Source organism: Manis javanica, chromosome 1 (genome assembly GCF_040802235.1).
Source record: "Manis javanica isolate MJ-LG chromosome 1, MJ_LKY, whole genome shotgun sequence".
NCBI lineage: Eukaryota > Metazoa > Chordata > Mammalia > Pholidota > Manidae > Manis > Manis javanica.
Window position 1 is genome coordinate 25395074 of NC_133156.1, and position 288358 is coordinate 25683431.

Sequence of the window (288358 nt, forward strand, 5' to 3'; positions counted from 1 at the left end):
TGGTCATATGCTAGGTGTTGTAGCCTGTATGATGTTCTGCTTTCAAAGTTGCTACTCCCCCGCCTCCGTAGGGCTGGACTTGAGGTGGGTGAACATCTCAGAAATCCTGGGCTAGAAATTTAGCAGGAAGCTGCTGATTTAATTTGACGTGGAAAAAGCAAAGAAAGCCATGTTCTTATGGCCACACTGGAATTGCATGTCATGAATGTCTTTATTTTATGGACAGTGCACCTCAGTTTAAAAGCAGAGCAAGCAGTGCCCACATGTGGGCTTTCCCTGGTAGGTTGGTAGTGCTGACTAGCTAGAGACCAGCTGCACAACAGCCTCCTGTTAGTTGATTCACTCATGCATTTCAAGGATGCAGGGTGAGAAGAACCCTCAGGTACAGTTCTCAGCACAGCTTGTAAGTAGTAAAGCTGCCGCCAGAATGCAGTCCCAGTGGGCATTCGGTTGTGCCCTCCTTGCAGAAAGCTTGGCCGTTGGTAAAGGTGAAAGGCTTTGTAGATGTCATTGTCCAAGTGCTGTACTTTTTTATAGGTAGCCCACCAATGTCCAGTGAGACAAAACCATTATTAGGAAATTGGTTTCCCCATACTATTGCCAAGGGCTATTTTGTTCAGAACCCCAAGTTTAAGTGAAGAGGAATCATCTGTCCACACAATGGACGTGGATAAACTCTTGTTTTTAGTTTTGAAAATTGATTTCCTTTGATGTTTGTGCAGCAGCTGTTTAAACTTGTCCTTGAAGAGCTGGTGTGAGTGTGTAGAGGATGGGGTTCAAGGCACTGTTGACCAGCAGGAAGAAAACGACCACCCAGGAAGTGATTGTGCCTGGAGAAGGAAGCAGAGAATGAAAAGCAGAAGTTGGCATTTTAAAGAGACACAAAATGCACATGACCTTGTGTAGTCACGGGTATTTTCGAGAAGGCTGACTAGTTCCTTTAAGTTTTCTCTCACCTTATTGAATATTTATGGAAGCTATGAATTCAAGTTCCTACCATTTAAATCTCTGAATGTCAGTAACCACTTCATGGGTTGTTGAGAGGCCAACGGAGAGGAAATGTGTGAATGCATTTCACAAACTATAAATTGGTATGTAGTGGTATTTTTGTTATTATTTCCTTTCCTTATAAAAAATAAGAAAATGAGGGAATCATTCTTAACCAGTGGAACAGTGTTCAGGAAACTGTGGAGCTGGGTCAGATCTGACCTTGACCCTAACTGCAGCCCTGAAGGCCTTCTTGCCCCCCTCATATTCCAGGGGTTCTGAGCAGACAGGACTCTGACAGTTTGAAGGGCAGAAAGGAAGGCATCTCCAAACTTAAGGAAGTCCTTTTATGTAGAGCCTCACAAATGCTAAAAGAATATTAAGGGAAAGATGCCACAAATGTTCTTTGTGAGGATAAAATCTGAGATGATGCTGTACCTTCCGAAAACATCATTTGCTTGGTTCGGAGGAAGTGGATTTCCCTGTTACATGCAGCTAAGAAACCTCTTAGCTATGTCACTGTGGGCAAACTGTATCAGCTCCCTAGACCTCCCCTGCCTTCTGTGTGAAAGGGGACCCCCGTAACTTACTGGATGGACATCAGGGGCCTGGGCCAGTGTCAGCTCTGCTGACATCCCTTTTCAGCATCAGTGCCTGAGGCTGATTCTCCACTCCACCCCCAGTAGGAGGCCTCCTCCCCCTTTTCAAAGAGCTCCAGATAGAAGCTGGATGGTGAGACCAGAGGTACTATGACTCTCACTCTCTGTCATCCCCCCTGTAATTTTCTTACCCTGCAAACCCTGTGACTTGTTCCTCTTTGCCCTCTTCCTTCCTTCCAACCTTTCTGGTTTTCTCCTTTTTTCTGATTCTTCTCTGACTGCTCACCTGACCTGTCCCCCGTCTCCTTTCTCTATGTCTACCCCCCTTTCTTCCCAACCCATCTTCTCTTTATTGTCCCTATTTATTTATTTTTAACTGGAATGAATAGGGAAGAAAAAGATCTATATTTGGCATATCTTAGACTTATTAAAGTTTCATATTACTATATTATTTGACTTTAATTTTTAAAAAAGGAGAAACTAGGCACAGTTCATGACTGAAAAAAAACAGGGTAAGTTGCTTTTTGCCTGTTGGGTCCACCAAGGAACCGGCTCAGGAAAGAGACTTCCCACTCAGTGTCATGGGGACACTCTCAGGACTCCCCTGATATTGCAGGGCTAATGCTGGCTTATCTTTTTGGGCTGACCCCACTGCTGTTGGTGACATGAAGCCTCCACCAGAGTTCTTGGTGGGGACCAGAATGGGCTTAGGACAGTGAGTGCATTTCTGGCAACACTGTGGGAAGCCAGGTAAGGAAGAAAGGGCTTAGCCAGATGTGAAGAAGATTTCTAGGTGCACTGAGCTGTTCAAGACAAACCTCAAACTACACACTATAAACATAGAGAACGGCAGTGTGGTCTGATAATGTTTTCACAAGACATTTTTTCTGATTCCAGTTCCCCACCATGATCTGAAATGTCTTAGTCTCCCAGAGGATGATGACTGCTCTTGCTGCCATCAGATACCCTTGATCACCTATCATCTCCTGATTCTAAATCAGAGAATGTTGTGGGCTCAATAGCATTCCTCCAAGTTCACATGTTGAAATCCTGCCCTCCCAGAACCTCAGAGTGTGATTATATTTGGAGATTAGACCTTCAAAATTTTAAGTTAAGTCCATTAGGAAGGGCCTTCTTCCAATCTGATGGGTGTCCTTATAAGAATGGAAGTCTTGGATACACACAGAGACACTGAGTATGTGCACCAGAGGGGGGACCCCATGAGGACCCCGTGAGAAGGTGGCTACACTGAGGAGAAGCCAAGGAGAGAGGCCCCCACAGGAATCTGCCGACACCTTATCCTGGTGCAAGGAATGCATTTCTGCTGTGTAAGTCTACGGTATTTGTTATGACGGCCCCAGCAGACTAGCACAAGGAGAGAAACCCTTAAGGAGTTAACAGATTCAAAGAACATTAAAACTGGGAGGCATCTGAGAGACCATCTGGGAACAGCCTGGGTGAGATGAGGTGAGGTCCTAAGTTCCCTCAGTGGCAAGGTCAGGACAGGAACCCAGGACTCCTGCCTCCCCCGGTCCTTCTCCCACCACATGGGCTGCCTCTTCCACAGCCAGCTCTGTGGTGGAGAAGGGCACCAAAAGGTGTAGAAAGAGGAGCCAGGGAGGATGACACCCCACCAGCCCCATCTACCACTCTCGGACCAACTCAGCATCTTTACCTGAAAAGGCATATATTCAATAACATTATGTGGAAAGACAAACCAGACGTGGTCTCTCCTCTCCCGAAGCTTATAATCTGAAGGGGGCAATGAATACACTTAGAAAGTACTACTGATCTGAGGCAGTTCAAATGAAGCTAGTAAGTAAAGTGCAAACAGGATATAGCTGACATTTAAGCAACTGGATTGAATGGGAGAGGGGTGGAGAGAGGTCTGGAAGGGGGAGTGTTTGGGGTGAACCTTGAGGGATGAGAAGGGGTGTTTAGGAGGCTATTTACTGGTTGAAAGTACAATCCAGATGGAGGCAACAGCTTCGGCAAAGGTAGAACATCAAGGAAAGGCAGATTGAAAAAGGCCAATAATTCTAATGGGCCTGGATCACAGAATAAATGAGGGTCAGGTGGGAGGTGAGAAATATTTTAGTGCCAATCCCAGCATTTGGACTTCACTCCATGAGGAATGGAGGCCAAAGGACATCTTGGTCCTGTTGAATTTGCAGGGTAGGATGTAGAAGTTGAGATGTCCAGGAAGGTGCAGTTGACTTGAGACTGTCCATTAGGTTCCTCATCTGGGACATGAGCACTTAATTAACTCTTCTCTTCAGGGATCAGGGATCTCACACACATTCTCATGGCTTCTGCTCCCACCACCCAGGAAGGGCTTTGCAGTAGCTAACCATTATCAACCTCCTGGATCTCCACTTCTACATCTTCCATGGCTCTAGGTCCATCTCTGCCTTGTTATGAGACTAAGCTGACAGGTTAAGGGGATGCTGTGTGTCATTTTGCAGTGAGGCATTTGACAAGGCCTCCCATGACTTTGTGTACAAGCCAGAGGGGCATAAATTGTGACAGCTGTTACTTGTAAATTCATCATTCTTTTATAAGAGCTTCCGACATGTCAACCGCATGCTTGATGCCAGGGTGCCAAGACAAATAAGCACAATTTCTGCTCTGGTCGAACTCTCCAAGGAGATTTGCGATAGCCTGAAACAATGAGTTGAAGATGATCACAAACTCTGGTTCACAGGAAGGCAGCCGTGAGCTCTGGGTGGCCCCTAGATGGCTATGACTTCCAGGTCCCAGAAAGGGCGACCTGATAAATTTCTAACTAGTGTGAGGGTTTGCAAACATCCAGCACTCCACAGAGTGGAGCCCAGTGTGACAACCACAGGGCTAGGGCCAGACGCAGACTGGTGGTTCTTAACCAGAGGTGTATGTGTGCCTCAGGGTCACCTAGGCAAGTTTTCCACAACACCCATGTATATCCCTTTGTCCCTATAGGTTAAACTAAGAAGCTCAGGGTGGAACCTGCGCATGTTCATTTTGATATTTTATGTGTACAGTTGGTCAAGAACCATTATATGTCTCAGGTAGGAGCAAGACACTAAGAGTTAATGTTTTTCTAGCTCCTGTTTTTTGTTATTCTTGTCTGAATTGCACTCCTACCCAGTTGGTATCTTAGAATACTGATTATAAAGCATTGAGGGAAATAACTGGTTGTACTGAAGTTGTATGTATTTATGGAGCATTTACTATACATAAGTCATTGTATTTTGACCTTGCCAAACAAAGAGCATAAGAAGGCACAATGTACTGCGGAATAACCGAAGGGACTGACCTGGTATTTCCACCTGGAAGAGGGAAAGAATTTTAATGACAAACACAGGAATCCAGCAGATGGCATCAGAGAACACTATAAAAAAGAAGCGATTTGCAACGGCCACCTCTCTTCCAATGTGATTCTTCACATCCGAAGTTTGCAAGGCAGTTTTTTGAATGGAACAGAACATGATAGTATAGGAAAAGACGATGATGAGAAAAGCCAGCAAGTTCACACCTGTTGGGAAAAGTTCACACCTTTTAACATCTCAGGTGCATAAATCAACAGGAAAAACATTGTATTACTTAGGTGTTCAATACGGTGCATCTTACGCTGTATTTCTAAGGAGCATTCTTTTGTATAAGCCCAGTGTTAATCAGCTAAAACCCTAAATCCAGGGCTCTGTGCTGGGAAAAGCAAAAGGAATTGAGCTTACCAGATCAAAAAGATACCTCAAATACAAAAATGTTTTATAAAGAATTATAGAACTCCAAGATTCAGAGCTAGGTATGTATCATGAGGTAAATTTTAACTTTTTTGAAACAGGGAAAAAGCTATTTTTGTTTTTAGCTCTCTGCAAATTCAAACCTTAAGGGATTACTGTAATCATATATATATGTAAATAAAATAAATATGACCCCATTCCTTTATCTTACAAATATGAATAAGATGATCTTGGAATATCAAGAAGATAATAGCCCCAGGAACAGTATTGCTGTTTTTTGGTCTTAAATAAAACTACTACATAAAACAAAAATACATTATTGTTTTTCTTCAGATTGCTTACTGTAACTTAAACTATCATAACCTGTTAGACATGTTTTAGAAAAAAAGACACAAGAAAAAAAACCTTTTAAATTTAACTATATGACTTCTTCAGGGTCAGACACGTTCAGAAGACTCTCACTTAACATCACCATCCTATTATGCTGACTTCTAAGTCACTTTGTTGTATTCCTACTACAATAAAAAATCCCAGGAGTGATCATATAATTCTTCATTGTGAGCATAAAACTGGAACATACTTTCAAAGTTGTTAAAAAAAATGTTCATCTGAATTTAGACTCTGTGGAAGATGGGCAAAGTCTAAGGGAAAATTCTATAGATTCACGGTGGTCTGCTGTTTTTATCCAAAACCTTCATATTCCACAGAATCTCATAGTAAAGTGACACTATAGAAGTTTATGAAATTGGTGTATCTTGGCCTCCTGTCAGGAAGTTTTATTAATAAATAAAAACAACTGTTAAGGAGAACCCTCTGGGACAAATTGTGAAAACAGACTTACAGAAAGGCTCAAAAGTGTATGTTCTGAAAACCCCACAGGAACGTAAGGAGCTAACAACCAAGGAGCCTGGGGGTGGGGCGTATGGAAACTACTCTCCTCACAGCTTTCCTCTAAATCTAATTCTATTCTCAAATAAATAATTTAAAACTGTGTTTTCTTATGTTCTTCAGGCAGAAAAAAGGGCTCCAGGAGTCATCATCCAGGTGAGCCCTGGGTATAGAGATGATGATGTGTGTGCGTGGGGGGGAGGAGGGGGTGCGTGGGTGCATGAGTGCACGTGTGTGTGCACATGTGTGTTTGCATACTGTAGCTCTTTGTCTGGAGCATATCCCCTCTTAGCCTCCTCCCTGCCCCTAACTGAGTTCCAGCTGCACCCAGTTTCTTTCGCCTTTCGTCTCGGCCTGTTCCTTGGCTTTGGGCCTTGAGATCCACTGTCTTTTCCTGGAAAGGACGTCACCTGGCTAGTGCCTCCTAACCCTTTGGGCTTCAGCTGGGAGTCATTTCTGTTGGGAAGCCTGTTGGGCCCTGCGATTTGGGGCTCCTAGAATGTCCTGCTCTCCTCCTTCGTGGTTTTGTCAGCCTGTGATGGAAGGATGTTGACTTGTCTTCATCCTCCTTTCTGGCTGTAGGTCTGTGAGGGCCCATCTGTTGTATCTCCAGTCCGCAAGGGAGTGCGTGGCCTATAGTTAGTGCTTATTAAATCCTTGTTGAATCAGTGAATGTAAAGGAGCATGTGTGTGTGTCTGTGAATGTGTCTGGCGTGCACCAATGCTGGGAACAGCTTACCATATCCTGGCATAACATATCTCTGAAAAATAACTACAAAACAGGATGGTATGTGAAGAGTATTATCAAAATGGCACCAAAAAAGTGTATTTTTCAGAGAGGGAGGGGAAGGAATCACTGGCGAAGAGATGGGGACAGTGGTTAGGACCAGTCTCTGATTAGTTTAAACTTGATCTTGCAGTAGCAGGGAGTCATAGAAGGTCTCTGAACAGAGGCACCCAGTCTTTTTGGCACCCAAGTGGTGAGCAGATAAAGAAAAATAAGGCCCCCTACAGGCTAAAAGACCAATAAGAGCTGATGTAATAATTCCAGGCTGAGATTGTCAGGTTTTTAAGGAAGGTAATAGCAGTAGGTAGAGACTGGAAGAAATAGAAGACAGGCATATTTTGATGTAAAATATTTGATGAAAAAGAAAAGGTTATAAAGCATATTGACCACTTAGCTGAGGGGAATTGAAATGCTAAGAAACAGATGACATGAGAATGGCCTTAACTTGAAGCAGGAGAGATACCTGTTGGAAAATAAGAAATGTGTTTTTTTAACATTAAATGCCTGATCTTCTCATTCATCTGTTACAGAGAAGGTAGGGGCTTCTTTTCTAAAAAATTAGGAGAAATTAAGAAAACCTCGATCACTCTTACATTGCCGACTTTAGAACTACACTCACCAAGATAATAAATCTTCTTGGTGTTTCATATAGATAATCTCCTTCTAGTGAGTTTCCATAATTTCATCTTTATTATTTATCTAATTCATTCTAGGTTGTAAAACAGAATATGAGTTCGAATAACTTGGTAGGGTTACAGGACAAGGCGCTAAAATAGAATTCCTTCAGCTCATAGTCACTACGTGAAAAGCAAAGGGTCTTAGAGATAATGGAAGATCAGCCAGAGATCCAGACAGTGTTTTTGTTCCCCCTACTGAATCTCTATAATAAGAAGTTTAATAAACATTTCCATACATATGCAGCAAGAACTTTTCTTTAGGAACTCACACAGTCTTGTGTACTTTCTGAGATAGACAAACATGCCTTTGCTGAACTTTCTGCTATTTCTACAGCAATGAAATGTAAATTCTACAGAAATGAAAAAATGTAATTTACCTAGGAAAATGCTCAGAGAATATCCTTTGCTCCCGACGTCTTCTGTTTGGTCATAATAAAGGGGGAAACAGACTCCATTTTTTCCATAAAAGTTTCCAAAATAATCCTCATTCCAAAAGGGAATCACCGCTATTAAAAACCCCACGATCCAGATGCCCAAGAGGATGACCGAGGTCTGCCGTTTTCCAGGACAAAGGTTACTGAAGGGAAAGACAATGGCCAGGAACTTCTCCAGAGTCAAGTAGGTCAGCAAGAGCACGGAGACATTGGTGGACAGCAAGGCCAGGAACCCTATGAGGCAGCACTGCAAGCTCTCCATCCACAGCAGTGTGTACTTCTGATACTGCCCGCGGTATTTCATATGGGAAAAGCCAATGAAGAACAGATAGACGCCCATCAGGCAGTCCGCATCTGTTGGGGGATCAGTACAGAGTGTGTGGTTGCCCCGAATCTCTGGTGCTCCCACCTAGACCTACATCTTTCATCCTGTATTAAATAGACGTACATAAACACCTACAACTCTACCTGGAAAGCAACGGACTTCAAATAAATGTAATGTTTTTAAAGTACCACCTTGGATCTTTGTTTGATCATTTAAAAGAACAGTGGTGGTGGCGGGGGTGTAATTTTGTGAGGGGAGTTAGTTTTTAAACAGTAGATACATATTACACAGTTAATCAAGGGAAATATTTTCTGGGCTTGAGGAGCATTGGTGCTATTATAATTGAAGGTTAAACAAAGCTTAGTTTTATGACACATGACCTGTCCTCTACATCCATCCTTGACTCATCGGTTCCTCGTGACCCCATTTCTAAGACATAACTGCTAGGGGTGGGTGCTCGATCACTGCAAACCTATGCAACAAAGAACAGAGTGACCCAAGGGAACAGTGTCTTCATACTTAGAAAAATGAATTGCCCAGCATATATAATTCACATTAAATGCCATTGCTGAAGGCCAATATATGTGTAGTCACAGCTCACAGAAGATAGAAAACATACTTACAATAAAGGATTTTGATGGACATAACGTGAGTCGTATTTTCAGCTTTAATGATAGATCTCATGCCAAAGATAAAAAGATTTCCAAGGCAGGTTATGAAAGCTATAACCCAGACAAATATTCTGAGGATATTGTTAGCCAAGAAGTCCTCAAATGAAGAAATGCCGTCAGTCAAGGGCATACATATTCGGACATGGGGAGCATAGGAGCAGTATCGAAAGTTTTTAAAATAACTAAAGTGAAAGGGAAAAAAAAGAGTCACTTTACATGCAATGACACAATGAGCAGCTGCAATCCCATGAGCTCCGTTAGGTGTGTGACTTCACTAGGTCTGTTTGTGTTTGTTTAGTAGTGATAATGTAACTATAGAGCTCTTTATTCAATACTACTCTACCCTGGGTAATGTTCTCGTTTTAAAAATGAAGAACCGAAAAGACAAATGAATTCGGTGTCTTGTCAGAGGCAAGTCAGGGGAGGACATGAGATTGGAAGTGTCTGGGACCCTGTTTTTTCCTCCGCATCATATTGGACTCTTCTCTAGGGTTTTATAAAAAGGAGATTGCTACTGCTAAATTCATCTTTACCAACAGTCAGGCTTTTGTGTTCGGGGTGTAAGGGACCCAGAGTAACTCATTAGGAGCATTCCTACATTGCACTTAGTTTTAAATAGACTCACTTAAGCCGGGCCTCCTTTTCCCTGACTTGGGCAGGAAGGGAGGGTCTCTGCCACTAGGAAAATTAAGTCTCACTGGAGCTGGGAGGAGAAGCAGCGGCCTTGAACACAGATTTCCGATCAGGGCCTGGAAGGACTTAAAATAATGTCTAGAGGGAAAGGTAGGTTTACGTTTGATCACTGTATTTATGACGTAGGTGTGCGCAGTCTCGAGGTGTTTGAACTGGGAGGTCATTTGGTTTATTGATAGTCCCCAAATATCTGTGTTTAGGATTTTCTCCCATAAAACTCATTCTATGAATTTTTTTTCACCATGTTTTCAAGTTCATTTCTCTCCATCTTTTTTTCTGTCATCTCCCCATTCAGTTTCTGGACCAGCAAGTTAGACAAAGCTTTATCTGGCCCTGGCGGGACTGGCCCCTGAGGCCTCACTGCCTCCCTTCCTCACTCTCTCCACCCAGACCTGCTGACCGTCTAATTCTCAAGCAGGCCAGTTTCATCCCCTGCCCAGGGCAGCTCTTGGGCTGCTCCTTCTGCCTGGAAGGTTCTTCCCCCAGATATGGGCAGGACTGCCTTCTCCCTCCCTCCAGGTCAGCTCAAATGTCACATCTCTCTGATACCCCTTCGTCTTGTTTTACTTTTCCTCACCGAATTTACGAACTTTTTGAGCATTGACTTCTTTACTCTGAATGGCAACTCCATGGGGCAGCCACTCGTGTCTCCTGTTCAGCCCCGTGTTCTCAGATCCAGCACAGAGCCTGACCCCTGGGAAGTCTTTAGTACTCAGCAAATACTTAGGTGAACAAAGGAATGATGGTTAATCTGGTTCTGGGCATGTCAGGTAGAGAACTAGGAGACAATCCCTGACCTTAAGTAACTTCCTGTCTAGAGTCCTGATATCATTTGTGCAGTTAAATGCATTTGACATATAATTCTTTTGCTTTCCTCTTCCCTGGAGCCTCCTGGTTCTTTCAGGGTTCCACTGTGTCCACTATGTTCAGAGAGAGCCAGCCAGCATCTCTCAGAGACACAACCTCTCCTCCCACTGTGGCTATGGCGCTGGTTGGAAGGTGTAACCAACTGACACATTTTCTGCCAATCATTGGTCCTTCTTGACCTCATCCTCAAGTTTACATGTTAAAGTAGTAGCTTCTCCATCAAATTCTGAAGAGGTTGCATTTCTCTATTTTAAAACGACCTCACATTCTGAGTGCAACAAGGACATGACACCTTCCTTAACTATTTATCTTCTGGTGCCACAGAAAGAGGTATGGTGAAAACCACGTAGTGTACATCAAATGCTTGTCTTGTAGCAATCCACCTGCTGCACAGATATAAACAAAATGTTCTCCCAAAAGAGCACCTTGGCACCAACCATTTCATCCACTGGCTGCACCCAACTTGTAATCTTAGGTCAGAATGCTCCCTATTGTTGTGGATAACAAGGGTTAATTTTTGAGATTATGAACACAGAGATTATGCAGTTGATAAAGAAATGATCATGTCATAAGCACATATATTAACACAACTTCCATAGTGCACTTTAGCCAAATCTAGTAAAGTGACTTATCAAAAACTATGATAAAGATTAATTACCTCAATTTTGCAGTGCACTTAGTAACAGTAACACCTGAAATTTATTATAGCACCTTTCTTCCTAGGGACTCAAACCATAGAGCAGCCGACTGCTCATTCATGTGAGGTGAATTAATGATTCCAGGCCTCCTGAATACCATTTAGCCAGCGACTTCATCTCATGTAATATGTGGCACTCTGGTACCCTGATCTCTTAGTGGGCCTCAATTGGATAAACAGCGTGTTTCCAGAGAGAACTGTCATTCGTGTCAGCACATCACAATATTGAACTCTATTTGAACAGGGACCAAAGGTGACAAAATTAAAAAGTTCTCAATAAAAAGACTTTTCTTGCATAAAAACACATTGCAGTGATACATTCGACAGTTTACACTAAAGCATAGGTAACATTGCATCATACTTTCTTATCCATTTTTTCATGCATACATACATGTGAGAAAGATTCTTCATGGGCTGAAACATTTGTGTATTTATATTTGGAATCTCTATTCCTTCCAGGTCTCTGGAAAATATGCACAATAGGTTGCATGTTTTTAGGGCTGAACTTTTTAGCCATTACATTCTGTCTCATATCAGAAATGCCATGTTTAAAAATCTCATGTTACCAATTCATATCAGGATTTGAAAATTTTACAGGTAGTCTCTTAGAAAATTGCCATTTCTCTTTATGCCCCCTGCAGTTCCAAGATGATGTGTCCCTTACTGTGCAGAATGACATTGTAATAGAATGCACTTGTTCCTTTAATTTAAACATGGCAGATGTGATTTGTGTGATTATGAAATTGGCCTTGTGGTTTCATTTTATAAACCATGTGCATTTAGGGTCTCAGACAGGAGCTGATATTTCCAACCAAAGAATATCACTGAAGCAAGTTTTGTGAGAATGTGGATTTAATCACATTATAATTTCATGACAGGCCTATGTGTCTTTAGAGGGAACACCAGGGAAGCAGTATGAGCAGCTTCAATTCAGGATAATTGTTCTTAAGACAACAGTGGGAAGGGTAATTCCTTTCACTCCTGCCGTCCCCATCAGTGGCTCTCAGAGGGCTGTAAGGAGAACCCCTATGCTCCTCACTTATCCAGAAGCTTCTTCCAATATGGATGCTTTGAAGACCCTAGGACTGCATGAATTAAGGGAGCCTGCTGTGTTCTCAGCAAACACAGGTGGAGAGAGAAAAATCTAAAAAGGCAGAGCCTTACCCCTTTAGGGTTTATTTGGAAAGATGTTTGATTCTCAATTACTTTCTTTTTGGCTAATCCAAATAAGAATTTCTTGGCATGGCTCTGAGTTTTCCTTTGCCCACTGTGTACTTCAGAGAGGAACTGCCCTGTTCTTTGGCAGTCAGGGATGAAATTTAGGGGAGAAATTATACCACTGAATCATCAGAGGGTCAGTCCATTTGAAAGGATCCCCCCCTTCTCTCTTCTGTTCCCCAGCTTTCTCCTAGACTTGTCACCACTGTTAGCTTTACAATGGATGGTGAGATTATGTGATTACAAGCTCATAATTTCCAAAACTGCAGAGACCACTGTCTCCTGGGTGCCAAAGAGTGCTATGAATAAGCGGGTGGCCAATAAATGTCTGCGAAGTCAATGTGTGAGTCTTTAGGAAAAAAGAATGAGACAATAAAGAAAGGAGAAACATTGTTTAAGTGCGGAGTAGGTCATCGCTACTCCAACTTGTAGAATGGCCTGATGTGGTAACATGGCTTCTTGGCCTCAGAATTCAGTGTGTGCTGAGTGCAGGGAAGAGTCACTCAGCCTGCGTCCTGGGGTGTGTTTTCATATTTAAAAACAATGTGTCATTTATATTTTTTTCTTTTGTATTCTAACTTATTGAGAGCAGGAACCCAGTCTTTTCCATCAGCAGATGCTCCCTAATATCTTTGAGAGAGAACCTAAATCTTGCAGTATTTTCCAATAGAAAATGATTTATCAAGAATAAAAAAGTATGGTATTAAAGATGGGTCTTTGGGATGAAATGAAGTCAGACATTAGGCTGAGATCAGGTCATGTAGTAGAAACAACATGTTTCTGTGCAGAAACAAACAAGTAAGCTTCAGCTAACAAGGGCTGTTCGTGGGAAAGGAATCATGAAGCTCGGATGATGACTGGCAGAATTCTTGGCACTGAAGCCAAACATGTTTGAAATTCTAAAACACTACACAACATGAATTGTCTGTTCCTATTTGTGGGATAGTTTTTTTCTCTACTGATAGAAAGGTAAAAAGCATGCTCTGTAGATCAATATCAAGTGGACGGTTTTAGCAAAAGGGAAAAGGAAAACACAGGTGAATCTTAATTTGTTCTTTTCCAACTGTTTCGTAGCAACACTATTGAAAATTCAATTCTTTGGGAAACTTTAAGATGAGACTCTTGCATATGAACCAGTTTTCAGGAAGGAATTGTATCTAGCTTCAAAAGCAGAAAGGGTCTTCACATAATTTGAATGGTTAAAAAAAAGATTCAGTACATACTCCATGGTAACGTCTTTGAATACATGTTTTATGGTAACAACAGTATTTGCAACTGCCTGAGGATGCAGGCTCAAGTCAGAAGCCTTCATGTATATTAAATATACCCACTTAAACATAAAAATGGGTCTAAGTACATCCGTTCAAATGATAATCAACATCCTATTAAATTTCACTTACAGAGACTGGAGTTGTTCAAGGTTTTCAAACTGGTTCTTATGGAGATATAAAAGAGGATTGGATGACAGATTCCTTTAGGAATTAGAAGGAGGAAGAAAGAAGAATGAGAACATTATTATTTCAAAGATCAAGATGTTGCCATTTCAATCTGATGAGAGTAGGAAAAACTTACAATTTTTGTAGAAGCATCAGGTTTTCAAAAATGTGGGGTGGTAGCTCCATTATCATATTGCTAGACAGGTCCCTGTGGGTGACAGTGAAGGAGGCAATTACATTGGAAATAAATGACATACTTATTACTCTTCATAATTATCATCATCCCATTTGACATAACAGAAAATATGCTCCACTTTAACCAACCTGATAACTGGTTACCCAACTAGCCAAATGGGTGTGGTTCTCCATCATTCTCAGATGTGACACTTTGCTCATCCAGTTCCTGCCTGGAATTTACCCTCAGCCCTTCCCCAGCACATTCCTAAACTGGCTTCAACATTTACTTTGATTTATTTCCTCTGTTTTATGTACCCTATGTACACTTTGATTTCTCCATTGTTTCTGTGATTTCTACTTGGTTCATGTATGATGATATCTTGTTTATCCAACTATAGTATAAGCTTTCTGAAGTTGAGACCTTCATCTTCAACTTATTTCTCATTCCAACTAAGATAGTATTGGCCACACAGTATCTGCCCAGATAACCTTGAATGAATAAATTCACACATTTTTAACTTATTTTAATATGGTACTATTTTTCACAGGAAACTGAGAATTTAGAACTGAATATAATAGGACTGTCCAATCTGGAAAGAATCATAGGGAAGTATTTCTAGAGAATGTGGAAAAGAGATGTCTTAAGACCCAGAAGGAATCAGGGATCTTTAGGGGTCCAAAATATCCCTCTGAGTCAGAGAAGATGTTAAGAGTGAAACAGATGTGAAGTTGCCTAAGAGTCAAAGAAAAGATCCTGTTTTTTGGAGCTGCTGATATGTGGGAGTTACAAATAACTAGGACTTAGGTCTTTCACAGAGGGAGCTTACAACTAGGGTAAGCAACTAGATTATAAAGCTAGGATGGAACCAAGTGCTATTACAGAAGTACAGATAAACACCAAGGAAGAAGTCGTCAAAGTGGGCCTGGGAAATTAGGAAGTGTTTGGTCAAAGCTTGGTGATTTTTATGGGTGGAATAAAAGAAGAGGATCGTTCACGTGAGGGTTAAGCAGGGTCAGAGAAACAGACATTGGTAATTCAGGACATCTGCAGGAGTCAGCAAATGGTCCAACATGGGTAGAGGGGGAAATATATGGGAAGATATGGAGACAAAATGGGAAGGCCAAGGGTACATTCTGAAGCAGGGTTTCCCATAGTATGTCCAGGCGTCAGGATCAGGGAGGGAGCTGGCAAAGAGCATATTCACGGTGCCCACTCCAGAAGCATTAGGCAAGAATCTCTGGAAGGGAGCCTGATAATCTGCAATGTAAAGCCCATATCCCGTGTGGTTCTTCTGAACATTAACATTCAAGAACTGCGTCAAAGACTTTGCTCAACAGCAGGCACCAAGGAGCGAGGACATTAAACAGCACGGTGGCATATGTCCCATGTTCTGACTGTGGGATGATGATTCTTTCAGAAGCCTGAAAAGTCATAGAGATAAAGGAGAGAGACCAGGCCGGAGTCTCTGGCCCTGGCCCAGGGGGGGACCTGCTGGGCCTTCAATGGGGCACAGGCAGGGCTTGCGGCCAGCTAGGGTATGAGGAGTAGAGACAGGCAGAGGGAGACAGAGTCACCTTCCAGCCGGCTGCTAGGAAGGATGCTGATAGCACTAGGACAGCAAGTCCAGGGGAAGAAGCTGGCAGTGGGGTAAGGGTCATGTACAAATTACTTCTGAGGTGCTGCTTTGACATCCCAGTGGAGACATCCTGGGAATTCTGATCTGATGCTCCAGATGTGAGGAGCACACCTGGGTCGTGTGCAGAAGGAAAGCCACAGGTATGCAGGTGGAGAGAGCGTGCCAGCAGAGCAAGAGGATGGTGATCTTGTGTACCTAGAACACGTTGAAGTGTCTATGGAAAAGTCAAGTTGAAAATCAAGGACAGTCTTTCGTAGGGAACAGACTTTAGTGGCCTCACCTAAGTGTGCTTATTGCTGTCTGGGAGGGGTGTCTTGAAATCCCTCCACCCGTGTAACCTGAATTCAAGTGTCCCTATGAGGAATGAGTGAGCTCTTCTGAGGGAGCTGTCTGTAATTTTTTGCATCGCATGATAGCATTTTCAGTTCTAATACACCGTCTTGCACAAAGTAGGTACTCCTAAATATTTGTGGGTTTGACTTATGATACTTACTTATTATATTGAGTTATCTTAATTATTTGGGAATTAGTTTTCAAATTCTCTTACCAAGTTATTTTTTTCCCCCAGCCCTTTCTGGATGTCAGTACAAGGCATACAGAATGGGGGAGAGATTAATTTAGAAATTATTTTCCATTTTTAGGATTTAGATCAAGAGAATGATTTCTCTACCTTAATTGCTATGATTTGTAATGTAACAGACTTAATTTTAACTTCCAGTGATACATAATTGCATTAGTAGCAATGAATTAATAGCAAGCCAGATGCTTTTTACAAGGCTCAGATCTACAAACATATATTTGGACAGAAAAAATTACACAAGCTCTCTGAATATTTTTCAGTGAACCTACTACTACTCTTCATGCTGGATATTTGTATTTTTTTCATTTACCCTAGAGGCAATAAGTGTCTTCATTCCTTTGTTCCATTATAATTCATATTATGTCAGTCAGTCACTTATTCATTCAGCAAACATTTATTGAGAATTAACTATATTCCAGCCATTAGACATGATGATACCTGAGTTTAAGGAGCTATGGAGAACTCATTTATCCCAAAGACACACACACACACACACACACACACACACACACACACATATATGAAATAACCCAAAGAAAATAGGGAAATTTGAGTAGATTAAATCCATATTAAGCCCACTGTCCAATTTCCATTTGCTTTTGGTGTTAGGATAATGTTGGTTTTCTTAATTGATTTTGAATATCCGGTATTATGCAGGATTTTGATTGCTGCTAGTGGAAAGGAAGTCTCACTTACTCATTTAAGTTTATAATCTAAGAAGAAGCAATCAGATTCTCCTGGTAGACAGTGCTACTTACAGTTCTCCTAAATTTTTTAATGAGGCAAATGTAATCTCTGGAACAAAATCAATTTGATTTCTAGGCAGAAACCTGCAAGACACGGTGAGAGTCAGCCCTGGTATTTGCGTCTGGCGTAACCGCCCGCTCTCACTGGGAGCTGCCATTGATCTGGGTGTAACTCAATGAGCCTCCTTTGAAGTCCTGAAGTGAGGCATGTTCTGTGGTCGAGCACAGGCAGGAGTTTCTCACAGAGGATACCCGGATGTCCAGGAACTGCTGCCATAACTAATTGGGGGTGCTGGGTGTGGTCTATAAAGTGGCACCTTGTTTGGATTCTCATTACCTTAGAAAGTGTTTCTTTCCTAATATTCCCAGGTGTAATGTCAAGTCTGGACATTGTTAATAGTTTTCAGAGAGGCTGTGAGACAATCCTTGCATAAGGAATGTTCCTTCGGAAAAGATCAGAAAAAGCAATGCTCGAACCAACCTCAAAGCAGTTTCTGGGGCCACAGACAAATTTTAAATGTGGTGGGGGGATGGTGTTTTTACATTTCCTTTGTCTAGAAATGTACTCCTCCAAGCATAACAGCAAAAGGACGGGGTCAGCAGCTAACTGCCTTGCAGAGGTGTTAACACATAAGATGATGAGTATGAAAGTGATGCAAAAGCTACATGAAGCTATCAAAAAAAATAGAAGCTGTCAATGTAATTTGTTTGGTTTCAGTGTTCTTTCTCGTTATCCATGAGAAAAATAAATAAATTCTGCATCTCCTAAGTGGGATAGCTTCTTTCCTCATTAAATATGCTAATCTGAAATCTCATTAATAAATACACACCCTGGAAGTAGCCTTATCTCTTCCTTTGCTGGAGAAGAGGGGTTAAACCACTAGGAATGGATATACTCTTATTTTTCTTTTCCAACCATCCACCCAGCCAACAAACTACCAAGTGCTTACTACATGTGGACAACTAAGGCTAAAACAAAGGCAAAATTCTTCACTTTCTAAGCTTACCAGTGCAAAATTTGCCCGTTAAGTGATCTTTCTGCCTTCCTGACTCCATAGAAACATAATCAGTAATCAGAATCACCAATCAGAACCTTTGGCCAATCAGAGTACATTAGACAGTCTTCCTTTTAGAATAAAATTATGGCTTTCTTCTTTAGAAAGAGAGAGAGAGAGACATCAAGTGATTAGTGTGATTGGCAGTGACAACTAATTGCCGATTAGCTAACCACTTTCACACACATTATCCCATTTCCTTGGTGATGATGGGCTGGGTACCAGTTCATCGGAGAGGATGCACAGAAATGATGATTGCCCTCAGATAAAAGGAGAGCCGCTGGAGACTTAAATGGTGGGCGGATGAGCATAAGGCTCAGCCCCACCATCAGGATCAAAACCCATGTATTCATTTTCTAATACTGCAGTGTCAGACCAAGGCTGTACACAGAACACAACTTTAAAATTCCTTGTCAATATTTTCATGTGATTTCCAAATCCTTTGGTCTTCCCCTCATTTGCTGAATTCCATTGTATACTTACAGCACAGTGAGTGAACTGCATGACAGAAAGGTGAAATTCATAAGGTATTTTATTCCATTGCCTTCCAAATCCCTAGAAAGTGTGGAGGAAAAACATATTTAATGTTTTTGCACAAATCATATATCTAGAGGCACCCTTGTTGATATAACAGCTCTGAGCTTTATTTTTACTTCATTCCAAGTTTTATGTCTTCCTCCTAATCATTGTGGGGCTGGTATAATGGACATTATGCCTCCTTTTCCCTTCCAATTAATATTAGAACTTAATAAAATTGAGGGAAAGAACAGCCCATCATTTTACTGAGTGTTTCTCTGTGCTGAATACCATGCTATTAATTACTATAATATCGCCACAATAATAGCAGTAACTATAATGTATTGGGCTTTGATGGTACCAGGTGCTGTTCTGAGGGCCTAACACAGCACTCCCCCTAAGCTGGTATCATTACCCCTCTTTTAACATAAGAGGAATTTGAGTCTTGGAAGTGCACTTTCCTTCCTGTCACATAGCTGCCAGCATCGTACATCCAAAGTTTCTTTTTAAGGGAAACACTAATCATTTCTAATATTAAAGTGCTGCATTGGAAACTGCATTAAATCTAAGAAGTGAGAATAGGAGGCATTTGGGGAGAGAAAACAGCTCATCAGCATGTTAAGCGGCATGATTAATTTATGATATTGTGGCTCCTTTTGACAAATGGAAAAATAATGAGCTATTTGATCAACTGTAAAGGAACATAATAAAACCCTGCTGATAAATCATTCCAGTGTATTAATAAGCACGGAAAATGTAATTATGAGAAAAGCTCTGTAGGATGAAGATTTTAGGATTTTCAGTGACTCTTGCTGGGCACAGGCACATTTTACTCTGTTAAAAATGTAGTTGGAGCTGACCCCCTGGGAGATTCTAACAGACTTATATGTAGTCAGGAGATAAATATGAATAGTATCTTTGGTCAAAAACTGCAGATAAAAACATGCCTGAGGACTAAAGGAAATTAAAAAAGAAATCAACTGGTAGACTCAAAATATACCTGGAGATACGGCCAGGAAGTAGCAACAGTAATATTGCGGCTGGAAAGACAGGAAAGGTTTTGAGTAATACAAATATTAACTTGATTTTTTTAAAGCCCTGTGTGTAAGCTAGTGTTTGGTGTCCTTGCAATTTATAGACAGATGTATCGAAATGTAGAGGAATACTTACAGGAAAAATAAGGACTTCAATCCTGTAAACAACCGCTGTGAAATTCTGGCAATTGGATTGTCGTCTAGAATTCTGAGAAAACACATCACAAACACGTCCAGCATCAGAGACATTTGTGGAATGAAAGCAGAAAAAAATAAAAGGCCTATGACAATCCTGCTTCCCCCAACACCTGCCCTTGATCTTGCTGCCCTTCCACACTCGGCACCCTTCTCTCCCTCAAGAGCGTTTCCGGCTCCCCATGGTTGGAGCTGTCCTTTGCTCCAAATTCCTACAAGCCCCTTGCCAGCACTTGTCAGGTCTATGCTGCTTGCTTCCTCTTCCTGCTTCCACCTCCCACTGGACTTAAAGACCCAGGTCATACCCTTCACCTCTGGATACTTGGGTCTGGCACAAGCTGCACTGATTGACTGACTGAGTACGGGCTCCATAAATGCTTAGACCTACTGACTGACCAAATGAAGAATGAATGGACAAAGGCTCAGGAAATCACGAATGGTTCAGCGGTCTCATGATGTTCATGTGATTATAAGGTCTGTACAAACTCATGAAGGACTTTGAAGATGAAAGACTGAAAATATTTAAATATTCAAATCTCTGGTTTTTAACTATATATGGTGTTTTCCTAGAAAATATTAGATGAAGGGGAAATTTGCCTTCCTTCCCTTTCCCTTTGAAGCTAGGTACCATTTCATCTTCCTCTCAGAATTCCTGATGTAGGATTTAGAGAGGGAGTTAACATGAGCACCTACTATATGCCAGGGGCTCTGCATGTGGCACTTCATATGTGCATTCTGATTTAATCCTCACAACAGGACTCTTCAAAAGGAATTAGGACTACAGTTTACAGATGAGAAAAAAGAGGTCTAAGGAGACTAAGAGCATTGCCTGGAACATTAAGCATGGGGCCACGGCATATCCAAGGATCTGCATGAAGCTGACGTCCTGGCTTTGCCCCCTAGACCAGGCCAACCTATGGAAACTGGGCAAATACAGAGAGCCCTGGAACTGATGGAAACAAACACAGGTATCTGGGCTGGAGCTGCAGGCTCAGGCTGGAAAGTGGTGAAACGCCAGGAACTATCATATTTTCAGACTTTTCTATGAATGCTCTGGAAATCACAAAAGTCCTGAACTGGCTTACTTTCCTGGTGAGTGGTTCTCAACAGATGGCATTCCCCCAGGGGCATTGGAAATGTCTGGAGATACTGTGGGTTGTCACAACTCTGGAAGCGAGAGCTGCTGGCATCTGGTGGGGTAGAGAGACCACAGATGCTGCTGACTACCCTAAAATACACAGGACATATTTTCCCCACACTCCAGTCAAAGAATTATCTGGCCCCAAATACCAATAGAGTTGAGATTGAGAAAACCTGCTGTGGGTAAACACAGGATGAATGGGCCAAGCAAGCCTACTGCTGGGCTCAGAAGGCCCCCTGGAAAAGCATGGTGCCAGTTTCCTCACACACAACTTCCATTCGGCATGCCATTATCTGAATTGCTTGGGTAAAGTGCTCCAGATTGTATGACAATAAGGAAAACAAGATACACAAATGGAATTAAGACCAAGATCCTTTGTGGAGGAAGAAAGAGCTAGCATACTTACAGCCAAGTGAGCTGATGTAAGTCTTTGAATACTCCAGGTCTGAGAGCTGTAATGCAGTTGTGGCTGAGATACCTACAAACAGCATGGGTGAGTTAATTAGGCAAACTCTATACTGTCTGTCATTCACATATAATTAGAATATGAGCTTCTCATGATGATTATGAAGTATGGACATCTGTTTCTGAAAGCACTCTGCCAGCTGAGCGGAAGAGGAAAAATCAAAACACAACCAAGAAATACAGATATCCCCAAGCCTAGTGTTTGCAATCCCGGGGCCAGTCCTGGAAAGTGCCTCAGAATAGTGTGTGGAATATTACAGTATGTTAGAGTATGACTGTAATAAATATGTGGGGCGATTTTTGCTTTTGTCCTTTTGGGTCATATCCTTAAAAGTCTAGCATTTTAGGAAAGTACATAGGTAAGTTATCAAGGGTTAGAAAAAATAAAATGCTCAAAAATTGTGGAAATAAGCCTCACTTGAGAAGATAAGGTTAAGGAGAACCTTTGCATCCACCTTATGGTAAAACTAGGAATCTTTTAATAATTCCTTCAGGGTAATAACTAATCTAAGTACTTTGTGATAACCTGTTCCTCATGTTTCTTTATAGTCAAATCATCCCTTTTAAATATACCATTCTACCCTTTAATCTATACTGAAAATTGTACTCATAATATAATTATAAAGAAGTTATTCACAATATTTGCAGATTATGTAATCCAAAATATCCTTTCCTGGATATGTGTCTAATACAGTTATGCTGCAGGAATCTGGTAGGAATAAGACAAATGCCATGTGATTACGGTTTTTGTACTTAGTAGGCTGTTGGGTGGGCTCTCCACTTTCTTTACCTAAAGACAATTTGTGAAACTGGTTTATAAACTCCCAAATCCTATTCTCATGTTGAACACAGCCAATGCATGCTGTCCCCCTAGCACCCCTCCGGTGAGACTCATGCGTGCATGATTTGGACCATGGAACTCCAGTGCGATGTGTTGGTGGAGGGAACTAGTCCTGTTGCCACAAACCGGAAGTCTGGGGGCCTTCTTGTTCTGACTTGCTGGAGTCTCACACCACGTGAGACTGGCCAGCCTCTCACTGCTGAGCTGTCTTGCTCTCTCTGCTCAGAGTTCCACCCTGAACTCCTCATTAACTCCCCCAAAGGGAGAGGGCAAGTCTTAATCATTTCTATTTTGAGATACAGAGTGAGAAGCACAAAGCCAGCTGGCGAGGTCCCAAGTAGCATCAGTAGTTGAACTGGGGCTAGTATTCACAGGGTCATGCCTTGTTTAACCTCTGAAGCAATTTAGCAATATAGTCTTGATTCCATAATAGCACTGTTGGAAGCAATCTATGTAAATAATTTCCATTTCCTGTGCTCATTATACAATGGGAGGTTAGCCCTGAATTCATATTTTCTAAAGACCTTTCAGGACAGGAAATAATATCACTAATAATAGTAACTAATGGCACATAGTCCTTTGAATGACTTTCCTTTCTCTTTTTTTATTTGGTTTGGCTCTTGCTATATATAATATGTAACATTTACTTGTTACATTACTTCACTGCAAATCTATGCTGAAACATATGCTCATTCAGCCACCTGTGAATTTTGTTATGCCACAATTATTTCCTAGCAAAACTTCCCAGCCTTTGAGTCATGAATGTTGTACCAGGTATGCCAGGATATTGAAGCCCTCAGCCCCATAGACAGCTAGGTAAAGAGGAGACGAGGCTCCAGTTACCAGCAAACCCATTTTTTTTACCCTAAATGTTGAACAAATATTGTCATTTTATCTGTGTACTGCCACGTGGAAAGATCGGTACTACAGAGCACCTGCAATACATCCATAGCAGTTCAGAAAGCATCAATTTCTCTCCTACAAAGTAGACCGGAATCCCAGAAGACCTTGTGCCATTCATTCCAAATCCACAGTCTCTGGACGGTGTCTGTGAGAAGACGCTTCCCATTGCAACATAAATTCTGCCTTTGGTTTAAACTTCTACTATGAATAAAATAAACCCATATAGATCAGTATCCATTTCAGCATTTTCAAAGCCCTTGCAGTGATGTGATGAAAGTTAATATGATAAATTATGTTGCAACAGCATGTGAAAAAGGGAAAAGCATATATTATAAGAAAGGTATATTGAAGTTCCTCCTAAATATAAAATGTACTACCTATCTAGTGCTGTTTACATTTTATTCAGGGTAAGTAATTCAAAAGCACCAGGCACATTTTACCTACATGTTGTCAGTACTGAAGGGATGCATGTAATCGTGAGTTCTGAATTTGACCTTGTGCATTTGATCTGCATGACTCATCTGACATGTACAGCCTAACTGCCTTCCTCACCGTGAGTTAAGATTCCAATGCCTACAATAATAAAGCCTCCAGTCTTCTATTTAGTCAGCTTGCTGGCACCCTGTTGAGAACTGGAATCCCAGCTATCTTGTCTCAGACTTAGGCTGCTGCATTTTCACTTGATCCCCTAGCACCTGCTTTCTTCTTTGTGGAATAGTAGCTAGGTGAATATAAGGGGAAATTCGGAAACATGACAATTTGGCAATGGTGTCCTCTTTTTATACAGAGCTGAGATAGGAGCCCATTTAATATACTTTACATGAAATGGCTTTTCTAACAATAACTTACTAGTTCATGAATTCCTGCTGTTTCAGCTGTCAGGGATTTTCAAGCAGAAATGCCAGGAATTTATGTACCTGAAACTAGAGCAAATAAATGCTGTAATGACATGTGTGTTTATAGGCTATTTTTTAATCCAACATTTTGCATCCATGATTCAGGCAGACTTGAATTACATTTTGCTGCCAATAATTGCATTGAATAACAACCCAGTTTAAGAAGGAATTCCTAGTTTATGTAAGGTTTATATTACAATGAGGAGGAAAATTGCTGTTGGTTTCCATGGTAGCAGTGATAAACTATTATAGTCAATCTCCTGAATTATATTTTATTTCTCTGAAAGGTCATCTGAAATTGCTCCCCTCCATGCAATGTTAGAAAGGCTGGATATAGTAAAAGATTATTAAAATGAATAAACTGATCAGTAGTAAAAGTATTCAGATAAGTTGAGCAAGAGTTACCCATCTGGCAACTAGAATTTCATTTTGATTTAGGAATTTGTTTTTCTGGATGCCTAAATGGCCTCTATTCCACTGTGAGTATTTACAGCATTCCAGACCAGAGAGTCACTTAGCATTAAATATTAAATTTGGTGATCTCCTAGGATCTATCCCAATACAACTTAAAAATGAATATTAAGTTTATTGGTTCAATACAATCTAAAACACACCTTTGGGTAGGCCTTTTCCTTGGTCAAACAGAATAAAACTGAAATTCTTTAGCCAGGAATTTAAAGGTCCTACAATTATGATTCAATGATTTCTCCAGCATATGTTTCGTTGTTTCCTATGGGAACCCTTTTCTCTTATAAACTGCCCTTTTCTCTCTTGTCACAATATCCTTTGAGGGTTTCTGATTATGTTTTTCATTCTCCCCGCTGAAGATGCTACCCACCTTTGCTTTAGTCCTGTGGGTTAGTTGTACACATCATTCCTTCAACAAATAATCATTGATCCTCATGTGTGTTTGACATATGCAACATTGAGGGGTGGTGGTACATGGTACTGGGAGAAAACTAGGACCATCCAACTCAGAAGGAGGTGGTCAGTGGGGGTGATTCTTCAAAATTCAAGGTTTAATGGGAAGGGTTCATAAAAATGGAATTGTAGTCCAAATAATGATCTAAGTCATGTTCAAAATCAAGAGAGTAAAGAATACTGTGGGAAATGGAAATATATTTCTAGTTATACTTTATAAATAAGAAAATGTTAAGGAAATGACCAAGCCTAGTGTATGGAAACTGTTTTATAATATGATGAAATAATATATAAATATAAATGCTCAACTCCTACATTATTCCTGTCATCTCAGTCCAAGAGATAATCTCAGGATGGCAATGAATAGAGAGAATACATGGTCGGGGCAGTTCAAGCCCAGATAGTAGAGTACATTCATCAAAATGAGTTAAAGCCCTCTGGCTTGAGCAATTTCTCCTAGAAATTGAGAAACACCAAAAATGAAAACACTGAATCATGACCAATTACTGAGGAATCTAGAAAGGAGAAGATCAGCTGGAAAATTAAAGATGGAAAGCATAGTTTTCATTTTTCAAAAATGGAAAAAGTAGATTTCACAAGCTGGATGAGCTTGACATTTGTTTAAGGAGAGATCATAGAGCAGGCTCATAGGACACCACTCTGTGAGCACCTCAAAGAGGGAGAGAACAGGGCATGTCAGATCCTCCTGACCTTCTTCTCTGAAAGACTGATCAACAGAAATGCTTGGTATAATGTCAACCAGACACAGATCATGTCTTTTCATGATGTGTTTATGGATGAAACAGAAGACAATACTTATTGTCTGAAGGATGATGATAACAGGCCCTGGAAAGGTGACTTGGCCACATCCTCTCTGGTATTTTACACCAGATCTTGGGTAAAGATGGGTCATCTTATTTTCAGATGACAGAGTGCTGGGAGCATAGTGATTAGGTGGAGTTTTGCTACCTTGGTTACTTGAGCTGTTGTAATGCAGAATTTGGAAGAAAAGGTAGTGTTTAAGGACAGGAGATACCAGGGGTGGGCTGAGCCCAGGGGTTGGAGAAGAGTGGCAGGAGCTGCTGGGAGGTGTGAGGGGAGCGGCCGTAAGGAAGGGTTGCCAAGCTTATGAGCGGCTCTACAAGCTTCTAGTAACACTTGTGAAGAACTTGAGTCATTCTCAAAGCAGAGTTTGGTTCCTGGACATTTTCCTTGATGGTTAACAATATTCTGAGACTGGACCGTGTGGATAAGCTTCCAAAGGATCATGATCGGAGGTCTGGCTTTGAGGCCAAGCTCTGCTATTCATCAGCTGGCTGACTCCGGGCAAACAACCTCTCTTTCCCAAGTATGTTTCCTCATCCTGAAAGGGACCTTCATGATTTCTGCCTCACCTTGCAGATTTTGAGGATCAGATAAGAATTCCAAATCTTGGAACCCTTTGTAAACGTTAAAAAGTGACATATGAATATAAGGCATTGCACCTTGCATGGCATAGACACTTAGTGAATATTCATTGATGACAGTCTCCTAGTCTCTTTCTCTGAGTCTCTAGGAGAATCAAATAGCCTAGAAAGCGTCCAATAGCACCTTGCATCAGGAGAACCCTTGCTGGATGATACTCCGGTTATGATGTGGTACCTAAGTTCTCTCAAAGCAGAATTAAATATTTATATGGAGAAGGTTCCAGCTGATTCAGGCAGTTAAGGTTAATCCCTACTCTTTTTAACTAGGAAAAACTGGGACCTAAATTAGAGAAATTAGTGATTCCATATTCTTCCATTGAGTGGAATAGCAGATACTATGAGAGATAAATATAGACGTAGCACAAGGCTTTGGGTCAGAGGTCTGGGAAAGCACTTGGCCTGAGAAGTCTAATTTTAATGCTCCTTTGCTTGATCCTCAATTGATCCTTCTGCCCCCCCCAAAAGATGGTTTTCCCCAAATTAGAAGGAAAAACATGTATACAAGGGGTGGGGTGGTCTGTGTGTTGAAGAGCAGTATGTGTTGGTAGAAGATTCAATTAGATGCTAGAACAATTTCTTTCCATCTCTATGTTTCTGGTTATTGTGAAATAAACGCTGCATTAGGCATCCGAAGACAGGCTCTAATTCTAGCTTTTCCACTAACTAGTTCTGGATCTTAGGTAACTCATTTAACCATTGCAGACTTTAATTACCTCATGAATAATGAAAAGATTTAATTAGAGATTCATAAAACTTCTATGACTCCAGGTAATAGAATTTCAACAGGTGCTCTAAACTGTGAAGCTTTTCCCTTTTTTCTGCTAGTGCTCTTTTTTGTCCTCCCTTGAGCATAAGTGAGGCAGTGCAAGGACAATATTGATTCACAGAATGAGTATGTGGTGATCCTAAGAATTCCCAGTAAGATTAAAAGCAGTGCGTTCTCTAGAGGAATCTGGAAACCCAGAGCTAATGCACAGCTACTCCTGTGTGACAATGACAATGTGACCACATTTCCAGGATGGAGAAGAAGGTCCTGACTGCAGATGAAATTCACACAGGTTATAGTCAAACCCAGGCATGGTTATCTATGTTCACATAAAATTCTACCTCACTAATGGACCTACGTCAATGACTCCCTTTCTTGTACTGGGGATTCTGGACCTGGATTCATGAAGAGCATGCAGCTGTCGGTGGGATCTGAAACCAAACATGTTTTTCCAGTATCAGCAAAGGATCAGACTTTTTTCATTCCTGGTTTTGACATATTCCACATTTCTAAAAACTCTTCCTCTGTGCCAAAAGTTGATGGATAAAATAAGCTGATGGCCCTGCCAAGGGGCCTCACAGCATAACTTGGCTAATTTTTAAGTCTACTCTAATGACCATCTTGGCAAGTATAGAAACTTGATCTCTCCATTAACCCAGAGTGACTGGGCATAGAGGGACTGATACACAGTAGTCAAACTCATAAAAGTTTGAATAATCTCATTTTCTTTACTCAAATGGGAACTATCTTATTCCACAAATAAGAATGTTTCCCAAATATGTTAGTATGAGTAATTTGGAAAGTTAATGTAGTTATCATAAAGTTGTTTGGTGAGCTGGCAATCAAAGCAACGACTCTCTATCAAGACACAGTTATGTAAATTGTGACAATTACAGTCCATCCCTGTCCCCCCATAGAGGCTGTCTCTAGGTCATATACCTCTGACCCTGGCTTGCTTTCTAGGATGATATTGGCAACATTTTGACACTTTGTTCATTACTGATTACCATTTTTTCACTGCTGACTGCAACCAATTTATTAACATTTTATTTCCTCCGATATCTTATCCCTGATTTCACTCAGATTGTGTTTTTGCTCCTATTGAGAGACAGCCTGTAGCCTGTCATGTGTTTTAAATGATCTGATCATTCTTGCCTATGCTAACATTTTTCGTTGAAGTTAAAAAGTGCATCTAATGTCTCTGAATCTGCAATGTCATTTTCCAAATATCTTGGAGAAATGCATTTAACTATGTGTTTTCTTATTAAAATGCCTGTTCTCAACTCTTAACTCTATAAAAGTAGTTTAAATCAAAATTAGCTCAGCTATGTTATGAAATGTAAAGGTACTACTTTTCAATGCTTTCTTTTCTAATCTTCACTATGTTTAGAAAAATTAATTTAATGATAAAGGTAATCAACATTGTATTTCATTTTACTTTAGGATCAAAAACATCTTAAACAAAACATCACAAGGATTTCCCCCTAAAAAACACTATTAATAGCTACTTACATCTTTTTAAGTTCTGTGTATTTGATTAAACTTTATCTGGAAGACTGAATTTTTTTTCTTAAGAGACCTAAAATAACATGTAAAGCAGACTTCATTATGGTTGTTATGACCAACCAAACTCTTCCTTAGAAACTGTGCTTGAGAAGAAAATATCTGGTGATGTTCCAAACTACTTAACACACACTTGAAAAAAACAAAGTAACTTAAAACTTTATCATGGCAGAAAAAAAAAGCTTAGGAAGCACAATTAAAGCAGTTTGCAAACATTTGACAAGTCTAGTCAGCTAGTTAATAGTCTGGAATGTCTACAGTGGAATGTCTAATAGTCTGGAATGTCTGACTGGACAGACTCTGCTCTTCCTCCCTGTGCTATGGTGACACAAAAATGGGAACCTATACCGGTCTGTACCTCTTTTTCTAGTTCCTTTCCTTGTGAGAGGATATTGTTCGTTTGGGATTGTCCTTCTTTCTTAAGGGAGGCCTCCACTGCTATGTACGTCCCTCTTAGAACCACTCTAGGTCCATTGCACATACTTTGATCCATTGGGTTTCTGTTTTATTTGCTTCCATGCATTGTTTGTTTTCTTCTTCGGTTTCTTCATTGAATCACTGATTATTGACAAGCACGTTGTGTAGCTTCCATCTCTATGTTTTCTCTAGTTTTCTGCATGTCCTTAATTCCTAGTTTCATACCATTTTGATGGGAAAAGGTGCTTGATACACGTTCAGTCTTCTTAAATTGATGGGGACATTTTTCTGTCCTAATATGTGATCTCTTCTGGAGAACATTCCAAGTGTACCTGAAAAGAATGTGTATAATGCTGCTTTGGGCTGCAATGTTCTGTGATCTGTCTGGTCTGCTGTGTCATAAAATGCCACAGTTTTATGACACAGTTTTAACTTTTTTACTCTACTTAACAAAACCAAAAAGTCCACAAATCCTAACCAACTCACGCATGCCCAAATTATGACATGACTGAAATTCCTGAGGCTCTCAAAAGGTTTTTTCACAGCACAGAAAAACTCACAGGATGATGACATAGCTAGTTTCATAGCTCTTATATCTCTGCAGTCTTGGCCACCATTAAAAATGAGATCAACTATGTGAGTATTCTTCCTTTTTGAGATTTCTTTTTAGTTGTACAGATCTGGCATTTTCCTAATAATACATACATCAGAAAGCAATTAAAAATAAGAACTCCGGACATCTGTGAACTAAAGCATAACCTGGCTAATTCAACATAGAGTGTTGAATATGTTTTTTTCCCTAGAGAAGGACTGGAATTCTCTGATGGCTGGTGGTCTTAAAAGCAGGTGCTGTTATTTTGCCAATATACAAGTAGCATAAAACAGAACAAAGACACATTGGATCAGGTTACATGGCTTTCATATGACTTTAGGGGCAAATAGCATGAGGATTTGACATCTACTCACAGTAATGTGGCATTGCTGGAAGTCAGGGGCATGAACTTTAAGCCAGCATCCATGCATTCCAGCTCAGTTTCTTTGCAGTCACAGCGCTGTGGAAACTGGTCTAGAACTAGGGGCAAAAAGAGTGAGATTTCACTAGGGCAAAAATACTTTGCTTTAATTATGACTTTGTCTCTAAGAACTGATGTTGTTCTCTTTGCATTGAATGTATATGACATTTATGTCTTGTTAAAAGGACTAACTCAGCCCTATGATAAAAACAAGTCAGAATCCTTTCCTAGTCAAATATAGACTGATTTGGTGTTCATCTCCGTTCTAGCTTCCAGAGGTTATTTCATAGGCATATAATAAGTGATTAGAAAGAAGCCACAGAAAAATTTAAATATCAGAAAAGTATCTAGTAAAGTAAGATTAAGTTTTCCTCAATGAAAAATGTTACTATAATTGCGTGTCTCTCTATGGTATAATCTTTAAACTTGAATGCGTATAATTGAGGCAATTTGATTTAATTGAATGGCACAAAGAACTGGTTCAATAAATACTGTTAATTTAAATTCAGTTCAGTTCTTTTCCCATTTTCAAACCTCTTAGAGCTGTGTGAAGTTGCAGGTTTTTACAATAGACACCATTATGCCTTATTAAAATAAAAAGTCAGATACCCTGTCATTTCGGTTCTTGTTTTTCCTGGCTAGAAAGTTAAAGTAGGTCATACAAGTTGTAGAGAAGCTGTAAAGTTGAGAAAAACTTAGATCCAGCTATATGAAGCATTCAGAAGAAAGAAGAAGGTTTCAGAATTTACTCTGAAGAAACTTACATCATTATGGAAATAATGGCATATAAAGGTGTGAAGAATCTGTGGAGAAACCAGGCCAAGTCACTCCATGGGACAGTCACTTTGTGTGGATGTGTTTGTGTTTGTGTGTATGTGTGTGTGTTCGGCAGAGAGAATGACCAGGCTATACTAATGGAGCATTTGATTTTATCTCTGATTCTATGGGTATTTGTTTTGATGGCACTAAGAAAAATGAGAATTATTTTCAAATTTTAACTTTTTAAATTTGTTGAAATCTGATTGTAAGTTCCCTCAAGTTGCTCTGCTTCTTCTAGATCACTTTTAAACTTTATTTTAAAAATTAACTTCACTGAATTTTAGTAAATTCAACACACTTATTTTGAATGCCTGCTCAATTCAAAAGATGCATTTTAGCATACAAAGTTTTGGGAAATAGTCAATGTTGTTTATAGGTTTATGCTAGGTAGCTCAGCTTCCTAAAGATAAGTTCAAAATGTTTACTTTAACATATATTGGCATTGAAAATAGTGGTTATTAGATTAAAACCTTGAGGTTGCAGACTTCTATTTACTGATAAATAGATGTTCTCTAGGGGCAACATTGTCCCAGGGAGAAAACCACCATCCTAACCCATTCTCTACAATTCTGGTGGAGGGATCATTTTCACATATATTTCTTATCCTGTGCTTCTCCTCCTGATTGAAAGAAAATAAGCACACGACTTGGGGGGCTGCCCACTGTGTACAGCAGTGACGGCCACATGGGACATGTGTAAGGCATCAGGGAGAGAATATTAGGACTCCCAGTTCTGTCTGTTTCTAATCTTCTTCATTTCTAAATTTATACATGATATACTTGTGAATAAGTCTATAATAAGTGGTAATTATAAACTGGTATTATAAAGTATGTAAGATATTGTCAATGCAGTATTTAATACATATATACATTATGTATGTAATCATATGTAATTACTAATGTGTATATAAAAACATATATGCACCTACATAACTATGTCTATATTCACAGTATACATATATAATACATGTATATACATAAACATATTTCTATCTCCAGCATCAAGGCCAATCTCCAAAGTGTGTACCCAGAGCCCCTTAGGGGCTGGCCCCTCTCTGGGTTCATGTCCTTCACCTCATGCACTCAGAACCATTGCCAAAGGCATGGGGAACCATGTTCTTTACCTTCCCATTCCAGCACTTTCCTGGCCTTGCTTTCCTGCTCATCCTGTTACCTTCTACCCTTCCCTCCATCTAAGGATTTCAAAGTCTATCTCACTGTCGTCTTTTCTGTGGATCTTTCCCCACTCCCAGCAGGGCAATCATTTCTACCAGTGGGCGTCCACGTTGCCTGTGCAAACATAAATCTTCCAATTTAGCATTAATAGTGTATCCTTCCTGCCTCTGTAAGGATTTGTCTTTCTTACTGCAATGTGAACTATGTATTTGTGGGTTGGGACCACATCTTATGGTAGTCTCAATGTCTGATGTAGGGGCTGGAAAATAGTTAGTGCTCAATATCTTTATTGAAGGAAATAATTAGAGGGAATAAGATCTTTATTATTTGTCACAATCATTCAATGCCTATATATTCTTGCAATGATAGACTAATACATAAAATGATCATGAATTGAGAATGTCTTTTTCTTCTTTCTTTTCAGCCTATGGGCAAACAACAGATGAGTCGACTCTTGAAATACACTGAACTGAAATTGAAATTCTAAAGGGAATTTATCACACTACCCATATAAATCCATAAGCCACAAACCGTGTTGCTTGCAAAGCTGATACTGAGTCTTTGAACCAATAACACTTACAGCACTCCTGTGTTAATGTCACATTATTAGCATTTCCATGGACTGTGCCAAATATAGTTGCCCATCCACTTGTGTCTCCTGTGAAATAGTTATGAATATGTGTCAGTTATTCTATAAACCAAATATCAAACTACAAAGCAAAAGTATAAAAATTTGATAATGAAATCAATTAAAAATTTGTTTAAGTATTAATAACATCAATGGTAAGGGACAAAGAGCTAGGTAAACATTTGGAGTTTTCCCCTTTTTCGCAGTTACAAATATTTCAAATGTATTTATCTTGAAATATACAATGTAAATCAGTAATTATTTTACATACACGTATCCATCTTGGAAACTGTCACCTATTTCTATGCTGACATTTTAAATTATCTTAATTTTGAGGTCCTCAGAATAATACAATATAATCTGAATTCTGTTTTGTCAAATGCATAAGCATTACATATTACATTGATAGATGTAATGAGTTCTGATAAAACTCATGTCTCCTGATCTTTTTAATAAAGCAAAAATGAAATTCCTTTTCATGAAGGCTATCCATTCCTGTTGAAAGAAATAATATTTTCTTAATTTGTCAGAAGATATGATTTTGCTTATTTGCCAAGGTTCTTTTCCTTTTTTTGCAATAAAATCATATTCATTTTAAAAAGGAGGCATCATTTGAAGTATAATTACTTTAGCATATGCTCTTAAAAAGGTATACACATCGTATGTATGATAGCAAAGTCCACACAGACAGAAAAGTCAGTTTAAAATGTTGTCCACAGGTGCCTTTGAGCCCTGCGATCTTTAATTAATTTCTGTCTTATAATACTTTCAATGGTTTTTTAAATGATTCAATTTGATGCCTTTGTAGGAATTATCTAATTTGCATTCAGAATATCCTCATGAGGCAGATAAGCCTGCAGAATCTCTGATCCCCATGCCATGGGTAGGAAAGGCCAGGAGCTTGATTGACTTGCCCATGGGCATCCGGAGGGCTGCCCCCTATCACCGATTGAGAACCTGCGATGGACTTCATTGTTTTAGGCTCTGGGACAGCAAAACAAATCAGGAACAAATAAACTCTTCTCGAGGAACCCATGTCTAGTGAGATAAGTATGTGAAAAGACAAGAAGGTCCTTAGTACATCACAGCAGATACACTAGGATGCTGTGGCCACAGACCAGGTGCTCATCCTAGACTGATGGGGAGCTTCCGGATCAGGGCACATGGCCAAGGCAGCCAGCCTCTCCATGAGGAGGGGCACCTGGTCAAAGAATTCATTCTCAGGGCAGGATTAGGATATTCTTGAAATTGAACCATATTAGTAATCCTTAAGGAGGTAGCCACAGGAAGCCATTTAAAATCAAAATCTGGGGATCCAAGGAGATTTCAAAATACAACTTCAATTTTTATAAAATATTTTTAATTCTACAATACTGTATTTTATACATGTTGTTGTTCTGTATTTTATAATATATTTTATAATACTGTATTTCTGGTTTCAGCAACCTTTATGAATATTCAGGTCATCACGACAAATCAATCAGGGATCAATTACTTGTGTTCCCTATAGAAGAGCAGATCCGCCCCGCTGCCGGGGGAGCATTACTGTTCCGTGTGCAGGTATCAGGCGGACTCACCGCAGTTGTCCTCGTCAGCCCCGTTCCCACAGTCGTTCACGCCGTCACAGTGGAAAGCGCGGGGCAGGCACTTGGTCAGATTCCCGCAGGGAAAATATCCTTTTGTGCACAAAGGAGTGACTGTACCGCCTTCAGTCAGTGCAAAATCTAAGGGAAAGGGGACCAAAATGTCATGTAATAGCAAGAAAGTGCTAATATGGCTGAGCTCTTGTCATGGTGCCCCATTCATTTTACTTCCCCAGGAACACTCTGTGTTGAATCTGTCTCATGTTATTCTCAGTGCACAATTTCTTTGAAATTCTTAATTAGAATGTTCTACCCAATCACCATCATGAACCCAACACCAGCCGTACCAGCAATGGAGTCAAGGCCCATTTTGACTCCACTTGATGAAGGCAATAGTAAACAAAACCCAAGCTACTGTGCTACTTTTGTATGAAATCAAAGCTAGCAGAATCCAACAGAGGGATTTGCTTACTAATTAGTCCTTTACAAGGATTTGAAGTGACATATAATAATAGACACATAGGCAAAAGGACAGCTGAAGCATGAATTAGGAGTGCAGAACCACCTCTGAATAAGGAGAGCTAGTAGTAATAATATCTGACACTCACTGAGTTTACCGTGTGCCAGGCCTTTGCATAATGGTTATCTCAGCTATTATTTCATCCACGTCTGGGTGATACTGTCCTTTATGTTTCAGGAGTAAGGAGGTCGAATGCCATCACCCATCTGGAAAGTCACATATGGCTGGTTTAAATCACCCCCATCCCCAGTCCCAGAGACCCACTCTTAACCACTCTGCTCTGAAGACATCAACTGAGTCAGGAACCTATATTTCAAGAAGCATATGTCCCCTAAGAGTATGAACTGACAACAGTCTCTGTATTGAGAACGTAAGAGAAGACAAGAGTTGAACAACTGCTGGGTTGAATGAAGGAATGCGGTAAGGACATATAACTAGCACTGAGAACATGTCCTGCTCTGTGGATAGGATGACCAAAACATGCCAGACATTTAGACGTAAGAGACAGTCTTTCAATTTTGTAACAGTACTTTTCAGAAAATAAAGAGGTATGTTCTTTGTAAATACTAAAATTGTGGAAGTCACGTAGTTTTAAAAAGGGACAAGGTGAAATGTCACAGAAGCTGATTTAAAGAGACTGTAGACTCAGGCATGGCTACAGGTCATTATGAGTAATTGAAGGAAGAGAGGGGTGTTTGCAAAGTTCCTAACCATGCCCCTGAATCATGGCCAGAAATTTCCTTGAGTCAATGGTAAGATGTTTGTTAATATAGTGGAAAGATAGAGAACAAACCTTCGTGGAGCACCATCTACATTGTACTGGGCATATCCTAATTATCTCACTTTAATCTTAATAGCAATTTTGTGTGGTTGGTGTTATTACTTCCATGGAAAGATGATAAAATGAAGCCTGAGACTATGACGGCACTTCTGACTCTGGTTCTTCGGGAAATGCTCTTGTTACATCTGGGTCCTTCAAGAAAATGCTGACGTGGAGTGGTCTGCTGCCCCACCCAGGCAGGCTACCAGGCTTTCCTAAAGATAGTGGAGCCTGATGGCCCTTGTTGGTTAGCAAATAATGCCCCTTATCACAAGGCAGGAATTTCATATAGGCACTAAAGACATGTCTGAGCTACATGTGCATGTTAAGCTTTTAGTGATTTCATTAGAGAGGAAGAGTAGTCATCTCATTACTTGAGCTTTAGACCTTGAGTCGTAATGACCCTCAAAATCCCATAAATGCAAAGAAGGGGAGTCTGGCCCTCTCCGGGGGACAGTCAATGTGACAGTGACGCTGTCCCCCAGAAGCTGATGCATCTGCTAGGCCTTTCCTAAGTGGGGATGTGGCCTATGCTTTCTATCCACTGGATTTTTGTTCTTAAAAAAGCAAAAAACATTTTCTCTGCTTCTAAGGGAGTGACAGATGAATGATTTACTACCAGCAACTAGGCACTAGAGACCAGTCAGGTGTGACTATTTTAGGGACCCTCAGCTGCACGCCTGTGGAGTTTGGCTTGTGAAGCCTATTCACCCAGCAAGAAGCATACTGAGTCTTAGATTTTTAAATCTCTTAATTTCTTTTGTGTAAAGATTTCTGTAGAGAGCAGAGTCATAAAAACTAGTAGTCCTTCTATGTTTGGGACATGAATGAATGAGAATCAATATATCTCAGTGCAACAGTTTTGGAATTTTTTAAAGAGAGTTACTCACAATTAGAAATAAGTTTTGTATCACAAATAAGCAAGCTCGCACATGCACACCACTGAAAACAATTTCTCAAATACTTCTTGCCTTTTACTATGTGGGATGTGCTCTGATCATTGCTCTTCTGACTTACTCAGTTGAAAAGGACTCATAGGCCACTATGTTGATCTGTGACCTACTATTCAAAAATGTACCTTAATGAAGTGCTCTGGAAATTATCAGACCTGCCTGGATTAGAATTCGCTCTGCCACTCACTAGTGGTGTGACTTTGAGCAAGAATCTTGATCTCTAAACTTTTGTTTTCTCATATTTAAAATAAAGTAATGATAAGATCTCCCATATGAGTATGTTTCAGGAGCTGGCCAAGCTAAGGCTTGTGAAGTACTGGAGACTGCCGGGCTCTCAGTTAACCTTGTCATACAGGCAATTTCAGCACAAGCTCAGAAAAGAGGACTTAAGGAAGGTGTGGTGCAGGGGGAGGCTTGCTGTGCCTTAGCATTGCACCATGTTTTGTGACCTCTATGAAAAAATAATAGGAGCTGTAATAAAGCTTCCTCTACTTCTCCACGTTTTTCTCTCTTAACTGCCCTAGGACATTACAGCTTCTGTTTTAAGCAGCCTCAACTCTCTTTTGAAAATTAATGGGGGTCTTTTAATGATAAATAAGCAATGAAAATGTCCTCATGAACCTTTAATAGTAATACTTTCTTAACGATCCAGAAAAATGGCTCAAACATTTGATCAAAGACAATTTTGCAATAGAAGGCTGAGGCCTTATAAGGAATTTTGAAGACAGTATTTTGTGTTCCCTCATGAGATTTACCATGAAGATAACCTTGAGTTCTTTGAGGGCTGGATCCAAGTAATGCCCATCTCCCAGCGACAGACTCACTTAGGGGGAAACAAACATTCAACTGTTACAGATGAGAGGGATCAAGATAGTTTCTTTTTCTGTGGAACACCTGGGTCACATCTAGAAAGGATGCATGAGGGAGGGGAGGAGGAAGACTGGCCATGCGCAGAGTTTGTCCATTGCGTTTCTCATAATTCCCCACTTTCACCCCAGAATATCTTCCTGAAGACATCTTAAGGTATAAATTTTATATGAATTGAAAGTAAATAAATGAAATCTATCCCCTACCCCTTGCCCTCTGCATCCTAAATCCCCATCCTGTAACTTAGGCCTGCATACATGATGCTCAATAACTTTTTAAATTAATGAATGAATTAATGGATCCTTTCGGAATAAAAGAGGAATCAAAGGAAGAGGCCCTTACAAGATTTAAACCTCCCAAAGCTTCAGGCTTACATTTTTATTCCAATGACAAAATATTGTTTAGTCTTCTATTTATTCCATTTATCATTCTGTTCTGTCATACAATTTAAAAATAATTAAAAATCCCTGCTGTATTTGGCACATAATGAAAAAGAATCAATAGACATCTGTGAAGGGTATATTCGGCTATCTATTCTTCCTGCCATCTGTGGGAATGGAAAAAATGAGCTTTTATGGAAAGTTGGGGGTTATAAAAGTCGAGGATGCCTACATTAAAACTATGTTGATAGCCTCCACAGCAATTTCTGTGGGGCCCCTGCCGAACACACAGCCGAGGGGAGGTGTGAGCACTGGAGAAAATCACTCAGGAATAGTCTCTCTTCTTCTCTCTTATGGTCAATATTCTGGACATGTCTGTGCAAAGGGACTTAAAATGACTCTTTGATAGCTTTTTGAAGCCTGCTGGGCTGCTGCCCAAGGACAGTTTTTTTCCTGCCCACCAACACTTTCCTTGTGTTACTGGGAAACAATAGGTGAGAACGACTTTTTGGGTTCTCAGTTTAAGAATTCAAGGAGATGTACATGCCCTTCTTTGCTTTCTCTGATTCTCTTCCAGGGTTAGTCCTGCTTACAGATGGCCAAAGCCTTTACCCATCAGCCTGCTGTTCTGGCTGAGTCTCTCTCCACAGTGAGGCCAGAGACGACGACCCCATGGCCCCAGGGATTTGGGGACCACAGAGGGTCCAGGCCAGGGAGGCCATTTCCCAGAGTGCACCACTCCTAGCGGAGTTCGGTCCTGTTCAGATGCAGATGAAGCCTCTGCCATGGATGCCAGAGAGCCAGTCGCTCTTGAAAGAGCAGCACCAGGGAAACTGCTCCTTTAGCGTCAAGCAAATGTTAACCGAATGCCCTCTGGGTGCTAGGTCAAGGGTCAGACAACATCCATTCCCACCTGGGAAACAGGATCTCAAAGAGGGGAAGGCACACCATTCAGTGCAGCCCCCATGAGAAGCAAAGGCGATCCAGCTCATTCGAGTCCACCCACTGGAGACCGTCCCACTTTGTGGACATGTCTGAGCCTCACTGAAAGCCCACCATGGTGGGGCAGATGATTCACTGTTTCTGTGAAGGAAACCAATAAAGTCTTGCTAAGAAAGCTTTTATGTGATGGTGAGTGGAGAGGAATTGGCCTCTTGTGTGTTGTTTCCTCAGCTTAGAAAACTTACACCTTTATTCTACTGTTTGCCCTGAAAGGATTGCATGGCCACATCAGTCACTAAGTACAAGATCCAGACCCCATTTCATGCACACTTTTACCCCACCTCCTTCCCATTTCAAAGATGCCTGCCTTCGAGGAAGGTCACCAAGCCCCATTTCTGTCATATTTTTCAGGACAAGCCAAATGCCTGTTAATTTCCCTCAGGCTTCTTCTACTCACAGATTTTCTCAGAAAACTGTCATCCCATCTCACTCTTCAGATATTGTCTGATGTTTAGACAAACTGATTTATGGTAATGATACATACCTATGTGGAATAAAGTATGGGCTGGATACATGTTGACTGATAGTAGAAAACAGGTGAATTTCAAATTGTCAGTATCATTTTCACCAGGGGTAGATTTCAGCCCCATGTCTCCCCTAGGCTGGTGCATTTATGTGGATCACACATAAATCCACATAAGGGCACAAGGAATGCTTGTCTCCCCAAACGATCTCTTTTACTGACCAGGAAACTGTATACACTTCACCTTGAGAGATGCTTTCTTTTAGCTGAAAGCTTGCCTTTTAGTCTTCAAACACCTGTCTTGTTCTGCTTGAGTCTGAGAGACTAAGTTCTTCCTACAAGCTGCCTGAGCACAATGAACTCAGAGAATGAATGCTGTGGCGTGTGAAGGTTAGGTGGATATGGGGAGGGTGTCTGTGCAGGGGACAGGGTGCAGCCTGATGGGAAACGTGGAGAGGACAGAAGGGGAGAGTTGTGCTCTTTGCCTCTCCCTTTATCCCTCTCGGATTCGTTGACTGCCCCGTCCCAAGGGACTTTCACTGGCTATTATTCCTCTTGGTGGTCATTCTCCCCAATTCGAGTCTCATTGGATTACAGATTTCTGTGCATCCCAGACTTCGGTGGACCTGACACGGGCATGGGACCCCTTCACACTGATGGACTAGTGCTGAGCCTTGCAGACACTGCACAGTATTGGCTGGAGTTCTGGAAGCATCTTTTCTGGTGGACCAAGGACACAGGTCTCCCTTTCTGCCCTCAGTGTAGCCTCTCCTCTGTGTTCTGCATTCCATCTAACTGCCTCTTCTCAGAATCTCTCTTCTGCTAATTATTTCCTTTACCTCTTACATTTTCAATACTCCTGTCTTTCCCCTTAAGGGATTTTCTGTTAACATTAATCTTATTCAATCTCCTCCAGTCAACCAACTAAACCAGTCAACCACTCAAGCAAGCAAGCACCCAATCGACTCAAATCCTACTCTGTCCACATGAGGACAGAGGCACACATCTCTCCTTTAAAAAGTAAATTCCCCCAAAAAATCAGTCAAGTCAGTGTCTCCACGTCCTCACCACCCTTTTTTCTTCTGAAAAGCATTCTGTCTTGGCCCTGCTGCTCTGCTGTTATTCTTCACACCAGAAGCACTAATATCCTCTTTGTTACTAAATACAGTAAGCATTTCAGAGTTCTCTGCAGCGCTAACGCAGCCAACCGCAGTCACCAAGTAGAAATCCTTCTCTGCCCTGGCTTCGTGGTGTTGCACAGCCTTGCTTTACTTCCTCTTTCTCCATAATCTCCAAAGGTTCCCTTATCACCACCCCTTTTCTCCGTAATGCTCTGGCTTCCTTTCCTTTGCCAGTTCTTTGAGGGTCACCAATACACAGATGAGGTCCGAGGTTTCTGACACCAATAGGATGAACTGAAGAAGTTAGAGGGACCTGCAAAAAGTTACTAATTTTTAGTTTTGCAAATAAGAACATTAAAAACCCCTGACTGTGTTTTATAATAATGGTTTGTTAGAAAAATAGTATTTTATTGTTAAAATGAGAGAGAACATACCCACAGAAGAAAAGACAATCCTTTGAAAGGAAGGCATTTAGCTTTGTGAAAACCTAATTTATTTAGGCTCATGGACTGGTAAAACTTACATTCCTGACAGCAGTGGCCTGAAACAGTGCTCTAATATGTGTGAGAAAATGGAATCTGGCAATGTTACCGGAATTCTCTGGGAAGGTTAGCTCTCTGTTGTATAACTCACAGATATTTTCTCCCAGTTTGTCACTTGTCTTTAACTCTGCTCATGACAGGGGCTCCAGAGAGAGAACTATCAGATCCTGACTTTAAAATAACTATGCAAACTGAAAACAGAAGGTAATTTACTTGATTCAATTAAGGATATTTATAAAAACCTATAAGAGAGTATACTCAATGGTGAATTATGGCTTTCCCTTTGAGACTAGGAACAGCACAGCAATATTCCCTATTACTACATTTCTTCAACATTGTGTGGAAGGGCTTAGCAAATTCAGTAAGGCAAGTAAATCAGTTGTATAATTATTGGAAGAGAAGAAATAAGTCTGTCATTATTCATGACTGGTACGATTGTGAACATAAAAAATCCAGAATAATAAACTATTAGTGTTAGTGAGTTTAGCAAGGTGTCCACAAAATCAATTTAATTTCTATATATCAGCAACGAACAATTAGAAAATGAAATGTTTAAAAAATACCCTTTACTATCACATCAACTGTTTCATATATTTAGGAATAAAACTAACAAAAATCTGCAAGACATTTATGCAAAGTATATAAAATTATTAAGAGACATTAGAGACTTAAATGAATGGAGACTTACTATTTTAAAGATGTTAACACTTACCTCAAATTCATCTATAGGTTCAAAACAACAAAAATCCAGGAGTGTGCATGTATATGTGAGCAGAAATGGGTAAGTTGCTTCTGAAAGGCACATGGTAATGCAGGAGAGAAAGAGGCAGCCAAGTCAGCTTTGAAGAAAGAGAACACATTGAGAGAACTCATCTGTGTGTCAAGACTCACAGTGGTGCAATACTCTAAGCAGCACGATATCAGGGCAGACTGAAACCTAGATCAATGGAGCAGAACAGATAGCTCAGACACACACACATATGGACACTTGATTTATGACCTGGTGGCACCGCAGAGCACCGTTGAGTATGGTCACTTAGAGGTAGATTATGCTACATATTAAAGGTAAACCAAGGAAATTTCCAGAAGAGAATATAGGAGAAAGTCCTTATGACTTTGGGGTAGAGATTTTAAGAAAATACAAAAACAACAAACAAAAGCATCACTCATAAGAGAAAAGAGAGAGAAACGAGACTAAACTTAGGAACTGTTGAAAGATAAAATGTCACTATTAAGAAAGTATGAAAGTAAGCTGCAGAGGAGATGTTTCAAAAACTTTCAAAGTCTACAGTTAGAATACATCCTAATACTCTCTAATACATATGTATTCTATATTTATATTTATGCACATTTATATTATCTATATACATTATATATATGTATATATATACAAACATATATATTAGAGAGAAAGTGGTCCTACTTATTAATAAAGAAAAGATTAACAGTAAATAGAAAAAGTAGCAAGAGCTTGAATAGACTCTAAATATAAGAGGATATCCAAATAGCCAAAAAAATCTGAGAAAGTATTAAATCTAATTAGTGATCAGGGAAATGCAAATGTAAACTACAATGAGATAGCACACAGGTTACCAGCATGGCTATAATTTAAAAAAAACAATCATACACTATTTGACAAGGCTATGGAGCTGTGCAAACTCTCGCACACGGGTGGGACTCTTAATTAGAGCAACTGCTTTAGAAAACAGTTTGTCATTTGTGACCTACCAAACTTGAGGCTCTGGGAACCTTATGAGTTGGCAGTTTTACCTCTAGATACAGATCCGCAGGTCCCCGTAGAAATGCACACCCAGGTGCCCCAAGAGACTCAGACAAGGATATCACAGAAACAGTACTCAGAAAAGGACAAAACTGGAAGCAGTCCAACTGTCCTTGCAAAATAAAATGGCTAACAAAAGGATATATTCATCGATGCGTAACATATGGTATTGAAAATGAAGAAACTAAATCATTCAAAGTGATTTCAGATCAAGCATAGCCAGTGGACAGTTCTCCTGTACTTCTTATAATTGCTCTGTGTTCCATCAGGGAAACACGCATTTTATGGTAATAAGACATTTAGACATAAGTTTGCCGTGTTCTGTATGTCCGAAATGCAATTTTTCTCATTTTGCAATTCATCGTTCTGTGATATTTATCTCAAAAATCATTTCTCTGCAAACTTTACTGATCCCTCCACGACCACTCCAGAGGATGAACTTCTCTTTTCTTTGCAGAGCATCTTGCGCATACATCTATTGTAGTATTTATGGCATTTAATATAATTAGAGATATTTTCATTCTTCCTGTAGTTTACTGTGCCCCACCTATGGAAAGGAACTTACTTTATTAATTTTGAATCTCCTGATGCCTAGAAAAGTTCTCCATTTTTAGCACATACCATATGCCTCCAAATTGTTATCCAAACTTAGTTAACATTTTCAAGGATAATAAAATTGTTTTCATAATTGGCCTACACATACCTAAATCCCTGTATGTGGAAGTGGGGAGCATACAGGTCCTTCAATGATCATGTCAGAAACAGGCTAAGTTTGTGTTGGATATATGCCAGTGTGGGTTAGGTGCACACACAAGTTCTATGCTCTTTTCCCTTTTCTCATTTGTCTTATATTAATGCTTCTTTTTTTACTTTGGCCTTTTTGCTTGAAGCTATCTCCCATACACAGCAGAGGTAGCAGAGGAGAAGTGGGAAATTTCCAGGTGAATTCTATGGCCCACACTGGCTTATTACACTCTATGCTCTACACCTAGAAATCAGGTTATAGGAAAAGGAATTGCCCCATGCTTTTACTCCTTGTAAAACCCCTGCAACTCATACATACAATGAACGAAAATAACACTGCAATGCAAAACAGTGTGCTCTTACTGAGGGCAACCTATTTTCAAAGTAGATAATTTTAGCTTTAGTAGTTACAGCTTAAGTAGTGTCTTGCCAATGGGTTTCAGCCCCAGGCAAGTTCACTATGGATTCAATGAGGCCAAAGAAATGATAGTAGAACAATCTTGGGGTGAAAGGGTTATATCCAACTTTGTTTCCATGGTGGCAGGTCAGTCACTAAAATCCCATCCACTCAGAGTGAGTCTGCACACAGCAAGTCAGACTCTGCCTCTGGACCACTCTGCCCACACAGCTGTCCTCTGGGCCTCTGTCCTCGGCACTGCCACCACTCCAGCCTCTGCTCTGCTCTCCTGCAGCCTTGCAGCCATGCCACCATGTCGCCCATAGCACTGGGTGGAGCTCTCTAGATTCAATAATGATGTATTGCTCACACATGTGCAGTGAGCTAGCCAACCAGGGCCAGGTGAGAACCCTGACCACAGGAGCTTTCATTTTATCCACCGTAGTTAAGAGTGGCATTTTTTAGTGGGAAGCAGGAAAAAACCATGAAAGAATGGCTTCTAAGCAAGGGAATGGAGTTTTTCAGTACCACTCAGCACAGATTATTTTTCCTGCCAATAGGTAAGTTTACCTACAACTCTTTCACCTCATTCTCAGATAGGATTTGAGGCTTTTGAGGGAACACTTTTTCAGTGTCCCTCAAAGGCAGAATGAAAGCGAATTAATATCTTTTGCATTTCTTACATTTCATGAATTTACATGAAAGGAAATTAAGAGTAGGAGTATCTGCAACAACAGATGCACTACTTTTAGCCTGTGCTGATGAGACAGAAAGTCTCACTCAAAGTGTGAGTAAGAGATGGGGGCTATGGGGGACAGAATGGAGGGGGGAAGGGGGAGAGAGAAGAGGCCCCTGAATTAGCACTCTCGTCCAGTAAATGACTAATTCCAGTGTCCACTGGCTGGATTATAAACAAAAATTGGATAATGACATCCAGGTAATGATTGAGAAAGAGAATCTCTCTGCAAATCAGGGCTCTTCCTTGGCCACATATGTCAGGGGTTTACTAATTCTTCCAAAGAAGGGAGTGGTAATTAACATCAAGACTGCCTTATAAACATACATATTAATTATACTTCTAAAAATTATACCATCCCTTAAGAGGCTGTATATTGGTCATTAGACAATACAGGTTCAGCTATCCCCCTGCCAACAAATTTAATTTGTCCTCATAATCCCCAAAATTTAAAAAAAAACCTTTTCAGGTAGAATTAGCAAGTTAAATAATCCAGGTGAACCAATTAGCAATCCTGGTACACACAAAGAATATAACAAGGAATTAGCATCTCTTATTTTTTAAAAACCCTACTTCTATTTTGATATGTAACCTGTTAATACCAGTTTCCAGAAGTGTGATCCATGAGACAGGTTGATCAGACCCCTGGGACCCTTCTAGAATGGGCAGAATCCCATATCCCACCTTAGACCTATTGAATCTATGGGGGCTGGAGTCCTAGAATCTACTTAATACCATTACAAGTGGTTCTTAGAAACTGAAAATTTCTACCAGTGCTTTGGCTGAGGCTGAGAGGTTTTTCAGTATGAGGCTGAAGGTCAAAGGCAAGTAAGGATAAGGTGCTGTGACGAGCACAGGTCTACCAGCCCTGAATCCAGCATCCTGTCACTGCGCCGCCTCTCCTAGCCTGTCCCTTATGCTTGTGTAACCCTTTACTTCATGACCACATCTCTGGTGTGTATGCCTACCCGGGTCCAATCTCTAAGAAGGCAAAATCTCAAGGATAAAAACCACCTTTTCTTAGCTACTGGGTCCAGATGACCTATTGTGAGCAAGTCTTGGATATGCTCCCCATGACATATTCTTTCCCACAGACACAGAAAACGTTGATGTTATGTTTTTACATTAAAACCCTTAGCTCGTGGAAGAGACCACTCCCCACAGCAGAGGACTAGAGGAAAAGCCACTGTCGGGAGAGGAACTGACCCGCTTGGTCAACAGGAGCTGGGGCTGATGAGCAATGAGAGCTGGGTTCTTGCCTGTTTGAGAAGGGGCTGAGTGCCACCTGCCCAGGTGACTCTAGGACCTACAGGAGCCACATGCTGGGACTGAGCCCCTGGGAAGGAATGAGGATTGAAATAGCTCTGCCTGACCACTCAAGGCTGTGATATGCATATTGCCCATTGCCCATGACCAGCAGGGAAAATCAGCAGTCACACCTTTGCAAAGTGGGTGTGAGATTTGGAATTGGATCACCCACGAGGTGAAATCCCTGAGATACTGATATAAACTACAGCCCAGATCTGAACACTCCAATGGCTATATTGAAGCAGTTATGGGACCATTCATAGAGAGACCGTGCAGGAAAATATCCCTCCAAGTTGATGAAAATGTCCAGGGCTCCAAAAAGGGGAGAATTTATACCTGGGGAACTAAATGATGGTGCTTCAAAGAGCTGTCAAAAATCTGTGCAATTTAAAATTCTCATAGAAATAATGGAAGGAATAATATCATGAACAAAACCAGATATAATAGTATGATATAATAATATCATTATAAAACCAGAACAGATTTAAATACAGTTGGAATTATTAGAAAGAAAAATATAGTCACTAACATTTTTCTAAGAATTTTATTGAATAAAAAGTAAAGTAGAGTCAGAGAAAGAGAGAATTGGTTAAAATTATCTCTTCTTCATCAAACATTTATACTGTTAACACACAACTTTCATGGGCAAAGAAGACAATCAGATATTACTAGTGAGAATAATATGACACCAGACAGTGGGTGAGCTAAACAGGGCGATGGCTAGTGCAGATCTATAATACCTTCATAGGAACCCTTTGGAGAGATGTGTTTCAGAATTTATAATTTGTTTTATTTTAGAAAGTTAATATGATATGCACACTATAAATTCCATAACATTCCTTGCTAGGCCTGGGGGGAAAACCCCATAATTAAACACATCAATATTTATCTGCATCACCATGTATGACATTTTGCAAAAGTTTATAAATAAAGGCTCTAAATAGCCTCTGGGTAGATGATGTATTGGCCAATTTTGACCAGATTTGTAGGCAAAAGTGTTAAAACTTTCCATTTTCAGAGCTTTCTGGATTTCAGAATTGTAGATAAATCATCACAGACGTAAAAAACAAGAGCAAACTGGTGTTGAAGATGAAATTCGATCTAACACTTGTTTGGTTCCATTTGGGCACATGTTCCAGCAATCTTAGCAGCAGAAAGGGTGACTGCTGACCAGGCCCGGAGGCACTGGGACTGGACACAAAGAACAGGAAGGAGGCAGGGTCAAAGGGGAGGCGAGAAAAGCAGCTGAAGACTCCGGAGAGGAAGCTCAACAAAGGCAGGGGTACCAAGAGGTGAGGAGTACGTGAGGAGGAGCAACCTGAGGGATCACGGATTCCATGGTGGAAATGTAAAGGCGATGCTAATCATCAGGGAGGAGCAGATACGGGAATCTGAGAGCCCGGGATGCGGGAAGGATGAAGCCTGAGCTGGAGAAGATAGGAGCTCAGAGGGCAAGAGGGTAGAAAATGAGGCAGGAAGACAAGACAGGAGGGTTTCAGAGGCCAGGAAACCTGGGAGACAGAGGTGAGGGTGGGCAGGTGAGGTGCAGAGATGGTGGGAAGAGGGTCAGGGAGGGGATCCCAGACAGAAGTGTGCAGAGGTGGGCGGGAGAAGGGGACACAGGTGGTGGGAAGCCGAACCAAGAAGGGGGCAGCAGCGGGGGGGAGGGGGCAGAGACAGTGGCAGGGCAGAAGCCAGAACAGTGGAGAGGAGGGTGCGCAGGAGGAGAGGCCAAGGATTTGGTCAGTCAGGCTGAGCATATTTCAAAGGCTTTTTTTTTTTTTTACTGTATGATTCCATTTATGTGAATGGAATGTTCAAAATCAAAGGCCTATGACTTAGTATTAAAGTTGACTTTGCAATCGAAATTCCTTTCATATCTTAAAATGTTCAGAAGTCTATTTGTCGCAAAATTATTACATCAGTCATTTCATTTGATTTAGAAGCACTTTTCTGAGGCATTTAGCCATGTGGAAATTTATTGCAAACTTATTTTTTTCTCTAGTCCTCAACAACTGGAAGTAGAGGGGTGAGAAATTGGTATATGTGAGTAAACCATGGAAAAGATGTGTATTTTTCATTTTCAGATAATTCCACTGTTATTTCTCATGTAAAACAAGCACATTCATTTTGCCTGGTGAACGTTAGGTTATATATTTACCAAACAACTAAACCAGGCAGTTTGGGTTCTCAATATTATACATTGAGATATATACATATATTATATAATGCAATATATTATATATGTACATGCTCTCCTAAAAATGCTGTGCATTTATCATTATATAACTATGTACACAAAAACTATTATTAGTTAACTGAGTTTCATTCAGGGCACAATTTCCTAGGATAAAAACACACCATTTTTCAATATCAATTTACCTTAAAGCAGCATCCCAATTGCATCTCTAGAATTTAGCCAATTTTGCCACTTCAAGTGAGAGTCCTCAAAACTCTTAACACATCTGGTCATATTTATTCACCGTGAGATGAACGAATGATAGACATCTGTTGCCACATGTATTTAGCAGTGCTGTTAGAGTTCGCACATCCTGAGTGGTTTTAACGTCGGAGTTTCTGCTATTTTCCCTCCTCCCTCACAGCGGGGCTCCATTCAGCCCCTAGGCAGATGCGTTTCTTTTTTATTACTGGTGTTGCTGTAGCCTTTCAGTATGACTAGCCTGCAGTATAACTGATTTTCGCAGCTATCAGAAGCCTGGATGTAATTGTGTGAAATTAGAATTTAATTGGAAAACCTTTTCTCAAGTTACAGAGACCGATTTGAACTCAGAAAAAGGACGGTCGGAATTGAGCTCTCAGCTTGTCCACTAGGGGGCAGTCAAACACTGCTCACTTCAAAATGCTGCTTTGTTAGCAAATTATTTGAATAAGTAGAAATTGGTAGTTCCTAAGTAACATGCTTAACACTTCATGATTTAAATTTCCCATGTAAGCCCATGTTTGGGTTTGTAATACTGTCCATGACTAGTCCACAAAAAACTGTATTTTTTCAGGGTACGAGGTGGTTTGAAGCTGGTTAATAAGGATATCCAGTGAATAAACGGATGATAAAATACAGTAGAAAGTGATAGTAAGATGTTACATTTACTTATAAATTAATGTCTGTAGCTTCAGAGAGTATCATTTATTCCTCAAACTCTCAAGTTGGTCTTGGCCAGAAGAAAAAAGACAAAATATAATTTCTACCCTTTCCTGTTTGGTTTAGATTTGGTTCTATGAATCTAATACAGATATTGATTAAACTTGAAAAAGCAATCTTTGCTCTTACATAATTTGAAATTACTTTTCTTTGCTTTTTATAGTCTTATAGCTTGTCTATAATTTTATTGTGAAAAAGAAAAAAAGTTTTGCTATTTATGTAGCAAATGATCACTACTTTAATAAATATAAGGAAGATATCAAAGTATTGATTAGCATGTCTAACTTTGAAAATAAATGATTTTAAATATAACAGGTTAAATTAGCAATCCAAAGTAATGTAAGAGTAGAAAATAAAGTTTCCAGAGAATTACAATTAATAAATACTTACCAAGTTGTTACTATGGATCTGAAATAGGGCATTTACGTAGAAATAAAAAACAAATAATAATCATGTGTTTAAAACTTCTTTCCTTCTTTTTCTGGTTTAAAGAACACCATTACATTATGACAAAACTTAAAACATTATTTTACTAATAGCTGTTTTTCATCTCAGATTTTTTGTAAGCAAAAATCAATGAAATGCATTACTGCAAGTAAAAGCAATACTATAGTAAAATTTGGTTAACCTTATATTTCTGTATATTAAAGAATTTTTAAGAGTATAGATGACCTCTATAAAGTGTATTGAACCCAAGAACCTACTTTTAACTGTCCATTTTTAAAAATCACATGAAATTGAATACTGCAAATGTGCATAAGGTATGACCTTCTGAGAGACCTTAAATCAAAGAAATAGATTGCTTTCTACATTTGTTTGTCATGTAAAATGAGCTCATATGGTGTTTCTTCTTAAGAAATACTTCATATAACACATTAGTGATAACTTAAGGTAACAATTTTTCATTAAGAGATTGAAACAAAATATAAATTGTGCTAAGTGCATCAGAATATTTTTAAATAATTTGAAGCATAGTTTTAGCATCACTTCAAATTCAAACTAAAATTTAAATGTTTAAAAAATCTTGTACTTGTTAGTTCTTAAACAATTGCTTATAAACACTGCATTCTAATCCAAGATTTAAAATAGTCAGTTGATCATTTATAAAAAGTGAGTATTTTAAAAGCCTAAAATGAATTTCTCAGAAAATTAAAATAACTTCAAATTGTAACTTATTCTCAGAGAGTTTACAAAGTCTTTAAGAAAGACTATGAACTAAAATAGGTATATTTTTTAATAATAGTAATAAACCCAAAATGCCTTGGATATGATGAATAGATTATTTATTTACTTACAAATGTACAAGCTCACAACAAAACAAGTCCATATTTTTCTTTAAAACCAGGTGAAGATTAGATCTTTTTTCTCAGCTTTACAATAAAAATGCCACTAACTTGAAAATTAGCAATTTGACTGAAATAAACATGTTTAAATATCAAAAACAGAAAAGAGAATTATCAAAATAGGTACACTTTTGTACATTTTTAACAATTTGGTATTAGATAGGTTTCCTCTTAGGGAGAGACACTGGTCTTCAGATTTGTCTGTGGCTTTGCGGTTCCCAGCTTAACTAGTTTAACTACATAAATGAAACATAGTAACTAGCAATTGCATACATTTGATGAACAGATTTCAACAGGTTGAAACGTTGTAAGGTAAAATTCTAATTGATTTGTTATCATTGTTTTTTACAAATACTAAAATTTTCTCCATAACTGATATATTCCACAATCTTTTTAAAATATATTTCATTTAGAATTTTAATGACATACAAAGGAATTTTCCATGAAAAATTTGTTGCAACTAGAAATAGCTAGGATGGGACTAGAAACAATGAGTGATAATGTTAATGAAAATGCAGATTGGATGTCTGTTTAGCAAACGCTGAAAGGAGTCTATGATAAATGTGACAGAACTAAAGAGAAATATTATATTCTTTTGGAAACTGCATTCATTTATATGAGAAAGCAGCAGCCTTACCTTTGATATCTATCAGAATGATGAAATGAAGTAGTAGGAACATTGCAATCAATCTGAAGCTGAAGAGATGTTTAATACCAGCAAAATAACAATAGGTTTACAGCGATTGAGTTATCAGATGTATCCTCCTTACACCTCAGAAGGAGTTCTGATATAGTAACTTTGGTACCTCCCACGCGTCTGAGCATGCTCACAGATAGAGCTTTACTAGCATGAGGGGAAACCATCTTTTGACACTACGTAGCCTATCTTTTTTGTTGTTTTGTTTGTTTGTTTATTTCATTTTATTTTAAAATTACAGTTGCACTATTGGTCATTAATTCATCATATATGTACAAAGAGATATAAATGAGACTTTGGTATTATTAGATAAGAAATATATTGTTTTAATCACTTAAAAAATGTCCCCTCAAAGCACACAGTACAATGTGCTTTTATATTTAAAACACAAATATATATGAAGTTGTTAGATATGAAGGGATATAGACTTACACTGAATAGGTGATAAAACTTTTTACAAGCATATTTTTCATGCAATAAGCAAGCAACAAAAAGCTACTTACTAGCAAATACATGAAGAACACCTATTCTATTCAAATGCATTTAAATGTTTTTACACAACATACACAAAGATACTAATAACTAATAACTAGTAAAAATATATGGCCTTGTGTTTTACTCATTAATGCATTTACACAATATTTGCAACTTTGTTTACTTCCTCTATAATCATATCTCTTTTTTAAAGTGGATAATTTTATTCTTGTTTTCAATTCTGTATTGCATGCCTGATAGAAAACATTAATTAAAATTTAGTTCTTATATACCAAAAGCAGCCCCTAAACAGCAGTTCATGCCAGTTAAAAGTACAGAAAGCGATTTTTGGTTGTAGGGTTTCATTGACCCTTGTGTGGTCATAAAGATTTCTACAAAAGTTCTTTGTAGAGTTTCACTGTCAGAGTCATATATATTTTACTAACAGGGAAATTTATATGCAGACATACAAAGCCATTTGTAGTCCTGATATGGATGGAGGATTGTGCTAGTGAACGATATGGATTCTCTTGTGTTATTAATGGTGCCGCAACAACAGTGTTTTAGGAAAACATCCCGTGATAACAGGCTGTTGTCACCACGCATCAGGAGAGGCGGGGTTTTCATCCTGCTTTCTTTCATTCCAGCCTTTGATAGAATAGAGATTCAGAAGGAATTTGAAGTAGAAAATACTTTAATTATCATATAATGTGCTTAGTTCCTTTCTCTCTTAACAAGTGAGCTAAATTCCCCAAGGCTCTTTCCAGACACACTGAGATGCGTTCTCCTTCTAGTTTTTCAACAAAAGAAAGAGCAGCAATGAGAATAATGTTAAAGATGAGAAGAAATATTTCAAGATATTTTCTTACATTTCTAGCACTTTTTTCTTCATTAACCTCGAGGTCTTTTCAGATAAAAATTGCCTTACTTCACTTTAAAAACATCTTTTCTTACATTTTGTATTCTGCAAATAACATCATGGATGCTAGTTTCTGGTATTGAAACTTTAAGCCTGAATTTTTAAGTGCAGTTAAACCCCATGAATTGCCTATCACAAGTCTATTTGAAGTTTAAATATATATTCCGTGAAAATACAACTTTTGGAGAAAGAAAAAGATGTCAAGATTTCAAAGAACTTCAAACAAAGATTTTTTCATGAATATTAACCTTAGAAATAGATTTAAATTGCTAAAAAGTTCAATCATCATCCCTTTGTGTTAGGCTTTTAAAGTTAATCTTTGAAATATTAACATAAAAGTATTCAGAACTCAGTTAGGATAAATGATATTTACAAACATCTTTGGCTCATTATAGAGTTTTCCAAAGGCAGAAAGTACAAACACTGAAATGTGTTTCCCTGGGTATGTTTTAACTTTGATTTTTCAAGTGTGAATATCCAACCTTCTGAACTAAACTGAAGTAGGTGAAATGTTCACAAAGATACCATGTATGGGTTCAAAAGAGAGTGAATGAATTTACTCTTTCCTTAGAGACATCATTGGCAGGGAAACTCTAGAGAGCGCTTCAGGCAGAGATGATGGAACCGTGTAAATTGATTCATCCTTGGATAGTAACTTCAAATTTGTGTAAGTGCACTTTATTGACTGTTGTCTGAATCAACTCACTCCTTCATGCTTATCGCCTGTGCATAGCACACACGCATACTTTCGGCAGTAATAGCATAAAAGCTTGTGTCAATACAGTATTTACAACATAGTACAATTCAATGTAATTCTGGATCATTCAAGAGAGTTTTTTTACTGAAAGTACTAATTATCCTATTCCATGTGTAAAGGCGTGGGGGTAGGGGAATTTCTTAATTTCTACTGTAACTTTTCTTCACTTCTTAGAAGCCATTGTTACATATAAAGTTCTGAATCCAGAACACAATTTATTTAAATATGCTCAGAAAACCCTGATTTTAGCACATTTTCAGAATTGCATGATTGCTTTTCATATAGGCTGTAACTCACATTCTTGTCAAATGAATATTTTCAATCAAGGTATTTATTTAACACCCACTGTGCATAATGCCAAGATAGGCTTGTAAACATGTCTCACTTCTACAGACTATCTAATCTTTTATTCATAAGTCCTGATCCTTAGCTGTTTAGTATCACTTTCTTTTTTTGAGAGAAAAGGACACAATTAGCCAATGAATGAATTACATTAATGGCTAATATTTTTCCTCAAAAAGATAAATTATAGACTAACAAATATCAGAATCCAAAGCTTGTGATAGATAGCAGGCCCATAGTGGCAATGTTCGCAACAGTAGTCTCCTTACCATCAACGGAGTTGTAGTAAAGCCTTGAAATTTCAGCCATACTAGCTAAGTTATTTGTGATGATAATTACTTTAGCCTTCCTTTATGAGATTATATTATTAACTCATCATTCAATAAGCAATATTTTGAGTAACCTTTTTAGCAGTGGTGACAGATTTATATGCACCCTGCTGGCAGAGCAAACCTTACTGACTCACGTGATCTCCTTAACAGAGGGAGTCAGTCATTTAAGCAAACCAGTCCTGATACTGGGTGCATTTTAAGCAAGAAAGTCAAAGTTGAGTGTTATAACTCTGCTGCTCTATGTTTAAAATAATTTAAGTCATGCTCCATTTATCTGGGAATTTCAACACTTGGCAAGCTCAGCTTTTAAAAGCAGAGCTATAAACCAAAAGTAAAAAATATCACTGAAGACACCCACTGCTGGCAGTACTGTAGATTAGATACTCTGCAGGGCCTTCTTGCTTGAAAATAATAGCCCCTGCATAAAACAAATTTATCGTATTTCTGAAGTCTTAAAATGAAGGGAATTAAATCTAAAGGGAGATCACAAGACAAAACCAAACTGAAATGCTGAAACGGCAATGGAGAACAGTAAACAAATGTAGACGGCAAGATGCCTTCTGCAAACAAATGTGGATATTGGCGCTGCAGCTTCTGGACCAAGCCTTGGGTCTGTGGCAAGGTCTGAGGCTCCATCTCAGCCTCCTCAGAGGATTCAGCTGAGCACTGTCAAAGGAGGCCACTAGCACCATGCAACAGAAACATGATCCTCAATTTGGATCCTTGGGTTTTACCCAGATTAACATCAATGAAATGCTGGCTCATTAGCAAAGATCAACCATGCACACTTGGGTGAAAGTCAACAGAAACAAAAGCAATAGATTTAGAGCCTCCAAAACCTCCAATATTGAAGTGATCAACTATGGAATACAAGAGAGAAACACATGGAATCACAAAAGTGAGTAAATAATAAGAAATCACACTAAAGAGCCAAAGAGAATTTCTAGAAATGAGCAACAGGTTTGCAGAATTTAAGGAGTCAGTGGGTGGGCAAAATCATTGTTGAGACAATTATCCAGAAGGTAGTACAGATAAACAGAGATTTAGAAAAGTTGAAAAAGTTAAAAGATTTGGAGGAAAGCAGGAAAAGTTTCAAAATATGGCTGGAGTCCCAGAAGGAGAAAATAGTGAGAATGAAGAAGAGACAGTATCTGAGGTGCTAATGACTGAGAATATTCTAGAAGTGATAAAAAATAAAATTTACAGAAATTGGAAGAGTAATTTCTAGTAGGCAGTACAAATAAAAATAAATCAACAACTGGACATTTGGGTATTGAAATTGCATAATATCAAATACACAGGGCAACATATGCATCCCTATGTTTATCGCAACACTATTTACAATAGCCAAGAAATGGAAGCAACATAGGTGTCCATCAGTAGATGAATGGATAAAGAAGATGTGGTACATATACACTATGGAATATTTTTCAGCCATAAGAAGAAAACAAACCCTGCCATTTGCAACAACACGGATGTCGCTAGAGGGTATTACACTCAGTGAAATAAGCCAGGTAGAGAAAGACAAGTACCAAATGATTTCACTCATCTGTGGAGTATAAGAACAAAGCAAAAACTGAAGGTACAAAACAGCAGTAGACTCACAGAACCCAAAAATGGACTAACAGTTGCCAAAGGGAAAGGGACTGGGGAGGATAGGTGGGAAGGGAGGGACAAGGGGGGAAAGGAGGCATTACAATTAGCACACATAATGTAGGGCGGAGGCATGCGGAGGGCGGTACAACACAGAAAAGACAAGTAGTGACTCTACAGCATCTTACTACGCTGATGGACAGTGACTGTAATGGGGTGTGTGGTGGGGACTTGATAATGGGGGGAGTCTAGTAACCATAATATTGCTCATGTAATTGAGGATTAATGATGTCAAAAAAAAATACACAGGGCAGGATTTAAAAGAAAAAAGAGAGAAAAGGCCAATCACCTACAAAAGGAAAATTGGAAAGTCAGTACACTTGTCAACAGCAACAATAGAAGTTAGACGAAGTAAGATAGCATCCCAAGTTCTGAGAGAAAATAAATGGCAACTAAAAATTGTGTACCCAGGAAACCATTTTTAAAGAGAGTATAGGATAAAGTCATGTATGAGATATATTAAGAAGTAAGAACCAAAATGAACCATGCAGACAGGAAGTTCTAAGGCATTTGAGGGAAGGGAACATTTCAGTTGAGTTGCAAAGCCCATTAGGTGAAACTTGAGCTCTGTCCATCTTGAACAACCTAACAGCCTAAGAGATTAAAAGTCAGGGCAACTCTCCTCACAGTGGCGTCAGGTATTAGGCTCACTCAAGAAAGGCTAAAGGGAGAAGGAAATAAAGCAGATTCCTGTCAGAATACTGTGTCTGGTCATGCACGGCTGCACCAAAACCACGACGGATACTCGGGAAGTATATCAGAGATGCCGTAGTACATTAGATGGTTGTTCCCAAGCATTCTGCTTGCTGTAGAAGGATGCTGCACCCCCACTTTTTGCCATGTGACTTGGCAGTACCTCTTAAGGGCTGTGGATATTATCTGCTCCACTGACTTCTCCCTTGCCCATGGGACTGGTTTTGACCAATTGACCGTGACTAGATGTGACACGCGCCATGTTCCAGCTGAGGCTTTCAGTGTGTTTGTGGGTTGTGGCTTGACCTTTTGTGTCCCCCTCTCCTTAGCCAGAGGCAGCATGCTTGAGCCTGAGTCCAGCCAAGCTCAGAAGAGCCACTGATGATGCACAGACCTGTGACTGAGGCATACGTGTTACTGCTGTCAGCCCCTGAACCTGTGACTCTCTTGCTGCTGTTTTGGTGGACACAGCAAAACCTAACTCAGATAGGTCAGTCTGGACATCATCAGTCCTTGGTTTTTCAGGAGCAAAACTGAGAATATTGACCTAGAGGTACGTACCATGTATGTTGAATAAATGTATATCCTAACTCCAGTTTTCCTTGGAGAAATTTTCATTTTTTGGAATATCTTCAATATTCTATTCTATTCCCAGGTTTCTTAAAGTAAATTATACAGGCGTCACTCCCAGAGGTGGCCTTCCCTTCATTAATCACAAAATGATTCCTAAATATTTACAAGACCTTTGGTTTTTCTGAAATTCTGTGTGACTGAACTTCAGTATGTGCTTAAGTGAGTAGATGCTGTTTTCCAGTGTGTATGTTTCATGGTCTCTAAGTGCCTGCATTTATAGCTTCAGGTTACATGAAATAAACTAGGACACTATTTGGTGCCTATTTCAATGTTTGAGTCAGTGTGCTGAGTTTACCCTGAATGAATGTACCTTTATTTATGAAGCACAGTCATGTCTATTACTGGGTAATGTTGTTTGATTTAAAGTAAAAAGCCATAAATGATTTTTTAAACTAAATTCTTTTTGAATTCATTATGTAGCCCTATATTTTATAGGATCATAAAACACAAACTTGGCAAAGCCCACAGAAGGCCTCACACAAGCCCAAAGACTCACAACAGCCATTGTTCTCTCCCTGCTCCCTTACCTTGCCTTTTGCTTGGATGTGAGTGCCGGCCTGTCCGCTCCTTCTTCCTTGTATCCCTTCACATCCTGACGGCTGGACGAAGTACCAGAGCAGCGCCCCAGCTCTTGGCTTTAGGTGGAAGAACGAGCAAAAGCCATTCCCCAAACAATCAGTAAGTCAGATCACCTCTGGATGCAGAGTTAACTCTGTTCATCTGTGGGCCATTCTGTGGCAACTCACGATGGCTGCTTTTATGTCATTTGTTGATCTATTCTTTAACAGACACTGCGCGTGAGCTGAAGAGTGAGGGAACGTGGCATGTGCAGAGGGCTAGAGTGCAGGGGTCTGTGGGCAGAAGCCAGGGGCATTCACAGAATAGGACAAGCGTAATTTATGAGGGAAGATACGTAGACTTTCTGTGGCAGGAAAGTGAGAGTTGCTTTAATCAAACGGAAGGGACAAATAGCTTGGCATGGCCACCACAGAGGGTGTTGCAGAGGGCAGAGCTTGAAGAAGGAGGACCGTTAGATCTGCTGCCCTAGTGCAGGAAGGCATGAACCAGGACTGTGGTGGAGGGAATGGAGAAGATGAAGCAAATGTGAGATACATTCAGGAAGTAGAATTGAAGAGAGAAAGATTGAGCCACTGGATAATAGACCTAGGAGGAGGAGTTTCCTTATCTAAATCAGGGGCAATGCTGAGGGAATATTTCCATGTGCTGAATTTGAGGGGCCTGAGGAACATGCAGATAGCAGTGTCTTGCTAGCAGTTGGAAGTTGATGTCAGAATTCAAGAAAGAGGTGTGGTGGGGCAAATAAGGAGACTCTTTTGTCATAATAATTACCTAAATGACTTTAAAATAAAGGGAGTGAAAAGCTACAGTCAAAAATTTTAAATCATTTGGTTGCTGTAGATAAGAAGATAGTCATTAGAAGCTTTATTGAAAAGTCATTAACATGCTCTGACGCTCACAGTTCTAGGGCTACATACAGATGATTTCAGATTACTACCACGTACGCATTCTTTGTTTGGCCGGCATATACTGGCTGCATTTGGGCAAACCAAAATAAAAGGGCTAAGAAAAGCAAAGCTATAATATCACAGGTAGTAGATGAGGCTAGGTAACTAATGACATGTGCATATAGGTAACTAGGTACATGTGCATATTCTAAGGCTGTATGCAGACAATTGGCTAGGTACTGCCAGTAAATGCTACTGGGTCTCATGATGGATATTTAAAACACACAAAGCAAACAAATGAATGGAGATAAACTTTGTGAAAATATTGAAAAGTTGTGTATTCATGGGCTATGACATAGCAGCTAACTTCAGAATCAAGCTGATGAGCCCAATAGTTAGAGCCAAGCACAGGGTCCGGGAAAGGCTATTAAATCAGTCATCCCTGAGGCAGATGCATGTAAGGATGGATGACTCCTCTAGGTCTTTGTTTTATTTAGGAGGCCCCTGAGGTCCAGTGATGGTCAAGGCTGCTCAGAGAGACTCAGAAAGGCACCTGGATTGGCGGTTGAGGTACGGAGAGACAGGAAGGATCTCACTGGCTGGTGCAAAGTCTGGCACGAGTTCTTACGTACATCATCCAGCATAGCTGGCTGCCTAGAATCTGTACTGCCCTCCCTTCCCTCATGCTTCTGCAGGGGCAGACCTCTCCCATTCTTTTTGCCAAATTTAACATACATATGATTTAGGAGGATGGGAAGGAAAGGGGACCCATCATCACAATACAGTATTTCATCTTTTAGTGCTTTGCATTTTCATGTTTTCTGGCCCTTTTTGGAAGCCACTGCTAACAGAAAACTAAAGAAAGGAGGGAATATGAGAGACAGAGAGAGAGAGAGAGAGATGGAGAGAGGGAAATAATGTCAACAGTCCAGAAAGTTGTAGTCATTGAATAAATCAGCAAAACCTCATTTCCTGAAACAAATACTGAGAATTTTATGAAGTCTGCGGAGTATGTCTTTAACTAGCATAAGTTGAACTACTTCTGTAGTTTAAAAACCACTTATTTACTAATTTTAGTAAACTGAGTGTTGAAATTTACAACAGGGACTAATTACATATTTCACCTATAATTGAATGCATTTCCTTTAATGTATCTTTTAGGAATATAAATAGGTTGGCGTTCCATAAAAATGTAATCCTTGATTAGGATCAGTTTCTCACTACATGAAACTCTGAACTCAGGACATGACCAAAAACTAAAGAATATTTGTTAAGATAACATATTGGATTACTTTGCATTTGGCAAACTTCCAGCCTGTGGGCCAAACTTGGCCCTCGGCCTAGTTCACTGAATCTTGACTAATATTCCCTAGGTGAGTGTGGGCCTGCCAAGAACTTCTGCAGCCCCCTGTGTGATTGTATTATTGGGATTATTCCATTTGGGGAGGAGTTGGTGCAAATTTAATGATGCACCGAGGAGAACCATGAACTGCAGACCTTAACTCAGCATCGCATTGAAGGGTGGCAGATTCAGCTTCCAGGCTGTACCATCGCCACCGGTACAGCCTTAGAAACAGTTAACCTGTGCTTCCTCTAGTTCAGAAACCACAAGCCTTCTCCCGTCTGTCACTCCTTCCTTCTACCTGCTTCCTCCTTGTTAGCATATTGTTCCAGGCACACAGGAGCCCCTCAACAAACATTTGCTGATGGAGTAAGGCTGTGCCTGTTTTCTTCATCCATCTTTCTTTTCACTCTGTGTGTTTCTCTCTGTTTCTTAACACCTTTATTGCTGTTTCCTCGTTGAAATTAATACAACATGGAACACAAAGAGATTTGGATGCTAACAATTTTGGTTTGCTAAAAAATTAAGATTTCATTGCTAAAAAGAATTTAAGGGGTCATGTAATCCACGAGTAAATGGATGAATTTACTGTTTTGTAGTATTTTAAAACCTTGATTGATTTTCTGTTTATTACAAGTTCTTGACAGAAAACTTGTGTTTTATTCCTTATAAGTACATAACCACAGTGTACTTTCAACATCAGTAAATTTAACATCGATGCAACACTTTAACCTACCATCCATGTTTCAGTTATGTTAATTGATCAAATGATGATATTTTTAGCATTTGTCCTCTCCAGACAAGATCTAGTTTAGGGTTGGTTGCTGCATTTGTATTTCATGCTTTTTCATGCTCCTGTAATCTGGAGCATTTCTATAACCTTTTGTTGTCTTTTACAACACTGATATTTTTGAAGAACACATACCCTGATCCTCACTTTAAAAAATCAAACAGTTCTCACTCTGGGTGTGCCTGATGTTTCTTTATGATTAGATTTGGGTTGTGCGTTACAAGCCAGAACACAGCACAGGGGATGTGTTCTTCTCAGAATGTCCCATCTAGGGGCACACAAATTCCACCAGCCCCTCATTCACGATGTCAACTTGATGGCCTTGATGGCCTGGTCAAGGTATTTTTTGCTTTAATGTAAGTACCTTATTTCCCCCTGGCAACCAGTAAGTGATCTGTAGGGAGCTGCTTTAAAACATTCACATATCTTATTCCTTACCATAAATTTCTTCGTAAAGTAGCATCCACTGATGATTGCTGCCTGATTCAGTCTTCCTATGATGGTGACAAAATGCTGATTTTCCAATTCCAGCACTCCTAGCTTTACCAGTCTGCAACAGGCATTCTACAGTACATAGGCATCTGTCTTTCCTGTTCATAAAATTCATTTCTGTAAGTGTGAACATCCCAGACTTGACCAGTGGGTACCCCTTCAAGTTCCAGTGTCCCTGAAATACACCCCATCATATTCTTTTTATCACTTATGCACGTTGTGGCATACACAGACATTTCTGCTCTGCCCTGGCCCAGGAATCAACCACTCCTCCAAGTAGTTCTGGTTCTTTCTGGTGGAGGATGGTATTAGAGGTCAAGATCTAGAAGACCTGATGGACAGCTGCTGTGGAGACTTGGAAGGGCAGTAGGGAGACCTGGCGGGGGCTCCATTTACTAACGGAGTCATACATTTAGTAACGGAGTGATACACTATCTGAAAAGGCCCCTGACTTGGCTGCATCATGTCTGATGCATTCTGTGTCACTTCCAGATTACCCCTTCGTATTTGCATATTTCCATCATTCCCCACTGCCTTCATAATGAAATCGGATGCTTTTATTCCACCTTTCAAAGTCTTCCTCTCTCACCCAATTTCCCATTGGCTCCTCCCTGGTTCCTTGCCTCCAGCCAAACAGACGACCTTAATATTTTTCATATACAGCCATGGTTTCTCACCTATGACTTTGCTCATGTACTGTTCTCCCTGCCCACATTGGTTGCTTAGGAATCTATGTGTGTCCAAATACATGTGACCAGTCCTTCAAGATCTGGTCAAAGTCCCACTGCCTTCTCATCACCCTTTTCCAGATTTCCAGCTCACAGAGATTTCTCCCTCCTCTCAATACTGGAGGCAACTTTTTGTCTATAATATAGAATTCATTGCTGCCTATACAGTTTTGTGACCTTATTTATTCCTCTAGGTATATATGTTCTCACAATTCTTCTAAGTTCTAAGCTGCTCAGTGAATAAAAGATAGAGAATAAAAATTGCAGTCTTCCCTAATGTTGGGAACTTTGTTCTTATGAGTAGTTAAAGAGACAACACCTTTAAACCATAGTTTGTTTCTGCTGTTATTGTTATTTTATGACCTTCCAAATATTGGCTATTAGGAGGTAAAAAACTCCTGCCTTTTTAATTAGGTTTTAACTTGATTCCTTTTCTAAATAGTAACCCAGTTATATCATAATATATTTCATAACTGATAAAATTTTGCTTCCACAGGTCACTTGATAGTATGCAAAGTTTTTACAAACCTCGTTTAATCTTCAGAACAATGCTGAAATAGGCAGAGTTAGTACAGTATTATTCACTGCACTTTCTTTTTAATGAGTGCAAAATTAAGGCTGAAAGAGGTTAACCAGCTTGCTTAGGTCACGACAGCACCGCCATGTGTCTCGACTACTTTTCTGAACCACTTGCTGCAGTGTAGAGATTCACAGGTACGTTGTTCCCCAACTGTAATGGGGAGGCCCTCATGACTTCTGTTTGGTCTGTCAGCTTGAGTGAAATGAAACCTAAAGCTTTCTTCATGGCTGAATGAACCTGGAGCCATTACACCATGGGAAAGAGGGCCGCATGCCCATACCCATGGCCATAGTCAACTTACTCATTTTTTTTGTACATAATTATTTTTTATTGAAGGGTAGTTGACACACAGTATTACATTAGTTTCAGGTGTACAACACAGTGATTCAACATTTATATACATGATAATTCTAGGTACCAGCTATTACCATACCAAGTTGTTACAATATTTTGACTATATTCCTTATGCTATACATTACATCCCGGTTACTTATTTATTTTACAATTGGAAGTGTGTATTTTTTTTTGTAAGAGCATCTCTTTTATTTATTGATCAAATGGTTGTTAACAACAATAAAATTCTGTATAGGGGAGTCAATGCTCAATGCACAATCTTTAATCCACCCCAAGCCTAATTTTCATCAGTCTCCAAACTTCTGAAGCATAACGAACAAGTTCTTACATGGAGAACAAATTCTTACATAGTGAATAAGTTACATGGTGAACAGTACAAGGGCAGTCATCACAGAAACTTTCAGTTTTGATCATGCATTATGAACTATAAACACTCAGTCCAAATATGAATATTTGTTTGATTTTTATACTTGATTTATATGTGGATACCACATTTCTCCCTTTATTATTATTATTTTTAATAAAATGCTGAAGTGGTAGGTAGATGCAAGATAAAGGTAGAAAACATAGTTTAGTGTTGTAAGAGAGCAAATGTAGATGATCAGGTGTGTGCCTGTAGACTATGTGTTAATCCAAGCTAGACAAGGGCAATACAACATCCACGGATGCAGCAGATTTCTCTCAGAACAGGGGGGGAGAGGTTCTAAGCCTCACCTCTGTTGATCCCCAATTTCTCACCTGATGGCCCCCCTGCAACTGTGCCTGTCTTAGGTTGTTCTTCCCTTGAGGAATCTTACCCATCTCTGGCTAAACAGTCATCTTCCGTGGCCATACAGGGAAATGTAAAGTTGGTAAGTGAGAGAGAAGCCTTATTGTTAGAAAAGGTTAGACTTTTACTTCTTTGCATATTTATTCCCTGTGGCTTCTATGCCCAGCATTTGTCTTGAGGTATCTTTACCACTGGGAAGAATTATGATACAGGGTAAATTCGATATGAGGCATGAATTCTATTTAAGGGTTGTAGTTAGGAAGGAAGAAGAAAAGCTATAGAAGTAGCAGGCGGAAGAAAACATGGGAAGATTGATTATTTCTTTGACATATCTTCTTGTAGAATAACATAAGCATGTACAGGTTTTAAACTACTAATTATATTATGCACACACATTAACATAATAGGAGTACAGTTACATTACCAAAGCATACCTATAATTACCAGCCATCTCCAGTGAAACCAAGAAAACCAGTTAGGCACCTTAGGCATTTGTGAAAACTTATCTATGATAAGGTGGATATTGTCCAACTGAACTTGAACAGTCTGAGAGAAATCAGACAAATTAAAACAGCCCATTCCTGGGGGCTGTTCACATCCCATGTGTTCTTTTAACAGTAAATAGTCTGTACTTGTAAGATTTTGGAGCACGACAATTTGCACTTCTCCTAATTCTTGGTTGAGTTCCAACAGTATAGATCCAGTCAAATTTGTTGTTTTACTGTATGCACAGGCCAGCTTAGATATCTCCTTCTTCATTCCCATGGCAAGTCCAGGAACCGGTGGGATGTGTGCATCTATACCTGTAGCAGCACGTGGTTCTTTGTTGGGTTTTTTGATGATCATCTTCTGGCATGAGTCTTCCAGAGAGTGCTGATGTTGGAAGTTCTTTTTCATATCATATCTTAGTTCATTTTTGGGGTAGCCAACTTAGGCTTTGATCCTCTGTATAACCAGGTCCCCCCTATAAATCCCTTTACAGTCACTGTCCATCAGAATAGCAGAATGTTGTATAGTCACTACTTGTCTTCTCTGTGTTGTACAGCCCTCCCCTTTCTCCCACCCCCCCTTGCATGCTAATCTTAATACCCCCCTTCTTCTTCCCCCCCTTATCCCTCCCTACCCACCCATCCTCCCCAGTCCCTTTCCCTTTGGTATCTGTTAGTCCATTCTTGAGTTCTGTGATTCTGCTGCTGTTTTGTTCCTTCAGTTTTTCCTTTGTTCTTATACTCCACAGGTGAGTGAAATCATTTGTTATTTCTCTTTCTCTGCTTGGCTTATTTTGCTGAGCATAATACCCTCCAGCTCCATCCATGTTGCTGCAAATGGTAGGATTTGCCCTTTTATTATGGCTGAGTAATATTCCATTGTGTATATGTACCACATCTTCTTTATCCATTCATCTATCGATGGACATTTAGGTTGCTTCCAATTCTTGGCTATTGTAAATAGTGCTGCGATAAACATAGGGGATCATCTGTCTTTCTCAAACTTGATTGCTGCATTCTTAGGGTAAATTCCTAGGAGTGGAATTCCTGGGTCAAATGGTAAGTCTGTTTTGAGCATTTTGATATACCTCCATACTGCTTTCCACAATGGTTGAACTAATTTACATTCCCACCAGCAGTGTAGGAGGGTTCCCCTTTCTCCACAGCCTCGCCCACATTTGTTGTTGTTTGTCTTTTGGATGGCAGCCATCCTTACTGATGTGAGGTGATATCTCATTGTAGTTTTAATTTGCATTTCTCTGATAATTAGCGATGTGGAGCATCTTTTCATGTGTCTGTTGGCCATCTGTATTTCTTTTTTGGAGAACTGTCTGTTCAGTTCCTCTGCCCATTTTTTAATTGGATTATTGTTATTTTTTTGTTGAGGTGTGTGAGCTCTTTATATATTTTGGACATCAAGCCTTTATCGGATCTGTCATTTACAAATATATTCTCCCATACTGTAGGGTTCCTTTTTGTTCTATTGATGGTGTCCTTTGCTGTACAGAAGCTTTTTAGCTTGATATAGTCCCACTTGTTCATTTTTGCCTTTGTTTCCCTTGCCCGGGCAGATATGTTCATGAAGAAGTCACTCATGTTTAAGTCCATGAGATTTTTGTCTATGTTTTTTTCTAAGAGTTTTATGGTTTCATGACTTACATTCAGGTCTTTGATCAATTTTGAATTTACTTTTGTGTATGGGGTTAGACAATGGTCCAGTTTCATTCTCCTACATGTAGCTGTCCAGTTTTGCCAGCACCATCCGTTGAAGACACTATCATTTTGCCATTGTATGTCCATGGCTCAACTAACTCATTTTTTAATGATGAAAATGACTGCCAGGATCACTTTGACAAGGAATGTCAACACATTTTTTCCTCCTAGCAGTGAAGCCTGTTTGGGACACCAATTCACTCTATCTGAATAGAGCTTTGTATAGTTACAGTTCAAAAATCACTTTCAAATTCATATTCTCATTTAATCCCCCCCACCATCCTTCAGTGCCAAGCAGTGTGGTCCTGGCCTGAGGGGAGGGCCTCCCACAGCGGACTTCTCATCCCAGAAGCAGGCCGGGGTCAGCCATTTCCACACCATGACAAAATTGTTTGTCTGAATTTACTAAGAAGTCAGTCGAGGGCTGGTATTGGAATTCTCACCCTTCTCTCCAGATAACCTGCACAATATAGGACAGAAGCAGAAGATGCCTTCCTTCCTTCTGCTCCCTGCTGGTGCCCAGAGCAGGTAAATGGCCAGTTTTCATCCTTCCTTTCTTGTGGGTTCTGCTGAACCCCTCGGATCTCCAGAGCAAATACAGTGGGAGACCATCCACAGCCCCAGTCAGTCAGAAAGGGAGAGAAGCAAGGGGAGGCGGGAACACAGGGCAATAAAGCTTCCTGTAAGGTGAAGTGTCAGTGTTGGGCTCTCTCCGGCTTTCCTGTCCAAGGCCTCTCCTCCTGTCTTGTGAGGTGTGCCACTGAATTGCAGGCAGGACAGGAGGGTAAAGGAATTGAGGCTTGCATGTTTCCAGAAACCCGTACTGATGGTTACTCAATCGATGGCCTGTCTCCAGGTCCTGCTCCCCTCTACCCCCTCACGCCTCCACTGTCACCCTCTGCGGGAGGCTCCTGCCTGTGCCCTGCTGCTCTGCCCCCCGCATGGCCTCCAGCACAGCTGACGACCCAGGTAACACTTGGTGGGAATTTACTGAACACTTGGAGAATGATGCAATTTCAAATGCAAACGAGATGACTGTCTGAGCCTGCAGGGGCTGCTGTGACAGAATACTGTAAACTGTGGCTTAAACAACAGCATTTATTTCTACAGGCTGGGCGGTGCATGGTCAGGGAGTCTGGGGAAAGCCTGCTGGGTGGCAGGTGGCCGTCTGCTCCTTGCACACTCGCATGGCAGTGGTACACAATGTGCAGTCCCAAGCTATGACCTTTCCCCAGAGTCTGCACACCCCAGGCCCTCCAGATGGGTCCTCCTGCCCACATCTTTTCTCCTCCCCTGGTGTGGTGCTAAATCTTGCCATTCACATGGGTAACGGGCATCTCCTTGGATAATGTCCCTCCTGCATTAGTATCTAGTTGCCAATGGGAAGAAAACCACCAAACTGTCCTGATGGATGTGGGAGAGGAACAAATGGAAAGATATGCTATGTTTTTAGCTGTAAATACTGATTTTTAAAAAAGACAATGACTGTTATCTTACAGGGTTAGCATAATTGAAACAAAGAATCCCAGTAGATTTTTGGAACTTCACAAACAACTTGCTTAGTATTGAAAGACATAAACAGGCAAAAATTACTTCAAAAGGATGGATTATGAACCACCAGTTTTCAAAATCCATTTTAAAGAAAGCTTATGGTGATATGACAACTATGATGATGATATATTAACATTTGGTGAGCACTTACGATGTGTTAGGCATTATGCTAACCACTCTGGGCATTATTTTATCTAATCTTTACTATAATGCTATGAACCAGGCACTGTTATTATCCATATTTTACAGAGGAAATTCAAGTGGTTAAATCACCTGTTCAAGATCTGAGAGCTAATCAGCCATGCAGCGGGGGAATCTGCCTGACTCCGTGGCTTATCTTGTCAGCCCTCTACTATAGACATGAAACCCACGCACTGCTGATGAAAGAACAGGCAGATAGATGTGAGAATAGACTGGAAATCTCAGGGTCATTTCCTTAGTTAAAAGTGATGAACAAAGACACAGGAAACATCTGTAAAAGTAACCCTCTAAAAGTTTAAGTCTATGTTGTTACAAACACATATACACTCAGCACACATACAAATCAAGGCTAAAACACTCAAAAAGCTGCAGCAAATATGGCAGGGCACTGGAATGGGGTTAGGATCAGAACTACAGCCTGCAGCTGGGAATGGAAAAAAAGTGCAAAAAGAATGGAGGAAAGAGGCTAGAAATGCTGGGAGTCAATTTCTTGTTCAGTATCAGCTGCTCTTGGCTTATTTTGCTGAAAGGATTGGGGTGGGGTGGAGAGGCGGGAAAGCAGATGGGATTAAAACAACAAGCCACTAAGCCTTACCTGTCAAATTGTCTTCCCTTGTAGGGATCCATAGCCCCAACCTGGGGCAGATGGGTGTCCCTTGATGGATTGCCATCCACACTGGGATACATTTATAGCTGGATCAGGGGTGGGTGAGAGGTCCCCAGATTGAGCACTGAACATGCCACCTGCTGCCTGCCTGGAGCAGGACAACTGGAGGCACATGTACAGCCCCCACCTTCCTCATACTCATGTCTACGGCAGTGATGGAAAGCTGGCCTGCCTCTGCCAGGGTGATGCCCAGGTGGAGGGTGGCAGTGACTGCAGGGACACAGAAGACCTGGGGCTTCATGGTGAGGGTAGGGGATGGCAGGTCCTCTACCCTTTGTGGGGAGGTGGGGAGATGGCAGGAAGTAAATCTGAAGTGAGTCAACTCAACTCTAAGCCCTCAGCACAGCCTCCACTGTCTCATTAGACATCATTTATAAAGCACACATTCAAAGATAAAATTATTAAGACTTTTGAGACAGGAGTCACAGAGGATTAAACCGCCTGCAGGGGCTCTTCTGAGCAAGGTCCCTGTTTGAGACTGCCTGGGTCAGAGGACTAGGAAGCTGGCGCTGGGAAGAGTGGAGTAGTTGTGACAGAGACCTTAAAATCCCTGAGGTACCTCTAGAAATATTTAAAATAGTCATCCTCGGACCCCTGGTCTAGAGGATTCTGATAGGCTATTGAATTTTGTGGGGATCTGTCTCTCCCACTGGCTTGACAATTTGGTGACTCAGCAATAGAAGGTAACTCTAGTGGGCTAATGGTTATGCTATCCGCATGCCTCCACAGGATGAAGGTGCTGGTGATTGCTGCTCTGTCCAAGAGGCAAAGTTTGCATCTAAAAGCAGATTTGCCTCAGCCTTCCAGATGGATCATGTCTGCATCTGCTCTTTGGACTCTTCCTCGCCTCCCTGACGTTTTTACTTCTTACTGTGAAATGAGCTAAAGGAAATGTACGACACATGTTGAGTTTATATTTGGATTGGGTGTCCATGGCTCAACTTTTCTAAAGAAGTTATTCTTCCACAGACTATCATTCTTTAGCCTTTAACAGAATATTGTTGTTTATCTTATTTATCTTGCGATTATCTTTGATTCACCTTCACAGAAGGGGTGATGTGTGTTTGTTCAGGGTCAGGATTTGGAGAGGGTTTTTAAAATCATTTTGTTTTGTTTGTGTTTGAGATTGTGTGTTAAGCCTTTCACCAACTAGTGAAAGAGGAATATGTACGTTTTCTGAGATTCTGTGTTACCACAGTCTAGGTCCCATGGGCTGTGAGGTCTGGAGGTGGAAAGGTCAGGAAGGTGTGTGTCAAAGCATAACCCACTGGCTAAAGGGTAATTCCGGACAGTCAGGTTGTTCCCGGGCGCCACTGGGTGGCAGAGCCTAGTGAGGGAAACCTTCACTTAGGTGTGTCTACACTGCTTCCTCCTCTGTCACCCCTGACTCCTCCAGCCCACCATGGGCTGATGGATGGCCTGCCAGCTCTCTTCTGCTGGCTGATGTTTCCAGGGCCCATTCAGGGATTCCTCTGGGGCATCCCGTCTACTTCTTTTCTAAGTGAGGTCCGCCTTTGCTCATTTTAAATGTGAGCAATCTGCTCTGGTGAGCACCACACAGTCTGGCAGATTTGCAGCATTTTTTCCATGTTTATATTAATGTTCCTAATTTTTCAGAGCTGATACCAGATTTCCTCTTTTTTAAAAAAATGCCCCTTTGGCAATTTTAATGGGATTTGGGAGTAAAGCAAGGCAAACCAGTGGGATCAAAAAGTTTTTTTAAAATATGTCATTGGCAATCATTCAGTTGTTTAAATAGCAATAATGCTATTTTCACATTGGGATAATATTCCTAGGATCTAGACCCACAATGCAACTATTGCCCCATGCATATTGACATATGTACTTCTTTTGATGTATAATTGCTAAATTGCTTTTCTAAAGGGTGGATCCAATTTCTGATACATGAAGATATGAAATGGCAAGACTCTAACTCATGACTCACATATTTCCTCCCTAATTGGGAAGCTAAAATAGCACTTGCTGCTTATTTTAATTTGTGCGTCTTTTACTGTTTTGAGGAAGAACGTGTTACCCTCACGTCAGGGGCAGGGAGGTTAGCCTAGGGCTCCTGCTTGCCAGTGTCACCTTGTTCCATTGTTTTTAAATCAGAATAGCTTCAGTTCTTTTGCACGGTAGGAACCCAATGTCCACGAAGGCACATCTGGAGATTTGAGGGGCTTATTTTTCCTCTAGTTGCTTCTTCCAATTTTTTGAATCAACAGAATTCTCAGTCTCTCCTGTGTCTTACCTCATGTCACTCCCATCACGCTGTCCCCTTTCCTTCACGTCCCTCCAACACACCAGACCATGGACAGTAAGTAGACCTAAAACCTCTTTAGGATGGCAAACCGCCTTCAGTTACAGGTGGCACATTTCTACTTATAAAAGGGCACAGCCCTTCCTGCTCCTAGGAGCTTCTCCCAGTGGACAGGTCCCAGCCTCCCATCTGGCCGGCCTATCTCTTCCAGGCCACACCTTGTCCAAGTAACCCTTGCCCCGGGTCCTGGTCTCCTCTCCCTTGCTTCTCAGAGGCCTGCAGTCTGGCTCCCACCTCCACCTGGCCAGGTCCAAGGGCAAACCTTCACAACCAGAAATGGCCCGTTAGGGTTTTGCTAAACTTCATGTTGTTTTCTTCCTGAATAATTATGTCAATAACTGTAAGCTATTATTTATTCCTCCCCCTTTCTCTCACCATATTTCCTCTTTTCAGGTTCTTTGCCCTTTCCTTGATTGATGTCTTAGTGTTTCTCATCTTGATGAATGTCTTCTTTTGGTTCATTTAAAGATTCCTGAATTAAGAGAAAAATCATCATTAACAGATGTTCCCTCCACAGTAAACAGAAGGTACTATTTCTTCATGACTGGGGAAAATGACTTTCTCCTAGAAGGATCAATACATCTTTCAAAAGATTATTACATAAATGGCTTCAGGCGGCAAAACAGAAACTCAAATTTCATTTTCTATATATATAGTTTTGTATTTATATATAAATATAAAACTGTGTCTCAGGCTTATCTAACTAATCAATACCACATTTTTACTTAGAAAAAATACCATAGATAGTCAATTCCTGAGCTCTACTAGACAAAATGAACATTTTTGCTTTGAATGTTACACACGTTCTTTAATTTTGAATCCTATTCTGAATAGTTTGAGCATCATCTACTTCTAGAAACTTATTCTACCAAACTCAAATGCTTAGCTGTGTGTTTGAGGAAGTTACCTTATCTTGTTTGTTGTTACATCTCAGATGAAAAGAGGTAGATTTTTAGAATATGCAATTCAAGGTTGGGTACTTAAATCTTTTCTTTAAAAATCTGAGCAGCCATATAGCAGGTACAAATTAATAATAAATGCCCAGAACTTTTACCAGTATTTCTCAAATCCTTCCCAATATATATGCAGTAGTGGCCATTTGATGACAGGGGTAAAGCTCTTCAAAGAAAACAGTGGTTCAAGAATGACATACAAAGACAGATTGTGAAGAATCAATGGGTAATCAACATTTTAAAAATAAAATAAATAAAAATAAGTATTTAAGTGTGCTTAAAAATATATAAACTAAGTCAAATAAAAATAAAGGGCTGTCATCTCAAGAACTTGAAGGTCAAATTAAAGAAATTCTATGCCACTAAATCTTCATGACTGACGTAAAGTTTCTGTTAAAGGGCTGATGTGCATTTGCTGAGAGATAAGCAGGCTGCAGAAAATAAGGAGGCTTCACATGTACAGAATCATCGTAGCAACCTTAACACTATCTCTGGATGGTTAATGAATTCCAGAGTATTCTGGAGAGGTGACCTCACGCAGTCATGATGTGTCTAGACAGAGGGCTCATAGGCTGGCTTTGTGGTTTATGAGCTATAATCCAGCAAAGCCATCAAAATACAGCAAACTTCTTTCTTATCACATTTTCAGCCCCATGTTTTTACTGATTCATATAAAAATAATTCATAGAAACTAAATAAACCTGCAAAATATCTCCAGTAACTTTGAAGTACAGGGAAGGAAACAGTAGGTCTTAAGAACACAGATTGCATTTTTAGGTTTTCTTTCACTTTGAAGACCAGGACCTGGAAAGTGAAGAGGAGACCAATGGGATCAAAGTGAAAACTTGCTTACATGGATTCTGTCAGGGAGGAGACTTTGGTTTTCTAGACCATGGTCCAAACTTTCCAAATGGTGAGTTTTTTTATTTTTTACCTGTGGGTCTTTAATAACGGGCAGAATGCTTTCCCTGAACACCAGGGGAAAAAAGCATTTTTCTTTCTCTCACTCAAACTTACAAAGGCTAATTATCTGATTAATAATGTTCTTTTATCAAGATGGGTGGAAAGAAGAAAAATGCTTTTGTAACCCGTGCTTCCAGAGTTCGTACTAGCCTGTGGGAAGATAAATAGAGGTGTGTTTAGCATTCTTATTGGTAATGAGTATATTCTTTGGTTCTGAGCCTGAAACAAATTATGTTGACATCTCAATACCCACTGCACTGTCCCTCACAGCTCTGTCCTTTGCCAGGTAGATGAGTAGCTATTCTTCACTTGGTGAGTGTGTAACATAGGGGCTGTGTGTGTGTGTGTGTGTGTGTGTGTGTGTGTGTGTGTGTGTCAGGCACAGCATGTGAAATGGGTAGACAGGACAAGCCCAGTTCCTCCCTGCAGTGTATAGTACCTTGCACAGTTCCTGGCAGATACTTCTCGTGGACATGGTGAGGCTCAGGGAAATAAAGGGAAGCATACAGCATTGAACGCAAAAGCCCTGTCTGGAGACAGATGAGATGTGTTTGAATTCTTTCACTTCCTAACAGCATCACCTGGCAAATTATTTACCTTGTCTACCCCTCCAATTCTTCATCTTCAAAATGAGGATGATAGTACCTGGCTTTAAAAATGTTGACTCAGTGCCCAAAATAGGAGTAGTTCAAATTCCTTGTTAATACTTACAAGCTTCTTGATAGCTTGGCCTCACGCTAACCATAACCATTCCTGAATCTTACAATTTCCTAATACACCCTGTTCTCTAATCCCACCAAAGACAGATCCCCTAGGCATTGGGATCTGTTGGACAGTGTAACTCTGTATCTGACAGGACTGTCCCCCTTTCTACCTGCTAAACTCCTTCTCATCTTTATCATTTCAAAAAATTTCCTGCCTTCCCTGACTTCTCTGCTTCATAGGAAGGAGTTACTCTCCTCTGAGTGTACAATGGGCTCTGAGTTTCTAGCTCTGTAGCAGATATCACTCTATTATGCACTATTATGATGACATTTATAAGCATTTTGAAGGCAAAATATATGTCTAATTTTTCTTTGTATAGTTTCTAAAACAGTAATGGTACATAATAGCCTATCAATTAATGTTGAGTGAATTAAGTTCCTCCTTATGTGATTTTATATATTTTCTAAAAAATGAACTTAATTTGATAAATAGTCTTATATAACAGTTTATATAATAGCTCAAATTGACAAATGAGTAAAATGAGTGAATTCTCTTACTGTATCACTAATGCTCCATTCTGTACCTTGAGGCTGGTTGATTCTGGCCTAACTCATAGAAAAATAAACAAACAGCCAGAAAATGTGAAAGTATGTTCAACTGAACTAATAAACAAATATGTTAAAATATAAAAACAAGATACCAAATATTAATGAATAAGTAAAAAGAAATTAAAGGTAATTCTGGTTAGGGTACCAGTGAAATATGAACTTTAATACACTACAGGTGGGAGTATTGATCTATTTCTGTAAAGCAATTTGGTAATATTATCAGGAGTCTTAAAAACCTTTCCATTTTTTCTGTCAATCAACTTCTAAGAATGTATTACTTGGAAATAAGCAGAAATGCCGACAAAACTTTGTGCACATAATTCATAACAGCAAAAATTGAGAGCAATCCAAACAGTCAACAGCATGGGAAGAATTAAACAAATTATAGTACATCCACGCAAGAAATGTTATGCTGCCACTGAAAATCGTGAGTCCCAGGAGTCTTTAATATTGCTGAGAAATGTTGATGATTAAAAGTACATCCTCAGTGTCAGCACAATGATGGCAGATGCGCAGCCCATGCCAACAGCGCTTTTCACTAGGTGTCTCTATTTTCTTTGCTATGCTTTTCCTGTCTACTTTCAGTTTTCTGTAATGAACATATATTTTATAAAAACTTTAAGCTTTCATTTAAAATAAAAACCTGAGCTGATCAGAGAGCTACAATTGTAGCCTCAAGTGGTTCTTCCCATAGATGGGTCCCTTTAAGTGCCCCTGAGCAAGGCTCACTAATTTTTAAGCTGAGCTTTGAAGCATCAGAATGGGTTGGGCAAGAAAGCGAAAGAGCATTCCAGGCAAGGGAATAAATGGCATTGGCACAGAAGCTGGGGTCTCATGATGGGCAGTGTTTAGGAACTGCAGAGTGAGATATGAGTGGTGGGCTTCAAACAGATGACCGGTTCATACAGTGAAGGTCTGTTCTTGAACTTTGGACTTAAATCTGCTGCCCATGGGGAGCCAATGGGGGATTTTTGAGAAAGGAAGTGAGGTGATTGATTTCATTCTAGGAATTGGTTCTCTGCCTGTGTTATTGAAACAAGTGTTCAGTAAATGCTTTATTTGAATAAATAAGTGAATTTAAGAGGTGTGATCATGGAGACGGGGAGGCAGTATAAAGGTGGTTGCAGCCATCTTCAAAAGAGAGGATGGTGGCCTGAACAAAGACAGGTTGGCTGCTGGGTTGAGGTGAAGAAATAGTTTGGAAGGAATTGGAGACTTCTGGCTTCTGGTCTCCCATGTAAGGAGCTTGGAAATCATCTCTCCCTGTTGAGATAACAATGTCAAAGCTTTGCAATAGGAAATCAACAACTCTGCTTAGATCCAAGAGAACTGAGGTCTCGGACAAACCACTGTCTCCAAAACTGTAGTAACAAACAAGCAGACACAGAAAATCACAAATTATCCAAGCAGAAGCCCAGGAGCGGAAAACTCTGCAGGAATCAGTAGTGATCTAGGAAAGCATTTTTAACTGAAACTCAGTGTGGGCAGGTTGAGAGTTAAAAGCTTCAAGAGGGCCCAGTTTTGGGGCAGGGTGCATACTTCCATGAGTTTTACCTGCAGGAGCCCTCCCAGGTTTTCTGAAGGTCAGGGAAAATCCCTTCATTCTCTGGCAGGAAGAGAGGGGCAAGTAACTGTTCAAAATATGCCCAGAGTATTCTGCTTTCTGCAAGATTTGCCCTCAAGTGAAATATGCAAGCAGTCAGAGAGTGGAGTAAAATATTCAAAGTGTTGAAGGGAAAGACTCTAACAGTACCTTGTGCCCATTGAGTTCTCCTTCCAAGTGAAGGAGAAGAAAACTTGGCAGGCAGAATGAAGCTGAAGAGGCTTTATTGGCTGCTTGGTTGTGGGGGGAAGTGATGGGTGAGTGGGAGGATTTTATGGTTATTTCTCTCTGCTGCAGAGACCGAGTAGATTAATCGTGGGTGAGCAGAGGAGGAGGAGGCGGGGAGGGACGGTTTGGACATACGGAATTTAGGCACTTGGCAATATCTATGGGGAGCAGAGGGAAGAGCCAGGGGTACAGCTATTGATGTGTACATACCTCAGCAGCATATGGGTGTCAGGGGACTTGATTCTGTCGCCCAGGGAGAGTTTATTGAGGGAAAAAGAAGGAACTGAGAATTAATAGCATTTGGCTGCAAATGAAAATCTCAAGTGTGGCTTAAACAGATGGGGTTTTATTCTCGTAGAACAAGAAGTCTTGCGTCAGCACTTAGCTGGTGCAGAAATCTCTCTAATTTGTGTTTGCCTTTAGCTCCTACTCAAATGTTTGCTGGGGGCAATTCCAGGCACATCGTCTGCATTCTAGGAGGAAGAAGGGAGAAAGGTGCCAATTACCAAGAAAACAAAACTTTGCTGGGAACCCCACAGCTGACTCCTGTGTGTATCTCATTGATTAGAACTTCCTCAGTGACCTACCTTGGTTGGACGACGGTTAGGGGGACAGAGAATGGGGGTGGAGGTTGTTTGGCTACCCAGTAGTGTCCACCACCGGTGGGTAAGTAGGGGCAAAAAAGGAATCTGAGGAAAAAGACTGAGGGAAGAGGCAAACTAGGAAGGAAGGAGATTGTCCAAGAAATGAGAGGAAAATGTTCCAGAAGGCTTGGAGTCTTAATTCCATCAAACGCCTCAGAGAATCCCAGTGGAATAAAGACAGCCTCCTACTGATGAAAGGACCATTGGTCACATTAGCAGGGAAGTTTCAATGGCGTGCTGGGGGAGGGGTCCAGGCTGCGGTGGGTTCAGGAATGAAGAGGCGGTGAGGTGCCAGGAACCCAGGGGGCTACTCTTTTTTCTTCTTTGGCCTTACTTGATGCTTACAAAAGCACATATGTAACATATATGTAAGTCATGCAACATAGTGATGAAATGAACACCACTGCCTGCCACCCAACAGAAGATCAGATTATGGCCAATGCTGTTGCCTCTCCCTGGCTCTGAGGCTCTGTCAGAAAGTTTGATTCTAAGGGACAGAATACAGTGAATGATGTGGGCTAGAGGGAGAAGAAAGCAAGAAAGGCACTTCTTTTCACCAAGACACATTGGGAGACTGGAGGTACAGGGGTGAGTGTAAACATGCGAGCAGCACATCAGTGCCCACCAGAGATCTCCCAGATGCAAAACAAGGCATCCGGCCAATTTTGCAGGGCATGAGCTTCCCGACAGAGGAGTGATAGCGCTACTCTTTATCCTACATGGGCAGGTCTAGGAAGAGAATGATTAACACCAGAGGGAGGGATGCAGGTCAGAGCTCCCTGTTCATTGGAGTGGAAATGCACTCAAATGCAATTCCTGGGAGATTATAGGAAAGCATCCCAGCTCTCTGCCTGGGGTGAGCCGCACAGTGGCGCTGGTTCAAGTCATTTAAATGGCTACCGTGAGTTCTCCCACAGGAAATCATTTTCTGTCCCCAAGCCTGGTATCCAGTCTCCCTGAATGCAGCAAATAAGGAAACACCACCCTTGGATAAACAAAACCCACACCACAAGGCAGGTTTCAAAAAGAGACTCCGGGTGACAGAATCCAAGCAGTTCCTGACAGTGTCCCCGCATCTGTCACCCCTTCACGGCTGTTACCACAACACCTGCTGTGTTCAGACCCTTCTCTCTCTGAGAAGTGTCTCTCTGGCTTACATGTGGACATAATTTTTTCTCCTAACCAGGATGAAATCTGTCTGGATTAAAAATAAAAATAATAATAACTCCCACCTTAACTAAGTAAAACACAGAAATATTTTCTGAATATGAAAAGCACTGAGCTTTGAAAGTACCGGCTTCTGACTCTATTGAAACTACAATCTGTTTTTCTCTTATGCGTTTGCCAGTCCTGCCTGGCCCAAACACAAATGTTTGTTTAGTTAGCATTTTTATGTGCCAGGAATGGACTAATTGCTTCAAATGGATTATTTAATTTGATTTTCATGTTTATAAGATTATCTTAAAACTTTTATCTAAATGAAGCTACTGGGGCTTGCAGAGGTGAATAACTTTCCCGAGTTTACAAGGTGTATCACCGGCAGAGCTGGGATTTGAATCCCCTGTTGAACGCACCAGACTCAACTATGCCGACAGCCCTGATGCGCCTTTAGTTCCCCCAGGATGTGCTGGAGCTTCTCAGAGAGCTGCTGCGCACACAAGCCCTCTGTTTTTCACTCTCCTGCCTCCCTTCTATTTGATGAGCTGTAGATGTTACATTTCTCTCTTGAAATAAAATTCCCAGAATTGAAACACAGTTCTGCTGAGGTCGGGCCTGTGTCAGATGGTGGGCCATTACTTTCTTTGCGATGAACATAAATCTTATGTGAATGCAGAACTACTCTGTACATTTATTTCTGTTAATTCCATGTTGTCCATCCTGTGCAGTATCACAAATTTGTTTTTAGACCCCAATGAAGGATTTTATATTTATCCCTATGAAATTTTACCTTGTTTGTCTATTGCTTTAGCATGTTAAATCTTTTTCATCCAACATATTATTTTTTTCTCTAACTTTCTAGCATCTGAGTACCTTCATCCATAAAAGTAACAAAATGACAGGTCCAAGAACAGAGCTTTGTGGCCCTACAGATCATTTTAGTTGCCACTGATCTTTCAAAGAATGCAGGATTCTTAATTCAACCAGACAAAAACACAATTAAGTACAAGGTCATATAGCAATACTTTAAAAATATTTCTTAATGAAGATTTTCACTGTCATATAGCCTATTTTGATTGAAGATATAATGTTCTCAAATCACAAATTCAGGTAGACAAGAAATGTAATCATGCTTTTATTAGACATATTCTCTATCTTGATCTATCACTGCCCCCAGTAGCAAAGTTCTTAATTCAGGTTAGTCCAGTAAAGTGAACTAATTCTGTGCCTTATTGACTGTCTCTATTTCTTTTAGTAACAAATGAAGCAAAGTTATTGGTGAAAGCAGAGATTACAGAGGGGAGACAGTATGTGTGTGTGTCTGTGATGAGCAGAGGCGAACAGAAAGGAGAAGATAAGAAATTGCCTTTTTGGAGAGTGAACAAGCACATGTATTAGAGATGTGCTCATGTGAGCTGGTCACTGTGAATTTAAACAGAAGTGAGTCTGCTTGATTGTGTATATGCTGCACCAATTGTTGCACTGCTTGAGGGCAGGTGGGGAGCAGGTGGATGGTGGGGTTTCAACTTCTCAAGTCCAGTGAAGTGAAGGAGGCAGGAGTGGGGTTTAAGTTTATAGTCATGATCTACAGAATCTATGCTGAGCAGGAAGAGCCACAAGCACAGGGAGAATTTAAGATTGACAGCAGCAAAAGGTTGGCTCAATGTTTTGGTAGGGCTGAAAATTTCTGGCGTGGCACTCAGGGTAGGTGAGCTGGAAGGGAAAGATGTGGCTTTCAGGGAGAGAGCTTTTTAAAGATTCCAGAAATGTTATTGAATTGAGAGGAAGTAATAGGTCATTGGAAGCTAAGATCTGAAGGATTTGAGAGTTCAAGATGCTGAACCAGTTGTCTGTGAGGATGTTTAAGTGGTTGAGAATGATGACAGGAGTGGTGGGAATGAAGAATGTGCTCCGTCCACAAATTCATCAGTGAATGACAGGGAGTGAGGTGGAGTTTACCCATGACAACAGCAAAGAGGAGCAGGAGGTCAAGGTGATGCCTGAATGTCACATGATGGGGTGCTGGTCATCTGGAGCATCAGATACAACTGGATGGTCATGAGATAAATGTCAGCTGGTTGCTTATGCTTTTCCATCTTTGGATATTGTGGCACAGTGTGGGAAGGGCTGTAAATACAGAGTTTAAAAGAGAAAAACATCCCACCCTCTTTACTTTCTGAACAACACTCCATGTTAATTATATCACAATATGCTTAATGCACCCCCTTGGCAATGGCAAACATTTGGAGAACAAAGAAATCAAGATACGCTAGGGCTGGTAGCAAATGATAAGTGAAAAATGTACTAATAACTCAGCTGTTTTCTTTGATGGTTGAAGGAGTTTCACTCCAGGCAGATGAGACATAGAGGCTTTGCCTGGAGACCTTAAAGAAAAAACCCTAAGCTACTAGAAGAAACAGAGTCATAATTGGACTCACTTAACAAAAATAAAGTCATAAAATGCAGTAGTCTGTGAAATTATTGTTGGTCATTTCTTATAATGCAGCTGAACAATATCCCTGAGGCTGTTTTGTCTGATTTTTTCCCATATCGTATAATGATGATGAAGTCATGTGATTTCTGGTGATGAAGGTGGAAGTTACAGCAAAAACATAAAAGATATAAGTGTAAGATAAATCTAAATTTTACAATGTATTTAGAACAGGTTTTGCCATTAATTAGCTAGAAATGGATGAAATTAAATAATATAATGTCAAAGTTGTTAAATCCAAGAGTAAATGTATAATGTGTAATCCAGGAGCATATGTATAATATATATATTAATTTCTCTTCTATCACCTATAAATACCAATGTACCTTCCATTACATATTTAAGTTCTAGGCATCTGTGAAGCCAACCCAAGACCTACCATCTCCGTAAAACCTTCTAGACCTTCCCTGAGTATCATGGTCTCCTTCTCTTCTGAAATTCTATAGCATTTTCATGCAACGAAGTACTACTGATCACATTTTAGGTATCAATTGATATACCAATTTTCAGAAGATTCTTATATTACTAGGGAAGCAAGAATTTGAACACTGGTAACCCAAACCCACATTTTCCCCATGATATCATGCTGGCTCCAACTCTTAAACTGTCTGAAGCCCAGCTCCCTCCTCTTAATCACCAGTGTGTCTATACCTTCTCTATCCAAGATGGGTGGCACTAGACATATGTGGTCACTGAGCACTCGAAATGTGTCTAGTCTAAGTCAAGTTTTGCTGCATGTATAAATCACACACCAAATTAAAAGACAGTGTAAACAGAATTAAAATAGCTTGATGACAATTTAAAAATATTTATCATGTTGAAATGATAATGTTTTGGATGTATTGAACTAAGTAAAATATATTATTAAAATTAATTTCACCTCTCTTGTTTTACATTTTTTAAATGTGACTCCTAGACAATTTTTAATTTCCTACATAGCTGATATTGTATTTATATTGGATAGAGCTGATCAAGACCATTTGTCCCTAGCTCTGTAATCACAAAAACTAATCATCTCTATTCAGTTAAAGTCAAAGACAATGAAAATCTGCATAAGAAAGAAAGATAGTAAGATTATATATTCCAAATAAGTCAACCCTAAATCTACACAGAATCAGGTGGAAGCTTTGAAAGGTTCTGGAAAATTAGCCTACTCCAAAACATCTCCCCTGACAATCCTCATGGATTTCCTGCCATTAGACTCATTCCTCTGGAATGTTTCCAAGAAGTGTCATTATAATGAAAACGTCTTTGCAATGAATCAAGGTAAAAGAGTATATATCAGTTTGTCAGATTATCTCTGAAAGCGCTTTTGAGTGTATGGCTTTGATCTTGAAGAAATGAGAAAGATTGCAACCTCAGGCACTGCCGGGGAATATAAAATGGAGACTTGGAAATTTTCAATTATCAGATCAAGAAAATGTATATTTTACATTTTATCTGAGAGACTACTTGTTGCAGTCATTTAGGAAGATGCAACTATGACGTGGAACTACATTTATGGCTATCTCTTTGTTGAGAATTGGTGACTAATTTCTCTGAGTTGATTTACCCAGTCCAGAAATCCATATTGCTCAGTGCTGTGTAGACAGAGCTTTAGGTGGGTGGTACTCAAACATTTTGGATGTCTGAAATTATTTAAATTCCATGTTTTGAAGGTTGTCTAAATATTTTAATTTGCATCAGGAAGATGGAATTGTGAATATACATATCATTTAATGTGTGCTTTTCAGGTGAATTCATCCACTACACAGCTGTTTTAGATTGGCTTCTTTAACTTTTTAAATGTAATGTCTATAGCTGTAAATCACTCAACTTTACCCTGTCTTTGTGGTATCCTATAACTTCTGGTATGTTGTATTTTCATTTTCATTTATCTTCAAGTATTTCTAATTTCCATTGTGATTTCTTCTTTAACCCATTGTTTGTTTGTGTTGTTTAATTTCCACACATTTGTTAATTTTCCAGTTTTTTTTCCACATAAGAATGGTTATTGCGTTGTTCTGAGGTAGAGAGCTGTGCATATATGTCTGTTAGTTCTACTTGTTTTTGTATGTTGTTCAAGCCTTCTATTTCCTTACTTATCTTCTATCTAGTTGTTTTATTCATTATTTAAATTGGGGCATCAAAGTCTCCAAGTATTATTATAGAACTAGCTATTTCTTCCTTCGATTCTGTTAAATTTCTTTCAGGGAATGTTTGCTGGTAATGAATTCCCCCGCTGGATGGCTTTGAAAGTCTTTATATTCGTTCTCCTTAGAAGGATAATTCACTGGCTGTCGGTCTCTCCTGGTATGAATTCTGGGCCTTTGCAGCTGCTGGAACGACTAACCAGTCTGAGCATGGACAATGGACCGCTGCGTTTGGGTCGCTGCAACCTTGGTCCTGGGCAGGCATTGGACTGGGCCCTGGGGTTTCTCAGCAGAGGCCCGTGTGGCTGCTTTGGGGCTTCTGTCTCCCGGATGTCTGGATTTGCTGCCTACGTGTGCCCACCAGTCTGCCTCCATTGTGGTTCTGGCTGGGTGGCAGCGCCCCTGCACAGCCTTTGGGGCTCTGTGCTCCCCTTTATCTGGCCCCTGGGGTGAGACATCATAAGGGGAGGCGGGTAGGAGGCGACGATGAGGACTGTGCTTTGCTTGATGGATGGTGTGGGCAGGACAATCCTTGCAGAGGAGTCTGGGACAGGAGACCTTTGTCATCCAGGACAAGCTACTGCTCTCCTCGTATGACTTCCTTTCATCACTGTACAACCCCTGAGATCCCGCGAGATCCCCGTGAGACGCCGCGAGACCACCGCGAGACCCCGCGAGACCCCAGCGAGAGCCCTCGAGGGCATCCTCTTGCGCGAGCGCGTCGGGCGGCCGCGCCTCAGGCCAGGCTTCGCCCGTCCCTGAGCCGCCTGGGGCTCGTAGGGTCCCGGTCTGTCGTCTCCAGGCCCCGCCGCCCGGGTCGCTCTTGCTCACCGCGTGCCCGAGGCCGCAGAGCGCGCCCCGCAGGCTCCCCTGTGCCCGGTTTGCCCGGAAACCTGCGCTACACGCCCCCGACGGAGGCCTATCCCGTCGCCAGTGTCCTCGTGGGAAAGACCCCGAAATGCCCGCCGGGTCTCCCGGGGCAAGTCTGCTGGATTCCTACACCCTCCTCCGCAGGTGAGTGGCCCTCCCCGCCCCCGGGTCCCTTGCAAGGTTTGCTTTTGTCCTTGTCTTTGTGCACTTTGAATATACATCCAGGTGTAGGGCTTCTTATTTTTGTTTTTTAGGTTTTGTATGTGTGTCTGTGTGAGATTACTCCGAGCTTCCTCTGTGGGTGCCTCGGCAGTTGTCATAAATCTGAAAAGTTCTCAGCTTTTATTCTTTATATATATATACATATATATATTTGCTGTTTTTCTTTTCATTCTCCATTTGATATCCCCATTATGCGTATGTTGCTCGTTTTATAATTGTTCTGTTACTACGTTCTTTCTGATTTTCAGTTTGGGAAGTTTACCGGACCTATAATCAAGCTAATTGAGTTTTTTCTCAGCTGTATCCACTCTACTGTGTTCATCTAATCTTTATTTTCTGTTTCAGTGTTTTTGATGATTAGGATTTTCTTTTGATTTTTTTTCTTAAAATTTGTCTATTTACCCATCTCTTCTTGCATATTGTCTAATTTTTCCATTGCAGACCTTAACCTATGGGACTTACTTTAAATGATCTGATAATTGTAATGTCTGTGTCATTTCTGAGTTTGGTTCTCATACTTGTTTATCCCTTCAAACTTTTTTTCTTGCTTTTGGCATGACTTGTAATTTTTGGTTGAAATCTGGACACGATGAATTGGGTGATACGAACTGAGTTAATAGGCCTTTAGTGTGAGGTTCTATGTTAATCTGGTCAGTAGCTGGGCTGTGTTTGAGACATGCCATAGCTGTAGGTGTGTCCGAGGCTTCAGATTCTTTCAGTGTGCTTGTTTCTGTCTCCCTTCTTGACTCTGGGACCTTTTCTTTACTTCTCCAGGAGCATCCATTGCCTGCAGCTTTTTCAGCTATAACTCACTCATATTTACTGGAGCCTTATTAGTGTGGTGATAAAACATGGGAGAAGGAGCATTCTAGAATCTTTCAATTAAATTTCAGTATTTTGCTGGGTCTGTGTCTGTAGCCTGTGACCACAGGTGTTTCTTGTATATACAGTTTCCCTCTGCATGCCCATTAGGTAAGACAGGAAGGTTGGAAGGGGAAGGTGTGGGGAAAATGCAAGTTCTTATGGCCGGAATCCTCTGATCCTAAACTACTTGAAGATGTAACTGGTCTACTGCTGGGCTACTGCTTCCACACCCTTGACAATGAGCTGTTATTGACTGAGTCACCATATAAAGAGCTCTGCTCAGTGCTCTGGATGGAGGCAGAGACAGAGGTGGATTATGGTTGGTCCTGCATGCAGACTGCTGGATGCAGATGTGATTTTAGAGGTCGACCTATCACAGGGAGAATAAAGCCGGGAATAAAGCCCTTTACCCCAAGAACATTCCATTGTCATTTCTCGGTCTCACTGAACCCATATAGTGAACTTGCCCAAGTCTGAAACCCTCAGGTAAAACAGGTAGGAATCAGGAATGACCTACTTCCACAGCTCTAGGACACGTCTCTGGTAGTCCTTCCCCCTGGAGAGAAGGCCTTTGTTACGGAGAAGGTCTGGGCGTCTTTCACAAGCTTTATTTACCCCTTATTTTCTGTGCTAGAGTTGGGAGGGTATCTGAATTTTCACATCTTCGTCAGGAAAACCTGGTGGGATTCATGGAGATTAAGCTCAAACATGTATGTGTGCCACCTTCTAAGACCACAGTCCCAAGGAAATTCTTATTCTCATGCTAGTGCAAACTTAGCCTCCATCAGTTGATCAAAATTTCCATGTAAGTGTTCCCACTAGTATGACTCCACCAGGTAAGGAGTTCTTGGCTTTCACTGCCTGGATTCACCTGGCTCTCCAGATTTTATGGTGGTGGATTGCCCTGTGGCATCAGTTCTCTTGTAGGTGCAAGGTAAGTCACTCGTTTTCAATCTGTTCAGCTCTTTCTTCTAAGGGCAGGACTGGTGACTTTTAAGCCCTTTACATGTTAGAGCTGAAATGGAAAGTTTTTAAGGCTTATAAGTTTTATGAGTGCTAATTGGAACAAAGTCATTTTTAGGATTTTAGAATTTGGGGAGAACTGGTTTTAATGAGGTGAAGTGGAGGCACTTTCTGGGGGCATGACTCAGAGTTTACAGTCATTGCATTCAAGAACCTTGACTAGGACACAGAGAATATGTTGCCAAATTAGTTATTATTTGGGACAAACTAATGGGAAGAAATGACGGAGATGAAGTGAGATGGAGGGAGAAATGCTCCTAAATACTTGGGTACTTCCTATTGTGAAGACTAATTATTTATATAATGGGCTGAATATGTCAGTTTATCATTATATTTAGTTGTCATGAGAACCCAGTATCTATCAGGCATATATTGAGTGTTGAAGTAGCAATGTTTACCCTCATGGAGCCCATATCTTAATGAAGGGTCCCAAAAAATCATTTCTTGTCTACTCAGCAACCATTTCCTCCTTCTCTAACTGAACCATTATTCAGACAGCATGAGGAAATCCTTTGATCTCAGGGAAGGCAGATCCTCTGTCAACCTCAGGGTTTATATTATAATTAGTCTAAGATAGTCATGATAACCCCATTTCTCCTAGCTAGAAACTCAGTATTCCAGTCTGTAGCTTCTTTTCCGGGGACTTCTAGGTAAAGCCTGAAATTTATTCTTCCTAAATAGAGAGGGTCTTAGAGAGTAGATGCCTTTTGTCCTTTCCTTTTTTTGTGAGGATTTTGGTATGAGGATGTGATACCTCAGGCTGCAAAAGTCAGTTTGTGACTCTAAGGGGTTATAAGCAGGAGGACAAGTCAGCATCTGTGGGGAGAGAAGGCTAGAAAGAGCTCTGAACCGCAAAATGAACCCTGAGTCCCTCTGCCTATAATTAATGTTCTGTGGTTGATAGCAGTGCTTCTCCTTATTATGAGTGGTGGATGACCAGTTTTTTCCTAATTCTTTGAGGAGTAATACTTTGCATCTCCATTCTACTCAGTGAGACAAATCCATTGATCATGTGCTTTAATGTTGTAGCACTGTCACCTTGCAATCAAAGCATCTAAGCACTCTTTATTTGTGTTTATTTTATTAAGGACTTATAATGGACAGTCCACAGATTGGCACTGGTTGACATATTGTATTTTGAGTAGTACTCACTAGTTAACGCTCCTTAAGGATGGCCAGTTAGAGCTACCATGTACTAGACATTCAGGCAGTTAGGTTTATTTTTTTTAACTTGTAACCAGATGCTTTTCTAACTGGTAACGTAACAGACAACTAAATACATGAATAAGTGATACAAACACACATACACACATAATTTGGGGGTTGCTAGAAATGTGTTATGTAAGCTTGCAGCCCAAATGTGGTAGCCTGTGTGATGCGGTGCCGTGGATGTTCTTGCTGTTGCTGGGCGTGCTGGATCCCACTGTGTCTGCCCAACTTCCCTGGCACCCACCAGGTGCTGTGGCCTTTCGTAGCTGCTCATAAACCACAGCCTGAGAGGTGGGACAAATGCTCCTCTCTCTTTACTGTTTCCACTTTGTTAGTGCTGCAGGTGCTCTTTTATCTTACAGGGTGCTGTGGACATGTGTCCCTCCCACCATCATATGTTGAAGCCTAATCCCAATTCAGTGGCATCTGGGGGTGAGGCCTTCAGGAGGTGATTAGGTTATGAGGTTGGAGCCTTCATGTATAGAGTTAGTGTCCTTATAAAAGAGACCCCAGAGAGCTCTCTTACTCTCTAGCATGTGAGGAAACAGCTGCAGAAGTGCAGCCCAGGAGAGGGTCCACCCCAGAACCTGACCTTGCTGTGATCCTGGTCTCAGGCTTCCTAGAGCTGTGAGGAATACATGTCTGCTGTTGGTAATACCAGTCTCTGGTATTTTGTTATGGTGGCCCACACAGAGCCACAGGGAAACAATTCTTTATGTTTTCATATCTGGTCTTCTTACCACCCTCTGCCTCTATCACATGATTCAGAGAAGAGCTCAGCCCAGTGGCAGGGGTCAGATCTTGGACTCTTAATCTCCTTTGTCTCTGAAACTAAAGGCCGGACCTACCAGGCTTGTCCCCCTTTCTCACAAGGATCCTTACTCACTCTGATGACAGCATTTGTAGAAGACCCCACACCTGTCCTGCCAGGTAAGCCCAGACATGCCTGAATCTCAGGAGTGGGATATGACCTGGCCTCACATTGGTTCTAAACACACACACACACACTTTCTCTTCAACTAAACAGCAACATGCCCCTCTTTAGACAATTATGTGTCTTTCTCCCTCACAATGCCGGTGTGCTCATTTGAAACCGGTTTTGTATAAATATTTCATATAAATATGTGTCAGGGGAAGGAGATAATGGAGGATTCATCCTGTAAGGTGAATTCTAGCAGTGGCCCTGGTTAGGGGCACCCCAGCAATTGTATTCACTACCAATCTTTGGTAATTGAGAAGACCTAGTGGATTTCTGGAAAGCTAGTCTATGTGGAAAAATGCGCCGTTGCCAAGGCGATGTAGACATATGAAGAGTGGGGTAGGGAAAATTGTCGAAACTCCAAGTGTGCATCTAGTTAACTAGGTCATAGAAATACTTAATCAGAAAAGCAATAATGCTGTGAAGGCAAAATGAAAGAATTAGGTGCAAAGAGATGCTTACGTTCTCTGGAGTGAAATGTCAGTTTGTAACTCAAAGATCAAGGGAGAGATTATTCCAAAAAGTAATTTCCTGTGTTTCCTTCTCGGCACAGACCACAACACAAGGCTGTAATATTTTATTCCTTTTCTGAACCGGTATTACTTATCTCCTTTAATGGGTTGAATAGTGTCCCCACTTCCCAAATTCATGTGCATGAGGGTCCTGTGAATGTGACCTTATTTGTAAATCCGTGAGCATGTTTATGACTTTTGTTTTGAAATCTCCATCAAGGTGATCTCTGTTTCATTTAGCCCTCTTTCTAGGGTTCTGTCTTGTAGTTTTGACTGGATCAAATTCCTCTGCCTGCTTGTTTTGTCGGGGATTCTGTGTTTCTTGCCTTGTATTAGATGTCTCTGCTATGCTTTCTGGTCTAAAGAGTAATAGCTTTAGGAAGAAGATGTGCTGTGGTGCCCAGAACCTCAGGATTCTTTACTCTCTAGTGCCTGGTTCTATTTTATGGAGGCCCCAGTGGTTGGCATGCTGTGTGGGGGGCACCTTTCTGCCTGCCTTCTCAAGTGGTCTAAGTGTGGGTGGGCAGTTTGCTTGAGCTGCTTGCTGCCTTTGTGATGAGCTCAGGAATCTCTGTTGAGCTCACTGTGGGCAGGGCCACCTTCTGCCAGGTCTGCAGCAGTGGGGAGGCAGCAAGCACTGGGTTTGGGCCCCCGCAGGGAGAAAGGAGCTCTTGGCTGGCTCCTCCAGGCACCTCTCTGGTTGGGCTGAAAGGGAGCCAAGGAAGCTGGGTGGATCTCCTTCCACCTGCTGGGCAGCCAAGTCTGATGCTGCCACTGGGCCAAGTGGGTTGGTTCCTGGCAGCGTGCAGGGAGGTACCTCAGGGCTGTGTTGTCAGCAAGGGCCATGGAGCATCTGGAGCTCCTGAGGGTTCCCAATCTGTTGGGTGGAGAAAGGGCTGGGGATGTATCCTCTACCTGCCCTTTCTCCCGAGGAGAGAGCTCCGTCCAATCCTTGTCCCCTCTGGCACCCCTCCAACTGCTGGCAAGTCTTTCACACTGCTGCCTCTGCTTTGGGTCTCAGGACTGGTGGGGCATGCCTGCCCTCCACACGGGCATGGGTCCAGCCCTGGTAATCACCGGAACCCAGTTTACTGTGGGCTTGGGCTCTCAGAGCAGATCTCCAGGGCCACGTGTGTAGTGCTCCTGGGCTCCTACCTGCTCCCCACTCTGTCCCTTTCTCCCGCCTGCAGGCTTGGGTTGGGGGAGCTCTTGGGTCCCAGTCGATCTTGCCATTGCCACCTCACCTCTCTCTGTGTGGTCCTCCTTCCTCCTCAGGTGCAGGAGTCTGTTCTGCAGTCTTTAGGTTGTTTTCAGGTCTTGTTGTATTTGCAGTATTTTTCTCTTTTATGTGTTTTTTGGGAGGAGGTTTCTGTCTTGCCTTCCTATTCTGCCATCTTTAATTCCAATTCCTTCTAATGTTTACATTTTGAAATAGAGTCTTTACAGATGTAATCAAATTAAGATAAGGTGTCCTTATAGGAAGAGGGATATTTGGACACACATAGGAGAAGGCCATGTGGAGAAAGAGACAGATTTGCGTGCTATAGCCACCATCTAAGAAGGCTAAGGATTGCTAGTAACAACCCCTACTATGTGCATAGTATAGTGTTAGAAGAATAATAGTTTTGTATGAGTTAGGCCATGTCTCTAGAATACATGCACAGATGAAATGGGAAAAATCATCCAGTTTTCTGAAGTGTTTAAAAATTATCAAAGACAGGTACTATTGCTATTGTAGGAAAAGATCATCTTGCCAGTGAAATTATGTTTTCACTTTTCTTCAGGACCCAGATAAAATGATTCAGGATGTGCACTGAATCTATTATGGCATCCAACCTGTTCGTAGGTTATAAAATATTTATATGATAATATGACAGAAGTAATGGAAAAATGAACATCATCCAGTATTCCATGATTTGGAGCTAAATTTATTAACTAATTATCCTTTAAGTTGTCCTATTTTTGAAGCACAGGGTGTGGGGTAGGCACACCTGTGTAAGAGTCTTGATTCCACCACAGGCTGTCTGCAAGGTTTAGGGAAAGCTAATATTGTTGGATGTCTGCTTCTTTATCTGTGAAATTGTGATAATGTGGAGCATTATATAAATGCAGGTAAATATATATATAATGAGAAAATCAGATAGTTGCAAGAGCAAGTTTAATGGTACTAAAGGAAGAACTAGAAATATCAGAGATGTGAAATAAGGAAGTTGATGCCTTTTTTTCTGAATAAAGAACGTTCTTTAATAAGGTGATCCAGACTGCAAAATTACAAAGCTGTTGAATTCTTGGCCTTTCTTGGTCTCTTATGAAAGGGTTCAAGTATTGTGAGTGATGATTCAGGAACTAGAATAGAAAATAAGGGAGGAGTTATGAGACTTGAATGACTTCAACCTCTGCTGTTCATCCCTTATCAGTCAAGAATCCACTTTCTCCATCTATTAAAGCTGTGTTACCTTTTTTGTAGATTAATGATACCCTGAAAGGCAAAGTCAGTGTATACAGGGCTCTCTTACTTCAATACCAATAGCAAAATGCATGAAATATATTTCATATTCTCTGAGAAACTGGTTATTTGAGTCTGGGATATTTAAGCCCATTGAGTAAGATTTGCTATTCATAGTTACTGAGTGCTAGTTAAAAATATCCAGATTTCCTGGAAATTCTAATTCACTGGCAGCCCAGGTAATTTTTATCATTCAGAGATATTTCCAAAACACTTTCAGACAACCAGCTACCAGGAAAACATGATGCTTTGGACCTAGGAGAGTAGGGTTGGATGCCATGAGAGATTCAGTGCATGTCCTGAACCATTTCATCTGGGTCCTGATGAAAAGTGAAAACATCAATCCACTTGGTAAAATAAAGAAGTCATTAAAACAAATATGGCCTGTGACTAGTGCAGAAATGAGGATTGTGACATCTGCATAAATTTTCTTGCTGAAGCACATACATATTCACATATTTGAATTTCTTATCTTTTATTTCCACTCCCTTCTCCTATATTATAAAGGGTGTGTTGATTTTAATTTTAGGGTCTAGTTTGTAAGTTATAAAATACTGAGATGATAATATGACAGTAGTAGTGAAAAAAAGAATATCATCTAGCATTCCATGATTTGGAGCTAAATTTATTAACTAATTATCCTTTAAGTTGTCCTATTTTTTAAGATAAGGATAAGCTCCTCTTAGTGGTACAGAAGGTAGTTACATGATTGAAACAAAAGCATTTCTCCCTTGTTTCCTCTCCATATTTATCTCCATATTATTTTGGGTGTCCAAAGGGAGTACTACATGGGTATTTAGCATCCACCTTTTTTGGATGTCCAGCATCTGTACTTCCTTCCCACATTTGGGAAATGCCCAGAGTCCCTGGTGCCCTGGATGAAGAGCCCGCTTCCCACTATAGCTGTGCTTTATGTCACTGATTCTCTTGAAGCTGGTAGAGGACATATGACCCTGGTACCCACTGATCAGAAATTTCCCCCCACCCCAGACCTCAAATTAGGAGCTTGTGATCCGATGAAGAGATCTATAGAGCCCATTCTGAGGCAGGTGTGGGCAGCAGGGCAGTGGGAGAAGTGTGGTGACACCATCCAGGATACCAGGTGGGATGCAGCAGCAGCAGGAAAGGATGCTTTGTCAGCCAGTGTTTGGTGATGGCTACAGGAGTGCCCTCACCAGATTCACTGTGTAGCAGGGTTTTACTTGTAGTCTGGCTATGGTTTAGCATCCCTTTCTCTTACTCATTTTCTAAATTTCATTCTTCAGCCTTCTCAGTGACTCTAACTGCTATTCTGCCAAGATGCAGTTTTTACCTAAGACCCCTGCCTGACTCAGCCCTCTCAGTAACATGGGTTCTGTTTCTTCCTTCTCCATTCCCATCTTGTACCATCTCATCATAAATTAACCCCCAACAGTAACAACCCAAACGCGTGAATACCACATGGCCCTGATGACTCCCTAGCGCAGACACTGCTAGTGCAGTGCCAGGGGAATTCAGGATTCATGCTAGGCCAGCACATGTGGTGGTGGTAACAGCAATGACAAAGCCTTACTACTGACATGGAGACTTTCAGATCAGGAGATATACAATCTGATGCAACAAATCCATATTTCTTTGACCCAAGTTAATATTTTGGTAAGGTATTCCTGGTGAGGATGCTTTGAGATTGTTAAAATGACAGCAAAGGATTTAGAATATTGCATAAATTTTGTTGCTCAGAAAAAAAAAGATTCTTTTAAAAATATTCCTGCTGATTGACAGTGCACCTGGTCACTCAAGAGCTCTGATGGAGATGTACAACGAGATGCATATTGTTTTCATGATTGCTAACACAGCGTCCATTCTGCAGCCGTGGGTCAAGGAGCAATTTCAACTTACAAGTATTATTAATCAGGAAATACATTTTTTAAGTCTGTAGCTGCCACAGATAGTGACTCTTCTGGTGGATCTGGCGAAAGTCAGTTGAAACACCTTCTGGCAAAGATTCTCTATTCTAGACGCCATCAAGAACATTTAGGATTCATGGGAAGAGTTCAAAATGTCAACATGAACAGGAGTTTGGGAGCAGTTGATTCCAACCCTTATGGGTGATACATTGAGGGGTCAGGACCTAAGTGGGAGAAGTTACTGCATATGTGGAAACAGCAAGAGAACTAGAATTACAAGTGGAGCCTGAAGATGAGACTTAGTTGCAGCAAACTCATGATCCAAACTTGAATGGGTGAGGAGTTATTCTTACGGACGAGTAAAGACAGTGACTTCTTGAGATGGAATCTATTCCTGGTGAAGATGCTATGAAGATTGTTAAAATAATAACAACGGATTTAGAATCTTATATAAACTTAGTTGATGAAGCAGCAGCAGGGTTTGAGAGAATTGACTCTAATTAATTGAAGTGCTACTGTGGCTAAATTTTCCTTTTCTTGAAAGGAAAAGTTGATAAGGCTGAATTCGTTGTTGTCCTTTTTTAAGACATTGCCACAGCCACTCCAGCCTTCAGCAACCACTGTTGTCAGCCAGCAGCCCGCAGCCAGCAGCTTCGAGGCCGGATCCTCCGCCAAAACATGAGGGCTCCCTGAAAGCTCAGATGACGCATAGCACATTTAGCAATAAGGTATTTCTTAAGTAAGGTTTGTACATTGTTTTTTAGACATAATGTTATAGGACACTTTAAATAGACTACAGTATACTGTAAAACAACTTTTATATGCACGGGAGAACCAAAAAACTGATTTGACTCACTTTAGTTGGATATTTGCTTTATTGGGGGTGGTCTGGAACCAGACCTGCAATATCTCTAAGGTATGTCTATAGGTGGGCTTCATTTTTGAGTTGCTTTGTGTAGAGGGGATCGGATGATACATCTATTTTTTGTAACATTTTTACCTAGTGATACATTTTGGAGATCTTTTCATGTAACTGTAGAGTTGTACCTCATATTTTAAACTAATAACATTCCATAGAATGGCTATATACTAATTAATGTAACAGTCCTATTCATGGATATTTGTGTCTTTTCCAGTGTTTGATTTCTTGTGAAAATGTTTCCAGAGGTTATATTTATTTCTGCCTCCTTGGGAACATAAATATTTCTCTTAGACACCAGGAAATGAATGCTCTCTGAAGAGTGTGCATTTTACAAAAGACTGTGGCTTTGGGGACTGCATGTTAGCTATAGGCGTAAATATTAAAAACAGCTCAGAGTGGGAGTGTTTTGGAATTAAGGGGCCAGAATCCCTCTTGGCCCTGTCCAAGAACAACTCTAATGACTGAACCTTCCCTCAAATCTCTTCCAGCTGTAGTATTTGAAGGCTAAATCGACTTCTCGCTCTTTTAGGGAACTCTCTGTGGCACCAAATCCCCACCTACATATTTGGATTGTAGAATGATTGACAGACCATATACTCTTCCAAATCAAGGGAGTCTCGATTGCTAGCTTAGTGTCCATGGTTCTTAGCAAATTTCACTTCTGGGGTGCCTTGTTGATTGAACCATGGATGAAGTTAGAGTGCACTTAGAGTGCATTTGATCACCTGTTTCATTCTCTCTGTCTTAAAGTGAGACAGATCAGTTACCTTTCATTTCAAACCCATGATTCCTAATCTATTTGGACATCAATATCTGGATATAAAACAATTGACTTCAGACTTCCTAGTTTAGAGGGAAATATGATTTAGGAAATAGGTCACAGACCCTGGGTTAGACAGACTTGGGTTTGACACTCAGCTACCCCGTAATATCTGAGGAACTTTAAGGAGATTACTTAATTTAGCTCAAGATCATCATGTAATGTAATGGGAATGCCAGTAGCTACCATAATAGCTTTGGACTAAGAAATAATATAAAAACTGTAAAATGCCTGTCATACAGTAGGTTCTCTTGGGAAAAGACATATACAGAGGGCAAATGTGAAAACATCAGCTGTCAAGATTATTATCTAGGTTGAGATTATGGATCTATGTGACATAGCTGATATCAGGCAGTTACTTCATATTTCTAAATCTCAGTCAAATCTAACAATTCCACTTTTGAGTATATACCCTCCAAAATTGAAATCAGAGTATTGAACAGATATTTGTATGCCTGTGTTCATACAAACATTATTCACAATAGCTAAAAGGTAAACAACTCAATTGTCAATCTACAGAAGGGAGAAGCCAAATGTGATATATAATTATAATGGAATATTAACCAGTCTTAAAAAAAAGAAATTCTGACCCATGCTACAGCACAGATGAACTTTGAGGACTTTATGCTGTTAAATAGGCCTGTCACAGTAAGCCAAGTGCCATATGATCCCACTAATTTGAGGTACCTACAGCTGTCAAATTCATACAGACATGAAGTAGAATGGTGGTTTCCAGGCTGAGGGAACTGGGAATAGAATATTTTTTGTTCAATAGGTAACTGAATTTCAGTTTTGGAAGATAAGAGTTCTGGAGATGTATGATGGTACAATATTATGAATCTATTTTATACCACTAAACTGTACATTAAAAAATGGTTAAGATGGTAAATTTTATGTTATATGTATTTTACAATTAGAAAAATAGGAAAAATTATTATTGAGTATGATGTTAGTTGTGGGCTTGTCATATATGACTTTTGACTTTTATTATGTTGAGATAATTTCTGTACCTAATTTTTAAAGAGTTTTTTATCATAAATGGATGCTGAGTTCTGTCAAATATATTTTAATGTATCTATTGATATGATCGTGTAATTTTTTTTCTTTCATTCTATTAAAGTGATGTGTCACATATATTGATTTGGTATATTGGAACAACCTTGCACTCCAGGGATAAATCCCACTTGTTCACAGTTAATGATATTTCTAGTGTGCTGCTAAATTTGCTCTGCTAATATTATATTGAGTAGTTCTGCATCTGTAGTCTTTATGAATATTGACTTGTAGTTTTCTTGCAGTGTCCTTTTCTGGCTTTGATATCAGGGTAAGGCTGGCCTCATAAAATGAGTTTAGAGTGTTCTGTTCTCTTTGATGTTTTTGGAAGACTTTGAGAAGGATTGACATTAGTTCATTTGTAAATCTACCAAACACTGCCTGGGTTTGGCATTTTCTTTATTGGGAGATTTTAAATTACTGATCCAGTCTCCTTATGTAATTGGTCTGTTCAGATTTTCTGTTTCTTTCTGATTCAGTCTTGGTAGATGGTATATTTCTAATTTTTTTCCATTTCTCCTAAGTTCAGTTCATTGGAGTGTAGTTCATAATAGTCTGTTATGATCCTTTGTATTTCTGTGGCATCAGCTATTATGTCTCTTTCATTTATAATTTTGTTGATTTGAGTCTTCTCTTTCTGTTGACTTGGTAAGTCTAGCTAAGGGTTTTGTTTATCCTTTTAAAGAAGCAAGTTTTATTTTTGTTAACTTTTTATGTTGTTTTCCTCTTTTCTTTTTCATTTATTTCTGTTCTGATCATTGTTATTTCATTCCCTCTGCTAACTTTGGCCTCAGTTTGTTGTTCTCTTTCTAGTTCCTTGACATGCAGAGTTAAGATGCTTATTTGAGATCTTATATATTAATGTGTTTATTACTATGAACTTCCCTCTTAGAACTGCTTTTGCTGTATCCCATAAGTTTTGGCATGTTCTCTTTCCATTTTTGTTTGTCGCAAAATAATTCCCCACCCCCTTTACTTTCTTCTTTGATCCATTGGCTGTTCAGCAGAGTATTGTTTGGTTTCCATGTATTTGTAAGTTTTCCAATTTTCTCTGTTACTCATTCCATTGTGGTTAAAGAAGATACTTGGTATAACTTCAGTTTCTTGACTTGCTAAGACTTGGTTTATATTCTAACAAATGGTTTATCCTATAAAATATCCCATGTACACTTGAGAAAAGTTTGTATTCTGCTCTTGTTTGATAAAATGTTCTGTGTGTATTTAATTAGGTCCTCTTGGTTGATAGAGTTGTTCAGACCTTCAGTTTCCTATTGATTCTCTGTCTTGGTGACCTTTTCATTGTTTATAATGCATTTTTAAAGTCCTTAACTATTGTTGTATTGGTCACTATTTCTCCTTTTAGCTCTGTTAGTTCTTACTTTATCTATTTAGGTGGTCTAGTTTTGGGTGCATAAATATTTACAGTTGCTACATCTTGATGGAGTGACTTCTTTCTCATTATATAATCTTTTTCCTTTTTCTTTTTGATTAAAGTCTAGTTTTTGTGATGAAAGTGTATTTACTAGGATTCCCTGTCCAAGAGACTGTAGGATGGGCTCTGAAGCTACCCGGGTTCTCTGATAAGGCTTACTAGATGGTCAGGACTGGGTACTGTACTCAGTAGTAAATGGGACTATGTTTTAGCTTCCCTGCCCTGGGGCGGAGGGCAGCAGAATGGTCCCCAGGGCTTGCACAGCTCATTTTTAGGGACCTGAATCAGGCAAGAGTATGCATTAAATTCCCTGACTAGGTGGGGCACCAGTTTTGCTCTGCATATGGGAGAAGCCGTGAACTGTTTTTTTCTGTTAAAGTGCCACTGTGTGCAGGGCTGTTGGATGGGCTACATAGCTTCCTGTGTGCTCTAGTTTGGTTCCCTGGTTTTGGTTTCCTGCTCAGGTGGAGCAGGAAAACTATCTTTAAAACAGGCAAGCATCTTTTTTTGTGCTCTTGACCAAAGCAAACCTATTTCCTAAGTTCCCTGGAGGAAGAGTGCTACTTGCTTTCTCTGTAGACAGTCAACTCTGCCTGCCAGATTCTGTGTTTGGGCTGTGGAGCTTCCAGGTTCTGGCTAGGCTTTCTGGCCAAGTAGGGTTAGGAGCTATATACAGTAATGACCAGAGCAATGAATTAGCTTCCCTGCCTGAGCAGAGTGGGGGAACTGACTCCGAGCCTGGAGATGCTTTGTTTGTGGTCTTCAGCTATGCTCCTCCCCAAGTTCCCTGTGTCACTGGTTTACTCTACAGATTGTCAGCTCCGCCTGCATCACTCTCTGCTCAAGTGTTGCTAGCTATGCAGCTTCCAGGTGTTCTGGTCAGATGCAACTGGGAGCTATACTCAGCAGTGCGCTCAGCACCCCTGCTTGGGCAGGTACAGGACAGGCTTCAGGTCTGGTAAGGATCTTCATTTGGAGACCCAAGTCAGGCAGGCCTGCATCCTGCAAAGTTCCCTGGTCAGAGGTACCACCATCTTGGCTGTGTAGATGAGCAAAGCTGCTGGTAGTGATTACTGTCTGGGTGCTACAGGTGAGAACTCAGTCTGCTAATATCCAAGGGCTGGTTGCTGTAAGCTCTTCCCCCTTCTCTGTTACAATCAAACTCCAAGTGGTTAAGCCTTGCATATTCCCTTGCAGTCCCTGTGGAGTAAGACAGGAGTGGGGGCTCCCAAGATGTCACCCACAACTCTTGGGGCAGCTAGATGTCCACCCTGGGTTCTCTTTTCCCACCGAAGGAACTCAGGGAAGACAACCTGGTGTGATACTGTGCCAGCTGGGGAGGGGGGAGGTGCAGTGCTGTCAGCATGTACCATTCCTTTCCCCCTCTAATGCAGTCTGTCTGGGTCTCTGGTGTGGTGCTGGGGGTTGCTTCAGTCTCAGCCCCATGTTCTAGGATTCTCTCAGTGGTGTCTTCTCCCTGATTAGTTGTTAGTTCTTACAGAGAGAGCAGAGTTAGAAATGACCTGTGTCACCATGACCCATACTTTTCTTTTTAAAACAACCTGTGTCACCATCTTGGTGACCCATATCTTTCTTTTTAAGCATTGTTTATTTTATTTCTTTTAACATTTATAATGGCTACTTTGAAATCTTCATTAAATTTGACATCTGTGTCCTCTGAAACTTTCTATTGCCTGTGCACTATGTCATACTTTATTCTGCCCAACCCATACTTCTCTATTTCTCTATTTTGGTGTTTCCAACAGGTTTATTCTTGTTCTTTCGTTTTTAATGTATTTAATGACTTAGCCGGACTATTTTATTGATTTTGGTAATATTTTATGAAGCCTATAATGTCATTCCTCAGAAAGCACAGCTTGGGCATGTACCTGTCACCCTGCATTGACAATGATCTTAGCAGTTCTCTTACTGGCTCTTTCTTTGTGGCTTTCTCAGAGGCTGCCTGCATCTTCTGTTATCACAACAAGATGATAGGCTTCACTAATTGCCAGATAATTGTTCTGTTGTTTCCAGCAGTGCCCTACAACATAAGTTGTTCCAGCATCTTACCAATTTAATTTGAGCTGCTTTGCTATAGTTTTTGAGTCTAGTGTTTGAAGTTTGTTCCTTCCCCAGGAGGGATTTTCTTAGCTATCACTGTTTGTGATTCTCTTTGGTAAACAAACAGGCTTCTAGGTTTTAGCTCCTAGTGCTCAGAGAGTTACCAGTCCTCTTAAGTGCTATCACCAGAATCTCCACTGGTTTTGAAAACACCCTCAGGCTTGCACTTCCCCACACTTCTTCCAAATAAAGACAGTTCCTTATAGAGAGCTTTGGGGCTCTGTTCTTATGGTCTTCCTTTCCTCCTGGAAAATCTCTGAGCCACTGCTCTACAGCTGGGTTCAAAGGCATTGTGTTGCATCCCTTGTAGTGACAATCCCGTTTTGTGAGAAGGATGTTGGGCAGCTTTTTCCTTGCCTAGCACAGAACCTAAACCCAATGAAGAGGCTAGGACAGGGAAGCTGGGGCCCCGGTATCTTCAATCTAACATACCTGGGGTTGAACCACCACCCTGCAAGTAGGGGCTGGGTGGGGAAAAGGAGCTCTTGATCTTTGAGCTCTATTCACTTGGAAGTTAGCCTCTGCAACATGAAACCAGTGAGTGATGACATATACTGGTGGCCTGCTCCTTCTGGGGATATAACTGCCTCTTAACCAGAGTTTGGGGGAAAGGGACCCTTGACTTCTTGGCCAGACCCACTCAGCGTGGAATTCTCATCATACTGAGATGTTTGGGTGGGAGGAACAGAAATGATTCAGGTGCCACAGACTCTTAGCTCGATGTGATAAATTTTCTTCAATAAATGATCCTCATTTGCTGTATGACCTTGGGAGAATTTTCTGAGACTCAAGTAGTTATTTTCTACAGTTTTTATCAGCTCAGGTTGTTTTGCTGAGGAGTGGGTCCACAGTTCCCATCACTTGGCCTCTGCAGAAATTGCCTCCTTTGAAATTGTGAAGTGCAGGATTGGATCCCTCGATAAGTTATTTTAAAGTCACCACTTTTTAAAGTCAGTGACTTCCTGCCCATTTTCCTGTTAATTGTACACAATACATTACTTAAATTCTCTAGATTTTGAAAGTCTCAGCTTTTCCTGATCCTCCTTCATTAACCAAGATCACTTTAAGTACTTTGCATAGAAATAATTAGCTCCTTATTTTTAACCAACACTTCTTAATCAACACTCACATCCCTTTAGCTAAGCTTCCTGTGGGGCACAAAGAAAGAGGAAGTCCAGCCCCAAGGGTGATTTTGGTTTTATCTGATTCAAAAGTAAAATTAAACACCAAACATGTTGCAGAAGAGGGGAACTAAATAGCTCCTGAGTGTATATTAGGCAAGTTTCATAAGACAAGCTCTGAATGCAAAGCAAATAATTTTGCAAAACAGTCAGCTGAAGGGTAGGTAAAGGGAATAGTTATAAAAATCGTTTATAATCCAAGTAATATCATAATTTTCCCTCTTCTATTCAATTGTTTTAAATCTAAATTCAAAAATTTATTATTGACTAAATTCCAAGAAGAGAGTTTTATGAAATCAAATATGACCACAATATACTGTTTGGATAATTATTTGCAAATGTTTCTGAAAATATCTAACTCAACTGTTGCTGTATTGCCTAATATTTAATATGGGATAAATAATAATAAAAATAATGTTTCTGTTAAGTTCATGGAGCATTTTGATGGCAAAATAATTCATGTGCTCTACAAAATTTTAAAACTTTGTAAATGTATTTGAACTATTATTTGAGTATGTATGAGGTCCTTTATTATTTTCAAAGGGATCTACCAAAAAAATGTCAAATGAAGACAAAGTGAGAATTTTGCTAGACAATTTTTTGTTCACCACTAGTAGATACCCTTTCCCCCCAATTTCTGCTCTGCTCCCCTGAGAGCAGATGTACTCACCTTAAGCTCTGACTAGAATATTGAAGATTCCTGCCCTCTCCATTTCCAGAGCAGATTTGCTTTTCATCTGTTTTATTATGGGATTTCCACATAAGACTTCTGCTTTGCAAATCATTCCAAGGCGAAAATAATTTTAAAAACCACTGTCCTAGGGTACTTAGTAACATGAAATTAGTTATCCACCTTTAAATTATACATGCATTTTCAAAATGGTTGCAGATAAAAAAAAGCTAAGGCAGTGTAGAAAGCATGATTTTCAATGGGAAGGTGATAATTAATACTGATAACACCTTCCATTATTGAACATTTATATTCTGTGAGGTAAATGGAAGTTCCTATGGCCAGGATCCTCACCTGACCCTAAACTACTGGATGATGTACTTGGCCTACTGCTAGACTAATGCTTCCATTCCTATAGGCAATGAGCTTTTATTGACTGAGTCACTGTATAAAAAGCTCTGCCCAATGCTCTTGGTGGAGGCAGAGATGGATGACGTGAATAGGGACCTGCAGACTGCTGGATGCAGACGTGAATCTAGTGCTTGACCTACCGTCATGAGAGTAAAGCCAGGTGTAGGTGTAAACTCTTTTACCCCAAGAACATTCTGTTGTCATTTCTCAGTCTCACGGAATTCATAGTGAACTTTCCCTGGGCTGAAAGCCTCAGGCAAGACACTATCTACTGCTTAAAACAGCTCTGCATCAAATTATCTTGATTTTTGAGTAGAAAGTCTTCGTGATAACTGTTCTTAGAAAAGAAGAATGAAAGAGTGGGAAAAGGATACAACAATTTGGGGAACTGATGACAACATCCTTTTATACCATATTCCTAACTATTGTATCATGTATGTTTTGTAACAATTTGAGAAATTTTAGCTTCTTGGGGATATAAATGTAAAGTGGATTTTTTTTGTCTTCATTGCTTTCAACTGTGCTGTTTTAAGTCTCCTTGAGCTGCCCCCTAATAATCGTTCACTTAGCTTTTTTGTCAGGCTTATTCTGCTAAATATCACCAGAGTGTCTTGTTTTTCTTTGAAATCTATACTAAGTATGAATCAAAACTTGCCTATTTTTGCTTGGAGTAGGGAAGGAGGGGCTCTGGCTCTGCGAGCAAGAGGAGGAGGAGCATTGCAGATGTTTTCTTAGACATCTTCCCATGCACTTGCCCCATGGTGGATATGGGGAGTTCTCCCAGGCCCTGTTCTGGTTTTGCCTGTTGCTGGTGACTGATGAAGTGGTCTCTGGGGTTTGTGCACTTTCTGTGAGGTGATGTTTACTTTCACCTGGACTCCTTCAATCAATGACATCCCCATTGGGGAGGCAGCTGTGTTTTCCTTTGGCCCGTCTGTGGGACACTACCAACTGTGCTTCACTCCCCTGCAGCTCCCTGGCAACCTCATGGTGCATGTCCCTCTTTAACCCTGTGCTCCTTCCACGGAGTCGCAGGAACCACTGAAGACCTCTTCTGCATCATCTGAGGGCCTTGGAGAACATAGCAGGCCAGAAGCCATCTTCTTTCTAGGGTTACTACTTCACTGTCTGTTGAAGTGGGACAGACATTTAGAAATATTTGGACCAGAAATAGATACCAGTCTTTGCTTAAGTGTATCCCTAACCACAGGGAATATTTTACTGAGCATCATCCTCACCTCTCCCTTACTGGGAAAGGGATGTTGACGATTGACAACATCACTTGGCATGCTCTAGAGTCCTTGAGCTCCCTTCATTCTGTGCTTTGGTGGAGGCATCAGAGCGGGCCTTTGGGTAGTGCAGCTCGGTACGCACCTCTTATTAGGCACTCCCAATCCAGAGGAGGAGGGCTGATCCAGTAGACCCTGTAGGGAGTTGGCTGCCTTGCTGCTTGCAGCTCCATTAGAATGAGGAAGTGAGTGGGGTGGGGGGAGTTTTCTTTCCCTGGCTTGATTCAGACCTCATGAGCCAAAATACTAAATCAACAGCAAAAATAACTCTAGATATCCTGCTACATTGCCATGTACTACAGGAAAAATGTTTCCTTGAATTAAATCATTTGGGTTATGGACTAAGAGGCATTTTTTCAAATTCATTTAGAGTTCAGCAAATTATCTAGAATTGTCCTAGATCTGTCAAATTTTAAAATTGAAAAAGCTTAGCTGTTAGAGATTCTGTTCTCTAGTTTTATAGGTGAACAGACAAACATAGAGAAATAAATTTTATTTACCTAGGAGCTAGTATCCCAGAACATGGATCTCTTGACATCCATTCCAGAGTTCTTTCTACTACACTGTGATCTCTTTTCATGGAATGCAAAACACAGTGGGTTCTGTATTAGCTGTGTGACCTAATACAAATGGCCTCAAGTTTATGTTCTTCAGTTGTTTCAAAGTAAACGAGATGGTAATAGTACCTATCTTACAGAGAGACACAGATTCAGTAATGTGATGCATGCACAGAGAGCTTAACCTATGAGTGTCACATGGTTAGGGCTTACAAAATGCAAACTCTTATTAGTCACTATTAGTCATTATTATCATCACTGGCTACCATTCCACTTTTTCTGTCTGAGTTTACTTCTGTTATGGCAAATTAGGCAACGCTGTTGCACAGTAATGTGCAAATGTTCCATTTAAACACTAAGAGATAGATTCTTTCCTCCAACTACATGTTAATATAGCCTCCCTAATCATTTCTGTCTGACTGCAGGGCAGAGAGAAGGTGAATCCACACCTGTTGCCTCTCATTCTCTGAACCACTTATGGAGACAGGATAGGAGAGTCCAGATATAGCACACAGATCAAGGAAAGTGCCACTCACTGGCCGTTACCTGGAACCCGTGCAGTGATCTACAAGCTGTAGCCCGCAAGGTTCCCTACAGCTGGACAGAACCCAGGAATGCTTACCCTAGACAAGATCATCAGTATCCTAGGAAGACCCACTTTCCTAGTCACTCACCACCTTAGCCTTGCTTTGAGGGGATTAGCTTTTGGACTTCAATAGCAACTTCATCTTTTTACCTTTGTTCTGATGACTTTGTCTTTTTTGATCATTTAAAATGTTTTAGGACATAAATGTATAATTATATACTGTATATGTAATATATAATATATACTAATGCATAAAGCATTATGGAATATTATTACAAAAGTGTTTTTTTGATTAGTTTCCAGAAGAGGTCTTGTATCTCTTCCAGAATCGTGCAGCCCCTCTCCCTGCCACCTCTGCTAGTGTCTCCATCTGCATCTTCATGGCCAGGTGGTGATGTTGTGTTTGCTGTTCTGCAAGGAAGTATGAAAAAGACAGTAATGTTGTATCAATTTAAAAAGCTTTTTTAAAAATGATAAATTTTTATGGTTTTTTGTTTAGAGATGTCTTTTCTTTTATGATGTAATAGTTAATAATAGATGGTAGGAGGTTTTTTTAAATGCCATTACTTGGAAAAATATAAACAGGACTATAACAATCTCCCTCTCGTTTTTATCATATTGTAAGTTCATTTGTATACAAGCAATAAATGTACATAGTTAATTAAATTAAAAAGGAAAAAGTAAATGGTTTCCCTGTACCCCACCTACTAGTGTTACTGATATCTTAGTACTTTTGTAGTTTATGTGCATGTATATATATGTGTGTGTGTGTGTGTGTGTGTGTGTATCTGTAACACACTTTTTTATTTTTACCCCTCTAACTCTTTTAAACCAAAGATAAAATTTACTGCTCTGCCCCTTGCTCTTTCACATAAATCTGTTATCCTGGAGGTTTTTTCTTTTTCTTTTCCTGTATCAGCACATTGAAGCATTTTCTTTCATCCTTTCATAATAGTAGCAGAGAATTTAAAGTAGGATTAAACTATAATTTATTTAACCAGTCTTCTAATGCATATAGAACTGTTTGTAACTTTCTGAAGCTATAAACAATGCTACAGTGAATAGCCTGGCATATTTATCATTTAACACTCATGCAAGTCTATCTATAGGACAAGTTCCCTCAAGTTCTCAATTGCTAGGTATGAGAATAAATGCAAAGGTAGTTTTTTTCCCCAATAGGTTTGTTTGTTTTTTATTTTGATATATTTTTTTATTGAACTATAGTTGATATACAATATCATATTGGTTTCAAGCATAAAGCATAGTGATTTTACAGTTATATGCATTATTAAATCCTCACCCCAAATAGTGTAGTTTACTGTCAATGTAGAAAGATGTTCAGAACTCTTGACTATATTCTCCATGCTGCACTTTCATCCCCCTGACTAACATATTATGATTGAGATTTTGTGCCACTTTATTCCCTTCAACTATTTCACCCTCCCAGCCCCAGGGTAACCACCAGTCACTTCTCAGTGTCTAGGAATTTATTGCTGTTTTGTTCATTTTGTTTTGTCTTGTTTTTTGATTCCACATATAAGTGAAATTATATGGTATTTGTCTTTCTCTGCCTGGCTTATTTCACTTAGCATAATACCCTTTAAGTCCATCTATGCCATTGCAAATGGGAAGCTTTGTTTCTTTATTATGGACGAATAATATTCCATTGTGTATATGTATTATATCTTCTTTATCCATTCGTCTATTGATGGATACTTAGGTTGCTTCCATATCTTGGCTATTGTAGATAATGTGGTAATAAACAGAGGGGTGCAAATGTCTTTTTGAATTGGAGATTTTGTTTTCTTTGGGTTAATTCCTAACTGGAATTACTTGGTCAAACAGAATTTCTATTTTTAGTTTTTTGAGGAACCTCCGTACTGCTTTCCATAGTGGCTGCACCAATTTACATTCTCACCAACAGTGTAGGAAGGTTTCCTTTTCTCACATCCTCACAACAATTGTTATTTCTTGTCTCTTAGTGGCCATTCTGACTGGCGTAAGGTGATATTTCACTGTGGTTTTGATTTGCATTTCCTGGGTTATTAGCAGTGTGGAGCATCTTTTCATGTGTCTATCATCTGTATGTCTTCTTTGTAAAAATGTCTATTCAGATCCTCTGCCCAGTTTTCAATTGTGTTATTCTTTTGGTGTTGAGTCATATGAATTATTTATATATTTTGGATGTTAACTCCTTATTGGATAAATCATTTATTAATATATTACCCCATAGTGTAGGTTACCTTTTTTGTTTTATTGATGGTTTCCTTTGCTGTAGCAAAATTTTTTAGTTTGATGTAGTCCCACTTGTTCATTTTTGCTTTTGTTTCCTTTGCCTGGGGAGACATGTCCAGAAAAAATTACTCATGTTTATGTTGATGAGGTTTTTGCTTATGTTTTTTTCTAAGAGTTTTATGGTTCATATATAATATTTAGGTCTTTAATCCATTTTGAGTTTATTTTTGTGTATGGTGTTTAGACAGTAATCCATCCAGTTTCATTCTTTTCATGTACCTGTCTAGTTTTCCCGACACCATTTATATTAACTGGCCATAGGTATGTGAGCTTATTTCTGGGCTCTCTATTCTGTTCCATTGATCCATGGGTCTTTCCTTGTGCTGGTGTCATATGATTTTGCTTACTGTGGCTTTGTAGTATAGCTTGAAGTTAGAGTGTGATGTGCCCAGATTTTAGTTCTTTCTCAATATTGCTTTGGCTACTTGGGGACTTTTGTGGTTCCATATGTATTTTAGGATTACTTGCTCAAAAAATGCCATTGGTATTTTGATAGGGATTGCACTGAATCTGTAAATTGCTTTGGCCATTTTGACAATATTAATTCTTCCTATCCATGAACATGGAATAGATTTCCATTTATTTGTGTCTTCTTCAATTTTTTAAATCAGTGTCTTACAGTTTTCAGAATTCAAGTCTGTCATCTTCTTGGTTACATTTATTACCACATATTTTATTCTTTTTGATGCAGTTGTAAATAGAATTATTTTCTTGATTTATCTGTCTGTTAATTCATTGTTAGTTCATAGGAATGAATTCGATTTCTGCTTATTGATTTTCTATTCTGTGACTTTGCTGAATCTCATTATTCTAATAGTATTTTGGTAGTCTTTGGTTTTCTATATATAGTATTATTTCATCTATAAATAGTGATAGTTTTACTTCTTCCTTACCAATTTGGATGGCTTTTATCTCTTTTTCTTGTTTGACTGCTATGGCTAGGTCCTTCCAGTACTATGTTAAATAAAACTAGAGAGATTGGGTATCCTTGTTCTTCATCTTAGAGGAAAAGCTTTCATCTTTTTGCTGTTGAGTATGATGGTACCTGTGGGCTTGTAGTATATGGCCTGTGTTTTAATGTGGAAGTATGTTTCCTCTATACCCATTTTGTTGAGAGTTTTTATCATAACTGGATGTTGAATTTTGTCAGATGCTTTTTTTTTAGCATCTATTGAGATGATCATATGGTTTTTATCCTTCATTTTGTTAATGTGGTGTGTCATATTTATTTATTTATGAATATTGTTCCATCCTTGCATCCTTGAAATCATTTCCACTTGGTCATGATGGATGATCCTTTTGATATGTTTTTGAATTGGGTTTCCAGTATTTTGTTGAGGATTTTTGCATCTATGTTCATCAGGGATATCGTTCTGTAGTTTTCTTTTTTTGTATTGTCCTTGTCTGGTTTTGGTGTTAGAGTGATGCTGGCCTCATAGAATGAGTTTGGAAGTATTCCCTCCTCTCCTGCTTTTTGGAATACTTTAAGAAGGATGGGTGTATTAACTCTTCTTTAAATGCATGGGAGAATTCACCTGTGAAATCATCTTTTCCTTGGACTTTTGTTTGCTGGGAGTTTTTTTATTATCAGTTCAGTTTTGTTCCTGGTAATTGTTCTGTTCAGATTTTCTGCTTGCTGGGTTAGTCTTGGAAGATTGTACATTTCTATGAATTTGTTCATTTCTTCTAGGTTGTCCAATTTACTGGCATATAATTTTTCATGGAATTCTCTTATAATTTTTTGAAATTCTGAGGCATCAGTTGTAATGACTTCTTTTTCGCTTCTGTTTTTGTTTATTTGTGTCATTTATTATTTTCTTTATAAGTCTGGCTAAGGGTTTGTCTGTTACATTTATATTCTCGAAAAATCATCTCTTGGTTTCACTGAAATTTTTCTAATTTCTTATTGTCTAATTCATTTCTGCTCTGGTCTTTATTTCCCTTTTGTTATTTGATACTTGGATAGTCATCATTTTATGTCTTCATTAACATTATAGAGTTCTTTCCTTTGCCTTAATTCTTTTTTAAAACTTGAACTCCACTTTATTTGCTATTAAGATTTTAATCCCTCCTTTTAAGTTATGTGTTTGCATTTGCCAATTTTCCTTTATTCCCTATATCCCTTTTATTTTCCACCTTTCAGAGCCATATCTTGTGTATAGTTCATCTCTGTCATTTATTGCTATTAGAGTTTTATTATGTATTAGTTCTGTCAGTGTATTTTATTTTTTAGAGTTTATTTTAAGAGCCTTTTGTTCTGTATGGTCTGTTTTTTTTTCTTTTGTGTCTCAGTGTTGAACGTTGAAAGGCAATTTTTCCAATACATAGACTCTTTATGTATTTTTCTAGTTTTGTTTTATTTCAAGAATTTTTCTTCATATATACCTGTAGTTACTGGTTTAGTTCTTTCTTAGGGCCTCTAATTATGTATGATTTGGATCACCTGTGTGTGTCATCTTTCGGTGTCATTGTATATGTATAATCTTATCTCTTTATTTCCATTTTACACTGTTCACTCTTCTTTCTTCTTTGAATTCCTGTATTTCTTCACTGAAGTTACTATTTTATTAGTTCTTTTAAATTCATAGTGAAATATTTGGTCATGATTTTTATTGGCCCCATGCCAATATTTTTTAGAGTATTCTCTATCCTAAGTTCTGTTTTTCCCCATTATTTTTATTTTATATGCTGATTCAGTTCTTTGCCCGTGATTTTTTTGTTATAACTCATCCAAATGTATTTTTGTTGGTCTAGACTTTGCTGAAGATTGGCACGTGTGTGTGTGTGTGTGTGTGTGTGTGTGTGTGTGTATTTAAAGGTAGTGTAGCCTTCCAGGCTTCACATTCTAAAATATTTTCTCCCTTTATGCTAAAATGTTTCTTCTATGTTACTTTTTGTTTGGTCTATTATCATTTGCTTTTCTTAGTCAGACTCTGTCCAGAGAGACTTCTTCAAGCATTCCTGCTAACCCCAGTTCCTACTCCCGTTAATAAAGATGATCTATATTGGTTTGTACATCAGAATGAGGCCTGTTATCTTTATCAAGTATATTTTACTGGGCTCTGAGATATCTAGCCATTTTTATGGTTTTTCTCTGAACTTCTACTTTATTTTATCCAGACTGAGCTCCTTTTGACATCCTCACACATATTTTGAAGTATATGGGTAATAACTATATCCTAGTTTTACTGAAAAACTGTTTTTCCCCCTTTCTCCTTGTTGGCCTTCATGGGACTTCCAGAAGGAGAAGAGAAAAGATGCTGACTTAACCTGCCATGTCCATCCTAGAAGTCTCTCCCTCTATGTTTATTTTAACTATATATCTCTGAGTTATTTTAGCTTTTAAAACTGAATCAATACCTAAGATTTTTCAGGTTCCACTGATACAACTCAGCATCACTGAGACCCTTAGCAACTGATCCTGACCCCACTTTAATCATTCAGTCAGTTTGGATGAACACAAATACTGTATGCAAAGTGCCATAACAGTAGGGTGCCCTTTACTAGCAATATGATGACACAAATACATGAACCAGAGTTGAATAAAGGATCTGGATTTAGTGAATTCTAGCTAAGTAGGAAAGTATGTAAAGGAACTTTGCCAAATGTTAAATGTTTAGTGAAAAAAGGAAAGTGCATGTAATTTGATCTTCAAGATAAATTCCCAAATACATTTAAATGCATAGTTCCCATTCAGTTTGCTCTATTTTTCTCACATAATGTCCTTAATAGAACATGTTTTCAGCTATTCTCCCAAGCTAGATCATGAGCATTGAACTTATTACTGCTGGTATCTCTAAGAATAAGTGGAATAAGAGTTGTTTTTGCCTTCACAGTTTTTTGTCGTATGTATTTACTCAAGTGCCTGGGTGAGGAGGTTTTATTATCTTTTAGCAATGATGAGAGATGGTGGCCAGTTCAGATGGATTAAAAATAATTGTCATTGCTGTGTTGTTTGTCAGTGGATACTTTAGTTTTCATCATAGATTTCTGCCTAGTTTGTATAAACTTATGCAGCATTTGATCCCGAGATATAATATATATATAAAAGGGCAAAAAGAGAATACATAACAATGGAAATGACTTTACTCCTTGCCCTTTGCTTTTGCACATCTGTAAGAGGAGAATAGAAAGATGATCCTAAAGTCCTTCACTCCTAAGATGTTGTGCTCTTTAATACTGCTGCAGAAGCAGTGCAAGGGGCTGAACTACATAGATAATCTAAACCAAAAGACTTAAACCCCCAACCTCTAAGACCCCATGTGAGCAACTTTGGGCATAACTAACTGATTGTGGTCTGGATGGATCTGTCCTTACCTTGACTAGAGACACAGCTCTGTCTGTTGTAGTCTCTTAAGTGACTGATGCATGTTTTAGTTTGTTTTCCCATTAGTGGAATATTTATATGCCTAGTCAAAACAACAGCAATCATAGCTGAACTATTCCAAGAAGTCTGAGAAGCTACGTTTGCTATTTATATTGAAGGGAATCTTCAATGAAACCACTTCAGCTGCACTTTGAAATCTAATTAACTCTAAGGGGCAGTTTTTTTTAAGGGAGGTCCCATGTCTTGGAAGCCTATGCAGCATGAAACATGCCTCTTAGGCTCACACAGCCCTGCCTACCATGCCTTTGAAGGCGCTTGCAGCTGTTGGCTATGACATCTAAAGCAGTACTCTACAGATGTTAATGTAAATCAGAAGGTATGTTGATGCAAGCCAAATTTCATTTGACAGGTTTTAGTTCAGTAACCAGGGTCTAGGTTTAACTAATAAAAAGTCTGTTTCTCATTCTGTATTATGTGTGAGTCACTCAACATGGGAGCCTTCCAATCAGTAGTCAGTTTGGGTCACCTCTTAATAGTTTTGTACATTGCCACCACTGTGGTCATTTCTAAATGCTTCTGTATTTAATGGTTAGGGGCATTGTCTTTAGGGGTCAGATGGTCTAAGGCCTCATTTCCCTTCATAGCTGGGGGATCTGGGGCCAGTTAGTTGCTTATTAACTCTTTGGTTCTCTTTTTCCTCATGTTGTGAGGATCAAAAGAGTGGTCACTAAAGCACAGAATACAGGGTCTGTCACAAAGTCACATGACTTTACAGTGAAGTTACACCATACATTCAAGGAATAAAGCCTCCCAATTGCACCAGTTCTTCCTCATGATATATTTTATGAAGCTAAAAAGTTTTTATAAATTCCACATAAGGAAAATAGGAGATAAATCTCACTCACAATAGTGATTAAAATGAAAAACAATCATATCTTAAATGAATTGGTAAATCAAATTCAATTTAGCTACATTTGTAAAATAGCACATCATTTCAGGTTCATCTCAGGAATTGCAGTGTTGACTTATAAGTAGAAAGCCTTCCCTTGTAACTCAGCATATTAAAATCACATAGTCATCTCAATAAGGCATAAAAACATTGAGTAAAATTCAACATACTTCATAACATGATTGTTACTGCTGAGATTTTTAAAACCTTTTCATTTATAATTAGGAACAAGTCAAACATGCTCATTGTTTTAGCTTTTGAATTTATATTCCCAACCAGTGCAAAAAAGAAATAAGGTTATCAGGATTGAAGAGAAAGCAAGAAAAATCTCATTATTTGTGGAAGTTATGATTGTCTACAAAGAAAATCCATAATAATTTTCAAATAAATTAATAGATTTAAGAGATTTTAGCAAGGTTTTTAGATATATCATATGCAAAATATTATTTCTATATGGCAGAAACAAAAATACCATTCTAAAAAGATATAATTTAATCCAGCCAAAAATATTCATCTAAAATAAATCCCATGGAAAGTGTGCAGGACCATTGTGCAGATATTTAGAGTAATTTTTTGAGAGAGAGCAAAAATCTAAATTAAGAAAAATACTATGTTCATGTTGAGGATTCAATACTTAAGAGAGTTTTCATTCAAATACATCTACAGATTCAAAACAGTTCAAATGAAAATTCCACTGAAATTTCTTTGATGATTTGTATAAGTTGATGATAAAATATATGAAAAAGCAAAGTCCAAAAATAGTCAAGGCTCTCTCAAATAATAAATTGGGGGACCTTTGCCCCACCATAATCAAGATTTCATATGAAACACCAGAAATGAGGCTTCTGAATTAATCTGAATTATGTTCAGTTTTGATCTCAGATACTACAATATGGAAATATACACATTTTAGAATTCTTGAATTACTGTGTTTCAAAATTTTTTAAAAATTTAAATGTGTTTATACATATATATGTATATAGACACTTTGCTTTCTTAGACATATCTCATATTTAACATATTTTTAAGCACTTCTAACCTTCCTCTTTCAGTTTGCCACTATTCCTCTTAAACTATTGTGACAAGAACTGAACACATTATTCATTTACAGAATGGATTCTCTTATAGATGTCCTCACATAATGTGAACAAAGATTTCTATTCTGCTGGACTAAAGGATCCCTATAGAAGTTACTTTTGCTTACTATACTATAATTAGGATTGTTGCAGAGTACCAGCTTCCAGATGGTTGGTCTGGTCGACAGAGAAAAGATAGGTAAGGAGCTCACAAAAGAACATGTGCCACTTCAGGGGTGTATAGAAGGAAGAACATGCAGTTGCCAAGCAACCAGCCTGTGTTCCCCGTCGTGAAATGCTGACTGTAAGTGGCACAAGAGCCTCAGGTCTTGCTCAGTATAACAGTGATGTAGCCCTCCCTCCTCCTTTCAGCTCCAGCTCCTTTTCCTTTCACACCCAAGGACAGGTTTCTGCAAAGAGTTCCTTAATTTTGTATTCCCTGCTGACATCTTTGCATCTAGTTGCCCATGTTGAATGAATTTGACTCAGAAATAATACTTGTCTTTTTGGAATTTCTTGGGTTAAAAGTATAAAATCCTAGAAAGATCTTTTAATGTATTTTAACTTGTGTGTGTGTGTGTGTTTATGTGTGTGTATATTCTCCATATCTTTTCTAGAGATATTTGAGGCAGCTGGAGTGTCATGTATTTCATTCTCAGTTGATAAAACTGGATATGAAATTAAGTCCCTCTTCTATGATGTGTTCCACAATAAAAGTAATATTTTTCCACAAGAAGAGAGTGTAATATAAAACTATGCTACTCTAGCTGCATGATAAAGATGGTTGAGTTGGGGGATATGGGAATATAGAGTTATTTACCAGTGTATGCCTTCATAAATGCCAAATAATTTCAAAAGCTCAGGTACCAGAAAATCCTAGTATTAAGTCAGTGTTCTCTTGCTTGACCTGTATCAGAGTCCCTAGTCACTCTGAAGTTCATTGGATAAGGTCCTGGGGTTTGCATTTCTGGTAACTTTTCCAGACGATTTTGAGACACACCGCTTTAAGTGATAAGGCCCCTAATCATGAAGAGTCAGCATTGTGATTAGAGTGGGCAGTCTCTCTAAATAGAGGATTTAAGATGCAATTAGCAGAAATATGCCTTCAAAGCATTTTTACCAAGAGTGACCTAATGCAATTAGAGTAACCACACATTCTCCAATTAAAAATAATTTGCCCTGTTTATCCCCAAATCTGCTTTACTTCTTAGGCCATGAGCCTGATCATTTTCTTCACTCTGTATTTAAGTAGTCTGATAGTAGTTGATCCACACGTGTGTTTGGAGGCTACCCTACTTACTTTACCCTTCTGATGTAGATAAAGGCAGAGACTCAACATTAGCCAGCATTTAGCGCAAATGCTCAGATGCACCATCTCTATCAGCACCCCTTTGATTCTGACGTGTTTTCACTTGATTTCCTTCTTTTAGTTCTTATCTCTTTGGACTTGCTGATTTGTTGCTTGTTCCTATTTCTTCTAGGCAGTCAGATATAACATCTCAATTATTCTAAAATAACACACTGTTGGGAGATAAATCCCTTTTTCTACCACATGCCTGTGGAAGTCAACTCCATTTTGGCCGTGCATGGTGAGCCCTGCTCTGCTCCTCTTTCAACAAGAAGCTGGGGGAACAACTTGGCCCCTGCCATGCCTCTTACTGCTATGAGGGATCCCTTCTGCTCGGTCTTGTTTGCTTCAGTGCAGCTGACCTCAGGTATCCAGTCTCTTTTGATACCAGCTGAATGGGCATAATGTGAGGTAGGGCGGTTGTCTGAACTCAGGTGTGGAAGGTTACTTTGTATGCTGCTGCCTCCTGTCAGGAAAGCCTCTTGGTCCACACAAGACCATGTATCCTGGTGACAAAATGGGATCCCATCTATCCTTGTTTTGGTTCCACACTGAACTCTCATCCCTGCCAAGGTCTATGTGTCTAATGATGAACACAGGCATACAGGGAACCAAGGAATCAGAAATATAACAGATTAACTTTAAAAACATTTACCAGTGCCTACTTTGTACCAAAGATTATTAAAAGTATTGGTAATACACTATTGAAATAAAGTCCCAATTCTTGTCCAGTTCATGTTTGAGATGAGGGACACAAATAAATAAATGTAAAACACATCAGGGATGATAAATGCTAAGAAGAAAAAGCATCTAAGGAAGCATCTTAACATGGTTGAATCCTGAGACAAGGGCTTAAATGTTGGTAGTTTATCTTGGGTAGATTCCAAGGTACAATATTGAGGCAACAGGGAAGAATGAAACAATAAAGGAGGAAAATCCCTTCTTAAACTTTGTTACTCCTGCAGGCATCGGAACCCAATCCCTATGGGGATCTCTGAGGAACATTATCGAATGTGCCTTAGAACTGTCCACCATGTCACAGATGGCAGTATTTACTCATAGCTCCTATTCTGCATAGGTCAAGGGTTCTGCCACTTGGTTCCAGGTTTGGACATATGCCAGGATGACTGAGTGGGCTCTTATAGGTAAGAACAGGAGAGAAGACCAGAGACAGACAGCAAGAGCTGTGCAGCAGAGTTGGGGAGTTATATTTGCATGAAGCTAATGGCCACAGTAATGGCTGGAGAGAAAGGTGAGCTGAGAAAACAGAATGAGGCAAGGACGGGGATGCACAGAACAATTTTATTTAAGTTGGTTAGGAAAAGCCTCAGACTACCTGCTCTGCGCTGCATGCCCACCTCAGCTCCAGTGGTCACTGCCGTGGACCGGAAGAGCAGTTGTGGTGACCTGACCTGCATCTTAAGAAAGCTTGAGAATGGTTGTTTCAAGCTGGCTTCTCTGAAGCTCCTGTGGAATGCTGCTGAAGTGGTGCAGGATGAAGAAGTGGGCTGGTAGGGGAAAGGGGCCCACTGGGTGGAAGTCCACTTCAACCAGAACTCTGTGCTTTCATCCATTTTACATATTGAGCTTCATTTCAATAATTCTAGAGCTGAAATGGATTTGGAGATCACAAGATCACACCAGGAAATTCCTCTGGGAGAACCTGGGAGGTCTCAATCCTGGCACGAGTTACCCATCTCACCTCTAGCCACTGAGTTAGGCTAATATTCAGTGCACCATTAGAAGCTGCCTGTGAGAGAAGGTGTGTCATGAGAGACTGGTCTATGGGAGTTGACACCTGATATCTAATGAGGAATCCTCAATTTAACTTTCCTTGGATTGTTTTTTTTTAACCCAAAGGGTTAAAAACTAAGGATTTCTATTTCAATACGTAAATATAATCACTTTTTCTGTCATATGATACAGTATTAAAAGGGTTCATCAGCTAATGGCAAAGTATTTATTTCCTGGCATATATGAAAGAAGGAAAAACAATGAGATGCAAAACACATCATGTTTCTGATCTTCTCCCCCAGGATATCCTGCTGTCTACCTTTGTGAATGTAAAATTAATAATCAGCACACCCATCTGAGATCACAAGGCTGTTAGCAGGCCATTCAGTTAGCAGACACGATTGTTTTCTTTGAAGACTCCTGCCTGAGTCTGTTTTTAAATATGCATGTTACATGAACAATAGTCAAAAGTCTGCTTGCCTCTGCTTATTTGTTAATCTTTATCATTGCTCACACAGTGATTATTTGGCCTGGTTGCATTCTAAGCATGCCCTTGAATGTTTTGGATGTCTTCCAGCCACTCTGTATTGGTTTTCTTTTTCCTCTTGAGAAAATAACAGAAATGAGTTAGAAACCATGCAGGGGACTGAATCACTATAAAAGTGAAAAGAATTTTCTGGAGGTAATCGTGTGGAAAAGCAGGAGCTCACAGGACTAGTTTATAGAGGTGAGTTGCTTACTCAGCTTTATTAACAATTCACTAGGCAGGCCATAAAATACTTCAGATTTTCCACCTTAATCTGTGTCCCTCTTCCCTTGTGTAAAGCATTCACTGTCAACTGTTGTGTCTTTTCCATGATTCAGACATGGTTAGGGCCTCCTCTCACGATGATATTCAGGAGGGCCTATTTATTGTAGTGTCATAGTCTTAGAGTAATGAGCTCTGAAGTCAGATAGGAGAATAACAATTATAATGTTGGTACTAAAAGAGTACCATTTGAATATCATTACTTACTTCCACTGAGAGCTAAAGATATGTTTGCATTCCCTCCCCTCTGTGACCTGTCCCAGCCCCAGGTAACTGGTTACTGTATCTTTTTTAATGTAGCTTTTAAAGTTTTGTTAGTAATATGTATATACCCCAAATTTGCCATTTTAACTATTTTAAGCATACAGTTCAGTGGCATTAGGTTTAAAATGTATAACCACTATTTCTAAAACTTTTTTTATCAGCCCAAATAGACACTGTACTTATTAAACAATAATTCTCCATCTCCCCATAACCTACATCCTAGTAATTGCTTATATAAGTAATCCTTATATTCTGCTTTCTGTATTTATAAATTTGCCCATTACAGAAATTCCAGATACATGAAATCATTCAGTATGTGTCCTTTTGTATTGTCATAATTTACTTTGTATCATATTTCCAAGCATCATCTTCATTGTAACATGCATCAGAAGTTTATTCCTTTTCGTGGCTGGATGATACTCCATTGTATGTACAGTTGGTCCTTGTTATTCATGAATTCTGTGTTTGTGAATTCACTTACTTGTTAAAATTTTTTGTAATAACCCTCAAACCAATACCTGTGGTGCTTTTGTGCTCCTAAGTGGACATGTTCAGAGTGTGAAAAAATTTCAGTCACCCAATGCTGATGTTTCTACGTGAGGTTGGACAAATAATGCTGCAGTAACATTGGTGCACAGGTATCTGTTTAAGTCCCTGTTTTCAATTCTTTGGGGTATATACGTAGAAGTTGAAATGCTGGGTTATATGGTAATCCTATTTTTAATTTCTTGAGGAACCTCTACATTTTCTGTAGTGGCTGCACCATTTTACATTCCCACCAGCAATGTATAAGGGTTCTGATTTCTCCATATCCTCACCAACATTTGTCATTTTCTGATTTTTTAAAAAAGGATTACAGACATTTTGGTCATATGCAGTAGTGTCACATTGTGGTTTGGATTTGAATTTCCCTAGTGATTAATGATACTGAGCATCTTTTCATGTGCTTGTTTGCCATTTGTGCATTTTCTTTGGAGAAATGTCTACCCAGATTTGTCCATTTTTTAATTGGGTTGTTTATCTTTTTGTGGTTGAGTTGTACAAGTTCCTTATATATTCTGGATATTCTAACTATCGGATATAAAATTTGAAAATACTTTGTTTCTTTCTGTAGTTTGCCTTTTTACTTTCTTGCTAATGTTCTTTGATACACAGAGTTTTATCTTTAATCCATCTCCTTCCCTACTGCAGCTATAGGTTACACCATTTCTATTTCTAGTCAGGACCACTTCAATACACTGTGGACTTTAACTGGTGTCTTTGCCTCTGCTCTAACCTCTGTTCCCTTGTGCAATCAATTTTCCATTCAGTTGTCAAGTGATTTTTTAAAGATAAACCCAATTAAATCTTTCAGTGTTTTCCCGTAGCAATCCCAAGAAAACCCAAATTCTTTAGGATAATACTGAAGCTTCATAATTTTCAGCCTCATTTTATAGGCCATTGTCCAGTTCATAGCTGATTCTTCAGTCAAAAATTGAAAATGGTAGACTTGTACTCCAGGCATATGGCACATGGTCTCATAGTTCTGTTCATTTGTGCATGTGACGCTGTCTGCATGGGATAGTCGTATTCCTCTAGTCTTCAGCTATTAAAATTCTTCTTATCTGGACTTCAATGCAAGGTGCCATGAAGAGCGTAGATGTGTCGGAGCATATCACTGAGGAGGAAATTAACTAGAGGTATATTAGTATCTCAGAAAAATAGGACAGTGAAAATCAGGTCATTTTAATGCTAATTGATATGTAAGATGTCAAGGAAGCTCAGAATGTGGCTTTTTATATAATTTGGGTCTTAGCAAGTTAATCTGACTTGCAGACATCAGTGTAAACTTACTAGTATTAGTCCTGTCAAGGAAAGACTGACTGCCCAGCTGCCAGAGTAACTGTATTACATGTATGGTCATGCAAGTAGGGGCACAAGCAGACCTTCTGAAGGCCTAGAAGTAAACCACCCTGCTGAGCGGACGGCTGAGGGACTGCCCAGAAGGTGGTGAGTGCAAGATTGCAGGGGGAGTCAAAGCAAGGATCTAAGTGTCAGGATGTATGTTAAGTCTGCTGTGGGGAACTGCGGCGGCAGTGCTGCTACTTGTTCTTCCCAGAGGCCTGTTTGCTGCTGAGCGTAAATCAATCAGTGCTGGCACGTTCTTTACACTTCATCTCTTCATCCTGTCCCTGCACGGGATTGTTCTTGCAGTGATAAGGAGTGTTATAAATTGAACTATGGTTATAAGCAGTTGGGGCAGCCTACTGCTTTAACTGAGGAGTCAAACGATTTTTTTCTGTAAAAGACCGCATCATAAATATTTTAGGCTTTGTAAGCCAAGAGGCAAAATAAAAAATACCACATAGATACTCCAAAAACAAGAAGGGAAACACATTTCCACAAAAATTATTATTGATGAAATTCAAGTGTAATACAAGCTACTAAGGGGAATAAAATTATTCTTTTTGGAATATTGTTTAACTTAGGACACAAAGTTAGTGCTCCCCATCATTAAATTGATTGGAAATGTTTATCTGTGAAAACCATGCTCAGCATGTGGGCCATGCAGAAGCAGGCAAGGGCTTGCATGCTGTAGGTTGCCAATCTCTGTGGTTTAACCAGATCATTCTGCATGTTTCTTAAAGCTGCCAAGGGGGTGTGAAGTTGTCAAGAACGAGAAAGGGTGGTAGAGGGTTGTCAACAGAACATTTTGTCCTGCACACTACTTACACCTTCAGCACCTGAGCCCTGCCAGCGTTGTTCTTTCATCATCTCTTCAATGAGGCCTTCTCTGACCGCCCTATTTAACATCACCACCCCCTCTCCCCACCAGTCACTGCTGATTCCACTTATCCTACTCTATTTTTTTACATAGACTACATCACTTTTTAACATGCCATACAATTTCTTCATCCATCATTTTTATTGTTCATTTCTGTCTTTTCCTGCTAGAATGTAAGCTTGATATGAGAAGCAATCTTTGCCTATTTTCTTAATGTATCCCAAGAATATAGAATAGTGCTTGACATATAGTAGGTACTTGGTAAATACATGTGGGATGAATCCATGTGCGTTATTTCACTTCATCTTCACAAACACCCTCTAAGATGAAGTACTGTTACTACCTAGATTTTACATATGAGAAAACTTTTACATATGAAAGCTTAGCCTTTAGGAAGGCTAAATAATATGCCTAAGGTTATATAGCTTGTACTACTATCACTGTCACTCCTCCTACACCCAGGAAACTAATTACTTAATATTGATCATGAGCCAGAAACTGCTCAGATATCTTATCTAATTTTAATAATAGCCCTATGAGATTAGTGGCAGAGTTAAAATTTGAATCCAGGTAGGCTGATTCCTGAGCTCATGTTTCAATCATGTACTTATAACTTAAATTATAATCAGAAGTAAATTCTTAGTTGTAACTCAGGGGTGAAAATATTTTCACAGCCCAGGACAAAATACCTTTGAAACCAAAATCAGTCAAAGGGAGAAAAAGTGGGGAGACTTGTTTATTACCTACAAGCAGTTGTCCACTTCTGCTCATCTGTGTCTCTCACAACCCAGCCGCAAAAAGGGACCCCACCCAACCTCTCCAGTCCAGGCATGCCCTCGCTTGCCCTTGTAATCACCTATTGATGTGGCGATTGGCTACTTCTCTCCACCCCTTGGAAAAACCTGTTGATAAGGAGATGTACTAAGGCCAAGTGAGAGATTCTGGAAATACTGCAATTTTATACAATAGTTTTGAAAGTTTTGATTATTTAAGAAGTAAAAGTTAATAAAATCATGAAGAAATCAATAATAAAATGAATATAGAAATTGGTAATAAGATGAATGTAGAAATACTCTTGAAAACAGCAGAACTGATTAAGAATTCTTAGAAAAAAATATGAATTTCTTATAAATCTAGCCATGTAAAGGGGAAGTAAATCAAATTAAAAGCACAAAGGAATTATGTCTCTAATGTTAGATGAGACAGAAATAATGATACAAAAATTTAGGTATTTTAAATAATTTACTGTAAATATGAATTAATAATTATTTAAATATTAAATAATACTAAATAAGTGAAGTCAATAGGATGGACTCTAATTCAGTATGACGAGTGTCCTTAAAAAAGGGGGAAATTTGGGTACGAAGATATGCAAAGAGAAATGACAGTATGAAGGAGTAGGGAGAAGTGGGGCGTCCACAAGCCACAGAGAAAGACTTGAAGCAGACCCCTCCCTCACAGCCATGTGCAGGAGCCAGAATGCCCATGCCTTCATTCAGACTTCAACCTCCAGACTTGCGAGACAAAGTTCTGTTGTTTAAGTCACTAAGTTTGTGGTACTTTGGTGGCTCTAGCAAACTAATAAAGCTCTTAAATTTGGTTTTATTCATATTTTGAATCAATACATGGAAAAGATGGGCTAATTATTTTGTAATATCTGATTTATTACGTAAGATCTGCTTTGTAGGTTTCTAATTCAAAGTAATCTTAATTTTTTGTTCTCATTCCCCACTTAGTATTTTTAAACCACTTGAATATAACCAGTAACAACATTTCTTTCCATGAAACTTCTGGTATTCATCTATTAGGGAGGTTTTTGAGAATCTACAGTTATTTTGGTTGGTATTTAAAATGGATTTTAACAATGAAAAATAAATGCAATTCTAGGCCAAAGGAAATTTGACAGGAACAGCAAAATCACTGTAAAGCAGGAAGATTTATTTTAGACTGGATGGGAATGTGTCACCGTGGTGGGTAGAACCCTTTGGCTCAGCTGAGTTCTCGAAACTACTACTTTTTTGCCATTTGATTTTGCTGTTTTTATTCCTGGAGTCCAATTGCAGTAATTAAAGCCTGTCTTTATAGTTCGGTTACAAGGAACTCCTTGTCCTTCAGAACAAGATACAGATATGCCATAACAAATATGTGGATTAATACAATACCTTTATTTGCACATTCAACCCATGTTGTACACCGATCCCAATTTCCTTGATTTTGGCATTCTTTAAGGGAGTAGGGGCACTCACCTGTGGCCAGCATGTTGGTGATCAAGTCAGTGGCCACACATTACAAATGGCATACAAACCAGAAAGAATTTGATAGTATTTCCCTTGAGATGGAGCACCTGGTCTCCACATTAGCAGGCTCAGTCCCTAGACCAGGTTGGGGACAAAGCTTAGAAATTACAGACCTTGAAGTAGTTGAATTCTGTGAGAAGATTCAGAATCAAGCATACATGAGTCAGAGAGAAGTGCTAGGCAGGACCAGACAGATATTTTAGGCTGCCTGTCTCTTTCTCAAGGTTGCTCTGACCCCTCAGGTTCCATGAGCAAAATTGAAATGGAAGGATCCTGCTGCTCAGAGCAAGTGGAAGCTGCCTAGGTAGTGAGATAAGCTAGGATTTGGGTTCAGGCAGCCTGGGTCCAAATCCTGGCTCATCTGCTTCTAGTTGTGTGAGAATCCACAGTTACTTTGGTTGGTATTTAAAATGGATTTTAACAATGAAAAATAAATGTTTAATTGTTTAATCAATCTTCCCTTCACATCCTGCCTCTGAAGCATCTATCATAGGTACCTCAGAGGACTTTTGTTAAATGTGATCGTATTTGTAAATGGGTGTGCCTGACACATAAAAGTTTAACAAGAATTAAAAATGGAAACATTAATGTGGGGGGGGCACAGGGAGGGCTGTACAACACAGAAGACACTGATTCTACAGCATCTTACTATGCTGATGGACAGTGACTGTAAAGGGGTATATGGGGGGACTTGATGATGGGGGGAGTCTAGTAACCATAATGTTGCTCATGTAATTGTAGATTAATGATACCAAAAAAAAAACTGTAAACGTGACTGTGACTGATTTGGGAAGCATGGTGTGAAGCACAGCCATACCCTGTCTTCATTGGGAGGCCATAGGATGCACATGAGTTGAGACCTGGATATGATTACATGAGAGTTACATGAAGGAAAGCCCTCAACTAATAGTTCAGTCTCTCGGCATAGCCTTGGGCATGGATCGTAGTTGGTACCAGATTGGCTCTCCATAGGAAGTCCCATAATGGAGAATTTCCTGCCCACCTTTTCTCTCCCTGAGCCACTTTTCCACCTGTCCTAAGGGCCTCAGGATAGGGATACAGCCAGAGGATGGGTTTCTGGCTGCCTGAGGACCTCAACTACTTGAGGGCACAGAACCAATATGTATTCTTATCAGACTTCTAGGTTTCAGACCATTCATTCTTCTGCCTGAATTCTGGAAAGAGCAGTGAAGAGGGTCAGGTCATGACCCTGCCGTCAGTATCACATATGCCAACTTGGAATGTACTTGGGTTCAAGCCCTCAGTGTAGGAAAGTAAATTTTTTCCCTGTTGTACCAATGTGGGAAATAAGTCTGTCTTCTTAGCATGTTAAAAGACAAGACTTGGGTAGAATAATTGCTTTTGAAAAGGCAACTGTTTTTCTTTAAGAAGATGTCAGTTGGGGAATAAATGGACATCTGCTCTCTCCAACCAGAAAGAGGGAAAAGTTTTCTAAAAGTTTATGGTGATTTGTGTAAATGTCAAACATTTTCCTCACAGAGCTTAATGAAACTGAAACTCCACACCCGTTCAAAACATGGCTAAGTTGGATTCTCTGGCTTGGCAGCAACACAAAGTAGAAATAAGAATCCAAATCCGTGAGGCTCATAAATGAAGAGGTAAGAATTTCAGGCATGTTCATGTGATCACAAGCATAGTTCCAAAGTAAGGCCTTAAAATAGGATAGGCATTTGTGACTACCTCCTCCACACAGGCGCATGTTCCAGTGACTTCCGTCAGCATTCAGCCTTGTGATTCAGTATCCTGATTTAACATACACATCGTTGCCAATAGGAAAAGTAACCCATCTTGAGCTTCACACATCATAGCTTTGACAGTAATGAACTATATCACCTTAGGAAGGACACTGGCTGGAAATCCAGTGTTAGCACAGGCTGCTATAAAAAATACCAGAGACTGGATGGCTTAAATAACACATGTATTTCTCACAGTTCTGGAGGCTGGGAAGTCCAAGATCAAGGTGCCAGGAGATTTCATTCTTGGTGAGGACTCTCTTCCTGGCTTGCAGACAGCTGCCTTCTTGCTATATTCTCACAAGGTGAAGAGAGGAAGCTCTGATGTCACTTCTCTTCTGTAATTACAGGCACTAAACGCCATCATGGAGGCTTGACCCTCATGATCTCATGAAAACCTGATTACTTTCTGAAGGCCCTGCCTCCTCGTACCATCACGTAGGGGGTGAGGACTTCAACCCTAATTTTGGGGAGACTCAAACATTTATTGTATAATATCTACCAACTCCAAATAGACTCGAGTGGCCAAATTATATTTAGTTAAGGAATATTTCTCAAGCTTTCCTTTTCTTGGGCTAAGAAATCCTGAATACAATCATGAGAATAATCATTTACTGCACATTACACTCTCCAATCCTGATGAATAGATGGATGAGTGGCAGCTTGGGGGATGCCCTCGTCCTAGAAAAAGATACCTCATTCAGCCTCTTGATCAGAGATTTAGATGAAGAACCAAAGAGCAGGCTTACCAAACTGTAAATAATGCAAGGCTTATAGGGGGAATTCAGTGGGGGCTAGAATTAGATTCCCAGAAGTCTCCATGAGCTGAAGCAGTGAGTCAAGTGTTAACAAGATGAAATTTAATAGCGCTGGCTATGTAAAGCTGTATACCTGCATTTGAAAAATAACAAGAGTACACATGTAGAGATTGGGGAAGACGTGGCTTTAACAGCAACTTGAGTGGAAAAGCACATTCTAATCAAAGCAGTTTGACATGCATGGAAAATGTGATGTCTCTGAAAAAGGTAACATAATAATAGAAGCATGTCTGAGTGAAGGAGATAACCTGCTCTGACCCAAACCTGTGCCCCATGTTCCGGTCCAGACCTCACTCTTAAAGAAATGGAAGTATTGGATAATGTTCAGAGGAAAGTGTCCACGACGGTTCAGAAATGCAAAGCTTTGTTGCACAGTTTGATGACCCAGAGGATGTGCAGCCTGTAGAGAAGATGACTTGGAGCCACAACTGCTGCCTTCAGATGTCATGAGGGAAAACAATTAAACCAATTTTATTTGGCATGCTCTATTAGGGAAGGATTAAGACAATTGATGAAAGCTTCAGGGGCATAAATTTTAATGTAATTTAAAAAGCATTTTAATAGTCAAAGTTAGACTTAACAGTTGTTGAAATTTTTACAGCCATAGCCTGAACATCTTTACGATGATTCATTTCAGAAATACTGAAACTTGGAACCCTATTGTATGTATGCATTAGGTTTAAACTGGGAGTAATAAGAAATCCCAAAGTAACAGTAACTTAAACCACATAGGGCTTTATATCTCTGTAACATAAAAACCAAATTAAAATAAAAAATTCCAGAAGCAGGAGACAAGATAGGGCCTTCTGTCTTCTTGTTCATCCATCTGTAGCAAGCTATCTCATGATCCAAGACGGCCTCTTGTGATGTGGCCATGATGTCTGCACTGAATGTGGAAGGAAGGAGGTAAACAGTGGAAGAGGGGAAGGGATCACTTCGTCCTCATCCAGGAGACTTTCCAGAAGTTCCACACAACCCTTCTGCTTTTACCTCACTGGCCAGAACTTGGCCAAAGTTGGAGTTTGGGAAGTGTAGACTTCATGTGACTAATGGTATGTCAGGCTAAAAAATGGGGTCCTCACTGAAGAGGAGATGGATGTTGTCAGGCAAGGGAATTTATGCCACACTAGGAGCACAGCCTCCCCTTTCCATCTCTTGGATTTCTCTCTTTGCCACCACTCTTGCTCTCTCATGGTGGTGACAATTCCTTGATTCCCCTCCTTTTCCTCCAGCCAATCAGTCCCCATGTCCTCCTTTCTCTTATCAGCTTGGGTTCTTTCTCAGGTACATCATTTGTCCTATTTACTTTCTCATGAGCGTCCTAGGTTCCCTTCGCCACCATCCTTTCCTGCATTCACTGGTCAAGATCTAGCCCTGGCTTTTAAATCTGCCATTCACCCTGCCACGTTATGAATAGCCCAGCGTTCTGGAGGTTATCACAATGCTGTGATGATCAGTGCCACGACAATACCTGGGTTCCCAGGTCACGCAGGCCCTTGATTCTGCCCACCCCTCCTTTTACTACATCAGTTATCTCTCTATCTTACGCTCCTCCGTGGCTGACCTAAATCTTCATCATTTCTCTCAAGGAGTTGTTATCCTCAAATACAACCCTATATTCCTAGGATAAACATTGCTTGGTTATGTGTTATTCTTTAAATATGTTGAATTTGGTTTGCCAACATTTTGTTTAGAGTTTTTGCATCTGAGTTCATAAGGGATATTGCCAAATCAATATTAATGGAAAAATTATAAAATAATCAAACTTATGTTGACAGTTTTTTTTGAAGCTGAAATATCACCCTTTTTGGCAGTGAAACTATTTCTAGGTCATTTGAAAAAAATCTCTTACTGAGTTTATTGAAAAAAAATTCATTTGCTGAGTTTATTTTACAGCTTTCTGCAAACAGAGCTTTTCTTTCTGGGTAATATTTAGATGGCAAGAAAGTGGAGGATACACCAAAGGAGAGTGAGATGGGTTGGCCAGTAAAATAGGACGATTGAGACAAGTGTTCTAGAAGTCAAGAAAAAAAGGCAGGTCAGGTGGAGATAATATTCGGATCCCTGTTATCAGTTACTGCGGGTGGGTTTGCATTACATGTGGAGTGAAAATTGTTTCGTGGCTTTGACAACATTGAGGTCATGGATTTTGATGGAATGGTGAGGGCACAATCCTGACTAGAACAGGTTTAGGGGAGAAAGTAAGTATAGACAGATTTTTCAAGAAAATTTTATAAAGGAAAACAAATGATTTAGGACTTTGAGGTGGATGTTTGGATTAACAGAATTTTTTTTTCAAGCAGGTTAATAACAGGTGTTTGCTCCTGGAAATGGACCAGTACTAAGGGAAAACTTGTTGACTAAAATAACACTTTGTTATAGATTTGGATCCCATTGTTTCTGGCTTAACATGATGAACATTTTTTCATGTTATTTTAATTTTTGCAGATGGCTTTCATGGCTGTATTACATTCCATGGGATGAATATAAAGACTTTAGAAGCTCTCTCCTTATGTTTTGTGCTTTAGCTATTTACTCTTATTTGCTACTATATTTCTCATTTCCACTGAGGGGTTTAAATATTTTAAAGTTCTCATACACTGACAGATGTGCTTTCCAAAAATCATGTTCCACTTTTTCAATTTGGGGATTTAAACATTTTTCTTTCAAAGAAAATACCAGACAGCTTCGCTAGACCCCACTTGTAGCTTAGTGTTGTGCTGAGAATTGGCAACATATAGAAGGTTCAGAAAAATGCCCAAAGTGACCCCACATCACTTCAACAAGATAGTTTAGAAGCAGGCACCAAAATTTCACTGCTGAGCAGTGTACTTTTTGCTTTTATATTTTATAAAGTTCCCCAGTGGAAGAATCGAGTTATGCTGAAAGGAAAGCATTGTTAAGTGAGGGATTTTATCTAGATCTTTCTGTTGTTATTTATGAAATTGACTGATGTTTAACTTCCTATGTGGAACTTTTCTGATAGTCATGCTTATTGCTTCAAAGTGGAGAAAAAGGTAGGAAACTTACTAGTTACTTCAAAACAAAAGGGGCTATGAATAGGTGGTAAGTATATAATCCTCTGGAGTCAGTGGGGGGCAAAGGAAATAAGTAAAAGAAATTATAAATATAAGCAGTGAATCGCTAGAATCTTTTGATTATTCTGCAACTGATAAAAACTTTTTTTAAATTTGTGGGATAGAATTAAAGAGAGGGAAAGATTTACTTAACAGCTGTCCCTCCTTGCCAATCCCCAAAACACACATGACTTCAAACTTTTTTGCAGTCATAACTCTCTTTGGCATTATAAGTGGTCAAAATCTTAAACCACATTGGTGTTTTACCGATTTTGACATGCTGTAAATAGACATAATTTATAATTTTCTAGTTTTCTATACATTATTATTTGTACAGGATAGCTGGTCTTAAACAGAGTTTTTTGGTTTTTGTTTTTGGTAATGAAAGTTAATTTTACCACTTTATAATCCTAGATTCTGTATGAAAACCCCACAGAAAATCACTCAATAACAATGTAAAGTTCTTTAAACAAAGTTCCTCCTTTTATTGTAGTCTCAATCTCTTATCTGCATTTCCAGAATGTAAAAAAGCCCTGAAAATTGAAAATCTTTTTCTAACTCATTTGGCTACAAAACCTGATCTGACCTGAACTCATTTGACCAAAAAACTTGACCTTACCTCACATAAGGCTGTTGCTGGTCTGTGTTCATCACACTTTATGTAAATATTCATAAATTTCTATGCAGAGATATTAATGTATTAGTTACTGATGCTGTCTTGGAACACTGCTGAAAAATCTGAATTCTGAAGCACCTATGACTCCAAGGGTTTCCGAAGAGGGATTATGAACCTACATTCCTTTCCATTTTCATTTCTAATATATTACTTTCTAATATTCCCTTCTCTGAAAATAATTGATGAGATATACAGCCTTCCCTGATAATAGAGTTCTAAAATAGAGTCAAACTTTAAATTAGAACTAGTGCCATATTACTCTATTTTGTGTTCTCTTGAAATTCATTATGCTTAGTAAAATTAGTAAAAGGGTTGTAATGATTAAGAAATAAGTGTGGTTAAAGTATCACTTATATTTCCATTCCTTCTTTCTTATTCCAAGGTCCCTCCCAGTACGTATATAATTTATATTTTTGATATATATTTGATGACATTTAATGATATGTTTGGTGGTACAAAATTGATACTTTTTTCAATTTATTGATGAAAGGAAGTATACTGTGGCCAAATTGTTCCTGATTGACATTTTAAATACAGGTAAAGGTAGAATAGACCCGGACTTCAAGAAATTCCCAGACAGTAATTTCTCCCTCCCCAGATTTTTGGAAAATTTAGTATAAGTGCATAATAAAGGTAGAAAAATGACCAAAAGAGTGTTCTGTTTTGTTTTGTGATATGCATGGTTTTTCACTAATTTACATAATCAGAAAGGCAATCTACAAAAAAACAACTGACTTCTTTGTCTCACAATAGATAAACAGATGCTTTAGTAGATAAATAGTTTGTTCATCACTTACAAGGAAGAGAGATGACTGGAGAACTTCACAAAAACCAGATGAATGCAAAACCAGAAACAGGCCCCGATAACCACTGGTAGAATATCTTCCTTCAGTGGCTTCAACATTTGCCTTCAATCAGATCTTCTCATTCCATATGATGTAGGCTAGATGTAGAATAATTTGGATTCTGTTCCACTTTGTTACTCTGTGTCTATAGGGAGTTTGGATTATGAGTTTATCTACTTAGGTAACAGACATAGAGAAAAACCCCAGTTTTTGCAAAGAGAACTACAGCACCTCATACAGAAAGAACTACCAAGGATGTAGATGACTCAAGAATAAAGTTTGGAGCCATTTTCTAGGCAGAGAACTCAGATAAGTTGAGGCCTGGCTAGTGGCAGAGGCAACATGAATAAGTTAGTATAGAAGAGTGACAAACCTGGTTGTTAGCAACCAGTTGCCAAAATGAGGATGATGGTGTATAGCATATTTCCTTCTTGTATCATGTATTTCCTCGTATCTTGTATCTTGATAATGATAATGTCTGCAATTTACTTTTATTTGTTCCATTCCTCTAGTATATACAGGATGTGTCGAGGTGGTGAACATTACAAATTTAGTCCAGAGACTTCAGAATACCAAATGGGGTCATGAAAAAACTGGGTGAGAAATGGATTTGGCCCGGTATTCCTGAATTTGGAGCTGGATGCAACGAGAGACTCTTGGATTATTTCCTTTTGGCAATAGGGTGACTGAGTTTTGATTTCTTCAGTTTGCATTATTTTAAGAGGAACTATGTGTTGATGTTTGAAAGTTTAAGTGCTTAAGAAGACTGTATATAGATCTTAGAAAGACAAGTGGTTGTCATTTCTGGTGTCCATCTTTATTCTGTCTGCCTAACTAATGCACAAATTGAAATTCTGGATCTCAGCCCCCTTGCCACTAGGATGTGAATATTGTAGTTGGGTCTGACATCCATTTGTTTTGTGTAGATACTCCTTTTGGAAGTAAGCTGTGTGAGAAACAGGCTCTGCCCAGAGGTCCCATCTTGCTGAAGCATGTGGTAGTGGGAGCTGCTGGCTTTGGGCAAGATAGCTTGAGGGTGCCAGGTATAGTTCCTGGTATAGGGCTGTTTTCACCCAGTGCCTGTCAGCTTCCACAGACTCAATAAATGATTGATATTGATAGTAGTATAGTAGTAGTATCAGCGGCATATAACAAGAGTTCCCTAGCTCTGAATGTGTTTAAGAGTGGACTAGATGACCCCCTAGGATGCTGTTTAGTACCTGGGCTAGGTAACTGCTACACATCATGCCTTGCTTTTTCGTTATCCTTGCTCTTGTTTCATAGGGGAAGCTGCCCCTCCCTATCCTGTGTGACTCTAGTAGGTTCTTACTCTCCTATTGTCTGGTCAGTGTGGACACATGACTCAGACTATGGATACAGTTATTTCCCACAGTGGGGGTGGGTGGGTGTCTGACCCAACAGGGCTAATTCTGGGACCGATTCACATGCTGGGAGTGAAAAAGGGGAGAGAAGATGTCTCCTTTTCTGAGATTATTGTGGAAAAGGGCTATCAGGTTGCCCTGACCATCATTTTACAGTCAGAGAGCCTTGTTCCACTTAGGTGAAGAGTAGCAGAGGCAAATTGAGCTGAGAAATGAAGAGAGGAACGAATTTAAAAGAGAGGGAGAGAAGGACTTGGTGGCATTTTTGAACACCTTCATCAAGCTGTACCTGAAGTTACAAAATGTATTTCCCAGTGGTGTGAGCCAGTAAATACTATTTTTTATTTAAGCTGTTTTGGATTGTTTCTGTCTCTTGGCAATGAGGAAAGTTGTACCCAAGAGAGAAAATGTTATGGTCCTTTTGAATCTGAGATACTGATATTTTCGGCAGAGCAAAAGAGGAATATTTTCCTCATTTCTTGGGCATCAAATCATATTCAAACCCATATCATTCTACATATATTTAATTTTTTTTTTTTTTTTTTTTTTTTTTTTTTTTTTTTGAGAGGGCATCTCTCATATTTATTGATCAAATGGTTGTTAACAACAATAAAATTCAGTATAGGGGGGTCAATGCTCAATGTACAATCATTAATCCATCTCAAGCCTAATTCTCGTCAGTCTCCAATCTTCTGAAGCATAACGAACAAGTTCTTACATGGTGTACGAATTCTTACAGAGTGAATAAATTCTTACATGGTGAACAGTACAAGGGCATTCATCACAGAAACTTTCGGTTTTGATCATGCAATATGACCTATAAACCATCAGGTCAAATATGAATATTCATTTGATTTTTGTACTTGATTTATATGTTGATCCCACATTTCTCCTATTATTATTATTATTTTTATTTTTAATAAAATGCTGAAGTGGTAGGTAGATGCAAGATAAAGGTAGAAAACATAGTTTAGTGCTGTAAGAAGGCAAATGTAGATGATCAGATGATCAGGTGTGTGCCTATGGACTAAGTATTAATCCAGGCTAGACAAGGGCAGCAAGACATCCACGGATGCAGAAGATTTCTCTCAAAGCAGGGGGGGTGAGGTTCTGAGCCTCACCTCTGTTGATCCCCAAATTCTCACCTGATGGCCCCCCTGCGACTGTGCCTGTCTTAGGTTGTTCCTCCCTTGAGGAATCTTACCCGTCTCTGGCTAACCAGTCATCTTCCGGGGCCATACAGGGAAATGTAAAGTTGGTAAGTGAGAGAGAAGCCATATTGTTTGCAAAGGTTAGCTTTTAACTTCTTTGCAGATTTATGCCCTGTGGCTTCTATGCCCAGCACTTGTCTCGAGGTATCTTTACCACCTGGAGGAACTATGATACTCGGTAAATTCGATATGAGGCACGAATTCTATTTAAGGTTTGTAATTAGGAAGGAAGAAGAAAAGCTATAGATGTAGCATATGAAGGAAACTTGGGAGGATTGATTATTTCTTTGACATATCTTCTTGTATAGTACCTTAAGTATGTACAGGTTTTAAACTACTAACTAATTTGCACACACATATTAACATAATAGGAATACGGTGACATAAACAAAGCAAATCTATAATTACCAGCCATCTCCAGTGAAGCCAAGAAAACCATTTAGGCACCCTAGGCATTTGTGAAAATTTATCTATGATATGATGGATATTTTCGAACTGTACTTGAACCATCAGACAAATTAAAGCAGCCCATTTCTGGGATCTGTTCACATCCCATATGTTCTTTTAACCATAGATAGTCTATAGTCATGAGATTTTGGGGTGCTACAACTTGCACCCCTCCCAACTCCTGGTTGAGTTCCAACAGTACAGATCCAGTCAAATTCGTTGTCTCACTGTATGCACATGCCAGCCTAGACATCTCCCTCCTCCTTCTTATGGCAAGTCCAGGAGACGGTGGGCTGGATGCAGCCACAACCGCAGCATCGTCCGGATCCCTGTGGAGGCTTTTTGATGATCATCCCCCGGCACGAGTCCTCCAGAGAGTGCTGATGCCGGAAGCTCCTCCTCATATCGTATCTTAGTTCATTTTCTGGGTATCCAAGCTAGGCCTTGATCTTCTGCCTAGAAACAAACAGACCCTTTGCCCACACTTTGACATGCCCTCTATACCACTGTGCAGAACTCATTGGAGGTCAGCACACAGTAACTGCTTTTTTTTTTTTTTTTTAATTAAGAGAAAGGAATATTATCAGAAAAGAGTACCTCCATAGCTGATCATCTGACACCCTTTAAGTGATCAACATTAAGGATATTTAAAGCATGCGTTGATCTTTGATTTACCAATAGTTTTATCCTGTTAAGGAGTAATCCCCCTTTTCTTTCTTTCTTTCTTTTTTTTTTTTTTTAAATTTTTAATCTACACTTACCTGAAGAATACTATGTTTACTATGCTCTCCCCTATATCAGGTCCCCCCTAACAACCACATTACGGTTACTGTCCATCAGCTTAGCAAAATGTGGTAGAGTCACTACTTGTCCTCTCTGTGTTGTGCAGCCCACCCTCCCCTTTCTCCCTCCCCCCCATGCATGCTAATCTTAATACCCCCCTTCTTCTTCCCCCCCCTTATCCCTCCCTGCCCACCCATCCTCCCCAGTTCCTTTCCCTTTGGTACCTGTTAGTCCATTTTTGGGTTCTGTAATTCTGCTGCTGTTTTGTTCCTTCAGTTTTTCCTTTGTTCCTATACTCCTCAGATGAGTGAAATCATTTGGTATTTCTCTTTCTCCGCTTGGCTTATTTCACTGAGCATAATACTCTCCAGCTCCATCCATGTTGCTGCAAATGGTTGGATTTTTCCACTTCTTATGGCTGAGTAGTATTCCATTGTGTATATGTACCACATCTTCTTTATCCATTCATCTACAGATGGACATTTAGGTTGCTTCCAATTCTTGGCTATTGTAAATAGTGCTGCGATAAACATAGGAGTGCATCTGTCTTTCTCAAACTTGATTGCTGCGTTCTTAGGGTAAATTCCTAGGAGTGGAATTCCTGGGTCAAATGGTAGGTCTGTTTTGAGCATTTTGATGCACCTCCATACTGCTTTCCACAATGGTTGAACTAATTTACATTCCCACCAGCAGTGTAGGAGGGTTCCCCTTTCTCCACAGCCTCGCCAACATTTGTTGTTGTTTGTCTTTTGGATGGCAGCTATCCTTACTGGTGTGAGGTGATACCTCATTGTAGTTTTAATTTGCATTTCTCTGATAATTAGCGATGTGGAGCATCTTTTCATGTGTCTCTTGGCCATCTGTATTTCTTTTTTGGAGAACTGTCTGTTCAGTTCCTCTGCCCATTTTTTAATTGGGTTATTTGTTTTTTGTTTGTTGAGGCGTGTGAGCTCTTTATATATTCTGGACGTCAAGCCTTTATCAGATCTGTCATTTTCAAATATATTCTCCCATACTGTAGGGTTCCTTTTTGTTCTATTGATGGTGTCTTTCGCTGTACAGAAGCTTTTCAGCTTAATGTAGTCCCACTTGCTCATTTTTGCTGTTGTTTTCCTTGCCCGGGGAGATATGTTCAAGAAGAGATCACTCATGTTTATGTCTAAGAGGTTTTTGCCTATGTTTTTTTCCAAGAGTTTAATGGTTTCGTGACTTACATTCAGGTCTTTGATCCATTTTGAGTTTACCTTTGTATATGGAGTTAGACAATGGTCCAGTTTCATTCTCCTACATGTAGCTGTCCAGTTTTGCCAGCACCATCTGTTGAAGAGACTGTCATTTTGCCATTGTATGTCCATGGCTCCTTTATCAAATATTAATTGACCATATATGTTTGGGTTAATTTCTGGGGTCTCTAATCTGTTCCACTGGTCTGTGGCTCTGTTCTTGTGCCAGTACCAAATTGTCTTGATTACTATGGCTTTGTAGTAGAGCTTGAAGTTGGGGAGTGAGATCCCCCCTACTTTATTCTTCTTTTTCAGGATTGCTTTGGCTATTCGGGGTCTTTGGTGTTTCCATATGAATTTTTGAATTATTTGTTCCAATTCATTGAAGAATGTTGCTGGTAATTTGAGAGGGATTGCATCAAATTTGTATATTGCTTTCGGCAGGATGGCCATTTTGACGATATTAATTCTTCCTAGCCATGAGCATGGGATGAGTTTCCATTTATTAGTGTCCCCTTTAATTTCTCTTAAGAGTGACTTGTAGTTTTCAGAGTATAAGTCTTTCACTTCCTTGGTTAGGTTTATTCCTAGGTATTTTATTCTTTTTGATGCAATGGTGAATGGAATTGTTTTCCTGATTTCTCTTTCTATTGATTCGTTGTTAGTGTATAGGAAAGCTACAGATTTCTGTGTGTTGATTTTGTATCCTGCAACTTTGCTGTATTCCGATATCAGTTCTAGTAGTTTTGGAGTGGAGTCTTTAGGGTTTTTTATGTACAGTATCATATCATCTGCAAATAGTGACAGTTTAACTTCTTCTTTACCAATCTGGATTCCTTGTATTTCTTTGTTTTGTCTGATTGCCGTGGCTAGGACCTCCAGTACTATGTTAAATAACAGTGGGGAGAGTGGGCATCCCTGTCTGGTTCCCGATCTCAGTGGAAATGCTTTCAGCTTCTCGCTGTTCAGTATAATGCTGGCTGTGGGTTTATCATATATGGCCTTTATTATGTTGAGGTACTTGCCCTCTATTCCCATTTTGCTGAGAGTTTTTATCATGAATGGATGTTGAATTTTGTCAAATGCTTTTTCAGCATCTATGGAGATGATCATGTGGTTTTTGTCTTTCTTTTTGTTGATGTGGTGGATGATGTTGATGGATTTTCGAATGTTGTACCATCCTTGCATCCCTGGGATGAACCCCACTTGGTCATGGTGTATGATCCTTTTGATATACTGTTGAATTCTGTTTGCTAATATTTTATTGAGTATTTTTGCATCTACATTCATCAGGGATATTGGTCTGTAATTTTCTTTTTTGGTGGGGTCTTTTCCTGGTTTTGGTATTAGGGTGATGTTGGCTTCATAGAATGAGTTTGGGAGTATTCCCTCTTCTTCTATTTTGTGGAACACTTTAAGGAGAATGGGTATTATGTCTTCTCTGTGTGTCTGATAAAATTCCGAGGTAAATCCGTCCGGCCCCGGGGTTTTGTTCTTGGGTAGTTTTTTGATTACTGTTTCAATTTCTTTGCTTGTAATTGGTTTGTTTAACTTTTGTGTTTCTTCCTTGGTCAGTCTTGGGAGGTTGTATTTTTCTAGGAAGTTGTCCATTTCTTCTAGGTTTTCCAGCTTGTTGGCATATAGGTTTTCATAGTAGTCTTTAATAATTCTTTGTATTTCTGTGGAGTCTGTTGTGATTTTTCCATTCTCATTTCTGATTATGTTGATTTGTGTTGACTCTCTTTTTCTCTTAATAAGTTGGGCTAGAGGCTTATCTATTTTGTTTATTTTCTCAAAGAACCAGCTCTTGGTTTCGTTGATTTTTGCTATTGTTTTATTCTTCTCAATTTTGTTTATTTCTTCTCTGATCTTTATTATGTCCCTCCTTCTGCTGACTTTAGGCCTCATTTGTTCTTCTTTTTCCAGTTTTAATAGTTGTGATGTTAGACTATTCATTTGGGATTGTTCTTCCTTCTTCAAGTGTGCCTGGATTGCTATATACTTTCCTCTTAAGACTGCTTTCGCTGCATCCCACAGAAGTTGGGGCTTAGTGTTGTTGTTGTCATTTGTTTCTATATATTCCTTGATCTCTATTTTGATTTGTTCATTGATCCATTGATTATTTAGTAGCATGTTGTTAAGCCTCCATGTGTTTGTGAGCCTTTTTGTTTTCTTTGTAGAATTTATTTCTACTTTCATACCTTTGTGGTCTGAAAAATTGGTTGGTAGAATTTCAATATTGTGGAATTTACTGAGGCTCTTTTTGTGAGCTAGTATGTGGTCTATTCTGGAGAATGTTCCATGTGCACTTGAGAAGAATGTATATCCTGTTGCTTTTGGATGTAAAGTTCTATAGATGTCTATTAGGTCCATCTGTTCTAGTGTGTTGTTCAGTGCCTGTGTGTCTTTACTTATTTTCTGCCCGGTGGATCTATCCTTTGGGGTGAGTGGTGTGTTGAAGTCTCCTACAATGAATGCATTGCAGTCTATTTCCCTCTTTAGTTCTGTTAGTATTTGCTTCACATATGCTGGTGCTCCTGTATTGGGTGCATATATATTTAGAATGGTTATATCCTCTTGTTGGACTAAGCCCTTTATCATTATGTAGTGGCCTTCTTTATCTCTTGTTACTTTCTTTGTTTTGAAGTCTATTTTGTCTGATATTAGTACTGCAACCCCTGCTTTCTTCTCACTGTTGTTTGCCTGAAATATGTTTTTCCATCCCTTGACTTTTAGTCTATGCTTATCTTTGGGTTTAAGGTGAGTTTCTTGTAAGCAGCATATAGATGGGTCTTGCTTTTTTATCCATTCTATTACTCTATGTCTTTTGATTGGTGCATTAAGTCCATTTACATTTAGGGTGACTATTGAAAGATATGTACTTATTGCCATTGCAGGCTTTAGATTCGTGGTTACCAAAGGTTCAAGGTTAGCTTCTTTAGTATCTTACTGCCTAACTTAGCTCGCTTATTGAGCTGTTATATACACTGTCTGGAGAGTCTTTTCTTCTCTCCCTTCTTATTCCTCCTCCTCCATTCTTCATATGTTGTGTGTTTTGTTCTGTGCTCTTTTTAGGGGTGCTCCCATCTAGAGCAGTCCCTGTAGGATGCCCTGTAGAGGTGGTTTGTGGGAAGCAAATTCCCTCAGCTTTTGCTTGTCTGGGAATTGTTTGATCCCACCATCATATTTAAATGATAGTCGTGCTGGATACAGTATCCTTGGTTCAAGGCCCTTCTGTTTCATTGCATTAAATATATCATGCCATTCTCTTCTGGCCTGTAGGGTTTCTGTTGAGAAGTCTGATGTTAGCCTGATTGGTTTTCCTTTATAGGTGACCTTTTTCTCTCTAGCTGCCTTTAAAACTCTTTCCTTGTCCTTGATCTTTGCCATTTTAATTATTATGTGTCTTGGTGTTGTCCTCCTTGGATCCTTTCTGTTGGGGGTTCTGTATAATTCCATGGTCTGTTCGATTATTTCCTCCCCCAGTTTGGGGAAGTTTTCAGCAATTATTTCTTCAAAGACACTTTCTATCCCTTTTCCTCTTTCTTCCTCTTCTGGTATCCCTATAATACGAATGTTTTTCCTTTTGTATTGGTCACATATTTCTCTTAGTGTTGTTTCATTCCTGGAGATCCTTTTATCTCTCTCTATGTCAGCTTCTATATGTTCCTGTTCTCTGGCTTCTATTCCTTCAATGGCCTCTTGCATCTTATCCATTCTGCTTATAAATCCTTCCAGGGATTGTTTCACTTCTGTGATCTCTTTCCTGACATCTGTGATCTCCTTCCGGACTTCATCCCACTGCTCTTGCATTTTTCTCTGCATCTCATCCCACTGCTCTTGCATTTTTCTCTGCATCTCATCCCATTGCTCTTGCATTTTTCTCTGCATCTCTGTCAGCATGTTCATGATTTTTATTTTGAATTCTTTTTCAGGAAGACTAGTTAGGTCTGTCTCCTTCTCAGGTGTTGTCTGTGTGATCTTTGTCTGCCTGTAGTTTTGCCTTTTCATGGTGATAGAGATAGTTTGCAGAGCTGGTACAAGTGACCGCTGGAAGAGCTTCCCTTCTTGTTGGTTTGTAGCCTTTTCCTGGGAGAATAGCGACCTCTAGTGGCTTGTGCTGGGCAGCTGCGCGCAGACAGGGCTTCTGCTTCCTGCCCAGTTGCTTTGGGGTTTATCTCCGCTGTTGCTGTGGGCTTGGCCTGGCTGGGGCTGTTCCTCCAAAATGGTGGAGCCCCGTTGGAGGGGGAGCAGCCAGGAGACTATTTATCTCCGTAAGGGGCCTCTGTGCTCCCTGCTGCCCAGGGGGTTAGAGTGCCCAGAGATCCCCAGATTCCCTGCTTCTGGTCTAAGTGACCTGTCCTGCCCCTTTAAGATTTCCAAAAAGCACTCCCCTTCACAAGGCGCTGGGTTCTTGCAGGTGTGGATGTGGTCTGGATGTTGTCCTGTGTCCTGTGGTCTCTATTTTAGGAAGATTTTTCTTTGTTATATTTTCATAGCTCTATGTGTTTTTGGGAGGAGATTTCCACTGCTCTACTCACGCCGCCATCTTGGCTCTCTACTCATATTTAATTTTTTAAACAGAAATTCAAGAAACAGTTTTTTTAATATGTGACTGGGCAAGGGGAAGTAAAGAAGGAATACTTGAAATAACCTTTGTCATGTCTGATTTCCCTAAAGGGCTCCATTCTTGCCACCAGAGGAGAACTAGGTGGGTCCTCCAGTCCAAATATCCATCTGTAGTCCTACGAGTGAGGTTAAAAGAATAGTATTTGTTTTAACCAGATTTGGACTTCTACCAGTCCATTCCTGAGCCTGTTATCATTCTTGACCAACTGCTTACAGTACTTTTAAAGGATGAACTAATTTTATGTAATCTTCACAATATCCTCTTAGAAAGAAAGGGAAAGACAGTCTTTAAGAGACTAAGAAATAAGTTTCCATGATTTGTTAAATATGGATCCAGAACAAGGAGATGTGACTTTAAAATCTCTTTTCTTTCTATTTGATTATTATTGTGTGGTCAGAACATTTAACATGAGATCTACGCCCTTAACAGACTTCTAAGTTTTGTAATACGGTATTGTTAACAACAGATACAGTGTTGTACAGCAGATCTCTAGAACTTACTCATTTTGCATAACTGAAACTTTATACCCACTTATTAGCAACTCCCTTTCTCCCCCTCTCCCTACAGCCTGGCAACCACTGTGTTAGTCTCTGTTCCTATGAATTTGACTATGTTAGAGGCACTGTGTATAAATGGAATCATGCAGTATTTTGTCCTTCTGTGACTGGCTTATTTCACCTAGCATAATCTCCTAAAGGTTCATCCGTGTTGTTGCATATTGAAGTATTTCCTCCTTGTTTGAGGCTGAATAATATTCCATTGTGAGTGTGTGTGCATGTGTAAGTGTGTGTATATCATATTCTTTATCATTCATCTGTCAATGGACATAGGTTGTTACCGCATCTTGGCTGTTGTGAATAGTGCTGCAGTGAATGTGAGAATGCTAATAGTTTTTTGAGATTCTGAATTTAATTCTTTTGGATAAACACCCAGAAGTGAGTTTTCAGGATCATATGATAGTTCTATTTTTCATTTTTTGAGGAATATCTGTATTGTTTTCCATAGCAACTGCATCATTTTGTATTCCTGCAACAGTATAGAGGAGTGCCCACATTCTCACCAACATTTGTTGTCTTTTGTTTTCTTGATTGTCATCCTAAGAGGTATGAGGTTATAACTCATAGCAGTTTCATGTGCGTTTCCCTGATGATTAGTGATGTGGAGCATCTTTGCATATACCTTTTGGCCATTTGTACACCTTTAGAGAAATGTCTGCTCAAGTCCTTAACCCATTTTAATTGGGTTATTGGTTATTTTGCTATTGGGTTGAAAGAGTTTATTATATAGTTTGGAAATTAACCCTTTATCAGATACGTGGTTTGCAAATATTTCTTCCCATTTCATAGGCTGCCTTTTTACTCTATTGTTTCCTTTGGTGTAGTTCCACTTGTGTATTTGTGTTTTTGTTGCCTGTGCTTTTGCTGTCAAATCCATGAAATCATTGCCAAGACCAAATATTTTAATCTATGGTTTTTTCTAGAAGGTTTATAATTTCAGGTCTTATGTTTAAATCTTTAATCCAGTTCAAGTTGGTTGTATATGGTGTAAGATAAAGGTCCAGTTTCATTCTTTTGCACATTGATATCCTATTTTCCCAGTACCAGTTTTTGAAAAGACTATCCCTTCCCCATTATGTATTCTTGGCACCCCTGTTGAATATCTGTTGACATAGATATGTGGATATATTTCTGGATGTGTTTTCTGTTCTATTGGTCTGTCTATGTTTATGTTAGTATTATACTGTTTTAATTATTGTAGCTTTGTAATATGTTTTGAAATCAGGAAATATGATGCCTCCAACTTTGTTCTTTCTCAAGATTGTTATGGCTATTTGGAATCCTTTGTGGTTCCACATGAAATATTTTCCTCTTAGATCAAGAATGAGGAAAGGATGCCCACTCTCACCACTTTTATTCAAGCAGTACTGGAAAACCTGACAGAGTAATTAGTTAAGATAAAGAAATGTCATCAAAATTGGAATGAAGAAGTAAAATTATCCTTGTTTGCAGATGACATCAGTAGAAAACTCAGAAAACTGTTAAAACTAATAACCTCAGTAAAGTTGCAGCATATGAAATCAACAAATATTAGTCATGTTTCTGTACACTAATAGTAAATTGTCTAAAAAGAAAATTAGGAAAAAATCCCATTTATAATGGCATCTAAAATAATAAAATACCTAGGAATAAACTTAACTAATGAGGTGAAAGACTTATACCCTGAAAGCTACAAAACACTGAAGAAGGAATGGAAAAAGATGCAAATGGAAAGACCTCCATGTTCATGAATTGAAAGACTTAATATTGTTAAAATGTCAATACTTCCAAAAGCAATCTGCAGATTCATTGCAATCCCTATCAAAATCCCAATGGCATTTTTATATAAATAGAAAAGGCAATTCCAAAAATCTTATAAAAGTAAAAATGACCCCAGATAACCAAAAGAATCTCTCAAATGTTACTGATGTGATAATCACATAATGAAAAATGTCTGTTATAAGTAAGATGTGGGGAAATTTTTTAGATGGAAATGTGCTGTGATACAGTGGAGATGGAACAATTCTGCACATCTCTTCCCAACTCAAGTTTAGTGATGCCATTTGGTAGTTTGAAATAAGACATAATAGGATTATTTATATCACAGAAATTGGCAGATTCTACAAGTCAGGACTTTTATTTGGAAAGCTAGTTGTTAAAGCTTTAACAGCACTCCACTGCTTGCATGTAAATGAACATGGTAGCTCATTTTTACTTTTCACAGTTAGTACATACATAAAATAGTATGTAATAGATATATTAATATAATGACTATTTTTTTCAAAAGAACTCATATCCACTCAGATAATTTGGAGTTATGAAATTGAAGATTTAAATAGAACTCTAAACTTGGATAATTTTTGAAATCTAAAATTAAGGATATAATTCCTTGTAATTTAGAAAATATTTTCAGATATTTATTGATTTATTCTTAGCTCTCTAATTGTTTTATTTATTTTTTATTAAGGTATTATTGATATACACTCTTACGAAGGCTTCACATGAAAAACAATGTGGTTACTACATTTACCCATATTATCAAGTACCCACCCATACCCCAATGCAGTCACGGTCAGTCAGTGTAGTAAGATGCCACAGATTCACTATTTGCCTTCTCTGTGCTACACTGTTTTACCGTGACCCCCCACACCATGTGTACTAAACATAATACCCATCAATCCCCATCTCCCTCCCTCCCCACCCGCCCTCCCACACCCCTCCCCTTTGGTAATCACTAGTCCCTTCTTGGAGTCTGTGAGTCTGCTGCCATTTTGTTCCTTCAGTTTTGCTTCTTTTTTATACTCCACAAATGAGGGAAATCATTTGGCACTTGTCTTTCTCCGCCTGGCTTATTTCACTGAGCATAATATCCTCCAGCTCCATCCATGTTGTTGGCAAATGGTAGGATTTGTTTCTTTCTTATGGCTGAATAGTGTTCCATTGTATATATGTACCACATCTTCTTTATCCATTCATCTACTGATGGACACTTAGGTTGCTTCCATATCTTGGCTACTGTAAATAGTGCTGCATAAACATAGTGGTGCATATGTCTTTTTGAGTCAGAGAAGTTGTATTCAATAATTCCTTTTTTTAAGCTAAATTTTGACAGACAAATGGGGAGGAAAATATTAAATATGGCAGCCATAAGTCCCAGCATTCTAGTCTCCTATTAGCCAAGTATGACTTTTCACTTGGAAAAAATAGTCACTTTTTCCATAACCCTCCAACAGTGCATCAAACTACAGTAGAAACAAATTTCTGAGACAGTGCTTCACTATAATCAATGTCATGGTGATATGAAAATTTTACCAATAAGGGTAAAATTATTTTTTTGCTCTATCAGGTAAAAATATTTTGGGTGGCAAGTGAATAAGTAGGATAACAGAGATACCTTATGACTTATCACTGACAATAGCTTAATAATGAGAACATCCCTGGAATCTCCACTTTAAAAGATGCTGAAAGGCCCTGGTTAGTTCTGAAGGCAAAGCCATATTTAGAGCTCAAGTTTTGTTTGTTATGTAAATGTAGTCTTTGTCATCCCTAGCGTTGTAATGAAATATGAAAAGAGGAATATAAAATGAATTGAATGTTAAGGTAGAATCCAGAAAATCTGGAAGCCTATATTAAGTATCAACTTTGTGTGAGAGTTTGAGGTACTAACAGTTTATTTGAAGAAAACACATACACATATGGGCAGCAGATAGTAATGTGGGGGAGTAGATAATGAGAATCAAGAGATTAAGAGATATATACTCCATAAGAGATCAGAAAAAAGGGAAATCACTTCTGAGTTGTGATGGAAGATTACAAGGACTAATTGGGATATAATCCAGTCCCCTGATAACTTGTTTGGAATGAATTAAAAACAAAGGATAGAGAGTGTTTATCATTAACGAAGGCATAAATACTTTTAACTGGAAAATAAACTAGAGATGTGAATGAAATGTGTTAGTTTATTTCTGGGTGTTAGTTTAATCAGGGGAATTGAATACAGCCATTCTGGGTCCAAGGAATCTGTGAGCTCCATGAGCTCCCAAATGAGGGCCAGGCTGCTGTGAATTGGGCCCACAGGCAAGTCCCTGGCCCTCATCCTGCCTGTGACACTCACTGACTTGCTGTAGCTTCATTTTTTTTTTCCTTATTTATAAAAATAGCCACTTAACAGTATTGAAACCAAAGCATCCCTTCAAGTTCTCAAATTCTGTGATAATTCCTGGAACCACAGAACCATCTGTGATGTCACTCTCCAAGCATGCTAGCCAGTTTGTCCTTTTGGTCATTGTTCTTTTTTACAAATATATATTCCTCGAATGGCCAGTTCACACTGTGGACTGTTACATGGTATGTCATTTTTGCTACTATTTCCAAAACTTGAGGGTAGATGTTACAGTCCTTAAGATTGACATGCAGGTGGTTCTCAACTGTGGCTGCTCATTGCAGTCTTCAGGGGACCTTCAGAACTGCTGGTGTCTCGCTCAGGGATTCTGATTTAGCTGGTTTGGGTGAGGCAGGGCAGGAACATGGGATAAGGGTCATGCTATTGTAGAATCTGTTTAGCCAGCAAAAAAGGCCTAATTTATTCTTTAACTTAATCTATTTGCTGTTCTACCTCTTCTTCCAGCCTCTTAATAAGTAACTGTATCAAGGACAGGAGATAGATCTCTGACGTGTAAATGAACCTATGTGGATAAAGAAGGCCGGGATCTGGACCAACACACTCACCTAAATAATCCTACTCTAAAGACAAAACTTCAAAGGAATTATGAATCACCTGTATACATCATGCCTTATGCTGACCCTTACCCAAAAGGCCCTATAAAATCCCAAACCCTAAACCCTTTGAATTCACCTGCACCTCCTCTTTGAATTCACCTGCACTCCTGAGTGTGTACTTTCTTATATAAGACAAACTTTCTTGTTGCATAAGCTGATTGCACCTGTCTCTGAACTCTTCTCTGTGCTAAAGACAGGAACTTACTGACTTCCACCTCTGGAGGTAAATGTCTTTGTCACTTTGCTATTTCATTCAGCTTTCTAGTCTTAACACAATACTTTCTCTCTCCCTGTTTTATTTCAGACCAGTAGGGAAGTGGAAGTTCTTAGAATGTAATCTCACTCCAACCAGTGCTCTGCAGCTCCCCCAAATCCTGAGGTGGTAGGGGCTTAGTTCCATGCCATGCACATTCAAGTGGACACTGGATTCCAGGTGACCCTGGCTTTAGGAGTTGGCAAGGGATTTGACCTACGCTGAGCAGGAGTTCAGTGAGCTTCCCTTTCCTCCCTCTGTTCTTCCTTGCTCTATGCTGCCTTTGTAGCTGCTGCCATTCACTACTACTCTTGCTTTAATGAATTTCTTCCTTACCTACACTTGTCTGACGTGTTTGAGAATTCTTTCCATTCAGAGTCAAGAACTTCCCCTGTCCAGGTTGAGGTTTCACCTAATGTACAGGGAGAGACGTCCCTGGATGCAGCTGCCCGAAAACATTGTGTGTAGCCTTGGGTATAAAGATCCTTAATATCCCCTCAAGCAATTTTATTGTGCAACTTGTGCTGACAACTACTGCTTTAAAGGCATTTTCAGATACTCATTAACAGTACTAATTTTACACATCATATCCTGCTGTCTTACAAGACTCAATTCAGTTTCCTATTTTGCCTATGTTATTCTGAAGGAAGTGGAGTACTAGGTCAGTCCTGTGTGGCTGGTGAGAGGGCGCTCGTAACCAGCCTGTCCTTACTCCTAATCTTACCCTCCCCAACCAGAACTCATGTCAAGCCCTAGTAGAAATGTAGGGGTGTGAGTGAGCCTGCTCCTTGTTCTCCAGGCTTGTTCTGGATCACCTGTATGTGCATCACTAGCAAAACTTCCTACAAAAGCTGGGTATTCAGTATATGTGGGAAAAGCCTAGGAATCTATTCATATGTATTTAATGCTTTCAATGACAGATGAAACATAATAATATAATGACAAAATTTCAAAGTACTCCACTTCTTTATCCATTCATCTACTGATGGACACTTAGGTTGCTTCCATGTCTTGGCTATTGTAAAAATTGCTGTGATAAACATAGGGGTGCATATGTGTCTTTTTGACTCTGAGAAGTTGCATTCTTTGGGTAAATTCCAAGGACTGGGATTCCCGGGTCAAATGGTATTTCTATTTTTAGTTTTTCGAGGAACCTCCATATTGCTTTCCTCAATGGTTGAACTAGCTTACATTCCCACCAGCAGTGTAGGAGGGTTCCCCTTTCTCTGCATCCTCACCAGCGTTTGTTGTTCTTAGTCTTTTTGATGCTGGCCATCCTTATTGGTGTGAGGTGATATCTCATTGTGGTTTTAATTTGCATTTGTCTGATGATTAGTGCTGTGGAACATCTTTTGATGTGCCTGTTGGCCATCTGAATTTCTTCTTTGGAGATGTGTCTGTTCATATCCTCTGCCCATTTTTTAATTGGATTATTTGCTTTTTGTTTGTTGAGGTGCATGAGCTCTTTATATATTTTGGATGTCAGTCCGTTATTGGATGTCATTTATGAATATATTCTCCCATACTGTAGGGTACCTTTTTGTTCTGTTGATGATGTCCTTTGCTGTACAGAAGCTTTTCAGCTTGATATAGTCCCACCTGTTCATTTTTGCTTTTGTTTCCCTTGCCCAGGGAGATGTGTTCATGAAGAAGTCACTCATGTTTATGTCCAAGAGATTTTTGCCTATGCTTTTTTCTAAGAGTTTTATGGTTTCATGACTTACAATCAGGTCTTTGATCCATTTTGAACTTACTTTTGTGTATGGGGTTAGACAATGATTCAGTTTCATTTTCTTACATGTAGCTGTCCAGTTTTGCCAACACCAGCTGTTGAAGAGACTGTCATTTCCCCATTGTATGTCTATGGCTCCCTTATCGTATATTAATTGACCATGTATGTTTGGGTTAATGTTTGGAGGCTCTATTCTGTTCCACTGGTCTGTGGCTCTGTTCTTGTGCCAGTACCAAATTGTCTTGATTACTGTGGCTTTGTAGTAGAGCTTGAAGTTGGGGAGCAAGATCCCCCCCCCACTTTATTCTTCCTTCTCAGGATTGCTTTGGCTATTCCAGGTCTTTGGCAGTTCCATGAATTTTAGAACTATATGTTCCAGTTCATTGAAGAATGCTGTTGGTAATTTGGTAGGGATTGCATTCAATCTGTAGATTGTTTTGGGCAGGATGGCCATTTTGACAATATTAATTCTTCCTAACCAAGAGCATGGGATGAGTTTCCATTTGTTAGTGTCCTCTTTAATTTCTCTTAAGGGTGTCTTGTAGTTTTCAGGGCATAGGATTTTTCACTTCCTTGGTTAGGTTTATTCTAGGTATTTTATTCTTTTTGATGCAATTGTGAATGGAATTATTTTCCTGATTTCTCTTTCTGCTAGTTCATCGTTAGTGTATAGTAATACAACAGATTTTGGTGCATTTTGTATCCTGCAACTTTGCTGAATTCAGATTCTAGTAGTTTTGGAGTGGAGTCTTTAGGGTTTTTTATGTATATTATCATGTCATCTGCAAATAGTGACAGTTTGACCTCTGCTTTACCTATCTGGAAGCCTTATATTTCTTTGTTTTGTCTGATTGCCGTGGTTAGGACCTACAGAACTATATTGAATAACAGTGGGGAAGGTGGGAATCCCTGTCTTGTTCCGGGGGCTACTCGCCCCCGACTTGGTCCACGCGGCCAATGAGCGCGGGGCGCTGCGGAGCAGACAGCTATTGGGCGCGCGCGCAGATCGCGTAAGTCCAGCGGCTGCGTAGTAGCTGCAGGCGCTGCTGCCGCCGTATTCATCAGTCAGTAGCATCCCGAGCGCCGCCGAGAGCAGCAGTTCTCACCGTCCCTTCGTGCTTCGGTTCGCCGACCCAGGGAAAAGCGGCCTGAGCCGTCCCGTCCGCGCAGTGGGCCCGCGGAGACCAGATGTTGATGGACGCGTTCCGTGCTCGGCCGCGCCATCCTCCCGCCTCGCCTGCGGTGGCTGTACTGACCTTGCCCCCAGCCTCGAATCTCCTCGCGCCCGTTGGACTCTCGGCGCCTTCCGGCTCTCGCGCGGTGTGCGGCGTGCGGCTGTCACTGTGGCCAAAGCACCCCACGTGGTGGAGATCGACCCAGATTTCGAGCCGCTGTCCCAGCCGGACTTCAGCCAGTCCAGCTCTGCCTCCTCCAGCCTGGCGCCGTCGCGTGGCTCGACCAGGAACCCCGACGCCTTCGGCCTCGGCAAGAGCCGCTTGTCCCGCCGCAGCGCGTGGGGCAGCCTATCCCCTGCCGACCGCATCGCCAAGGCCATCGAGAGCTCGGCTGAGAAGCGGCTTCCGCTACCGCGGAGCGTCCACAGTGGGCCACGCTTCAGGGGTGAAGCCGATGGCGATGGCTCGGCGGGCTGGAAGGTATGTGGCCTTGGGGCGCGGCCGGACCCGGATGGAGCGCGGGGACCCCTGCCTGCGCCTGAGGTTTCGGTGGAGCCCGTGAAGGGGCGGCCGAGCAAGTGGCTCGGCGGGCAGCGCGTGACCCGCGGGGCCAGGAAGCGGCCGGCGCGGGTGGGGGTCTCCCGGGGCCCGGCCGGGGGCCGCGAGTAGGCGCGCTCCGCCAGAGGGGCCGCCCGTGAAGGGAGGGAGCGCAGCGGGTGCGCCTGCGGCAGATGTCCGAGCGGCCGGCTTCGCCGTGGCGGGGGGAGAGGGGCCCGCCACAGCCGCTGCTCCTCCCTCCGGGCCCGGGTGGTGAGGGCGGCTGCTCTCGCCCCGTGGCACGCGTCCGCCCGGCCTGGGGCTGCCGGCGGAGGGGCCTAGCCTCGCGGACGGTGAGGCCGGTGGGCATTGTGCCGTGTGTGGATTTTCTCGGCGGGGGCCTCGAGGGCGAGGTCCTGTCGAGCTGAATGAAGTTAAAGTGTGACTCGCAGCGGGGCGGCGGGCGAGAGGCCGCCCGGAGGCAGCGCCTTTAGAATTAAAATTTTCTTCGTGACGTACCTCCTGTATTTTTTATTTGGGAATGAAGTTTCTTTACTTTTGTCTGGGAGTGACAGTGCATTTTCTTGTATTTAGAAATTCATATCTTTCTGTCTTTTCGGTTCGTAATCTGCAGCTGAGTAATTTGTGACTAGCCAGAGATTCTGAGACAGTGACCATGGGTAGTCAGAGTAGGGTGGGGGCACCTGGAAAAAGACCCCCGCCGGAACTCCGTATTAAACACTTAAGCAAAGTCAGAGTCACTGCTGCAAAGTAGAATATCAAAGTGGGAGTATAAGCATTCTTCAGTGAAGATTAGTTAAAACTAAAAAGCCAGGAGTAACCTGACCTGGAATGTTTGAACGGATATCCCCCCCGATAAGAAAATACCTCAGCACAGCCCATTGTCTTCATTGTGTCAATTAAATGAGGCTATTGTGATATTTACTTTAGCCTGCTAAAAGGCCCCGTTTCTGTTTAACTTTGCCCAGATGCTGCTTTTCCTCCTCCAGCCCCTAATCATGTATAACCTGAGCAATTAGTATGGCAAGTGAGTCCAGCCAGGAACAATATAGTAAAAGGCAGGAAGGATCCCTTCTTAAAGGTAAGATTGCATTTTAACACCCAGGTCGTTAAGAAGTAAGATTCTTAACTTACTCATTAGCAAACAGACAAGACCTCAGCCCACCTTTGGAGAACTGTCCGGAGGGGTGGAGGAGGAGGTGGAGAGGGGTGGGGTGGGGGCTGAGCAGCTGTTCAGAGGGGTCGTGGGATCAGGATTTGGAAGGCCAGGTGCTGTGTTTACAGGTGCCTCCTGCTAGGGCAAGCCGCGTGTGTGCCAGTCCCTCAGTCCCAGGACTGAGTCACCTCCTGTGTGCAAAACCATTGTTCATACTAGAGTCTTTATTTTGTGAAAGAATCCCCTACAGGATCCCTGAGAATGGCGAGCTCCTCCCACCCCATTCCCCTCAGTAAGGGTAAAATAAGGTTGACAGGTTACACTCCCAAACACCCCGACTTAGAGCACCCACTGTGCACCCGTGAGAAGCCCCAGGAGGGTGAAGTGTGCAGCTATGTAAGGCATTGGGGGCATGGGGGCAGTGTACATGTGGGTGTCTGCCCTCAGGTGTCTGAGCCCTGCTGGGTTCCTGACAGGCTGTGTGGCCTTCGCTCAGTCCCTTTTCTTTGGGCTAGTGACTAAGTTGGACTAGATGTTCTCTGCAGCCCCTGCCTGCCCCGACTCTTTCATAAGTGTGTTTGATAGAAGTTTCACAGAAATGGTGAGGGATTGCAGAAATTGGAATTGACATGCGGAAAGAGTTCAGCATTCCTCGGGGACCGTGGTCTAGAAAAGGCCTAGACGTCTCAAAGGGCATGTGTCTGTAAAGAAATGGGAGGCAGAATCTAAGGCTGGAGATCAGCGCCCACCTCTGAGAGCCGGACAGATACCAGGTGTGAATGTACTTGTGGGTGGTTGAGTGCTGTGCCAACATTACTGAAACATTGTTGCTGTTGTGAAAGTCCCTCCCTCTCCCTACAATAATTTTACACCTTTCTTCCATCTGCCTCTCAGCTGTGCTGAGGCCCCCAGGAAGGAAACACGCACGGACTGGGGACGTGGAAGCTACAGGAGGGCTCGTGGCAGGGATGAGCACATGAGCAGATTTTGGCATAAGCTCCCCTCACTCCTAGTACAGGCAAAGCCAGGCAGAAGGAGTTGTGTAGGGAACCCCTGGCTTCCAGTCCAATATGAAGGAGACAACGTCTCCACCCACCCCATCCCAACAAAATACTGCAGACACCTCCTCCTCTAAGGGCCTGGAAGGGCAGGCAGGAAATGGACAGGGCTTCTGGTTGGCTCCTCGGGCACTAATACTGATCTGTAGAGCAGTTCTCACCTGTTAACTGACTCCTGGTCAAGTTTGCAAAGTGCATACACGCTCACTAGGGAAGAAAAACAGGAAGAGAAAGGAGGTACCTCTAATGCCCCTCAGGCCTACGTTCCCACCTCCCACATCATACATCTAAGTCAAAGAGCACTGCCCCCAAGTCCATCACCTCCCTGAAAGTTGCCAAATGTCACCCTGTCTGGTCCCCAGTATAAAAATCCATACCTAGCTTTCCCAGACTTGTGGAAACAATGTCCTTAGACAAACCAAGGGTGACAACTGAACTTTAAAAGCGTGGTAACTGGCACCTCACTTCAGGAGACTGCCTCCAGAGCATTCTTCTTAGGAATCTGGACTTCCCAGGGATCTGTTGGTATTAAGAATGTTCTAGGGCTCTTACCGTCTCCCTTGCTGCTGCAGGCTTTTCTAGCATATTTCCTTCACAGCTCTTGTCATGATGTGCCATAACTCTTAACAGTTAGTTATTAGACTGTGTGTTTGGTGTCCATCTGCCAGCCTGCCTGCCTGCAAGCTTCTGGAAGGCTGGGAATGGATCTGTGTGGTTGCTCTGCTGGCCACATAGTAGAAGCTCACTAATAGTGGTCGGTTCAGTTAGTTAATTAGTAATATGAAAGACACTTTATGGTTCACCCCAAATTAATTGCAATGTTCTTTTGAGGGGGCATCTTTCATATTTATTGATCAAATGGTTGTTAATAACAATAAAATTCTGTATAGGGGACTTAATGCACAATAATTAATCAACCCCAAGCCTAATTCTCAACAGTCTCCAATCTTCTGAAGCATGATGAACAATTTCTTACATGGTGAACAAGTTCTTACATAGTGAATAAGTTCTTCCATGGTGAACAGTGCAAGGGCAGTCATATCACAGAAACTTTTGGTTTTGATCATGCATCATGAACTATGAACAATCAAGTCAGATATGATTATCCATTTGATTTTTATACTTGATTTATATGTGAATCCCACATTTCTCCCGTATTTTTTTTTTAGTAAAATGCTAAAGTGGTAGGTAGATGCAAGATAAAGGTATAAAACATAATTTAGTGCTGTAAGAGGGCAAATGTAGATGATCAGGTCTGTGCCTATAGAATAAGTATTAATACAAGCTAGACAAGGGAAACAAAACATCACGGATGCAGATTTCTCTGAAAACGGGGGGTGAGGTTCTAAGACCCCCAATTTCTCACCTGATGGCCCCCCTGCGACTGTGCCTGTCTTAGGTTGTTCCTCCCTTGAGGATTCTTACCCTTCTTGGGCTTACTAGCCATCTTCCAGGGCCATACAGGGAAATGTAAAGTTGGTAAGTGAGAGAGAAGCAATATTGTTTGAAAAGGTTAGCTTTTTACTTCTTTGCAGATTTATACCCTGTGGCTTCTATGCCCAGCATTTGTCTTGAGGTATCTTTACCACTTGAAAGAATTATGATACTCAGTAGAATTGTGCCTCATATAGAAAATTACTAAAGGGTTGTAATTAGGAAGAAGAAGAAAAGGTATAGAAGTAGCAGACGGAAGAAAACATGGGAAGATTGATTATTTCTTTGACATATCTTCTTGTAGAGTAACCTAAGCATGTATAGGTTTTAAACTACTAATTAAATTGTGTACACACATTAACATAATAGGAATTCAGCTACATAACAAAAGCAGACCTACAATTACCAGCCATATCCAGTGAAACCAAGAATACCAGTTAGGTACCCTAGGCATTTGTGAAAACTTATCAGTAATATGATGGATATTGTCTAACTGAATTTAAATAGTTTGAGAAAAATCTGACAAATTAAAACAACACATTCCTGTAAACTGTTCACATCCCATATGTTCTTTTAACAATAGATAATCTACAGTCACATGATTTTGGAGCACTGCAATTTGCACTTCTCCTAATTCTTGGTTGAGTTCTGACAATATAGATCCAGTCAAATTTGTTGTTTTACTGTATGCACAGGCCAGCTTAGATATTTCCTTCTTCATTCCCGTGGCAAGTCCAGGAACTGGTGGGATGAATGAAGCTACAACTGCAACAGCACCAGTATCTTTGTTGAAGTTTATTGATGATCATCTTCTGGAATGACTCTTCCAGAGGATGTTGATGTTGGATGTTCTTCATGCAATGTTTTTTTTTTTGACTTACATCAACATAAATTTATTATCTTACAGTTCTATAGGTCAGAAGTCCAACACAAGTCTTACTCAGAAAAAATTAAGGTGTCAACAGACTGGCCTTCTTTCTGGAAACTTTAAGAGAAAATCCATTTTCGTAGCTTTTCCAGCTTCTAGAGGCTACCTGCATTCCTTAGCTTACGGTCCTTTCCCAACACCACTAAAGAAGGATGCACAAGTTCTCCTCAAGTCACAGAGCTCCCTGACCTCCTCTTCTGCCTCCCTTTTACACTTTTTAAAAATTTTGTTGTCATTAATCTACAATTACATGAAAAACATTATGGTTACCAGGTATCCCCCTTCAACAAGGCCCCCCTCCACCGCATTACAGTCACTGTCCATCAGCATAGTAAGGATGGTGTACAATCACTACTTGTCTTATATGTTTTGCACAGTCCTCCCTATGCCGCCCCCACCACAGTACAGATGCTAATCGTAATGCCCCCTTTCTTTTTCCCCACCCTTATCCCTCCCTTCCCACCCATCCTCCCCAGTCCCCTTCCCTTTGGTGACTGTTAGTTCATTCTTGGGTTCTGTGATTCTGCTACTGTTTTGTTCCTTCAGTTTTTCTTTGTTGTTATACTACACATATGAGTGAAATCATTTGATACTTGTCTTTCTCCACCTGGCTTATATCACCGAGCATAATACCCTCTTGCTCCATCCATGTTTTTGCAAATGGAAGGATGTGTTTTCTTATGGCTGAATGATACTCCATTGTGTATATGTACCACTTCTTCTTTATCCATTCATCTACTGATGGACACTTAGGTTGCTTCCATTTCTTGGCTATTGTAAATACTGCTGCAATAAACATAGGGGTGCATCTGTCTTTTTCAAACTGGGCTCCTGCATTCTTAGGGTAAATTCCCAGAAGTGGAATTCCTGGGTCAAATGATGTTTCTATTTTGAGCTTTTTGAGGAACCTCCGTACTGCTTTCCACAATGATTGAACTAATTTACATTCCCACCAGCAGTGTAGGAGGGTTCTCCTTTTCTCCACATCCTTGCCAACATTGGTTGTTGTTTGTCTTTTGAATGGTGGCGATCCTTAGTGGTGTGAGGTGATATCTCATTGTGGTTTTAATTTGCATTTCTCTGATGACTAGCGATGTGGAGCATCTTATCATGTGTCCATTGGCTATCTGAATTTCTTCTTTGGAGAACTGTCTGTTCAGCTCCTCTGTCCATTTTTTAATTGGATTATTTGCTTTTTGTTTGTTGAGATGTGTGAGCTCTTTATATATTTTGGATGTCAATCCTTTGTCAGATTTCATTTATGAATATATTCTCCCATACTGTAGGGTACCTTTTTGCTCTATTGATGGTGTCCTTTGCTGTACAGAAGCTTTTCAGCTTGATTTAGTCCTACTTGTTCATTTTTGCTTTTGTTTCCCTTGCCCAGGGAGGTATGTTCATGAAGAAGTAGCTCATGTTTATGTTGAAGAGATTTATACCTATGTTTTTTTCTAAGAGTTCTCTGGTTTTATGACTTACATTCAGGTCTTTGATCCATTTCAAATTTACTTTTGTGTATGGGGCTAGACAGTGATCCAGTTTCATTCTCTTACATGTAGCTGGCCAGTTTTGCCAGCACCATCTGTTGAAGAGACTGTCCTTTCCCCATTGTATGTCCATGGATCCTTTATTGTATATTAATTGACCATGTATGTTTGCGTTATTGTCATCTCTATTCTGTTCCACTGGTCGGTGGCTCTGTTCTTGTGCCAGTACCAAATTGTCTTGATTCCTGTGGCTTTGTAGTAGAGCTTGAAGTTGGGGAGCGAGATCCCCCCCCCCTTTATTCTTCTCAGGATTGCTTTGGCTATTGGCGTCTTTGGTGTTTCCACATGAAATTTTGAACTATTTGTTCCAGTTCGTTGAAGAATGTTGTTTGTAATTTGATAGGGATTGCATTAAATCTGTATATAGCTTTTGGCAGGATGGCCATTTTGATGATATTAATTCTTCCTAACCAAGAGCATGGGATGAGTTTCCATTGGTTAGTGTCCTCTTCAATTTCTCTTAAGAGTGTCTTATAGTTTTCAGGGTATAGGTCTTTCACTTCCTTGGTTAGGTTTATTCCTAGATATTTTATTTATTTTTTGATGCTATTGTGAATGGAATTGTTTACCTGATTCCTCCTTCTATTAGTTTATTGTTAGAGTATAGGAAAGCTACAGATTTCTGTGTGTTAATTTTTTATCTTGCAACTTCGCTGAATTCCGATATTAGTTCTAATAGTTTTGCAGTGGCGTCTTTAGGGTTTTTTGTGTACAATATCATGTCATCTGCAAATAGTGATAGTTTGAGTTCTTCTTTACCAATCTGGATTCCTTGCATTTGTTTGTTTTGTCTGATAGCTGTGGCTTAGACCTCCAGTACTATGTTCAATAACAGGGAGGTGAGTGGGCATCCCTGTCTTGTTCCCGATCTCGGAGGAAAAGCTTTCAGCCTCTCGCTGTTCAGTATGATGGTAGGTGTGGGTTTATCATTTATGGCCTTTATTATGTTGAGGTACTTGCCCTCTAGGCCAATTTTGTTCAGAGTTTTTATCATGACTGGATGTTGAATTTAATCGAATGCTTTTTCAGCATCTATGGAGAGGATCATGTGGTTTTTGTCTTTCTTTTTGTTTATGTGGTGGATGATGTTGATGGATTTTCGAATGTTGTACCATCCTTGCATCACTGGGGTGAATCCCACTTGGTCACGGTGTATGATCCTCTTGATGTATTTTTTAATTCGGTTTGCTAATATTTTGTTGAGTTTTTTTGCATCTACATTCATCAGGGATATTGGTCTGCAGTTTTCTTTTTTGGTGGGGTCTTTGCCTGGTTTTGCTATTCGGGTGATGTTGGCTTGATGGAATGAGTTTGGGAGTATTCCCTCCACTTCTGTTTTTTGGAAAACTTTAAGGACAATGGGTATTATGTCTTCTGTGTATGTCTGATAAAATTCTGAGGTAAATCCATCTGGCCCGGGGGTTTTGTTCTTGGGTAGTTTTTTGATTACCGATTCAATTTTGTTGCTGATAATTGGTCTGTTTAGATTTTCTGTTTCTTTCTGGGTCAGTCTTGGGAGGTTGTATTTTTCTAGGAAGTTGTCCATTTCTCCTAGGTTTTCCAGCTTGTTAGCATATAGATTTTCATGGTGTTCTCTAATATTTCTTTGTATTTCTGTGGGGTCTGTCGTGATTTTTACTTTCTTGTTTCTGATTCTGTTGATGTGTGTTGCCTCTCTTTTTCTCTTAATAAGTCTGGCTAGAGGCTTATCTATTTTGTTTATTTTCTCGAAAAACCAGCTCTTGGTCTCATTGATTTTCTTCTGAATTTTGTGTATTTCTTCTCTGATCTTTTATTATGTCCCTCCGTCTGGTGACCTTAGGCCTCATTTGTTCTTCTTTTTCCAGTTTCGATAATTGTGACATTAGACTACTCATTTGGGATTGTTCTTCCTTCTTAAGTATGCCTGGATTGCTATATACTTTCCTCTTAAGACTGCTTTTGCTGCATCCCACAGAAGTTGGGGGTTTGTCACTTAGCTACAGCAGACAAAACATGGTGATGAATAATGAAATATGCATGAAAGAAATTTTTTTTTAAGTTTTCTTAAGTGACTCTGAAATTACAATGTGTGAAAATACTTTTACTTTCATGATTCTAAGTCTCAAATTCATGAGTGCAGAGGAGTGGATTTCTTGCTCAGCTCTGTCATGTGTCAGGACAATGGTAAATGGGAGCTGGCCATACCTTATCCTCCCCTTGTGCCAAGAACAAAGTCTGGTTTAGGGAAACACCTATTAAGGCTGCACCTACTGGGCAGAAAGTGCCAGATGCCACTGCCACTCAGTGTGGGAATAAGCCACGCATGCAATGCTGTTCCTTGAGATGGTGGGGGGTGTTTCCATTTAGGGTGCCAGGTGAAAACTCCATGACTTGTATTGTCTGATACAAGTCTGATACAATTACTCTAGTAATTGCCAGGAGAAGAGGATTTTGTTTTCTCTGAGGCCTGGGGTTAAGAAAGAATTTACTCATTCTAGGCAATTTACCAGATTAAGAAATTTGCTTAATTTTTTTTCCATTTGGTTACTTCTGTTCGTAATATTTATCTGTGGTACTAGATGCCTATAAGCCTTTCATTAAAGGATGACTTTGGTGACACATGATCAGCTGATTATGGGACAGGGATAGGCATTTGACCTCGGCCAATACAGATTCTTTGGTATTTCCTGCTGTAGCTATTGGAAAAGACTGATTGTACTGAAGTTGCTAATCGGGTAGTATAAGATTTAAGTTATTTTCAGAATATTGCCACTTAAAGGAGCAATGCCCATTCAGAGAAATGGAGAGAGATGAAGCCCTGAGGACACTGGTGAAACTTCTGGATTCATCCATGCCTGCAACCTCAGATTTTTAGTTCCATAAGGCAACATATTTTTTTAAATTTTGCTGTAATTTCTAAGATAGCTTAAGTTAAGGTCACTGGCAGCTATAGAGTTCTAATTATCAGTAAAGAGCCATCTGCATTGCAGAGATCTGGTCTCTTACATTTTTAAGTTTATCTAGGAGTAATGATGGTCTCTAACTTTGCTTAGCATCTATGACATTATTCTGAAAATGGCCTACTTTGTTTACTATTTCATACTATTTAGCTTATCCTATAGCTGCTGAAATCTATTGACAGAGCTGTTTACTGGGCAAGGTCGATCTTGGAAACACAACATGGGAGGAAAGGTAATCAGTAGGCAAACCTCAAGGGAAAAACTGGAGAAAACATCTTCCCTCTACAAGTTCCACCATCTCCTAGTGTACACAGCCAGGTACCACTTGCCTTCTTTTCCCAAGGATGTTTTTTGGAGATTAGTGGGGCAACAAGTCCTCAGTCCAAAGTGTGAGAGATGCAGAGAGGAAGCTTCTTAGCCTCCACAAGGTGCTCCTGTTCAGTATCTTGGGTAGTATGTTGATTAGGAGGTCTGGATTTATAAAGCTTATGTGGAAAAGCAAGTAGCCCAGCAGTGTGATGAAAAATAGGGTGATGAAAAAGAGAACCTGAAAAATCCTGAGAAGAGAAAGCCAAGAAACTTTTAGCCAGATGTTAGAAAACCAGGAACAAAATAGTAAGTCATACCTCAGTGCACACCTGGTTCCTTCTTGATACTCAAATGTCTCCCACTAAATCTTGTCTCCGTTCCCAGCAACCCCTTGTAAATGTGGTCCTTCCCTTGTGCAGGCTTGCTAGTTACTGTCTTCCATCGCTGTGTTTTATTTTCTTTTAGTATTTATCATTATCTGAAATTATCTTGTGACTTAGTCACACCAATTTATACCGCACTAGCAGAGTATGCATTTCTATGGATCTATACCCTCTCCAACACTTACCATCAGATTTTTAAAGTTTCACTAATCAAATGATTGTAAAGTAATATCTCATTATGGTCTTGATCTGTATTTCCCAGATGAACAGTGATGCTGAATATCTGTGCATAGGTTTATTGGTCTGATGTGTTCCTTTTGCCCATTTATCTGCTAGGTTGTTTGATCTTTTCTTACTAAATGGTAAAAGTTCTTTCTGTGTTCTTGATATGAATCCTTTTCCATATGTACTTTTAATAACTTCCCTCTACTTTCTAACTTTCACTTGCTCTAAGTGTTGAAGAGCAAAAGTTAATAATTTTCAATAAAGTCTAGTTTATCAACCTTTCCTTTAATTAGAACTAATCCTTTCATATCATGCTAGAAATCCATGCCCTATACCAAGGCCTGAAAGATACTTCTATCTTTATTGAGGGTTTGTAGCATTTTAAAAATATGTTCACAAATTCTTTGATAGTCCTCTCATTATGAGATTTCCCTTCATTGGGATGTGGACTGGACTTAATGTCTCATTTCTAAAGAATACAGTATTGTGGAGGTGCCAGTGTATGACTTCCTAGACTAGGTGCTAAAGACACAGCAGCTTCTTCCTTACTCTCAAGAGAACACCTTCTGTCATATTGGGAGGATACCCAACCAGCCCTGTGGAGATGTGCATGTGCCAAGGAACTGAGACCTCTTGTCAAAATCCAGCAAAAAAGCTAGTGTGAAAATAGATTCTCTAGCCCCAGCCAAGCCTTCTAATGACTGTAACTTTGGCCAACATCTTGTCTGTAGCCTCATACCAGACCTTGAGCTGGAACTACCAGGCTAAATGACTCAAAGATTCCTGACTCATAGAAACTATGGGATGATAAATGTTTATTATTTGAAACTAGGAAGTTTTGGGGTAATTTGTTGAGTGTTAGTAGATAACTCATGCTGCAATCTAAAGATCCCCTTTGTTTCGTTTTGTGGACATTGAAGTCTTTAACACATTGTGCCTGCTTTTTATATATGCTCAATGTTAGTGATCTGATATCATTTTTTGTCTTATTTGGGTAATGTTTTTCCTACCATATTTTTCAACGATTCTTCCTTTCCCCTAAGACATATAATTAGTGTTACAGATCAAAGGTCTAAATGTGCACTGTTTCTAAGCTCTTTTTTTGTTGTGTTTCATTGTTCAGTTTTCCTAGTCTGGTCCCAATAGCACACTATCATAACTATTACAGCTTCATAGTATTCCCCACCTCTTGCTTTTCTTTAAAATTTCGAGGTTATGTCTGACCCTTTACTCCTCCAAATATAGTATATTTTAGAATCATTTCATTCAATTCCATGAAAAATCTTTTGGGGAGTTTGATTGGAATTTAATTGACTATTTATCAACTGGAGACAACTGATGTATTTCTGATATTAAGGCTTCCTATCCATGATCATGGTATTTCTCTTCTTTCATTCATGATACTTTTAATATTTCTTAATACATTTCTCTAAATTTCCCTATAAATGATGAATTTTTTTTCCCTTGCTGTTTTACTATGATTTGTATGGGCAAACCGCCACTGTTTCCTTCCTACATTAACCTTATCCAGCTGTTCTGGGCTGCCTGCAGCTCCAGGACAAATTCATTACCACCTGCCCTCACTAGTCACAGAGAACCCCTTCCCCACCAGTTCTCTGAAGTCTTTCTCTAGAGTTGATCTTAGAGCCAGGATCCAGGATCCATTCTGGTGAAGTATCTTAGAATTAGAATCAGAGGCCCTTTACAAACCTCCTTCCTCCTTCCTGCAAATCTCCTTGAAGCTGGATACAATATTCATAAGGAGGTTCTGGGTGACATTCCCAGGGAAAATCTTAGGAATAACCAACTTTTTAATCTCTTGAGTTAACAACCAGCATACCAGTGCCCCACAGAGTGGTCGAGTAAAACAAGAGGGAAGGTATTTGTAGTTTCCTGAACTAAACTTGTACATTCTCCTCCAGATCACCAACTCTCATTAAGGCAGACAGTCCTTGGGAGTCCATCTGGGCAATTCCATGCTTGGCACGGGTGTTAAAAGTATAGGTGAAGGCAGTCCTAGGAGTTCTAGGAAGAATTCTACTAGGTGTTCCAGGAACACTGTATGTGGGGATATCAAAATATGTAGTACTTCATTTACCTTGTATGAAGGGACATCCCCCTTAAGCCAATATTCTAGACATTTGGAAATTACCTTTAAACACCAATAATTTTATGTTAATCATTTTGATGGAACTCTTTCTAAATCATATTTTATACCACTTTGAATCTGTTTCTGTGTGCCTTCGTAAACAGATTATATTGAACATAATTTGACCTTTACTTGAAAATACAAGGCTACATGAATACAAATTTTTGCTGTCCCAGTGATTCCTTCAGAACTAATATGCACTCAGTTGTTTGAATGTTGAGTTCTTACTCAGGTTAACAAATATTTTTGAGCAATTATGATGTGCTGGATACTGTTAGGTGCTTTATCTCTTTCACAATCATTTCCTCTTTTATCTGTTATTAGGCAGCAGTATACTTGCATTTAGAAGTTCTCTCCCTATGTATGTATATATTTTTCATGTCGGGGGTAAAGAGCTGACATTGTAACAAGGTTTGAGGGAGGCGTGTCTCATACAATAGTGTGAAAACCCAATCACTATGCTTATGAACCCCATTCCTAATCTACTCTCTACTGGGGATCCAGATACATCAAATTATTTCAGACTGTTAAGGGAAGAGGGAGTAAATATGAGATTTGCCACATCTCTTTTAGGTGATAAGATTCCCGTTTCTGATTACTTACTGGGCTGTTGGGTGCTAATACTGGAAAATGAGATTAGTAATTGCCTTTCGGCAAGAAGTCATAGCATGTAAACTGAGACATGTGGTCACTGATGACACTAGTTTGTTGACTCTGTGTGTGTGTGTGTGTGAGAGAGAGAGAGTGAGAGTGTGTGTGTGTGTGTGTGTGTGTGTATAAAAGGTTCTCCTTGTCGTCTGCAGGATGGCTAGTAGATCTCCCAGTTTTCAAGAAGTCCTCAAAGATATTTACTTGCCTTTTACAGAGCCATATTCCCTTCTTTTGGAGAGACTTGTCCTGGGAGAAGAAGAAAGGCAATTGATAAATAAGCAATTTTTTGAAGCTGTCATCTCTGTCAAGTAATATTCAGTGAGCTATTAGTTATATGTTATGTTTAGATACCATACAAATTTTTTCATAAGCATAAACATGAAAATTTCAAAGCCCATGCATATACATATATATGCATATATGTGTGTGTGCAGTATTTATATATACATATGCATATACATATGTGTGTGTATATATATATACACAGTTACATATTTATATATGATTTTGTATCACCTTCTTATATACTGATAGGAGTAGAGGAAGGCATAGAAACGTAAAGTATGTTGCCCAAGGTTATACAGCTAGTTAGTGGTAGGGCCAGGCGGGACCTCTGCGAATCCACATTGCGGGCTCTCATAACTCTTCACTTAACCTTCAGCTCAGTCAGAAACCCTTAGAGGAATGAACAAGCTATGGAAACCACACAAATACATTCTGAGGTAAGTTTTAGAAGTATAAAAATGTAAAGATGAAAATACATCCTGAATTTCTGTGGCATTTCTTTTACAAAATATTTTCTTTGTTATTTCATTTTCCTTTTAACTTCCTTGGGAGATAAAAAGAGGAATTAAGATTTTAAAATTGTGTTAATAAGGCTCATAGAACTGGAATCATGAGAAACTTTGTTTTACAAATTTGGTTCTATAACTTGAGCCAGATGAGGTGAAGTGCCGTCTAATCAGTGCCCAGGGAGCGTCTCTGTAAAGACGGCTCAAACTCAGGGCACAGGACCATCATGGGACTCTCATAATCTTGATGAAGACACTCTGTTTTTCCTCTGATGTGTAGTCAGATGAATACTTTGATGAACCATTAGGGATAGATGACGGGACATGTCAGAAAGTATGCTGAGCCTCATCCTAGAGAGAGGGAGTCCATTTAATTTCAGGGTCCAGTTAATATTTTTTTGCTGAGTGGAATATGCAAGAGAGGGGCCAGAATAACTTGCTCAGGACAATCGGAGTCATGGTCACTGTGGGCATGTCTGACATATACCCAAACATCTGGATGACCCCAGGAACAATGGTGTATTATTGATGTTTGCTTTTTAGGAAAAGAAGACTTTTTTTTTGGTGAGATTATCAAGATCATATATTTCATGCCAATAAATTTCTGGGGAATGTCAACCTTGCCTCTTAAACCAATATTCATTACAAAAATAAAGTTAAATAAAAGTTTATCTTTTAGCCCTGTGAACTTGCTTCCACAAAATGCCAAACAGGGAAAGAGCCGTGATGCTCTGCACCCAATTCTATGTCCTTCTGACCTTTGCATATGTGCTGGTGACATCACGATGTTAAACATGAATGGATTTGGAGCTGTGTCATAAAGAAGTGATGACTTCTTATGTTAACTCATGGGGAGACTGTGATCAGATAGTGACACATAACCCTGGTGCTGTGTGTTTTGAAAGATTCAGGAACATGTCGGGATCATATGGAAAGAGTTCTGTGATTGCATTAGGAGGGCAGTGTGGTGTATGTGTCATATATTAGCCTCTTCTCTGTAGAGCATAACCGCAGTTAATGTTCCATCTTACTTGCATTCTGAACCTTCTTAGGTCTTAGACTAGTTTCTACGAAGACATGCCTCATATTTACTTGGCTGTAAGAGAGGGAAGACCGTTGTCTTCTTTGTTTCAGGTTGGAATGCTTTGAAATTATATCTAGTACTGTTCTTGGAAAATTCACATGGGAAGCTTTGTGTATGTTTCCTGGCTTATAGTGTTTTGGAAACTCTGACAGGCAGTGTCCCTCAGAGGACACAGGGTGGAAGGCTCACCTTATTATTTTGACTGTTATGTTCTTTTCTTGCCGAGTTCATGCTCAAGACTTTTGATCTAGGGGGAAGTGAACCAAGATAGGCATTGAATAAAATTCACTCAAATATTCATACTACATAATGATTATTTAAAAAGTTTCATATTCTAAAGCTGTGCTGTCCACTATGGAAGCCAGTGGCTGCATGTAGCTATAAACAATAAGTTAATAAAAATAAAAAGAAATCATTTCCTCAGTCACACTAACCATGTTTCAGGTACTCAGTAGGTGGCCCTTGGCTCCTTATTGGATGGCACAAAGTTTTATTGGGCAGCTCTGTTGTAGAAACTTATCTTAGCAGTGAAGCCATACTTAATGTTCAAGAAGGCTCTCGGGAAACTTGAAGGTATCCTTCAGAATTCCAAGTCCTGGTACCCTGTGGCCCTCCCAGGCCACAATGCATACCAAGGCTATTTAGAGGCGGTATGAAGTTTGGTTCTGTTTACCTTGATCCCAAGATCCAAAATATTTAATAAATGTAAGTACTTCTTGAGTAAGTTAAGATTTAACTTCTAAAAAGGGGCCAAGAAATGGGAGTGAGATTTTTTACTTTGTTTTCTCACCAGGTCAGGTATAGACAAACTCAGAAAGGAGGGGCAGGGGCTTTTGTCTTACCATGTCTAACCTTTAATGGTCCTAGTTTAGTAGTTAATATAGTGTACGGTTTGGGTTTGGTAATATGATAGCCTTCGTGTATCTAGAGGTTAGTTTCATGCCTATCTTATATGGCTGAGCCTCTATGTTTTTGGGAAAATGAAGGGTGGTATTAGTTTAAAGGGCTTTTCTGTGAAAGTAAGAATGTACTACTCATCAGAGTGCCTGACTACCAGCCCTTTTAAAATCAGATGTTCCTGCCCTTAATATAAACCTGAATAATTGAAAATGTGATAAAAGCATGAAGGGAGATGTGTTTCTGTGGTTTTTTAAGAAGGATGGAAGGAGGACCTGCATTTTAAAGTTGGTGCGGTTTAGTGGGAGTCAAGCAATCACTAACAGAAGGGAGAGAGATGTGGGGTTCGGGCTCACTCAGTCCCGAGTAGGAACTGATCAGAGGAATGTTTGCTCTGACCCAGGCTGAGATGGAGTTACCGCTAAAACCAAGAAGTTCCTTTTTTTTCCAAAACTCACACTTCTCTCTCAAGGAGCCGCGTCTCTACCTCTTCTTCAATGTTCTTTGAAGTTTCCTGGTACTTCTTCCAAGAGAAATAAAAGAAACCACAGTTACTAATTAGAAGCCTTATACTTTTTCTAATCATAAGAAGCATGTATTATTACGTGGTAACATGAATGCTTGGTCTCCTTTTCCAGCCCCGACACCCACCACCACTCCTGATCACTCGCTGCACTTCCTACCTTCCCAGGCAGGTCCCTGGGTAATTGGTGTCATGAAAGGAAAAGTGCTCGTTATGAATTTAAGAGCACAGAGGTCAGGAGACCAGGGCTGTAACAGAATGATATTGGTGCTGGGTTGTCAGGGACCCAAAGACCCTTTGTCATGCCACTTTGAAGAGTTAATATTGTTCTAGAAAGTGTTCTTTGAAAAGCCTGGTTTCATATTATCCTGTACCTTACAAACCCTTCTCTGTCCCATTACCAAGAAACTGTACCTTAATGCAGAAGACCTGATCTTTGCAGAGCTGGGCCACCAAAGCATAGTCTTCCATTACCTGGCAAACCAAAATTCAGTCTTAAATTTCTTTCAGGAAATTTCTCTAAGAACCAGAGTATACTTGTTTCCTCCTAAATCCCAGACCCTAAATGTAGTTTTCTAATTGTCCTAAATATGTTTTTGCTGTATGTATGAACTCATTTATTTTCTGATGCTAGATAAGCTTTATTTTGCAGGGAAGTTTATTTTGGGACAGTTGAGAGAATAGATACTAATTTGTTGAAGATACAGGTATGGAACATATCCTATAAAAATTATTGAAGAGAAGGAAACCTTGGAGACTGCATTTACCTTCCTTTCCTTCATCCCCTCCTCAACCCGATAATGGTTCTGCATCTGGAACCTTATTATATGTAAGTCAATCATTTGCAGAATGTATTGTGTCCTCTAACTGAACATCAACTTTTCCTTCCTCTGGGGGAAGAAATACTGAAATTACTACCATCACCTTAGCCAGTTCCTTCTCTTGGTCAGCACAGGAAGCTTCCAGCTCTTGTAACTTAACCTATAGACAGGGAAGGAGATGGGTAACTCAAGGTGCAAGCAGGCTTCCATTCTGAAATGCTGTCTCAAAGGTCATCTTACAGGTGGCTGAAGAGCATCAGGTATGATATCAGATGTCTTTTTAATGGAGGAGAGTCAAACCATGCAGCATCCTTAAGGTGAACCTACCTTTCTACACTCCCAAGGCCTTAGCATTCATCAGGGCTCCACTCATGCTTAAACTACAATTCTTAGCTTCCTTCCTTGTTAGCCATTCCTCTTAGGAAAAACATCAATCTTGAAAAACCTCAGTCTTCCTTTTCCTTTTATATACTTACCGCTCACTCCTTCCTTCTTTTCCTCCCTTGTTTGATGGAAGCCTATTCTATATTGGTCACTGTGTTGGAGTGATGGGCAGAGGGCCATGAGAGCAGAAAGTCTACAGTGGTGAACAGGATTGACAGGCAGAGTCTCTGCCTCACAGAGCTGCATTATAGTTGGGGACGTTAACACATAAGTCAACATGACAATGATAAATGCTATGAAAGAAATACAGAGAAATGTAGTGCTAGCGGTGGCATGAGAGCGATCATGGGTGAAGTCCTGTCTGATGGGATGATGCTGGGTTGAAATCCAAATGGTAAATAGTAGCCAAATGGAGATCTGGAAGAAATATGGCCCATGCAGTGTTGCAGCAAGAGCCAAGAGTGTGAAAGAGCACATATAATAGTGTATGTGGAAGTTATGTGGCTGGAGCGTGGGGAAACACCTGGGAAGGAGGAGATGAGGTGGGGAAAGGTTGACATGGATGAGATTATGTGGAAGGCCTTGTAGCTTCTAGAGTTTGGTTCTTTATTTTAATTGCAGTGAGAATCCAGGTGTGAACTGGAAGTAGTAAGGACATAATTTGATTTGTGTTTTTAAAGAATAAGTCTTTTCTATGTGTGAAAAGTAGATTACGGGTAAGAGCAGAAGCAGGAAGACTAAGAGGCTAATTTGGCATCCAGGCAAGGGCTTATGGTGTCTTGCAGAGGGTAATAGTAGCAGAGGAATAGATGTGCTCGGGGCATATTCCCTAGTTAAAGCAGACAAGCCTAAGTTTTTCCTTCCTTCCACTTTTAGCTCTACTGTTCCCACTTTGATCTAGGTACCATTGTTTCACATCTGAAGACTTCTAACAGTTCCTTTCCTCTTCAGTCAATTATATCCAGGGCCAGAGAGCCAAATGTGCTAAGGGCTGTATTTTCAGGACGGTGGTCTGAGACACAAAGAGGCGCAGCAGGCATACTATTAAACTGATGAGCTGATTTCCAAGATGTAAGAACAACAGAAGGAAGAGATGCTATGGATTTTATAGAATTAGAGAAATCACTTGAGAAATCTACAACACATGTAGGCAAATGGGTGTAATTTAAAGGGTCAGTGATGCTTTAGAGTTCTTTGGAGGTGGGCTAATAGCTTCCAGGAAAATAATGGCCATTGTTCTGACAATGCCTGGAACTACCTAAAGTCTTTCGGCTCAGCTGAGGTGACACAGAATCACCAGACTTAAAGCCTCACCATGGTCTCTGGAGGGCTACTGTCAAGAAAACTTGTTTTGAGCAGAAGGAAGCAAATGCAGTTATTTGGCAAGGCTAGTCAAGGGCCTTCTAAGCCTTTCTAGCCTGAGCCTCAAGTTTATCCTGAAGCACATGCAGGCTCCACATTTCTTCCTTTCCAGATACATTTCCTGGACAGGCGTGGCCAAAGGAAGCTGTTTTAGTGGCTTTGGACTTCCTGTTTTTTTTGTTTGTTTGTTTGTTTGTTTGTTTTTTTTTGTGTGTGTGTGGCTATCAGTACTAATTTGGCTGACACGAAATAGGGAAGTAATTCTCTATTTTTCGCTTTCTATTTCTATTTTCAGTGTGTCCATCTCTGCAGGGGCCCCAGAGACATAGTATGGGCGAAAGTGTGAGCTTCAGACGCTAAAGAGAAATAAGGCAAGGGAAAGATGGAATTCTAAAGAAAGTATCAAGTAAGTATTGTACCTGCTTTCTGAATAAAAAAATAAGTCCACCAGATGCATCTTTGATCTCATGGATTGTGCTCGTGCCCAGGTTTTTATCTTTGGAACACAATTAGAGAAATGCTAAGCAATGTATGCTACACTCAGCACATAGAGGTCACTAAATATTTGAGTGGTAAATTGAATGAACCTTTTCTGGATGGGGGTCAGTGATAGAGTGTGTAAATTACCTAGCACACAGTAGATTGACAAATCCTAGGTCTGCTCTATGAATCCATACATTTGCCTCAGCTAGACTTTTAAATAATCATGTTAAATAGGTGACGTTTCAAAGTTTTACTCCTCAAAAAAAGGAAAGAGTATTTTAAAAATACACCATTTCATTCAGTTTTCAAACTGAGGCTGAAAGGGGCTGATTAAATTACCCAACTTCATATACCTCACTAAGTGCTGGGACCAGGATATAAACCAGGGACTTAAGTGTTATATATGCATTGTGCAGTTGTGTTCTGCTCTTCCTGAAGGGAGAGAAACAAAATGTATCGCTTCAGAGTGAAATTCTGTGCCAAGGGCAGAAAAGAATTCAGTACTCAGTAGCCTAGGCTTAAGTCTGACATGGGCTAAAACTACAAAGAATTTATCCCAGTTTTGATAGTTGTTTCCACGTAAAAGCTTGCTTCCTGCTCATGTAACCCAAACCCTCTCAAGATTGATTTTTCATTTACCTTTGACTGTTCCAGTGCTCCCTGTAGATGGCCTTGCTCACACTTGGTTGCCTTTTGCAATTTCCTTGTAAGCTATGATTTTAAATAAACACGTATTTCAAAAAAAATACATCAAATAAAAAATTCTGGAAGTCAAAAACACTGGTGTGTATGTAGAACCAATAACATGGCCTTGATAAAGCTGCCAGGAGATGGTCCCTTAGTGGATACTTGGTGCCCTTGGAAGCATCTTTATTCTACCTCTGTCTTCTTCTCACTAGTCTTGGCCACCAGAGCTAGAGTCTGCCCAAGCAGGAGTACTTCCCTGAACCCTATGCCATTCCGGGCTACAGAGGGCTGCAGGCAGGGGTCAGAAAGTAGGGCAATCATAGGAAATACACTGTACTTTGAGCAAGAGTTGAGGTGGAGTGAATGTCTGGATAAGGAAAGGGAAGCCCTTGGGATTTAAGTATTTGAAAACTCTGTTGAAAATAAAATTAACCTTTCACCTTCCGACAAAGTGTCAGTGGATTCCATTTTCTTGTGATAGAATGAAAAACCCACGGGATCACCAAATGGCCCACCCACTCCCTTCAACTCATGCTTGCAAGGGAATTTCATGACATTCAGGTACGAGGCTCAGCCTCGTGAGAGGGGGGCAGGGGTAGAACCCACCCCCTGCACAGACTTTTCTGACATGTGGGATCCTCTGTGATCATTTTCCCTCCCTTGTCCCTTTGACAACTGGAGCCGCTGCGGGCAACCTGGGGAAAACTAGAGCCCCATCCCACCTTTTTCTGAAGTTCTGTTGTATCATGGACCAGAGTCTCATTTTTCCTTTCCTGTTGAAAGAAGCAGTGCATAGGTGTGGAGCTCCCTGCTACCACCCATCTTTATTCAGCTGATTGTTCTTCCTTTCACCGAGTGCTATTTGCCTGCAGTAACTACCTCACTGCATATTGTCAGGTAAAGGACCTGTGGTTTGATTTCCACATACGTATCTACACCAGCTCACCAGGATAGACATGCCCACATGCAGGGATTCCCAATATGAAATATTACCAATATGAAAATTACTCAACACATATTTTACCATGTCTTTTGACTATTCTTTGCATGTAAAAAAGAGGAGACTAGCTTATCTGATGGCTGATGAGAGACAAGCTGAGGAATAACGCCCATCAGATGGCTCTTCCCAGCTTTTTGCTTACAAGTCTGGCTATTTCTTCTTCCAGGTCTTGCAGCGTTCTTTCCCTTTCCATGGTGGTACTATTCTGCTGCTCCCACTCATCATCATCTGTCAGGTCTTGGGGCTGAGTGATCTCACTTTCCAGCCTGAATGACACAAGCACATAGTGTGAGGAACAGACCGCTTCAGAACTGAAAAAAACACATCTGTCAGTTTTAAGGATACTTCAGTGTCAGTAAATACGGCTCTCAAGATGGAAACCCATCTTTCCTGTGTCCTTACCGTCATAATCACTTCAAAGGCAGGAAAAAAAATCACCTCAAAGTTTGACCTGATTCCCAAGTCAAACACCCTAGTGTTCTTTCAGCTCAGGTGAATATCATCCAATCTTTTAAGAATCTCTTTGAAACTTGCTATAATTCACGGTTTGAACCACAGGAAATGCCAAAGAATGAGGAAGAAACTGCTACATAAGATATAGGTCTCTGGAGCAGGTAGGAAAATTGACGTTTGTCTTTTCTCCTCTATCCCATCCCTTGGATTGGGAACTTCCCTCAAGAAACCCCAGCACTCACCTCTGTATTTCATCTTCTTTCTGGTGGATTTTGAGAAGAAGTTCCTGATTTGCTTCATCTATTCTTTGGAGATCTCGTTCAAGGTCTCTGTTCAAACTATCAATGTTCCTCTTTGTCTGAGTTAGTCTTAAGATCTCCACCTCCTCTGACCTATAGATTCAGTCCACGAAAGGAACAAGGGCCAGTTATCTCAGGGTCAGGGATCTTTGGGCCAGAAGGGGTATCTAGGAGACATGTAATTCAACAACCTGGCTTTTTCTGGGAGCACACCTTTCCTTTTTCATAGGAAATTGTATTTCTTAATCATGTCCTACTATTTGTTTCAGTAATTCTCAACTCAGGCAGCCAGAGAGGATTTTCCCAGGCTTTCTTGATCAAAGTGCTCAATATAATAGTACACCTCCTCCCTGCTTCTGGAAGAAGTTTGCTTCCTTAATAGCCTCTTGTATTGGAGAGAATGGTTTCTCAGCAAATGGTGCACAAAATCTGCTCATGAAATACACTTCCACTGAGTATTTTCATCCAGGCACCTGGTACATCACTTAGAGTTGGTTCCTGCCTTAAGCCGCAAGAGCTCTCCACCAGCAGATGGGGCTTCTGTTTTTCCCTCCCTCCTCGCATCTAAGAGCTTCTCCATTGCCTGCTACAAAGCTTGAGAATGTACCATGGGAGTTACTGCACCGAGTACACACACACATGATCCAGGCATTCACTTTCAAGAATACAAACATCTTTTTTGAAGTGAATTTGAATGTAATAATGGTAACATCTCAGTGCTTTAGAAATGGTATCTGGCAAATGGGAAGGTCTCAATACCTTTTTCTTTTTGTTGTGTGTCAATTGATTTCTCTTTGAAATGCTTAACTAGGAATAAAGTGTGTGGGAACGGTCTTTTGTTTTGAGTAGGAATGAGGGATGAACTTGCAAAGTAAGTCCTTCCTTGGAAGGGCTGAATGGATGCAGGACTTACAATAGTTGTCACTTCAGGAGGACATGGAGTGCTTGGGGAGGTGTCAGCAGGGGGTTGGATAGACAGGAGTGTAGGATGGAGGAGGGGGAAGATGAGGGATATCATGAAGAGCAGACCTGCTTCACGCCTTGGTCCTTGGATGTGGCTCTGCATAATCATAATACTTACTCATGATCTAGCTGATCCTCCTCGGGTTCTTCCATTGTAGATTCCCTAAAATACAAGCAGAAATGTATTGGATGAGGTGGGGAAATGTGTCCATTTATGAAACACAGAGTAACTATCCAAGAGTCCCAAGGGATAGGGACAAAGTCAAGTCAACCGGTTTCCTCCCTCCAACCCCCCAGGTTCTGGCCATGACAAAACCCAGCCCTTTGATTCTTCTGTCCCTGATCTGACTGTATGTCAGGTAAGGATACAGTGAGGATACAGGGATAATGCTGGAAAATTCAGTGTGTGTCCTTCTAGTGGGTACATGCGGAGATGGTTCTCTAGAACAAGAACCCTTTCAAACTTTGCTCCAGGTAATTAGAATCGATAAAGATCATCCATTCCTCTGAAGTCCCTTTTTGCTCCGTGCCCAGCTGCTTTCCTTAAGGCCCCATGGGCATGAATGTAGGTGCATAACTGCCCTGAAAAGTAATCTTTCTGACCTCTAGCTGGGACTCTGTAAGGATCTTCAGATATTTAGATATTTATTATTAAACAGGGCTCAGCTCAGAAAAACCCAGGCAGAAGTAGATAATTTGGTTCATTCTGTACCTTAGTTTCCTCTTTTTCTCCAATTCTTCAATAAACTCTGTCCCCCTCCTGATATGGCTTCCTGATTCTACCTTAGTCGCTCAGCTTCTGAAGTCCAATCTTTCCCCACTGGAACCAACCAGTAGAGTGTCAGAACCTTCCAAAGGGTCAGGACTCTGCTATTGACATAGGATGGGTGGGGCAGCATGTCACAGTGGGGTGGGTGACAATGATTATTCACGCAGAGTTCCAAGTCTAGATGGGTGCATGTGTTTTATGGCTGAGTCTTCCGTTTGGTGGTAGTCAGTAGAATGGTTGTGATTCCTGGGTAGAATGAAGGGGTGGTCCCTGTGTTTTGTTTTTCTCGCAGATTAAGCTTCCTTTCTGCCCGAGTGTGGCTATGGGAACCTGGGTCCTAAGGCAGCAGTCTGACCCCATAAGTGCTCATTCATCTGACACACGCTGAAACATCAGAAGAGCACTTATGGGTGCCAGGCACTGTTCTAAGCATGAGGGAGACAGAGTGAACAGAACAGCGCAAACACCTGCCGTCATGGAGTTTACATTATAGGGTGTGTATGTGAGGGCGGGAGGGGTAACACAACGCAATAAATGAGTACATTTATTTTATTTTGTATGATAAAAAAGGAGAATGCTCTGAAGAAACATAGGTGAGGAGGGTGAGAGAAAATTCAGTGAGTACTGCTTAAGTGGGAGGGAATTGAAGTTTTAAATAGGGTGGTGCAGGGAAAGCACTGAGCATTGCCAGACCCAGAAGTGTGGTGTGGATGTGTTAAGAGGCCTGATCAATGGGAAGGAAACCTTAGGTTGTGCTGAGGTGAACACAGAATCCTCAGGCCTCACGAACAAGGGTAATAGCAAACAAGGCCCATGGCCCACAGAAGCATGAGCCAGTACGCAGCCGAAGGGCCAACAGACCCAGGGCACCGGCAGGAGGCGTGAGGACGCAAAGCTCCTCATTTGCTGCTTTGAGGACACGTAGCTTTTCCTGCAGCTTCCAGTATTCTGGGAAAAAAGAGAACTCTGGAGAGGGAGAATCTGTCCAAAATACTGAGAAAATACCCATAAGAGATTTTTAACTGGGAAAAGTTTGTGATATCTCGAGTTGGCCCCAGAAAAATAAACAATAGATGCTCTTTTCCCCGTCTTGCAGTGAGGAACTGAGGCTCAGTGAGGCTCAGGTAACTTACCCAGACGGCTCAGTGAAGAGTCACTCTGGTCTGTCTTGCTTTAGAGCCAATGTTCCTCCTACTGTTTCTTACGGTCTCTAATGTGAGGACACTGGGGCCTGGGGATTCTATGATAATTAATTGCTGGAGTTTCATTTCAGAAGCTTTGAGGATTCAATAAAGAACATTTTAAATATCCAAGCAGAGCGTGACAGGAGTCCTAAAATGATAGGGTGTGCGATCAATAAAAGCAGATGGTTAAACCACCATTATTGTTTTGACATTTGAATATCTCTTTAGTCATTTCTAAGTTGAATCACATTGATGAATCAGCTAAAGGTCATGCAAGTAGCTGTTACAGAGAGGAGACCCAGAGAAGAAGCGTGGGAGAGGCTCCCTCTGCTCTCCAAGCCTGGCTGGTACTCCATCGGCATGTGAAGCCGCTTGGCCAGCCTCATCTGGATCATCCAGACCTGTTTGTCATCCCCACAAAGATCTTTGAGAACAAAAAGTAGGAAGATGTAGCTGGAAAATTAATCTTGAAGTGAAGTTAGAGGGTTTCTGACTGCCAGAGCCTGCCTTGGGAAGGGTTATCTCATCCTGCAGAGTGACCCCTGCAGGGTTCTGTGTGTGTCCAGAGGTTCGGACCGGGATTGCACTCTAGACATTGGAAAACGACAGAATTTGGGTCATGGTGTGCCACTCAGCTATTGTCTCTTAAGGTCATGGATTACAAAGTGAACCTTTTTACTCTGTGTGGAGATGTTTTTGTGTGATTAAAAAGCCAGTGTTCACAGATCTTGGTCTGATAAAGTGCTGAAGAGTGTCCCCTTAAAGATGGTTATTAATTCATAAATGCTTACTTTTAACAACAGGTGGATTTGTGTATATGAAGAAAGCATTAACACCACCTGCCTAATACCAAAACCTTTGCCTTTGAACTTGATAAGCATCCCACAGGCCTCCAGGAACTCTGCTGTGCCACAGTAGAGGTTAGTTCTCTGAGCAACATTACTGGCAGAGGCTGACTTCTCAGCAGCATTTTATTTTCTGTGTTTTCCCCATGTGATGTTCAATTCTATATATAACTGCAGTGCCAAAATCTCTGTCTAAAGAATCAACACTTACCCCTGAAAATATGTAATAACCCTTTCATCCCACAACTCACCTCTGATGAAAACCTATTCAAAGAGCTTGAAACACAATGTCTCAAATTTCAATACCAATCACCTGGAGGTGTTAATAAAACTGACATGAAATTCGGATGGAATTGGTCAGGGGGGCAGCCTGAGGTTCTGCATTTCCAGCACACTCTGAGGATCTGGCAGTGCTAATGATCTTCAGACCACACACGGAATAGCAAGAGCTTAGACCATTCTGTTTTTCTTTTGAATATTTTGAAGATTATTTGGTCCTTGGAAAAAGTTGCCCCTTGAAACTGTCTCAGTGTTACCAACAAGCTGCTCTGGACACCTCTGAAGAAATATTCTAACAGAGGGGGCAACAGTTAGAGAAAGTGAGATCATGGCAGGACTGTCCTCATTGGCCAACTGTTTCAGCCTCGGCACAAGCATGAACTCAGTTCTGACCTAAAGGCTTACTCTCAAAATGACACATAAAGATGGATTTTACCAAGACTGCTTGACCAAAATCTGTTTGTTCCTGATATCACCAGGTTCATTTTATTCAGTCTCAAATTAGTTATTTTCTTTGGGGTAATTTGAATTATTGTATGGGGCAAGAATATTTGCATGTCAAAGCACATAAAGAGAAGCAGCCCAATTGTATACTTAAATATTGTACTTGATTGAACAGAAGTAATACTTGTTCAGGGTTTTCATTTTCTGCTTAGATAATTCATTCATTTTAATGTCCAAAAAAACTATTGTGGAAAATGCAATTTGTCAAAGGCATGTTTAACTGTCCAGGACAGATTGGGGACAGGGTATTGAACTAGGCAGCTTTTTAAAAATGTTTTAGCAATGTGTAATATGTATTGCTTTTTATGTAAAAAGCATAGCTATATATTATGTGTCTTACGTAGAAAAATGCCTTACCTGGAAAAAATAATAAGCACGTGGTTCTATGTAAACTATACCAATTCTTAGATTTATCCCTTATGTTCATTTTTTGAAAACTGCCTGCCTAGATGAAATCTTTAACACTACATTTTAGTCCACATCTTCCCTAGTTATTAGTATTCCTGTCTAGCGAGGTTGTCTGTTGTTAAGTAGATATCTCTTCCAAAACATATTTGCCGAAATCTCCTTGACTGAAAGAGATTAAGACCTTAAGAACCATTTATCATTTAATTCTCCTACTTCAAGACTTTTGCTCACAACCCACTACTCAACACCCTGTATCAAATAAAATGAAGGTCTCAGCTTTGGGGACCAGTCTATTCCACAGCAGAGGCACAAAGTAAGGAGCCCTGTATCAGTAAGTTAGTGTTACCTATTTTTCTCTGGCTGTATGGACCTGTTCAGTTAACTATAAATTCAATTTCGTTATGAGTATAGAACTATTCATGTTATCTATTTCTTCTTCAGGGAGTTTTGTAGTTTAGGTGTAAGGAGGAATTATTCCATTCCATCCAAGTCATCGAATGTATATGCCTAGAGTTCATTGTTGGGTCTGTAATCATGTCTTTTTTATTCCTGATGTTGTAATTTGTTTCTCCTTTCTTATTTTCTTGGTCAATTTGTATAGAGGTTTATCAATTTTATTGACCTTTTCAAAGAGCCAATTTCTTGCTTTATTGACTTCTGTGTTGTTTTTCTGTTTTCAGTTTTATGGATTTCTGCTCTTCTTTATTTACTTCCTTCGGATTACTTTGGCTTCTTTTGCTCTTCTTTCTTCTAGTTTCCTAAGGTAGAATCATAGTATTAATGTGAAGCCTCGCTTCTTTCTAATAGATGCATTTAATGACATATTTCCTTCTAAACATTGCTTTAGCTTTATCCCACCAATTTTGATACATTGTATTTTCATTTTCACTCAGTTCAAAATGTTTTCTAATTCTGTTTGAAACTTGCTCTTTAGCCTTTGGATTATTTAGCAGTTTTTAATCTAATTCCTAAAGAATATTTTTCTGTTACTGATTTCTAATTCAATTCCATTATGGTCAGAGGATATACTTTACATGATTTCAATACTTTTAAATGGGTAAGGTTCTTTTATGACCAGTATATGGTCTGTCTTTGTAAATGATCTACGTGCCCTCAGAAGGAATATGTGTTCTTCTGTTCTTTGATGGATGGAGAGGTACATTGTTCAGGATTACTATGGTCTTATTGATTTTTTTTGTCTACTCATTTTATTATTGAAAGAGGAAATTGAAAGCCTCCAACTATAATTGTGGATTGATTTCTCCTTGCAGTTCTCCAGTTATATTGTAATACCACTTTTATTTTTTGTTCCTGTGTGTGCATACATTAAACATTGTATGTCTTCGTGCATTGGCCCTCATATCATTACATAATGAGCCTCTTTGTCCTTGGTAATTTTCCTTGTTCTAAAGTCTACTTGGTCTAATATTAATAGAGACAGTCAGCTTTCTTTGACAAGTGTTCACATGGTGTGTATTTTTCCTTCCTTTTTACTTTTAACCTATCTATATCAGGATATTTGAAGTGGGTTTCTAGACAGCATATAGTTAGGTCTTATTTTTTTGTCCAATTTAATGATCACTGACTTTTACTTGGTGTGCTTAGAACATTTATATTTAATATAATTATTGATGAGGTGGTATTTTCCTCAGTCATTATTTTATTTGTTTTCTTTTTGTCCCCTCCATTTTTTATTTTCCACTTTTGTGTATTCTTTTGAAATATTTAAAAATATATTCATATTCTATTTTAATGTCTCTTGTTTGCTTTTGGTTTTTGTGTAGTATTTGATGGTTGTTCTAGGCATTACCAAATACGTATGTCATGTTTTAATCTATTAAAATTACTATTGTACCTCTTCAAGGGAAATGTAGAAACTTCATCTTGCCCCTTTTATGTTGTATTAGTAGTTGTCATATATATTACACATCTGCATACATTAAAAACTACCAATTTTATAATTTTGGCTCTCCATCATTATATTTCAAAGAACTTTAGAGGAGAAAATAATCTGTCATATTTACCTATTTACCATTTATGTTGCTCTTCCTTCATGACTGAATTCTCAATTCCCTGTGATATATTTTCCTTACTTCCTACAGTACTTCCTTGAACATTTCTTTTATAAAGGCCTGCTTCTGACTAATTCTCTTAGTTTTCATTCATCTGAGACTGTTGTTATTATTTTTTCATTCATCAAAGGTATTCTTACTGAGTAACTCTGGGTTGACATTTTCTTTTCTTATACTGCTTTTAAAATGTTGTGCACTGCCTTCTGGCCTCATGAGAAGTCCACAGTCATTCAAATGTTATATGTCATTTTTTTTCCTCTGGTAGCTTTCAAGATTAAAAAAAATATATTTGTCTTCAGTAGTTTGATTAAGATACATCTCAGCATGGTTTTCTCTGAGTTTATCCAGTCAGGGGTTCTCTGAGCTTCCTGAGTCTGTAAATTTGTCTTTTACCAAATTTGGGCAGTTTTCAGCCATTATTTCTTCAAATATTTATTCTGCACCAATCATAGTCTCCTGTCCTAGGTCTCAAATGGCATTAATGTTTTCCCTTTTTGTTCTGTTCTACAGGTCTCTGAGACTCTTTTGATATTTTTTTCTCTGTTGTTCAAATTGGATAATTTGCGTTACTTTGCTCAAGTTCATAGATTCCTTCCTTTGTCATTGTTACTTTATTTTTCATTGTAAAATGTCCATCTTGTTAATTTTTACAGCTTCTCTTTATTTTCTGAGAACTACTGTCTTTCCATTTGTTTCAAGCACATTCAGTCCTACACTGCATGGAACATAGTTATTATAGCTGCTATAACTTTTGTTGGATTTAGATTACCGATATTCAGAATAAGGGAGAAAGCTGTTGAGTATCTTTTTCCTTATGAGTTGTTCAGATTTTCCCTGTTGTTTGTATATTAGGTAAGTTTAAATTACATCGTAGACATTTTGAATATACTGTCAGGAGTTTCTGGGTCTGGTTAAAATCCTATGGGAAGTAGGATTTACACAGTTCCAGTCAAGTTGGAGTAACGGAGACCAGTTTCACCATCCCTTTGAAACAACCAAATAAAGGGACAAGTTATATGCAGCAATGGTTTTCAAGACTGATATCAAGCCATGAAGGACAGCAATCCATGGAGAGATCAGACACAAAAGAGGCAAGCCTTGTAATTGCCCTTTTCAATTCCTTGAGAGAGTTACCAGACCATGATGCAGGAAAGAGGAACCACAGTTGAGAGTCTGGAGATGATGCAGGTCGGATCAGGGCTGGTAAAGGGACCTGACGACCCAGTGCTTTAGGAGTTCAAAGAAAGGACCCTGGCCTTTTGTGAGCACTGGTTTATCTATCTATGAAATCTCACCTAATGCTAATGGATGAGTTACTGGAAATCAGATAATGTATTTATTGGATAATGATAGGGAATATTTGAAAATCATTAGAATTCTTTTTCCTAATATTAGACAAAGTCCATTTTTAATGAAGAAAATGACAGCACTACAAATATTAGTTGCTTAAAATGCTCTTTAAAGGGGGACGTTACTCAGTTTTCTTCCACCAAACAGCCCGCTTCCTAGGAATCAAAAGAGATGGTCTCTGTATGAAGAAAAGGGAAAATCCAGAAAAGCTCAGTGGAAAATCAGAGAATCACGAATTGGGTCAGTTCCTGCTGTGTCCAGAAAAGACTTGCGGCCAGAAAGGCAGTGCTGTCTCCAAATCACGGGTACTCCCCCTCTCTCTACTCCCTCAGTGTGTAGAGGCGCAGGAAGGCATTCTCGTTCTTTCTACCCCAGAGACCCCTGGCAGGATAACAGCCTCCATGAGTGCTCAGATTTCCTCTCCTATCACTGTGGCAGAACTCTTCAAAGTGAAGATGGAGAGACACATGTACATGGTTGGCCAGCCTGAGCCATCCATGAAAACTCATGGCAGAAAGGGAAGTGCATAAAAATATTTCTGCCATTTTAATATTAGACCATTAGATATAGATTTTTAAAATTGAAAGTAGCCCAGTGGCTTTAAATATCTAGCTATCAGTTCCTCTAATAAAGAGATCAAATGAAACTGGACCCTTTACCCCTCCAAAGAAACCAAAGTAGAGTTGATACAACTTTGTTATTTCACAAGGTGCCTACTTTTCAAAGCTTTGACTTTCAACCTTAAAAAGGGTGACATTCAGTAAGAGCTAAAAGCCTCACATTATTCAATTTTCTTTGAGCTTATCTTGAATTCAAGCTCTGATCTTGGTGTTTTTGGAAAGACTCCCTTTACAACAGCTGCCCAGTGAGCCATTAAAATGACAAGCCAAGGGCCGCATGGAGGGTAAGAGCACTTAGTGCAATACTAACAGTGAGACGACAAAAAGGGTTCCTCTAGTCAGTTGCAAAGGTGTCTACATCTGGGAGCAGAGGGAGAATTTTCAAGTTAAAGCACAGATAATCTTTGAACTCCAGGGTTTGCAATTGGGATTATAAAGCTGTGGTGCCACACTGTCTTTAAAGAAAACCCAAAATAATCTATAAAGTAGGATAGTCAACAATACACTTTACCAAGTTTGAGATACAAAATTAATATGCAAGAATCAATTTCATTTCTAAATATAATCTCTATAACACAAGGTAGAAGTTGTACTCTTAAATGAAACCAATTTAAAGTCAATTCAAAAAAAGTAAGAATAATTTTACAAACTACAAGACCTCAAGAGTGCATTTTAAAATGTAAAAGACATTAAAGATGAGTCAAATAAATTGAAACATATAATAGTGTTGTAAAGATATCAGTATTATTATATTTTAGATGTTTAAATATTTTAAAGATATCAATCTCAACCAATTTACCTATACATTATTTGTAATGCTTGTCAAAATCCAAGCTGGTATATTTTTAGAAGGATTTGATAATTTATTCCAAAATGTATGTAGAAAACAAAAAAACAAAAATATCTAACTAGAAGAAATATGACTTGACCTACCAGACCTCAAAACTTATAATATTGTAAAAAATATGACTTGACCTAACAGCTCTCAAATCTTATCATATTACAAGTCTGTAGTAATTAAAAGACTCTTTAATTGGATATAAGTACAGAAACATTGCTCAGTGCGACCAAGGAGAGCTCGTGAAAAGACACACCTGTATAGAAACCTAAGGGATAGAGGTGGCATTACTCATCTCTAGGCAAAGGCAGTCCATCATAGACCCTGTCTCACATCATACATAACATTGATTCTAGGTGTTTAAAAAACTCAACTATGTGAAGTAAAACTTAAAACCTCTAGATAAGAGTATTTTTACAACATTGAAGTAAGAATCTGTCTTAAACAAGACAAAGCCAACTTTTTACATACTTCATACCGATATCTGCTCATCTAATGTAGCTGGAGCAAAACCCCAATCACACTAGTTGATTCTACTTTAAATTTATGATCTTAAAAGTCAGGTGGACCATTATTTTATGATTTGCCCAACAATTGCATTGTACTTCCCTTGTTCATTCACTCTCCTGTTCTTCTAGGCAAGTGCAGTTGATTCTTATTATTTGCTGCAGTCGTGTTCTGTGAAGTGATCACACACAGTGAGTTGGTGAATACTAAACCAGTGCTCTAGGGGAAATACAGAGTTAGTTTCCTTTGAGCTCTTGGCCACATTTTTGTAAACAAATTAACATACAGTCTAGTTTTATGTGTGTGTTTCTGTTTAAAGAAATTTTATTTAACATATATTATTGGTTCATTAGCATTGAACTCACTAGGCAACAACACTGCAACTCATGCCTGAATGGAGCTTCTCTAACACACATTTTCTCCATAGGGCATGTCACAGCCTTCTTGCACTGAGGAACAACATACAACACACTTTAGCACTATGCTTGGATGGGTGGGGGGGGGGCGTATTTTAAATGCAAAATCACCAATCAAAGCACAAAAATTCTAAAAAGATGTGGAATTAAATAGACAATGAAAAAGACTTGTTTATAGAATCAGAATGGAAACAAAAAGTCAGAGTATCATCTTGCTCAGTCTCAGCTGGCAACATGCACGTTGGCGAGTTAGATTTTTTTGCAGCTGTAAGCATGTACATGTCTGCAAATGACCAAGAAAGCACTGATTTGGTTTGGGAGTTACAAATTAATTTTAGCATATAGGTGCATTTACAGATATGAAATCCAAAAATAATGAGAATCAACTGTATTTTACATCTTCTCATCTCGATCCTTCAATACCTCCTCGACACTCAAACTCATGACCGTTTTTCCTACTTGTCCAAGAAATTTGAAGCAATCAGAAATTCTTGGCTCCCACCACCACATTGTCAACCTTCTAGAGTCTTCCCCCACATACTCTACCTTCTTGCTTCCTACCAGAGATAAATTCTTCCTCTTCCTACTTAAGTCACACTCACCCCACCACCCTCCCCACTCCCCACCTGTCTGTGCCCAAAATCCCATTTCCTCCCTTCTCCTCAAAGACAGTCTTCCCTTTCTGCCAGATTTTCTACCATGTTTTCTCCCACCTAGGTCACTTTCATCAGTACAAAAATAATGTTCTCTCTCCTTCCTTGACAATCTTTCTGGAAGTTATTTTGCAGTATTATGAAAAACTTTTAAAAGTATTCATATTTTTTGTAAAGATTCCTCTATCTCTCTGTAATACTAGTGAGATATTCAGAAATAAGCACTAATAGTATCTACAAACTCATTAATTGCAGAATTCATAAAAGAAAATAGTGTAAAGCAATCTAAGTAAACAGGGGGCTGCCTGCATGTAGCCAATAAAATACTATGCAGACATTATAAGTGCAGATTAATATTTAGTAATATAGAAATATTCATTATAAATTAAGTGAAAACTGTAGATTTCTAAACACATTATAAAATATGGTTCTACTTTTCTGAGAAGAAGAGAATGTACTTATTTTGCCCTGGGTTTGCACTCTGAAAAATAATCAAAAGATACATAGCAACATTTCACCCCTAGTCTGCTCTGCTTGACTCTGAACCTGTCTGACACGGCTGCTCTTGCTCTCAGCTACACTGCGATGGAAACCCATGGAAGCTACTCTAAATCTTAGTCCAGATAGCTACGCTAAAACTATACATGTTTCACTAACTTATTCTGGAATATTAAAACAAGTTTGAGTTTCAGTGCTTCTTTTTCGTATATGGATACACACCCTATTTAATTGTAACATTGGGACTATGACTAAGGGTCATGTTAAATCTAACAAAATGATGGCCCAAGTGGTGAGCTGGGATCAGAGACTGTGGGAACTCAAATCCAGTGCCCCTGATGGAATAAGAACAAACAGCTCTTCAGTGGAAAAACCAACCAGAAGTGTCCCATGATGGTTTTTAAAAAAACAAAATGCTGTAATGTCAAAGAGCAAGAAGTGCTCTTTCTAGGCTAGGCTAGAGCTGGGTTTGTAGTAGGTTGAACAGTTCAAAGCCGGACATCCATCCTGACAGCTGTTCTGATTTTCACAAACTGTCACCAGGGCTGCTACTCAGCTAGTACTCACCAGACGTTTTGAGAGGTTGACAAAATCCCCCAAAATCTATCCCAATTCCCCCAAACAATGAACTATCATCAGATTCTAAAAGTCATCCTTATACAATATTAAACAACAGGATATTACTTAAGGAGAAAATAAGAATAGGCAATAGAATTTAAGTTTAATACTATTTCAGTTTTCAGAGGGCTTAAGCAAATTCAGTTATTTATTTTGACAACCATCCTGAAACAGCAAGAGGCGGTATGGTTACCCTGGCTTACAGGTGATGAAAGGGCAGCTCAGTGGGTTCAGTGCCCTGCTCAGAGTCCCATTGCTCATAAGATGGCAGCACAGGAGCACAGACCCGCTGCTCTTGGTCCCCTGCTCTTGGCTGCATGGCTCACTGCTGAATGGCTTTCAGACCTTGGAAGATATGTACCCCAAAGCCTTCATCCCCACCTCCTCCTGCTGACCCCAGACCCTCACCACCGCACATTTACATACTGTAAACCCTTTGCCTCTGTCCCCCTACCAGCTCCACAGTCCAGCTCAAGGCCCAGATGCTGCCTGTATAGAAAGCACCTATTTAGGTTCCTTAGGTGTTTGCTTTATAAGTTTTTGGATCATTCTACATTGTATGTCCAAAAAAAAGGTTAAGAAAAAACATTTCTATGGTGAAGAAAATGGTTAACTTTTAGTTTTCTTAATTACATCCTTTTCTTGTCCATATCTGTTGGCAGATTATGAGAGAACTGTGACCATTTCATGACCCGTCTTTTCCTCGTTCCCTCATTCCCGACAGTCGATGTCTCTCTTTGCTCATGACCTTTCCCACCTGGACCTGGGACAGCACTTCATCCCCTGACAAAGTGAGCCTCATTAACCCAAGGATGCTGCCCACTTGGGCTCCTAAAGTCTGGGAGCCTAGCCTTGACGTCCATCCAGTTCAAGCTCGGGCATAGAAAAATAGGAGGAATTCTTTAGCTTAGGATTTTATGTGAAAATAGCAGAACGATATACTAAATAGGACTGAACATATACTTTGAGATGAGAACTATACAAAGGTTGTTATTTGCATGTAAAAAGGCATTTTTATCCAGGCCAGAGGCAAGGAACCTCAGTACCTGTGACCTCTGGCCTCAAGGTCAGTTGCAATGCCCCAGATAGACCTGCCTCTCAACTGTCATAGAACATTGGGAACGTTCTTTACTGTCACTGACAGCCATGTCCAGGCATAATTCTTGGTGCACCTGGCAGAGCAGAAACTCTGTACGGACATTGGAAATCAATGTATATGTAGATACTTCTGCTAGACTATGTCCCCAAAGGAAACTAGAATTGAAGGGAAGAAGTATAGGAGCCCTGAGAGGAAATCCTATGAATGAAAAAGTTTAGCCAGTTTGACCTAATGGAGCAGGACAATACACTTCGACAAAATGCAGAGATGCCCTGTGTTTCCCTGGGCCAGCTTTTCTACCAACCTGCCCCTATATCCTCCCCTTCCCCAGGTGATGGGTGTGCTCTGGATAGGAGAGGGTGCAGGCCAAGAGGCCTGCCTTAGCCCTTCAGAGCCAGCGGAGTGGTGATCCAGAGGAGAGAGGCGGCAGGCGGGGAGTGGCCTGGGTGCAAGGGGGGCAGAGGGGTTGTAGAGCACGTGGGCTTTGCTTGTATGGTGTAAGTCCCATGTCCCCTTTTAGGCACTTGGAAAAGAGACGTGAACCTACCCTCCTAGAAGTAAGGGTATATTCAGATTACCAATGAAAGCACACTTAGAAATCCTGAGGAATATTTTGGAAGACCCATTGTGAACGGGAAAATTTTTGACAAAGGCCCTAAGAATGCACAATGAATAAAATAGTATCGCCAATGACTACTTTTGAGAAAACTGGGATCCACATGCCAGAGAATGAACTTGGACCCTTATCTTACAACATAGAAAAATAATCTCAAAATGTATCAACTCAAAAGACATCAAAAGATGTAATACCTGGAATCATAAAGCTTTTAGAAGAAAACTTTGGGGATATTTCCTTGCCTTTGGTCTCTTTAGAGAGAATTAAGAGGGAAGAAGAAATGTAGAAGATTCTTCTATAATCTAGGTGTCACCAGGAGCCTCCACACTCTTGAATTCTAGCTAAGATTGCCTTTTGTTCTTTTCCTATTTCTGCAAATCTTGTCTCCTAATTACCTCTCCATTAAATAATTTAGGGTTGTTTATTTCTAATCCAACATTCATTCAAACTTGAGGCATGACTGCTTCTTTTCTCCCAAAATTCAATTGTAAGAGTCAACAAAAGGCAACTTGTAGGGTCGAGTATCTACAACTGTGTGTGGTAGATTTTACTGTTGACTGAAGTATGTGCGTGGGAGCATACATTGCAGTGCTACTTAGAAAATAATCTAAAATCGAATATTGGCTTCCTGGTGTCCAGAAATTCTCTTGTCCATGTCTACCAACTTGGATCTCAGTGTTTCATCTTGTTATTCAGCTTTCTCTCCTGCTTCTCCTCTTCCAAGATGTGACAAAAGTTCCTTGTATTTTATTATTATAAAGAGCATTTCATTTGTGCTCTAGCACTCATCCTCCCTCACAGTTCATACTTTGCATAACTGAAGATTTATTAATGTGCTTTGTTAAAAAATGGTTCAAGTATTCCAAGTGTCACCTTTTCTTTTTTCCCTGTCCCCAGTTAGTTTCTATAGGAGCAGGGAGAGAAATGTAGTTTATTTCCTCAGAGGTAAGAATTATGACTTTACCTTAGTAGACAGGAGGGTACAATTGATTTGGGCTTAATTAGCAATTGTAACAAATTCTCCATTATGTTAGTGCCCCAGCATAAAGACTTGGGTAACGCTAGTTTACTAGAAGGGCTACTGAAAAAAGACTCAAGAGACCAGGTTCTTATCCTGATTCTGTCGCTAGCAAGTTATGATTTGGGGCGGGGTGGTAAATAAGTATCTTACTGGGCCTGAATGAATGAACAGTCTTTAAATTCCCTGTGAATCCTACAACTCAATGATCTGTCTGAGAGTTTCTCTGGTGTGTAATTCTATAAATGCAGCTATGGCTGGGATTCCCCCCTTCACAGGTGGGTGAACATCACACCACTCTGAACTGTATACCCACCTCCCCCTGGCCAGCTATCCGGTCGACGTCTGCTGTCAAAAAGCAACAGAGGTTTTTTACAGGTGAAGCTTTGGAGCCGATCCTGGTTCTTTCAACTCATGACTTCCGTTTATTTGGTTTCTGAATTGGCTTCCTTGTTTGTAAACTGGCATAATAGTATCTACCTTGGAAGACTGAACATTTAATATAATAAAAGTGAAACACTTAGTATGTGTCTGGCACATAATAAGTGCTCAATAAATGAAACTGATGGTCATTAACTCCCATGTTTGTTGTAAAGGGGCTGGGTAAGTGTCATGGCAAGCTATTTCTGGGTATGCCGAGACATCTTAGTGTGTGTGATCAGATGATCTCAGCTTACTTTCCAAGTCAACTCCTAAGCTTTGGTTTTGTTGAGTGGGAAATACAGTCTGAGAGGGAGAGCTGACTGGCTTTAGCAGCAATTTTTTTTTAAAGCTGTGTGGAGGGAGAGGAAGGCAGATGGATCCCAGAGTCAGGAGGAAAGGGGATTTTGAAACGATAAACATGACCAAAGGGGTTTGTGATTCAGTTTCTGTGCAGCAAATTAGCAACATAGATCCTTTTTCTGTCTCCATGAAATTAAATTTATTTATTTATAAAACTGAATATAAATAGCACTGTGGAGTGATATCCCTTTTTGGAAGTTATCAAACTGTGGAATTCTGCTCCATGGTGGGCATGCGTATAAGGGCGGAGACCATGTGAGGAAGTCCTTCCACTTAGAACACATATTCTGAAGATATTAGGCAGATGATCCTTGTAGGTAGTGACTCAGCTCCTGGGGTAGGAGACTATATGATCTGTGCTCTTGATGTTCAAACCCAGATCTGGCCGATGACCCTGTGAAAAATGGGACAGTTTGCTGTTATCACAGACCTGCCCCCATCTGGTCGGCACTTTGCAGGGGTACAATATATACCTATGGTAACGAAACCCCTTCTGAGGAGAGCCTGCATTTTCCACAGAACAGTGCCCTTTGCTGTTTCTGAGGGAGCCATTGAGCCATAGTCAGATCATGGGGGAAGAGTGCTCTGCTCCTTGTTTGCAATGGTCAAGGTACTGGGAGGCCACCTCCTGGCACCTGCAGCCAGTCTCAGCTTGTAAATATTCAGCAGGAGAATCAAGACAGCTGACCTCCCCTGCATCTGTTCCTAAGCTCTAATCCCACACTGCATGTGAATGCTCCTTCCCTATTTTCACTGCAAACACAGAAGAGCTTCCATTAGTTTTGCTCCTTAGCAGAAGGAATTGCTACAACAGTGAGTTTAACCACTGAAGGCTGTCTTTAGAAAACTTCTGCTTCTCAGTATTATAAAATTAAAGGAAGCACAGTCAATGGCTGTAGTGAAGTAGTCAGGTAGAACAGAGCAGCAGTTCACTGTTGGAGGTTTACACTGCTGAGGGATCAGCCTTGTTTCCTTTCTTTCCTTCCTCCCTTCCTCCCTTCCCTGCTCCCCAACTCCATCATCATATTTTTAATAAAACCGTCTAAAGTTGCCATAATCTCCGTCTACAGGAATGATGTCACATAGTGGAAACTTTTTTTGCTGACTCACTTTACATTCTGGGAACAACTGTTTTTGCTGGTTCTCTCCACTCTGAATTCTCATTCTCAGTTTTGTATTCTGGGTGTGATATAGTCAACATCTACCTTTAAGAACAACAAGGGCAATTATGGACTTCAAGATGTTATTAGGGATTTGTGTCCTTCCACATTGTTATACCCCCATGGCACCTCACAGCACATTGTAGGGGCTCCATACATATTTGTTGATAACATGCAAGGACAAAGTAGCTCAAGATCCTCCGGAAGCCTGAACTCACGAGAGACAGAATACAAATATGTCCATTCGGTGATGCCAGCTCCCTGGAGGGCCAGCAGGGCCCTGGCTCACCCTGTGGCCTGAGTGTCATTGCAGGCTCTAGCCCCTTTTCTCCATTTTGCCTCACCACACCCTGAAGGGGCCCCTTCTCTGCCTTCTGCCCTCTTTCCAGTCCCCGTACCCCAGCTTCCTAACTGGGTTAGTGATTTAGCATTTGCTCTTTCAGTGTCTTTTGTTTTCCTCCTAATTAGAATCCATCAGCCCCACCAGTGATCAAGTTTGAATGCCCCAAGCCTGTTTCCCTGTCGTCACTGCTTGGGATTATGATGTTCTTGCTGGTTGTTCACCTTCTCCAATGTTGTCGTCCCTGTACTGCTCTGTGCGACTCCCCTGCCAGCCCCCTTCCACCCAAGTGCTTCCAGTCTACTCTCTGGTACTCCCCATTATCTGCAAACCCCTCAGGTCTACAGACCTCTCCCCCAACTCTTTCCCCACCTTCACCATGACTAGCTCCCCACCGAAGACATGAGGTCTCCTCCAGGCCCAAGAAGCTGCTCATTTTCTCACACCATTGTTAAATGAGAATAAGATATATAAAATGTTTAGCACATAGCTTGGTATATAGGAAGGTCTCTCCAGAAATGGCAGCTGTTAACACTCCATCATCATAATTATCATTGTTGTTATTTCTCAGGTCATGAGATGAGGTCATTGCCCTCCCCATTCCCCAAAAGCATGTCTTGAACATTCTCTGCCTTCTGGTGAAGACCCTGCCTGCTGTAGAGTGACTCTGACCCGTAAACTCCGACTCTCCTCCGTGCCCGCCAGCCCCACCTCTCTTCACCTCCCTTCCTCTGCGTCTTAGACTTCATGGTGCAGCCTCTCCATCATACTCCTGCCCGTGCCCTAAACTCTCTTGTCTGCCCTCCATGTTTTCCAGACCTGCCCAGACATCTCATCCCTGAATGGTTCCACTTCTGCCTTTTCTGCGCCAGCACCTGAGCAGGTAAGCTTTACACTTAACTTGCTAATAATGGTTGTTTATACAGGACATTTTTTCACACATTTCATAAAATAGATTATTTGAAGTTTTCTTTCTGTGGTATATTGTTAAAAACAACAAGAAATTACAGAGGATCTGATTTGCTACAAACTCAGATAGCAGTGAAGACAGTGACATGGCAACAGCGTTCTGGAAGGCTAAAAGTGTGGCTACAGGGCTATAAAATAAATTGGGAGGATTTTTATCTTTTTATGCTGCTGAGCACAAGAATTAACCTGTCCCTTAAAAGTTTCATCATGATTAGTGTTCATTGATTTTAATATGGAGTTTTGGCCTTTGAACATGAGAAGTATTGAATTAAGTCTGTTTAAATCGACTCAGATTCAGTAGTAGAACCAGGATGGAACACTTGACTTCAGCTCTTCTTTTAGTTCTAGATTATTCTTATGCTATTTACTGTAAGTCAAGCTCTGGGACTTTGGAATTGAATTGTCTGGTTGCAGACTGTCAGTGTAAGCAATGGTTTCAGAGGTGGTTGAGTGACTTACTTGGGCCCAGAACTCCATTTCCTCTACCTCAGTGCCATAACTTACAAATCCTGCCTGAGTTTCCAGCCTCCTGGCCTGTCCTCCAGACTTAAAACTTCCCAGCCCCCACAATTACATGAACCAGTTACTTAGAATAAATCTCTTTCTAAACTATGTATCATTATATATAAAATATATATATATTCCTATTGGGAGAAACCTTTACTGACACTGATATCCCAAAGTTTGCTATATTTATAACTGTTCCTTCACTTTCCAGGGACCATAGTCTGCTACTATAATTGTTCCTTTGAAGTCATACACAACATGATCCATCATTCAAAAGTTAAAGTTTTATAAGCACTTAGGACTACCTAAATCTTCAGGTACTTTCAAAAATAAACTCATGCAGTTTTTGGAGACTATTTTTTTTTAAATAATAAGACCTGGGAAAATGTTCATAAAATTTTTTAAATCAATAGAAAATCTATAAATGATGTGGTGCATCATGCCTAGTGTACCAGTTCTTTCAGTTTTTATATTTCTAAAATTTCATTCCAATTAAGTATGAATCTAATTTTTATTATTTTTAAAAATAAAAAAACCAAACTGGAAAAAATAAGGACAGTGTTAATCTCCTTGAGGTGAAATTACATATGGGATGTTTTACTTTTTAAAATAATATATATAGTTTTTTTCTTTTTCTTTGAGAGGGCGTCTCTCAAATTTATTGATCAAATTGTTGTTAACAACAATAAAATTCTGTATAGGGGAGTCAATGCTCAATACACAATCATTAATCCACCCCAAGCCTAATTCTCGTCAGTCTCCAATCTTCTGAAGCATAACAAACAAGTTCTTACATGGGGAACAAATTCTTACATAGTGTACAAGTTCTTACATGGTGAACAGTGCAAGGGCAGTCATCACAGAAACTTTCGGTTTTGATCACGCATTATGAACTATAAACAATCAGGTCAAATATGAATATTCGTTTGATTTTTATACTTGATTTATATGTGGATCCCACATTTCTCCCTTTATTATTATTATTATTTTTATTTTTAATAAAATGCTGAAGTGGTAAGTGGATGCAAGATAAAGGTAGAAAACAGTTTAGTGTTGTAAGAGAGCAAATGTAGATGATCAGGTGTGTGCCTGTAGACTATGTGTTAATCCAAGCTAGACAAGGGCAATAATACATCCATGGATGCAGAAGATTTCTCTAAAAATGGGGCGTGAGGTTCTAAGCCTCACCTCTGTTGATCCCCAATTTCTCACCTGATGGCCCCCTGTGACTGTGCCTGTCTTAGGTTGTTCCTCCCTTGAGGAATCTTACCTGTCTCTGGTTAACCAGTCATCTTCTGGGGCCATACAGGGAGATGTAAAGATGGTAAGTGAGAGAGAAGCCATATTGTTTAAAAAGGTTAGCTTTTTACTTCCTTGCAGATTTATGCCCTGTGGCTTCTATGCCCAGCATTTGTCTTGAGGTATCTTTACCACTTGGAGGAATTATGATACATGGTAAATTCGATATGAGGCATGAATTCTATTTAAGGGTTGTAATTAGGAAGGAAGAAGAAAAGCTGTAGAGGTAGCAGACAGAAGAAAACATGGGAGGATTGATTGTTTCTTTGACATATCTTCTTGTAGAGTAACTTAAGCATGTATAGGTTTTAAACTACTAATTAAATCGCGCACACACATTAACATAATAGGAATACAGTTACATAACCAAAGCAGATCTATAATTACCAGCCATCTCCAGTGAAGCCAAGAAAACCAGTTAGGCACCCTAGGCATTTGTGAAAATTTGTCTGTGATATGATGGATATTGTCCAACTGTACTTGAACAGTCTGAGAGAAATCAGACAAATTAAAAGAACCCATTCCTGGGAACTGTTCACATCCCATATGTTCTTTTAATAGTAGATAGTCTGAAGTGTAAGATTTTGGAGTGCTACAACTTGCACTTCTCCTAATTCTTGGTTGAGTTCCAACAGTATAGATCCAGTCAAATTTGTTGTTTTACTGAAAGCACAGGCCAGCTTAGATATCTCCTTTCTTCATTCCAATGGCAAGTCCAGGGAACCGGTGGGATGGATGCAGCTACAACTGCAGCATCGCCTGGATTTTTGTTGAGGTTTTCTGATGATCATCTTCTGGTATGACTCTTCCAAAGAGTGCTGATGTTGGAAGTTCTTCATATCGTATCTCAGTGCATTTTCTGGGTAGCCAATTTAGGCTTTGATCCTCTGTATAAACACAAACAGACCCTTTGTCCACACTTTACACCATTGCGTAGAACTCATTGGAGGTCACCACACAGGAACTGCTTTTTTTTTAAGAGAAAGGAATATTATTAGAAAAGTATACCTCCATAGCCAATCATCTGACACCCTTTAAGTGATAAAAATTAAGGATAATTTTTCCTCCATTCCCAACTATCCACCACAGTCCCTTTCCCTTTGATAACTGTTAGTCCATTCTTGGTTTCTGTGAATCTGTTGCTGTTTTTCTCATTCAGTTTTTCTTGATTCTCCTTCTGGGAGGTTAGTGAAGTCATTTTATACTTGTCCTTCTCTGCCTTGCTTATTTCACTGAGCATAATACCCTCTAGCTCCATCCACGTTGTTATAAATGGTAGGATTTGTTTCCTTCATCTGGTAGAATAATATTACACTGTTAATCTTCTGATGGACACTTAGCTTGGCTATTGTTAATAGTGCTGTGATAGACAAAGGGGTGCACATGTCTTTTATAAACTGGGCCAGTGCATTCTATTATGTATTTATTTATTTGTTTTTTATCATTATTCTATAACTACATGAGTAACATTATGTTTATTAGACCCCCACATCAAGAAGATGCCCCCAGATTCCCCATTGCACTCACTGTCCATGAGCATAGTAAGACACTGTAGAATCACTACTTGTCTTCTCTGTGTTGTACAGCCCTCCGAGTGACCCCCCTCCCACATCATACGTGCTAATCATAAGGGTTTCTTTCCCTCTCCCCTTGGGGGGGGAAGGCACACTGTCTTCTTCTTGGCCACGAGGTGGCATCCTCCGCCCTAGGTCCCTGAAGGGGTGAATCACCAGCTCCAGGGCCCCGGAGCAGGAGCTTCTCCTTGGGGAACCGCATCTCCTGCAACCTGGCCATGGTCACGTCGTGGAGCAGGAGCCCTGTGGAGGGAGTGCGAGTACAAGGTTGGTGCCTGCTGCGGCAGGGCCGCCCCGATTCTGCTGTGACTCTCCGGGCCAGCGGAGGGCCTCACAGGCCCAGGGACCGCATCACCAGCACGGGAACATCGCGTTGCTGGCCTTCACAGCAAGGCTACCTCTGTGACACTGGCCTGTAGGGCGCACCTAAGGTCAACATGTCATTTGCTCTTTAAACATGTTTCCAAAAGAAAGAAAAGAAACAGAAGCAACTCCGGATGATCCCTAGAACAATGTCAAGGAAAAGTCTGAATTTGTTGAGAAGTAGAGGGGCCAGTGTGGGGTGGCTAAACATAGGATCAGAGGCAGACAGAAGCCCTGCTGTGGACAGTAGGGTCCTGGAGGACACAGAGAGGAACAGAGCTGAGGGAGAACATGCCTAGGTGAGTATGGCCCCGAGGGAGGGGACGCGAGCAGAGTAATGATGAAGGAGGGCATGCCAGTTGTGATGTGCCATCAACAAGCATGGATGGCCCACAGTGACGGCTCACCCCCAGCCACCGAGGGTGGGTTCCAGGGCCAGGAGAACCTGGACCTCAGGAGAGGAAAGGGTCATATGTGCACGTGTGCATACATGCATGTCTGTGTGTGTGACTTGAGAAACCAGTGGTAGACAGAGAGGGTCCAAGGCTCCCACAGCCTGCGTAGCCTGGAATTGTCACCCCTCACGTGGATTTCAGGATGGCCTAGATCAGAATGCACCATGAAAAAAACTGGAAAAGGACATGAACTAGAAATTCATAAAATTAAAATTGGTGCATACATACATGGGAAAATACTAAAACTCACTACAAGTCAAAGAAATTCAAATTAAAACAATACACTTTTTGTTTGTGTGCTAATGCAACTGGCAAAGTTTGCAGTACTGTCCTGTCAAAAACACACTGAAACTGGTGCTTTTCTTATATTGCTTGTGGTCATATAAATTGATACACCTTTTGGAGGGCAGTTTTGCAGAATGACTTAAAATAATTTAAAAGGTTCATACTCTTGGGATTCAGCCACCTCCCTGGAAGAAACTGCCGAAGGAAACCAGAGAGGGCACCTAACAATGTACCTGTAAGAATGCTCACCACAGTGCCATTTACAGCAGGGGGGAAAACACTGAAATAAAACAATGTCCATGAATAGAGCACTAGATGAATAGAGCACTAGACCAACTATGGGTCAGTAACTTGTAAAAGATTAATTAGTAACATGTGAAAGTGCTTGTGTCATAGTAAATAGAAAAGGCAGTTCTAAAACAGTTCCACCAAAAATCCTGGAAGGATGTACACCATAAAGTTGACAGGCATTATCCCTGGTGCCGGACTAAAAACTAGCATCTATGATTTGAAATCAGGAAAACACAGTTTTAAGAGACTATGTGAAGATCACAAACAATTTCTTATTCTTACAAAGCATCTCACGCTCACAGTTCTTGTGGTTTTTTTGGTTTTTTTTTTTTTTTTTGACAGGGCCAGCCAGTGTGCTCATTCTCTTTTATTCCTTAACACACTGCAATACAAGGTGGAAAATACAAGGTGGAATCAAGACAGGCCAAATGGTTTACAAACCCCCTTTCCCAGCTCACCTTAAATCAATGCCAAATCCAGGCTACACCAGGGCTCCCTTCCAAGCCCAATGTTCCAGTGCTGCTCTAATACCAACCATAGGGCATGCGAGCTGTCCATGAGGAGCCCAGAGAGAGGCTAGTGAGAGCAAGCCCTCTGTGGGGCTGGGGCTGCATGGCAGGGTGGTCTGGGTTCCAGTGGGAATAACAGTGGGAATAACACAGCCCAGGAGATGAGCTCCATCAGTCGGCACGACCTTCACATACTCACATACCTGCCCCATGGAGACACATTTCTGGTCGTCCTCACAGGCCCGTGGCAGTGCAGAGGGTGGGACAGCCTCAGTACCTGGTCTGAGTATCCCTGTGGGTCCCACGCTGTCTCTGAGCAGCTCTTACTACCTGGACATCTCCCCTGCAAAAAAACCAAAATGGTAATTCAGCTTATTTGCAGAAGAACCTCCTGAAATTGAAACAGCCAAGAACAGGGTCATAACACAGATGTACAGGGTACAAAGCTCTTATTCTTAGTGAGCAGGCACCGAGTGGTGGGGATCCAGGGATGAGCGTGACTTAGGGACCAGGAATGCAGAAGAGGGGAACCTCTCACACCATCACAGCTCCAAGGGCCTTAGGAATCAGGCTCTATTGCCCTCTAGCAGTCTGAGTAAGGCAGCCATTTAGAGCTTACCTCCATTCTCCCAGGCTTTCACTTCTAGGGAGGTTTTATTTTCTGAGAACCCCCAGTAATGTGGGAGTGGCACACAGACAGTGCAGAGCACACCTCGCTCACAGAAACAGGACCCTTTCTTGGGGCCCTCAGCTATGCCACAGGCCATTGGTCACACTGGAGAATTCCAAAGGTTTTTCTCCAGAAAACCAACCGCAGGAGTTTATAAAGCAAACTTAGCCTTGCTTTCCAACACAAAGCAATGGCACAGCATTTCCTTAACGAACGTACCCTCACCCCCCCCACACACACACAAACACACAGCTAAGCCCTCCCCTTGCATCCCACGTTTCAAAGATTGGGTAACATCATGTGACACTAAGTCCCACTTGAGAGCCAAAAGGGGATTTGGTTTGCATAATATTGTGACTCAGGCTGCAGTAACGGCCTGAAAGCAGAGCCCCGTTCTTTAGCCCCCCTGCATCATCTGGAGCACAAGACTGCAGCTGCATAAAGCAGGAGCATGAGGCCATCTGGAGACCCTCGCCTGCCGCATGCTTCCCCCAAAAGGGAGCACAGAGATGCTGCCAGACAGGCATCCCCTGCGCAGGGAAATTCAGGTGGCCCTGGCTGGCCACATTCATTGCAAGGGTGCATTGCAAGGGTGCAAGGTTGCTTACCTTGTGGACTAAGTTTACTATAAAGGCTTAAATCCACAATCTTCTTTCAGGAAGGGAATCGGTGTTTCCAGTAGACCACCTCTGCCTTGCTGTGCGCCAAGCACTACTGAACGGGCTGAAATACAGAAAATGGTTATTAACACAAGAGATGTTTTATATCAAGACCACTTGCTCAGTATGAAAACAACCTCCAGTTCTATAACAAGAATGCAAATGAGATGTGTTCTGGGAAGACTCTTCAAGGTAAATACAAACAGTTGTATGCCTCTCGAAACTAAGGCAGGTCTAAGGTATGCCCAGATATACAAAGCAGGAAAATCAGGGTATGAGAGAATGGCATGCAGTCCAGGCAATTGACAGGTAGTAGTGATGATGGGCAGTGATTTTGAACACTGTCTGGGATTCTTAAAATAGATGGCAGAGGTCTCCCCATATACCTACCAAACGAATATCTCTGGGCTACGACCTGATGACTGGTTTTTGCACTTACATGCGGCCAGCCCAACTGATCAGTGTTTAGAAATATCAGGAGGCAGATTATTTTAAACAGTACTTCCCAGTTTTTTGAAATCTAGACTAGCCAGAAAGAACACATCAGAGCACTGTGTTTCAGAGCACTCTCTTTGAAGACTAGAAATACCCAGCAATGTAGAATGGTTCAGATTCACCTGGTGCTTTCACGTGTACTTAGGCACCTAAGCCAGGTCCTGTCCCCATTTACATGTAAGGGGTTGCAGCTACTAACAATTCCTGGCCCAGTTCTGTCTGTGCCGTGCCCCAGTGTCCTCTACAGCAGAGCACCTTGTATGAAAGCCAGGATCTCGGGCAGCATGGAATTCAGCATGTTGATGTTTAAGAACAAGCAAATAAGAAAAGCTCCCCCAAGTCATAGCAACACTGGTTCACAAATGTGTGTTAGATTATGGACTGGCTGGGCTGTTCCTCCAACTGTGAGACACAGTCAATGATCAGAGCTATGCACCCGCATAGTCACCATCCACTCAGCTGCAGAATCATGACCTGCAGCCGGCTGCCATCTGGAACACCCCATGTTGGCTGTCCTGCCAAGCACTCCCTATGAGTCCTCTGCCTAGGAAGAGAGGTTCAGATGATTTCTCAGTCTGAACAGGATGTGCTCTTCCCTGTGGCTGGTCACGTCTTGTTAGGGGATACTGCCAGCCACTCATTCTCTGAAGGCCAGTTCTTCTCCTTACTCTAACAGTAATGTACAAAGTAATGTACAAAGCTATGAAACATTAAAATATGAAACTCAGAATTTGAGTGTCTTGTCTTCAGTTATTTCTCTCCCTTCTGTGAGCTTCTGGGGCTCAAATTCCATGAATCCATGTGTTTTGGAGATTTACTCCTCTGTTACAAAGGCCTCCCTTTATATGAGACTTGCTCTTAAGTTCTGGGGGGAGTAACTGACATCAGTGTCAGTTTGATCTTATTTTGCCAACTTGGCATTCTAAAGCACAAGTCCTCTGCATGGCGGAAGTGAGGAGGGACTTGCTGGTTAGCACCTCCCCCTTCTGTGATTTACAGAAAAGCCCTCACCGTCAGCAAGGGGCCTACACCCCAGACAAAGGGGAACCCCTCTTGCTACCCCCTCACTTGTTCTCATGCACTAAACATTCCTTAAGGGAACGGAGATAGCAGTGGTTTTCACATCACAGCCCCATCACATGGTCATGGCAGCACTCAGCCCACAGGGATACTAACACTGAGGTTGTCTTTGAAGAATGTTCCCAGGGAAAGAGCCCCAACCTTTTTTATAACTGGACATGGAGAAATGAAATCACACTACCTGGGCCATAACGGTAGTTACCACGAGGACCTGAGATGCAGCCTCCTCAGTGGGACAGCTGAGGCCGGCGCCTGCAGGCAGGAATCCCACCGGGCAGTGACCGCTGCCCCTGGGTCACGGGCAGCGTCCACATGAGGACGGAGGACCAGGGCTTCACCGCTTCCTGCATCACCTGGAAGGAGACAGCGAGATGTCACTGGCATCACTGAGTCATTCACAATAGTACAGGAACGAATGTTGCCATTTAGTCATTACAGCTTCATCACACACCACCTGGAACTGGGGCACCGCGTGCATGTGACCCTCTACAGGAGAACGGGGAGATCCCTGCAGGAGAACACTACAGACCCTCAGTCCCTAAGGCTGCTCAAGTCCTCTCTGAAAACAGTCCAGTACCTTCTGTCCTCTATCTGTGGGCCGTGCTGTGCATGTCTCCCTTTCAGACCAGAAGCTTCATTGTCAAGCACAGCAGCCCCAGAGGGGCCCTGCAGCTGAGTTAGCTGGGACACCACCTTGGGTGATGGGGAGATTCATGGGGTGAGATTTATCCAAGGCTCAGGACAGTTCACACCAGCATAACACCGCAGCACGCACACAGTGCTGCCGGTGCCTTCTAGACTGGCAACCCCATCCCTGACCACTGGGACCTTTCCTGCCATCACATTCTCTCTACCCGGCTGCCAGGGGCCCCTCCACTTCAGCCCAGTACCTTAACCCAGGTGCATCATGACAGGCAGCTGGAGGGTGAGGTTCTGCCTCATGGAAATACCCTCAGTTCATTCCCAGAACACTGACAGGTGCTCCAATTTTTTTTCCCTCAATAGTTAACTTACTGTATTCCTTTGGCATAACTGTGAGAGTACAGGAAGGGTTCCTTGAAATTCTATGGTACTGCTTAGTCATCATTTGGTGACAAATTACCATGACAGCTGTACAGGAAGCTGAGGAATACAACAGTCCCTAGGCCTGGACGACAGCCAGGGAATCTGCCAACCCTCCTGGGCTGGGAAGTAGGTGAATCCCAGAGGAAGATGTGGCCTCAGACCTATTCTTGGCCCCCGGAGGCATTAGAAGCCGCTGCCCAATGCTGAGCCCAGGGTAACAGGTTCCCGGGTGAAGGGACTGAAATGGGACAGATGCAGAGGGGGTATCCAGCCTGGGAGCCAGAGATCTGCTCTGACTCGCCCATGTGATGCACACACCACCATCCCGGTGCAGGCTGGGCTCTGACAAGGAGGACGTGCTGTCCCCATGTCCATGGACCTTGACAGAGGGAGGTCCTGGCTGCAGAGGCTATGTCCCCCCCACAGTTCCCTCCCCCCTCTCAAGCACCTTACTGTGGATGAGACATTATCCCCACCTCCACGCTGCCTCCTCCTGTCATTTCAATCCACACAAGTTCTCCATTAACAGGAGCACTTACTTCAGCAAAGAGAGTTCAGACCTGGACCTAACATAATGTATGTCAATCATACTTCAAATTAAGAAATGGTATCATCTAGAAATAACTATTTTAACTCATGTATATGTATCGGTGGGCCATCGAGTATGCATACGTATACCTCACTTTATAAAAATAAAAGACTTTTTGCAGAAGTTTTTAAAATTACTATGTGTGCAGGTGGCCCATGTCACCAGGCATCTGCAGTAAGGTACGTGTCCCCCTCCTGGGTCTGCGCTGAATCAGTGCAAGCAAAGCAGAACCAGAGGAATAACAAAGACCGTGACGAGGCATGTGGATGCCCGGACTCAACCATCTAGGGGATCTACAGCCAAGGACTGTGGCTGATTCAAGTCACCCTGCAGAGCAATCGTGGACTCAGCTTTCCCCCTCCAAACAGCCACCATCTGACTTGCCAAAAGCCGGCCGGTGCTCCCATCCGTCTGGTACAGATGCCTTCCAATCACGGTGACCAGTGGACAATCTGATCTCATCCCCAAAGAGAGGAAACCATTCAACATGTGTATCCAGGTCACACTGCAGCTATTCCTAGGCCTCAGCTCACAGCCATCCGACTTGCACACCATGGTAATTCATTCTCCAACTGGCATAATTGTCTCCATCAGGGAACTCTGCTTTCAGTGCTCCGAAGTATTATTTGTAGAGGCAGATGACCATCACATAATGGTCACTGGCTGACAGTGTGACTAACTCCACAGGAGATGAACGTGCATTTTCCATCGCTAAGCACCTCATACTCCTTGATCCTTTCCATTAGGGGGACAGTTATCCCCGCTGTAGGATGGTAATGGCCCCTGGTTTTGTTTCATTCTGTGTTATTTTGTAAGGACAAGATGAAAATCGGCATGAGGGAACATACCTGTCACCACAGACCCATTCCTATGTGTCCATATGTAGCCACTTAATGCTGTCCCCACCAGATCTGTCCAGAAGATCCTCTGACCCACTGAGTTACAGCCAAAAGACACGTGATCACAGCCTTGTCCTTGATGCCAGCCCATCTGCTTTCAAGCTCCTCACTCCACAGAGGAATCAGAGCAACTGACTGACCACCAGCAGGGCTGGTTCAGACCGTGTCATCTGAGTGTGGCTCCCAGCATGGCCTCCAGGGGCCTGAGCAGTGAGCCCCAGCTCTGAGGACACAGGATGGGTGGTCTGCCTCCCCTGCAGGGTGGTGAGGGCCTGGGCTGGTGTCTGGGTGGTGCTCCCCTCCACAGAACAGCTACGCTAATACCCAAATACTGTAACTCAGTGTGAGACACCAGGTATGACAGTACTTCACAGGGGAGGCCAGCAGGCGGCAGGGCACAGCCAGGATGACGGTGCGGCAACAGGAGCCCGGGGTGGGACAGGGGTGACTGCACGGCCACCCCGACCTCTGTTCTCATGCACATCCCTGCAGATGCGGCCCCTGCTCCTCAGCCCAGAGCCTCACTGGCCAGCATGTACCTCACAGAGCTGGAAAGCAGTGAAACTGTGGAGACAGGTCACCACAGATAAAAAGCCTCCAACTTGCAACAAGACCAAGTGGTCACACACTCGATTTCAGCCCCTCAGAGAGTGCTTAGGACCAGGTTCACATGGAATGCAGTCACCCCATGTTAACCCTGGCACACGCCTCATGCCAGTGCCACCTCCTCGGGTCCCGATGTAACAGGTGCCCAAGTTCAGCCTGGACACCGAGAGCCCCTGCGGCGGCAGGAGGTGAAGAGGCACAGGGACCTGACTGAGCTGCTCTACCAGAGACGCCCTGGTGACCAGCCCACAGGACAGTCTTCTGCTCGCCCCTCGCATTCCAGCTCACTCTGTTCAGCCAATGACTCTGCTCCAGTAGAGCTCAGGAGGCCCTGCCCTTGACTTAGGGGTGGACCACACTCCCAGCTCTCAGGCAGAAGGGACATCCAGGAGAGCTGCTTGCTTCTCCCCAAGAGCACAGCTGGGCCTGGAAGGGCTGCTGCTAGGTGTCTGCAGGTGGTCAGGCTCCAGAAGACATGGGACAGGGAGGGAGGGAGGAAGACAGGACTCACCAGGAGCCCAGAAAGGCTCTGGCATAGGACCTGGGTGGATGGCTGGGACAGCTCTGCCATGTAGACTTGTTCTTAAGGGACAGCGTGAGTGAGGGGGTGGCCCTTCTCCTTGCACCAAGCTACAGCTGCCAGAGGCCAGCACCTGTGGGGACACACAGCAGCTGCGGGAACACTATGCCTGGCTGGGGGTGACCATGAGCACTTTGCACCTTCATCTGAGCCTTAGGCACCGTGTCCCGAATGCCCCACCTCAGGCTGAGGCAGAGGCAGGTGTGGGAGTGGCCCTGACTCTCAGCTATGGCTCTTCCTGGGGGTCTGGGATGACCTGATAGCTACAGGGTTAACAACCTGCACCCCACCACCAGCTGGGCTCCCCCAGTGCAGCATCAAGCCACCTCCCTCCTGCTGCAGGAATTCATTTCCAAGCCTGCAGCTTTGCCTCCTGAACTGCTGTCTCAGGCCACGAGGAAGCAGCAGGCCCCCAGGGAGCCCTTTGCCATCTCCCTCCTGGGAGCCTGCACCTACACCTGGCCTCATCACTGCCGTCTGTGTGGGCCATGTGGCAGGTGCGCTGCTCCCCACCACAGGAGCCCCGCCAGGCGCCACGCTGTAAGTGCCCAGGGTCACAATCCTGAGGAGACGGTGGGGACTTGCTCAGTGGCACCTGCACACAGAGCTCAGGAAAGGGTGCTGGGAGGATGAGGAGGCCTGGCTGAGCCGACACCCTCCCATCTCTCTGCAACCAGGTGGGACAGAGCCTGAGAGCTCCGCGGTGTCATGGATCGAGGGAACCTCTTTCCAGAGCTGAGTGCGGGTGAGGAGGTACGAGCCTGGGTGGGAAGGGGGCAGATATAGCTTATTCTCTCAAATCAGGAGCCTTCAACTCACTGGAAGAATACAAGCCAAACAACCTGCTCCAGAGGCTCTTCCCAGCCGTGCATTCACCACTGTAACAAGCTCCCAGCACAGGAGGTCACAGGGCATCTGCTCATTACCTGACCTGGACCCCGGATCTGACGCAGGACTGACAGGAGGTTGGGAAGGGCTGTGGCCATTGCCACAGCCCAGACCCTCCGATGCATCCCACCCCCAGATCCATCACACGCTTGGGGCCCAGCTCACACCCACTTAGTGATCAGACAACACAAGGGAGGAGGGACCTTACAAAGGTCGAATGCAAGCAGGAGGATTCAGGCCCAAGCTGCACCTCATGTCACATGGGAGCCCCAGTGAGCTCCTGGTGATGGGAGCTCAGAGCAGAGCTCCAGGAGGGCCTCTTGGCCATGGTCGGCACTGCGACCTCACACTCACAAACCTTCTACAAAAAACCTCTTAAGGGTGACTTTCCACCATCAATAGAACAAAAAAGGCATCCTACAGTATGGGAGAATATATTCATAAATGACAGATCTGATAAAGGATTGCCATCCAAAATATATAAAGAGCTCACGCACCTCAACAAACAAAAAGCAAATAATCCAATTAAAAAATGGGCAGAGGATCTGAACACACACTTCTCCAAAGAAGAAATTCACATGGCCAAGAGACACACAAAAAGACATTCCATATCGCTAATCAGAGAAACGCGAATTAAAACCACAATAAGATATCACCTCACACCAGTTAGGATGGCCTCGAAAAGACTAGGAACAACAAATGCTGGTGAGGATGTGGAGAAAGGGGAACCCTCCTACATTGCTGCTGGGAATGTAAATTGGTTCAGCCATTGTAGAAAGCAGTATGGAGGTTTCTCAAAAAACTAAAAACAGAAATACCATTTGACCCAGGAATTCCACTCCTGGGAATTTACCCTAAGAATGCAGTAGCCCAGTTTGAAAACAACATATGCACCCCTTTGTTTATTGCAGTACTGTTTACAATAGCCACGAAATGGAAGCAACCTAAGTGTCAATCAGTAGATGAATGGATAAAGAAGATGTGGTACACATACAGAATGGAATATTATTCAGCCATAAGAACAAAACAAATCCTACCATTTGCAACAACATGGATGGAGCTAGAGGATATTATGCTCAGTGAAATCAGCTAGACAGAGAAAGACAAGTGCCAAATGATTTCACTCATCTGTGGAGCATAAGAACAAAGAGAAAAAAACTGAAGGAACAAAACTGCAGCAGACTCACAGAACCCAAGAATGGACTAACAGTTACCAAAGTGCAAGGGACTGGGGAGGATGGGTGGGAAGGAAGGGAGAAGGGGAAAAAAGTGGGGGGCCATTACTATTAGCACACATAATGTAGTGGGGGCATAGGGAGGGCTGTACAACACAGAGAAGACAAGTAGTGATTGTATAGCATCTTACTATGCTGATGGACAGTGACTGTAATGGGCTATGTCAGGGGGACTTGGTGATGGGGGGAGTCTAATAAATAAAGTTCCTCATGTAACTGTAAATTAATGATAAAAACAAAAACAACTCTAGTATCTATAATTTTCAATAAAAAAGAGTGACTGTCAACAGGCGCATCTTAACTTTCGGGACATTCTGATGTAGTGATGAGAGGCTTCTGGGCAATAATTTTCAGATTTTCTCTGCTCTTGAGCTGCCCCCATTTCCTGCACAGAAGCCTGTGTTATGGCTGTGAACAGTATCGGTGTTTTTTCTTTCTTTTTTAACATAGTGAACTGCCTTCTCATGGCTTCATGCTTGCCATCTAACCCATGTTCTCATATCCACTCCACCAACATGCATCCCTGCTCCTGGGGCACTCACCTCTCCTGATGGCCAGGGCAGGGGCTTGGCACCATCACTGCACAGAGAAGACATGCACTCTCCATGCTCACATTGATATTCACATGTGCTGCATTTCTCATGAACTGAAAAAGACAGTTTCAGGTAAATACTAGGCTAGACAGAGAAGATCCTCAATGGCAAATTCAAGGGTCTGGAGGCCCCCCAGTCTGCTGTCACCTTGAAAACTAAGCCCCAGAAGCTGTCACAGAAGGAAGGGGACTCAAGTAGACTGTTTGGCCAGAAAAACCCTAAGCCAACCCAGAAATATCCTCTGTCCTGGAGGACACGGCTTGAGGGACAGAGGTGGGAGGCACCATGGAAGGTTACTAGGACAGGTGGGGCAGCCTGTTCACCCCTGGGACCTTACTGAAATGAGAAGTCCTCCCACCACATGCACCACACACACAATGTTCATGGACACAATTCCTACAGACAGGAGCTGGCTGACATAGGTCAAGGAGAAGGGCCAGACCCTGGGGTCCCCCCTGCGTCTTCCCTCCTGGAGGTCTTCTCATCAGCCCAATGCACTCACACCCTCTGTCTGCCCAGCTCCTCTGCACCCAGACTTGCTGCGGTTCCTCACCCAGCCTCCTCTCCAGCTCCCTCTTCTCCCCATTCCCACAGCGTGACTGAGGTCCTTGGAACACATCACTAGGAAGAAGAAAAATACAGACCGCGTACCCCATCCATTAGCGGACAGTAGTGACACTGACCAATGAGGATGGCCCATCACATGGGAAGACCAAGGACCAAGTTACATTCCTCAAGGCATACTTTAGCTCACCAAGAAGCTATACTCTACTTTGCTAAGTATATGGGTTTTCTGCTAATGGACATCTTGCTGTCACTGGCAGGGAGTGTGACAGCACAGTCCCCTGGGTCCCTGTAAAGTGGCCCCTGCATGAGGCTGTTCACTCTGCATTACACATGGTCACCCGTCACTATTTGTGCCTCACCCACTCGGGACACCCACGTGAGGGCTCCCACACCATCATGGTCATTCTCAGAGAGTCACAGAACAGCAAAAAGTTGAGTTGCCAATGCACATTTTTAGTTGAGGTCACACAAGGCAGAGCTCTGCCTTCTTGTTCCAATTCTAATGTAAACAGGTACCCTCTTCACAGTCTATTTATGAACGTGTTTTTCACATTTTTAGTAGTTTGGGATGAACTGGCTCTGATTTGAAGTGGCCCCAGTGCTGAAGCTCTGTAAGCGTCCTAAGTACAAGAACCCTGTGATGTGTCTTTGGGAGAAGATACATGTGTTAGATAAGCTGTGTTCAGGCTGAACTATAGGGCTGTTGGTTGTGAGCTCAATGCCCATGAGTCCACAGTAGATGAGATGTTTTTAAACAGAAACACACACAAAACAACGTTATATGTCGATTGGAGGACAAAAGCGTTGTGACCAGAGTCTGGCACAAACCTCAGCCTGCGATTTTCTCCAGGAGCAATGATTCAGGATCTGTTAATTTAGTGTCTGAAGCAACTTTGTAGAGCACAACTACCATGAGTAAGGAGAACCCACCGCCATGCAGTGTGAAATGCTCCACAGGAGTTTCCAGGGAAAGATGGCAGAGTAGGAAGGCAAGGAGGAAACCTCCCTCCAAAAACACATAAAAGAAGAAAATACAGCAAATATAACTACCCCCGAAAATGCACTGAAGACAGGAGAACAGGCCACCCACACCTGGGGGAGAAGACAGGACCACACAGAAAATGGTGAAGTGGCAGAGTCAAGAGCAAGAGGGACACAAGGCCCAACTCCCCCCAGCCCCCAGCCTCCAGGCAGAAGGAAGAGGAACAGAGCGGTGCGGGGCGAGTGGCCCAGGAGGGCTGCACAGCTGGCCCTGGAGGTCTGCTCTGGAGCACAAGCCCACGTTACACTGGGTTCTGGTGATCAGCAGAGCTGGACACCAGGGATGGGTGGGACACTCTGGGAGGCTGAGACCCCAGCCACTGTGTTGGAAGGGCAGCTTGAGAGACTTGCCAGCAGTGGGAGGGGGGCCAGAGGGATGAGAGTTGGATGGAACTTTCTCCTCAGGAGAAAGGGCAGGTGGACAACAGCCAACCCCAGCACTTCCTCGGCCCAACAGACTGGGAACTCTTGGGAGTCCCGGATGCCCTGTCTCCTTAGCTGGCAACACAGCCCTGCGGCTCCTCCCTGTGTGGTGCTGGGAGCAAACCGGCTTGGTCCATCAGCAGCGTCAGACATTGCAGCCTGGCAGGTGGAGGGAGACTCTCCCAACGTCCTAGGCTCCATTTCAGCCCAACTGGGCAGGTGCCTACAGGAGCCAGACCCAAGAGATCCCTCCTCCCTGTGTGTGTCGAAACCCAGGGCTGTGTGTCTGGCTGGGGCAGAGCCACACATCAGTCTGCCCAATCCATTAACCTTGCAGCCTCGCCATTGCTGCAGGTCAGACAGAGGGCAGCCCTTCCCTCATAGAGCTCAAAAGATGCTCCTGGGCCAATCACAAAGGCAGCAGCTGAAGCAAACTGCCAGCACAGACAGAAAGACTATACCTGCCCACTGCACAGAAAAGGATGGCGGTCCTTCAGAATAAAATCAGGCACTAGTCAATGAAGAACCCCATGCTTCTGGACACCTTAGACGCTTTCATCATAAAGCTATGACTCTATAGGCCTGGAAGCATAGCAGAGCCATCTAATACAAAGAAGAAACACAGAAACCCTGACAAAATGAGGAGACAGAGGAATATGATTCAAACAAGACTACAGGACAGACTCCAGAATTAGAGTTAAATGAGAGATCACCAGTATTCTTGATAAAGATTCCAAAATAAAAGCCTTAAACACACTCACAAATGTTCAGAAAAGTATTAAAGATCTCAGGGAGGATGTCAACAAAGAGATAGAAGATCTGGGATAGAGCCACTCAGAGCTCAAGAGTACAGTATTTGAAATGAAACAGACACTGGTGGGATTTAAGAATAGATTTGCGCAGGTAGAGGAGATGGTAAATGAGATGGAAATTAGGGAACAGGAAAACAAGAAGATGAGGAACTGAGAGAAAAAAGTATCTCTCAGAATGAAAGCATGATAAAAGACCCATGTGAGCAATGCAAATGTAACCTTACTTACATGATAGGGATATCAGAAGGAGAAGGACACAAAGGGTTAGAAAGCCTCTTTAAGGAAATTATTTTTGAGAACTTCCCCAGTTTGGAGAAGGAAATAGACACTCAGGTCATGGAAGCACAGAGAGCCCCTAACAAAAGGAACCCCAAGAAGAGAACACCAAGACACAGAACAATTAAAATGGCAATATCAAGGATAAAGAGAGAGTGTTGCAAGCATTCAGAGAAAAAAATATTATTTATAAAGGGAATCACATCAGGCTATCAGCAGACTTCTCGACAGAAACTCTATAGGCCAGAAGGGAGTGGCATGACAGATTTAATGTACCAGAACACAAGGACCTCCAACTAAGGATCCTCTATGAGGCAGGCATGATTATCATTCAAATTTCAGGAAGGTAGTAAACAACTTCCAAATAAACAAGAGGTAAAGGGATTCACCACCACTAAGCCAGCCTTACAGGATATGGTAAAGGGACTTCTGTAGCTGGGAAGGTCCCTACAGCAAAATAGCTTCAACACTAAAAATAAATCCACAGTAAAGACAATAAACCAACTAATTACCAAGCAAGTATGAAATTAAAACAAAATAAGCAAAATCAAAGAAAATTACAGACAAATATCCCTGATGAAAATAGATGCAAAAATACTCAACAAAATATTAGCAAACTGAATTCAAAAATATATCATGAAGATCATACACCATAATCAAGCAGGATTCACCTCAGGGATGCAAGGATGGTACAACATTTGAAAATCCATCAACATCATCCACCACATCAACAAAAAGAAGGACAAAAATCACATGATCATCTCCATAGATACTGAAAAAGCATTCAACAAAATACAACATCCATTCATGATAAAAACTCTTAACAGAGATTGGATTAAACATGGCAGCGTGAGAGGAGAGACAGAGGCTTCCTCCTAAAAGTGGATACAAATAGAAAATTTAATTGGTGCAACTAATCCTGAGAGAGTAACAGGAAAGAGGCTGGCGCCAGACTGCATAAACCTGGAGAAAAGAGCAGACCTCACCGAACAGGGTAACGTACCAGAGCTGTGGCTCCGGGGGACCCGAGCCCCTCCCCCACCCCAGCTCACCACGGGAGGAAGAGAAACGGAGCAGGGAGGGAGTGGAAGGCTTGTGGCAGCTGAATACCTGGCTCCAGAGATCTGCTCTGGGAGCACAAACCTACATTTCATGGTGCTTTCATGAGACTCACATGACCACCGGGTTGGAAAGTTAATACAGGCAGAGTTCCTGGGGAGACTGTGATTCCGGCTGCTTGTGGAAAGCAGGGATCCATATCCGGCTGCTCTGGAACAAAAACTTATACCTGTGTGACCGGCCCACTGGCTCAGGCAGTGGAGACAGGCACAGCAGCCAGGAGGCAGGGAACAGCTCCTTCCTCCCCCGAGGCACCAGTACCGCTCCCCTGCAACACCTGACATTGCTTCAGGGGATGAACAGCTCCAGAATAGAGCTTCTGGATACTAGAGGGCACCAAATACAAACATGAAATGCCAAAGGAACCCTGTCCAGAGTAAAAATTTTATACAACTCCCAAGAAAGATTTAAATGATATGGACCTCGTGACTCTTCCTGAAAGGGAATTCAAAATAAAAATCAACAACATTCTAACAGAGGTACAGAAAGACATCCAAGAATTCAGGAATGAATTCAGGTCAGAGATCCAATCATTGAAGAACACAATGGAGGGTATTAAAAGCAGGCTGGATATGGTGGAGGAGACAATAAATGATATAGAAACTAGAGAAGAGAAATACAAAGAAGCTGAGGCACAGAGAGGAAAAAAGGATCCCTAAAAATGAAAGAATATTGAGAGAACTGTGTGACCAATCCAATACTCGCATTATAGGGATACCAGAAAAAGAAGAGAGAGAGAAAGGGATAGAAAGTGTCTTTGAGGAGGTAGTTGCTGAAAACTTCCCAAATCTGGGGAAGGACATAGTCTGTCAGGCCATGGAGATCCACAGATCCCCCAACACAAGGGACCCAAGGAAGACAACACCAAGACACATAGTAATAAAAATGGGAAAGATCGAGGATAAGGACAGACTTGAAAACAGCCAGAGGCAGAAATAAGATCACATACAATGGAAAGCCGATCAGGCTAACATCAGACTTCTCAGCAGAAGCCTTACAGGCCAGAAGGGAGTGGCATGATGTCTTTAATGCCATGAAGCAGAAGGGCCTGGAACCAAGATTACTTTAACCAGTGAGATTATCATTTCAATTTGAAGGAGGGATAAAACAATTTCCAGATAAGCAAAAGCTGAGAGACTTTACCTCCCACAAACCATCTCTGTAGTCTATTTTGGAGGGACTGCTATAGATGGAAGTGTTCCTAGGGTTGGAGAGCTGTAACCAGAGCAAGTAAAACCATGGTAGGGAGGATGGAGCAGCTGATGGTGAGGCAAATAAAAAATTAAATTGACTATCATCAAAGTCAATCAAGGTATAGACAAAAAGTACAGAATTTGATACCTAATATATAAAGAATGAAGGAGGAAGAAAAACGAGGAGAAATAGAAAAGAACCTTTAGATTGTGTTTGTAACAACATACTAAGTGAGTTAAGTTAGACTCTAAGATAGTAAGGAAAGTAACCTGGAACCTTTGGTAACCACGAATATAAAAGCCTGAAATGGCAAAAAGTGCATACCTATCAATAATCACCCTAAATGTAAATGGACTGAATGAACCAATCAAAAGACACAGAGTCACTGAATGGGTAAAAAAACAAGACCCATCTATATGCTGCTTACAAGAGACTCACCTCAAACCCAAAAACATACACAGATTAAAAGTCAAGGGATGGAAAAAGATATTTCATGCAAATAACAGTGAGAAAAAAGCAGGTCTGGCAATACTAGTATCAGACAAAATAGACTTCGAAACAAAGAAAGTAACAAGAGATAAAGAAGCACATTACATAATGATAAAGGGCTCAGTCCAACAAGAGGATATAACCATTATAAATATATATGCACCCAACAAAGGAGCACCAGCATCTGTGAAACAAATACTAACAGAACTGAAGGAGGAAAAAGAATGCAATGCATTCATTTGGGGAGACTTCAACACACCATTCCCTCCAAAGGACAGATCCACCAGACTGAAAATAAGTAAGGACGCAAAGGCACTGAACAACACACTAGAACAGATGTACCTAATAGACATCTATAGAACTCTACACAGTCTTCTCAAGTGCACATAGAATATTCTCCAGAATAGACCACATACGAGGCCATAAAAAGACCCTCAGCAAATTCAAAAAGACTAAAATTCTACAAAACAACTTCTCAGACCACAACGGTATAAAACTAGAAATAAATTGTACAAAGAAAGCAAAAAGGCTCACAAACACATGGAGGCTTAACAACACGCTTCTAAATAGTCAATGGATCAACGACCAAATTAAAATGGAGATCCAGCAATATATATGGAAATAAATAACAATAACACAAAGTGCCAACTTCTGTGGGACGCAGCAAAAGCAGTCTTAAGAGGAAAGTATGTAGCAATCCAGGCATATTTAAAGAAGATAGAACAAACCCAAATGAATAGTACAACATCACAATTATCAAAATTGAAAAAAGAATAACAAATGAGGCCTAAAGTCAGCAGGAGGGGCATAATAAAGATCAGAGAAGAAATAAACAAAATTGAGAAGAATAAAACAATAGCAAAAATCAATGAAACCAAGAGCTGGTTCTTTGAGAAAATAAACAAAATAGATAAGCCTCTAGCCAGACTTATTAAGAGAAAAAGAGAATCAACACACATCAACAGAACCAGAAATGAGAAAGGAAACATCACAACGGACCCCACAGAAATACAGAGAATTATTAGAGACTACTATGAAAACCTATATTCTAAGAAGCTGGAAAACCTAGAAAAAATGGACAACTTCCTAGAAAAATACAACCTTCCAAGACTGACCAAGAAAGAAACACAAAATCTGAACAAACCAATTACCACCAAAGAAATTGAAGCGGTAATCAAAAAACTACCCATGAAAAAAACCCCTGGGCCAGATGGATTTACCTCAGAATTTTATCAGACATACACAGAAGATATAATACCAATTCTACTTAAAGTTTTCCATAAAATAGAAGAAGAGTGAATACCTCCAAACTCATTCTATGAAGCCAACATCACCCTAATACCAAAACCAGGCAAAGACCCCACCAAAAAAGAAAACTACACACCAATATCCCTGATGAACGTAGATGCAAAAATACTCAACAAAATATTAGCAAACCGAATTCAGAAATACATCAAAAGGATCATACACCATGACCAAGTGGGATTCATCCCAAGGATGCAAAGATGGTACAATATTCGAAAATCCATCAACATCATCCACCACATCAACAAAAAGAAAGACAAAAACCACATGATCATCTCCATAGATGCTGAAAAAGCATTCGACAAAATTCAACATCCATTCATGATAAAAACTCGCAGTAAAATGGGTATAGAGGGCAAGTACCTCAACATAATAAAAGCCATATATGATAAACCCACAGCCAATATCATACTGAACAGTAAGAAGCTGAAAGCTTTTCCTCTGCAATCAGGCACAAAACAGGGATGCCCACTCTCCCCAATGTCATTTAACATAGTACTGGAGGTCCTAGCCATGGCAATTAGACAAAACAAAGAAATACAAGGAATACAGATTGGTAAAGAAGAAGTTAAACTGTAACTATTTGCAGACGACATGATATTGTACATAAAAAACCCTAAAGACTCCATTCCAAAACTACTAGAACTAATGTCGGAATACAGCAAAGTTGCAGGATACAAAATTAACATACAGAAATCTGTGGCTTTCCTATACACTAACAATAAACTAATAGAGAAATCAGGAAGACAATTGCATTCACAATGGCATCAAAAATAATAAAATAATTAGGCATAAACCTAACCAAGGAAGTGAAAGACCTATACCCTGAAAACTACAAGACACTCTTAAGAGAAATTAAAGAGGACACTAACAAATGGAAACTCATCCCATGCTCTTGGCTAGGAAGAATTAATATCGTCAAAATGGACATCCTGCCCAAGGCAATATACAGTTTGATGCAATCTCTATCAAATTACCAACAACATTCTTCAATGAACTGGAACAAATAGTTCAAAAATTCATATGGAAACACCAAAGACCCTGAATAGCCAAAGCAATCCTGAGAAAGAATAAACTGGGGTGGATCTCACTCCCCAACTTCAAGCTCTACTACAAAGATATAGTAATCAAGACAATTTGGTACTGGCACAAGAACAGACCCACAAACCAGTAGAAAAGATTAGAGACTCCAGACATTAAGCCAAACATATATGGTCAATTAATATTCGATAAAGGGGCCATGGACATACAATGGGGAAATGACAGTCTCTTCTACAGATAGTGCTGGCAAAACTGGACAGCTACATGTAAGAGAACGAAACTGGATCACTCTCTAACCCGAAACACAAAAGTAAATTCAAATGGATCAAAGACCTGAATATAAGTCATGAAACCATAAAACTCTTAGAAAAAAACATAGGCAAAAATCTCTTAGACATAGACATTAGCGACTTCTTCATGAACATATCTCCCTGGGCAAGGAAAACAAAAGCAAAAATGAACAAGTGGGACTATGTCAAGCTGAAAAGCTTCTGTACAGCAAAGGACACCATCGACAGAACAAAAAGGTACCCTACAGTATGGGAGAATATATTTGTAAATGACAGATCCGATAAAGGCTTGACATCCAAAATATATAAAGAGCTCACACACCTCAACAAAGAAAAAGCAAATAATCCAATTAAAATATGGGCAGAGGAGCTGAACAGTTCTCCAAAGAAGAAATTCAGATGGCCAACAGACACATGAAAAGGTGCTCCACATCACTAGTTATCAGAGAAATGCAAATTAAAACCACAATGAGATATCACCTCACACCAGTAAGGATGGCTACCATTCAAAAGACAAACAACAACAAATGTTGGTGAGGTTGTGGAGAGAGGGGAACCTTCCTACACTGCTGGTGGGAATGTAAATTAGTTCAACCATTGTGGAAAGCAGTATGGAGGTTCCTCAAAATGCTCAAAATAGACCTACCATTTGACCCAGGAATTCCACTTCTAGGAATTTACCCTAAGGATGCAGCACTCCAGTTTGAAAAAGACAGATGCACCCCTATGTGTTTTGCAGCACTATTTACAATAGCCAAGAAATGGAAGCAACCTAACTGTCCATGAGTAGATGAATGGATAAAGAAGATGTCGTACATAACACAATGGAAAACCATTCAGCCATGAGAAGAAATCAAATCCTACAATTTGAAACAACATGGATGGAGCTAGAGAGTATTACGCTCAGGGAAATAAGCCAAGCAGAGAAAGACAAATACCAAATGATTTCACTCATCTGTGGAGTGTAAGAACAAAAGAAAAACTGAAGGAAAAAAATAGCAGCAGAATCACAGAACCCAAGAATAGACTAACAGTTACCAAAGGGAAAGAGACTGGGGAGAGTGGGAGGGCAGGGAGGGATAAGGGTGGGGAAAAAGAAAGGGATATTATGATTAGCATGTCTAATGTGGGGGGTGTGGGAAAGGGGAGGGCTGTGCAACACAGAGAAGACAAGTACTGATTCTACAACATCTTTCTACGCTGATAGACAGTGACTGTAATGGCGTTTGTGGGGGGCACTTGAGGAAGGGGAAAGCCTAGTAAACATAATGTTTTTCATGTAATTGCAGATTAATGACAAAGTAAAAAAAATGAATAAAAAAACTCTTAACAAAATGGGTATAGAGGGTAAATACCTCAATATAATAAAGCCATATATGACAAACCAAAAGCCAACATCATACTTAACAGCGAGAAGCTGAAAGCTTTTCACCTAAGATCAGGAACAAGACAGGGATACCCACTCTCCCCACTGTTACTCAACACAGTACTGGAGGTCCTAGCTACGGCCATCAGACAACACAAAGAAACACAATGTATCCAGATTTGAAAAGAAGTCAAACTGTCACTATTTGCAGATGATGTGATATTGTATATAAAAAACCCTAAAGACTCCACTCCGAAACTACTACAACTAATATGTGAACTGAACAAAGTTGCAGAATACAAAATTAATACACAGAAGTTTGTTCCTTTCCTATATACACTAACGATGAGGTAGCAGAAAGAGAAATCAGGAAAACAATTCAATTCAAAATCGCATCAAAAAGAATAAAATACCTAGGAAAAGACCTAACCAAAACTACAAGACACTCCTAAGAGAAATTAAAGGGGACACTAACAAATGGAAATTAATCCCATGCTCTTGGCTAGGAAAAATTAATATCGTCAAAATGGCCATCCTGCCCAAGGAAATATACAGATTTGATGCAATCCCTATCAAATTACCAGCATCATTCTTCATTGAACTGGAACAAATAATTCAAAAATTCATATGGAAACACCAAAGACCCCTAATAGCCAAAGCAATACAGAGAAAGAAGAATAAACTGGGGGGAGGGGGGATGTCACTCCCCAACTTCATGCTCTACTACAAAGCCACAGTAATCAAGAAAGTTTGGTACTGGCACAAGAACAGAGCCACTGACCAGTGGAACAGAACAGAGACTCCAGACATTAACCCAAACATATATTGTCAATTAATATACAATAAAGGAGCCATGGACATACAATGGGGAAATGACAGTCTCTTCAAGAGTTGGTGCTGCAAAACTGCACAGCTGCATGTAAGAGAATTAAACTGGATCACTGTCTAACCCCATACTCAAAAGTAAATTCGAAATGGATCACAGACCTGAATGTAAGTCATGAAACCATAAAACTCTTAGAAAAAAACATAGACAAAAATCTCCTGGACATAAACATGAGGAACTTCTTCATGAACATATCCCCTGTGTCAAGGAAAAGCAAAGATGAACACGTGGGCCTATATCAAGCTGAAAAGCTTCTGTACAGCAAAGGACACCATCAATAGAACAAAAAGACATCCTACAGTATGGGAGAATATATTCATAAATGACATATCCAATAAAGGATTGATATCCAAAATATATAAAGAGCTCACACACCTCAACAAATAAAAAGCAAATAATCCAATTAAAAAATGGGCAGAGGGGCTGAACAGACACTTCTTCAAAGAAGAAATTCATATGGCCAACAGATACATGAAAAGATGCTCCACATCACTATTCATCAAAGAAATGCAAATTAAAACCACAATGAGATATCACCTCACACCAGTAAGGATGGCCATCATCCAAAACACAAACAGTAAATGTTGGCAAGGATGTGGAGAAAGGGGAACGCTCCTACACTGCTGGTGGAAATGTAAATTAGTTCAACCATTCTGGAAAGCAGTATGGAGGTTTATCAAAAAACTAAAAATAGAAATACCATTTGACCCAGGAATTCCACTCCTGGGAATTTACCCTAAGACTGCAGTATCCCAGTTTGAAAATGACATATGCACCCTTATGCTTATTACAGCACTGTTTACAATAGCTAAGAAATGGATTCAACCTAAGTGTCCATCAGTAGATGGATAAAGAATATGTGGTACATATACACAATGGAATAAAGAAGAAAACAAATCCTACCACTTGGAACAACATGGATGGAGCCAGAAGGTATTATGCTCAGTGAAATAAGGCAGGTGGAAAAAGGAAAGTATCAAATGATTTCACTCATTTCTGGAGTATAAGAACAAAAAAAAAAACTGAAGGAACAAAAGAGGAGACTTAAGAAAAGAACTGAAGGAACAAAACATCAGCAGAATCCAAGAATGGACAAAGAGTTACCAAAGGGAAAGGGACTGGGGAGGATGAGTGGGAAGGGAGGGACAAGGGGGAAAGGGGCATTACTATTAGCACACATAATGTAGGGGGTGGGGCAAAGGGAGGGCTGTACAACATAAAGAAGCAGTGATGCTACAGCATCTTTCTACGCTGATGGACAGTGACTGTAATGGAGTATGTGGTGGGGACTTGGTGATGGGGGGAGTAATGTCACTCATTGTAGATTGTAATTGTAGATTGATGATACCAAAAAAAAAAAGTAAAATCAAGTACATGCAAAATCAGTCAAGGGATACACAAAAAGTGCAGATTATGAGATCTAATACAGAAAAGGTGGAGGAACAGGAAAAAGGTGGAAAAAAGTTTCCTTTAGTTTGTCTTTGAAATAGAGTAATCAGCAATTTAAGATAGACTATTATAGTAAGGTAGCTATCCTTGAGCCTTTGGTAACATCAATACTAAAGCCTACAGTAAACACACTAACAGATATATCAACAAATAAACATAGAAATCCCATTACAACACTAGAAAAACCATCCATAACAAGAGAAGAGTATAAGAGATAAAGGAACAGGGAGGCATGAGTAGGACAGTGGGAATCTCCTCCCAAAAACATATATATTTTTGAAAATACAACAAATACAACTATCCCTAAAAGAGAGACCAGAAGACATAGGACAACAGCCAGACTACATCCACACCTGTGAGAACCCAGCACCTCGCAAAGGGGGTAAGATACAAGACCCAGCCCAAGGGGACCCGAGTGCCCCTCACCCCAGCTCCCAGCGGGAGGAGAGGAGTCAGAGTGGGGAGGGAGAGGGAGCCTAGGTTGGCTAAATAGCCAGCCTTAGCCATCCGCACCAGAGCGCAGACACAGGGCATGGGGTGCTGGATACTAGGGAACCAGGACAGTAAAACCTGTGATTAGGTCCCTGCAACTGGAGCCCATGGGCCAAAGAAAAGCGAGTGCTTTTTGAAAGTCTTAAAGGGACACGCACCCCACAGCTGGATGGAAGCATCCCAGAACACAGCCCAGCAGCTGGAATCCAGGGAACTCCGGGCGCACTAACACCCTGGGCAACAGCTCTGAGACCCCTCACGGCAGTAAATAGCCAAACAGCACCCCATCCATTCCCCCTCTGGGCCCCACCATAGCAGAGCAGCAGCCTGAGGCTGGCCAAGCCCACAGCAAGGGAGCTTCCTCCATAGCGGCTGGGCAAGATACAGAGACCAGGTCTACACGCAGTTGCCCAACACAAGCTGCTAGGGGTCGCCGTTGTCTCTGTAAAGAAAGGCCAGGAGCAAATGGAAAGAGTCTTGGCTCTCCCAGCTGACAGACAAGTAAATAGCATACCACTGCATCTATAAACATGAAAAGGCAAAAAAATTTGATCTAGACAAGACTAACCCAGACATCTTTGACATCGTCTACATCTTCCCCTCAGAAAGAATCTGGGGAGATAAATGTAACCAATCTTCCTGAAAAAGAATTCCAAACAAAAGTCATAACCATGCTGATGGACTTGCAGAGAACTATGCAAGAACTAAGGAGGGAGAATACAGAAATAAAACATATCTCTGGAAGGACTTCAAAGCAGAATGGATGAGATGCAAGAGACCATTAATGGACTAGAAAACAGAGAACAGGAACACAGAGAAGCTGATATATATATAGAGAGAAGGATCTCCAGGAATAAAAGAATATTAAGAGAACTGTGTGAACAATCAAAATGGAACAATATCCACATTATAGGGGTAGCAGAAGAAGAAAAGAGAAACAAGGATAGAGAGTGTCTTTGAAGAAATAATTGCTGAAAACTTCCCCAAACTAGGGAAGGAAATGGCCTCTCAGACCACAGAGGCACACTGAACTCCCATGAAAAGGGACCCAAAGAGGGCAACACCAAGACACATAATAATTAAAATGGCAAAGATCAAAGACAAGGACAGAGTATTAAAGGCAGCCAGAGAGAAAAAAAAAAGGTCGCCTACAAAGGAAAACCCATCAGGCTATCATCAGACTTAAGAGAAACCTTACAGGCCAGAAGAGAATGGCATGATATATTTAATGCAATGAAACAGAAGGGCCTTGAACCAAGAATACTGTATCCAGCATGATTATCATTTAAATATGAAGGAGGGATTAAACAATTCCCAGATAAGCAAAAGTTGAGGGAATTTTGCCTCCCACAATCCACCTCTACAGGGTATCTCAGAGGGACTGTTCTAGATGGGAGCACTCCTAAAAAAGAACAGAACAAAACACACAACGTATGAAGAATGGAGGAGGAGGAATAAGAAGGGAGAGAAATAAAGAATCATCAGAATGTGTTTATAATAGCTCAATAAGCGAGTTAAGTTAGACAGTAAGATAGTAAAGAAGCTAACCTTGAACCTTTGGTAACCACAAAATTAAAGCCTGCAATGGCAATAAGTACATATCTCTCAATAATCACCCTAAATGTAAATGGACTGAATGAACCAATCAAAAGACATAGAGTCACTGAATGGATAAAAAAACAAGACCCATCTATATGCTGCTTACAAGAGACTCACCTCAAACCCAAAAACATACACAGATTAAAAGTCAAGGGATGGAAAAAGATATTTCATGCAAACAACAGTGAGAAAAAAGCAGGTGTGGCAATACTAGTATCAGACAAAATAGCCTTCAAAACAAAGAAAGTAACAAGAGATAAAGAAGGACATTACATAATGATAAAGGGCTCAGTCCAACAAGAGGACATAAACATTATAAATATATATGCACCCAACACAGGAGAACCAGCATATGTGAAACAAATACTAACAGAACTAAAGGGGGAAATAGAATGCAATGCATTCATTTTGGGAGACTTCACCACTCCACTCACTCCAAAGGACAGATCAGCCAGACAGAAAATAAGTAAGGACACAGAAGCACTGAACAACACACAAGAACAGATGGACCTAATAGACATTTATAGAACTCTACATCCAAAAGCAACAGGATATACATTCTTCTCAAGTACACATGGAACATTCACCAGAATAGACCACATACTAGGCCACAAAAAGAGCCTCAGTAAATTCAAAAAGATTGAAATCCTATCAACCAACTTTTCAGACCACAGAAGCATAAAATCAGGAAATAAATTGTACAAAGAAAGCAAAAAGGCTCACAAACACATGGAGCCTTAACAACATGCTCCTAAATAATCAATGGATCAATAAGCAAATTAAAATGGAGATACAGCAATATATGGAAACAAATGACAACAACAACACAAAGCCCTGACTACTGTGGGACACAGCAAAAGCAGTCTTAAGAGGAAAGTATATAGCAATCCAGGCGTATTTAAAGAAGGAACAACAATCCCAAATGAATGGTCTAATGTCAGAATTATCAAAATTGGAAAAAGAAAAACAAATGAAGCCTAAGGTCAGCAGAAGGAGGGATATAATAAAGATCTGAGAAGAAATAAACAAAATTGAGAAGAATAAAACAATAGAAAAAAATCAATGACACCAAGAGCTGGTTCTTCGAGAAAATAAATAAAATAGAAAACCTCTAGCCAGATTTATTAAGAGAAAAAGAGAGTCAACACACATCAACAGAATCACAAACGAGAAGGGAAAATTCATGACAGACCCCACAGGAATACAAAGAATTACTAGAGAGTACCATGAAAACCTATATGCTAACAAGCTGGGAAACCTAGGAGAAATGGACAACTTCCTAGAAAAATACAACCTTCCAAGACTGACCCAGAAAGAAACAGAAAATCTAAACAGACCAATTACCACCAACGAAATTGAAGTGGTAATCAAAAAACTACTCAAGAACAAAACCCCTGGGCCACATGGATTTACCTCGGAATTTTATCAGACATACAGAGAAGACATAATACCCACTCTCCTTAAAGTTTTCCAAAAAATAGAAGAGGAAGGAATACTCCCAAACTCATTCTATGAAGCCAATATCACCCTAATACCAAAACCAGGCAAAGACCCCAACAAAAAGAAAATCACAGACCGATATTCCTGATGAACACAGATGCAAAAATACTCAACAAAATATTAGCAAACCGAATTCAAAAATACATCAAGAGGATCATACAGCATGACCAAGTGGGATTCATCCCAGGGATGCAAGGATGGTACAACATTCGAAAATCCATCAACGTCATCCACCACATCAACAAAAAGAAAGACAAAAACCACTTGATCATCTCCATAGATGTTGAAAAAGCATTCGACAAAATTTCAACATCCATTCATGATAAAAACTCTCAACAAAATGGGTACAGAGGGCAAGTACCTCAACATAATAAAGGCCATATATGATAAACCCACAGCCAGTATCATATTGAACAGTGAGAAGCTGAAAGCTTTTCCTCTGCGATTGGGCCCAAGACAGGGATGCCCACTCTCCCCACTGTTATTCAACATAGTACTGGAGGTCCTAGCCACGGCAATTAGACAAAACAAAGAAATACAAGAAATACAGATTGGTAAAGAAGAAGTTAAACTGTAACTATTTGCAGACGACATAATATTGTACATAAAAAACCCTAAAGACTCCATTCCAAAATTACTAGAATATCGGAATACAGCAAAGTTGCAGAATACAAAATTAACACACAGAAATCTGTGGCTTTCCTATACACTAAAAATAAACTAATAGAGAAATCAGGAAGACAATTGCATTCACAATGGCATCAAAAATAATAAAATAATTAGGCATAAACCTAACCAAGGAAGTGAAAGAACTATACCCTGAAAACTGTAAGACACTCTTAAGAGAAATTAAAGAGGTCACTAACAAATCAAAACTCATCCCATGCTGCTGGCTAGGAAGAATTAATATTGTCAGAATGGCCATCCTGCCCAAAACAATATACAGATTCAGTGAAATCCCTATCAAATTACCAACAGCATTCCTCAATGAACTGGAACAAATAGGTCAAAAATTCATATAGAAACACCAAAGAACCAGAATATCTAAAGCAATCCTGAGAAGGAAGACGAAAGTAGGGTGGGGGGGATCTCACTCCCCAACTTCAAGCTCTACTACAAAGCCACAGTAATCAAGACAATTTGGTACTGGCACAAGAACAGAGCCACACACCAATGGAACAGAAACAAGATTCCAAACATTAACTCCAACATATATGGTCAACTAATATTCGATAAAGGAGCCATGGACATACAATGGGGAAATGACAGTCTCTTCAACAGATGGTGCTGGCAAAACTGGACATCTACATGTAAGAGAATGAGACTGGATCACTGTCTAACCCCATACACAAAAGTAAATTCAAAATGGATCAAAGACTTGAACGTAAGTCATGAAATCATAAAACTCTTAGAAAAAAACATAGGCAAAAATCTCTTGGACATAAACATGAGTAACCTCTTCTTGAACATATCTCCCCGGGCAAGGGAAACAGAAGCAAAAATGAACAAGTGGGACTATATCAAGCTGAAAAGCTTCTGTACAGGAAAGGACACCATGAATAGAACAAAAAGGTATACTACAGTATGGGAGAATATAAAGGGTTGACCTCCAAAATATATAAAGATCTCACACACCTCAACAAAAATCAAATAATCCAATTAAAAAATAGGCAGTGGAGCTGAATATTCAGTTCTCTAAAGTAGAAATTCAGATGGCCAACAGACACATGAAAAGATGCTCCACATCGCTTGTCATCAGACAAATGCAAATTAAAACCACAATGTGATATAACCTCACACCAGTAAGGATGGCCACCAGCCAAAAGACAGACAACAAATGTTGGCGAAGTTGTGGAGAAAGGGGAACCCTCCTGCACTGCTGGTGGGAATGTAAATTAGTTCAACTATTGTAGAAAGCAGTATGGAGGTTTCTCGAAATGCTCAAAATAGAAATACCATTTGACCCAGGAATTCCACTTCTAGGAATTTATCCTAAGAATGCAGCACACTCCAGTTTGAAAAAGACAGATGCACCCCTATGTTTATCACTGCACTATTTACAATAGCTAAGATATGGAAGCAACCTAAATGTCCATCAGTAGACTAATGGATAAAGAAGATGTGGTACATATACACAATGGACTACTACTCAGCTATAAGAAAAAAAAAAACAGATCCTACCATTTGCAACAACATGGATGGAGGTAGAGGGTATTATGCTCAGTGAAATAAGCCAGGTGGAGAAAGAGAAGTACCAAATGATTTCACTCATATGTGGAGTATAAGAACAAAGGAAAACTGAAGGAACAAAACAGCAGCAGAATCCTAGAACCCAAGAATGGACTAACAGTTACCAAAGGGAAAGAGACTGGGTGTGGATGGGTGGGGAGGTATAAGGGCGGGAAAAAAGAAAGGGGGCATTACGATTAGCATGTATAGTGTGGGGGGCACGGGGAGGGCTGTGCAACACAGAGAATTCAAGTAGTGATTTTACAGCATCTTACTACGTTGATGGACAGTGACTGTGAAGGCCTATGTGGGGGGGACTTGGTGAATGGGGGAGCCTAGTAAACATAATGTCCTTCATGTAATTGTAGATTAATGATACCAAAATAAAAAAAAAATAAAGATAAAAGAACAAAGTGCCAGAAAACAATTAACAAAATCACATGAGCACATATCTCTTAATAATCACAATAGATGTAAATCGACTGAATGCACCAATCAGAAGACTGAGTGGCAGGATGGATAAATTAACAAGACCTATCTGAATGTTACCTTCAACAGACTCATTTCAGACACAAACATACAAGGAGTAAAAGTGATGGGATGGAAAAAAAGATTCCATGCAAATAATAGGGAGGATTCAGCAGGAGCAGCAGTACTTGTATCAGAAAAAATAGATTTTAGAAAAAGAGAGTAATGGGAGATGCAGGACATCACATAATGATAGAGGGGTCAGTCCAACAGGAGGACATAATCATTATAAAGATCTATGCACCCAACAGAGGAGCACCTAAACATGTGAAACAAATACTAACTGAACTAAAGGGGTAAATAGATTGTGCCACATTCATTTTAGGAGACTTGAACACACCACTCACATTAATAGATCAACCAGGCAGAAAATAAACAGAGGCAAGAAACAACACATTATATTAGAAAGACTTAACATATCTACAGAACATTCAACAAAAAAGCAGCAGGACACATGTTTTTCTCAAGTGCACATGGAAAGTTCTCCAAAATAGATCACATACTAGGCCACAAAGAGCCTCAATAAACTCAAAAAGACTGAAATTGTATCAAGCAACTTCTAAGACCACAATGGTATGAAACTAGAAATAAATGACACAAAGAAAACAATACAGCCTACCACACATGGAGACTAAACAACATGTTTCTAAATAAACGATGGATGAACAAATTAAAACAGATATCAAGTAATACATGGAGAAAAATGAAAACAGACACACAACAGCCCAAAATCTGTGGGAGACGGCAAAGGCAGTTTTAAGCAGAAAATACACAGCAATACAGGCTCACCTGAATACATAAAAATAATCCCAACTATACATTCTCAACATACAATTAAAGAAACCAGAAAAGGAAGAATACTGTACCCTTCAGCAACTATCTCAGCAGCCTAACAGAAGATTCAAAATTGTGTTTTTTACCATAACGTTGGCCTTTCATTGGCACGCTTTGGCACTAAAGAAATACCTTCTTAGACATACTACTTCTTAGCCCTGAAGATCAGGTTTTATCAACCACTGAACAGCCCTTCTGTCACAGGGAAGCCAGGACGAGTTCTGGCTGAATGTGCCCATTTGTGGAGCAGACTGTGAGGAGGTTAAGTGACTCACATTTGATGAGGCATCCAGCGTGGCGCAGCGGACAGACGGCAGAGAGGAAGGTAAGACAGAAACGTCCTCCCACACACACACCAAGGAAGCAGCCAGAGCAAGTACAGCTAAACTGGAAAGTGACCTGAAGACTGCAAAACAGACCATCCATACGTGGGGAAGAAGACAAGACCACACAGAACAGGGTAAGGTGGCAGTGACATGACTGAGCAGGACAGAAGCCCTTACTCATTCCAGCCCACAGGCAGCAGGAGGAGTAAGAGTGAGCTGGGGATAGATATGGGGAAGGCTGCACAAGTGGCCCTGGAGATGTGCTCTGGGAGCATGTGTCCACACTGCATTGTGTTCTGGTGACTAGCTGGGCTGGACTCCAGGGGCAGGTAGAACACTTGAGGAGGCTGAGACTCCAGCCTTTGGGGAGGACAGGCACACTCCACCAGTCCTGAGACCCAAAGCAGAGATGGCAGTTTGAAAGCCTTGCCAACAGTGGGAGGGATACCTCCCTAGCCCTTCCTCAGCTCAACAGAGCAGGAACTCTCGGGAGCCCCAGACACTCCATCCCGCTTCCTGGTGGCTCAGCGCCGAGGTGCTTCCCAGCACACCCCTCGCACCAGCCAGTCTTCAGGCCTATCCTTGCTCCGTCTTCAAGCTATGCAACAAAATACAGTAATCAAAACAGTATGGTGCCAACACGAAAACAGGCTCAGAGATCAATGAACAGAATAGAGAGCCCAGATGTAAATCCATGCATATACAGTCAGTCAGTATACGATAAAGGCACCGTGAATATACAGTGGGAAGAAGACAGCCTCTTCAACAACTGGTGCTGGCACAATGAGTTAAGCTCCATGTAAGGGAATGAAACTGGATTATTGCATAACTGTAACAAAAGTAAACTCAAAATGAATTAAAGACCTGAATGTCATGAAACCATAAAACTCTTAGAAGAAAGAACAGGCAAAACTCTCTTGAATATAAAAACAAGAGCAACTTTTTCATGTACACATCTCCTTGGGAAAGGGAAACAAAAGCAAAAATGAACAACTGGGACTATATCAAACTAAAAAGCTTCCGTACAGCAAAGGACACCATCAGTAGAACAAAAATGCATCTCACAGTATGGGAGAATATATTCATAAATGACATATCTGATAAGGGGTTGACATCCAAAATAAATAAAGAACTCACATGCCTCAACATCCAAAATGCCAGTAACCCTATTAAAAAATGGGTGAAGGATCTGAATAGACACTTCTCTAAAGAAGAAATTCAGATGGCCAACAGGTACATGAGATGATGCTCCACATTTCTAATTATCAGGGAAATGCAAATTGAAACCACAAAGAGGTATCACCTCACACCAGTTAGGATGGCCACTATCCAAAAGACAAGGAAAAGCAAATGCTGGCGAGGATGTGGAGAAGGGGGAACCCTCCTACACTGCTGGTGGGAATGTAAATTAGTTCATCCATTGTGGAAAGCAGTATGGAGGTTCCTCAAAAAACTAAAAATAGAAATAGCATTAGACCCAGGAATTTCACTCCTAGGAATTTACCCAAAGACAGCAAGATCTCAGATTCAAAATGACATAGGCACCCCTATGTTTATTGCAGCACTATTTACAATAGCCAAGATGTGAAAGCAACCTAACTGTCCATGAGTAGATGAATGGATAAAGAAGATGTGGTACATAACACAACAGAAAACCATTCAGCCATGAGAAGAAAACAAATCCTACCATTTGTAACAACATGTATTGAGCTACAGAGTGATATGCTCAGTGAAATAAGCCAGGTGGAGAAAGACAGGTAACCAAATGATTTCCCTCATTGGGGAGTATGTAACAATGAAGCAAAACTGAAGGAATAAAACAGCAGCAGACTCACAGACTCCAAGAAGGGACTAGCGGTTACCAAAGAAGAGGTGTGGGGGAGGATAAGTGGGGAGGGAGGGAGAAGGGGATTGAGGAGTATTATGATTGCTACACATGGTGTGTGTGTGTGGGGGGGGGTCACAGGGAAGACAGGTAGTGACTCTGTGGCATCTTGCTACACTGATGGACAGTGACTTCAATGTGGTCTGGGGAGGACTTGATTATATGGGTGAATGTAGTAACCACAATGTTTTTCATGCGAAACCGAAACCTTCGTAAGAGTGTATGTCAATGATACTGTAATGAAAAATAAATAAATAAATAAAATGCCACGTGGCACAGCACCCACCACACAGGTGCTCCTGAAGCCTTAACTGTTTTGCTACACCTTCCTGATCCTTCCAGGAAGACCCCAGTTCGGGTGGCAGTCAGCCCTCAGACACCACACTGCTGGGTGAGTCGCACAGTGAACAGTATTTTGCCCTGGTGTTTCTCAGTCTGCCTACCAAACGTGTGCACAGATCCCACCCACCGGCAGACGGATCTCCAACATTACTTTCCTAACCTAGGAAGGTGCTGCTGTGAGGAAATGGGAAATCTGTGACTGTAATCACCCAATCAATTGAACCTTTATGGCCGCTTTCTCATAGTTTGTCAATACAGAAAATACACTCCTATGTGCTGTCCTAAAACAGTCATCACCATACAGATGTCCGCATACCAGAAGCCCCGGAGGCCACTGCTCAGTGTGAAAGCCAAGTAACTCCTACACCAGGTCCAGGAGTGGGGCAAACAGAACCCGGAGCAAGGGCCTCCTGGCGCAGCACAGCTGCTCCACCAGCTGAGGCAAGAGTCCCGGGGCTTCCACCCCCTCCTGGAGGACAAAGAGCCTATCCGTCAAGCGGCACCTCGTGCACACTGGTAATTGCACCACAACAAAGAGTCTGCGGAAGTTACAATGATTAAAAGCTGCGAGCCATCCAGGAGGCCAATCAGCAGCAGCTGTTCCCGGAGAGCGGCAGCCAGCAGGCCAGGGGATCTGACAAATGCTGGGCACCTGTTACACCTGCTAAGTCACCAGCCATGCCCCGCTGGGAAATGCCCGTGTCTCATCACCGTGGCTCCCCACTCAGCTCTTCTGTGCCCTGGGGTTCGCCTAAACCTGGGTGCTGCCTAACTGCCCCCAAGGCCTAGGCCCCATTATCCCCCGCCACCCCATTGTTTCCGAAGTGAGGCTGCAATTCCCGAGGTTCCTCCCCGAGGCTGAATCTGCTGCCTAGGAAACCCCAAACTGAAGGCCCAGCACAGACCAGGCCTAGAAAGCAAATCCCACTGGGCCTTGACTCTGGGGCCTAGGAGGAAAGGGACGCCCTGCTCTGGGGTGTGCAGAGGGTTTCCTTCCCCACCAGCTTGATGAAAGACTCCAGTTTATCCTCTGAGCCCAGTTACTCTCCCAACCACAGGTCAGGCTCGCAAAGAAAGCGGGGACCCCGCCACTCACCTGCGGCGCCTGCCGAGGCCTAGCCTCCCTTCCTACATGAGACCCCGCAGAATGGGGTCACGAGGGAGAACGCCGCACACCAGCCGGGGCGCCCAAGGCCCGTCAGCCGCCCGCCCTAGCGCCTCTACGGGTCGCGCCCCTGCCGCGGGGGTTCCGTGCCGTCCCCAAAGCCCGCGCCCCCTGCAGCGCGGGTGCCTCTCCCGCCCCCGGCGCCTGCCCCCCACGCCCCACTTACCGTCCGGGGCCCGAGGCCGTCCCGCGCCGCACTCCCCGCGACACAGCGGTAGGAACGCCTGGCCCCGTCCGCGGCAGCACCAGGGCCTGGGCCCCGCGCACGGGCGCCACGGGCTGGGGCCGCGCTCGCGGGAGGCAGGGCGGGAGGGGCGCGGCCCGTCGCTCACTGGTAGCCCCGGCGGCGCGGGGCGGGGCCAGCGGCCGGGGAGGCATTGCGGGCCGCGCGAGCTGCTGGGAACTGGCGCCTGCGGTAGGGGGGTTCCGGCTACCTGTCCGGGCCCCAAGCCCCTCCCGCCACGCACCGCCGACCTTACCGGAGGCGTCCTGGCCCCGCGGCTCTCCGGGGGGCAGGGCGGGTGGTCGGCCTTGACCTGCACGCCAGGCGCCTGAAACCCCCTACAGGCGGACCGGTCCTGCAGGGCTGCGCGGGGCCGAGGGTCCACGACCAACACACTCAGAGCCGATGCTTCGTTGCTGGTCCTCCGACCCCACTTTGCAAAGCGGGGCTTCAGTGCAGGTCTCCGGGCCGGTCCCCGCCAGCACCCCCGCTCCGGCGCCTGCAGCCCCGCGAACCTGGATAGAATCAGGCCTTCCTGCCCCTGGGTGGGTACCCGAAGCTCTGAGACCTCCGACCTCTTAGCTGGCGATCAGCAAGCTGCAGAAGGGAAGAGTAACAGCGCAAAAGCCCTAAAAAACACCGTTCCCTGTCCAGTTTGTCACCACGGGGAGCCTAGGGATCAAACTGGGGGCCAAACCAGAGGCAAACATGATCCCTACATGGTCAGAGCCTCGTTGGACTGCGAAACTCTAGAGGTCAGTTTATCCAATCGCTGCCATTAGGGAGGAGACGATTGGTAAAAACAAGAGTCTGTGACACATTCTCCAAGGCACGGACCACCCTCCACCCGCGCACCTAGCTGAGTGGGACGTGCCTTCTTCCCAGCACACCAAGGAAGTGCGGTCTGATTCTTGGAGAGGACACCATGCAGCTAGAATGTGAAGGTGGCAAGTAACAACGATAGTGTTCAGCAATGAAAAGGGGGCAATAAAAACACCAAGAAAAAACTGAATTTCCGGGGCCTTCTTAAGTTTTACTTGTAACACACAATACTCCACAGCCCTGTCCTCAATCCTCCGTCCTCAGCAGGGCCACTGTGGACCCATCAGGACCACACTTTGAAGACATCACAGTGCCATATGCTCACACCGCTTCTTTCAGTGCATGGTGTTTTCATTGCTCAAGCCAATTATAAAGACCCTACCCCTTTTACTAAAATCTCCTAAAATATCATTGATTTCTGCTGAAAGGTTTTTGCTTTAGGAAGAGATTTTTCAGCTCCTTAACGGTGTTCAGTGACACAAGAGAGCACTTCACGGTTCTCAGAACAGAAACCGGTTCTCCTCTCAGGAAGGCCCTAAGCTAGTGGTACCTGGAATTCCAGCATGGTGGAGCGGGTTCCAGTCGCCACTACGTGAGGTTAGAGATGCATATAAAAGACAGCTTCATTACTGTTATAAACAGTGTACATCAGCTCTTATAACCATACCAGCCGAGGAAGCCACGGACGTTGGTGACATAAGGAGAGTAACGTTAATGACATTTATATGCCTCTAAATCACTATATTCTTTGACTTACTCTTTCTTCGTGACATGTGTTCTCCCTCACTCCCATGTGTCCCCCCACACATGACATCTTGTCTTTTAAATCTCTTTTGTCAGCCTGTGGTTAAGCAGATTAATGCCCTCACCACTCAAAATAGGTTAACATTAGTGTATCGTAAGTTACAATACACTCTTCCATAAAACAGGCATATTCTAAAACTACCAGTGGGTGACAGTGAAGAATACAATGACCACTAGCACAGTTTGGTGGCACCACCTTGATTCATGCCGAGGAGCCAGTGGCATTCCCACCCTTCTTGTTTGTGTGCTTGTTTACCATCAGTGTATATGTCAACATAACAAAAAGGCAAATAATGGTTTGGTATTATTTTAAAAACAATTTTCATCCTGCAGACCCACTGGTGTCCACAGACCCATCTCCAAAAAGTTTCAGATCCAGAATATAAAGAATCTCACAACTCCATAATAAGAAGCAAAATGACCAAACTTTTAAATCCATTAAACATTTGAACAGCCACTTCACCAAGGTAGATATATGATTGTCCAACAAACACAGAAAGAGATTTCTGTATCTGTAGCTGTCAAGGAAATGTGAATTAGAACCACAGGTAGACACAGCTTTATAAGCACTTAGAAAAGCTGAAATTTTAAAAATAAAATTAATAATACCAAGTGTTAGTCATGATGTACAGCAACCAGAATTCTCATCTATAGCTGGAAGTATCTGAAATAGAAAAACCAGTTTAGGAAAACAGGTTGACACTGTCTTATAAAACTAAATATCTACCTAAGGTATGACTCAGCAATCTGTCACCTAGGTTTTGACCAAGAGTAATGGAAGCAAGTGTTCATAAAAAGACTAGTACATGAATTTTATAGCAGCTTTATTCACTCTAGCCCCAAACTATAACACAGATGTTATCAAAGAAAAGAAAAACATTAAAAATCATAAAATCCATAAAACATTAGAATAAAAAGGTACAGGACCAATATTAAAGCTATAAAAGTTACCAGATTTTTTGGATATTAAATATATTTTAAATATGTTATATATTATGTTATAGTGATATTTCTATTAGTATTAATAAAAAGATATACATGTTTGTAGATAGACCTTAATTTCAATAAAAATTTAAAAAATTACCTGAGCAGAAGTAGACTCAAAATTGAAACACTTTCTTAAGTAGTGATGTACATAACTGCCAAGTGGGCAAATAATAATAAAATGAAGCGGATAACTATGATGAAGCTTTATATCAATGACTGATACTAAAATTGTTGTCCCCGTGTGTATCCAACAGCTGCAGGGGAAATATACCCAATGATAACATGCCAAGAGCTATTAGCCTGGAAATATTTCAAGAAAGAGGTGAAACTGAAGCAGCAAGTTGAAAGAAAAAGAAACATACATGGAGGGTCATGTATGTGGCAAGTGAAATCTCTGGTACTGTTCCTGCCTTTCTGTAGCCTTGGTTTGTCCACGTGACAAACTGAATCCCTTTGGAAGAACCCACCTCTTGAGTGTAAATAGCAGAGAACCACCTTCTCTGAGCCTCCCCAGCTGGTGTCCATCCGGGCCATCTGATGAACCAATTGCCTGTCACCTGGTGTGACCTGACACACGGTGTGAACAACTGTGCCCGAGGTGCCCCAGGGGGCAGCCTGCTTCTTCACCGATGGCCTCGACCAAGTTCCTGGGGAAGCTCCATTTCAGGGAGCCTTTTGATTCACTCCTTGGCCAAACATGTGTCGTTTATGATTTCAATTTAAAGTGTTGCACTTCAATTTCTAAAGAGTCATTTAAAATGTTCTGACTGGTGAGTCCTTTTATCCCTTTTGCTGTGTTTTTCCAGAGAGCGTGTCCCAGGGACTCAACCTGAGATTCGGAGTAAAAGATGCTCAAGTCAGAGAGCACACAAGACAGTGAGACCCTCCTGGGACTGGGTTCACAGCACCAGCAGTCTTCATCCTAAGGAGAGTAGTGGCAAGTGTCAGTGGCAAATGTAAGAATACCAAAGATTTTGAGAAGCATATATATTCTTGTAAAATGTGTAATTTAAGTTGTTAAAGCCAATCACAGGGGAACTGAAACAGTATACACCATTGTGTGTGCCTGCTGCCTTTCTTCAAGCATTACAGACTGATGTATACTCATTTTATGCTTGTTGTTAATATCCAACACTACTTAAAAAAAATATTGCTCAAATAGTCCTCGTGTGTGTGTGTGTGTGTGTGTGTGTGTACAGAGGAAGGAAAGACTAAACCAATCCAAGTGCTGTATGAGCACGGTGTTTGCTTGTACAGCCTCATTTTGGGGAAAGACAAGGGCCACTGAGGTGAATTATTGAAAATGAATCCTGAACTCTCTTCAGTGGTTTACTTTTTTCAGCCACATGGACAAACTAATTTTGAAACTATTTTATATATTAAAGGAGTGGACATACACACACAGATGACGGTGAACCGCTCTTACTTACAGTAGACCACCATGAGCTGCCATGAGCGGCCACGAGCTGACTGGTTGACGTGCAGGGACCGACAGAGCTGGAAACCCTGCTTTGCCAACATCACAAGTAACAACCGGGTGGGGCAGGAATCATCAGTGGATGATAAGTCTAGGGGGAGTTGTGATGAAAAGCAGGATGGTTGGATGGCCTTAAGGTGTATCAGTACAGACTGCCTGTGAGCTGCAAGGGAGGAAAACCAAACCAAAATTACAGAGCGGAGAATCAGACGACAGCCTGTGCAGATGATCAAAGCTGCATCACCAACAGGGGGCAGACAGATTCCCTGTGAGGACAGAAGAAGTGTCTTAGGAAAACACACCCTTCCAGGACCTGCGCTTTAGGAAGGTCAGACTGAAGATGTCAGGTGGGCGTGGAGAGAGATCATCTTGGTTATATAACATTTGCCACCATCTGGGATGTGATGAGGCTGAGGGTCAGATTTCTCTCTCTGCCTACTATAGTGTGGCACCACCTATACACAGAATAGAACGTTCCTCACAAGCTATTTGTATGATCATATTTTCATATTGGATTCTGAAGCCAATATTAAACAGACTGAGCCTGTTCCAACTGTATTCCCTCCTAAAGAAGCCATTCTCCTGATAAATGGTGGATGACTAGTTTCCCTGGCCTCACTCCTTTGCACCACAGTTACTTGTCCTCACCACCGGGTCCCAGAGTGAAGGTGAAGCAAAGCATGCTGGGCTCAAGACTGCTTGGCCAACCTGTTTGTACTAATATTTCTCTAGAAAAAACTGGAGTTTGCTGTTCTGCCTGGAATGCCTCCCTCCCTCTTTTTTTCCATTCTCTGCTTGAGTATTGCCCTTTTATCTGACCTCCTTTCTTAAAACATCACCTTTTCTTCTCCAGCCCTTAACACTGGTTTATTGTTCTTCATTTTCCTTGTACATCTCTCTCATGCTAGAGTATGTAAGTTCTACAAAAGAAAGGCCTGGAATGGGTTTGTTTTCCAAGTTGTCCACAAATGTGCTGACAAATGACAGGTGCCCCCGAACTTCCTAGATGAATGATCTATGCAACCAGCAGGAGGGTGGTGGCTGAAGCATCTCTGCCAGTATCTCCCACAGCCTCCGTCAAGCATCCGCAGCTTGTGTGCTAAAACCTCGCCCCTCCTTAGTGAGGCTGAGTCTGGGTCAGATCCAGACTGGCAAACAGGTAGAACAGGAAATGTGTCAATGCAGTGTGCTGCTCTACTTTCTCAGCTCCCAGGTCCTACAGACGTGACTTGAGTAATCTTGAAAACACTTCACCCATGAATTGGGGACACATACTTAGAATGTAATTAGGATTATTAAAAATGCATTGGGAGGGAGCATCACAGGTGTGAAGGGCTTGAGGCAAGTGGTGGTGCAATTCCACATTGGTGATTTCACTGCTCCGACTGCCTGGCTATCTGGACTCAGCTTAGAATAAATGCATGACCAGAACAGCAACTCCTGAGGCTTGGCCTCCTCCAGTATCTTGAGTCTTGAGGCCGTTGTTGGCCTGTGCTGCTGTGGCAGAGAACCACCCTCATGTCAAAAACAGATCCCAGCCTGATGCCACCCTTCTTTGCCCCTAGAAGTTCTTATAGTTGGTCTAAGAATCAAATTGACATGAGACAGATTAACAGGAAAAAAAAAAAACCCCAAAGATTAATTACGTACGTATTGGGGAAGCCACTCAGCAGGGTATTTTTACTCGCTGGACTGGCTCGCTCCAAGGCTGCTGCAGCTGAGAGATCCTGGAACCTCAGATGTCAGGCAGCAGGTGGCGAGCTTTCTTACCGTGTCAGCCTCCTGGAATCTGTCTGTGGGGCCAATGGAGTGAGAATGATGAGGGTCTTCTCTCTTTCTAAACTTGGATCAGCAGGACAAAATACTGTGGACCTAGCTCCTTGGGCTTGGTGACTTGGTGCGTTTGGTTGAGTGCTCTTGGTTTTTGCTGACCCATTTCCTCCCAGATATGGTCCTTGGTTTTGTGTCTTTTGTGTCATCATAAATGTTCGTAAATGTGCATCTGAAGTCAAGGGTAAAGCTGTTAATGTGCATGTAGGTTTCCCTTTTGTTTTGTGTGGGCATCTTGAAAGCTTGGCTTTGTGGCCATCGTGAACATTCTCTCTGGCCTCTGCAACCCAGAGGGGGCACGTCCAAGTGCGCATTTGGTGGGCATCCCCTTGAGGCTGGGGATCCGCAAACATGTTCTTTGGCTGTGTCAGCTCTCAGGGAGTTTGTTCTAAAGAGGTCGCAACCCCTAAGGGACTCTTACCGTCTCAACCTTGGTTGCTTGTCTGTGCTGCAGAAGCTCCATTCCTGTGTTGCCTGCCTGTTGGCACAGATTAGCAGGTCTGTGATGGGAGGTGACTCGACATTTGTGAGGCTGGAACACCATTCCCACCACACCATCCTTACCACCTGTGCAAGCATATCTGCTTTCTTGGGCTATGGGAGTGAACTCTGTGGATTGTGGGGCCTGTGCCTCTATGCCCTCTAGGGATGCCCCTTGCATCCTTAGTTTAACCCTATAAAGTTCCTTCCGGGTCTTTCGATAGAAAGGCATATTGGTTTGAGTTGCTATTGAGATCCTACTCATCAATGGCCAGATAATGGATCCTTTAAATTGGCTGAATTTGAAAGAAAAAAAAATTCCCTATGGAAGAGCTCTCAATTGTCTTATTAGTATAGCGCCCAACCTTAGGGATTCCCTTGACAATGAGGGCACTGAAATCAGGCTTCGAATAAAAATTAATGTCCACATCCAACATAAATTCCCCTTAAAATCTAGTCCCATATGCCTGTTTTAACTTCTTTCTCTACAGGGAAAACCGACCAAATCTCTCTGCCCGAAGAAGGCAGGTTACTCATGTAAATGCTGAAAGCCAGGGAGTGACTTTAATAGGCATCTGATACTGGCAGCAAGGCCCAGTTTGCTCCCGCCTTCGGGCACCCTGTCACCCGGCTCTACCAGTGTCAGGCATTCCCACGCAATGTCCTTTGCAAACATAACCTCAACTTTCTACTGAAGATAAAACAGGTTTTTCACGTCCCCTGGACAGCAGCAATTTTAAGTTATAAAGCCCTTTTACCTCCACTTTCAGAAGATCCTACCAAATTTAGAGGGGAGTTAAAAAGATGAGTGACTCACAACCCCGTCAAAGAGGAAACAGGTGCTAGAAAGTTCTAGTAGGCCCTCCTGCGAAGATCAGAGCACCAGTGTCTGGGGCTGGCTGAGGTGGGACGTGGATTTACTGATGCCCCTTCTTTTGAAAATCGAGACCCACTGGAATAGCTTTTGCCTTCTTGCTCACCTTGGCTTCCTGCCTGGCCAGCACATGCAGGTTGTGGGTTTTCTTTGGGAGTAACTCAAGATCTTGTATCTTTTGCATCCCCTGTGGAGGGGTCCTTGGGGCCTCTACTTCCAGAAATACTTACTGTGTGTCCCAGCTGAAATCTGACAATATTTTTAGGGGACCAAACAGATCAAACAGCTTGCATTCCCAGCCCCCAAGGTGGGATGATTTATTGTCTGTTTGCTAAAGAGTAAGTTAAGCATCTTACATTTTTAACTTCCTGGGTATTTAAAATACAATCCTTAAGATGGAATCCTGCCTGCCTTTCACTATGTTGTTTAGGGCTGGGCCTGTATGCTAAATTAGGTGCCTAGGTTACAAACTACTTAATTAGGGCCGGAAGGAGATAAAAAACAGCATATAGGTAAAGGTTAAAAAGTAAACTAGGCCTACATGATTAACACAATAAAGACATGGGCTATGCTGAGGTACCTTCATTTATCTGGGAAATATTCAAACATTCCAGGCCAAGTTGCTTTTGACTTTTTGAGCTTTGATTGATTAATTTTGGGTCTTTTTAGTGGACTTTCTGCCCTTTTTCTCTTTCCACCCTGCTCATATCTTATTTTCCTGCCTAACACAAGTAAGCATTAGCATTATAATTTTAAGAATATTTTTCAAATAAAGTTTCATTTATTAAAAAAAACCTGTGTATTGCTTACAAATGGCCATCTGACATCTCTCTCTCCTGCTGCAGCAGAGGTGAGCGAATCCTCCCCCCATCCTCTCAGGTCCAGATAAGCCCTTGCTTGCCCAGGTAATTACCCACTGATACAGAGATGCTCTAAAGCCGGTCGAGAGATTCTAGAAATACTGCAATTTTACCCACACTTCCCAATCTCACGCCCCCTTCAGATCTTTGCTAAGATGCCATTTTCTCAGAGAGGGTTTCTCACCCACCCGGATTGCTCCCTTTCCCTGCTGTGTACTTCCACACACTCCCTCTCCTACCCTAACCCTTGCCACAGTTCTTCATTACCTCCATCATCTAGGCTGTAAATCTCTGTCTGCAGGGATAACTTCCACCGAGTTCTGCTCTGCCCTGCCCTGGAGTCCTTGGTGAGTGGCACATAGAAGACACTCAACAAATCAACTGTATCCACAGAATTCTGTCACCTATGACTCGCTGGGCCAAGAGAGATGGTTAATGCACTTCAGTAAACAAGTTTGTTTTTTGTTTGAATGTTTGGTTTCCCCAGCATAGAAAATAGTATGATAATAGGGAACCTACTCCAGGTATTTATGACCAAGCAGTGTAGTCCTTGGGGGTAACTCTCTATGGAAATAAGAGAGAGGGATGGTTGCACTAAGTATAATGTCTGATTGCAGGCTGGGACTGTGCTCCAGCAGCCTCTTCTGAGTTCATGGTAAGGTGAGTGAGAAACAGCACAAATCATAGTGTGGTGGGAATGAATTACTGCTGCAATTAGTTCCTGTCTGTGTAAGCAGATCCCCAGGTTCTCTAATAGCTTTCTTTGCTGCATTAACCCTTCCTGAGAAAAAGGCCAGAAATCCCAGCTGTGGAAGAACATCCCTATGGTAAGGCAAGAATCTGTCCACCGTGTCCCATTTCCAGATGGACGGTGGCTCCCAGTGACTGATTTAAGGGGACTCCTGCTGGCCCTCTGGCAGCCTGCACAGGCTGGGGCTCAGACACCACCTAGTACAAACTCCCATCTCCTGCAGTCACTTTATGGTGGAAGTTGTAAGGTTGGAGGCACCAGAGGGAGGAGTGAGCATGTCGGACTCTGATGACATCCCAAAGTCCCCGGCTGCTGCCCCCTCCCAACCTGAAAAATGTGCCTTAGGCTAGCCAATCCTTACACCCCTGTAAATCTAAGCTCTGCCTCCCCCTGCCTTCTTTAAAAACTCGCTGCCTGCCATGCTGAGTGTGACTTCCCCAGCGTCCATTTCCGTAGACTGGAGAACATCACCCGAGAATTGCACTCAAATAAACTGCCTGGCCTTTTGTTGCCTCTCGTCACCTGCTTATTTCGGATAAAATTTATCTTACATTTGGTGCCGAAACCTGGGAAGGAGCATGAGCACGCGGCCCAGACCGGCCATCAGCGGCCCTGCCCCCTCCTTCCCCGACCAGGGACCTCAGCCTGCTCTCTGCTGCGTAGACGATTTTCCGGTGAGTCCCTCAGTTTCCCCCAGTCTGTCTCCCTTCCTAACTCGGTTTCACCTGGTCCATTCGAAATCATAGCTACATCCAGGTTAGGGCATTCGGCCCACCCTCTGTGGGTATCCAGCCCACCCCTGGCCCTGTGGTGTGGGACACATCCCTCACCCAGGCTCCCAGGTCGTCTCCCCTGACTTGGCGTGCTTGGGACACTAGGTGGTCCTCTCAGCAGGATTCATTGGGAGGGTGACACAGACATGGGGAACCAGCCCTCAAAAGCAGAGGCTCAGATCCCATTGCGGTGTCTCATTTCCTTTTTGGCTACTCTATATTTGTCCCGGGAAGTTCACAAGTGGAAGCTAGTCTTCCTTTGCTCTGAGGCCAGGCCTCAGTATCCCTTGGACAATCAATCTTGCTGGCCCCCTGAGAGAACTTTCAATTTCAGCCTCCTCACCGACTTGACTAATTATTGCCACTGGAGCGGAAAACAGGATGAAATCCGTATGTGCAGGCCTTTTGGACCTTGCGGTCCTGCCCAGACCATTATGTTAAGTGTTCAACGACTCAAGTTCTCCTGGCCTGATCTCCAGTTAAAGATTGTCAGCCTCTTACTCTGTCCAGTCCTCCTTCCTTTTCAGATTCGCCAGAAGACCTTAGTCTCCCACCTCTCTCAGCTCACTGCCCCCACCCCTCTCCTCCACCATCTTTAAGTTCTTTGTCCTCCCCCACGTCGCTGCCATCTTCAGGTCCTTTGTTCCCAGCCACACTGCCTTCCTGCTCCTCTCCTCTTCCGGTGGCTGCACCACCCCCTCCCACTCTCCTTCTGCCTTCTCTACCCTCTTCCCCCACAAGAACACTCTCCTCCCACCCTCCAGTTCCAGAAGCCATGGACAAGAAGCTAAAAAAGAAAGAAAGCAATTAAATATCAGTAACTCAAATCTTTATATCAGTTTTTCTGTCTGTGTATATATTTTTTTATGAAGAGTGTTGCTGACTGTAGTCATTATGTCTCAATTTGTATGTTTGTGTGTCTAAGTGTGTAAATGAAAAATATTCTCCTACCTCTGGATGGTATTAATAAAAATTGATTTAAAAACAAGCACTTACAAAAACTGGGCATTCTAAAACTTCCAGAAAATCTAATAAAAAATATTAAGCATTAATGCTAACTTAAGTTTAACTGAAACGGACATGTCCTTATAGTTATCAGCTGCCAAAGTTTACTTAGTCATTTAAGTTGATGTTATCTGTTAAATATTTCAAGAAGATGCTTAAAGAAAAGCTTGACTTTGTCTAATGTTTAGTAAAAGTTTTGTAAATAATCTAGCATAGTTGCTAAAAATAAGTAAACAAGTGTAGCAAATAAACACATCTTAATAATAATAATGTATTAATGTATAACAATGTATATATATGTAAACAGCCTAGAATTTTTGTAGTAACCAAAACTCTTAAAGTCTGCTAAGTTATATAGACATGTTTTGTGCCTAATGAGAAACTGTGCTGTAAAGCACATTTCCAAAAATGATAATATACGTTCATAGATGTATCAATCTGAAGAATGCTAATATAACAGTTTACAGTCGCCTATTTTTCAGTGTTCACTGAAAGTTAAAGTAATAGTCTTAAGTTCTAATGAAAACTACTTAATATAATAAAGAAAATATTTCTGTACACTAAAGATGTGTGTTTTAATAAGAGAAAGTATAAAGAATAGAAATTCGTTTTGTTGAGAGTAAAAAAAAGTAACTGTTCTAAAGTACAGCTATTTATTTAAAAGGGGAGAACACTGAATGTAAAGAGAAAGTTGTAGAAAGCTTTTAGAAAACTGATATAGTCATGCTATGTGAAATTAAAGCAAGTGGGTCTTGACATCAAGTACACAGCAAAATTAGAATTTTGTTTTCAGTTAAAAAAACAAAGTTTTCTTAAACTGTTAGTCTGCTCTTAATGTTGAAAAATTGCAAAAAAAAAAGTGCTTTTACCTCTAGTTAACTCTGATGTTTTCCAGAGAGCCTCTGGAACATATCAGAAGAATATTCTTCTCATTAGAGAAAATATTTGGCTAATTTGGCTTATTTATCTGATATATATTTACCTAAAAAGCACTGTCAAAAGCAATGATGCTAAACTTTGTTACTGAATGTTTTGTGTTACAGAAATATCCAAATTTCCTTATGGCAACTGTCTTACAAATAGAAGTGCCAACCTTCCGAAGCCCTCTCAACTGACCAGTGATAGAAACCTAGCTGCGCCCTTTACTGCGCCCCCTCTCATCATGAGGCAGCCAGAGCAGTCATCCCCCCTAGCAGCAGCTAGAGTCTCTGTCTATAAAAGAGAAAATGAGATGGGAACCGTGGGCTTAAACAGAGTGAAGTGAGAGCCTCTAGAAAAGGCAGAGGAAGATGTTTTCAGTCAGAGCAATGTAACTACATGCAAAGAACCACCCCCACCCCTGCTCATGACACCCCTTGTCGCCAAAAGTAGCCAGATTGAGTCATCGCCCATTATGACCAAAAGGCTGGAATGTAAGGTTGGAGGCACCAGAGGGAGGAGTGAGCATGTCGGACACTGATGACGTGCCAATGTCCCTGACTGCTGCCCACTCCCAACCTGAAAAATGTGCCTTAGGCTAGCCGATCCTCACACCGCTGTAAATCTAAGCTCTGCCTCCCTCTGCCTTCTTTAAAAACTCGCTACCTGCCCTGCTGACTGTGACTTCCCCAGTCTCTGTTCCCACAGACTGGAGAACATCACCCGAGAATTGTGCTCAACTAAACTGCCTGGCCCTTTGTTGCCTCTGGTCGCCTGCCTATTTCAGCTAAAATTTATCTTACAAAAGTCATGTTACCAACTTCGGTGGGCAAAGGGGCCCACAGCTCAGTGCACTGTTAGGAGGCATCCTTAGAGTCTCTATAGTAGGTCTTTTTCTTTCATTATTTCCACAGAATAAGGTCCCAAACACTGTCCCTGGTCTTCCAATGGTAAATCCACTTTGATAGGTTATAGAACAAAATCTGACTATGAAAACCCATGGAACTATGATCATTCTCTATTTTAAGAGTATTGACACAGCCAAAATTAACTAAGGTCCTTCAACATTTCATGTGCTTCCGTTGTTGGCACAGGGCCATTTATACGTCTTCTCCCCTTGCACTATAAGTTCTAAACACTAGGGACCTTGCTGGTCTTGTTTGAGGCTCTATCTCAGCCCCTGGAAGAGTGCCTAGCCCACAGTAGGTACTCAGTAAATATGTGTTATGTAAATGAAGGAAGTTTCATCAAATTTCTACATAGTAACACAAAAAGAAAATACAACATTCATCGTTTTTAAAAAATCTTAGTAAAATACACAACATAAATTTATCATGTTAACCATCTTTAAGTGTGCAGTTCAGTAGCACCCAGGTCACTCACAATGTTGTGCAACCAATCTCAAGAACATTTTATCTTGCAAAACTGAACCTCTATTCTCATTAAACAACTCTCCATTTGCTAGTCCTCAAGCCCCTTCAACCATTCTATATTTTGTCTCCACGAATTTGATTTCTCTGTGTGACTTATATAAGTGGGATTATACACTATTTACCCTGCATTGACTTAATGACTTATATATACATCCTGACTGACTTATTTATGCCAGTATAACTTCAAGTTTCATCCATGTTGTAGCATGTGTCAGAATTTCCTTTTTAAGGCTCAATAATATTCCATTGTATGCATATTCCACATTTTGTTTATCCATTCATCCGTAAATGGACTCTTAAGTTGCGTCCACCTTTTGGTTATTGTGAATAATGCTGCTATGATAGCAACATTATTTCTAATTTATTCTGTTTCATCCTGTATGGTGATTGGCCACCTACCGCAAGAATCTACTTGCCATCCATATCATACATACCAGAAAGTATCATGATATCATGCCATGTTATTAAGAAAAATTGCTTGAGTTTTACCTTCTAGAGCTTTCAAACCCTTGGCTTAGCGTCACGGCTGCCTCCTTTATAAACGTGGGAATCACAGTGGGGGTGGGGTGCTCCTGGCAATCAGCTGCTGTCACTGTCTTACACAGCCTGTTTCTCTTCAACTCTGTCCATTCCTGTCTACTGTGGAGCAAAAAATTTACCATGCCATAGAATAGGTTATTAAGGTCTTTGAGGCAGTTTTCAGTTTGACACTTTCTTTCTTTACAAGTTTTTTTTCCCCAAACTGTATACTACATGGAAACTATGGCAAACTCCTGCATAGAAAGACCAACTGCTATTATGATACTAATGCCTTCCAAATTAATGTAAAAATTCAATCCAATTCCAATAAAAAGTCACACTGGGATTAAATGGGTAATTTCAAAGTTCATTTGGAAAAAAAATGAATGACTGAAACACAACAAGAAACTTTGGACAGGTGCAGTGAGGAAAGGGCACACACACTCCAGCTGTTAAATGTAACATAAAGCTGCAATAATTTAAACTGTGATATAAGCACTAGACTAGGAAGGTAGATCATTAAAACACAGTTGGGACCAAAATGTAGACTCTTATTATATTGAAATTTATAACATAATAAAGTAGAATTTCAAATCATGGAGAAAGGCATGAAAATTCAGTAGTGTTGGGTCAACTGCTTAACTTTGGGAGAAGGAAAAAAATCTAAGTCTCTACATCACAAAATACGGTGGATACATATAAAAAAGAATCCTAGAAGAATTAGAAGGAAGCAGATGGAGAGATAAATACATAGGATGTGGAAAGGTTTTCTAAGCAAATCATCAAAGATGGCAATTATAGATAAAAGTTTGATAGACTTACCTACATGGAAGCTTGACATTTTTTAATTTCACAATGCCTCGAGCAAAACCAGGATAAATCTTTTCAGTGGCAGAAAAGAGGTTAATATTTCATATCTATCTGGCAAGGCAGGAAAAGCATTAAATATCACAGTGAAAAATGGGCAATGAAAATGCACAATCACAGAGGAAAATAAAGATTTAATAAGCTTACTAAAAAGTGATCAATTAAACGACCCTTTTATTCACCTAAATTCAAAATAAAACAAGGAAAGTGGAGGTAGGGTAAATAGCATATTTCTGAGATGGTATCACGATTTACTTTTGAAAGCCTGAAATACATGCCCTCCCTTTGATTTCTCAATTACTCTCTGAGGTATTTGCACCAAGAGTACATGGAAAGATTTATCTATATGGATATTCACTGTCGTGCCCTTTATAGTAAGTAGACTTAATATTGCAGCATGAAACAAATTAGGTTAAAAATACGTCTATAGAAATATCAGAAGGAGATACATCAGAAAGTTTGCTGTTTTTGGAGTGATGGGATTTGCAATTGATTTTTATTTTCTTTGATATTTTATAAATTTTCAAAATCTCCTTTCCTGAGAATTTTTAAAATTTAAAAACATTACTTTTGTAAGGTCACAGCCAGTTAAGTTTCTAATTTTCTCTGACTTTGAAGTCAAGTTCCATATTCATATCACACAAATTTTTACTCCATAATTATTCATGTACAGTCTTTAACAGCCACCGTCTTATGTGGAAAGTAGTAGAGCTGAATTCTCTTCTGATGTAACTTCAAGTCAGTCAGAAATGCATGCACAATAAATAATATGCACATCTTCCAGGAAGAAAATTGGGCTGTATTTTTCTGTATTGCCAAGTATTTTTCATGTTTATTCATTCTATAGAGAGATTACTTTAGGTAGAAATAAATAGCAAGGGCAAAATCCAGCATATTAATCAGTCATGAGTCTCAAAGTTCACCTTGGACACTGATTCTGAACTTCAAGAGTATGTTTGGCAAATATGTTGTAAACTGGTAAACAATGACTACACATCCTTTTTTCTCATTTGTATATTATTTCTTCCTTCAGAAGGTCATTTTCAATAATAATATCATGTTCATACTACTCATGATGCCATATACTTAAAAATATTAACAAACATATTTTCTCTTTCTCTTCCTGGAACTCTAAACACACTTCCCCGTGGTTGCTAAGCAGGTAACAAACACAATACTATGAGTGGCGCAACGTTATGTTTACAATGTCATGCTATGTGAATTCTGAATACACATGTTAGACCTAGTGACACAGGAAAAAAACTACATACTGCTAGTCCATAAACTTCAATAAGGACGTTTAAATTACATTAAAGGATAAATTTTAGTCTAAAGAGAACTAGTTTAAAGGGAATTAGTTTAAAGGGAACTATGGCACCAACCCCAAAGGATTTAAATTTTTTGGATAAAGTTAGTATTAATAGATTTAACAAGCATTTGTTTTGACTGATAGATCGTCTGAACTTGAGAATGAAAAAGGAGTATTAAAAAAATGTGTTTCCCTCCTTATTTTCACAGCAAAGATGATCCCCCTTGGCTGGAGAGTTACAGGACATGTTCATTCTCTGCCACTTATTGCTAAGGGTAGGAGACAGTGTAGACTCATCAGAGTCATGCTGGTGAGATGTTCCCTTAATCTCTTCTGCAGGAGCACCGTAAGAATTCATTAAGATTGGTAGAATGATTTGATAACCTCAGATAATAGGTGTGAGAAGAGTATAAACTTACATTATTAAAACATGAATTGCATTGTTTTCTGGATGACTTAAGCAGGCAATGGGGTGAAAGCAATTTCAGAAGGCGCTTTTCGATGCCTGGTGAAGAATGAATGTTGGATTTGGCTGTTGTCCATCCACTTCTTTCCATAGAAGGGTACAGTGCAGGCTTTACAGGGAAGCAGGTAGAAAACAGTACTGATAGTGAGGAAAATGGGGTTCCCATCTGACAAGCTGCCAACTAAGGAACTTTGCTCAAAACACAGACCTTCCTGGATTCTCCATTTCCCCCTTGGACCATGAAAACACTAAAATCTATTCCACAAAATCAGATTTACTAGCAATCAATAAGAATGACATGGGAAAAATGAAGGAGATTCTTTGGTGTGGTAGGATGGATAGACTTTGGGTTTAAAATTAAACAAGTCTGCCTTAGGATTGTACTTCTGAATGCTTCTAATAAATTGCTGTCAGTCCTGTGGGGGAAAAGGAAAGACAGATGTGTGGTATTTCTTTATTTTATTATGGATTTTTTTTTCTGTCAACATGTCAACAAGTAGTATTCTTTGATTACTTGGGGAAATACTGGACATGAAAATGGTGTCTTAGGTGACTCTCCATCTACAAGAGTTGCTCAGGGCAACCTCCCAAGACAGGACCATATGTCAATGAGATAATATTCTTACACTTACTAGATCAACTGTTAAAGGCAAATAAGCAAGCAAGGGAACAAGCAAATCCAGCAAGCTCGGCCAGAGTTGCACCCTGCAGACAGCTCCTTTGTAATGTCTCCGAGCTACTTCAAATCAGCCTGTCGAGAGCCAAACGCAAAATTCTCCCCTTCCGCATCACACCAATCTCAGATCTTCTCCAGTATTCATTCTTCCAGTGAGTGTTACCGTCACGACCCTTGCCCTCATCTCCTCACTTCACCCTGTACATCCCTCTCAGTCACGTGTCTCCATCTCATACAGGAGAAGTGCAGCAGGTGGGTCTGGCATAGACTGAATTGATCTCACGCAATCCTAGGGCTGGGTATTTACCCCCAGTGAACAGGTGCTGAGGCATGGGGGAGCCTAAGCAACTTACCCAGTCACACAGCCAGCACAGCCAGCCTACTAAGGGTTAGCTGAGAGACCGACCCAGCTCCAAGGCACCCTTTTGAGCACATCCATGCTGTTTCTCTAAGAGCAATTCAAGTCCAAGTTTCCCCATTGTTCAAATGTGATTTGCAAAAAATTCTGCCTTGCCTATATTACCGTGTTGATATAAGAATATAATTCAAGACAGAGATGGGTAGCACTTTAGAAATTTAAAAATTGCTGTAGAAATGCAAGGTCTCAGTACTCTACTAGGCTGCAGAATTCAAACAGACCAGGAGAGTGCATCTCAATTGGAATAATTTCTGTGATAACAGCTGTTGACAAACTTGGGAAGAAGGCACTGAGAGCTCTGTCCTCCTTCAATAAGAACTCTTAGAAAATTCATGAAAAGCAGGCAACATTAAGCCATTTGAACTGCATTTCTCAGATGGGTTGATCCAGAAGGCAAACCCAATTTTAAAGTTTTAATGCTGTTCAGTAGCATCTAGCTCATCTCTCTCATTCTATAAACAAGGAAACTGATGCCTTCTAGCAACTTTTGTCAACGTCAAAACCGTAAGGCAAGTCACAATGCTATTTTTCTCTTTCTTGTCCTTCACAACTCCCAACCTAGGCTACTTTTCAGATTTTTATCCCTTCTGGATAATCTCTAATTTCCTGAAACTGGAACTACAGTTTTCTTTTGACAGATAAGAAGCTCCTGGAAGCCTGAGAGGAGCAGGACCTGTGGGCCTTTTCCTTGGGGAAAAGAGAAGATACAGTCGGAGCTGGCAGACACAGCCACACTCTGTGCCTTCTCTGGGCAAAACATTTTGTGTGTGCTTCCAAGGGCCTGGGAGCCTGGTGGCTGGGCTGTAAAGCCAGTTCTCAGCATGAAAAGTGTGCCATTAATGAAAGCGTTTGGTACGAGAATCTGTCTCCTCTACCTCGGATGCCCTGCCTCCATTAACTAATGTCCAAGCCGCAGCCATTCTTCCAGGTGTGGACCAGAGATTGTCTGAAGGTTCTATTTTTGCTGCTCAGAATTTACAAGTTTGTATTCTTACCTTATATAAGCAATACTGCCCTCCATGAGAGAGAAGCAATATGTACAGTTTTGGAATGAACCCTGAGCGCTTGTTCACCTGCACTCCAGTACCCCCTTACCACCCTCACAACTCACCTTCCCTCCAGCATGCATATTTCCAGGTTTTCTTTTGTGCCCCTTCCTTAGCAAGGGAGAGAGGTGTGCAGCCAAATGCCTAGAAGAGCCAGGCAGTAATATAAATATGCTAAGGAGGCTCTATTAGAAATGCATGAACTGCCTGTAGGAGGCAGCCCATGACCCCGTGCTGGCGATAGCAGCCCTCTAGCATCGTCAGATGCATCCATTTAAGAAAAGCCCCAAAGCCAGCTTTTCTGGGTGAAAACTCCTGACTTGAAGATCTTGGAATGCATTTACAATTTTTAGAAATGCTGCATAGGCCACATAAGATACTTGTAAACCTGATATAGCCCATAGGTTTACAACCTCTGATTCATTAACAAATGTACCTAAATTGGGGTATACTTTATGCATCGTTCTGTGATTTGCTTGTTTTTCCTGATTCAGTATTATTGATAGTGATCTTTCTATGTCAGCTCCTATAGATGATGTCTTAAATTTTAATAGTCATATATTAATTATTCATATCATGTGGTGTTGAATGTATTATAGTTCACCCTCAATTCATGCTATTGATAAGGATATACGTGCTGATATGATTTCAATATCATAGGGGTTTCAACAAATCTATGTGAAGTATGCATGTGTGAGGACACTTTAGGATGATCACTGATTGCTTTCTATCCTGACACATGCCATCTTGTCTCATTTCGCTCAATGGATGTAGAGACCAGGACCATATCTCAATCCTTTGTGAACCCCCCTCAGAATTTAATCAAGTATAAAACCCCTGAAGGAATGACTAAATTAATAGACTAAAAAAAGTCATAAAAATAAAACTCATCAAAGTGAGATTTACTTCTGATTTTCTGAGTGACTTTAGGCAAGTTACTTTCCTTGTCTAAGCCTCTGTCTCTCTGTAAAATGGGTTTCATTTGTTTTCTTCAACAAATCTCAGGTATTTGCTGAGCACACCCACTCGCACTAGATAATGCCATAAGTTGGGGGGATACAGCAGTGGCAGGGAACTCACCTCCTCCTCAGTCAGCTTCAAGTTCCCTTTCAGTTTTGACCTTCTTTGATGCTGATATTATGCCATGCCTCCCAGCCCCAAACCCTAAGCAGATTTGAAAATGGAAACAGTGTCACACTTTCTGGAAGCAAGTGCTAGGACCCCTCCATGGAGCACATATACCATGGGGATTATTAAATGCTATGTACTGACAACTGCTAAGGGCAAAATATTCATAGCCAGGTTTCACTGTCGAAACATATTATGCTTTGGGTGATTTTCTCCATCCCATGAAAACTCATTATGGACTCCTTTCAAAGGGCACGGCTTCCACCAGTTAAACTGATGGTAATTGGAGACATCTTCCTTTTCTTCTGTCAGCTGGACAAGGTAGGGTGTCTCAACTTTGCTAAACCTTATTCCGTGAGGTCAGAAAGAAGTAAAAATAGGAAAACTGAAATAAGTAGAACTTGATTTAATGGACACTAAGGCAATAAACTCATTAACCATCAAGGAAGGGCACAGGGTAGTCAGCATCCTGTTGTAGAAATAAAATCACATTCAAAAGGAAGCCCTTACAGTATGGTGGTTTAAATCCCTGGTTTTTAAGCCAACTGTCCTGTTTGCCATCATAAAATGGTGATAATGCCACCTAACTCATTGGAGTATTGAAATTACCAAAATAAATTTATTATTATTACAGGAGATGCAAATGACTTATTGTCTAGTTTTATTTGCAACATGGACTACCTTTATGACCTTGGGAAAGACATTTTCTTTCTTGGGACTTCTGTTGAATCATCTCGAAAAAGGAGAACAAAACCTGCCATAGCTGCCTCTAAGGGCTCTAGCAAGACTCCAGGAGAAGGGGTAAATGACTTTGAAAGCATCTTATGACATCAAATATGAGCTGGCAATTAACCAATGACTCAGGTTACACATTAAAGAAGGTTGTGAACTGGAGTATTTTCCAAGATTTGAGGTTGACTGTCTTCCCACAATTTCATCAGGGGATGAAAATGTAGCAGCTGGCATCAGGGCATGTGACAGCTTAATTAGGTTCACTTTTTGGTCCACGCTTTCAAATAATTAAGCATCTCCCAGGTAGCATTTCAGTGCCAGGAGATGTAATAGTGAGCGAAAGGGAAGGAGACTTTGCTCTCATGGAGCTTAGAGTTGAATGGAGGGTGCAGCTCCTAATTAAATTATCACAGATAATAATTAGAAACTGAAATAAGTGCTATGCCATAAGGGAAAGAAGAGGCAGAAGGAAAACCTAGTTCTAGTCAATAGTTCTGGGTGTGTGTGGGGTCACAGTGTGAAAATGGGGTGAATGTTGCATATATATTGTTAATAGCCCCTGACCCAAACAACTATGACCTCTTTCCTGACCCTGATTTTATTATTTAAGAAATCTCCAGTTACAAGATGATATATGGGAAAGAGTTGTAAATTTGCATTTAGATACTGTATCAGTCACTGAGCCCTTATTATGTGCCAAGAAGTATTCTAAGCACTTTTCAAGTATTAATATTTACCCGTCAAAAAAATCCTATTTTTTAAGATCTCCATTTCTCAGATAAGGAGATAGGGGTGCAGGAGTCACAGTTCAAGTCCTAATTTACCTCTTATGGAGAGTGAAACCTTGGGCAGTGACTCAAAGCCTCATTGCTCTGCTCTATATGATGATGATAAGAGTCCCAGCCAACATTTAGGGTTGGTACAAAGATCACCTAGAACAAGTATCCTTCTGTATACTGAAAAAAATTACCATGTACACATAAGGGATTGTTATGTGCAATATTCAGGGCATAGCGCCACAGCTTCATGTTGGACGCAGCAAATGCTCCACACATCAGCATCACCTCTCTGTTAATATTTTCAGTAATATATTTTGTTCACACTTTATGGTTTGCCAAGTTCTTCTGCTCCCCATATCTTGCTACATATCTATGTCATGGTGTTCCTCGACCCTCTTCACACCCTTTCCTGGGACATGAGAAAGTGCACTGGTAATTGGAGGGCCCTTGGCATTGCTGATTTGTGTGAGGGAACTTTAGGGGGAAAAGTCTTCTGTTCCTGTGTATCTGATGACTTAATGCCTGCTAAAATGCCCCATGTGTAATTTTTCCCTATATAATATCATGGGCCAAAAACCAATGTAATATGCTTCTAAGGGTGCTGACTGTGTGGGCCAGAGGCTAAAGCAATAGTCCCTTCCCTGAAGAGCTGATGACAGCAGAACTAACTCCATGCCTTTTTAGAAACAGAGCAGAGTCAACACTGATAACATCACTGGTAACATATCCATGCTGTCAGTAGTGATTTTTTTTAACACTTTCTCTAACACACATAAAGCCTTTTAAGTCTTATGTCCCCCATATTATCTCAGTCTCTCCCACGGTGGGTGTAAGAAAAGCAGCACTGGTTACAAGTTCTCAATTTCAAATTGGCTGAGGGAAAACCAGGTGGCTCCTGCAGGGCCACACTGCTCCTCACTGGGGCTCTGGCAGCAGATCAAGAAGCGTGGCGTACAGAACAGTGTCCACATCCTAATCCCTGCAACCTGAGATTATGTCATTTTAGAGGACAACAGGAACTTTGCAGATGTGTTGAAGATTAGATGAAGCAATTATCTGGGTTATTCAGGTGGGCCCAGTGTAAGCACAATGGTCCTTTTAAGAGAGAGGCAGGAGGAGGGTCAGAGTGACAGAAGGGGATATGATGACGTAAGCAGGGTTCAGAGTGATGCGTCCTTGAACCAAGGCATGTGGGCAGCCTCAGCAGCTGGAAAAGACAAGGGACAGATTCTCCCCTAGAGCCTCCAGAAGCACAGCTTGCCAGCTCCTAGAATTTAGCCCCGTGAGGCCTGTTTGAGACCTCTGATCCCCTGAACCATAACAATTTGTGTTGCGCTGTGCCACTGAATTTGTGGTACTTTGGCGCAGCAGCAGTGGGGGACAAATCCAGGAGGTCTGCAGTGGCCCTGTATGAGCCTGAGGGAGCAGGCGAGTGAGTAAGAGGGGAGGCCAAGCCATTGTCCTGAGAGGCTGAAGAACCTGGTTCAACCTGAGCAGGATTTACAGACCGCAGTGCTGCCGTCCCTGGTCATGAAAGATCCAGCGTGATGTCTGTGTACCTCAACTACTTGCAGTTCTGACAACCTGCACACGACGAGCTCGCTCCGATCTGCCAGTCAGCTATTCTCCTGGGGGCCTACCTGCTGACATCACAGGTTTCCCCCATACATGGCACTAGATATCTCATCAAAACTAACTCTTGAGTTACCAACACTTCCAACTATCTATATAGGCAGGAATCTGACTAACTCAAAGTTAGGAAGATGATTTGGATCCTCTTTAATCCTTTCCATTTCCCCCCCTTAAAGCTTTAAGACTTTTACTTAGGCAGACATTTTTATTATTATGAAAAATTTTAAGCAAAATACCTAAAGGGAAACCTTGAAACACGTTTATACTCCCTTACAATTCTATTTTTTATATATGTCACCTCACTCTTTTTGGTGACGTATCCTGCTATTTGTTTATTCATTTTTTTCCTGAAAACTTGTTGGTGCATATGGATCCTCTCATAAAAACTAATTACATTGTATCTGTGAAGTGGATATACCCTGCTTTAATTATCTCCCTAGTGATGGACTTAAAAGTTGCTTCTGATTTTTCATGATCACAGACAGTCTGTAATGTGGCTTTATTAACCTCCCCTGCACTTCATGGAAGCGCTTCAAGAGAACAGAGTGTTCCAGGCAGGATTGTTCTGACAAAGGGTTGAAGGTCACAGATGACAGACCTTGCCAGATTGCTCTCCAACAGGTTTTCCTGATTTCCATTCCCATTAACATATATGAAAGCACCATTTCTCTACATCCTTAAGATTAAACCCTGGGTATGATTCATGTTTTTAATATTGGCCAATCTGATCTATGAAATATGTACTCTGGTAGTTCCACAGTACTTTTATTTGCATTTCTCTGGTTAGTAGTGATCTTGAGCATCTCCATGTCCATTCAGTGGCCATTTCCTTTTTTCCTCTACTTTCAGTGGCTTCAACAATGAAAGTAGTGACAAAGAATTGTCAGGCAGTGTTTGAGCTGCAAATCAAGGCCTTGCAGCTCAAGGCTCAGTTCCACCACCTTCCTGGGATATTTACAGCCAGGGGCAGCATGCATACCTGGGAAAATGCTAGGTCTGTTTTAAACCTGTCAGGCAGAAGAGGAGCATCAATCTTATTGGTACTTTTATTCTTCTGCCAATCTCTCACTTTGTGCTTTTGGCCCATGCCTTCTCATTTCCCATTTTACCTCTTCCTTTCTACAAAGGAAAGCCTGGGGAAGGTGACAAATCTGGTATTTATTGCTCTCAAATTTTTAGGTTCTGAAAAGAGATCGAATGAGCACCGATCTTTTCCAAGAACCAGCCTTCATCAAAATTATCAAGTCAGCCCAGTTGAGCTTTCATAGTTGCTGACAAAGACTTAGAATGAGCAATGTATTACTGTACTCGAGGCAGAGCTGCCCCGTGGTGGGAGGAAATGTGGCTCATATGAGCAACAGAGTGACAGCAAAGGGCAGAGTCATGTGGAACAAGGCTAGAGGGAACAGTAAGGGCTGCCAAACCATAGAGGCCTTTTGGACTATGTCACTGATTTTGTTCTATTTCCAAAATGCCAAGGAGAGTCACTGGGTAGGTGGGGGTAGGGTTTTAAACAAGGGGAATGATCCTGTCTAATTTGTTTTGCAAAAATATCACTCTGGCTGCAGCCCTGAGAATGAATTGGTGGGTGACTCAAGAGGATGCAGGGAGACCAGTTAGCAGGCTCCCCCCATCAACCAGAGAAGAGAATGTGGTTGTGTAGACCAGGGAGGGGGTGTTAGAAATGAAGAGAAGTGGAAAGACTTGAGAAATTTGACCTTAGTTTATTTATTAAAGTGACTGGGGAGACAGACAGATGAGAGAGCAAGACTGCCCGGTACTCTGAAGTGAACATCTGAAGACTGTCTTGTTCTCTCAACTCTCATCTCCCTTGGCCAAAACTACTATATTTCTAGCAATTGGCCCAGAGTGGGTGCACAGCAAATACATTTACAGTAAGGGAATGGCATGGCTTAAAGAAGAATTCAGGTCCACAGGATGGCACTGGTCACTGGTGAAGTTTCATGGGAGAGATGAACCTGATGCTGGTCTTTGAGGGATGACAAGGGCACTGTCATCTCCTCACCTGATCCAGCCCCGAAGGAAATTCAATGTATTGAGAAACAGGCTCAGTGAACCAGTTACCCAAACTTAGTTATTTAATAATCGGTGGACTGAGAGTTAGAACCCTCATCTGTGGGTCTATGAGACCTGCATTCCCTTGATGGATTTTTGAATTTACACAATAGAATTTCAGGGTGAGATTAACCCATCTAAGGGAAATGGTTTCCAAATAATCCCTGGAGAAAACAAGCTCCAGAAGAAGACTTGACTCCTTGGATTCCCATTTTGTTCATTTTCAGACTTTCAGTTGTTAATTACCATTTATTAAAGTTACTGAAGTACTTCAGATCCTGTTCCTGTTACATATGTCTTATTCAACCACCATGGCCTAATTAAATAGCTAATATCATTACCCTGGTTTAATTTAGCAGACAGAGACTCAAAGAAGCTAAATAACACTCAAATTGAGAAATATGTGGCAGAATTATTATTTGAATCCAGGTCTGACTGCAAAGCCCTCACCCCAAATGGCTACATGATCCGACTTCAGAGTCAAGGTTAAGGGGATCTGGAAAGAAATGTAACTACCTTAATTGAAGCCAGGCTCAATATCTGTGTATCTATATTGTGTTTGGCTCTTTTTATTTTTTATATGATAATGGTGAGACATACGTGTTCCCACCCAGTTGTAAATACTCCCCAAATGCTTCCTACTCTGAGTTTACTGTCTAAAGACAGCATAGCATAAATGTAGGTTTTTCTATTCCTGGTTCTTTGGTCTTCTTAAGCAAGTTACTTACTTTTTTTTTTTTTGCTTGCATTTCAGCATTTGCAAAATGGGGACAATAGCAAAACATTCCTAATAGATATGTTGCGAAGAGTTAAGTACCTAGCATAGGGTAGGCATTCAGTACCTGTGAGTTATTTCTATCTCCAGGCTGCCCCATTGGCCTTTATTCAGTCACTATTTAAATAAATATATGTTGGGTGTATTATATGTCTTGGGTGTCTTATATATGTTGTTTGTCACTATGTGTCAAACATTGTGCTAAGTGTTGAGGATACAAGGGCCTTCCAGTTATATATTACTGCATAAAAAACTAGTCCTAAGCTTGATGGCTTAAAACACAATATTTGATCATATCTAATGATTTTGTGGGTCAGGAATTCTGGCAGGGCTAAGCTGCGCCATCCTTCTGGTACTCACTTGGCAGCTGGGTTACTCAAGAAGGTCCGAGATGGCCTCACTCAGTCCTGGAGCCTTGGTGTGGGCAGCGGGAAGGCTGTGCTCAGTGAGGCTTCGCTCCCCATGTAGTCTCAGGGTCTCCTACGCTCTCTCTCTGGTAAGTGGCTACAGGGCTGGGAGGTGGTGGAGCTAGGACTTACACCTGAGTTGGAGGGCTCCAGAAACCAGAAACCACCCTTCTACAGCTGCAACTTAGCACACTATTTTAAGATTATGTCCTCTCTGGCACTATTTTCCGGGCTTGCATACAGTCCCCAGGTCTTCTTCACCAGAGAGTATCATTGGGGTGGGAAGCCTGAGTTCTGGGCCCATTACAACTGCTTCTCAGCCATGTGTTGCTGGGTGAGCCACTTCCCTTCTCAGATCTCTTGTCCCCATCTGAAAAATAAAGGCAACTCCTCCCCTTCCCATTTCTCAGGTCCCCTATATTTGTAGCAAAAATATCATGGGGTGTCAGGAGATTCCATTTCTAGTCCTGACTCTTCTCACTGTGTGCTATTGGACATGAATTCTTTCTCCATTTCTTGAACACAGATTTCATGAAATAGTCTCTACAGTTCCTTTCAGCTCAGATTTCAAGGAGGGTGTTGACAACAACAGCATGAACAAATGGAGTCTGTTGAGCGGAAAGACAGCATTGCCATGATAAGATATCATGGGATGGAAAGGCAGGGTGTGGCTTTTGTGAAAGGCAGATCCGCTTTCTCTTGGGGTAAGTGTCTGTGACTGGCCAGGGTAGGGATAGCATCTGTGGGCCTACAATGGGACAAAACCATGCTCAAAGCCAGTGAGACTGTGCTGATCTTAGCCTGGTACCATGCAATAATCCGCCAACCCATTATCCACTAAGCATCTCCTTATCTGACTTGACATCATAAATACCAAGCTTTTAAAATCATTGGCTGAACCATTTGGGTATCGCATGTTTAAAATTAACCAGGGTAGTCCGAGCCTTAAGGCTAGATAATGAATGATGAAATACATTTGAATCAATTATAAAGAAAGTTTCTTTGTTTGTCCACTTCATCATCCCACATACCTAGAACAGGGCCTAGCACATAGTAAGAACTCAAACATTTGTCACTGAATAAAATGAATGATTAATATTTAATGGAAACATCATGGAGCCCTACCCATTATGGATGTAATGGGACTCTTTAAATCTAAGCTTAGTGGCATCAAATGTCATTTAGAAAAGGCTCCAATTCAAATTATTTTATCTCCTTAGTTGGTTATGTTTAATTAATTGATCCTTAATTAAAGGAGATACCATATAGGAAAGAATGTATATTCTAAGCAAATGGAGTCAGTGAGCCATGAAGGGCCCATCTACGATTCTTCACCCCTTGAGAAGCAGCTCACAGTGATGCTGTGTGACCTTGAGTGAACTTCACCTTCTGAGTCATCATTTCCTACATGGGTAGAATTAGATTTACTAGCTCTAAAAGGTTATGATCTTAAGAAAATTCTTACTTGCCTACCTACAATATGATGTGATAAAGATTAGGTGAGATTCCTTCTGCTCAAGATAAAGTCTGATACAATAACAAAGAAAAAAGATGTTAGCCTTGGGTTGTTAAGCTCAAGTGTTAGATTTGGTTCTTCATTTGTCTACAAAATTTTAGGCAAAGCATCTTCCCTCTCTGGACCTCAGTATTCTCATTTGTCAAATCACTCACCTACATGAAAGGTTTTGGGGGAGATTAAATAACAGAACTGCCAATGTCTTCTGCCTGCAAGGGGTTCCTGCCTTTCTCTGTTTGGGCCTTTAGAGATAATTTTGCTGAATCTTCTAATTCCTGATGAAGAAACTAAAACCTCCAGAGGGAAAGTGATTTATTTAGTGTTAAACAGTGAGTTTATGAAGACCTGGGGCAGATAGCTTAGCTTTCTATTCATTCAGTAAATTTGTTCAATGAGCATCTTAATAATAACTGCTAACCTTTGAGGACTTTGACACTCCACTAGGAACTTAACATAAGTCAATCTGTAATTTTCGACATAACCCAGTGAGGTAGGTTGTGTGATTATTCTTGTTTCACAGGTGAGGAAACTGAGATTTAGAGAGGCTAAGCAGCTTTCTCAAATGTACACAACTAGTAAGTGACAGAGCCAGGAATTAAACACAGAGGGTTCCTGTCTTAACCACTAACTATGTTGATCTCTGCCATGATGCTAAGTGGTGGAGATTCATAATAAAACATAATTGACATATTCTACAAACTATTATCTTACAACACCTGCTCCAGTGCAACAAAGGAGTGAGGCCAGGGAGCGATGGGATTATAAGGATGAGCCCAGGGAAGGGAGCCAAAGCCTGTGTCATACAGCCTTCCAAGAAATTCTGTCTAGACTGTGGCTTAGACGTGGGGTAGAAGTGGGGATGGGACAAGAAAATATTCCAGACAGAAGGAACAGCATGTGTGAAGATCTGGGAGGAGAAGGAACATGGCTATTTCAGGGTCTCTGTGGACTATGGTCAGGGTAAGGAGGCAGGAGAGGCTGCGGAAGAACAGAGACCCTGAGGACAATGGCCCTGTGAGCCTGGGGCAGAGCTTCTGCATTCAGGGCAGTAAGATGTGGGAGAGTTTTAGGTAGGGTGGCAACACAGTGTGACTCCCCACTGTGATGACAGTGAGGAGGATAGAGGAGAGGCATGAAGACAGGTGTCTGGGTGAGACCTTAAGGAGGGTTGCAGTGATGGCGTGCCCTGCCTAAAATTCCTTAGACAAAACGGGGCTTTGAAAACACAGGTACCAGGCATGACATTAGTTGTCCCTACCTTCTGCCTGAAAATCTGTCACTCTGGCCCTGAAAGGACCCCAGTGATGGTAAACCCATAGCCACATAGTTTTCACCAGTGTTTTCTGAGATCGACGTAGAGCTCTGCTCTTTCCTCTCACTCCCTAAGAGTCTGAGCCGCTACGATGATGTGCTGTGAAGCCATTAGCAGGATGGTAGTGTCTTTACCACATACCATGTCCCCTGTACTATAGAGTAAAAGAAAACTTCAGAATAAGCTGCTTTGGAAGCTAAAGAATAAGAGACCAGACCCTGTTTGGAGGCATTTAAATTTATTTCACACTTAATACAGCATCTGGGGCACATTTTCCTAATTTTATGCCAATTTTTATGTGTTTCTTCCACACAGTCAGAAGCCAGGATGATAAAAAAGAAGGAAAACAGTAGAAAAAGTAAAAGTAAATAAACATATTCTACTCTAATACTCCCAGGAGCACTGAGTCCAGCAAGTTTATGAGTTAGAGAAAAAAACTAACCAAAACAAAAACCTACAGCGCTGAATAGAAAGGGAATGTGCTCCGTTTGTATTGGAGTCCATCAACGGCCAAGAGGAAATTCTGAGCTGAGAGAAGGCAGAGTCCTGTTTCGTCCAGAATCCGCTGCCAATTATCAAAGCGGCTTGGAGTCATCACACCTCTTCTATGGTTCTGTGTCTCTCTTAATATACAAAGTTTTGTACTAAATGCTCTGTAAGAGTTTCTGGTTCTACAATTACGTTTATTATCCTTCACACTGCTGGGCATGGGAATCCAGTCAGATAGAGGAGCCCTGATTTCTGACCTCAGTGAATGGAAGTGTATTGTAAAAACAAGACTGACTTTATCTTACCTCGTTTAGTTCACTGACTACCCTGCTGTGAACCAGCCCAAAACGTGTCTTTAAAACTGAGTAATGTGATTTTACTTCTAATTTGTAAAAAGAAAATAAATTAATCGATAGATTTTTCAATATTGAGGACTCATAGAAGAGATTACTTCTATATCTCTATTTATACTATTAGTTTAAAACGTTATTCTATTTAGAAAAAAGTGATATATGGCTATTTTGATATAATCTTATGGTTTTAAAAGAAATAGTTTTCCATAAATAGCTTGGAATTTTAAGTAAGCGAAGCTCAGGAGTTAAGCCATAAATATCTCTATTATTCTTGAATTTGGGTTTAGGCTCTAACTTTCTATGAGTCTTTGAGAAAAGTTATTTCAGAACCCATTTCCTCAACTACAAAATGGGAGCAAAATAACAGTACCTACCTCACATATTTATTGTGGGGATTAAATCAGGGGTGTAATGCATTTGGCGTACTGTTTGGCAAAATATATGCTCTATAAGTATTAGGTAATGGGATGCATAGCATGAAAAATTAATTCAATGCATTTATTTATTTTAAAAATTTTTATTAAGGTATGATTGATATACGTTCATGACGGTTTCACATGAAAAAACAATGTGGTTACTACATTTATCCATATTATCAAGTCCCCACTTGTCCATCAGTGCAGCAAGATGCCACAATCCACTATGTGCCTTCTCTGTGATACACTATTCTCCCTGTGATCCCCCACACAATGTGTACTAAACATAATACCCCTCAATCCCCTTCTCCCTCCCTCCCCACCCACCCTCCCACACCCCTCCCATTTGGTAACCACTAGTCCCTTCTTGGAGTCTCTAAGTCTGCTGCCATTTTGTTCCTTCAGTATTGCTTCATTGTTATACTCCACAAATGAGGGAAATCATTTGGCATTTGTCTTTCTCCGCCTGGCTTATTTCACTGAGTGTAATGTCCTCCAGCTCCATCCATGTTGTTGCAAATGGTAGGATTTGTTTCTTTCTTATGGCCGAATGATATTCCATTGTGTATATGTATCACATCTTCTTTATGCATTCATCTACTGATGGAAACTTAGGTTGCTTCCATATCTTGGCTATTGTAAAACGTGCTGCAATAAACATAGGGGTGTATTTATCTTTTTGAATCTGAGAAGTTGTATTCTTTGGGTAAATTCCAAGGAATGGGATTCCTGGGTCAAATGGTATTTCTATTTTTAGTGTTTGAGGAACCTCCATATTGCTTTCCACAATGGTTGAACTAGTTTACATTCCCATAAGCAGTGTAGGAGGGTTCCCCTTTCTCTGCATCCTCAACAGCATTTATTGTTCTTAGTCTTTTTGATTCTGGTAATCCTTACTGGTGTGAGGTGATATCTCATTGTGGTTTTAACTTGCATTTCCCTGATGACTAGCAATGTGGAGCATCTTTTCATGTGTGTGTTGGCCATCTGAATTTCTTCTTTGGAGAACTGTCTCTTCATATCCTCTGCCCATTTGTTAATCAGGTTATTTTCTTTTTGGCTATTGAGGCATGAAAGTTCTTTATATATTTTGGATGTTAACCCCTTGTCAGATATATCATTTACAAATATATTCTCCCACACTGTAGGATGCCTGTTTGCTCTGTTGATGGTGCCCTTTGCCATACAGAAACTTTTTAGTTTGATGTAGTCCCAAGAGTTCATTTTTGCTTTTGTTTCCCTTTCTCAAAGAGATGAGTTCAGGAAGAAATGGCTCTTGCTTATATTCAGGATATGTTTGCCTATGTTGTCTTCTAAGAGTTTTATGGTTTCATAACTTACATTCAAGTATTTAATCCATTTTGAGTTTACTTTTGTATGTGGGGTTAAACAATAATCCAGTTTCATTCTCTTGCATGTAGCTGTCCAGTTTTGCCAACACCAGCTGTTAAAGAGGCTGTCATTTCCCCATTGTATGTCCATGGCTCCTTTATCATATATTAATTGACCATATATGATTGGGTTTATATCAGGGCTTTCTAGTCTGTTCCATTGGTCTATGGTCTTTCCTTGTGCCAGTACCAAATTGTCTTGATTACTGTGGATATGTAGTAAAGCTTGAAGTTGGGGAGCGGAATTCCCCCCACTTTATTCTTCCTTCTCAGGATTGCTTTGGCTATTCGAGGTCTTTTGTGGTTCAATATGGATGAATTTTAGGATGATTTTCTCTAGTTCATTGAAGAATTCTGTTGGTATTTTGATAGGAATTGCATTGAATCTATAGATTGCTTTAGGCAGGATGGCCATTTTGATAATATTAATTCCCTGTCCATGAGCATGGGATGTATATCCATTTATTGATGTCTTCTTTAATTTCTCTCATGAGTGTCTTGTAGTTTTCAGAGTATATGTCTTTCACTTCCTTGGTTAGGTTTATTCCTAGGTTTATTTTATTCTTTTTGATGCAACTGTGAATGGAATTTTTTCTGATTTTTCTCTCTGCTAGTTCATTGTTAGTGTATAGGAAAGCCACAGATTTCTCTATATTAGTTTTGTATCCTGCAACTTTGCTGAATTCATATATTTGATCTAGTAGTTTTGGAGTGGGTTCTTTAGGGTTTTTTATGTACAATATCATGTCATCTGCAAACAGGGACAGTTTAACTTCTTCCTTGCCAATCTGGATGCCTTTTATTTCTTTGTGTTGTCTGATTCCTGTGGCTAGGACCTCCAGTACTATGTTGAATAGAAGTGGAGAAAGTGGGCATCCTTGTCTTGTTCCTGATCTTAAAGGAAAAGCTTTCAGCTTCTTGCTGTTAAGTATGATATTGGCTGTGGGTTTGTCATATATGGCCTTTATTATGTTGAGGTACTTGTCCTCTATATCCATTTTGTTGAGAGTTTTTATCATGAATGGATGTTGAATTTTGTCAAATGCTTTTTCATCATCAATGGAGATTATCATGTGGTTTTTGTCCTTTTTCGTTGTTGATGTGGTGAATGATGTTGATGGATTTTTGAATGTTTTACCATCGTTGCATCCCTGAAATAAATCCTACTTGATCATGATGGCTGATCTTTTTGTTGTATTTTTGAATTCAGTTTGCTAATATTTTGTTGAGTATTTTTGCATTTATGTTCATCAGGGATATTGGTCTGTAATTTTCTTTTTTTGTAGTGTCTTTGCCTGGTTTTGGTATTAGAGTGATGTTGGCCTCATAGAATGAGTTTAAAAGTATTCCCTCCTCTTCTATTTTTTAGAAAACTTTAAGGAGAATGGGTATTAGGTCTTCACTAACTGTTTGATAAAATTCAGCAGTGAAGCCATCTGGTCTAGGGGTTTTGTTCTTAGGTAGTTTCTTGATTACCAGTTCAATTTCATTGCTGGTAATCAGTCTGTTCAGATTTTCTGTTTCTTCCTTGGTCAGCCTTGGAACATTGTTTTTTTCTAGAAAGTTGTCCATTTCTTCTAGGTTATCCAGTTTGTTAGCAGATAATTTTTATAGTAATCTCTAATAATTCTTTGTATTACTGTGGTGTCCATAGTGATTTTTTCCTTTGTCATTTTTGGTTATGTTTGTGTGTGTAGAATCTTTTTATTCTTGATGAGTCTGGCTGGGGGTTAATCTATTTTGTTTATTTTCTCAAAGAATCAGCTCTTGCTTTCATTGGTTCTTTCTATGGTTTTATTCTTGTCAATTTAATTTATTTCTGCTCTAATCTTTATTATGTTCCTCCTTCTACTGATTTTGGGCCTCATTTGTTCTTCTTTTTTCTAGTTTCATTAATAGTGAGTTTAGACTCTTCATATGGGATTGTTCTTCCTTCCTGAGGTAGGCCTGTATTGCAATATACTTTCCTCTTAGCATGGCCTTTGCTGTGTCCCACAGATTTTGTGGTTTTTAATTGTTGTTGTCATTTGTCTCCATATATTGCTTGATCTCTGTTTTTATTTGGTCACTGACGCATTGGTTATTTAGGACGATGTTGAGAAGCCTCCATGTGTTTTAGGATTTTTCATTTTCTTTGCATAATTTATTTCTAGTTTCATACCTTTATCATCTGAGAAACTGGTTGGTACAATTTCAATCTTTTTTGAATTTACTGAGGCTCTTTTTGTGGCCTAATATATCATCTATTCTTGAAAATGTTCCATGTGTACTTGAGAAGAATGTGTATTCTGCTCCTTTGAGTGTAGAATTCTGTAGATGTTTGCTATGTCCGTCTGTTCTAATATATTGTTGGTCAGTGCCTCTGTGTCCTTACTTATTTTCTGTCTGCTTGATCTGCCCTTTTAATTCAGTGAGAATTTGTTTCACAGATGTAGGTGCTTCTCTGTTAGGTGCATAGATATTTATAATGGTTATATCTTCTTGTTGGATTGACCCCTTTATCATTATGTAATGTCCTTCTTTGTCTCTTTCGACTCTCTTTGTTTTGCAGTCTATTTTGTCTGATACTAGTACTGCAACACCTGCTTTTTCCTCCTTATTGTTTGCATGAAATATCTTTTTCCATCCCTTGATGTTTAGTCTGTGCATGTCTTTGTGTTTGAGGTGAGTCTCTTGTAAGCAGCATATGAATGGGTCTTGCTTTTTTATCCATTCAGTGACTCTGTGTCTTTTGATTGGTGCACAGTCCATTTATATTTAGGGTGATTAGCGATAGGTCTGTACTTATTGTCATTGCAGACTTTAGATTCGTAGTTATCAAAGGTTCAAGGTTAATTTCCTTACTATCTAAGAGTCTAACTTAACTCACTTAATGTGCTATTACAAACATAATCTAAAGGTTCTTTTCTTTTTCTCCTTTTTGTTCCTGCTCCATTTTTTACATATTAGGTATCATTTTCTGTACTCTTTTTCTATCCCTTGATTGACTTTGGGGATAGTTAGTTTAATTTTGCATTTGTTTTGTAATTAGCTGTTCTACTTTCTTTACTGTAGCTTTATTTCCTCTGGTGACAGCTATTAAACCTTAAGAACACTTCCATCTATAGCAGTCCCTCCAAAATAGAGTGCAGAGATGGTTTGTGAGAGGTAAATTCTTTCAGGTTTTGCTTAAATGGAAATTGTCCAATCCCTCCTTGAAATTTAAATGATAATCTTGCCAGATAAAGTAATCTTGGTTCCAGGCCCTTTTGCTTCATTGCATGAAACACATCATGCAATTACCTTCTGGCCTGTAAGGTTTCTGCTGAGACGTCTGATGTTAGCCTGATGGGATTTCCTTTGTATGTGATCTTAGTTCTCTCTCTGCTTTTAATAGTCTGTTCTTATACTTGATCATTGCCATTTTAATTACTATATGTCTTGGTGTTGTCTTCCTTGGGTTCCTTGTGTTGGGAGATCTGTGCACCTCCATAGCCTGAGAGACTCTCTCCTTCCCCAGATTGGGGACTTTTTCAGCAATTACCTCCTCAAGACACTTTCTATCCCTTTTTCTCTCTTCTTCTTCATCTGGCACCCCTATAATGGGAATATTGCTCTGCTAGGATTGATCACACAGTTCTCTCAATTTTCTTTCATTCTTTTTTTTATTAGTTTTATTTTGGTATAATTAATCTACAATTACATGAAGGACATTACATTTACTAGGCTCCCCCCTTCACCAAGTCCCCCCAACATACCCATTCACAGTCACTGACCATCAACATAGTATGATGCTGTAAAATCACTACTTGTCTCCTCTGCATTGCACAGCATTCACCATGCAGCCCCACACTGTACATGTTAATTGTAATGCCCCGTTTCTTTTTCCCACCCTTATCCCTCCCTCCCCCCCCATCCTCCCCAGTCCCTTTCCCTTTGGTAACTATTAGTCCATTCTTGGGTTCTGTGCTTCTGCTGCTGTTTTGTTCCTTCAGTTTTCCTTTGTTCTTATACTCCACATATGAGTGAAATCATTTGGTACTTGTCTTTCTCCACCTGGCTTATTTCACTGAGCATAATACCCTCTAGCTCCATACATGTTGTTGCAAATGGTAGGATCTGTTTTCTTCTTATGGCTGAGTAATATTCCATTGTGTATATGTACCACATCTTCTTTATCCATTCATCTACTGATGGACATTTAGGTTGTTTCCATATCTTGGCTATTGTAAATAGTGCAGTGATAAACATAGGGGTGCATCTGTCTTTTTCAAACTGGAGTGCGGCATTCTTGAGATAAATCCCTAGAAGTGAAATTCCTGGGTCAAGTGGTATTTCTATTTTGAGCATTTTGAGGAACCAACATACTGCTTTCCACCATGGTTGAACTCATTTACATTCCCACCAGCAGTGTAGGAGGGTTCCCCTTTCTCCACAACCTTGCCAACATTTGTTGTTGTTTGTCTTTTGGATGGTAGTGATCCTTACTGGTGTGAGATGATATCCCATTGTGGTTTTAATTTGCATTTCTCTGATGACAAGCGATGTGGAGCATCTTTTCATGTGTCTGTTGGCCATCTGCATTTCTTCTTTAGAGAACTGTCTATTCAGCTCCTCTGCGCATTTTTAAATTGGATTATTTGCTTTTTGTTTGTTGAGGTGTGTGAGTTCTTTATATATTTTGGGTGTCAACCCTTTATCAGATCTTTCATTTATGAATATATTCTCCCATACTGCAGGATACCTTTTTGTTCTATTGATGGTGTCCTTTGCTGTACAGAAGATTTTCAGCTTGATATAGTCCCATTTGATCATTTTTGCTTTTGTTTCCCTTGCCCAGGGAGATATGTTCAAGAAGAGGTCACTCATGTTTATGTCTAAGAGATTTTTGCCTATGTATTTTTCTAAGAGTTTTATGGTTTCATGACTTACATTCAAGTCTGATCCATTTCGAATTAACTTTTGTGTATGGGGTTATACAGTAATCCAGTTTCATTCTCTGACATGTAGCTGTCCAGTTTTGCCAGCATCATCTGTTGAAGAAACTGTCATTTCCCCATTGTATGTCCATGGTCACTTTATCAAATATTAGTTGACCATATATGTTTGGGTTAATGTTTGGAATCTCTATTTTGTTCCATTGGTCTGTGGCTCTGTTCTTGTGCCAGTACCAAATTGTCTTGATTACTGTGGCTTTGTAGTAGAGATTGAAATTGGGGAGTGAGATTCCCCCCACTTTATTCTTCCTTCTCAGGATTGCTTTGGCTATTTGGGGTCTTTGGTGTTTCCATATGAATTTTTGAACTACTTGTTCCAGTTCATTGAAGAATGCTGTTGGTAGTTTGATAGGGATTGCATCGAATCTGTATATTGCATTGGGCAGGATGGCCATTTTGATGATATTAATTCTTCCTAGGCAGGAGCATGGGATGAGTTTCGATTTGTTAGTGACCTCTTTAATTTCTCTTAAGAGTGTCTTATAGTTTTCAGGGTATAGGTCTTTCACTTCCTTGGTTAGGTTTATTCCTAGGTATTTTATTCTTTTTGATGCTATTGTGAATGGAATTGTCTTCCTGATTTCTCTATTAGTTTATGGTTAGTGTATAGGAAAGCCCCAGATTTCTGTGTGTTAATTTTGTATCCTGCAAATTTGCTGAATTCTGATATTAGCTCTAGTAGTTTTGGAGTGGAGTCTTTAGGGTTTTCTATGTACAATATCATGTCATCTGCAAATAGTGACAGTTTAACTTCTTCTTTACCAATCTGGATTCCTTCTCTTTATTTGTTTTGTCTAACTGCTGTGGCTCAGACCTCCAGTACTTTGTTGAATAACAGTGGGGAGAGTGGGCATCCCTGTCTTGTTCCCAACCATAGAGGAAAAGCTTTCAGCTTCTCGCTGTTCAGTATGATGTTGGCTGTGGGTTTATCATATATGGCCTTACTATGTTGAGGTACTTGCTCTCTATACCCATTTTGTTGAGAGTTTTTATCATGAATGGATGTTGAATTTTGTTGAATGCCTTTTCAGCATCTATAGAGATGATCAAGTGGTTTTTGTCCTTCTTTTTGTTGATGTCGTGGATGATGTGGATGGATTTTCAAATGTTGTACCATCCTTGCATCCCTGGGATGAATCCCACTTGGTCATGGTATACGATCCTTTTGATGTATTTCTGAATTCGGTTTGCTCATATTTTGTAGAGTATTTTTGCATCTACGTTCATCAGGGATATTGGTCTGTAGTTTTCTTGTTTGGTGGGGTCTTTGCCTGATTTTGGTATTAGGGTGATGTTTGTTTCATAGAATGAGTTTGGGAGTATTCCCTCCTCTTCTATTTTTTGGGAAACTTTAAAGAGAATGGGTATTATATCTTCTCTGTATGTCTGATAAAATTCCGAGGTAAATCCATCTTGCCTGGGGCTTCTGTTCTTTGGTAGTTTTTTGATTACCACTTCAATTTCATTGGTGGTAATTGGTCTGTTTAGATTTTCTGTTTCTTTCTGGGTCAGTCTTGGAAGGTTGTATTTTTCTAGGAAGTTGTCCATTTCTCCTAGGTTTCCCAGCTTGTTAGCATATAGGTTTTCATAGTACTCTCTAATAATTCTTTGTATTTCTATGGGGTCCGTCGTGATTTTTCCTTTCTCGTTTCTGATTCTGTTGATGTGTGTTGACACTCTTTTCCTCTTAATAAGTCTGGCTAGAAGCTTATCTACTTTATTTTCTTGAAGAACCGGCTCTTGGTTTCATTGATTTTTGCTATTGTTTTATTCTTCTCATTTTTATTTATTTCTTCTCTGATCGTTATTATGTCCCTCCTTCTGCTGACCTTAGACCTCATTTGTTCTTCTTTTTCCAATTTCAATAATTCTGACATTAGCCCATTCATTTGGGATTGTTCTTTCTTCTTTAAATATGCCTGGATTGCTATATACTTTCCTCTTAAGACTGCTTTTGCTGTATCCCACAGTAGTCGGGGCTTTGTGTTGTGGTTGTCGTTTGTTTCCATATATTGCTGGATCTCCAGTTTAATTTGTCATTGATCCATTGATTATTTAGGAGCATGTTGTTAAGCCTCCATGTGTTTTTGAGCCTTTTTGCTTTCTCTGTACAATTTTTTTCTAGTTTTATGCCGTTGTGGTCTGAAAAGTTTGTTGGTTGGATTTCAATCTTTTTTAATTTACTGAGGCTCTTTTTGTGGCCTAGTATGTGGTCTATTCTGGAGAATGTTCCATGTGCACTTGAGAAGAATGTGTATCTTGTTACTTTTGGATGTAGAGTTCTGTAGATGTCTATTAGGTCCATCTGTTCTTGTGTGTTGTTCAGTGCCTCTGTGTCCTTACTTATTTTCTGTCTGGTGGATCTGTCCTTTGGAGTGAGTGGTGTATTGAAGTCTCCCAAAATGAATGCATTGCATTCTATTTCCTCCTTTAATTCTGTTAGTATTTGTTTCACATATGCTGGTGCTCCTGTGTTGGGTGCATATATATTTATAATGGTTATATCCTCTTGTTGGACTGAGCCCTTTATCATTATGTAATGTTCTTCTTTATCTTTTGTTACTTTCTTTATTTTGAAGTCTATTTTGTCTGATACTAGTATTGTAACACCTGCTTTTTTCTGTCTGTTGTTTGCATGAAATATCTTTTTCCATTCCTTGACTTTTAGTCTGTGCATGTCTTTGGCTTTGAGGTGAGTCTCTTATAGGCAGCATATGGATGGGTCTTGCTTTTTTATCCATTCTATTAATCTATGTCTTTAGATTGGTGCATTCAGTCCATTTACATTTAGGGTGATTATTTAAAGGTATGTACTTATTGTCATTGCAGGCTTTAAGTTTGTGGTTACCAAAGGTTCAAGGTTAGCTTCTTTACTATCTTACTGTCTAACTTAAATTGCTTATTGAGCTATTATAGACACATTTTGATGATTTTTTATTTCTCTCCCTTCTTATTCCTCCTGCTGTCTTCTTCATATGTTGGGTGTTTTGTTCTGTGCTCTTTTTAGGAGTGCTCCCATCTAGAGCAGTCCCTGTAAGATGCTCTGTAGAGGTGGTTTATGGGAGGCAAATTCCCTCAACTTTTGCTTGTCTGCGAATTGTTTAATCCCTCCTTCATATTTAAATGAGAATCGTGCTGGATACAGTAGTCTTGTTTCGAGGCCCTTCTGTTTCATTGCAGTAAGTATATCATGTCATTCTCTTCTGGACTGTAGGGTTTCTGTTGAGAAGTCTGATGATAGCCTGATGGGTTTTCCTTTGTAGGTGACCTTTTTTTTCTCTCTGGCTGCCTTTAAGACTTTGTCCTTGTCTTTGATCTTTGCCATTTTAATTATTATATGTCTTGGTGCTGCCCTCCTTGGATCCCTTGTCATGGGAGTTCTGTGTACCTCTGTGGTCTGAGAGGCCATTTCCTCCCTTAATTTAGTGAAGTTTTCAGCAATTATTTCTTCAAAGACAATTTCTATCCGTTTTCTCTCTCTTCTTCTGGTACCCCTATAATGTGGATATTGTTCCATTTTGATTGGTCACACAGTTGTCTTAAAATTCTTTTATTCCTGGAGATCCTTCTCTCTATATATATATCAGCTTCTCTGTGTTCCTGTTCTCTGTTTTCTAGTCCTTTAATGTTCTCTTGCATCTCGTCCATTCTGTTTTGAAGTCCTTCCAGAGCTTGTTTTATTTCTGTATTCTCCCTCCTTAGTTCTTGCATATTTCTGTGCAAGTCCATCAGCATGGTTATGACTTTTGTTTTGAATTCTTTTTCAGGAAGATTGGTTAAATCTATCTCCCCCAGTTCCTTCTCAGGGGAAGATGTAGAAGATGTCAAAGCTGCCTGGGTTAGTCTTATCTGGATCAAATTTTTTTGCCTTTTCATGTTGATAGGTGCTGTGGTGTGCTATTAACTCATCTGTCAACTGGGAGAGTCAAGACTCTTTCCATTTGGCTCCTGGCCTTTCTTTACTGGGACAACTGCGACCCCTAGTGGCTTGTGTTGGGCAATTGCGGGTAGATTGGGTCTCTGTGTCTTGCCTGGCCAGTATTGAGGAAGCTCCCTTCCTGTGGGTGTGGCCAGACTCAGGCTGCTGTTCTGCTATGGCGGGGTAATGGATGGGGGGCTGTTTGGCTGTTTACCTCTGTGAGGAGTCTCAGAGCTGTTGCCCAGGGGCTTAGTGCACCCAGAGTTCCCTGGAATTTCCAGCTGCTGGACTGTTATCCAGGATGCTTCCGTCCAGTTGTGGGGTCCCTGTCCCTTTAAGATTTTCAAAAAGCACTCACTTTTCTTTGTCACAGGGGCGCCGGCTTCAGGGCCTGCTCACAGGTCTTATGGTCCTGCTTCCCCAGTTTCCAGCACCCCACGCATGCAATGTGTGTCTGTGCTCTGGTGCAGATGGCTAGGGCTGGGTGTTTAGCAGTTCTGTGCTCCCTCTCCCTCCCCGCTCTGACTCCTCTCCTCCCGCTGGGAGCTGGAGTGAGGGGCCTCAGGTCCCACCAGGCTGCGGCTTGTATCTTACCCCTTTCACCAGGCACTGGGTTCTCGCAGGTGTGGATGTGGTCTGGCTGTTGTCCTGTGTCTTTTGGTCTCTCTTTTAGGGATAGTTGTATTTGTTGTATTTTCAAAAATATATATGTTTTTGGGAGGAGATTCCCACTGTCCTACTCATGCCACCATCTTGGCTCTGCCCCCTTTTTTCTTTCATTCTTAGAGATGCTTTTTTCTCTCTGTGCCTCAGCTTCTTTGTATTCCTCTTCTCTAGTTTCTATTTCATTTATTGTGTCCTCCACCATATCCAATCTGCTTTTAATACCCTCCATTGTGATCTTCAACAATTGGATCTCTGACTGGAATTCATTCCTGAGTTCTTGAATATCTTTCCTTACCTACATGAGCATGTTAATGATTTTTATTTTGAACTCCCTTTCAGGGAGAGTCATGACATCCATCTCATCTTTCTCAGGAGTTATATTAATTTTATTCTGAACCAGGTTTCTTTGGCATTTCATATTTGTATATGGTCCCCCCTAGTGTCTAGAAGCTCTACTCTCTGGAGCTGCTCAGCCCCTGAAACAATGTTGGGGGTTGCACTGGAGTGGTATTGGTAACTGGGGGGAGGAAAGAGCTGTTTCCTTCTTCCTGGCCACTATGCCTGTCTCCACTGCCTGAACCAGTGGGCCGAGCACACAGGTATAAGCCTGTATGCTTTGCATTTGTAATTGCTGTAGGCAGATCTTCCCTCTGGCTGGCCTAACACCAGGTTAGGGTTTGCTGGTTTGTGAGCCAGGTGGGGCTGGCCGGGAGAAGGTTTCAGTAGGATGCCTATCATGGAGTGGGTCCTTGGAGCTGTATAGCCAGCCAGGGAGCTGGCGCACCTGAAAATCATGAAAGCTCCCAACCTTCTATGCAGAGTGTACCTGGACAATTTTGTCTACCTGTTCTTTCTCCTAAGCAGTAAGCTGTGTGCAATCCTTCCTCCTTTAGCAGCCCTCTTGCTAAGGGCTTCATTGTTAGGAAGTCTCTCAGACTGCCCACCTTTCTTTTGTCCCAGAGAAACCATATAGGGATCCCTGCTTTCCACAAGCAGCTGGAATCTCAGTCTCTCCAGAAATTCTGCCTGTCTTAGCTTTCCAATCCCATAATAATGAGAGTATCATGAAAGCACCATGAAATGCAGGTTTCTGCTCCCAGATTTAGGTATTCAGCAGTTCTGGGCCTCTACTCCCTCCCTGCTCTGTTTCTCTTCCTCCAATCAGTGAGCTGTGTTGGGGAAAGACTTGGGTCCTTTCGGGCCACAGCTTTGGTATGTTACCCTGTTCTCTGAGGTCTGCTCTTTTCTGCAGGTGTATGGAGTCTGGTGCAGCCCTCTTTCCTGTTGCCCTTTCAGTATTAGTTGTATTCATTATATTTTCATATTATATGCAGTTTTAGGAGGAAGCCTCTGTCTCACCTCTCACACTGCCATCTTTAATCCCTTGTCAATTCAATGCATTTAAACTGGGCCTTTAAAGAGGAAGAAGATTTGAAACTAAGGAAGTAAAAATTCCATTTGGCAGTTAGGGTGGGTTGCAAAAAGAGCCCCAATTCTCCATTATTTCTTATATTCATACCCTTTGTAATGTGATTTTATAGATCCTCCCTTGAAAATATAGAGTCTATTTCCTTACCTCTTATGTATGTTGCTTTGTAATTTGCTTTAGTAGATAGTAGGTGGCAGAAGAAATGCTACACTGGTTTCATTCACACATTTTTGCTCACTCCCTTTGAACTATGCCTCTACTCTAAGAACAAGTCCAGCTGGCCAGCTACAGGACAGGGATCACATGCAAGCTGAATCAGCTAAATTGTCTGAGCTGAGGCCCCAGACATCTGAGCCCAACTAGAATCACCTTAGCCGACACACCTTAGCAGACCACAGATGCTTATGTGAGCCTGTGAGCCCAGCTCAGATCAGCAGTAATACCCTGGAAATCCATAGACTTCTGAGAAATAATGAATGATTGTTGTTTTAAAACACTAGTTTATTAGGTTTGTTTGTTATATAGCAATAGCTAATGTACTGGGTTGGTAGTGGTGGTGGTCATAAAAAGGAATGGGAAAATGGTTTCAACCAGAGGAGGAGATCAAGCTGAATGAACTGTAAGTTACACATGTAATGAGCTAGTGAATATTAGGTTTTATAGCAGAAATAGTGACAAGTTATAGAATATATGAATATGTACACAAAAAGAGATAGCCATTTTTTATAATTTGTGTGAAAGCAAAAAAAAAAATTCTGAGTGAAAACACCATATAGTAGAGTTTAAGGAAAAGGACAAATAATGTTAAATATTAATACTCTTAATATACCAAATTCTAAGCTATCTATCAAGAGAAAATGAACTCACCCCAAAAGCCTTATAACCAATAGAAAATATTGCCCTTATCTTAGGGCTGTTGCACATGTTATTACCAGCCTTATCCCCTTAATCTAGCTACTTTTTATTCCTTTTTTTATCTAAATCTCTTTTATCTAAGACTTCTTCAGGAAGTCTTTCCTGAACCTCCAGGTTACAATAGGTCCTTCTGAATAATGCTACCAAAGCCATCTGCTCTTCCCATTTCACTCATCATTATTTGTTCAATATCTTATCCTCAGTGGACTGTGAAATCCATAAGGCATGAATTGAAACAATTTTGTTCACCAATGTAATCTTGGCACCTAGCAAAATAACTGACATAGGGTCAACATTCAATAACTCTGAAAATAAATCGGCCCTTGAGTGATGGCCATGAAACACAGTCACTCACCAAAACCCAACAAAAATGAAATGAAAGTATGGTTACAAAAACCCAATATCTGTGAATAAAAAGTCCAATCTGGTCACACCTGTCATCAAGAAATGCAAATGAAAACAAAATAGTTCATGTTTCTGAAAAATAATAAGGCTCCACATTGGAGAGACTGTGATGAGCATACAGCTATAGCACTAGACTGATTATCAGTTGATAGAGAAAGCAATTTAACAAAGTATTAATTAAATTATTTACATCCTTTAGCCCACCAATTGCACTTCTAGAGAAGAAAATTCATATGTATGTTCTATGACTGAAGATGGCCATTGGTCTTAATTTAATAGAAACACCATGCACGGTCAGTAATATTACTGTACTTTGAGTTGGTATAGTTTAGACATTGAGAATGTGGGTTTTGAAACAAAAGAGATATGTTCTAATCTTGGATCCACCATTTATCAGCTACATTATCAGAGACTCATAATTCACCCTCCCTGACCCTCGTGACTTCATCTATGATAGTGACAGTTCATTAATCAATGAATGTCTGGGGTTTAAGAATTAGTCATTTATGTCATTTTCAACCTACTTGTTACTCTCTGAGGAAGCAGCAGCTTACATTATTGCAAATTCTTAATTTGCTTTTCTCTCTTCTTTATGGCTTTAAGCAGCTCACAGAGGTCGGTCTATTGTGTGTATTAATTTGTTTAAATGTACCTTAAAATTATCAGGGGCAACAATGAGAATGGTTTAAGGAAAGGGACTGTTCAACTGCAGTTCCTCACCCCACCCCTACTGCTGTCTGTCTGTGTCTGTCTCTCCTCTTATGCTGTCAAAGTTTCTTCTGTTCTGAGCTACTTTTGTTCTCACAACGAAGAGTCTACACTTGAACACAAAGAACATAAAGTATCCCTCCCTGTAAAATAAGAAAATCAGGGGGGGCGGAGCCAGGATGGCGGTGTGAGTAGAGCAGTGGAAATCTCCTCCCAAAAACACATAGAGCTATGAAAATATAACAAAGAAAAATCTTCCTAAAATAGAGACCACAGGACACAGGACAACATCCAGACCACATCCACACCTGCAAGGAACCAGCGCCTTGTGAAGGGGGTAAGATACAAGCCACGGCCCGGCGGGACCTGAGCGCTCCTCCCCCCGGCTCCCGGCGGGTGGAGAGAAACCGGAGCGATTTTTTTTTTTTTTTGGCGAGCGCTTTTTGGAAGCCTTAGAGGGACGGGCCCCTGTTGCTGGGGAGGTAGGGTGGTGGGACCGGTGAGCAGGTGCCTGGGAACGGCGCTGGAGGACAAAGAACACCCCGCGTTTCTCCCTGCGGGACCGGCGGGCAGGTGCCTGAGACTGGCACCTGAGGACGGAAGAAATCGCGCGTTTTTCCCCTTTTTTACTCTCTTTTTGGCGAGTGCTTTTTGGAAGCCTTGAAGGGACAGGGACCCCGGTGCTAGGGAGGCAGGGCGGCGGGACTGGTGAGCGGGTGCCTGGGACCGGCACCTGAGGACAAAGAATATCCCGCGTTTTTCCCTGTGGGACCGGTGGGTGGGTGCCTGAGACCGGCACCTGAGGACGGAAGAAATCGCGCGTTTTTCCCCTTTTTTTCTCTCTTTTTGGCGAGTGCTTTTTGGAAGCCTTGAAGGTACAGGGACCCCGGTGCTAGGGAGGCAGGGCGGCGGGACTGGTGAGCGGGTGCCTGGGACCAGTGCCTGAGGACAAAGAATATCGAGCGTTCCTTCCCTGCGGGACCGGTGGGTGGGTGCTTTTTGGAAGCCTTGAAAGGACAGGGACCCTGGTGCTAGGGAGACAGGGCAGCAGGACCAGTGAGCGGGTGCCTGGGACCGGCACCTGAGGACAAAAAAAAAAAAAAAAAAAAAAAAAAATCGCTTGTTTTTTCCTTTTTGTTGCTGTTCTTGTTTTGGTTCGGAGAGTGCTTTTTGGAAGTCTTAAAGGGGCAGGACAGGTCACTTAGACCAGAGGCAGGGAATCTGGGGATCTCTGGGCACTCTAACCCCCTGGGCAGCAGGGAGCACAGAGGCCCCTTACAGAGATAAATAGTCTCCTGGCTGCTCCCCCTCCAACGGGGCTCCACCATTTTGGAGGAACAGCCCCAGCCAGGCCAAGCCCACAGCAACAGCGGAGATAAACCCCAAAGCAACTGGGCAGGAAGCAGAAGCCCTGTCTGCGCACAGCTGCCCAGCACAAGCAACTAGAGGTCGCTATTCTCCCAGGAAAAGGCTACAAACCAACAAGAAGGGAAGCTCTTCCAGCGGTCACTTGTACCAGCTATGCAAACTATCTCTATCACCATGAAAAGGCAAAACTACAGGCAGACAAAGATCACAGAGACAACACCTGAGAAGGAGACAGACCTAACTAGTCCTCCTGAAAAAGAATTCAAAATAAAAATCATGAACATGCTGACAGAGATGCAGAGAAAAATGCAAGAGCAGTGGGATGAGATGCAGAGAAAAATGCAAGAGCAGTGGGATGAAGTCCGGAAGGAGATCACAGATGTCAGGAAAGAGATCACAGAAGTGAAACAATCCCTGGAAGGATTTATAAGCAGAATGGATAAGATGCAAGAGGCCATTGAAGGAATAGAAGCCAGAGAACAGGAACGTATAGAAGCTGACATAGAGAGAGATAAAAGGATCTCCAGGAATGAAACAACACTAAGAGAAATATGTGACCAATACAAAAGGAAAAACATTCGTATTATAGGGATACCAGAAGAGGAAGAAAGAGGAAAAGGGATAGAAAGTGTCTTTGAAGAAATAATTGCTGAAAACTTCCCCAAACTGGGGGAGGAAATAATCGAACAGACCATGGAATTATACAGAACCCCCAACAGAAAGGATCCAAGGAGGACAACACCAAGACACATAATAATTAAAATGGCAAGGATCAAGGACAAGGAAAGAGTTTTAAAGGCAGCTAGAGAGAAAAAGGTCACCTATAAAGGAAAACCAATCAGGCTAACATCAGACTTCTCAACAGAAACCCTACAGGCCAGAAGAGAATGGCATGATATACTTAATGCAATGAAACAGAAGGGCCTTGAACCAAGGATACTGTATCCAGCACGACTATCATTTAAATATGATGGTGGGATCAAACAATTCCCAGACAAGCAAAGGTTGAGGGAATTTGCTTCCCACAAACCACCTCTACAGGGCATCCTACAGGGACTGCTCTAGATGGGAGCACCCCTAAAAAGAGCACAGAACAAAACACACAACATATGAAGAATGGAGGAGGAGGAATAAGAAGGGAGAGAAGAAAAGAATCTCCAGACAGTGTATATAACAGCTCAATAAGCGAGCTAAGTTAGGCAGTAAGATACTAAAGAAGCTAACCTTGAACCTTTGGTAACCACGAATCTAAAGCCTGCAATGGCAATAAGTACATATCTTTCAATAGTCACCCTAAATGTAAATGGACTTAATGCACCAATCAAAAGACACAGAGTAATAGAATGGATAAAAAAGCAAGACCCATCTATATGCTGCTTACAAGAAACTCACCTTAAACCCAAAGATAAGCATAGACTAAAAGTCAAGGGATGGAAAAACATATTTCAGGCAAACAACAGTGAGAAGAAAGCAGGGGTTGCAGTACTAATATCAGACAAAATAGACTTCAAAACAAAGAAAGTAACAAGAGATAAAGAAGGCCACTATATAATGATAAAGGGCTCAGTCCAACAAGAGGATATAACCATTCTAAATATATATGCACCCAATACAGGAGCACCAGCATATGTGAAGCAAATACTAACAGAACTAAAGAGGGAAATAGACTGCAATGCATTCATTGTAGGAGACTTCAACACACCACTCACCCCAAAGGATAGATCCACCGGGCAGAAAATAAGTAAAGACACACAGGCACTGAACAACACACTAGAACAGATGGACCTAATAGACATCTACAGAACTTTACATCCAAAAGCAACAGGATATACATTCTTCTCAAGTGCACATGGAACATTCTCCAGAATAGACCACATACTAGCTCACAAAAAGAGCCTCAGTAAATTCCACAATATTGAAATTCTACCAACCAATTTTTCAGACCACAAAGGTATGAAAGTAGAAATAAATTCTACAAAGAAAACAAAAAGGCTCACAAACACATGGAGGCTTAACAACATGCTACTAAATAATCAATGGATCAATGAACAAATCAAAATAGAGATCAAGGAATATATAGAAACAAATGACAACAACAACACTAAGCCCCAACTTCTGTGGGATGCAGCGAAAGCAGTCTTAAGAGGAAAGTATATAGCAATCCAGGCACACTTGAAGAAGGAAGAACAATCCCAAATGAATAGTCTAACATCACAATTATTAAAACTGGAAAAAGAAGAACAAATGAGGCCTAAAGTCAGCAGAAGGAGGGACATAATAAAGATCAGAGAAGAAATAAACAAAATTGAGAAGAATAAAACAATAGCAAAAATCAACGAAACCAAGAGCTGGTTCTTTGAGAAAATAAACAAAATAGATAAGCCTCTAGCCCAACTTATTAAGAGAAAAAGAGAGTCAACACAAATCAACATAATCAGAAATGAGAATGGAAAAATCACGACAGACTCCACAGAAATACAAAGAATTATTAAAGACTACTATGAAAACCTATATGCCAACAAGCTGGAAAACCTAGAAGAAATGGACAACTTCCTAGAAAAATACAACCTCCCAAGACTGACCAAGGAAGAAACACAAAAGTTAAACAAACCAATTACAAGCAAAGAAATTGAAACAGTAATCAAAAAACTACCCAAGAACAAAACCTCGGGGCCGGACGGATTTACCTCGGAATTTTATCAGACACACAGAGAAGACATAATACCCATTCTCCTTAATGTGTTCCACAAAATAGAAGAAGAGGGAATACTCCCAAACTCATTCTATGAAGCCAACATCACCCTAATACCAAAACCAGGAAAAGACCCCACCAAAAAAGAAAATTACAGACCAATATCCCTGATGAATGTAGATGCAAAAATACTCAATAAAATATTAGCAAACAGAATTCAACAGTATATCAAAAGGATCATACACCATGACCAAGTGGGGTTCATCCCAGGGATGCAAGGATGGTACAACATTCGAAAATCCATCAACATCATCCACCACATCAACAAAAAGAAAGACAAAAACCACATGATCATCTCCATAGATGCTGAAAAAGCATTTGACAAAATTCAACATCCATTCATGATAAAAACTCTCAGCAAAATGGGAATAGAGGGCAAGTACCTCAACATAATAAAGGCCATATATGATAAACCCACAGCCAGCATTATACTGAACAGCGAGAAGCTGAAAGCATTTCCACTGAGATCGGGAACCAGACAGGGATGCCCACTCTCCCCACTGTTATTTAACATAGTACTGGAGGTCCTAGCCACGGCAATCAGACAAAACAAAGAAATACAAGGAATCCAGATTGGTAAAGAAGAAGTTAAACTGTCACTATTTGCAGATGATATGATACTGTACATAAAAAACCCTAAAGACTCCACTCCAAAACTACTAGAACTGATATCGGAATACAGCAAAGTTGCAGGATACAAAATCAACACACAGAAATCTGTAGCTTTCCTATACACTAACAACGAATCAATAGAAAGAGAAATCAGGAAAACAATTCCATTCACCATTGCATCAAAAAGAATAAAATACCTAGGAATAAACCTAACCAAGGAAGTGAAAGACTTATACTCTGAAAACTACAAGTCACTCTTAAGAGAAATTAAAGGGGACACTAATAAATGGAAACTCATCCCATGCTCATGGCTAGGAAGAATTAATATCGTCAAAATGGCCATCCTGCCCAAAGCAATATACAGATTTGATGCAATCCCTCTCAAATTGCCAGCAACATTCTTCAATGAATTGGAACAAATAATTCAAAAATTCATATGGAAACACCAAAGACCCCGAATAGCCAAAGCAATCCTGAAAAAGAAGAATAAAGTAGGGGGGATCTCACTCCCCAACTTCAAGCTCTACTACAAAGCCATAGTAATCAAGACAATTTGGTACTGGCACAAGAACAGAGCCACAGACCAGTGGAACAGATTAGAGACCCCAGAAATTAACCCAAATATATATGGTCAATTAATATTTGATAAAGGAGCCATGGACATACAATGGCAAAAAGACAGTCTCTTCAACAGATGGTGCTGGCAAAACTGGACAGCTACATGTAGGAGAATGAAACTGGACCATTGTCTAACCCCATATACAAAGGTAAACTCAAAATGGATCAAAGACCTGAATGTAAGGCATGAAACCATTAAACTCTTGGAAAAAAACATAGGCAAAAACCTCTTAGACATAAACATGAGTGATCTCTTCTTGAGCATATCTCCCCGGGCAAGGAAAACAACAGCAAAAATGAGCAAGTGGGACTTCATTAAGCTGAAAAGCTTCTGTACAGCGAAAGACACCATCAATAGAACAAAAAGGAACCCTACAGTATGGGAGAATATATTTGAAAATGACAGATCCGATAAAGGCTTGACGTCCAGAATATATAAAGAGCTCACACGCCTCAACAAACAAAAAACAAATAACCCAATTAAAAAATGGGCAGAGGAACTGAACAGTTCTCCAAAAAAGAAATACAGATGGCCAAGAGACACATGAAAAGATGCTCCACATCGCTAATTATCAGAGAAATGCAAATTAAAACTACAATGAGGTATCACCTCACACCAGTAAGGATAGCTGCCATCCAAAAGACAAACAACAACAAATGTTGGCGAGGCTGTGGAGAAAGGGGAACCCTCCTACACTGCTGGTGGGAATGTAAGTTAGTTCAACCATTGTGGAAAGCAGTTTGGAGGTTCATCAAAATGCTCAAAACAGACCTACCTTTTGATCCAGGAATCCCACTCCTAGGAATTTACCCTAAGAACGCAGCAATCAAGTTTGAGAAAGACAGATGCACCCCTATGTTTATCGCAGCACTATTTACAATAGCCAAGAAGTGGAAGCAACCTAAATGTCCATCGGTAGATGAATGGATAAAGAAGATGTGGTACATATACACAATGGAATACTACTCAGCCATAAGAAGTGGAAAAATCCAACCATTTGCAGCAACATGGATGGAGCTGGAGAGTATTATGCTCAGTGAAATAAGCCAAGCGGAGAAAGAGAAATACCAAATGATGTCACTCATCTGAGGAGTATAGGAACAAAGGAAAAACTGAAGGAACAAAACAGCAGCAGAATTACAGAACCCAAAAATGGACTAACAGGTACCAAAGGGAAAGGAACTGGGGAGGATGGGTGGGCAGGGAGGGATAAGGGGGGGGAAGAAAAAGGGGGTTATTAAGATTAGCATGCATGGGGGGGAGGGAGCAAGGGGAGGGTGGGCTGCACAACACAGAGAGGACAAGTAGTGACTCTACAACATTTTGCTAAGCTGATGGACAGTAACCGTAATGTGGTTGTTAGGGGGGACTTGATATAGGGGAGAGCATAGTAAACATAGTATTCTTCATGTAAGTGTAGATTAAAAATTTAAAAAAAAATAAAAAAAAAAAAAGAAAGAAAGAAAGAAAGAAGGAAAAGGGGGATTACTCCTTAACAGGATAAAACTATTGGTAAATCAAAGATCAACGCATGCTTTAAATATCCTTAATGTTGATCACTTAAAGGGTGTCAGATGATCAGCTATGGAGGTACTCTTTTCTGATAATATTCCTTTCTCTTAATTAAAAAAAAAAAAAAAAAAAAAGCAGTTACTGTGTGCTGACCTCCAATGAGTTCTGCACAGTGGTATAGAGGGCATGTCAAAGTGTGGGCAAAGGGTCTGTTTGTTTCTATGCAGGAGATCAAGGCCTAGCTTGGATACCCAGAAAATGAACTAAGATACGATATGAGGAGGAGCTTCCGGCATCAGCACTCTCTGGAGGACTTGTGCCGGGGGATGATCATCAAAAAGCCTCCACAGGGATTCGGACGATGCTGCGGTTGTGGCTGCATCCAGCCCACCATCTCCTGGACTTGCCATAAGAATGAGGAGGGAGATGTCTAGGCTGGCATGTGCATACAGTGAGACAACGAATTTGACCGGATCTGTACTGTTGGAACTCAACCAGGAGTTGGGAGGGGTGCAAGTTGTAGCACCCCAAAATCTCATGACTATAGACTATCGATGGTTAAAAGAACATATGGGATGTGAACAGATCCCAGAAATGGGCTGCTTTAATTTGTCTGATGGTTCAAGTACAGTTGGACAATATCCATCATATCATAGATAAATTTTCACAAATGCCTAGGGTGCCTAAATGGTTTTCTTGGCTTCACTGGAGATGAATGGTAATTATAGATTTGCTTTGTTTATGTCACCGTATTCCTATTATGTTAATATATGTGTGCAAATTAGTTAGCAGCTTAAAACCTATACATACTTAAGGTACTATACAAGAAGATATGTCAAAGAAATAATCAATCCTCCCAAGTTTCCTTCGTATGCTACATCTATAGCTTTTCTTCTTCCTTCCTAATTACAACCCTTAAATAGAATTCGTGCCTCATATCGAATTTACCGAGTATCATAATTCCTCCAGGTGGTAAAGATACCTTGAGACAAGTGCTGGGCATAGAAGCCACAGGGCATAAATCTGCAAAGAAGTAAAAAGCTAACCTTTACAAACAATATGGCTTCTCTCTCACTTACCAACTTTACATTTCCCTGTATGGCCCCGGAAGATGACTGGTTAGCCAGAGACGGGTAAGATTCCTCAAGGGAGGAACAACCTAAGACAGGCACAGTCGCAGGGGGGCCATCAGGTCAGAATTTGGGGATCAACAGAGGTGAGGCTCAGAACCTCACCCCCCCTGCTTTGAGAGAAATCTTCTGCATCCGTGGATGTCTTGATGCCCTTGTCTAGCCTGGATTAATACTTAGTCCATAGGCACACACCTGATCATCTGATCATCTACATTTGCCTTCTTACAGCACTAAACTATGTTTTCTACCTTTATCTTGCATCTACCTACCACTTCAGCATTTTATTAAAAATAAAAATAATAATAATAGTAGGAGAAATGGGGGATCAACATATAGATCAAGTACAAAAATCAAACGAATATTCATATTTGACCTGATTGTTTATAGGTCATATTGCATGATCAAAACCGAAAGTTTCTGTGATGACTGCCCTTGTACTGTTCACCATGTAAGAATTTATTCACTATGTAAGAATTCGTTCACCATGTAAGAACTTGTTCGTTATGCTTCAGAAGATTGGAGACTGACGAGAATTAGGCTTGAGATGGATTAATGATTGTACATTGAGCGTTGACCCCCCCTATACTGAATTTTACTGTTGTTAACAACCATTTGATCAATAAATATGAGAGATGCCCTCTCAAAAAAAAAAAAAAAAAAAAAAAAAAAAGAAAGTTTCCCTATCCATGATCTCCCACCCCATCCAACCCTGTTACCCTGAGAAAGGCTGTTCTATGAAAACACAGTTTCATATGTATGGATAATGGGCATTTCCCCCACTAATTTTTACACAAAGAGTAGTGGATGTTGCATGCTTTTTTAAAAGAAAGGACCTCAGGTACAAAAAGTTGGATTAATTAAAATCTTTAATCTGTGAAAAAAAAAAATAAGAAAATCAAAAACAAGAGAATGGCTGGAACTACGTAATGGTAACTAATAGGTTTACTGGGCTGTGTGGCAAGTCTAAGTTCTTGACAAAAGACAAGGCTAAGCCACTATAAATAGAGACCAAAAGAGAGAAGGAGGGGGGAGGAGAGAGAGAGAGAGATGTTCTTGGATAGTAGTGTTATAAAACTAATACAGTAACTTCATCTTCACAAAATGTTTCTGGAGCCTAGTTTTGTATAGAAATGAACTTGAGGTTAGAAATTAAGATATCTAGCTACCACTGTTTCACTATTTACAAATTTTTGTGACATAATGTGTTTATTCACTAATATATTTCTGGAAGTATTATGTAACTCATGAGCAATAACCCTACATGGTTTAATTTTTGGCTTTTTTTAAAGAACAATTTACTTTTTACTTATTGAGAGTTTAAACTCTATATAACCCAATGTTTTGTAGGGATAAATATTAAACACCATTGTATACCAACTGGGAAAGGAACTGTTTTTATTAATCTTTCAAAACTAAGCTTTTTGTTTTAGAATAATTTTCAGTTTACAGAAATATTGCAAAGATAGGACAAAGAATTCCCATATCCCTCATTTACTTTCCCTCATTGTTAATATCTTATATTTACGATGGTTCACCGTCAAAGGTAGCAAGCTGACGTTAGCTATTAACTCCAGGCTTTATTTGGATTTCACCCTTTTTGTATTGATGTCCTTTTTATGGTCTAGGATCCAATCCAGGGAAAGTACACAATGTACTTAGATGTCATCTCTTCAGTTCAGTCTCCTTGGGTCCAGGACAGTTTTTAAAGCTTCCCGTGTTTTTCATGATTTTGATAGTCTTGAGGAATATTGGCCAGGCATCCTGTAAATCAGTCTGGGGCTGTCTAATATTTTTCTCATGATTAGACTGGTAGACAGGAGTTATGGGTTTATAGAAAGAATACCACGGGGTGGTGTCCTTGTTTTCACATACATTGAGTACATGGTATGTCAACATATGGATTGACAATATTAATTTTCATCACTTGGTTAATGTAGTTTCTGTTAGATTTCTCCACTGCAAAGTTTCTAGTTTTCCCTTTCTCTACTTTGTTCTTTGAAAGTGAGTCACTAAATACAATCCACACTCTCAGGGGAATGGGAACTGTGCTCACCTCCTGCAGGAATGAGTATATACATATACCATGTGTAATTCTATTGTAGGAGAAACATCTCTCTTTTGAAAGAAAATATAGAACATAAATAAATGGAAACACATACCATATTCACAGATTGTTAAGATGTCAGTATTACCCAAAGCCATTTATTTATTCAATAATTTGTTTCTATTAATATGAACTTGTATGCACTTGTTTAATTTTATATTTAGATATAATGGAGTATTATAATATTCAAAATTACATTTTGTTGCTCAAATTGTTGAAGATTTGGCTATTAGGAACTTTAGGAGCTTTTTCAGATTAACTCCTCTGTCTTTTAAAAAAAATCTTTATTGTGGTAAAATTTCTAGCATCTTAGCCATTTTTCAGTGTACATTTCAAGAACATTAATACAGTGCTATCACCACCACCTTCCATCTCCTGAACTCCTCACGTCATAAAACTGAAACTCTATACCCATTAAACACCAACTCCCCATTTCCTCCTTCTTCCCATTTTACTGTCAGTCTCTATGATTTTGGTTACTCTAAATTCCTCACCTAAGCAAAATCATAGATACTTGTCTTTTTGTACTGTTGTATTTCACTTAGCATTATATCCTCAAGTTTCTAAGCATATGTCAGAATTTCCTTCTTTTTGAAGGCTGAATAATATTTGAATCCCTTCCATGTTTTAACTATTATGAATCATATTGCTGTAAACATGGATGTGTAAATAGCTCTTTGAAACCCTGCTCTCAATTCTTTTAAGTATATCTCTGGAAGTGGCATTGTTGGATTATCTGGTAATTCTATTTTTTTAAATTTTTTGAGGAAAGTCAATACTGTTTTCCACAAAGGCTATACATTTTACATTTCCACCTGCAGAGCACAAGGGTTCCAATTTCTTCACGTCCTTGCCAATACATGTTGTTTTCTTTCTGTTTCTTTTTTTATGATAGTCATCCTGATGGGTATGAGGTGGTATCTCATTGCCATTTTGATTTTCATTTCCCTAATAGTGATGTTGAACATCTTTTAATGCGGTTATTGGCCATTTATGTATCTTCTTTGGAAAATGTCTACTCAAGTCCTTTGCCTATTTTGGCATTGGGTTGTTTGTTATTATATGGTTGGGTTTTAGGAGTTCACTATATATTCTGGTGGTAATCCCTTATCAGGTGTGTGACTTAGAAATGTTTTCTTCCATTCTGTGGTTTGCTTTATTATTCTGTTGATAGTGTCTTTTGATATACAATTTAAAACAAAATCATGAAATTGAATTTGTCTATTTTTTTATTTGTTTCCTGTATCATTTATCCAATAAATCATTATCAAATGCAAAGTCATGAAGCTTTTGCCCTATGTTTTCTTCTAAGATTTTGTAGTGGCTTTTACTACATTTAGGCCTTTGATCCATTTTGTGTTAATTTTTGTATAGGGTATTAAGTAAGGCCAACTTAATTCATTTGCAGCTTTGCAGCACCACTTGTTGAATAGAGTGGCCTTTTCCCATTGAATGGTCTTGCTATTATTGTCAAAGATGATTTGTCTACATATGCAAGGGTTTCTTTTCTTGGCTTTCTATTGTTTACCATATTGTATCTGTTTTTATACCAGCACCAACCTATTTTTTATTACTGTAGCTTGTAGTAAATTTTGAAATCAACAAGTGTGAATCCTCCATCTTTGCACTTCTTTGTCAAGATTGTTTTGGCTGTTAGTGGTCCCTTGAGATTCTGTATGAATTTTAGCATGAGTATTCTGTCTCTGAAAAAAAAGATCACTGGAATTTTGATAGGGATGGCATTGAATCTATAGATGGCTTTGGGTAATACTGACATCTTAGCAATCCGTGAATATGGGATGTGTTTCCATTTATTTATATTTCCTTTATTTTCTTTCAGAAGTATTTCATAGCTTTCATTGTACAAGTCCTTTGCCTCCATTGTTAATTCCCAAATTTTTTCTTTGTTTATTGTAAATGGAATTGTTTTCTTAATTTCTTTTTCAGATTATTCATTGTTAGTGTATAGATATGACTTTTGTATGTTGATTTTGTATCCTATTTTAATCAATTAATTTATCAGTTCTAATAATTTTATTGTGGAATCTTTACGATTTTTTACATACAAGAATATATTACCTGCACAGAAAATTTTACTTCTTTCTTTCCAATTTGGATGCCCTTTCCACCCTTTATTTGCCTAATTGCTCTGCCGAGGACTTTCATGTGGAATAGAGTTAAAAAGTGGTTATTCTTGCCTTGCTTCCTATATTAAAGGAAAAACTTTCAGTCTTGCACTGTTGAGTATGATGTTTGCTGTTTTTTTCATATATGGCTTTTATTATATTGATATAGTTTACTTCTAATCCTAGTTTGTTGAGTGTTTTCATCATTGAGTTTTGCCAAATGTTTTTTCTGCATCAATTGAGATGACTGTATGTGTGTGTTTGCTTTCCTTTCCTCCTACTGGTATGTTGTATTATGTTGACTGATTTAACTAAGTTGACCCATGCTTCTATTCTAGGAATAAATCTCACAGTTACAGTGTGTAATCCTTGTAATATCCTGCTCAATTGAGTCTGCTAGCATTTTGTTGAAGATTTCTTTATATCAGTGTTCATAAGGGATACTGGTCTGCTGTTTTCTCTTTTTATAGTGTCTTTGTCTTTGCTGTGGGTGTAATACTGACCTCAAAAAGTGAGTTAGGAAGTGTATACTTCTATTTGATTTTTTTAGAAACTTTTTTTTAATTGAGGTGTAACTGGCATCTCATATTAATTTTTGGTGTATCATGACTTGATGTTTGTATATACTGCAAAATAACCACCAAAATAAGTAGTCATCATTCATCACCATGAAAAGTTACAAATCTTTGTTTTCTTATGGTGAAAGTTTAAGATTTAATTTTAAGATTTACTATTACCAACTTTCAGTTATGCAATACAATATATTGAGTATAGTAACCATGCCATACATTATATCCCCATGATACATTTATTTTGTAACTGGACATTTGTCCTTTTTGGCACTCTTCACCCATTTTGCTGACTCACAGCTCCCCTCCCCTCCAGCAACCACCAATCTGTTCTCTGTAACTATGATTTTTGTTTTGTTTGTTTGCTTTGTTTTTTAGGTTCCACATATAAGTGAAATCATACATATTTGTCTCTGTCTTATTTCACTTAAAATAATACACCCATGGTTCATTCACATTATTGCAAATTGGAAGATGTCTTTCTTTTTTGTGGCTGAGTAGTATTCTATTATATATATAATGATCTTCTTTACCCATTCATCCATTGATGGACATTTAAGTGTTGCCATACCTTGGTTATTGTAAATAAGGCTGCAATGAACGTGGTAGTGCATGCATCTTTGTTTTGGATTAATGTTTTCATTTTCTTCAGACGAATTCCCAGAAATGGAATTGCTGGATCATATAGTAGTTCTACTTTTAGTATTTTGAGGAACCTCCATACTGTTTTCAATAATGTTTGCACTAATTTACAGTCTCACCAACAGTATACAAGGGTTCCCTTTTCACTACTTCCTTGTCATCACTTGTTATTTCTTGTCATTTTGATAATAACCATTCTGAATGGTGTGGGGTGATATCTCATTGTGGTTTTGATATGCATTTCCCTGATGATTAGGGATGATGAATATTTCTTCACGTGTTTGATGACCTTCTGTATGTCTTCTTTGGAAAAATGTCTATTCAGGTACTCTGCCCATTTAGTTTAGAAGGATTGCTCTTAGGTCTTCTCTAAATGTTTGGTAGATTTCCCCAGTGAAGCCCTCAGGTACAGAGCTTTTCTTGAATCCATAATCAAAAGCTCTCCTGACAATCTACTAGTTTTAGGTCTATTCAGATTTTCTATTTCTTTGTGATTTACTTTTGGTTGGTTTTGTTGGCTTTGCCCATTTTCATGTGGGTTAGCCAATTTATTGACCTACAGTTGTTCATGATACTCACTCATTAACTATTTTACTAATGTAGAATAAATAGTAAAGTCTCTACTTTCGTTTGCTATTAGTAATTTGAGTTTTTTCTCCTTTTTTCTTTAGTCCATCTAGCTAAAATTTTGTCAATTTTCTTATCTTTTCAAAGAACCAACTTTTTGTTTAATTGACTTTCACTATTGTTTTTCTATTCTCTATTTCATTTATCTTTGCTCAAATCTTTATTATTTCCTGTCTTCTGCTTTAGATTTAGTTTGTTCTTTTTCTAATTCCTTAATTTGTAAAGTTAGGTTTTTGTTTTAAAGCCTTTCTTATAGTTTAATGTGAGCATTTTTGGATATAAACTTCCCCTTTAACACATGCATTTGCTGCATGTCATAAATTTTGGTATGTTCTATTTTCATTTTTATTTCTCTGAGTATTTCTAATGCCTTTGAGAGTTCTTCTTTGACTCATTGGTTGTTTAAGAGTGTGTTGTTTAATATTCACAAATTTGTGAATTTACCAATTTTCCTTCTGTTATTATCTAATTTTTTTTAGAGGGCATCTCTCATATTTATTGATCAAATGGTTGTTAACAACAATAAAATTCTGTGTAGGGGACTCAATGCACAATCATTAATCAACCCCAAGCCTAATTCTCAACAGTCTCCAATCTTCTAAAGCATAATGAAAAAGTTCTTACATGGTGAACAAATTCTTACATAGTGAGTAAGTTCTTACATGGTGAACAGTGCAAGGGCAGTCATCACAGAAACTTTTGGTTTTGATCACGCATTATGAACTATAAACAATCAGGTCAAATATGAATACTTGTTTGAATTTTATACTTGATTTATATGTGAATCCCACATGTCTCCCTTATTATTATTATTATTATTATTATTATTATTATTACTATGTTTAATAAAATGCTGAAGTGGTAGGTAGATGCAAGATAAAGGTAGAAAACATAGTTTAGTGCTGTAAGAGGGCAAATGTACATGATCAGGTGTGTGCCTATAGACTAAGTATTAATCCAAGCTAGAGAAGGGCAACAAAACATCCACGGATGCAGAAGATTTCTCTCAAAACAGCGGGGGGTGAGGTTCTAAGCCTCACCTCTGTTGATCCCCAATTTTTCACCTGATGGCCCCCCTGGGACTGTGCCTGTCTTAGGTTGTTCCTCCCTTGAGGAATCTTACCCGTCTCTGGCTAACCAGTCATCTTCCGGGGCCATACAGGGAAATGTAAAGCTGGTAAGTGAGAGAGAAGCCATATTGTTTGAAAAGGTTAGCTTTTTACTTCTTTGCAGATTTATGCCCTGTGGCTTTTATGCCCAGCATTTGTCTCGAGGTATCTTTACCACTTGGAAGAATTATGATACTCGGTAATTTCGATATGAGGCACAAATTCTACTTAAGGGTTATAATTAGGAAGGAAGAAGAAAAGCATTAGAAGTAGCAGAGGGAAGAAAACAAGGGAAGATTGATTATTTCTTTGACATATCTTCTTGTAGAGTACCTTAAGTATGTATTGGTTTTAAACTACTAACTTGCGCACACATTTTAACATAATAGGAATACGGTGACATAAACAAAGCAAATCTATAATTACCAGCCATCTCCAGTGAAGCCAAGAAAACCATTTAGGCACCCTAGGCATTTGCGAAAATTAGTCTATGATATGATGGATATTGTCCAACTGTACTTGAACAGTCTGAGAGAAGTCAGACAAATTAAAGCAACCCATTTCTGGGATCTGTTCACATCCCATATGTTCTTTTAACTGTAGATAGTCTATAGTCATAAGATTTTGGAGTGCTACAACTTGCACCCCTCCCAACTCCTGGTTGAGTTCCAACAGTACAGATCTGGTCAAATTCGTTGTCTCACTGTATGCACATGCCAGCCTAGACATCTCCCTCCTCATTCCAATGGCAAGTCCAGGAAAGGGTGGAGTGGACGCAGCCACAATCGCAGCATCGCCCGGATCCCTGTGGAGGCTTTTTGATGCTCATCCCCCGGCATGAGTCCTCCAGAGAGTGCTGATGCTGGAAGCTCCTCCTCATATCATATCTTAGTTCATTTTCTGGGTAGACAAGCTAGGCCTTGATCTTCTGCATAGAAACAAACAGACCCTTTGCCCACACTTTGACATGCCCTCTATACCACTGTGCAGAACTCATTGGAGGTCAGCACACAGGAACTTATTTTTTTTTAAATCTTTAATCTACACTTACATGAAGAATACTATGTTTACTATGCTCTCCCCTATATCAGATGCCCCCTAAAAACCACATTACGGTCACTGTCCATCAGCATAGCAAAATGTAGATACTTGTCCTCTGTGTGTTGTACAGCCCTCCCTCTCCTTTCTCCCTCCCCTCACTATGCATGCTAATCTTAATACCCCCCTTCTTCCCACCCCCCTTATCCCTCCCTGCCCACCCATCCTCCCCAGTTCCTTTCCCTTTGGTACCTGTTAGTCCATTTTTGGGTTCTGTAATTCCACTGCTGTTTTGTTCCTTCAGTTTTTCCTTTGTTCTTATACACCTCAGATGAGTGAAATCATTTGGTATTTCTCTTTCTCCGCTTGGCTTATTTCACTGAGCATAATACTCTCCAGCTCCATCCATGTTGCTGCAAATGGTAGGATTTTTCCTCTTCTTATGGCTGAGTAGTATTCCATTGTGTATATGTACCACATCTTCTTTATCCATTCATCTACCGATGGACATTTAGGTTGCTTCCAATTCTTGGCTATTGTAAATAGTGCTGCAATAAACACAGGGGTGCATCTGTCTTTCTCAAACTTGATTGCTGCGTTCTTAGGGTAAATTCCTAGGAGTGGAATTCCTGGGTCAAATGGTAGGTCTGTTTTGAGCATTTTGATGAACCTCCATACTGCTTTCCACAATGGTTGAACTAATTTACATTCCCACCAGCAATGCAGGAGGGTGCCCCTTTCTCCACAGCCTCGCCAACATTTGTTGTTGTTTGTCTTTTGGATGGCAGCTATCCTTACTGGTGTGAGGTGATACCTCATTGTAGTTTTAATTTGCATTTCTCTGATAATTAGCGATGTGGAGCATCTTTTCATGTGTCTCTTGGCCATCTGTATTTCTTTTTTGGAGAACTGTCTGTTCAGTTCCTCTGCCCATTTTTTAATTGGGTTATTTGTTTTTTGTTTGTTGAGGCGTGTGAGCTCTTTATATATTCCGGACGTCAAGCCTTTATTGGATCTGTCATTTTCAAATATATTCTCCCATACTGTAGGGTTCATTTTTGTTCTATTGGTGGTGTCTTTCGCTGTACAGAAACTTTTCAGCTTAATGTAGTCCCACTTGCTCATTATTGCTGTTGTTTACCTTGCCCAGGGAGATATGTTCAAGAAGAGGTCACTCATGTTTATGTCTAAGAGGTTTTTGCCTATGTTTTTTTCCAAGAGTTTAATGGTTTCATGACTTACATTCAGGTCTTTGATCCATTTTGAGTTTACCTTTGTATATGGGGTTAGACAAAGGTCCAGTTTCATTCTCCTACATGTAGCTGTCCAGATTTGCAGGACCATCTGTTGAAGAGACTGTCATTTTGCCATTGTATGTCCATGGCTCCTTTATCAAATATTAATTGACCATATATGTTTGGGTTAATTTCTGGAGTCTCTAATCTGTTCCACTGGTCTGTGGCTCTGTTCTTGTGCCAGTACCAAATTGTCTTGATTACTATGGCTTTGTAGTAGAGCTTGAAGTTGGGGAGTGAGATCCCCCCTACTTTATTTTTCTTTCTCAGGATTGCTTTGGCTATTTGGGGTCTTTGGTGTTTCCATATGAATTTTTGAATTATTTGTTCCAGTTCATTGAAGAATGTTGCTGGTAAGTTGAAAGGGATTGCATCAAATCTGTATATTGCTTTAGGCAGGATGGCCATTTTCACGATATTAATTCTTCCTAGCCATGAGCAGGGGATGAGTTTCCATTAGTTAGTGTCCCCTTTAATTTCTCTTAAGAGTGACTTGTAGTTTTCAGAGTATAAGTCTTTCACTTCATTGGTAGGTTTATTCCTAAGTATTTTATTCTTTTTGATGCAATTGTGAATGGAATTGTTTTCCTGATTTCTCTTTCTATTGGTTCATTGTTAGTGTATAGGAAAGCTACAGATTTCTATGTGTTAATTTTGTACCCTGCAACTTTTCTGTATGCCGATATCAGTTCTAGTAGTTTTGGAGTGGAGTCTTTAGGGTTTTTTATGTACAATATCATGTCATCTGCAAATAGTGACAGTTTAACTTCTTCTTTACCAATCTGCATTCCTTGTATTTCTTTGTTTTGTCTGATTGCCATCGCTAGGACCTCCAGTACTATGTTAAATAACATTGGGGAGAGTGGGCATCCCTGTCTGGTTCCCGATCTCAGAGGAAATGCTTTCAGCTTCTCGCTGTTCAGTAAAATGCTGGCTGTGGGTTTATCATATATGGCCTTTATTATGTTGAGGTACTTGCCCTCTATTCCCATTTTGCTGAGAGCTTTTATCATGAATGGATGTTGAATTTTGTCAAATGCTTTTTCAGCATCTATGGAGATGATCATGTGGTTTTTGTCTTTCTTTTTGTTGATGTGGTGGATGATGTTGATGGATTTTCGAATGTTGTACCATCCTTGCATCCCTGGGATGAATCCCACTTGGTCATGGTGTATTATAATTTTGATATATTTTTGAATTCCGTTTGCTAATATTTTATTGAGTATTTTTGCATCTACATTCATCAGAGATATTGGTCTGTAATTTTCTTTTTTGGTGGGGTCTTTGACTGGTTTTGGTATTAGGGTGATGTTGGCTTCATAGAATGAGTTTGGGAGTATTCCCTCCTCTTCTATTTTTTGGAACACTTTAAGGAGAATGAGTATTATGTCTTCTCTGTGTGTTTGATATAATTCCGAGGTAAATCCGTCTGGCCCGGGGT

General features: G+C 40.6%; 2 protein-coding genes, 1 long non-coding RNA gene and 1 pseudogene across 5 annotated transcripts; 1 reads left to right on the forward strand and 3 right to left on the reverse strand.

Annotated features, from left to right (window-relative positions):
* Positions 1-572: 572 nt before the first annotated feature.
* Positions 573-42369, reverse strand: LOC140843325 (relaxin receptor 2-like). The gene is given in 20 exon segments (XM_073212288.1): positions 573-753; positions 755-830; positions 4882-5100; positions 8038-8448; positions 9043-9272; positions 11739-11810; positions 13966-14037; positions 14138-14209; positions 17154-17225; positions 18680-18751; positions 19883-19954; positions 21489-21560; positions 22185-22256; positions 28853-28880; positions 28883-28919; positions 30283-30392; positions 32908-32985; positions 34533-34737; positions 35500-35514; positions 42349-42369. Coding segments are annotated over 20 exon segments (2187 nt in total).
* A 40440-nt stretch (positions 42370-82809) lies between these two features.
* LOC140848117 (uncharacterized) lies at positions 82810-229584 on the forward strand. The gene is made up of 4 exons (XR_012128663.1): positions 82810-83134; positions 165914-166024; positions 186898-186963; positions 228492-229584. It is a non-coding gene; the product is annotated as an uncharacterized lncRNA (long non-coding RNA).
* Positions 155523-176395, reverse strand: LOC140848111 (transmembrane and coiled-coil domain-containing protein 5A-like). 3 transcript variants are annotated; one of them, XM_073230382.1, is made up of 12 exons: positions 174115-176393; positions 169622-169666; positions 168484-168633; positions 167931-168054; positions 167511-167561; positions 166741-166812; positions 163976-164032; positions 163466-163525; positions 162987-163051; positions 161821-161878; positions 159962-160002; positions 155523-156596 (listed from the first exon to the last, which is right to left on the reverse strand). In XM_073230382.1, the coding sequence occupies exons 2-12, from the start codon at positions 169654-169656 to the stop codon at positions 156398-156400; spliced, it is 912 nt and encodes a 303-aa protein (XP_073086483.1). In that variant the 5' UTR covers positions 169657-169666; positions 174115-176393; the 3' UTR covers positions 155523-156397. The 3 variants fall into 3 exon arrangements, with proteins under 3 accessions (XP_073086483.1, XP_073086484.1, XP_073086485.1); XM_073230383.1 differs by lacking the exon at positions 166741-166812 and having other exon boundaries at positions 174115-176395; XM_073230384.1 differs by lacking the exon at positions 161821-161878 and having other exon boundaries at positions 156416-156596; positions 174115-176395.
* Positions 159485-159580, reverse strand: LOC140844852 (small nucleolar RNA U13; annotated as a pseudogene).
* Positions 229585-288358: the final 58774 nt, after the last annotated feature.

Coding starts and splice junctions, on each gene's coding strand:
- LOC140848111 (XM_073230382.1), bottom strand. CDS start 169,656: ATGGAAGAACCCGAGGAGGATCAGCTAGATCATGA. Junction 166,813..167,510: donor CAACAGAACTTCAGAAAAAG/GTGGGATGGGGC, acceptor TTAAAATCATAG/CTTACAAGGAAATTGCAAAA. Junction 160,003..161,820: donor ATAACAGTCAAAATAATAAG/GTGAGCCTTCCA, acceptor TTCTTCTCCCAG/GACAAGTCTCTCCAAAAGAA.